At 35.4% G+C, this 288358-nt stretch overlaps 2 protein-coding genes across 7 annotated transcripts; both read left to right on the top strand.

The window, feature by feature from the left end:
- Positions 1 to 78585: 78585 nt before the first annotated feature.
- Positions 78586 to 97462, top strand: LOC120634633 (neurotrypsin-like). The gene is made up of 9 exons (XM_039905366.1): positions 78586 to 78673; positions 79094 to 79487; positions 80812 to 81067; positions 81745 to 81894; positions 82918 to 83066; positions 88260 to 88376; positions 89374 to 89611; positions 94601 to 94744; positions 97286 to 97462. The coding sequence occupies exons 1-9, from the start codon at positions 78586 to 78588 to the stop codon at positions 97436 to 97438; spliced, it is 1689 nt and encodes a 562-aa protein (XP_039761300.1). The 3' UTR covers positions 97439 to 97462.
- A 26269-nt stretch (positions 97463 to 123731) lies between these two features.
- LOC120634529 (zinc finger protein 628-like) lies at positions 123732 to 278693 on the top strand. 6 transcript variants are annotated; one of them, XM_039905205.1, is made up of 10 exons: positions 123732 to 123758; positions 179623 to 180198; positions 182074 to 182139; positions 185766 to 185864; positions 189964 to 190056; positions 228131 to 228362; positions 272013 to 272197; positions 273768 to 273933; positions 275088 to 275312; positions 277480 to 278693. In XM_039905205.1, exons 2-10 carry the CDS (start codon positions 179686 to 179688, stop codon positions 278448 to 278450), a joined length of 2550 nt encoding a protein of 849 aa, XP_039761139.1. In that variant the 5' UTR covers positions 123732 to 123758; positions 179623 to 179685; the 3' UTR covers positions 278451 to 278693. The 6 variants fall into 6 exon arrangements, with proteins under 6 accessions (XP_039761139.1, XP_039761140.1, XP_039761141.1 ...); XM_039905206.1 differs by lacking the exon at positions 123732 to 123758 and adding an exon at positions 166860 to 166883 and having other exon boundaries at positions 189964 to 190032; XM_039905207.1 differs by lacking the exon at positions 123732 to 123758 and adding an exon at positions 166860 to 166883 and having other exon boundaries at positions 275148 to 275312.
- The last annotated feature ends 9665 nt before the right edge of the window (positions 278694 to 288358 follow it).

Below are 288358 nucleotides of genomic sequence, written 5' to 3'. Positions count from 1 at the left end.
CAATCCAAATTTATATTTGAATACTTTGCGTAACTTACCTACTATTAAGAGCGCTAAAAATAGTTAGAATTGCTATTTATGCAACTGTTTCTTAATTATCTTTTATTATGATCACGGGTAATTGTATTTCGTGTTTTTTGTAAAAAGATTAGGCGCGTATTAAAATAAGATAGCAAGAGAGATAAAATATTAAAATAGATTTAAAAAAAAATATTACTTATATTTATCTATTTAGGTATCTGATGACAAATATAAATTATCTGAAAACAAATATAAATTACAAAACAAAAGCCAAGTTTACCTTGGACTTTAAGTTCAAACCAGTTCAAATATTCTTGATAATCCTCCGAAATCCCAATTTTTGACGACTGGACTAATTTTTCTTTCAGTTTCACATACGGAGTGTATTTTTTTTTATTCTTTTAGTTTCATTTTTTTTATTTATCTTACCGAAACTGATAAAAATGTTAAAGAGTATAGATATATAAATTGTTTGAACACGCTAATCTTTGAAACTTTTCAGATACCCTACTCCAATCTGCCGATAGCAGCAGAAACTTCGCTTCTTAGAAGATTTTGTTTTAATGTTACAGCTTTCGTATCAAGAAATACATAGACAATACACACACGCCATCTAGCCCCAAAGTAAACGTAGCTTGTGTTATGGGTACTAAGATATAATACTTACAATATACAGATAAACACCCAGACACTGAAAAACATTAATGTTCATCACACAAACATTTTCCAGTTAGGGAATCGAACCCACGACCTTGGACAGAAAGTAGGGTCGCTGCCCATTGCGCCACTCGGCCGTCATTAATTTTTTTACAAATTAGCTTACATACTTTCTTCTTTCTTTCATCATTGCATAACAAAGCTCAGCGAGCAAGATCATTTTCTTCATCATCATCTTCACTACAGGGCACGAGATTCCTGTCAGAATGAGAAGAGTTTAGACCGTAGTCCGCCACGCTTTACTGGCTGGCTAAGTGCCGATTGTTAGACTTCACACGCCATCAAGAACAGACTGCAGAACTCTCAGGCAAACAGGTTTTCCCACGATTTTTTCCTCAAAAATTCATTTATTTCAAGTAGGCCTAATTAATAAGCACTTATGAAACGTCAAGTCTGTTTGTAGTGACTCTAACACCGGTTCGGAAGGCAGATTCCACTGAGAAGAGCCGGCAAGAAACTCAGCAGATTGGTCTTTTCCAACATCATTTTAAAGTTTAACAATCTTTAGAATTTTTCTGTTTTGTGAGAGATGAGAGCGGAGTGGCCTGCTTCCAAGCAGCCTTGGAAGCAGGCCACTCCGCATAGTACAATACAAGTACTTTTGAATCGTCAAGTATGTCTGTTTGTAGCGACTCTACAACCGGTTCCGAAGGCAGATTCTACCGAGAAGAAGACGGCTAGAAACTCAGCAGATTGCTCTTTTCCAACATCATTTTAAAGTTTAACAATCTTTAGAATGTTTTGTGAGAGATGAGAGCGGAGTGGCCTGCTTCCAAGCAGCCTTCTCGTTTAGGAATTCATCAATCGTGTAGTAACCACGATTTATTAAATGTGTTTTAATATATTGTTTAAAGTTAGATAAGGGTAGATCTAATATTACCTTCGGTATCATGTTATAAAAGCATATACCCATCCCCACAAAGGATTACTGTACTTTTCTCAGAGTTTCTAGTTAGTCGACTACCTACATCTATCGTTTACCGCTAAGCAACTGATATTTTATTAATTCCAAAAATTAAACTTTTATGTTAAATCTTTCAGCAGCTTATATACTTCCTTCAAAAGCCATCATTGCATAATAAAGTACAGTGAACAAGAAAATTTAGTTATTAACATTTAATATTTATAATTCACTTTATATGGAATACAAAATAGGTACGTACAGTGTTACAGCCGAGGGCGGGAGTCCTACAAGAAAATTAGTTATTAAAATTTCACTGACGCTCCGAAATTTATCTCAGACGTGGTGTAGTAAGACGGAATCGTCTTGAAAGTGTGTTATGTAATTTATTGCTTTAAGCAATCGTCTTATGGCGAACTTTCTGAAAATCATATGTCTGTATCATAGTTCAAATATCATAATCATAGTTCGGAGAAAGGATGGACGTTGGGGTCCCAAGGTGCTGGAATGGCAGCCTCGTACTGGTAAGCGCAGCGTTGGTCGACCCCCAACGAGGTGGACAGACGACATTAAGCGCGTCGCAGGTAGCCGTTGGATCCAAGCGGCTCAGAATCGTGGAACTTGGAACTCCCTACAAAAGACCTATGTCCAGCAGTGGACGTCTATCGGTTGATGTGATGATGTCTGTATGGTATGTTTATGTACGGTATTATCTAGTATTCTGAAAGTCCTAGCTGTATTTCCTAGGTATTTGCTGTAACTCTGAGCTGAGTAGGTAGTATTATAGCTAAGTTTTTTGTTGTTTTATTATTTTATTTTTTTGTTCCGTTACTGTATTCTTCATTTGTTTTAGATACATAGAAGATAATACGTAAAAATGAGTGTGGTGATTAAAGGTTTTATTATTTATTAATTTTACTTTTTTGTTTCATAAATATAAATTATTTTGGTGCTGAATACTCATATGCACATTTCTTATGCATTTTTACGAAAAATCCTGCAGATTGTTTAATTAATTCAAAGGAAATTAAAGAAAGAGCGGTATAGAGAATATACCTACCACGCCGCTACAATGCGGGTTGATACTCACGACTATTATCACACGTTAAGGTACGGATTTGGACACCGCCAATTTCGTAACTTTGGACTCCGGAATCGAATGGAAATCAATATCCCTATTTGAACGTGCTAACCGCTAGACCAATGGGTGGTTATTAATAAAGATATGTGTCAAATGTGTCAGAACGACGTCTTGATGATTCTTAAAAAAATCCATATTGGGTTTTTCACAATGTTATATTTCTTATTATTTCTGGAAATATTAAGACATATCTATCTATTTTAAGGGTAACTTGACAATCGAATTCGTGATTTTTTTTAACGTACAAGGGTCACTTTGATAATTGACTGTAGAATGTGTATTCTTGAGAACCAAAACCTGTTTTTCCAGAAATGTGAATCGGTCATCAGTTGTGTTGTGTAGGAACGAGTTTGACCGTGACAATGACAGCGGGGTTGAAGACATCACCGGACAGCGGTCAGCGTGGGAAAGGGGTGGCGAAGGGTTATGAAATTGAACATATAAAAAGAGTTAAAAGCACCTTTCATCTATAGCCATTTTTTTAATAACGTATGACTAGTGCATACTAGTCATACGTTATTTTGTACAGTGCAAAATACGGTTAAAAACTAAAAAAAATATTTATAATTATTGTGATTAGATAATTAGTCCATAAAAACATTTCTTAATATAAGAAAAATGTGACTGCAATAATTTAAACATTGGAAGAATAAACTTACAGTGCAATATATTAGGTTACATAATATTCATAATTCGTTTAAAGGAAATTGTATACAACACAAAAATAAACTACCCATTATGACATCGTGGATATGTCTCTCAAAAAGTTCAAACTTTGTCTGTTCGTAAGCTTATAGAAAAGTCCTATAATAGAATAAAGGACTACGTAATCGATAAAAAGCTTGGGTGTGAATTATTGCTCTAACCAGGTTACTCTTCTTATAATTTTAAATGACAATGTGAGATGATGATAACAATAACACCCGACTAAGTTTGTTGTGGGCTTCCCCTTGAACGCGTTTGGAACCCTCGTAGCTTTAGTTTTAAGTTTACGAATATGGTTGACATGTAGTGTACGCATCAAAAGTGCCACCTATGGGCCTACTTGAATTAAGATATTTTTGACATTGCCGCGATAAATGCAAGCTCGATGTATTTGCTGATGGATTGATGATCATAGCTCTGAAAACCGATGGACTTTGAGGTGCTGGAATGGCGACCCCGCATAGGTAAACGCAGCGTTTGTCGGACCCCAGCGAGGTGGAAAGATGACGAGTCGCTCTGAGCTGCTTGAAAAAGCGGCCCAGGACCGTGGATTTTGGAACTCCCTACAAACGACCTACGTCCATCAGTGGACTTTAATCGGTTGAAGTGATGTTGGAACCCTCCTAGCTTTAGTTTCAAGTTAACGAATGCATTTATCACCATCACTAACATTAGTGTAACATGTTGAATGTATGAACGCTTCATAAGTGCCTGTGATAAGGTCTACACGAATAAAACAATTTGAATTTTGATGATGATGCCACGATTGTTAGTTTTGCGAAAAGTCGGTGTAAATGTTGATAAAGAATTCTTTTAATTTGTTTTTGTTTTCCTTCATGTTATGTTCTTTTTTGATTATTAGTGTAGTTGGCTTCTGACCGTTCGAATTAATAATAAATAAATATTTTTTTATTGGATAGAAGCAGGCGTTAGTTTGCGGAAATCCATAAAATATGATGAAAATTAAGCTTAATTTGCTATACTCCGCGAAAAGGATGAGAATATGTGTGGTGTAATTTATAATTTCTTCAATCTTTATACTCCACACCAAACAGATCTACGGCAGTGTACCCTCTACGCACGTTTCGCTCCGAAACCAGAGCATCCTCAGGTACATTGCCGAAAAACGGTTTGGTGTGGAGTAGGTATAGGGATTGAAGAAATGATAAATTACACCAAACAGATTCTCCTACTTTTTACGGAATTAAGCTTAATTTTCATAAATAAATTATTTATTTGTCACGATATGGAGACATTTTGGTAAATAAATGAGAAAGGCTACGGACCGAGTGCGGGGTGTGAAGGAACTGCTCTTTGGAAAAGGTCTACCTAGGCTACCAGTTGCAGTGGATGCCCGCAGGCTGTAATGATGCAAATGTTAAAATTTAGGATGCTGATACGATAATATACTTTTTTTGGCAATGAAAAGCAGTAAGCAAGTATCTGCCACCTACTGGTTTATTTATATTTTTAATTTTTTTATCAGTTTTGTTTTGTGTATTCCTAATCTGGTATCTACAGTATAATTTTGGTACTTTGTAATTTGTTAGTGGGAGTGACTTTCTAAAGGCTGGCGGACACACACTAAATAAGACTAGTTTAAATAATCATTTATTTCAGGCTTTACCCATAAAATTTAATATAGTACAGTTAGGAAATTAAAGTAAATGCAAAATAAAATAAATACATGTCGAAAATAAATTAATTAGAAACTAAATTAATCTAAGCGCCATCTATAAGTTTGAGTGAGAACTATTTAGGACTTTATCTATTTTGCCGTAATGCTTTCCCAAGTATCAATAGCGGCGATCGTAGTATTGAGCGAAGACGCCGTTAAAGTTTTCCGTGCTACTTTCGCGGCTCTGCAGAAAGTTGGGCTGGGCTCATTACGGCATGCCGTGCGCGGCGTGCACTGAGGCGAATAACCGCTGCGTCGTACACGTCGCAGGAATAATAAAATAAAAACAGCTTTATTTTCCATTCACAGTTTTAGGTACTTAACCAAGTTGAAATGAACTTAATATTCTGTACTGTGAAATTATATGATGTAACTACTACGTGTAACGAACTAGTAGTTATGTTTATTAATGTAAATGTATTAATTTGATTTTTTCGTAATGTTATGTTTTACACTATTTCTTTTATTTTAAGAACCAGGTAACTCATTTTCATTTTAAGGAAAGGATTATATAATAAGGTAAAGAAAATTCTGGAAAAACTTAAAGGTTAGCAGTAATTAGCCACCTTACGTCATGATCTGAAAAAAACGGAATAAATTGTCGATGTCAGAACAGTAAAGAATAACAATGCCATACGTGAGAAAATGACAAATGGATAGATTTAAATTTAGATCAACATTTATTTGTAACATTTATTTTAGATTATTCGACGCCGCTGGCTTTAAAGTGACCTCGGGACGCATTCGTCAGATCAGTTTAGACTAGATTAAGATGCAGATGCAATATTAAGTGAGTAGATGGAATATTGGGAGAAAACAATTAGTGGAACCATGTAGAGACCGTTTATTATTTGCTTTCTCAATAAAACACAGGATATTATGGGGCCAAAGAATAAATTTGCATCGTAGCAATAATATGAGAACACTCTAACAATTTTTAATTTATACGACTTATGACTTATGTCTTACAATGTCAGGGGCCTTTCATATAAAGATACCTTTTAAAGAGATTTATCGCTTATATTTTCAAAACTATTTGTTTTTTTTTAGATTTTATTTTTATATGTACAGAATTTCACATTATAATGTCTCAGTAAATTTCTCTTAGTATAGCATATAGTAATTTTGCTTGGTAAAATTTACTATCGGAGACAAAATGTCAAGTCCTTTCTTAAGTAAGATTGATGCGGCTGTTATTTTGTTTTCAGTTGGGTGCGACGGTACTGGGGCGTTGCTATTCTTAGTATTTTATGTCATCTATTATTAAACTCAGTCCTTTATTTAAATTCTAAAAAATCTTACATTTTAACACAAAAAAAAATAAGTTCTTGCGTGCTTATAATTATAGTTTCATTATGGAAGCTTTGTTTCACCCCAGTGCAGTCCTTCCTTGTAATCTCCCGCCTTCAAACCCCGGGGCGTTTATATAATATCTAGCAGATAAGTTCCCGAGTTATGTACGTGTGTATTGACAGCACTAATATTTATTACAGGCTTTTGTTATCTTCGATATACCTACTTGGATACTTCGAGTATCGAGTTACATGTTGGCTATTTGTAAATAACTTTGTACAGGAATTTATAGGGAGAATTTGAGACTACGTAAATAATTAGCATGCTAAGAACGTTAAATGACCGGATTCGATTTTAATGTGTGTCGTTTAAAGTTTAGAATTGTGTTTTGAATTAAGAATAGTGTTTACCTACTCTCCAACCTGCCTCAGTCTGCAACCTCAACACTCATCGCCTTAAGGTCAGAGTTGTAACGAAATCCAACTTCTCTAATGTCTAATGTAAAATCACACGGAATCCATTAGTTTTCCCGGACTAAAAAGTATTATGTGTCAGTAACCAGTATGAATGAATGAATGCACTTTTATTGTACACCAAAGATAAAAAGTAGTTACAGAGATATAAAAACAGAGCAAGAGAGTACAATTTGGTGAACAGTATGTAATCTCTAGTAAAATTTCGTAAAAATCTATGTATGTGTTGTATCATCATATAAACCCTTTATCGGCCCACTACAGGGCACGGGTCTCCTCCCACAGTGAGAAGAGGTTAAGGCCATAGTCCACCACGCTGGCCCAGTGCAGTTTGGTAAACGTCGAGGACCTGAACGAATGAATGAATACACTTTTATTGTACTGTGTACACCACATAAAAATACAGGAAAAATTATTAAAAAAACTAATATACACGATGTATACAATTAGGCGGCCTTGTCGCTACTTCATTCATTCATTCATTCATAGCGATCTCTTCCAGGCAACCGATGGCGTAAAACACTGCTCAAGACGAGAGGTAGGTGGTGCATATATATATATAGAAAAAAACTATTTTAGACGATGTATACAGTTAGGTTGCCTTATAGTAGCGATATCTTCCAGGCAACCGATGGCGTAAAACACTGGCCAAGACAGGAGGTAGGTGATGCATAATAATATATACATAATAAGTATATACATAATATATATAAACATAAACATCATAGACAACTCTCAGGCATGTAGGTTGCCTCACGTTTTCCTTCACCGTTGAAGTATGTGATATTTTGATTGCTTAGAACGCATGTAACTTCGAAAAGTTAGAGGTGCGCAGGGATTCTAACTCGCCCCCCCGAAAGTGCAGTCAAATTCCTAACCATTACGCTATCACCGCTTACAACAATTGGTTATTCTTAGCTCAAAAATAACACAAGCAGCAGCAGCATAAGCAGTTTAATTCATTGTACGTCATGAAATTCCGCAAAATAACGCCTGCTTTTATCTGAACTGATACCAAATAAAACCTTTTTTATTGGTACATAGGACAGCTTGAAATAGGTGAAAACCTTCCATTTTCAAATTAATTTCCACCTAATAACCATCTTCTTAAATAATCCATCTTTCTTCTCCCCCAGCCGATCCCTCAAGCTCGCCAATATCTCGCCGGTGCGCGTGTTGCCGACGTGACACTAAGAACGTGGGGGTTTTTTGCTTTGCAGGCCTCCTTCGTCGTTAATTACGCGCGTTACGTTCTTGATACACAGGGTGTTTCATTTACGTGAATAAATGTTAAATGCAGCATTATCGACCCATCAACGGCTGGTTACAGGGCACGGGTCTCCTCTTAGATTTAGGAGGGTTTACTGCTTCGTTGTTCTATTTCCAATAAATAAATAAATAATAAATAAATATACTACGACAATACACACATCGCTATCTAGCCCCAAAGTAAGCATAGCTTGTGTTATGGGTACTAAGATGACTGATAAGTAATTATATGAATAATATACATAAAAACTTATAATATATAGATAAACACCCAGACACTGAAAAACATACATGTTCATCACACAAACATTGTCCAGTTGTGGGAATCGAACCCACGGCCTTGGCTCAGCAAGCAGGTTTGCTGCCCACTGCGCCAATCGGCCGTCACAAATAGGTCTAGGGTTATCATTATCATCATCATCATATCACTATAGGGCACGGGGTCCTCCCATAATATGAAGGGGTTGAGGCCGTAGTCCACCATGATAGCCCAGTGCAGATTGGTAGACTTCGCACGCCTTCGAGAACATTTTTTGACAAAATTTAGGAAATTATTATTTCTGAATGTTTTATAGTGTGGTCTGGTGGGATGCATCGATCTTGGCTAGTTACCCTAGCGACAAATATAAGCGACGGTACAATGTCAAGTAGAACACGAGTAGTGGTATGGAATTAATAGAACTGCCATAATTATAACAGGTTAGTGAAAAAAAGCATATTAAATGGGTAATCAGGTAAAAAGTAAACATAATCCACATAAAGCATAAGATCTCGTTGGTACGTATTTCTTTAAATAACGTAAGATGCAGCTCATCTCTGAGGCGGCGTCGGGGAAACTTCGAGATAAAGTTATGATTGCAGACAGAACTGCATGTATATTTAGTTAGATCGTAATTAAAGTTTGTATGTCTGTCGGAAGCGTGTTTACGGAGCTAGAATTATTTTTAACTCTTGACATACTCGTAGTATCTACTTAGGTACCTGTTTATTTTTGTTTATGTATCTATTTGTATCCATGGTTTATTTATCAATAGTAAATAATAACGACTAAGACACCGGGTGGTATCCTTGTGTTATGGGTACTGAGATGACTGATGAATATTTTTATAAATAATGTCATGTAATCAATACTTATAATATACAGATAAACACCCAGACACTGAAAGACACTTATGTTCATCACACAAAAATTTTCCAGTTGTGGTAATCGCACCCACGGCCTTAGACTCAGAAAGCAGGGTCGCGCCCACTGCGCCAGTCGGCCGTCAATTATTTATATTTATTAATTAAATAATAATTATTGGCGTATTCGTAACAATCCCAATCGATTTAATAAAATATCTGGCCAATATGAATTGACAGCTATCAAAAGTTTAATTATTTACCTATTATATAAAATTACTATAACATAAGTATTTGTTTAACTTTTTAGTCGTAATAAAAGTGCCGTATGGTGACAGCAGATCAGAATACGATCAGGACGTGCCGCTAAGCGATTTAGTGTTCCGATGCGATGTCGCGTAAAAACCGATTAGGGGTATGTCTACCATAGCCCGCTACCATCATCAGTTATCACCCGGTGAGATAAGAGATTGCAGTCAAGGGCTAACTTGTATTGGAGAACAAAAAAAAAGGTCTCCGTCTTATCTGCGTTGAACTCTGCTCTTGAATAGTTGATTATCTATTATATATTATGTGAACAAATACATTTTCATTTTACTCTATAGTTTGGAACACCCTGTTAATGGGAAGTTCGTCAAAGAAAACGTAGGCCGGGTCGGCGTGCAATTTATCACGGAGCTCGTATATTAATGCGGGAAATGGGGCGTTTGGGTTACAACCACGCCTCCCAACACTTCGTTTTTTCCCATTTTCTTTAAGAAGCTCCATACATTCTATGCTTCAGCTGAGTGAACTCACTTTTTAACAAACGGGCGTAAAGTCATTTCTGTCACACAGGTATACGGTAGGAAAGAGTGTAAGAAAATACATTGTAGGCGTGCTCAAATCTCTACTCAAAATGCCTTTTGTGAAGATTTGCTGAATTACCGAAACAAAGGATCTGTCTTGAATTTTTTACGAAGGTAATTGTAATAGCATTATGTAAAAACAAAAGGAAATGCGATTCCAAACTTGCCTGTATAAAAAAAAAATTGGTTGTCTGTAAAGTCGGCTTACTGACGAAAGTTGAACGTGACAACGTCGTAAGAAAATACTGATGGAATGGTTTCATTTTTCAAAAGAAAATTTTAATTTTATTTGTTTGATAGATATTATTGTTGCTATAAACAATTGACACCACATTCACTGTTCACTGCACTTCATCCTTGCCGAAAACATGTAAATGTATTATTGTATAGAAGCTGTCCACGCGGACGCATCGCTCACTCAAGTAGGAGAGAGACAGATGTCGAACGTGGAGGCCGACTGTGCCCCTTTGTCGCTCGTTCCGCGCTCTCGCTTGCACTTCAAGCCTTGAATGGAACGCCTCAGAGCGAGGTAACGCCGCATACGTCATGTTTTTTCGTGCGTGCAGCCGGCTCCATCGAATTATAAGACGTTGTCACGTCAAAAATACTAAAAAACCAGGATAAATTATATTTAAATTTCAAAAATAACTAAGTATTAATTAAACTAAAATACTAACTGTAAAGTGTAAAAAAACATATCTCAGGCGTCATAAAATCACATTTTATTTCTTATTGTAACTGATGCACGGATAGCCAAATATATGTAAAGATTTTGCTCGGCATCAGGTCACATACTGTTTAAAATTGCTTTGTTTTGTATTGTTCTGATCCTCTCCCAGAAGGAAACCGAACGCATCCTTATAAGAAACTTACCTATTGAGTCCCGCAGCGTAGTCAAAGTTAGTTTTAGCGATTACTAACACTCTGGTCAAAAATCGGTCACTTTCTGATTTATAAAGTACTATATTAATAACTTACTTAAAAGAGAGACTTGAATTCTTAGACCACTCTTGTGAAGTTATACATTCCGAAAATCTTAAGTCTTACTTAATTCTTACATAACTCTTCTTTATTAACTGAACTAGCCATCCATTTTTTAAAGACTTGAAACGACAATTTTCTTTGACAATTCTTAGAACATCGCCAAAGAATCACTGATCTCTTTTATACCTACTATGGAATAGAAGTTAGCGTCAAAGAATTGTTACTATTTGTGTCTTACCAATCCTTATCGAGTGTCAAAACTCTAATAATAGTCTGTATTCTGTATATGACGCACACTTTATTAATAAACGTAACTGCTGGTCATATGTGCGTGGTGTGTCCATGAACCATGTTAAGCATCCTCACGGAGGTGGTACCCATCAACACATATGTAAGGCTTAAACTGTCATGAGAGGAACATCATCTGGTGGCAAGGTTGGTCTTATTGCTGCTCGCAGAACCGGAAGAATTCGTGGTGGCAAGACAGTAGCAAAAAAGAAGACGTATAGTTAAAAAAAATAAAAGATACAAAAAGATACTCAATCACTTCTCGAATACCATGGCCATAACAAAAGAACTTAGATGTTTGTTTGTGGATCCATACCCTTGTTGGCACGCAACTCTTACTCTCTGACTCTGATCAAGAAACAGAAGAAGATAAAACAAGATGAAGAAAATTCTTGTGCAATTTTATCGCCAAAGAGTTTTAACTACCTAAGCTGAAGTTACTCAAGATGTGAGATAAAACCATAATAATACTTTATCCCTACATTATCTCCTTTATCAAAACTCTTATAAGTGCGAATAATTGGAGGCAAAGGGGGGGAGTTATGGGGGCTTCGTTACGGCCTTAATGCCGGCAGACATTAATCATCCTTTCATAAAGAGTGGGGGTCCGTAGATAAATAAGTGTAGTATGTGTTTTCTTAGGGTACCCTTCTTGAGATGTCGAGAGATTTGGGTGGATACGACTATTTAATTTAACATTTTTTTCTGAAGCGAAACTTCTTTAGAATCGTTGTGATTCGAAACTCGATGAAGCAAACATTCGCTATGACAAAGTAACTAACACAAATACATAGGATTAAGTTTGTGAGAGAATGGAATGTTACAATGAAAACTGAATGATATGTAATTATACACTAAACTGTTAACTGTTAAAATAATAGTTAAAGCCCGTCAACCTTTATTCGAGCATATTGGTGGATCTACGCTTTAAAACTCTCCGTCTGACTTCGGAAGCACGTGCCCAGCAGTACGACCATAATAAGCTGAGGATAGTGATAATAACTATCTTCGGGTTTTTTTCCAGTAACAATTACTACAGCAACATAAATTACAAACATATAAAAGCAGGCGTGACTTTACGGAATTCCATGATATATTATGAAAATTGACCGGCCCACTAGGGCCCGAGTCTCTTCTCAGAATGAGCAGGCTTTTACCCGTAGTCCACAACGCTGGCCAAGTGCTGTTTGGTTTCTACCAACGCCTTAACACGCCTTTGAGAATACTAAAAGAACTCTCAGGCATGAAGGTTCACTAAAAAAACGAGTAATTACATAAATAAAACAATAATAATTTGATTTTGGTCAATACTTAAACCAGGACGAGATCCCGGAAGAGAGTCAAGACGAGATCCCGGATCCCGGGGGTGCGAGATGTTAAATTTGAAGTCACGGGCAGAATCTAAATAAAATTTTATAATAAAATTTAATAATTGAAACACGAAATCGGGTAGAAAGATTCTAGCTGGACATAGGTCTTTTGTAAAGAGTTCCAAAATCCACGGTCCTGGGTACCTTATTTCCAGCGGCTCCAGCCGACTCGTTGGATGTCGTCTGTCCACCTCGTTGGGAACCGACCTACGCTGCGTTTACCGGTCGGCGTCCTCATTCAAGCACCTTCGGACCCCAACGTCCATCGGTTCTCCGACCTGAGTGACTTTGAACCTTATTATGAGGCCCATAGTATGCATCCACGTTTCGCAAGTCATCACTGGCAACATGTGAAAACTTTGGTCTAAAGAACTTTTCTTATTAATAAAAAAAGTTAATTAAAGTCTTATCCACGAGTTCTCACCCCCATTTCTTGAACGCGCGGAGCTCTGCCACATAATTATTCATCTTAAATTGCACGCCTGTGTACGTGTGTGTACACACACGTCAGTCAATGTGTGCGTCTCAAATTACGCCCGCTTTGTAAGAAATTTCCTCGTACGGAAAATTTATAAATTTATTAAGATTTCGCTTGCTGAGTTATGGAATTTAATTACCGCGGGTTGATGTGTATGTGCTCTATGGTATATACTTGAAACAAGTTTTAAGGTATTTTGTGTACTGTATAAAAGATCCCCTAATGAAAATACGTGTAGTCTTAATGCGTCGTAAAATTGTATCCGTAGGGTTTTATTCAAAAGAAAATCTATACTTATTCAATATTCATTTATTTCAAGTTAGCCTTTATAAGCACTTGTGAAATGTCAAGTCAGTCTGTTTGTAGGGACTCTACCACCGGTTCAGAAGGCAGATTCCATCGAGAAGACCAGGCAAGAAACTCAGCAGGTTGCTCTTTTTTTACATTATTTTACAGTTTACAATCTTTTAAATTTTCTATCTTGTGAGAGATTAGAGCGGAGCCGGCTTCCAAGCAGCCTTGTCGCTCAGAAATTTATCAATAACATAGTAACCATGTTTTATTAAATGCGTTTTAACACATAGTTTAAACTTATGCATTGGTATTATTATTATATTTATTTTATTTTCATTCCATTTCGAGTAACGCGGTTCTTTTCGTTTATAAAGAAGAATGTTTTGTCTTACAAATACTATATTATTATAAATATATTGTTAAGCTACCGCAAGTATACCTATTTCTAAAATTTTCTTACGTAGGGATTCACGTGATTTTAGTGTATATATTGAAAAAATTTATCTTCTCCCACAGCTTTATCAACTGTCAAAGCACTGGTGCACAAGTGGAAATAATAAACGGGGATAAACTTCTTGTATTCCCTGTTCCCATTCTTTAGCAGGTGGACACGTTAGTTATATCCCCTGTCAGGGAATATAACTATATATATTATAGTCATAAACTATCCTATCTATCCAAATTTAACCCCCGAAATGTAGTCGCGAGATCGTCTATTTATAGCTAGTGATGTCGTATCGTGTCGAATAAAATTGTTGAAAACCGAATTATTTTCAATTTATGATTTAATACATTCTACGACATTGAGTCCACCAATCCGTACTGGGCCAGCGTGGTGGACTACGGCCTAAACCCTTCTCATTGTGGGGTTATAGAAAATCTGGGATATCAACTAACCCACCCACACGTAATTACATTGATTTAATATATTGCTGTATTTGTAAACTCACCGCATAATATGTTGTTTTTTTTATTAATTTCATAGATTAAGTAAACTTGAAGTGCAATGAAGTACCCTACCTTGAGGTAATTCTAGAATGTTCTTTAACTAAAGATGTGGTAACAATACTTAACATTTTTTTATTGGCAACTTATTTGACAGACTTTAAATTTGATTGGTGTTTATTAATTGAATGTAAAAGCTGAATAATATACGGAGAGGTATTTGTACTTTAATTTCACTCACTAGCCCCACAGTCTAGCAAGACAACGCGACGGTATGTCTTATTTAAATATTATGTTAATACAACGTTTGCTTTAACCCCCAAAAACTTACCACCACCTACCCCCGGCCGGGCGGGAGCATTTTAATTAAATCTCCACCGAAAAGGCGTCTTGGAATTTTCTTTGTTTTGCAGGTAAATTTTAGGGGTAGATACAGCCCCCTTTGAAATGTTGTACGTTGTTTTGTAAAGAGATATCTGCTTTAATGTATCTCTAAGGGCGCTTCCAAACTGTAGGCTTTTTTCCACATAAGTTTAGTCTTTTTGTTTACATATTATAAAACAAAGTCACTCCCAATGTCTTTAATATCAGATAGAATTCAAAGAGAAAGACTATCTTAAGTAAGACATGAATAATAAATAAAGATTTTTTTATTTTTCCAATTTAGTACCTACTTAATTACCATTTCTCATGATGCTAATATTATCTATTAATTTGTATAATTTGATATTTAGCCCTACGTCTAGCAATTCAAAGGGGCAATAGCGCCAGCATTTTGGGTACCATGCCCATCAGTGAACAGTTAGACGGCTTATATTTATTATAAATATTAATTTTAGTTTGTAATTATTATTTTCCTACAAAAATATATTTTTCATTGACAAAAAAAATACATATTTAGGAAATATATATACAAGTACCTTAGAGAGTGCTAAGTATTAAGTGTTTGTTTATTACATTGTATTTTTTTTTGTGCAACAAAGTTTACAAAAAAAAAGTATGATACGACATTACACACATCTCCATCCGGCCCCAAAGTATGCGTAGCGTAAATAATTATAATATATATATTTGACGGCTGATTGGCGCGCAGTGGGCAGCTACTCTGCTTTCTGAGTGCAAGGCTGTGGTAGTACTTCGAAAGAGCTACATTACAAAAAAAAAATTAACTTAAAAAGTAAACACTTATGTACACGTGCTCTTGTGATTACCATCCGTGCTGAGGTAAAAGTTGAGTCTATCATGAAGAGGTGTGAAAATGTATGTCAAAAAATTAATTGAGTAGACGCAATTGAATCATTAAGTCTTCAACGCCGCAGATCTGGAATTATAGTGAAAATGTCGCTGACACTACAATGTATAAAAACCGTAAAACTTTTTACAAAATTACCGTGCATTTCCAGTAAAATAATACTGGCGCAACAAGTGGAGACGGGATTAAAAATGAGGATGTTTACAAAAAAACGATGTTTTCGCCGTAAAAATAAAACAATCAGCTGATCTCCCTGGTCTGCGGTTACCCCGGACGGGCGTTAAATTAACCACCGGTTAACAGTAATCACTGGCCCCGAGCCACTGAAAAAAATATACACAAGCTCATGTCATATGGAAATGGACTCGGTATAGTTTTTTTAATTCCAAAACGACGAGTTCACTTGTAGATAAAATGAATAAAAACGCTTTCTGCATTCTCACCTGGTGGTTACGGTAACGGTGGTGGTGGTTATGATTCAGTCCAGGATGGTAAGGGGCTACCTTTTTTTTATTCATATACAAGTAAGTCCCTTAACCTCAATCTCACCTGGTGGTAAGTTGTAAGGTGGTAGCGTTATAACTGTTAGAGAGTATTGCAGTAACATTTAACATTGTCCTAATCGGTTTCTACGCGACATCGTACCGGAACGCTAGATCGCTTAGCGGCATGTTTTTGTTGGTGACTAGCCACGGCAGAGACTTCAACAGACCGAACCGGAGGCTAATTCTGAAAAAATAAAGACCCAAACTGCCTCTGTCAATAATCGAACCATGGATCTCGAACTTGAAACCACAGCACTGCGCCAAGGAAGTCGTCAACACCTGTTAGGAGTAAAAAAATCATTTTAACATAAATATTAATCAATTTTCGCGCAGTATCGTATCGGAGAGAAATCGTAAAGAAAACCTGATACTCAGAATGCTTAAGTAATGACATACCACCCTCAGAGCATTCTACTGCTACCATAACTATATTTGATATTCGGTACCAATGGAATTATTAGCTTCTTATGCAACTCTTAGGGGGCGCGGAAAATTACACAACGAGCTGTATTTTGAGTTCGATAAATCGGTCAATTTCCTTTAACGAACCAAAATCGAACTTTTTTAGTTCGGCGTCTCCATTCACCCACAAAATAAATCAAAATGAATGTATTAACAGAATTTGTTATTCTATCACATAGTTTATTTTTTTATGAATGTAATTACAATTAATTGCGGGTATGAAAATAAATGAATATAAATAAATAAATAACAGAAACTATTCCGATACCAAGGTTAATCATATCTACCAGTTTCGGTATGTTTTCTTTTCCTATTTTCAGCTCTCCTTACCTTTATCGGTACTTTAAAAAACGCATTTACTTGATATAAAGTTGGATCCAAATTATGCGAGTAACCTTTTTTCTACGCGATTTGGATGAAAAAATCTCTAAAATATTATTTTTTCCATAGTCCATTGCAACCACAACTTACCTGACCGGCGATTCTTACAATAAATCACCACGAGCTTTAAAAAAAACGATTCTCCCGCGCCCTCCAGCTAATGAAGACTACTGCACTGGAGGGGCGGTCTACGGGACACCTTTTTTTTACTCTGGGGAGTTGTTTATGTTAATCTGCTATGATACTCTTTTCGATGGGTGGTTTTTTGAACGTGGAACATGGAAGTAATAGCACTGAAAAACCTACTTCAATTATCCACACTATTTAATTATCATTTATTATTTTTCATTTTTTTATTAAATTCTTAACAATGCTTAAAAAAATTCAAAAAAAATACATCCACCCTCCGCTTGCGGGGCTTTTGAATGCCCAAGCAACCTGCGGTCAGGGCTCCAGGGTGAGGAACCTCCTCACAACACGCCTCGTTTCAAGGACTAATGCCTTCTGTATCCGACCCTTGATCCAACAACCAAGCGAAAGCTTCTTAAGATGTTGGTCGAAGCTTTTCGCGAGAAGACCATTGACTGAAACGACAATCGGAACAAGAACGGTCGACTCAAAATTCCACATGGCAAATGTAATCTCGTGAGCAAGGTCCAATTATTTAGATACTTTTTCCTTTTCAGCTTTCACCAGATTATCGTCATGATCCACACTATTATTATTAATATTATAGTATGTCTGTTTGTTTTAGTTATTCATTACCTTAAAATACCAATAAAGACTTCAAAGCTTGGCCGCCTTGGAACAAAAGAAATTCGAATTTTGAAAAAAACTATTATAAATACTATGACAGATAGCTGGCATCCTGGAAAAAGGGATATATAAGATTACTATTTGATGGCCGATTGGCGCAGTGGACCTTCCTTTCAGAGTCCAACGCAGTGGGTTCTATTCCCACAACTGGAAAATGTTTGTGTGATGAACTTAAATGCTTTTTAGTGTCTGGGTTTTTATCTGTATATTATAAGTATTTATGTTTATTATTCATAGAAATATTCATCAGTCATCTTAGTACCCATAACACAAGCTACGCTTACTTTGATTTTTTTTTCTCCAGAGTATAGCAAATTAAGCTTAATTTCCATAATATATCATATAGTTCCGCAAAGTAACGCCTGCTTCTATCCAATGTTAGTTACAGGCATTAATGCGTAAGTATAATAAACAAAAATAGATATAACAAAAAATATATCTATTCCAATCCGTGAACAGTATCTTAACAATGTAAGGACTCTACGCAACGTTTGTGCTAAGTGTGTGGTTAAGGATTTTTTACAATTAGATTGATAAAAGAGAATCAGGATTTGAAAGAGTGAGATTAGAGGCCTAAACCCACCAGAGGGTAGGTATGTTTTAAAGCCGAGGATGGTGATGATAATGATGTGGATTGGCTTACCTCGCGAAATATTCAGCAAGCATTCGTGGGCGACGTTAGTACGAATAGCCAACAGCCTTCCACAGAGGTCTTTGAACTCTACAACGCCCGCGATGCAGCCACGCATCGATCATCGCGTTAAATGATTTAACTTTTTTTGTTGTCAACCAAACGTTCTATAGAACAACTGTTTTGCTGCAGACACTGCACTGTGGAAAGTGTCACCTCTATAAGAGAACATAATCATGAAAATAATGAAAGATTTTTATTATATGAAAGATATTCATAATAATAATTATGATTAGAAATATTATTTTGAGAGTTTCGAGTTTTTTAAATAAAAAATATCTATCAGAGTGAAATCCTATTTGAAGATGTTAGGCTGAATTTTTATTTTCTTACTCAGAAAGACGGCTTCAAAATTCCAGTAAGATTGAATAAATGTAACTTTCCTACTCAACCATAGGTGGCGCTGTTAATTCAAACAACAAGTAGCCTTTATTAAAAATTGAAGCTGTTTAAATAACAAATATTTTATTTTTTGAATAATGAATTTAACTTGAATATTCATGAAAATATTAACTTAATCATCCCAAAATGTGTTATTTATTCCATTCGCCAACAGATGTCTCAGTTCTAAGAAATAATAGTTCCCAACTTCCGCCAATGGCGTAGTACACGCTGAAAAATAAATTCACGTCCAAGTTTCTGACCCAAATTCAATATTCATTCCCCATTTAGACACAAAAACAAAACGGAAAAACTCACCCTCCATCCCATCTCACTTACAAGCCAATGAAGCGAGCAAATAAGCGAAAAATCCGCTTGACTGTGGAAAAAAGAGATAAATTGAAAAAGCGGGGTAAAGGAAAAAAAGAGGCAAAAAATGCGTCACTCAGTGATGTTCAGCCGCGCGGCGCGTAATTGCAAAAGGTCGGAAAAAATGTCGGCAGGAACGTTGCTATATGGAGGATTGGTTCCGTACATTATTCATTATACCTTAAATTATTTTATTATTTATGAGACCATTTCTAATTTATTTCTTTCACATTTCTTTTATTAATATAACCTGAAATAAACTATGCAACACTAAAAAAAATTTAAACAGTCTTCAGCATTGCCCCTTTGGATGGCCAAACTAATTAGTTGGCCAAGGTAACTGCCCGCTCTAGGATCACCGGTAGACTCGATCATGTAGCCTTTGACATGGAAAAGAACATAAGCTACCTTTTATCCCGATCCCTTAAGAAGTTCCCGAGGGAAAATTGTTAACGAGCAAAACTATACACCCAATTCTGAAGTCAACGAAGACGAAGTCGCGGTCAGAAGCTAGTATGTATATAATAATAATATGATGTAAACTAAAAACTGAATCAACGAGGGTTCCAAATACGTTCTGGTCTAAGAAGAAGCCCACAGCAAACTTAGCCAGGTGTTTCTGTCCACTGAACCCTAAATGATAAAATGGGCCCACAAGGGGAAATGAAAACGGCATTGATATTGAAAACCTTTTAAAAAAACTGGACGAGCGACAGCCGCGATCGGTCCCACATTCGATTCTGTTTGCATGACAAACAGTGGCGTTATTGTTCTTTTTTCTGCTTTGAAAATACGAGAAGCGTAACAAATTCTTTTTTTTTTATTAAAAATATGATTTGATTGGCAATTTTCTCAATTTTTATTCTGTGTGACGAATTTATGGCAGATGATATTTTACTGATTAAATTTTTTTTTCCTGTTCGATTCCTAAGTCTGCCTGTCTGTCTGGTCTGTAAAGTTACCAGTTATCAAAGTTAAAGTCAAAGTCAAAGTCAAAGTCAAGAATATCTTTATTCAAGCAGGCCCATAGGTGGCACTTTTGATGCGTACATAAGAATTACACGGAAGTGAGATGATGGCGGTAACCACATTCGTAAACTTAAAACTAAAGCTACCAGCTATCAGCTGGGCAATTGGCGCTGTCCATGTTAAGCCACTTAACCCAGTTAGCATCACTAACATATCGTGATAATCATTATTTAAGCCATTCGACTCGCATTGTTGCAGCGTTGTCTTTGTGGAAAAACAAAATATGGCATTGTCATGTTGCATGGGGCGTGAAGAGGTTACATTATGCTGACCGTGTGTCAGTACTGTCAAATGCCACACAACTCATTTTTTTAAATTGTCGTCAGTAATTGCGCGATCAGTAATTTATAATATACTAGCTGTTGCCCGCGACTTCGTCTGCGTTTGATATTGTTTTTAAAGTATTCAGTATCGCTAAGCCTTAAATGAGTATAGTAGTATATATATAACATGTGACTGTCAATTAATTATAGACAAATAATTTGCAACAAAATAAAATTGCGACTATAATTAAAGATCTAAGCTATCCTATCTCTTAAGTTGGACTAGACTGCTCACGGTGTGTCAATTTAATTTAAAATCGGTTAAGTAGTTTAGGAGTCCATCGCGGACAAACATTGTGACAGGAGATTTATATATATTAAGATTTGCAGCAATAGAAGTGACAAGATCTTTAAACCGATAAAGATTTCGAATCGGTTCCGGTCATTGGCGTTGGTTCCGAAAGCATTTAGGTTAAGATTTCGTTTCTTTTATTTTACCAGTTAAATATTTTAGTTAACTGATCTTTCCTGGGTTCCAGAAGTGTCGTAGCATGTTTTCTTTTCTTTAAATCGCGGCACTAAGTAAATAATAAGTAAATAATTTACTTTACCCAGTTTCATTTAATTTATCGTTATGAAGTTATTTCGGTAACTTAAAAATTACAATTGCAATTACAATATGGTTTAATCGGTAATCTTACCAAAATTTACTGGTAAATTAAACCGGTTCCAAGCCTTGCGTGCTTCGTACCTATCGCACAACATCTAAACTTATTTTAAGGGCCCAGGCCACTGAACTAGCGATTTTCAAATGCGAGGCGACAATATGCACCCCTGTTCTTTAGTTTTTGTGTAGTTCTTCTATTCAACGTTAGATGGCATGGTCACAAACAAATGTTTTATAACATTTATTTTACTAAACCGCTTAAATAATACAATATTACCACATCATGCCTCAATAATAAAATTTTTCGTTTGTATACTCTTTTTGAGATTGATAATTATTGTAACTTCACGGCGCTACTTGCCAATAGATGGCAGTAATGATAAATTATGTAGCCATATTTCAGAGACATGTATTTGTTGATACTTGAAAGCTCAGCTTGTAAATACTTTTTCTATCAATTAATCCGATTTTTTTTCAGTTTTTTAAACGTTCCGTGAAAGCTCCGTTAAAGTTCCGTCGGGCTCCAACATTCAAGCTATCTATGTCAATGCAAAATTGAGTGTGCTATATTAACGTTATTTTGCGGGATAAAAATTATATTCATCTAAAGATCAAGATTTTGAGAGGCAGCTATTTAAAAAAAAACAAAAGGGCACACGAGCAGGCAAGCCAAAATATTCAGTCAGAGTCTTTGCTTTCTTACTGACTTATCGTTAACAAAAAGCAGTTTTAAGTTTGCTTACGGCTAAAAGTTTTTATAATTTTGTAATCGATATAATTGCACATGAAACATTGATTTGTTAATGAAAAGCAGAATGGTTGCTTCTAAGCAGCTGGTATCACTCTTTTCTCACTCAAGATAATTATGAAAACTTGATATTGGATAAGAGCAACTGCTGAGTTTCCAGCCATTTCTTCTCGGCGGAATCTGCCTTCAAGTCGTTGGTAGAGTCACCTCAGACAGCAGACAGTTTTGACGTTCCAAAATTGCTTATAAAGTTGGCCCAAACCCAACTCAAAATAAATGAATTTTGATTTGATTAAAAATAATTTTATATCTTTGAAACCACAGCGTTGCTAATACTACCAAAACGAACCGTCCCGACTTCTATTTTAATACACCTGAGCTTTTTATTACGAAAAAAAATACATATCCCGGGACCGCCCGCCTGGAAAATGGAATGTCCGAAAAATAATTAGGAACCCGACGAGACGATACTTTTACATTAATATTAAAAACTTTAATGAAAAAAATATTAAAAGGATCCCTTGGATTTTATCCTTTTTTCCATTACGTCTCGCTACGGGAGGTGTGGAGTCGACAAAGTCGCGTAGCTTATAGAAAAATTCCATTATGGTATGGATGATGATTGAGATAAAAGAAAGCTTGTATCGAATTGTTACTCTTTAATAGTTTTATGTGACAATCTGAGATGGTGATAATTAAAACAATGTCAAGTTTATTGTAGGCAGATTATTAGATCAGAAGGGCTAGGATGCGCACCACGAGAAAGTTATGGCTACCCATTATCTCGTCAATCTCAATACTAGAGATAATTATCTCGTTGTGTTCATGCTAGCCCTACAGGCTGGTAAAGCTTTTGCGCGATGTTTTATGTTATAAATACTGTTATTAACATCTTCTCACTGCAATGTAAAAAAAAAAAAATGCAACATTATTATATTTAATTTTATATTTTGATTAATAGGTATCTATAGTTACCAAAGTATAGAAAGTTTTGAGTTGACTGTGACTTTGCAACTCTGATAAAGGTAAATTTAACTTTGAATTTTTTTTATTTGATTATCCAAAACTCAGATACTTTTATGAGGTACAAAAATTTTTTCTCCGTAGATTCTTTGATAATCGATAATTCATATTAATTTCTTAGCATCACAGTGAAAAGTTTCATTCAAAGCCTTATCATTAAATCCCGTTGCTTGTAATAATAGTAAATGCTTGTATTTCAGGCCAAATACCTATATGACAAAAAAAACATTGTAAACTGTCCAGAGAATCTCACTATTAGATCGACGTAATCGTTCCCAAAGGGAAGCGGTTCTGGAACGTGTTAAGGCAAAGAAGGCAGTCTTGCAGAGACAAATATATTTGAAGCACTACAAAATCACGGTAGCTTCATAAGAAAGCGGTAAGCATCATAATACTGGACCATGATAACACCATACGTAAACGTCCCGTGGATTTAAAATTATACTCAGGTAATAAAATAACACATTAAATAGAGAACAAAGTTTTTACAATAAGACTACTCTAATGATTCTAACGTATGGTAATGTTCGCGTACACTCGACGTCAGATAAATCTGTAATGATAGAGGTTAAGAAGAAATGTGAAACCTATTTATTGTTTTTTTTATTTTATGTACTTTGGCGAGTGTGCTCAGGAACTTTATAATCTTGGTTCTCGCTCAGAACAGCGAGACGTTATGAACGTTAGCATCCTCATGTGGTTGACATTCAACACATACGAAGCGCTTTTCCAATACGTAGCTTTTCCGATACGTAACAGTAAAGTTGTGAACGCTCTTCCGGTGTTTCCTGCCTCGTACAACCAAGGCAAGAGTGAATAGGAATTTTTTTAGGTAAGCGCACCTCAACATGGACCTGATGACGTCAGCCTTCAAGCCCAAGCCATTTAGTATAAATAAATAATAAATTTATAATAAAAACAGTCTAACTGCCGTTTTTTTTAATTCAAAGCCAACAGAAACAAAAAAAAAATACAACTCACGTGTTTTGCATTGGCAAAGGGGCGGTTCTGTACCAAGGTGTATATGAATGACTGGCACTTTGATTACTCAAATGGAACAAAAAAGCACCAAAAAAATACGTGACTATTTTAATGTGTTTATTTTAATTTTAATTTTTTTTTTGTTTTATCGTCAGTTGTATTGTATGAAATTATACATACATAATATGATTATTATAACTAGTAAGGTATCCTACGCCTGGGATTTATTTAATTATTAATATATACTCTTTATTTTTACCAGTACACAATAAGGAAAAAAAGAGGAAGGACAATTGCTACGAGATTTAAAATATCGAACAAAAAGACCACCAAAGACCACAGCTAGTTACCATGAAAACTTTTGGCCGCCTGTACTTTAGGGGTTTTTCTTTCCACAAAAATAAATATCATAATCCCTCCGAGTAGGCACGACCCTCTCCACCAATTACAAGAGGGTCTTCGAGGAAGGCAAGCTTTTTTACGTTATACCCTTTTTGTCTAAATTCAAAGATGGCGGATTTCAATGTATATTACCAAATACCTCAAATTAATCAATCCTTATTACACCTTACTAATATTATAAAGGTGACAAAGTGTTTGTTTGTTTGTCCTTCCTTAACTAAGCAATCAATCAACTTGACGGACGGACTTAAAGGACGGAGAGTGACATAAGCTATAGGAAAACAAACGGTTCCCATGTGATTTGTAAAGAAGCGTAATAAACGCGGACAACAGCTAATCATTGGTATTTTATCTCTCGTCGCTAGGCACAGATGAAAGCCAAATTAGAGTCCCAAAATGGTTAGCCCATCCAGTTACAGATTTGTATGAACTACTTATGTTTAACCGACGCAAACGATTGATATCCGTTGTCTAGGCTACTCTATATTCAATAATTCAAATTCAAAAGTTCTATATTCAGAGGCCTTTCGCAGACACTCATGAAGTTTTCATACATATTTGCTTACATTATTTTGAGGTGAGCGTAATAACTGTATTCGTTAACTTCAAACTCCACGACATAGGGAATCCTAGTGTCTGAAATCGCAGACTTTATCTGTATTCTTTGGCTTACTTTTTATGTGTCTGACTGAAATAAATAAATATATTAAACAAGTATATTAAACTCCACGTAGGGCTGTCTGGGCGCAGAAATTCTAAATTGTTACTTTCTGTATATTGCATTAATATTTCATGGAATCTTTTATGGAAAGTTTGAATCCCGGCACGCACCTCTAACTTTTCTAAGTTATGTGCGTTTTTAGCAATTAAAATATCACTTGCTTCAACGGTGAAGGAAAACATCGTGAGGAAACCTGCATGCCTGAGAGTTCTCCATAAAGTTCTCAAAGGTTTGTGAAGTCCACCAATCTGCACTGGGCCAGCGTGGTGGACTACGGCCTTAACCCCTTCTCATTGTGGGAGGAAACCCGTGCCCTATAGTGGGCCGGTAACGGGTTGATATGATGATGATGATGATACAATATTATAGTTATGTACAAAGATTAAGTTTTACCTTCTATTAGTAGTCCCCAAAGACTACCCCGTCGATTAATTCTCTATACAATGAATACTTAACTATTAAGTTAGAATAATTCACATATCATTTCCGTAATGCTTAATTTTATAATAGGATTTTTGAAGTTATACTTCTTTTCGCGCGATGGAGAAAAATTATGAGAGTAAATTTTTACGATGCGCGCGCACATTGACACCTGAATTCTACATCGTAAAGTTAGTTCTAGGTGGCATGAAAATCGATAACTATGTTCAAGTTGTAGGTATATTCTAGTATTTTTATATTTAGAACACGTGTTTCGTAACAGTACAAACAGTGTGAATAAATAAATATTATTACGTTAATAAAACTTTTTTATTTAAATACAATCTTTTTGATTAATTTTAATATTTATCGTTAATCACTACTGCATTTTATTCATTTTTTTTTCATACGCCAAAGAAGTATAACTTCTAATGGGTATATATACGAGTAAGTACACATACTCTTTTTTTTCTCTTTCTTTTCGCTTCATAAGCGCCTGTGATAGGCCTACATGAATAAAGAAATTTTGAATTTTGAATTTGAATTTGAATTTCTGTAATTCTACGTTTTCTATGAACTTTCAAAGTAATATACAGAGTAAAATCAATAAGTGAAAATAGCAACGTCCGTAAATAACGAGGTTTTATTAATTAATTCCAAGAAAATTGAATGACCCTAATAGCTAATTCAAGCGCAATTTTTTTACCGTATACCATCAAAAGAACTCGCAGGTAAAAGAAGTTACCCTTGCAAAAATTAACCCGAGATAGGGGAGGTTTCACCCCCACCGCTGGAGGGGTGCTAAGAGCATTTTTCTCCCCTATATAAGGGAGAGGTATTGTTACGAGTTTTTGTTCTTCAGTAAGTGAATTTTGCAGATAATTTTGGGTCGGAGGTTTTTTTTCTCGGCTACTGAGTTGTATATTAGGTAGAGAGCTTTTATGCATTAATGCGGGCAAAAAGCTGGAGCAAAAGTTGTTTTCGTACTTACTTTTATGCTTTTTTTAGGTATGGATGGATGGGAAAACATACGAGCTTAAGTAAAAATACGAGTAAAAATGATGTAAGGAATGTTTGCATTTATATGTAACTAGCTGTCTCGAACTGACAGCTACAACAGAACCGGTGGTAGAGTCACTACACACAGCCAGACTTGACGTTTCAAAAGTGCTTATATTAGGCTTGAAATAAATGAATTTTGAATTTAGGTTGTAGTTATTACGATATATGTCATATTTTAATACTTATTATTATATTCTGGTCTAAGAAGAATCCAAAAAATCAAATATCATAAAAATTGGTCCAGCTGTTCTTGAGTTACAAATGGTGTAACTAACACAACTTTCTTTTAAATATATAGATTATTTGTTGCGAATAAAAAAGAATACACAAGCAATCAAAAATACCTTTTCGTCCCTTCCTACTAGTGTTGCCCAAATGCAAGAACAAGACGAGACTTAGCCAGTCTTGGTCTTGGTCTTGCGCCAATACACCTGGTCTTGGTCTTGGTCTTGGTCTTGCGCTCCCAGTCTTGGTCTTGGTCTTGGTCTTGCAGCAAGAGTCTTGCAAGTCTTGCAATTACCTATTAGTCTATTACTATTTATTAAAGTTTACTTTAAATCTTAGAAAAACGTATTAGAATTGGAACATTGTGAGCTTGAATTAACATAGCCATAGTAAAGATCAAGCAGATTAATAAATAACTGAAGATTTGATAAGAAATTCGAAAAATCAACTGACCTATATGTCGTTTTCCATGGAAGTAACTGTTTCTTAATAAACATTTATGATTTATAAGCTTACATTTGCTAAAACATGTAAAAAAACAAATTAATTACAATAACTTGACTGTATTTTAAAGAACAATACTTATCTGTCTAGAAAGAGATTGAACCCTCAACTTATAAGAAATTTAATAAAAGAATTTTACGATTTATCATTTATTTGAATAAAAAATAAAATACAACACAAATCAACAGCTTTATCATTAGGTTATGATACTTTATATCAATTCTTTTGACCAAGAATTAATACAAAGTAACCATCTGGCTGACTCATCACTTAACCTATTTCTATGTTTTCTAATTACTAATGATGCTTTAGAAAATAACCTCTCAGCAGGTACTGAAGTTGCAGGTATTGAGAGAAAATCACGGGCCATTTTCGATAAAATCGGATACTCTGTCTCATGCGTCCTCCACCAATCTAAAATCACCAATCTGAAACTTATTTATTCTTTGGAACACCTGTAGGTACTCTTAAAATTCGAAATTATTTTGCATGAATAGTGTCAAATGTTATGATTTCGGCGCGGCGGCAACGATTGTTTTAGATTTCAAAAGAAGCCGCCGGCGCGTGTATCATAACCATGTACTTCCGAAAAGCGGCAAATTTCTTTGAGAAGTAAGTACAAAACCTTTGATGCCGCATTATCAAAGTGCCGATGGTTAAAACATAACTATGCATGCACTCAGTTTGATTTTAATAGATATTTTTTTATTCGCTATGTTTATGGTATTAGTCGTAATGCGCATAGGTCCAGTTTTTCATATTCTTTGATATAGTTTTTTGCGTCTCATAGAATTCCTAAGCGTACCTACCTACCTATACACCGAACTGTTACACCTAACTACTCCGTGAAATAGCGCTAAGTCCTAGCTGCAAGACGCAAGAGTCTTGCAGGCTATGTCTTGTTCTTGCTCAAGTCTTGCACGGTCAGTCTTGGTCTTGGTCTTGCTAAAAATACGCGGTCTTGTTCTTGGTCTTGGTCTTGCAAAAACGCAAGAACAAGACCAAGACTGCAAGACCAAGACTGAATTTGGGCAACACTACTTCCTACCTTTTAGCAGATTTATATAAATGGTGTTCGAAGATGACAAAAAATCAATAACTTGTAACATCAAAAAGATGCCGTTGAAGATGTGTGCGTTTTTAATTTAAGCAATTTATCACTTGCTTTTAAGGTGAAGGAGTATCGTGAGGAACCATGCATGCCTGAGAGTTCTAATATATTGTTCTCAAGGGTGTGTGAAGTCTACCACGCACGTGGCCAGTCCGGTAGACTACGGCCTACACCCTTCTCATTCTGAGAGGAGAACCGTGGCCTGTAGGGGGCTGTTAATAGGTTGACGATGATGAAGAATATAATAATGAAATTCTAAGAATGGAGACGGCTGATGGAGAGAGCTTTGCTTTGCCCCACCTTTGATATCTGCGTCATCAAGTGCGGGGCACATAGCTCTGTTGAACTGATGGATGGGTCTGAAGTGGTAAAGGCAGCGTTGGCTGACCCCCAATTAGCTGGACTGACGACATCAAGCAAGTCTCTGGAAGCAGGCGGCCAAGACCAGTTGCGTGCATTACATACATGCACAAAAGCACTGCAAACCCAAATTATTTTATATAAGTCGTATTGGAGGGGAATTTTTCCATTTTATACCATGTACCGGCTTTATGCATACGCTGGTCTAAAACCCTGTGTACGCCACTGCTCCAGACCATCGATTTTGGAACTCTCTACAAAAGACTTTTATACAGCAATGAACGTCAATCGGTTAAAATGATGACGATGAAACTAAGAATTCTGTGCTCGGTCAATTATAAAAACTCCATTATCTACAGCTATAAAACAAACATGGCGTCTGTAATTCATGGCGGGGCTGATACGAAGAAGGATATAATATTTTTGTGATAAGGCAAATTTATAGAAACGGTTCTTCGTTGCCCGAGGCTCGCGCCGTCTGTCCCCGCCTTTGGATGATAAGCTGGTAGGGAAAGAATTTTATTATTTTACCTTTAAATACTTTTTGTTTTACCTTAATATACTAGACCACAATCTTACCTGATGGAAAGTGTAGATGCGTCCTTAGATGGGAGGAGTTTGCCTAGAAGATGCCTATTCACTCTAGTTTTAAGATACCCAGTTGTAAGGAAACACAGAACTCTGAAGGACGTTCGAAACCCCAGCCAACATAAGACTTCTTGGTAAATTGACAACAATTTCGTTAAATACCTTCGTATACAGAATTAAGTACATACAAAAACCGTATACACGACCTAATATTGAATCATCACAAACCACTCCAATTTAGTGTTTCTCGAACAAACAGTTAGTCAGTTCATTCATTCCATTTAGCAGTTGACTGTAATTACATTACCTCTAATGTTCTAAAGGTTTACCATAAAATGGGAAAAAGTTTGCGAGCTAGCAACTTTCCGTGGAAGTGAAATGAGACGTGCGCGGTGCGTTTGCACTGCATACAATAATGAGAAAATACAGTACCCTCAGGTTCTGTATATTCTTAATTCAATGCGTTCGTAGTAAAAAATCGTTTGTATTTAAAAAAAAAATACCCATGTTGATGCCTTCGTAATTAACGAAGGTGTTTATTAAAAATACAAACGGTTAATGCCAAAAAGGTGATATTTTTATCAGACTTTGCTGTTGCCCGCGTTCTTTATCCGCGTTATTTTTTTTTAATATTTTTTTTATTATGCTACAAGATAGACCTTGACTGCAATCTCACCGGGTGTTACGTGATGATTCCACGCGACATCGAACCGGAACGCTAAATCGCCTAGCGGCACGTCTTTTTCGGTAGAGTGGTAACTAGTCATGGCCATAGCCTCCCACCAGACCAGACCAGATAAAATTTCGAAATTCTTAATTCCTAAATTGCCCCTAGCGGGCATCGAACCCGGGACCTCCTACTTTAATTCACAGCGCTCACGGTATAGAGCTAGAAGAAAGGAGGGAGTGTAACATCTTCTGATTTTATTTGCGTCTAATGTCGTGGCAGGCTTCGGTTGGGGCTAGTAACCACCCCCCTACCGACAAAGACGTGTCCCAAGCGATTAAGCGTTCCAATACAATTTCGCATAGAAACCGATAAGAGGTATGGGCTTAATATAACTAACTTCCTTACTAGAGTTAGCCCGCTACAATTTTAGACTGCATTGCCATATTTTATAAACAGGTGAGATTGCAGTCAAGGAAAGGTATGTAGAGGAATAAAAAAAAGATGAAAATAATCTAATAATTTAAAATCCATACTTTTTTACCATTTCCCATCCCTTTGTCTTACCGCGCGCACTCAGTATTTTTTCCCCATTACATTTTCATTTTATTTCATATTTCTCCTTTACGGGTTTGGGGGAGGGATAATAAAATTTTTCCCTCCCTCCATCGCCTTTTATTTATAGGGACGGTTAAGGCGGAATATGTTCTCGTGCATTTAGTAATGAGCCAAATTATTAGGGTTGTTTTTCGAGATTGTCCCGGGTTTTTTAGGGTTCCTTAGTAGCAATAAAGGAGTCATTATACTTATATCTATCACTAAGGTACAGTTATCTAATATTTACACACACAAGGTTGAAAGTTAGCACAGATTTTGTGTTACCATTTCATACTGGGGTATGTTTAATCTAAATATTTTACAGCAATATTTAAAATTTTGAGGACCTTATTTAAATAAGATAAAGTAATATGAAAATTATGTTTAGTGATGTTGACTTAACAATTATTCATTGTAAAGACAACATCTCCTGATGATGCTCCGGTTTCGGAGCGAAACGTGCTTAGAGGGATTGGAATTGTTAAGGATCTGTTTGGTGTGGAATATAAGGATTGAAGAAATTATAAATTACACCATACAGATTCTCCTGCTGTTCGCAAAGTATAGCAAATTAAGCTTAATTTTTATAATATACTAGCTGTTGCCCGCGACTTCGTCTGCGATTGATTTTGTTTTTTGATGTGGCATTCAATTTAGTTGTAGTTCTAAAAAAAAAAATTAAGTATTCAGTATCGCTAAGCCTTAAATGACGGGTTTGCTGCCGTCCGCTGAGGAGTTCTGTCCTCTATCTCCAATCACATTCATCAGATCTACACGAAATTTGGGCAAAATTAAACAGATATTATAACCACTACAAGTACAAATGCAATTATTTAAATCGGTTATCATTTGACTGCGTTATGGAGTAAAATCGTCAAACACATTCGTCCCCTCTCCCAAAAGAACTGAGCTTAATTTCGTGATAAAAATTTCATCCTATATTACTTCTTATACCTTCAGGAATATGTGTACAAAGTTTCGTTATGATCCGTTTAGAAGTTTTTGCGGGAAAGCGTAACAAAAGAACTTACATTCACATTTATAATATTAGTAGGGATAGGGATAGGGGTTATGGATTTTCGGAAATATCCAATAACATTAAGTATGATTTCAAATCATTACGAGGTTCATAATCAATAGCTCAATGGTGATGGCAGATCAGGATACAGTTGTCACCACCCGAAGTTACTTAGTCTTAGTCGAAAAGAGGAAGGACTAAGAGGAAGAACTAAGGAAAACGAGGGTACTAAGGAAATGCAATAGAGAACGGGCCGATGCGTTCTCCGTTCTCTGTGTTACTACCACCATCTACTGCGATCACCAACCCGCTTGCCCAGCGTAGGGATTATGGGCAAACCTTAAAGCCCAGCTATGGACTGTTATAAGCTTTAGATTGAGGTTGCAGTCTATCACACTGGCCAACTGTGGATTGCTAGACTTTTCAAACCTTTGAGAACAAAATATAGAGATGTGGCAAAAAAATTCCTTCTATTTAAACATGGTTTTCATTAACAGCCGGTTGGTCAGTGGGCAGCCTATTTTCTGCGTTCAAGGCCGTGGGTTCGATTCCCACAACTGAAAAAATGATTGTGTGATGATAAACGTGATAGTTTTTCAGTGTCCGGGTGTTTATCTGTATATTACCTATAAGTATTTGTGTGTATTATATTCGTAAAAATATTCGTCAGCTATCTTAGTACCCATAACACAAGCTAATCCTACTTTGGGGCTAGATGGTGATGTGTGTATTGTCGTAGTATATTTATTTCAAGGCAAGAGTGAATAGGCATTTTCTAGGCAAGCACGCTCCAACTTAGATCGCATCATTGCTTAGGATCAGGCATGTTAGTTGTCAAGCGCAAGTCTATCCAGTATAAAAAATATATATATTTATTTATTAAATTTTCTCCTTGTACAAACATGCAGAACCCTACCTAATTTTTCAACCGATACGAACTTGACGTGCCGTTTTTTTCTCTTTTCCGGGATTCTGCCACTGTTTGTCGGAGATAAGTGGAGGTTATACTGTGAGTGAAATTTTTTAGTGCCCCGTTGGGGACGTTTTGATTTGGTTTATGAATTGTTTTGCATTTTACACGCTTTTTTACTGAGCTGTTTGAATACGATTGCCCATTACGATTCATTTATTTTTATTTAGACTTCTTCGTTGCATAGCGCAGGAAAAACCAAGAATACTTATAATACATTACAGGCAAAAGGCGACATTGTCACTAAAAGTGATATCATCCAGGTTACCTAAACGAAAGGACTGCACATAAGAGACGAGAAATCGCGAAGGCAAAAAATCTTTACTTATAATAAAATTGTAACTGGAAGATTTCTGTACATTTCATATATTTCCAAAATGTTTACCGGGAGATGCTTTATAATCGACACTGAGACGAAAAAAAAACCGAGATAATGCATGCGTACCAATGCGTACTAATATTGTAAATATGAAAGATTGTGAGGATGGATGTATGGATGGATGTATCATCTAAAATAATGACCAGTTACTAACTCAGTATACCACGTAAAATAATAGTATGGTGACCATCAATTACGCCTTTTTGTTTAAAATATTAATATCGTTGTTATTCAATTAATGTCTACAACTTTCCAGTTTCAGGTTTTTCGTACCTAAGTTGTAATACAATATATATATTTTTTATTTATATGTCGACATAGATTTATTTATCACACTTTATTACCGAACATAATATTAGATCAACCTGTATCTACGTTTAAACAATATGTTTAACTACTATATATTATATTATATATTAAATAATACGCTACCCACTGGGCTATCACCGCTCAAAAAAAGTATAGTAAAGTAAATAACTTTTAGTAAGGTAATACTTAAAACTGTTTTACAGTGTTTAGCTGAATTAAAATTGGTGAATTAAAATTGGTGAATTAAAATTGGTGAATTAAAATTGGTGAATTAAAATTGGTGAATTAAATTAGTAATTATGAAATTTTGGCAGTCGATACCTTAAGTGTAAAGTACAAGACTGCCCAAAAATAGGATAGAAATTTATTTATTTATATATTTAAGGGACAATCAATAAGTTACAACAACAACAACAAACTAAACAAAAATGAAAAAACATATAAATGTAATATTGTAGAGCCACTTAAAGACTGCTACTACTTGCGAATACAAAACTATATTGTCAGTTAGAAGGAGAAAAAACGATTAAGAGAGACATAAGAGTACTTATAAGCTGTAAGATCCATCAGGCTGTGACATAAACTTGACGAATCTAGCACCGCGAACAAAAACATACTTTTAGAATAAATTAAAAAAAACAAATACTTAAATTAAATATAAAACTAGCGGACCCCAGCGCCATCTGTCGGGCTGATTTGTGAATCTAAACCATCCAGGGTGCCACCCAAACGCATACCAAAAAATTCATTCAAATCGGTCCAACCGTTTAGGAGGAGTTCAGTGACATACACACGCACACAAGAAATATATATATAAGATAATATTAAAAATGTTGACAATATATACTATAGAACAAAACTAGCTAAACTAACACAACTTAGTTATTACTATTTTATACTATATAACAAAACTAGCTAAACAAACACAACTTAGTTATGACTATTTTTTCCTTTGCTCTTTGCAAAGGAAAAAATAGTAATAACTAAGTTTAAACAGTACCACAGTATTTCGATAGGAAGTAAATTAAAGAATAATACATGACATGATGGATGATGGACCCTCCTGAGAATCAAACCCAGGGCTTCGTGATCAGTAGTCGAAAACGCTGACTAATTTGGTAGTAAACATCGTCTTTAACCCTGTAGTGTATTTGAATACCTCCCTGGCCTTGAGATCTGTGATTTTAAGTTGGAGGCACTGTTCGATTCCCGGAGGAAACAATTTGGGAATTTATAATTTCTGATTTTGCTCTTGTATGGTCTGGTGGGAAGCTGCGCTCGTGCTTAGTTACCACCCCAACAACAAAGATACTAAGCGACCCACTAAGCGATCTAGCATTCCGGTACGATGTCGCGTAGAAACTGATAGGTATGCATTTAATATAACTGCCATACTTCATAGCAGGTTGAGAAGAATGCCCCTAAAGATCAAAGGGAAACTATACAAAACTGCAATCCGCCCTGCCATACTGTATGGTACGGAATGCTGGGCCGCTACCAAAAAGCACAGCACAAAGTTACACACCACTGAGATGCGCATGTTACGCTGGTCAGCGGGCGTCACTCGCCTCGACAAAATCAAGAACGAGTAGGTTAGAGGTAGTTATGGAATCACTCCCATCGTTCATAAATTACAGGAAAAACGATTGCGCTGGTACGGACACGTTGTCAGACGACCCGCAGACCACATGGTACGAGTAGCCCTTGACATACCGACGACGAAGCGTGGGCGCGGAAGACCCCCCGCCACCTGGTTAACGACGGTCCAAAATGACCTGAAGCTAACTGATATTAACGCGGAAACTGCTCAAAACCGTCTTGAATGGAGGAAACGGACAAGGAGAGCCGACCCCAGAAGATGGGAAAAGGCGCAGACAGATGATGATACTTCATAGCAGGTTAGCCCGCTACCGTCTTTAACTACATCATCATTTACCAACAGGTGAGGTGCATTCAAGCGCTAACTTGGAGGGAAAAAAACATAACTTATATGTGTTATATTATATATATAATATACTAGTTGTACCCTGCCACGCTTCGCTGTGGCATATTGTGATCGAATGGTTGAGAAAAATAGATAAAAACAATCCTTGATGCGTATTATATATCATGCTAAAATTTCAGCACGATCGGTGCAGAAATTTTTGAGTTTTTGAAGCGTACACAAACCAACATAACATTTTTATATATAGTATATATAAGCTATGTTTTTGAATGCTATATTATATATCCGATATTATAACAGTTTCTCTAGAATCACAAATTAGGTTTATTAATACCAGTCCCTTTATAAGATCCATAATCTAAATTTTCCAAATATTATCTTAAAACAATGTGTACGTATATTCCGTTAAATTCACATTGGGTGTATTTTAACATTATTATTATTCGAGATTTACTCTCACGCCCGTGTACAAAATAAATACATAAAACGAGCCAAAACAACATTAATACACTTACTTAGATACATAGAGATAAATAGATAAGAGAGAATACACTTAAATATACATTACATAAATACATATTTATTATTATTATTTTATTTTTAATAATTCGAGTAGGTACTGAAATATGAAGTTAAATTGTGGTTAAAGGAATAAAAATGAACGTCATCAACTGTAGCCTATTAACGTCCCACTACTGAGTACAGGTCTCGTCTCTTGTAGGAGTGAAGGGTTTTAGAGCTGAAACCCACCACTCTGTTCCACCGTTGGTTGGTGGGCTTTAACGTATATTACCACAATTGAGTGATAATAACTGGGACCGAGTGATTTCACTGGCACGGGCATTGACACCACTAACAACACAAAACCTTATATAATTTGACTCGACCCGGGTAAGAAACAAGGACCTCGGATCCGTAGATGAACATTTTTACCTCTACAAGTTAGCCCTTGACTGCAATCTCACCTGGTAGCAAGTGATGATGCAGTCTAAGATGGTAGCGGGCTAACCTGTTAATGGAGTATGGTAGTCATACCCCTAATCGGCTACTACGCGACATCGCACCGGAACATTAAATCGCTTAGCGGCACTTCTTTGTCGGTAGGGTGCTAACTAGCCACGGCCAAAGCCTCCCAACAGACAAGAGAACATTCTGAAACAATGAATGAACCCGGGACCTCCTACTTAAATTAACAGCGCTCACCGGTGCGCCAAGGAGGTCTTCAAAAACTACATGCCAAGAACTAGACTAACGAAGTAAACGTATTTGCTAATAAATAATAACTGCACGAGGAGTCATTAGACTTAGATATTATCCCTCGAATACCAGCGAAGCCATTCAAAATACTTAGCCAAAAGCGACCCTCCGCGCATTTTTTCTTGCGGTTACACAGGCGCGATCACGCACACAAAGACAATTTTTCCTCCATCGCCTCTGTAATGAATAAGCACTGCCGTACAGACACGGCCCACATCCAAAGATCGTGTTAGTGTGGGTACTCGCCGGTGCTACCATTGGACACAGCGCTATTTCTTTATTGATCCATATTTCTTCTTCTTTAGACTGCCCGGGGGGCGAGCCTCCACCGGGGGGGTGTTTTTCTACAGTTTTAACGAAGGACTCGAATTTGCGAAGGAGTTTTCGTTTCGTGGGGGGGAAGAAACGTTATTAATGGTTTTTAAGCTGTGTAATTTTCGACGTAATGCCTGGTGTAGAGTTTTTTGTTTTTGTTTCTTTGTTTAAGGTGTACGACGACGTTAAATTAGATGGTTTTATGTGACTCGTTTATTTTTAAGTGGGGTTTCTTGAAATACAGTTATTTACGAGTTTTATGTTAGACTAGCGAATGTGTACGCATCTAGGTTTTGTTTTGCGGGATGAATTTTTTTTCTCATCTTTAATTATTATCGAAAGCGGTGATAGCGCATTGGGTAGGAGCTCGACTTCATTTCCGGGGGGCCGAGTTCGAATCCCAAAGCGCACCTTTAACTTTGCGTTTAAGTAATTAAAAATATCACTTGCTTCGACGGTGAAGGAAAACATCGTGAGGAAACTAGCATGCCTGAGAGTTCTACATAATGATCTCAAAGGTATGTGGAGTCCACTAATCCGCACTTAGACTGTAAGCTGCGAGCACGCCACTAAATAAACATTGTAACTTTTACAACTTTCAGCGAAATATAAAATTTAGTACAATTCTAGAGTATCATAAAGACGACTTAAACGTAGCGTTAAAGATTTTATTTTATCGTGTCTAACGGATAACTCACTAGGACTGCGTTTAAGCCAACAACTATACAGTGACAATCTACAACCAAAACAAAGCCAAGTAGTTTAGATAAAAAGCAAATAAAACTTAACAAGTGCACAACACGCGAAATCTTGCCAAGCCCGCCGCAGGCCGGAGGCAAAAATAAATGCATTTAAGAGATAATCCGGCAAGCTGGCAAAAAACATAAATTTTGGCAACATTTCACAGTGCCGGGGTATAATGAGCCCCAACTACCGTAGTTTAGGGTTGGGCGTTTTTTGAATATAAATAAATAAAATTAAATCTGCCTTTATCGCTGAATTGAAAAAAACCTAAATTTTGGCAACATTTCACAATGCCGGGGTATAATGTAACCAACTACCGTAGTTTAGGGTTGGGCGTTTTTTGAATGGAAATAAATAAAATTAAATCTGCCTTTATTGCTGAATTGAAAAAACATAAATTTTGGTAACATTTCCCAGGGGCGGGGGATAATGTGACCCAACTACCGTTGTTTAGGGTTGGGCATTTTTTTAATAGAAATAAATAAAATTAAATCTGCCTTTATTGCAGAATGGAAAAAACAAATTTTGGTAACATTTTACAGTGACGGGTTATAATGTGACCCAACTAACGTAGTTTAGGGTTGGGCGTTTTTTTTAATATAAATAAATAAAATTCAATAAGCCTTTAATGCTGAATTGAAAAAAAAAAAAAATTGGCAACATTTCAGTGACGGGGGATAATGTGACAACCTAATGAAATTTAGGGTTGGGCGTTTTTGAATATCTATACTATAATAAAACTGTAACTGGGAGATTTCTGTACATTAAAGATATTTTGAAAATTTCGATCCAAACTTCATCCAAAATTGATACTGAGTCCAAAACAGATTTTTATTTAATTTTTGTCTGTCTGTCTGTTCGTCTGTCCTGTCTGTTATATTAAAACCTCGAATAACCGATTTGGTGCAGACGAAGTTGCGCGGGTTAGCTAGTAAATAAATAAAAAAAATAAAGCCTTGATTGCTGAATTGTAAATACATATTTTTAGTTATAACTGACGATCGGTGTTTTCCTACAGCTTGTCCCTCGACAAAGGCTTTCTAAAGTTTTCCATTTTTTCCTATCTCTCGCAATTTCCATCCATTCTAGACCAGCTTTTTTCAATTTAATATAACGTTTTGGTAACATAATCATATTCATCCTACTAATGTTTTACTCCTTTCATTAGAGTACGAGATTTAACGCTCAACCTTTTTTGCTCCAATATAAGTTAGGTTAGGTAACATATCCATTGGATGTTTTCACAGAGGAGTGCCTTCGGTAGGTTGGCGGTTGTGTGCGAAAGAGTGGATCGACTTCCCAACGAAAAAAAAAAAGTTAACATGTCCATTAACCACTGTGTCTCCCCGTGGTGCGGTATCCATGAGGATTTCCCCACGATAAAAAAAAATAGTTAACATGTCCATCCGTATCTATCACAATCGGGACCGACCAACGTGATGTCCGAGACGCGAAGTAAATTCTTATTTCAAATATAATTTCCATAAGTTAATCATATGATCTGGAGGCGTTAATTTTTAAAATAGGAACAGTTATTCTCATTACAAAAATCGGAAAACTGTCTGTCGGTAAACAAACGTCAATAATAAACGTGAGTTCAAAGAGAAATCTGTTGTGATTGAATACTGCCTACTCATTGCGTTCACCACATGAGTACCGCACAAAAGCATCGCGGTGAAACAGGTTTAACATAAAAAAAGACATAAAACCAATTTTAAGTTTGGTTTCATGTTTTCTTTTGTGCTTCGATTATAATATAAATACTGTTCACCGAAGCTACCATAGCTTAGTGGGTTACTAGTTGTGTACGTTAATTCAAGGAAAGCCCTCCCTCGAGGGAGGTCAGGGAGGTTATCAAATCTGATGATAAATAGTAATACACTTGTCATCATCATCATCAACGCCACCTATTAACGTGTCACTACAAGCAGTGGCGAGCACTTCATACATGCACAAATGCACTGCATACCCAAATTATTTGATATAAGTCGTATTTGAGGGGAATTTTTCCCTTTTATGCCATGTACCTGCTTTATGCATAGCCTGTGCACGCCACTGACTACAAGGCACTGGTCTCCTCCCACAATGGGAAGGGGTTAGTCCACCACGAGCCAGTAAGAATTGGGGCACTCCACACACCTTTGAGAATATTATGGAGACCGCTTAAAACGCACTAAACTTAGAAATGTTAGAGGTGCGTGAGGGGATTCGAACTCTAATGGATACTCGAATTAAAATAGGTATACCTAAGAGAACAACCGGACCTAAGAATTCTTATCTAACTCACAAAAAAAGCTATGTTTTCTTTTATAAAATAATTTCGTACAACTTGGAATATACAATTCATCTAATTCTTATTCCATAACTGAAACCTCACACCCCATTTTTATTGAAGAAAGAAAACGCCCGTTTTCTCGGGTAACGTCACGTTGCGCCTCATCATAAATAACCGTCCAGGTCACCAAGATCCCCCAGCCCCTTTCTCCGTTCAAAAAACTCCATAAGAAAAAGGCCGATCATGAAAATGTAGGGGTCTTGTGAAACTGGGCGGTAATGTTTTGTTTTGCTCGGCGTAAATGATGCAAAAAGCCTTAAGAAATTATAGCGACTGTAAGATATAAAGGGCATTGTTGCTGTGAATATACCTACCTACAGAGATAGCTAAGAGTAATGACGTCATTTCTTTTAACGTTATTTAGTTAATCACATTTTACTTGAATAATTGAGTTAATTTTAATAATTCTGCAAAGAAATAATAATTAAATAAATAAAACGGTTTTTTTTAATGAGTTATGGCACGAAATTACCTAAGCCGCATTTGTTTACTAAAACACTTATACCAGGGGCATATAAATGTATAAGAGCCGCGAAAGACATTCTGTTTGCGGCTCGCGAGCTTTGTTCGGCCGACTACTTGGTTAGTGAAATCCATGGTGAATACTATAACAGTATTGAGGAAGTATCTGAAAAAATTTTAATGATGCGTTACGCCATATACAAAACGAAAACCACTTTGGGCTCGCAACTACACAATGTAAATTTTATTTTATTCATTTAAAAAAAAAATCACATTCAAATATCACTTGCTTCAACGGTGAACGTCAACATCGTGAGGAAACGTGCATGCCTGAGAGTTCTCCATAAAGTTCTGAAAGGCGTGTAGGAGGGGACCCGAGTCCTGAAGTGGGCCGGAAATTGGTTGATATGATGAATGTGATGATGAAGATGATGATAAATAAAAACTGTGGAACAAAAGGTTCCACAGTTTTTCATAAGATCATTAGTTTTAGAGAAATAGCTGTACAAAGTTATAAAAAATACGCAGTGACAACCAACACTTTAGCAGTGTGTACATTCATGGTGAAACAGGTTCACGAATTACTAGGGCAACATGAAAAAGGTTATGGCTTAGTTTAAAGACAACGGTTTTTTCGATATCATCATCATTCTTGACAACCAATTGTGCGATGGGTGAGACCCTGCTTTCTGAGTCTAAGGCCGGGTTGGCAAAATGTTTGTGTGTTGGATGTTTTTCTGTATATTATAAGAATGTTTGTTTATTATTCATAAAAATATTAAGCAGATACCTAAGTACACAACCTTAGCGCTACTCTCAACAAGAGGAGGCCTTAACATATCATTCATTATCAGGACACACAATTAACCTCTGCAGAGCGTCTCAGCGCCGGCGAAGACGAGGTTACCAACTTTTGATGTCATCCGGACGTGAGCTCACATCACGGCTTCAGAGGTTTGCGGACTAATAACCGTTCAAAACCCCGTTACTTCAGCCGTCGCCTGAGCCAAGTTCTGGCCCTCATGAGGCGCCCTCAGGCTGACGATCCCTTCGCTTCTAGCCTGAGGGTTCAAAAAAGGAAAATCCTTTTGGAGATTGTCCACCGTAGCCGACATCAGTCGGTAAAACTATTTTTATGGTAAAAAGGTCACCGTGTATAAAGTATGTGCCTATATTCATTATTTTAATAGAATATAAGTGAATTATACATTACCGCTCGCGCCAAGTCCGCGCCTCGGAACGCTGTCCGTAGCGGGGTGGGGTACCGCGGAGGGCGAGACGTCCGACACAGCGCTCCTTTTTACGTTCCGCGCTGAAACAGGGCTCGCAAACCTTTTCTTAGACTTACAGTACTACAGCAGCAGTAGAGCTTTTTGTGACAGACCTCGTCCGGGGAAGTACTATCGCCATGCTTATTTCTCACAATAATCCTTTATTGCTATACTCTTTTGTTAATACAAGAACTCGAACAAAATTGGCAAATGGCCGCAATCTCAGCCTTATGATGTGCATTGGCAACAATGCTCAGCGCTGATTTTCAGTCTGCTCCAGTACCATTTAAGCAAACAACCGCGTCGTCGCCCGTTGCGTTATTATTATAACAAAGAGTCAAATTTTATTGAAAAATTGAAATAAATTGTAAAAAGAACAAATAAAACGAACACAATAATTACAAATTTAACAGTAAAAAGTTAAAAAAGGCGTATTAAAAATAGTAAAATAGTAAAAAGGTGTAAAAAAATAAATAATAATAATACTAATAATAATAATAATGTTTACGTGCGAAATAAAAAAGGTCCGAAAAGGCGTGAGTAAAGTTTTGTGATAACTACTCTCAATGAGTCTGAAATTCCTTACCAAAGTGTATGTCTATAAGATGAGATGATTCAGACATTCATATTTACCCAACAACAGTTATAAAAATCGCGCTTGAAGCATCGTAAAAGCAAAACCTATTAAATGAACTCTATTTGTGGCATCGTTAACTAAGTAAACTGACAAAGTGCACATTTAGCGTTTGGTGAAGAAACTCAAGACTTTACCTTCATAATGGTCTTATTGTACTACTATACTAATTATATACAGAAGAAATATTTTTTGTTTTGTATGTAATGGATAGGCTCTGAATAGCACTGATTTAAACCATTTTTTAACAATATGAAGCTAAATTATCAGGAAGTAATATAGGCTAGGTAAAATTTGTGTTAAAAAAAATAATTGGGTTCTTAAGAAAATTGCAATGTTTCACAAAGTAGAAAAAATGTTACTTATTAAATTCAAGATATACGTAAAAATTAAAAGGCGACAAAGTTCCATTTTAAAATAAGCCAAATGTTGTCAACCCCTGCCCAAGAAGGTGTGAGCGGCGCGTTGCCTCAAGAATGCTACAATTTTCCCGAGTTTTCCATTTCTCGGTCCTCGCCCCCCTTTTTTCCCCCTACCCACCGCGCAGCCTCTCATCCCACCACTTGAGGAGAAAAAAGGAATGGTCTCCGTTGCTATGCGACGCCGCTATAGGTGTTTTGTTACTGCTTCGTTTACAAACTTGTCGTTTGATTGAGAAATATCGCGTTTCTTGTTTGCTCACTTTGTTACATCTGTCCCAGGATTGACCTTTTAACTTACGGGTTACCTGTGCCAGTATTTGCTTATATTCTTATTTAAAAAATACATTTTCGTACATTTATAGTTTCTGTGATCGTGCCAAGTGCTTATTGGAAGAATTCAAACGCCCTTGAGAACATTATGGAGAACTCTCTGGCATACAGGTTTACCCACGATGTTTTCCTTAACCGTTAAAGTGATATTTAAAAAAATAATAAATAAATAAATATATTACGACAATACACACATCGCCATCTAGCCCCAAAGTAAGCGTAGCTTGTGTTATGGGTACTAAGGTGACAGCTGAATATTTTTATGAATAACATACATAAATACTTAGAATATACATATAAACACCCAAACACTGAAAAACATTCATGCTCATCACTCGAACATTTTTCAGTTGTTGGAATCGAACTCACGGCCTTGGACTCAGAAAGCAGGATCGCTGCAAACTGCGCCAATCGGCCGTCAAAAAATGCTTAGAACTCAAATAACTCAGAAACTTAAAAGAGTAGAGTTAGAGGTAAATTATTGTGTTTCTAGGTTTATATTATGGTTTACTTTTTATTTATATTATATAATTTTAAGTTGACATTGTTATTTAATATTAAAGTTTTAATACCTTATTTTTCTGACATTTGTATAAAAAAATATATAATTAAGGTGTTATTATAATTTGTATGCCATAGAATGGCAGATTGTAGCACGGAACATGCCATGTTTTATATAAGGTCAAGTTTGTGGTGCGTGCTGGAGATCGAATTTATCTCCTCCGTAAGGGAAGCCAAACCCACAGAGCATTCTGCGCTTTTTTTTTTTGAAAAAAAAATGTTATTACTGATAACATAAGCAAAGAAAACTTTTAAAATATTACCCTCTATAATTAAATCTCTGTATCCAAAAATAAATTAAAGTACGCCCAGGGAGAGACGGTCCGCTTCTTAATTCACATTTTCTTGCTAAACAAATCCCTTACTTCGGGAAGAAATATAAAAAATATCCCAAAAAGACTTATATCCCTCATTCGAAACACAAAGAAAACTCAACCTTACCTATTAACTTTACAGTGTAAATTTGATAGGGTCTTATTTTCTTCCATTAAAACCTATCCTAATAAAACGTAATAAGACATACACATGTTCAAACTATAGACACTCTTCGTCTTTAAAACTTAAGGTTGATTTTACAGTGTAAATTTTTTTGTCATACGCCAAGCTTTGTATAAAGCAGTTATATACAGGCTGTTCCAAGAGTGTCGGTGAGCGCCCCCCCACTTCTTTGAGTCGTTAATTTACATTTTAAATTGCACTTACATAGCTGAGGCGACTTGCCTGTTTTGTAGCGTCCGTGAGTTTCAAACAACCTGTATATAGCTAGAATTGTATGGGCTTTAAGAATCGAAGTTTAAAATTAGTTCGTACTCCTTGGGAATGTTGCTTTGTGGCAAATTTAATTCTATTATTCATTATTAAGGTACCTAGAGGTGTTGTGAATTAAAATGGCGCACTCCGAATTGTATCATCATCATCATGGCTAACCCATCACCAGCCCACTACAGGGTACGATGGAGAGAGCTATGCTAGGAGTATCTCTACGTGATCAAATCAGAAATGAGGAGATCCGTAGAAGAACTAGAGTTACCGACATAGCTCAGCGGGTCGCGAAGCTGAAGTGGCAATAGGCAGGGCACATAGCTCGGAGAACCGATGGACGTTGGGGTCTTAAGGTGCTGGAATGGCGACCCCGCACCGGTAAACGCAGCGTAGGTCGGCCCACAACGAGGTGACATCAGGCGAGTCGCTGGGAGCCGCTGGAGGCAAGCGGCCCAGGACCGTGCATTGTGGAACTCCCTATTAAAGACCTATGTCCAGCAGTGGAATTTGTAGACCGGATTGGTAGACCTCAGACGCCTCTGAGAACATTATGGAAACATTTCATTATGAAAACTAAGCTTAATTTGCTATACTCCGTGAATTCTTCTTCTTCTTCTTCTCTCTGGGCTTGTCTCCGTACTTGATTGGCCGGAACCTCCCGATGTACGTACGCCACTGGTACGGCTCCCCGCTGGGTCACTCCAGCCAGCCGAGCTCACTCCAGAAGCTTAGTAGGCCGCCCAGGTCGCCAAGTACTCCGTGAATTTTCATAATATTTAAAGATTTTCATAAGATTTCCGAGTAGCGCCTGCTTCTATTCAATACGTGCAGATTGCCTTACAATGATTTTCCTTCAGCGTTAAAGAAAACAATATTTAATTGAATAAATTAAAAACGCATTTCACTCTGAAAGAGAGAGTGTTGGAGTTGTGTGCTGAGGACCAAACCCCGCCCCCGGACCCGGATCTGGTTCACGAGATCACCGCCATGTGGAGTGTTGGGTCGACCGTTATTGTTTCGATCGTCGTTTCAGTCAATGGTCTTCTCGCTAAAAGCTTCGACCAACATCTTAAGAAGCTTTCACTTGGTTGTTAGATCAAGGGTCGGATACAGAAGAAAGTAGTCCTTGAAACGGCGCGTGTTTTGAGGTTCCTCACTCTGGAGCCCTGACCGCCGGTTGCTTGGGCATTCGAAAGCCCCGCAAGCGGAGGCTGGATGTTTTGTTGATGTTGATTATTTTTTATATTAATTATTATTAGTATTTTATGTGTGTAATCTTGATAAGTATTAGTGTGTAATTGTTCGTGAGTATGTATATAATAATAATACACCCCACCAATCGGTTTCCCTTGTTTTTCCTAATCCTAAGGTTGCCTGGAAGAGATCGCTACTAAGCGATAAGGCCGCCCTTTGTATCCTACTTTTTAAGTTTATTTTTGTTGTGTCCATTGTTCTTTTTTACTATTTGTGGTGTACAAATAAAGTGTATAAATAAATAAAAAAATAAAAAATGTTTGTTTTATAGATCTTGAATAGTTTAGATTAAATAAGGTTGGTTTTTATTAGTAAGAATAAAAAAGATATGAAAATCAATAAATGTTAGGATTGTAATTTATAGCAAACAACCCATGTTATAATCTTATAGAAATAATATAATTGTTAAAGTATAAAACCGAGAGAAGAAATCTCCAAGCTGCTCGAATGGTGGGTTTTCGAGCTTTAAGCTTAAAATGTTAGTGATAATAACTGGGACCGAAAACTTAAAGTGCTCTCCGAAATAAACCGGGTGGACAAATCCGGACAACTCTAGTACTCCGGAAAACTTTTTGCGAGATAAACTCACGGATATACGAACCTCTTGGTCCGTAGGCGAATATGCTCACCAACAGACCAACGAGGCAGTTCTCTGGTCGAAAACCCATTTCTTATAACCCTTTGATCAAAAATGATGTTATAGTAAAAGGTTATGGGTTTCGATACCAATAAAAAAAGTTACAAACAAAAACTGAACAGGTGGTTTCCTCATCATACCATCTATAAAGATTTAATAATATCAGAATTTAAAAAAAAACCAATCGATTCTTTTCACTTTCTTATAAATCAATGACTTCCGACCCTTTTTCAAATATTTAGTCAATATAAAATCGATATCATTAAATCGATACCAAAAACGAAAGTGTATGAAAAAGTGGATCTGGAGTATTAAACTATCAAAAATAGGTCTTATTGCAAAGCTACAAAGTCCCTATTAAATAAACTTGTAACTTGAAGAAATTCAAAAAAAACTCCAACATAAATATTAGCTTTTGTCAAAAGAAAATAACTCTTATTTCAATTAGCATAGACTACCTAAAAAGAACGGCTTCTACAGTATGTCACAACATTTGTTAAAACCACAATAGATTTAAATTTTTTGTTTGTCTTGTTAAGAGTTTAGGGTTGAAATGGGGTGAAAAGCATATTTTTTCGTTGAATAAAGGAAGCTCTTAAATTTCAATAAGTTGTATCCAATATCTTATATTTCGACACCTCGTTGTAAGTGGGCATAGATTATAAAAATAAAAGTAGACTGTACATTAGTTTATTACTGTCAAGTCAGCAGTTAATCTTTTAAAATCGTTGTTTCAACTTAATTAATATTCTATTCGCTTTCTGGACTAAGATTTATTTTTAGATGAACTAAAAAATATATATTTTAATGTATGCACATAGTATTTACGTAAGACGGAAAATATTATTATTAGCTAAAATCTCACTACTAATTGATATAAAATATAGCTCGTGCTACTAACTGAGAATTTATATTTCTATAGGAGAAACAGTTTTAAAAATCTTTTAAGCAGTTTTTGAGGTTAACCATTACACACAAACAAAATTTAACCTTTCCTTGTATAATATACCTATGAAAGGGAAAATCGATTCTACGCCCACTTTGCATCTCTCCAGCAGCAATCGGCAAAGGCGTTTCAAATAAAATGGAGCTTCTACATAAATAACTTAATCTTTGTCCAATATGCCGAAGGACTGGAAGGTATGTTCGTGTCGCCGGTTCACACCCCATCTGCTGTTCACCATACATTCTTTATTGCTGTTGTTTTTTACCTCGTTGGTATTGTGGTTAGCATGTTCGGTTATAGATGATGAGGACCTGACTTTGATTACCTAGTCGTTCTAAAATTTGATTAGTATTGGATTTTTCTGGCAAAAAATTTACTTAACTTAACTTCATTTAATTTACTTATTCCTAGTCTGGGGTTAGGAAATTGGCATCGTTCAATTCATGCTACGGGAACCCAAGATTCCGGTTATTTTAATTTGTGTTTTGTGATAGCGTGGCGGGTATAATCTCTGTATCAATGGTTTTTAGTAGTAGTAGATCTTTTGGTGACAGAGCCGAGCGAGTACTACCAACAAGCTTATTCCTGCCACTAAGCAACACGTCGCAATTCTGTGTTTCACCCGAAAAAATTAAAAAGTTGCTTGCGGCACCCGAAATTACTTTCCTCTTTACATCCTGAGGATGATCTTATCGATTCAAATAAAGAACTTTGAAATTATTTTGTAGTTTTGTGAAAATAAACTCTAACCCAAACCTTCACCCAAATAGGCCTTTAGTTAGCATTGAAGACATCGTTTCTCACTTCTGCATTTTTGGCACTTGGATCATTTGATCGCGCGATAACTTATCAATGTTTTAATCGTGTCGAATAAGACGTGCCGCTAAGGGTTCCGATGTCGGGATGATGTGACTCCATATCGGGTCAGCCCGTATCTTAGACTGCAGCATCACTTACAACAAGGTAAGATTGCAGTCAAGGTCTAAATTCTTCTCTTCTTCAGTTCCTGGGCCGTTTCCGTACATGGTCGGTCTGAAACCGTCCGTTGTACGTGAGGCCTGATGCGGTTCCCCGCTGGATCACTCCAGTTAGCCAAGCTCACTCCAGTACCTTAGCAGGCCGCCCAGGTCAACGAGTGCTTCATGGAGTGATGCTGAGGAGCCAAGGTATGCTTCGCGTTGTTCTGCTACTCCATTGCATTGGAGCATTACGTGTTTCGGTGTTTTATGCGTCTCCATGAATGCTCTGCAGAGGAATGTCAGTTATAGCTTGGAAAGGTGTTTGTTGAGTAGGCAGTTTTAACCCTGTTACCAAGCTAACTTGTATCGGAATAAAATAAACGTGTGTGTACTTATGTACACGCGTTTGACGTTATACTTCTTTAGCGTAACAAGAAAAAAAACTTTTCAAAAGTTTCATCATTCGTTTCTTCTACGTTAAAGTAGAAGAAACGACACTAACAATAGAAAGAGGTTTTTGTATAATTGAATCAAATAAATCGCCGGAATGAGCCCGCGGACTTTGATAATCAAAAGTATGCACTGTCAAACCTATAGCTAACTTCAGGGTGTTGTTTTTTTGTGACGGTGTGCGCGCGCATCGTAATAATTTACTCTCATTATTTTTCCCTAACACGCCTAAAGAAGTATAACTTCAAAAATCCATGTTTAAATCGAAACAACGTTTGTATTCATTTTATATACAGCTATACTTCCACCCTTTACCAAGCTTCCTTGGTAGTGTAGACAGCCTATTTTCAAATCGATTTGTACAACAAATTAAAGTGATTCATAGGTACACCGAGTAGGTAAAAGCGAATGTAAATGTGTGCTTTTACGAAACACTCCGGTTGTTTTGCAAACAATTTGTAAGGCAAATTTTTAGTGTGACGGCGCGCGGATTTCCTTCGTCGAGCTAACTATTCCTCTCCGGATAACCGGCGTAAATCTTACATTAGAGCTGCCGAGTACAGGTACAGGGGTTGTAAACCTTTTTCTATTGTAATTATTATCATCTTATATATATTTTTTTTAACTCAAGAGTTAGGCTCTTGTCTTGTATCTTCAACCATTCTGTCCATGACTCTCTTTTTTACCACGCTATAAATCCCTACGCTTAACTTTTTGTATTATTTGTCACGAAAAAATCTTTGGCGTCCTCTTCCGTCTTGTCCTCAAAATTTATCACGCCTAAGTGAGTGGTCTCTACAACACCTACAATCTACAACACCTACAATCATTCCACCTTCTGATTTCTATCATTTATTAATATTTATAATTTCACCAACTATTTGTAATGATTCTTGATAAAAAAGAAAGAAAGGAAAAGTGAAAAAGTATGCACGAGTATTGCAAAAACTTTATATCCTCCCGTGACATGCTAATTAAAAAAAAAATTCAACATGGTGGCTGTATGTCGCCATTTTGAAATATTATAATTCGGCAGTGCTCAGCAGTCATCAGAAGCCGGGAGGGTTTTTTCATAAGCACCACGGTGGGTTCCGTTATATTCCCTAAGTCACCTCGTACGATAATACACCCGCATAAAGAGGACGAGTGTTCGCAAATATTGTATTCGGATCTGACGTCACCGCACGTCACTTTGTTCGGCAGTTGTGTTTTTTTTAAATGTACATCACTGAAAAATACAGCAAAATTTTAAATAACAAGTTCACAATGCATAATATATGGCAGCCTTATCGCTGCATAGCTATATATCGCAACCAATGGCTAAAAGTACAGCTATGGAAGAGAGGTAAAAGTGTTATATTCTCGTGGTGATTACATTGTAACTATGTTAGGATATGATGAGGGTATACAATGGATGGAAACTCTCGCATTTCATACCCATGTATCTACTGTATGTGTGGAACGCTCCTAAATCAAATGAAGTCTATTAATTATTCCGTTAATAAAGGTGTTGAGTACTGCTGTTTGGTTGTGAGAACTTAAAAACTTTTAATAAATAATCTATATAAATATCAAAATAAAGTTCTTGATTAAATTGTTGTCCGCTTAGCGCGATTCATAAGCATGCCAATGAACCTCTAATAGAAATTCGATGTTAAATTTGCGATAAAATAAAAAAATACTTTTTGTGTTTGAGTTAAAAAATTACATAATTTATAGGTTCTTTCTACTAGTATTTCTTACTTTACTTGACACCGCCTTAAAACTATTCCTCGTATTACACTCACAAAGGAATTTGGTTTTTGTTTCGTTCCATTAATTCGGTAGCCTGTACCGCATATCTACGGAAGGCGACAATAGCTGGGCGGTGTGTTCGCGAATTCCCGCGCCTACATACCGTCACACTCTCGGCCTGTCACGTACCGCCTCGAGCCTCACTCATCACCCTTGCTTACCAGTTATCACCCATACTTACCAGTTATAACCCACATTTACCAGTTATCACCCATATCACCCATTCTGTCACCGGTTTTATAGAGGACTATTTAAATTTAAAAATTGTTTTTATCATGTACATCTTTACAGCTATCTAAATAAATAAATAAATATACTATGACAATACACACATCGCCATCTAGCCCCAAAGTAAGCGTAGCTGCTATGGTTACTAAGCTGACTGATGAATATTTTTATGAATAATATACATACATACTTATAATATACAGATAAAAACCCAGACGCATACAAACATTTTCCAGTTGTGGGAATCGAACTTACAGCCTTGGGCTCAGAAAACAGGGTCGCTGCCCACTGCGCCAATCGTGCAATTTCTTTGCAGCATAGACGAGATGGTTTTTAACTATTATTAGGAGCTTGAAGATCAATAGTTCATTTTCTACTTGACAAATGTTTTACCAATTTACTTAGGTGAAGTGGTGTGCAGGCCATTCGCTAGGTCCGACAATGTCAAATAAAAATTTATAAAAAATGAATACAAAATAAAACGACGACGGCGCGCGAAAGATTCCGTGCCATTATTTAAAAAAACGGCAAAGAAATGCATGCCTGTTGTATGGAAGCTACCTTAATTATTTATTTTATTCTGTTTTCTGGTATTTGTTGTTATAGCGGTACTAACTGACTAACTATCACGGTTCAAAGTCAAAGTCAAAGTTAAATATTTCTTTATTCAAATAGGCACATAGATGGCGCTTTTACTATACATGTAAAATATAGTACTAAAGCTACAAGGGTTCCAAACGCGCCCTGGTCTAAGAAGAAACCCACAAAAAACTAAGCCGGGTGTTTTTTTTCTGTTATCACCATCTCACATTGTCATTTAAAACTATTAAAGAAGCAACCTGGTTCATGAGATACAGCCTGACAGACGGACAGGCGGACAGACAGCGGAGTCTTACTAAATCTCGTGGTCAGTACGTAAGGGTAATGTAAGTCCGCCTTTATTTGAAAAGGCCTATCTGATTTGTAAAGTTACTTACACATGCAAAATAAGGCTATGCACTAGTTTTCTAAGAGAGCTTAACCCGTCACGTGTTGACACGAGCCTCGCAAGTCGCCATACATTTTTGTAACTTTCCTTGCACGATATCTTTCAACATACTCGTAAGTACTAGTCACAAGGTTTGCCGAGCTTGGAAATTCTTTCTAACGCCACTATTATCTAATGAGTACAAAGTAGGAATCTTTATTTGCATAATAACGCTTTAAAGTATTTCAAATAACACGAAAATCACATTTAAAATCTGTAGCCGAAGAAAAATTAAAGAAATTATTTAAACCTACGTAGGTAGGTACAGTTAAAAATAAATATATTACGACAATACACATAACGCCATTTAGCCACAAAATAAGCGTAGCTTGTGTTATGGGAACTAAGATGACAAATGAATATTTTTATGAATAATATACAAAAATACTTATAATATACAGATAAACACTCAGACACTGGAAAACACTTATGTTCATCACACAAACATTTTCCAGTTGTGGGAATCGAACCCAGTCCACGGCCTTGGACTCAGAAAGCAGGGTCGCTGCCCACTGCGCCAGTCTGCTGTCAATATTTAAAATTATTTTTATTTTTATGAATGTAAAACAACTATTAAAACAATTAAAAGCGTAAAACCAATTACTAAGTTAACGAAATTTTATTTTAATCCTATTTTACTGAAATAAAAACCTTAAAAAAAAGGTAAAAACGGTGTACATACGTAACAACCGCATCGAATGAACAATTTCTTCCTATTTTGGCAGTCAGATAACAAAACTAACAAATCGTGACGATACATTGATAACATGTTTTAAGTCACCAGTTTACCGTACACAGCCATCTGCTCAAGGACCTTTCGACCCCAACAATAACAATAGCATAAGAAAGGGTCAACAATGCCCAACTGGCCAAAACCGGACCTTGTTCCGGTCGCAACCGGTTTGGTCTAACGCGGACACCACTTTTATAGCATAATATCGGACTTCCGGGTGCCGGTGAGAAGAAACATATTTTTACACAAAAAAGGAGTGTAATGTTTTTGGGTACTTAAGAATGAATTCGAGTTTTTTTCTTCAACTCTAACTTCTAAATTCCTGAACAGATTTGCACACATGAGGGATATTTGTTTGTTTTAAGTCTTTATTGCACACACACATTTTATATAAATTAAACACAAATACAGAAAAAACTTAAAAAATAAAATAAAATAGAGCGTGCGAAGGCGGTCTTATCACTAAAGCGATCTCTTCCAGACAACCTTTGACGTTAGGAATAAAATATGTATTTGTCTTGTAATAATTTCAGTTTTTCAGTAGCTTTTAACTTTTATTTAATTAAGGACATTTAATTATTTGTTAAACATTTTTGTACATAGTAAAATTAAACTGAACGGAAGCCCTGTAAAAAAAAATAATTTAATTACCTTCAAAGATTCAAAATAATCTATTTTTAGAAGCACCCATACAACCACACACAAATTTACTAGCAATAAATTCTAACATTAAATTTAACTTTTGTAAAAGTCGTACATAATTATGCAATGCAGAAAGAATCTAAATTCTAATATGAAATCTAAGCGAAGTACTTTTCATTTATCAATCTTTGTTTGTTACGCTATCACGCAAAAACTACTGAAACGATCCTCATGAAACTTTGTACACATATTTTTGAAAGTGTTAGAAGTCATATATACTGAATACTTTAATTTTTTTTAGACCTACAACTATATTGAGTGCTACATCAAAAACCAAAATCAAACGTAGACGAAGTCGCGGACAAAAGCTAGTAAGCAATAAGCTTGGATTTCATTATGCCAGCATTCAGCAGAGAAAACTTCAAACAAACAAAAGTACCTACAGCTAATGAAAAATAAAAAAAATGTTTTTATTTTTATGACTGGTATTTGTTTATGGTCACCCTAAACTGACCATAGTTGCTAAATTGCATTCAACTGTGTCTATCTTATTATTAAAAAACAAACAAAAGAGGACATATGGACATCGGTCTAAAGATATTATTTGTTTTTTTATTCGCAGGCACGTTTATAAATTTTGGACGTACACGAAAGGACATGTGGTGCGATGGGGTTAAAATAATAAAAAAAAAAACTAAATTGTCTATTGATAGTCGTTCAGAAACGGTTCATTGGTTCTGCATCAAGTCAGTTAGAGACACGCAGGTTTTATATTAGAAATTAAAGTGGTATTCGGTGGAAATGTGAATTTTATTATGACGATAGGGAATAAAATAGGGAATAAAAATCTACCTTCGTGATACTAATTTTTGTGACAGAGCTCGTCCGCCAAGCAGCATTATTGTCTTGCGGTCTAACGAGCGCGGTTGACGGTGTAGTACAGCCACTTGTGGCTTAAAACCTACACCTGATTTGATGGCAGTTTGCAGGACGTGTTCCCAGCATGCACTGAGAAGTGTTGCTCTTTTTATAGGCGATCACTTACCATCACGTAGCCAGTGGCGTGCACTTCATACATGCACAAAAGCACTGCATACCCAAAATATTGAGTATATACTCGTATTGGTGGGGATTTCTTCCATTTTATGCCATGTACCTGCTTTATGCATACCCTGGTCAAAAACCCTGTGCGCGCCACTGCACGTAGCTCACTTTTTTCGTTAAACAAAATTCTACACTAAGGGCGAAAGGTATTTAGAGAATGGGACTGCTCCACTGTTTCGGATCGGGTCGGTGGGCCTTAAACCGGTCTGCTACCATTTTAGACTGCATCATCCATCGTGCATAGAGGGTATGCACAGGGTATGCTGATGATATAGAATGAACAAAATCTCTCGTACGAGTTATAAATATTTAAGGGTAGCCTTTATATACAATACAATATATAAAACCTCTTACAATGCCCATCCCCAAGTTTTTTTTAACATGTAATGGAGATTATCTTAATTTTGTATCATCTGCATACCCTGTGCATGAGCTATGCACGCCACTGGCATCATCACATACTGCCAGGTAAGATTTCAGTCAAAGGCGAAGATGTAATAGAAAAAAAATCCAACATTCTTTAGATCTCATTTTGAGTGTCGTAAGAATTCAACATTTTAAGAGCAGTGCCGTGTATTGAGGGTATGCACAGGGTATGCAGATGATATAAACTGAAGAAAATCTCCAGTTCGAGTTATAAAAAAACTTAAGGATAGGCATTGTAAGAGTTATAAAAAGCCTACCCTTAAGTATTTATAACTCGTACTGGAGATTTTCTTCATTTTATATCATCTGCATTCCCTGTGCATACCCTCTATGCACGCCACTGGCATCATCACATACTGCCAGGTGAGATTTCAGTCAAAGGCGAAGTTGTAATGGAAAAAAAACCTACATTTTATATATCTCATCATGAGTGTCGTAAGAATTCAACATTAAGAGTACCAAATTAAATAAATAAATAAATATATTAAGACAATACACACATCGCCATCTAGCCCCAAAGTAAGCGTAGCTTGTGTCATGGGTACTGATGAATATTTTTTTATGAATATAATACACATGTATCCTTACAATATAAAGATAAACACCCAGACACTGAAAAACATTCACTTTCATCACACAAACACTCTCCAGTTGTGGGAATCGAACCCACGGCCTTGGACTCAGAAAGCAGGGTCGCTGCCCACTGCGCCACTCGGCCGTCAAATTTGAATTGAATTTGTCTGCCCTTGTATAAATAAACTACTCGAATTAGAAAGGAATCACGCGAAGTATCGATAAAATTTATTCGAAAGATGTCGGTTTTTATCGATTGCTTTTACTTTTGCCTGGTGGCCTGGTACAATCAGATAAGAATTTGAATTTTAGTGCAAAATTATTTTTACGTCTACCTTGAGTTATAGTCTATCAGTAAATAGGTCGCGAAATATACACTAAATCCGTCTGAGGGATAGTACTGAGTAAATATTGAACCTAGTATCGGAGTCCGGAGGGTCAAGATTGCAATCGTGTCTCGGTGGTTTATGAATAAAAAAAAAAAAAAAAGTGCAACAAATGGTCAAAGGAGATAGATAGATAGATAAAGTCTTTATTGCACAAATAAAAAAGAAAAAAAATACTTATAAACAAAGTAAGTACTTTGTTTATTTATTTTAACTAAGTATTTAAAAGCAGGTTTTTGATCATCATGCACGCGTTTTTTTACAGACTTCCTTCAAAAAGCAAGAGGTTATAATTTTTTTTTGCTTTTTTGTATGTTCGGGCATATCTCCGTCATTTACTTATAATACGTCATTTATTTATGGACTGATCAGCAAAATTATTTTTTTTGTCCAAAAGCGGTTTTAAATGGTCTCATTTAAATTACAGTTCCACTACAAGTTAGCCCTTGACTGGAATCTTACCTGGCGGTAAGTGATGATTCAGTCTAAGATGGCAGCAGGCTAACCTGTTAGGGACTATGGTAGTTATACCTCAAATAGGTTTCTACTCGACATCGCTTCTTTGTCGGTAGGGTGTTATCACCCTACCAGCCACGGCCAAAGCCTCCCACCAGACCAGACCAGAGAAAATTCAGAAATTATAAATTCTCAAATTGCCACTGCTGGGAATCGAACCCTGGACTTACTACTTAAATTCACATCAATGCGCCAGGGAGGTCGTTAAAGTTTATTAGAATACCCACATTTTCTATGAAAGTCAGTAGTAATTGCAGAAAATCTCGCTTTTCTAAGAGAGACTATCCACTGGGATATTAATGAACTGAGAAAGATTGTGTTGATGCTATTTAAAATGGTATCGGGCTAACCCATTCCCCCAATTTTCTACGCGACATCTTACTGTAACGCTGATTCGCTTAGCGGCACGTCTTTGTCGGTAGAGTGGTAACAAGCCACGGAAAAAGCCTTCCACCAGACCAGACCAGAGAAAATTCTGGAATTATAAATTCCCAACTTGTGCCTACTGGAGATCGAATCCTCCAGTTAAAAGACCATAACGCTTACCGCTGGCCAGGGAGCTCTTCAAAAACACATTAAACGTATGGTGACGGCAGATCAGAAAACAATTGTCCCCACCCCTGTTCATCTTGCTGATGCTGTACGAGGTGACTAAGAGAATGTAATGCAGCACGGGCAGCAGCATCCTCTATGCTACTACTACCATAAATTGCGATCACCAACACGTCTGCCTATAGTAACGGCAGATTTGAATACAGTTGTCACCTCCCCTGCTCTTCTTGCGGGTTGTGTACGAGACGATTAAGGGAATATCACGGAGCACGCATAGCAGCATCCTCTATGCTACCACTCAGTGACGTGCATAGAGGGTATAGATATATACATAGACATATATAGGGCCAGACGCAGAGCAGACGGGTTGGTGACCGCAGTAGATGGTGTTGGAACCAGTTGCATGCATATAGCGTACAGTGGCGTGCATAGCGGGTATGCACAGGGTATGCAGATGATAAAAAATGAAGAAAATCTCCAGTTAGAGTTATAAAAAGCCTGCCCTTAAGAATTTATAACTCGTACTGGCGATTTTCAAATTCAAATTCAAATTCAAAATTCATTTATTTCAAGTAGGCCTAATATAAGCACTTTTGAAACGTCAAGTCTGTCTGTTTGTAGTGATTCTACCACCGATTTTCTTTATTTTATATCATCTGCATACACTGTGCATACCCTCTATGCACGCCACTGATAGGGTATGCACAGGGTATTCAGATGATACAAAATGATAAACGACTAAGACACCGGGAGGTATCTCTGCATCGTTCGAGTCCATGTAGGACTGTATTTATATCAAAATACCCACCAACACAATGTCATGAACATAAATATCTGGCAAATATGAAGTAACAAAATTCAAGGAAATCTCCAGTACGAGTTACAATAAACTTGAGGATAGGCATTTTGTAGCGACCCTGCTTTCTGAGCCCAAGGCCGTGGGTTCGATTCCCACTACTGGAAAATGTTTGTGTGCTGAGCATGAATGTTTTTCAGTGTCTGCGCTGTTATACGCGATGATCGGTAGGTAGGTAATGTAGGTATATTTTCCACTTAACCCCTATTATTTTAAAATGCGCAAACCGGTATCGCATAGCACGGTAATGACAGAGGACTTACAGTGGGCGTGTCGCATGAATTGTTTATCATGCCTTTTTCAAATTACACACCGTTTCAACGTGAATGCAATGCACCGATACTATGAAAGCCAATTTCAAATTGCTACTTTTATTTGTACCTACTAATAATGCCACTTTGAAATTGATACCCTTATAAATAGGTATTATAACAGTTTTGTTGTGACATATCTTATGACAGTCTTTATATTTGTTTTATTTTGAAGCGGTATTTTTCTAATTTTATACAATTCGTGAAAAATTTGAAGAAATAGTTATACTTACGGTAGCCTCACAATATATTCATAATAATTGAGTACATGCTTTTATAATCTGATTCCCACGGTAATTTTGGACCTACCAATGCATAAGTTTAAACAATGTGTTAAAACCCATTTAATAAATCGTGGTCACTATACGATTGATGAATTTCTTAACGACAAGACTGCTTGGAAGCAGGCTCCGCTCTCGTCTCTCACAAGATAGAAAATTTATTAAAAATAAAATAAATAAATAAGTATACTACGACAACACACACATCGCCATCTAACCCCAAAGTAAGCGTTGCTTGTGTTATGGGTACTAAGGTTGAACATTTTTATATAATATACAGATAAACACCCAGACACTGAAAAACAATCATGTTCATCACACAAACGTTTTCCAGTGTGGGAATCGAACCCACGGCTCAGGACGCAAAAAGCAGGGTCGCTGCCCACTGCGCCTGTCGGCCGTCATTTTATATATAATTTTTCATTGTAAACTGTAAAATGATGTTGATAAAGAGCAATCTGCTGAGTTTCTTGCCGGCTCTTCTCGGTGCCATCTGCCTTCCGAACCGGTGGTAGAGTCACTACAAACAGACTGACTTGACGTTTCAAAAGTGCTTATAAACTGGGCCTACTTGAAATAAATGAATTTTGAATTTATGCACATCATCAATGACACTGATAGCTAATTATAAAATAGCTAACCGCGTAGCTCATTTTGACAACAAAAGTAATACCGGAATATATATTATTTGTCTGGTAGGAGGCCCCGGCCGTGGCTAATTACCCTACCGACAAAGACGTGCTGCTGAGCAATTTAGCGTTCCGGTACGCCGTAGCGTAGAAGCTGATTAGGGGTATGGTTTAAATATAACTAGCATACTAGGTAACTTATAAGGCTTCGTAAGGCTTGTGACGGTTGTAAATCTCGCGATCTTTTCTGCCAAACGTCCCTTTCATAAACAATTTAAATAATAAATAGCTAATCTAGCGACTATGCTATTATCTATGCGTTATGGGTCTTAACGATCTAACACAATCGATTTTTGAGTTGAATCTACTTTATCAGCTCGTTATTTATGTTATAATTAGATAAAACTTTAACTTTCAGGTCTTTAACAACAAGTCTTTTCTATTTTTTTACCGTTTTACAAGCGCGTTAAGTTTCGGAAAAACCTTGATCGATTAATCAATCTTAAATTATAGTGTATAGAGTCGATGTGTTCCTATTACCTCAATAGAGACATCTCAAATTGTAATCATCGAGATGTCTCTTTCAATCTTTCATTACTTCTAGTTTACTGAAGGCCATCTGATGAACAATTAATATGTCTCGAAAGAAATATATCTGCAGACATTGTTCGCTTTAAGGGGTAATAGGTAAAACAAAAGAAAGGCAAAATTCTCGTAAAAACAACTGAATACAATTACAACGTGAGTTAGCATAATTGTTTGGTCGCTGAAGCAGTTAAAAGTAGCAGCTGCATTAAAATCCCTACAAAAGATTAAAAAGGTAAGAAAGGGTCAGTGAAACCAGATTGACCGGTCGGTCCTATTCAAAAAATAGACAATACCGGCTCTAAAACTGACCCCTGGGGGACACCGGTCACTTTCGCGCGTTTTGTCCAAAACCGGTATTAAATCAAGAGGGTTATAACTTTTTGATATTATTAAAAATATTCTGTCTAACGGTCTATCAAATAGTGTGGTCAGTTTTAAATTTACCTTTGGTGGTGACCGGTGTGATAAACAGTGGCGAAAGCATTAGTTGAATTGTAAAAGCTGTAGGTAAGATGGTAGCTACAGTCCTTAGTCTTTTATAAGAAAACAAGAAGTGAAGTGATAAAAGCTATTAAAAATTAAATTTTGGATCCTAATAACAATCAAATAATGTTTTCACAGCGAACTTAACATAAAGCAAAATAATAATTTTTATCATTCATTTTAAATAATTAATCTTCAAGATGGATATCAAACGAGTGTTTTTTGAGTGTCTAATGAAAATCTTACTTATGAAAACTTTTGTGTCGTAACGATACTCGTCATTTATCTGCAGTAGTTTACAAATAGACTATCCTGTAATAATTACGTGTGTATTATGGAAATCAAGATCTATTCTATTATTAAGTTTGCCTCTCAGGCTTTGTATTTATCTTAGTCATTAATTAGTAACCACATTATCACAAATAATTAATTGGGTTAACATCTAACAAATATCTTAATACCAAAAAGAGCTTACAAATTTATTTCTCACGGTGAAAACGGAAGGGATCAGGCACTTAAAGGGACAAAAAAATCTCCATTTTCCAGCGTCCATGTCGCAAAAAAATCATCCTACAATTATCACCTCCCCCGTTTTTCCTCGGTAAATAGAATTAGGCGTGAATTAAATTATCCTGGGAATTAACATGGATAATAGCAGGGCTCTCTTCGCTTTTTCCTTATTTTTCCCGCCTTTTTAACCGTTTTTTCTGCTGACACGTCCCTCGCCAGTGACGTGGGAAACTCACCCGCCCATTTTAAAGGACAAATGTTGTGCTTGTTCCCGTATTAATGGAAGTTTTTATTTCTTCTCTCCCGATACGGGACCTCTCGTTTAAATTTTTCATGCCTGATTTTATCGTTCTGGCATTTTTTTATGTGACCTTGTTTGCTTTTATTTGACTTTTTCGAGCGACATCGTATTTTGGCGTAAATGACAATGTTTTTTTTACTCCGTATATTTGGCTTATGTCGTATTTTGCTTTGATTTTCATAAAAATATTTTTATTCATAAAGCATATATAAATACGTAGATATTTTCATAATAAGGGTTGTAGTATTTTGGCTTGTACTGATATAATAATAGGCACTGAAGTAAGAAAGTATAAAATAACCCTAAACGATGAAAGTAGATATTCCTCAGAAGTACAATAACAGTTCAAGAGCTATGTTCGTTTGGTAATTATAAGCTATATAAGTATATACGCTTAAACGATCTAAGGTTAACGATTACATAGATATAGTTGCATGCTTATTATGGAAGAGTCCTAAAGTTTAAACCAGCTAATTGGGTTAAAACTAAACCGTGATTTTGTCAACTTTACATAATGTTTATCAATGTTAAAAGCTCATCAATAACCCACTGATGGGGCACATCTGAAAAGAAATATAAGGACTGAAACAGTAAGCTATTACCCTAATGGGAAAAAAAGATGTGTTTTTTAACTCGATCACGATAGAGTGTCGTTAAGTTAAGGAATAAGAGTATAATAAATTACTAACGATAACGATACTTTTTCAAGAGATATGCCACAACGAACTTGATCTGAGACTTTATTACATATTAATTTGATTACTTTATAATAAACAAAACCAGAAGTGTTCCTTTTTTTAGTAATTATAAGCTGCTTTTAACATCTTGATCATGTCTTCGTCATCATTATTCTGATTTATAGGATGCTGTAGTTAAGTTAAAGTAAAAATTCTTAATTCCTATATACCTATACACAGCATTGAAAAATTCGGAAAAATCATTTTCCATTGTAGTGAGGAGTTTGTATTCGTTAACTTGTAACTAATGTTGTAGAAACCGTTGAGTTATGATTTTAATATAACTGTCCTCAGTATACCCTACAGGTTAAACCGCTACCATCTTATCTTAAAATAGAATAGAAAATATTTGCTGGAATGTGTTTTTTTTTTGCTCTTATAATTATTCACGTCCAATTACATTCAACTAATTATAAAGTATGCAAACATTTTTAAAAGGAAATCACCATTGTATATAAAATCATTGTTACAGTTTTCTAATAAAGAAAATCATATACTTCTATAAAAAACAACAAACAAACATTCATAAGAAAAAACAAACAAAACATATAAATCCATGTCATGTCATGTCATGTATTTAAGTAAATATATATAATTATAATAATGTCAGCAAAATTTCAAACCTTATAAAAGATGTCGATGAGATGATGATATTAATACATTTTTCATATATAAAAAATAAGATAAACGGAAGTTCAAATTTCCGAATAAATCCTAATGAGAAGCCTACAAAAGATTCTGCGTTTATTGTGGTGATAGATTGTGATTCTTTAAGAATAAAGTCCTAGGCATTTCCAGAAAAGCATTACAATGAATCATTGATTTGATGCAAGGGCTAAGAAAAGGGGCCTTTAAAATGTCGAAAGAAGGCGAATTTCCCCAAGGGTGTGCCACCCCCTTAATTATATCTTTAAATTTCTAAGTGCATTTTTAGAAAGGAGGGTTTTATATATAATGGCGTACATTAGGGGTGCGCGGGTGATTTTGGGGATCGGAATTAATAATGGATTTTCTAAGTTCTGGTAAATTTGCTTGATAGGCTTTAATTACTTTTTGATGAGTTTTTTAATTACATAAGAATTTTCAGTCATATTTGTTTGTTTTTTCTTCGAGACCATCTCTACTTATTTTGGTTATCGATAAAATAATAAATTTACTTTAACACAAATATTAAAAATACTTTAATAGGTAAAAGGGAGTTTTCTTGTAAGATGCTTTAAAGTTAAAAATACTTAAACACTACTTAACCTAAGTAAAGTTAAATCTTTAAACTATTAAATAGTTTGAAGATTTAATATATATCGTATTTCTTTCACTTGACATGTATGATCTTCAATAATTTTGTATTGTACCTATTATGTAGGATATAAATCTTAAAAAAAACTTTATGAATAAAAATAATTCACATTTGGTTTTCTTAGGTGCTTACTCACATGAAAGGAAAAACAAAAGAAAGGAGATTCTTCCGACATTAATCAAAACGAAAGTACATTAAAAGCGTAGAAAGCGGAAAGCGGTCCACCCTCATCTTAGCAATTTAAAACAGGGGATGCACATTTATTTCTTCTTTTCACCCTCCAAGGCGTCAATTTAAATCTGACCTACCCTTCTCACAAATTACCTTATAGTTAGCGTTATGTAAGATAAATAAGAAGGGCGCCAGGGGTCTACCTTGAGTGGTGAACGCTTGGGGTAGCATCCCCTAAAAAAGCCCCTTCTTAAATCGAGGGTGGTACGTCACGGTAGGATTGTTTCTTATTATTATTACTTTTTTTGTACTGAATTGTAGGTATTTTAACCGATTTAAAAAGTGAATTTTTTTTTTGGTTTTTTTTTATACCTTTTTTTATATTTCCCAGTCATTGTTAATTGATTGGAGTTCAAAATACAGTAATGATATAATAGTGCTTGTTACCTACTTTTACAAAGTGAACTTTGTAAATGTCCGTAAGAAACATTTCTGGACAATGCTTCTCATAAAAATTAAAAATAAAAATACACCGTCTTATTGTCCATCTGATTGTCGCGGATCAAAGCAATTTATTCAAAATCACGGACTTAAGTAAAGTAATGTCTACTTTCATACCATACCAATTTAATTTATGTTACTTCCTAATAGATAAAAAAATGGCCATAAGTGAAAACATAAACAGTATAACTCATAAATTAGACACTAACAAGAACCTATACCTACAGAACTTATTATACCAAAATATTCCGTTTAAAATCTGTTAATTTTTAAAAATGTGTCTTCCATTAATAAATGACTAGATGATACATAACCATTTTACTTAGTTTAGGTTAGTTAAACTTAGCAAAATAGCTAATAATATCAGACCGGACAGACGTGTCTAAGCATACGGCAGTAAAGGAACGCAATAAATGTAGTCGTGGGCTTCTATTGGTCCACGTACGGTTTTACGCAAAATACGTGGACGCAACTAACAACTTTGAATTGTATAACGCCATCTTGACTTATCGCTGTACCATCTAACATTGTAACTAACACGCTAAGTAAAGCTCATACTTTAAATATTCGCTTTTTATTTACGAAAAACAAACGCAAACATAATTTTAAGCCGTCTAAATATACATAGAAAAAATACTCTGCAATTCCCCGACTTTTGGAGAAACTTTTCCAATTACAATTATTTCTTACATGGAAAAGATTTGGAAATGACATGGAAAAAATTTTTCTTACAGATTGTATGGAAAATTAAAAAAAATAAACTAGCTAAATTGACGCCAGCTTTCGAGTTATGCGTATCACCAATAAACTGAAACTTTCTATACTAGGAATAGATTTTTCAAGTCCAGTTAAAATACATAGACCTAATTCTAAATTCAAACGAAAATTTCAGAACGCAAGCCGCCATTATACGCCCGCGGAATTCGAATGACGAATTGCGGGAGGTTTTTCTTGTTTTAAAAACCATCACTACGATTACCGTTCGCAACCGAGGTGTCAAACAAAAAAAGCTTTTAATACCTCTTAAATAGAGTGCAGGGTGTAGTTTGTTGGCGGTAAATATTGTTGCAAGATATCTCCCCGCTGTCTGTAGCATGGATTTATCGTCTTGCAAGGGGGCAGAGGAAAAATAAGAAAGGGATGTTTTTCCTGGGGGACGTAGGGTGGTTATTCAATTAAGGCGGGTGGCGCGGCGATTAATTATGCTTTCGAAATTATGGCTGTAAAAAAGAAGGGAATCATCTTTTAATGGCGTCGCCGTATAACAAATTTTAAATTGAAATTATTTTAAAAGAACGTTCAATTTACGAAATGAACAATCTCTGCCCTTTCATGTAAATGGGGGCAGGGGTATCTACGGAATACATATGTCTATCTTGATTAGGGAGTACCTAGTGGTGAAAGAAATAAAACTTCATAAGTCGAATGCTCGAATTTAATGTTACATATTACAAAGTTTATGTATAGAGTATTATAATAATAATGTTTATTTAAAAAAAAATCTTAAGTCTGATGGGGCATCCATGAAATCTTATGTGAAAGTTGCTAGTAAACCTTAATAAATATTTCATATTTAACGTTTGAACGTTTCGCGTTTCCATCATCATCATATCAATCCATTACTGTGCACTTGTCTCCCACAGTGAAGGGTTTATACCGTTGTCCACCACGCTGGCCCAATGCGGGTTGGTGGACCTCACGCACCACTTAGAACAATATGGAGAACTCTCAGGCATGAAGGTTTCCACATTCGTAATCGGCGTTCACATTCGTATAAAGTCTAAAATAGATTCAGGATCCAGAAGCAACTTTACTTTAATTACATACCTACTCACGTCCTGCGCCTAAAGAAGCACAACTTCAAAAACATTAGGTAAATACCTCAGAACCTATCTCACTGACCTTATTTTCAGGCCCTTTACATGAATCAAAGCGTTCGTTGACCTACTCATCGCATATGTGAAGGTTAAACACATGTGTACAAACGATTAACGACTCTATTGCATTGCTTTATAGCCTATTTCACATTAGGGATAGTAATAATCGTAAATGTAGTAAAGTTTAGATAAGTTTCCTTGTTAAATTGTTCACTTTAGCAATTTGTTTCGATTATTTTGAATCTATTTTTGAAACAGTTCGTTGTTACTTAGACTATTTTATGTATAATTAAACAAGAGGGTGTATAAAAACGATTGTATACATTTGGTGGTTTTCTTGCGAGAGATGTCAGCAGATCGTTATGCTTCTAACCGAAAATTCATCAAAACTTTAATAACTTCGCTGTAAACTTATGTATTCATCAACATCATCATATCAACCCATTAAAGGCCCTCTACAGGGCACGGGTCTTCTCCCACCACGCTGGCCTAGTGCGGAATGGTGGAATCCAAACGCTTTAAGAACATTATGGAGAACTCTGTCATGCAGGTTTGTCACGATGTTTTCCGTCACCGTTGATGCCAGTGTAGCGCCACACATTACAATATTCACGACACCACATACGTTATGTGTGGCACAACCTATAAAAAAGGTGCCAGCTCAGCATTGTGCTGCATGCGCCAGTCGGTGCAATCAGCGCTGATTTTCAGTTGGCACCTTGTACCAGGTAAGACCACGGAAATACGTAGCGATCCACTGACCACAATTACTTAAACGCTCATAGCTTAGGAAAGTAAGAGATGCGTGCTGAAATTCGAATTCAATCCCCCGAAAGTGAAGTCGAAGTCCTACCCACTAGCTTCCACCTACCACTTCTACTAGTCCTTCCACTACCAACTAGACACCGCTTCTATATCTTATATACTACTACTAATATTAGGTTGAGGAAAAAGTTTTTTAGAAACAGAAATAGTTTAGCTAAGCTGTGTCCAAATAATAAAGGCTATTTTTTTAATGCAGTGGAAACGTTTTTCCTCGAAGGTATGCAGAAGTCGTGCCACAAGTAGGTAATAAAACAACAGACAATCTTTCGCTATATATATTGGTTATTGGTTAGATTTGGTTCTTAAACTTCGAATCAAGAGTGAATCGATCGATATAGACAAGTGAAACCTTCTGTGAAACAGTGTATAAGTATTGTATAAGTATAAGGTTTGCAATTTCAGTACCTGCCTAGTATCATTTATCTGACAAAAAATCGGTTTTAAAAATAGAAAGGCGACTAAAAAAAAAATTGTTATCCTTTACCATAGAGAAAACTCTAGTAAAATTAACAATCCATTTAGTTTGATTCAAAGAGATTTTTTTTAGATTCATTGTTGTGTTTTTTTTATGATTAAACTACTAATTTTAAAAATCAAATTATTAAGCACTATTCCACATAATCTTTAGGGAAATTATAAACAATAAACAATTTATAAATTTAAAAAAAAAAAAATTGTTTGGGTTTTAAATAAATACATCACTACTAAGTAATAGATCTGGTAGAGTCATTAATATACTAAACTTAATTTAGGAAATTAGGAAACAATTAGGTTTAAGAAGTATAAATATGTATCGTCTATTACTTAACTATAGTACTGAATGTTTCCACAAAAAAATAAAAATAAAAAATGGGAAGAAATAGCATTTACTACCTACAACATTAAACCTACTCGCATAAAATTATTCATTTATATAATAATATATAAAGCTGAAGAGTTTGTTTTATTGTTTGTTTACTTGAGCGCGATGATCTCAGAAACTACTTATCCGATTTGAAAAATTCTTTCAGCGTTGGATAACCCTTTTAACGAGGAAGGCTATCAGCTGTAAATGTTTCAAAATTGAGTATTTTTAATTCATTTTGACAGCTTCCGCTACGTGTGCGGTTAAAGTTTCGATAATATCATGTATGACAAAGTTCACTATATTTTAAGATTGACTTATACGCGTACGAAGTCGCTAGAGGCCACTAGTGTAATAGAAATGTAGAATTTCTTTAAGAATAAACAAAAAGTGAGAACAGTTAATAAAATTAAATATCGTATAACTAGGTACATAGATACGCGAAGAATCTGCACCCCAATATTCGCACAATTGAAACATTCGAAACCAAATAAAAAAATCCTCAGACGCTACCCTTCGACCAATTAAAATTCGCATCGAACGTATCCCCACCTTGAAGGTGCATACTTTTATTCTGCCCAGTCCACCCCGTTTTAAAAGGAGCCATCTTGGGACCCGGGGCCCAGGGGCGAGGGGGTCGGGTGGGGGGTGGACCACTTTTCTCTCCAAGTGTTGTTTTAATTCCGCCAAATATCTTTTCGCGAATACCTCGGTGGAAGTTTTGATATAATTTCCTCTTATATTCTGAGCGTGTGGTTTTTTTGTACGTTTTTAAATTGGCTTCTATTTTTGTATGTTGGATGTTTGATAAGGATTGAACCCTCTATAAATAATCGCCGTCAGAAATAGTTCTGGGTTTAGTGAAACTAAGTTAATAATAATAGAAATATAATTGTATGAACGTTTCATAAGCGCCTGTGATAGGCCTATATGAATACATATTTTTTTTAATTTGAATTTGACTTCTTTGAATCTGTCACTTTAATTTGAATCTGTCATCAGAGTAAATGTTTTCCAGCGCAATTATTCCTATTATTGGAGGTAGTTCAAAAAAATAACTGAAGTTATAATAGGACGTATGAGAGTCCCAATGATTCAAAACCAGGTTACATTAATATTCTACTTTTGTCTTAGAATAGAAATAGAATAGAATAGAAAAACTTTATTGCAACACAACAAAAAAAAGGAAAATACAAGGAAAACAGTAATAGGACTTAGTGCTAGGGTGCAAAGGCGGCCTTATCACTAAAAGTGATCTTTTCTTAGGTAAAAAAACAATTTTTTTTTCTGTATTTTTGCTTTGCCGTGTGGTTACGGCAGATCAGAACACAATTGTCATCACCCTAACACTTCCTTAGACTTAGGGAATATAATGGAAAGCGGGCAGCATCCTTTGTGCAACTACTACCATACTACTGGGATCACCAATACGTCTAACTAATTGGGTGATAAAGGGCAAACAAATTGAGAGAGGCTTTTGATCCACCAGTGAACTGTTACTATTGCAACTATAGACAAGAAATGAATTTGTACATTACAGTGACGTGTATAGAGGGCATACACAGGGTATGCAGATGACATAAAATGACGAGAATCTCCAGTAAAGGTTATAAATACTTAAAAGTAGGCTTTTTTTTAGCTCTTACAATGCCTATCCTTAAGTTTTTTACAACTCGTACTGGAGATTTTATATCATCTGCATACCCTGTGCACACCCTCTATGCACGCTACTGTGTACATAAGTCAAGAAAATGGTAATACGCAGGTACTTTTAATGTAAAGTCACAGGGGGTAGGCCACTCATAATAATATTAATCTAGTCTTATTAAATAACATATAAAAATCTCTTCGTGCACAAAATTATAAAAGGAAAGTTCATTAAGGCGCGTCGTCTCACGGCTACGGCGAAGCTCGTAGATTTAGAATGAAGCCGACATTTGCATGGAAATTAAAATTTACCTGACCCGGGCTCTGATAGTGGACTTAATCCCACCTTTACTTATACTCCACTGGAACTACCTTTTTAACTATTCTATATTATTTACTAAACTTATGCAAGAAATTCTAGGATGATAGGTAGGTATGGACCTTTGATTGCTGGAAAAAATCGCTATGTAGCGATAAGGCCACCAAATTGTACTCTCTTGCTCTATACTTATATCTCTACTAGCGGACCCCAGTGCCACCTGTCGGGCTAATTTGTGAATCTAAACCATCCAAGATGCCACCCAAACGCATACCAAAAAAATCATTTAAATCGGTCCAGCTGTTTAGGAGGAGTTCAGTGACAAACACACGTACACAAGAAATATATATATATCTCTATAACTTCTTTTTCTTTGGTGTACAATAAAAGTGTATTCATTCATTCATTCATTCAATCATTATAGGACTTATTCTCAAAGCGTAACGTTCGTCGAAGACCACGGAAAAAAAAAAATCACCCGGACTTATATAATGAAGCTATCCGAGGTAGCTTTTTCTTATATCCTTCAAAATCGCCAAGTTCACCCAAGTCTATCGAAAATAAAATTTCCTGACCTGAACTGTGATAGTAGACTATAATTTTACTACTCATTTAAGTATTCTATATTATTACTTTAACTACGGATGGTAGGTACTTATCCAGATCGCGTAATAGCAAATTATCAAAACCCTTTTGTTATGTCGTTATTTATTTTAAAGCGTGGGTAGTTCACCTAAACCTATCAAATTCAAATTCAAATTCATAAATATTTAATTCATGTAGACCTTATAACAGGCACTTATGAAGCGTTCATACATTTAACATGTTACACTTATGTTAGTGGTGGTGATAACTGCATTCGTTAACTTAAAACTAAAGCTAGGAGTGTTCCAAACGCGCCCTGGTCTAAAAAGAGGCCACAACAAACTATTTTTAAATAAAATTTACCTGACCCAGGCTCTTATAGCGGACTTAAAGACTTCTTTACTTTAACTGGAACTACATTGAACTATTCTTATTAGTGGAAGTCTAGGATGGTAGGTTAGGTACTTATTCTCAAAGCGCAAAATTAATCGGCGTCAACGGAAATCAAAATCTATTTAACGTATATAGTAGCATTTTCTTATGTTTTATAATCTCCCAACTGGAGGATGTGGCCATAATCACCTCGCTGGGCTGGCGGATTGGTGATCGCAGTAAATGGTAGTAGTGCCCGCTCTCCGTTATATTCCCTTAGTCGCCTCGTACGACACCCGTGGGAAGAAGAGGGGTGGTGACAACTGTATTCTGATCTTCCGTCACTACACGTCAATACGGCATTTTCCTACATATCTATATATTTTATTTATAGCAGGTATTTATTACTAAATATTTATGAAAGATTTATTTTATATTGCGCCGCTACCCTTTATAATCTTAGTCAAGGGTTGTCTGGAATAGATTGCTTCAGCAATAAGGCCGCCTTTGCAGACCAATCTTTTTAAAACTAATCGGGTCTCATTTGTGTTTTTTCCTATGAACTTGTGTGCAATAAAGGGTTCATCTATCTATCTATCTACATGAGTACCGAAATAATAAACTGTATCTTTTTTTTTTCAGATGCGAGTCGATGTGGTAATTTAGCCATACGTCACTTCTGAACTTACTATAAATTACTATCCTAGTAGGTAGAAACTATTTTACAGATACGTTAAACTTTTATACATATATATAACATGTACAACTAACAAGTCTATTTAAACCTTAATACATTATTTCATGTTTAGACTACCTAACTTTAGTTGTTTTGATTTATGTAGAATTTGAATAAAACAACCATCGTGGTCTTTTTTTTTTTATAACTACTTCTTTCTTATTATTTCAATATTTTATAGCTACAACGAATGACTGAAATAGTCACTTATACTAAACCGCATCGCTTCGCTCGCACTCGGCATAGGGTTTTCTTAATGCACCGTATTTCTAACAAATTTTTGAAGTTATGCTTATTTTGGCGCGTTAGGGATAAATGATGAGTGTAAATTACTAAAACTATGCGCGCTCACACTGTCACAAAAAACTGATACCCTGAAGTTAGCTATAAGGTTTAGAAGTGTACACAGTGTGTAAGGTGATTTAATTGATTCAATTGTATAATAATCTTAGTATTGAGTGTGAGTCTATTAGTATTCTAAATTTAATTATATTTATTATGTCCATTTCCTTAATTATGTAGAATTTTTCTTTATGTGACATTTAAATAAGCCTATTTAACTAGATTATGCGTTATAATAAAACTTTCAATGTATTAAATACCTTTTTTTATTGTTAGCGTCGTTTTTTCTACATACGTAGAATAAGGCGGGGGATAATATTTTTTTAAAGATTTTTATCTTGTTGCGAAAAATAAATTTAACTTTTTTTTTGTTTTTATTTATTAACTCATTACACATAATATACATCACAGGTCTTAATTTAAAGGTGTAAGCATAAACTCAAAAGAATTTTATAAACTCAAAAGAACTTCTAACGCGTGTACATAGATACGCACACGTTTTTTTCTATAATATCATTAAATTGTTGAAAAGGCAAGGAAATTCACTGGGTCAGACAAAAAACGTATACATTACCTGCTTCAAACATTTTACTCGAATCATCCCAGTCATCCGTCTCCGGCGTATCTGAAAGTAAATTTTTGCTACCTGCCTCCCCGAGATAAGTGTAATAAAAGTTTTCCTAATGTGAAAACTCGCTAATGCTATCGGCATACGTGATCTCGCCTTTTCGGGCTAAAACGTTCCAACCAATGTTTTTCGACACTTGGCGGCAAAAACTGTAATTATTGTCTTGTGATTGGATGGTTTTAAAGTGTTACCACAGTATTAAGAAGAGCTCGCCTTCGCAACAAAACCGCCTTTGTGTACCGGTGCTCTTGAAAATATCGAGGCTTTACCGTCGAACTAGCGTAAACGACAAATCAAAAAATTTCCAAAATAAGCTTTATTTGATTATTTTTTAAATATTCTCTTGGAAATTTTGTAATTTGTCCGTCACTTATCATGAAAATTTAGCTTCATTTGCTATACTCCGCGAAAAGCAGGAGAATATGTATGGTGTAATTTATAATTTCTTCAATCCTTATACTCCAAGATCTCCAAGATCTTCAGCAATGTACCTAATGACTTAACAATTATTCATTGTAAAGTCAACATCTCCTGAGGATGCTCCGGTTTAGGAGCGAAACGTGCGTAGAGGGTACATTTCCGAAGATCTGTTTGGTGTGGAGTACAAAGATTGAAGAAATTATAAATTACACCATAAAGATTCTCCTGCTTTTCGCGGAGTATAGCAGATTAGGCTTAATTTTCATAATATATCATGGATTTCCGTAAAGTAACGCGTGCTTTCATCCAATATTTGTCGTTAACGCTAATGTGGCGGTATTGGCTCGAAATATTATCTACCTACTCCATGTGTTTTTTTAATTGTCAGTGCATTTCTCTAAGAATAAATACAGTAGTTAAACATTTGGTGTCGTGATATATGCCACCATAGATGTTACAGTGTCGCGACAGTGTAGCGATGCTACGTGGGTCCCTTACTAGTGAGGATAGTAAGAGTATTTTCTCGCTTATATACTATTTAAAATCCTATTATCGATAACCGATGGTAACGCTGAAGCAGCGAACCGTGTTCAAGGAATTCTTTGAGACATTATCCGTAGAGTTATTATCGACTTTCAGCTTTGGCAGCGTTCTGCAGATTCGTGCCACATGATGCTTTGTTACGACTTCCAATTTTTATTTAATGCCTAATGGGGGCATAGATTTAATATGTCACTGGTAATTGTAACCTTTTATTATAAAATAATCCGAATGTTTTCATAAGCAAAACTCAAAAGTAGTTGCTGCATTGACTTGAATTGTTTATACAGTTTGTGATCTAGTTAAATGGAAAAGAGTATTTATAACGCACACTTCTCAAGTAAGGCCTACTTTAGAAGTGTGCGTTATAAATATTATTTTCTTTCTAACTAAATCACAAGAACTTAGAACCACTTAAAAATATTAGAATAAATATTAGATCTACCGCTTTCTCAGCTAACGCCCCGAATAAATATTTTTAATCCTAAATACCTAGATCTAAGACGAAGATTCAAAACATAATCCAGATAAACTTAATATATAAAGTTTAAAAAGCATAGTAGAGCAAAAGTAAGATATTTTGGTTAGTCCTTCCACAAAGGTACGTTCTGATTTATTACTATGTTGGGAAGTAAGCTGAAACCGTGGATAGAGCGAGAATGTAGCATCGGGACTTTTGTTTATTGAAAAATTCAGGGCATAAAACATAGAGCTAGACAGAGGTATGTACTAGGCTTCCATAAACATACAAGAGGTAGTATAGAAACACAATCAGAACAAATGACCGAAGCTAAGCGACTACGGAAGGGTTTACGACAATGCCTATAAGAAAACGGGCGTCGCGTTATAAAATTTGCATTCGGTTGGCGGCGTAGTGCAGGCAGGGGGCGGTTGCTATATATGGAGACGGACCGTGTATTAATGACCAATTATTAAATAAAATAAACTAAAGAATTCATTTATTAATTAATTCATATTTTTTTTTTTAATTGTATACGTTGTTTTGTTATACTTTTAATTTTATGTAATTTTTGTGGTGTGCATATAAAATATATTAATTAATTCATTAATCGCTATTCTTCCACTAAAACAGTGATACGCTGCGTCGTGGGCATTGGTAAACTTGGTTTTCATTTAAAAAGTAATTCGGAAAAAAATAAAAATGTTTCAAGTTTGAAGGTGAGTTTCTGGAAGACACTGATAGAAATTTCGTTGCCCGGCTCTTATATGAAATCAAAATGCACAATGTGGCTAAAAATATATTATGTAGTTTTTATGCATACTTTAGATATATCCATTATATAAATCCATCCCAAATATAATATATGCATAAAAGGGGGTATTAAGACCACTGCACTGCAAACAACACACATATGTTCGTAAAATTCGGCACTAATACAGCTTAAGTCCTGTAGGACCCACCACCTTGTTCATACAAGGGATTTTTATCACGGGAAACCACAATTTTTTGTCCTGGGGACATAAAAGAATTTGTATTCCTTGTAAACTAACGGTTTCCGTGGATACATATGTTTTACATTTCAGTTTATGTTTATGTAAATTGCTAAAATAACTAGAAGATACATTCAATGATCAACTTCAATCTGTCATTGTCCCACTGCTGGGGCACAGGAGCTGTTTGTAACGGAAGGAAACATTTAGACCTTGGTCCTCCATGCTGCTTCAATGCGTGTAGGCGGACTTATAAATACAAAAAAAAAAAACATTCATCTAACAATATTTTTTGGTAAGTAAGTAAGCCGCTTCCATGCTATTGTACCCAAGGAGGGGGGTGTCCGACCTCTCGGAGGCGAGATGGGGGTAAACAGGAAAAAGGAGGGTAGGAAAATTTCCATTTTCTTACGTCTTTCCAGAGCCCGCTCTGCAGCAGTTTTTGATTAACGGACGGCAAGGGCGAAATTTCATTATATATTCATCCCCCCCTGGCTTATTTACTTGGGGGGTATTGTTCGGAATATCGACGGAGATTCTTTTGTTTGAGATGTTTAAGATAACTTTGGGAGATGGCGACTTGCTTATTGTATTTTGGGAATATATTTTGCGAGAACGTTTCTCAGCCTGTACATTATAACGTAGATTTAATTTTCGGTTAAATAATGGTATTTACTTGATAGAAGATGAATCCACCACAATAATTATTGCTTGGCTTAGGTTAAAACGAATTCATTTATTTCCAGTACCTCAGCCTAATATAAGCACTTTTGCAATGTCAAGTCTGTCTGTTTAATTTAGTGACTCTATCACAAGTTCGGAAGGCTGTTTCTATACATTGATAGGTTCAAAGTTACCTTAGGAATTACGAGTACTTCTGTACTTCGCGATGACGATATGCCATGGTCAGTAGTTTACGACCCTCTCGAGTTAGTCAATTGTCTATATTCACTTTCTGTTTATAAAGACTAATGTTTGCAAACTTCATTAGGACTTCATTCGAAGTACAAAATATGTTTAAATACTGTTTGTGTGTTGTGTTAATTGAAAAATACTTTACCAACAATATTATCATTGTGAGCAGGATGTTATTTTGTTTCGTTTTATTTTTAGTATTCAAGTACCTAATCTATTATTTAAAAGGAATGTGCTGTACCCAGACGTAATTATTTATACGAATAAATAAATAAATTAATTAAAAATCGGTGTTTCTATATAAGTAGGTGCCGTTTAGATATCATCAGCACACGAACACGCGAAAGCTTGTGGTTTTTTTTTAATTAACAATAGGCCAGCGCTTGACGACAATCATGCCCGTTAGAAAGCAATGATGAGGTCTAGGTTGGAGCATGCTTGCCTAGAAAAAGCCTATTCACTCTAGCCTTGAAGGTATTCAAATTATACGTGGCAGGAAACACAGTTGCCGGGCGTTCCACATATTAGCGGTACGTATCAGAAACGTGGATAAAAAACGTTTCGTGCGTTTCGATGGAATATCGTGTTTATAAAAACTAAAAAAAGATTATATTTACAGCGTGTAAATGTATATAACTTATCACGGGCTTTAGAGGTACATTATTTACCGTCTCTGAAACTTATCGGTGCTAACCGAAATGCTACTGAATTTTGAGTAAACCAATGCCATTGTTTTCTATGAAAGAAATCTGATACAGCCCTAACATCACATGCAAAATCAAGTGGCTCTTGTCACTTTATTAGTTACATGTAGCGTAGGTACTATGCACGTTTTGAATTAGTTTGTATTGAAAAATAAATATGCTTCTTTTATTTCAATATTTTTACAGGGTGATTCCTTGTGACATATATTTATGCACCCTTCGTTGAAGTGCGTGTTGAGATATTGCACTGGTAAGATAAACACGAACCGCGGCATTCTGCGGTAAGAACAGCCTCCTTGCGGTATACGACATTTTTTTTAGGATATCGCTTCTATAGATTATTATTATTATTATTTACTGAAAAATATGCATTATGGTATTTATGAATAAAAAGTTTTTTTTAAAGCTAAAATAGGATGGGTGAGTGAAGGTAGCTCTAAAAAATAATTATTGCGGTCCAACTAGTACTATTCATAAAACCAGTTCCGCATATCGCACTTTATCGCTTGAGTAAAGTTTAAACAGGATGTTCCGGAGAATTATTATATTTTTTAGCATGAAGAAAAATGTCTTACGTTTCTCTTTTATATTTTGAGTGTCTATTTCCTGCTTTGGTTTATAAGATATTAATTATAATTGAAGTTTTCCCATAAAAACCTAGTTTCCCTGTGACGTGTGGTGATGGCTAATTAGGATCACAACATATCGGATAGAAGCAGGCGTTACTTTACGGAAATCCTCAAGAGATTTTGACTTTCCAATTAATTCATTGTAAAGTCAACATTTCCTGAGGATGCTCCGGTTTCGGAGCGAAACGTGCGTAGAGGGTACATTGCCGAGGATTCGTTTGGTGTGGAGTATACGGATTGAAGTAATTATAAACTACACCATACAGATTCTGCTGCTGTTCGCGGAGTATAGCAAATTAAGCTTAATTTTCATAATACAGAATCACAACCCCTCCTCGGGTGTGGCAAGAAGTTATTGTGTATTGGGTACTGTATTGTTGATTCTTTAAATTCAATTTAAATTCAAAATTCATTTATTTCAAGAAGGCCTAATATAAGCACTTTCGAAACGTCAAGTCAGTCTTTTTGTAGTGACTCTACCACTGGTTCGAAAGGCAGATTCTACCGAGAAGAAGCCGGTAAGAAACTCAGCAGTTGCTCTTTTCCAATGAAAAATAATTGAGTACCAGCCCAAGTTATGAAAATCGAAAAGAGTAAAAAGTTCGATGTACTCATATTTCCCCCTATTTCATGCTGGTAATTAATTTATTTACAGAAACCCCTGAAACAATTTCATGGCTTGATCCGGGAATCGAACTCTGGACTTTCTGCTAACGTAGCAGTTCATAAAGCATTTACAGAATCTAAATCATTATTTTTGTGGTCTGGTAAGCATGGATATCACAAAACCCTAGGTTAGATTTTTTTTATATATTATTATCCACAATAAATAAATAAATAAATATATTACGACAATACACACATCGCCATCTAGCCCCAAAGTAAGCGTAGCTTGTGTTATGGGTACTAAGATAGCTGATGAATATTTTTTTATGAATATAATACACATAAATACTTACAATATACAAATAAACACCCAGACACTGAAAAACATTCATGTTCATCACACATACATTTTCCAGTTGTGGGAATCGAACCCACGACCTTGGACTCAGAAAGCAGGGTCGCTGCCAACTGCGCCACTCGGCCGTCACCACATCCACAATGCTCGAAGGATCTACGCTATGCTTTATAGTCTTATTAGAAAGATGAAGTAGGTAGATGGAGTTGCTTTTTTCCAACATCCTGAAAAAGTTTTCTCGGAATCTTGTGAGAAGAATTACTCCAAAATCATTTATCATCATCATATCAAACCTTTACCCACCTACTATTTAGGATAAGGGTCACCTTCAACAATGAGAAGAGAAGAGAAGGCCTAGTGCGGATTGATGGACTGCACACAGCTTTAAGAACATTATGGAGAATACTCAGTTATGCAGACGTCACGATGTGTTTTTCTTCACCGTTGAAGCCAGTGATATTTTAATTGCTTAAAACGCACATAACTTAGAAAAGTTGGAGGTGCGTGTTGGGATTCTAACTCGCTCCCCGAAAGTGAAGTTGAAGTACTACTCACTGGGCTATTACCGCTTAATGCAGGTATCTATATCGGTAAATATTGCAACCGTGTTTATGAAAATGTGATGAAAAGTTACATTGCAAACTTTAGATTTTTAAAGAGTTATTTTTGTCCAATTCAACCATATTATTATATAATATTTACGACACGAATAATTTTCTGTCTAATAAAACCTTCTCAACTGGGGTGCTTGCTATTCGACAATAGATAGCAGCACTAGTGATAGAAACTGTAGTGTCAACTTATATATTTAAATATATTTTATTATTACAGAAAATATTTTATTTAACCTTATTGGAATATTTATTGAGATTTATTGCAGGATCTTACGTCTTACGTGTTATTGTTCTGTACTCTTACATGTATATCAGTTTTAGCGTCAACGTTTAGTTTTCCAGATTGTCAATAGATGGCAATACTTGTATGTTTAAAGTTTTATCAATTGTGGAAGAGATGGCAGCACTGTTATTTTCTTAGGGACATCTTCAAGAATTTTTCGACTACGAGAACTTTCAATTTTTCAACCCCTCAAATGAATATTTACAGGGATGTAAATATTATCTTTCATGAAATTTATAGTTTTATTTTGTTTAATTTACTAAAGAAGTCTTTAAACAAAAAAAAAATTATCGTAGGTAGGTATAAATTATTCATTATTCTTATTCGAATTTATTTCCAACAACGACGGTGGTACGTTTTAAAAGTACTTAATCAAATAAGAAATTGCTGCGGCTTGTACAAAAAATTGCAACGAATTAATAATTTCACGGTGAATTATTCTAACAGGATTGAAAACTTTTAGATGACTTAACTAATTTCTTTTAACTAGCGTTATGGCAACGTGCGGGTGTGCTCTTGCACTATTTAAATCAATTTGTATATATTTTGTATTCTATAGTATATCACCAGTGAATTTGAAGAGTAAAGTATATCCATTATTACTATTCCTAAAGGGGAGGTCGGGTCTGTTTGTATGCTTCTTTGTAATAATAAATATCGCTTATGGAAAACATCGTGAGGAAACCTGTGTGAGAGTTCCACATAGTGTTCTTGGCGTGCGGAGCCTACCTACTCCGCACTTGGCAACTTGGTGGAATACGGCCTAAACCCCTTCTCATTGTGGGAGGAAACCCTTGTAGTGGACCGGTAATGAGTTCATAGGATGATGATGCAGGGCAGTGTTTTAATTTTTCTTTTGCTACTGGATTAACCAGTTCCAATTTTGTATTAAATTTTGGGTCCCATTAATTGGTTGCCATGACCACTTTTCAAAGATGACGAAATTCTGATGATCAAAAACTTGTTGTGCATTTATTGATGATATTTTTGCTATTATTTCAGAATACGACCTCATTGTCATACCCTTATATAATGTGAAACATAGTCCTCATACAGATTCTAATAGAATACAACAATGGCCCAAGCTAAATAAATTAAAAAGAAGAGAAGATCGTTTTAGGATAGATATAGGACACTATGATGAAGCTACTGAACTAATAGATATAGACAGTATAGACTTTAATGATGATCGTCGTGACGTATCCTCTGATACTGGTAGTGAGGATAAGCAGCAGTTAAACATCGTTGATAATAACCTAGCGCGTTATGGAGATGACAAAATAGTCGGTGGTGATGAAGTTGATATTAATCTGTATCCTTACCATGCCGCTTACGGTACCAACTGTGGTGGAGCGATTATTGATAAAAAATGGGTGATAACAGCAGGACATTGTGGGTAAGCATTTAAATTAAATTTTAATCATTAATTGTGCAAACTATTAAAAATTACGTATTCAATATATTTTTTTAATGAATAATGCTTACTTTTTCTTACACGAAACAAAATTAAAAAGTTCAACATTTCGAGTAGGCGCAGTTAATAAGCACTTTTGAAACGACAAGTCAATCTGTTTGTACTGACTCTACCATAGGTTCGGAAGGCAGATTCTAGATGTGCTGTCTTATGTATTGTTATAAATATATTGCGAAGGTACCTATTTTTTTTAATTTTTCACCGAGGGATTCACGTGATTTAAGTTTATGTATCTTTTCTGCAATATGAATATAGTTTCAATATCCCGTAAGACATTACACTACGAAAGTACGCAAAGTAAACAACTGTTTCTACGGCAGTAGTCTGTCTATTTTTTCTGATGGCGTAGGCAACCGAGCTTAGTTTACTCTTAAGGTTTACCCGCTAGTGTTTATATATGTAAGCTTCAGTGGGGTACCCACCCCACTGAAGCTTACATTCTAATGTCATACCCAGAAAAACTGTGGAATCATCAATTTTAGTGATTCTCCATTTATATAATATTTTTAAAATATTAAGAATCAGCAAAAAACAAAGACCTAATTCCATTTACTTACCAAAATTAAAAGCTATTATATAGCATACAATTCATATATCCATATATATGAATTGTATGGTTTAATTAGTTTATGTAAGATTCTTGTTAACAAATTTTTGCGCGCAAACATATAGCACATAAAAATGGACACAACTTTTGATTGATAATTAATTTTACGACAGCCAAAACTATAAATTCTTATTCACTTATTCGTATTACCTTATAGAATATATTCCTAGCGTATGCAGCGCTACATACTAGTACTGAATACCAGATTAATACTTCTTCTAGAAAATAAACTCCAAGCCTTAGAAGTGCCCAAAACCTCAGCTTTTTATACTTTCTTTCTTGCTTATAGAAAAGGCCTATTCAAGTATTAAGGACTACGTCAACGATAAAAATGCTTTGGTGTAAATTATTGCTCTAACCAGGTTACTTTTTTAATAGTTTTAAGTGACAGTGTGAGATGGTGATAAAATACAAAATTACCGGCTAAGTTTGTTGTGGGCTTCTTCTTAGACCAGGGCGCGTTTGGAACCCTCGAAGCTTTAGTTTTAAGTTGACAAATTAAGTTATCGCCATCAACTCACTTCTATGTGATATTTTACATGTAATGTACGTATCAAAAGTGCCATATTGGTGCCTATTTGAATAAAGAAATATTTGACTTTTTCTTAATCAGCAAATATCTGTGTTTTGATTTTATAGTAAGAAGCCGTTTGTAAAAATTGGCTCAAAATACTTGAACCAAGGGAGGAAGGTTTTTGTGAAAAATAGCTTCATACACCCTATGTGGGGCGCTAAGGCGAAGGAACACCCATTCGACTACGACTTCCAACTTTTGGAACTAGCTGAACCATTGAAATTCAATGAAAACGTCCAACCAGTCAAGCTAGCACATATTGAAGATATGTTGATAGGCAAAATTGTGACTGTCACTGGATGGGGAAATACAGAAGAAAATGTAAGTGGAAAAGGTGATATTGATTTATACATTTCATCATATCAACCCATTATAGACCGGGTCCGGGTCCTATTCCACAGTGAGAAGGGTTTACGCTGTAGTCCACCACCATTGGAGAACTCTCAGGCATGCAAGTTTCTTCACGATGTTTTCCTTCAAGCAAAAGCCTTGCGTTGAAGCAAGTGATATTTATGTGTAAATGTTAGAGGCGTGAGCTGGGATTCGAACACGATCCTCCGGAAGTAAAGTCGAAGTCCTACCCACGGGGCTTCCCGCTTCAAATAATATAATTTTTGCTTGTTATTTTATCTCTAAACATTTTGGTTTTGCCAATGTTATCGTTTATATAATAAACATAATCTAAGTTTTGGAAACTTTTTTGGTACATGTCGCAAAAAAGCTACGAGTTTGTTGATCTTTTGTGTATTTATTGTTTTGTTTCCCTGGAAAAGCCAGTAAATAAATAAATAGGAAATTAAAATAGATATCCATAACGTTCTTGGGGCTAGCTCTGGATTAATGGCCATAAATAATGCAACCTATATGCTCGCTACGTTTCTAGAAATTATTGCTTGTGTCCGGCTCTTGATATAGGATATATGCTCTATCTTGGATGTTAACACATACGTACAGAGTAAGCCGACTAAATGCGTTTTAAATAAAATACTCATGTTCAGGGTCCATACTCCAACGTTTTGCGAGCTGTCCGCGTACCAATCATATCCAAAGAAAACTGCCAGCGAGTACCCTTCCCTTACTTCAGAGGTGCTCTGACTTCAAGGATGTTTTGCGCTGGGTTCTCTGAAGGAAAAAAGGATGCCTGTCAGGTGAGTGAATTTTTTTTTTCTTTTCAATAAATAAATAAATATACTACGACAAAACACACATCGCCATCTAGCCCCAAATTAAGCGTAGCTTGTGTTATGGGTACTAGATAACTGATGAATATTTTTATGAATAATATACATAAATACTTATAACATACAAACAAACACCCAGACGTTGAAACACATTCATGCTCATCACACAAACATTTTCCAGGTGTGGGAATCGAACCTACAGCCTTGGACTCAGAAAGCAGGTTCGCTGCCCACTGCGCCAATCGGCCGTCATTAACGTCGTCAGTTAGTAAACTTTACCGCCTTTGAGAAAATTTTAGGGAACTCGCCAGCGTGAAGGTTTCCTCGCGATGTTTTGTTGAGTGATATTTAATTGATTGAACCATAAATGTCTCCGAAAAGTTTTAGGTCATACTCTGTCCCTCCAAAAGAGACGTTAAGAACTGACGGCTGACGTCATTTACGCCTAGACTTTTCCACGATGATATTGAACTTTATTTGTCTGTCATTCAGTCTGTCTGTGCCTATAATTTCCAAATAAAGGAATGCTGTTACTTTAAATTTCCAAGTATGAAGTAAATCTGTAGCTTATACGCGAAAATGTGAAGAGTATAAAAATTGGGATACTTGTCATACAAGCAAATAAAGATTAATTTCGTAAATAATAACGACCTTAATGCTTAGTAATACATTTAGTTATCCCTTTCTATCATCAGCAATGTGACATTTGAAAGAAGGAGATAAAACATTCCTTAGCAATACACTTTCTTTATTCTCATCCTTGTAAGAGAGAAGGCCTATCAAAATATACTATGGTGACGATGATCAACGTTCATCACACTCATAATCATCAATTATCAACTTCTGGACTAAAGGCCTCATCTTTGCCCTCAGCAGCGTCTTTTGTGCTACTCTACTAACATCCACTGCGATCACCACTCCTCTAACCAGCGTGGTGATTATGGTACCAACGTGCGAATTAACAGTCTTAGTATTTTTTTTTTACTACAGGGTGACTCGGGTGGTCCAGCGGTGGCCCATGACCGGCTTCTGGGCATGGTGTCCTTCGGATATGGGTGCGCTACTCCAGGTTCTTACGGAGTCTACAGCAAAGTCGCTAAAGTCAGATCCTGGATTCAAGATGTAACTGGTCTGAAGTTAGATTAACTTCGATGTAAAGATAAAAGAATAAAATTTTAGTCTTCTTTTACTTTTAAACCGATTTCAAAAAAAAGGAGGTTGTCAATTTTACTGTATGTTTTTTTTCCTTCTTGTATATTTATTACGCGATTACTTAGCCAATTATACACCGATTTTGATGATTCTTTTTTTTAATTTGGTATATCATACTTATGCAGTACAGTAGTGGTCCCTTTTTATTTTGGTGACGATCTATTAAAGGGCTCCTGTTAAATAGAGGGAACTCTTCAAAAGTTTTAGCAACACCTATAGCGATTAGAGTATTTTTTAATGTTTCGTAAACTACCATTAATTCACGTCAATCTGATTAGAAGGGCCAAATATGGCCGTTATTATACAATAATAAGTATTACACTAGTGCACGCTTGGCAATGCTCGTGACAACAAAGAAGCTGATGGTGGTATGCTGTGAGAACTCCTCAACCATTAACGGCTTCGGGAAAACCAATATTTAATAGATGGTTATGAGCAGTTAACATTTTAATATTATAACTTAGATATAATTGCAAACCTACCCACTAATATTGTTATAGAAAATATTTATTTCTTACTTTTTAGCCGTTATACAAAGTCAATAATTTTTTTCTTCTAATAAATGAACATTATAGAAGTTTACTTTTCTGGGAGTGCAATCCGATTTAAGATCGTGTCGTGCGCTGACTCCGCGTATGCCTTTTCATAGAACTAAATTCTATGAGCACTCGTTTACAGTGCAAGCCATAGCGCTGTGGAATGCGCTCCCAATCGATATAAGGCAGTCTAAGTCACCTTGTATTTTTAAGAAATCTGTCAAAAATCACTATAGTTTACATTGAAGTCGACTTGTAATAGTAGTAGTATTAAATGTTGTTAATGTATTTATGATATGTTATAGTACACGTTAGATTTTTTTTTTTTTTTTTTATATTTTTTATATTATGTATTATTTTATTTGTGTAATCTACTACTAGTTTAAGTATTAGTATGTAGTCATTAGAATGTTTTTTTTTTTTTAATATGCACGCACAACCTGCATGTTATCCTTTTGTTTTTCTCCTCCTAAGGTTGCCTGGAAGGGATCGCTACAAAGCGATAAGGCCGCCTTTTGTATACTTCTTCTGTCTGTGTTTTTTTTTATTCTTCTTATGTATATTTATTTGTGTGCAAATAAAGAGTATAAATAAAATCAATAGATAGTTATTAATCACCAAAAGAACATTCACCTGGAATCGTTTTTTCTTCTCTACTTTTAAAAAGTCCTACTGATGCAGTAAGGTGAAAATCCTGTCGGAACTAGGCCACCCACCCTCGCTTTTAAAACCAAAAACACGATATCAAAATGGACGCCATATAAAGTATGTTATTAGCTAATGAATTAGATAGCAGGGCGGTCGTTTGATGTTTAGAATTTTGGATATTTGCCAAACAGGATCATTACCGATTTTACTTCATTAATAAGGCAGACTGACCGCTTTACTGGGGGCCGTGGATTGGATTCCCATTTGTGTCAAATATGGCGGAATTTCGCCGGTCACTTCCGAAGAGATTGCGTAACATTTGATGTCAAACACTCATGAACATGAGTGTAACCGAAGCTTGGTAAACCATGGGTTTGATAAGAAATCTCAAAGTTATTTTGATCCCGCATTAAATAACAAACCCATGTCGAGCTTGACATGTACGCTTTCAAGCATATATTTACCTAAAAAAAAATATTTTTGAAGCGAAACTTCTTTAGAATCGTTGTGAAAGAAACAAACTCATAAATGTCAGAATGAGATGGAAAACATTATACATTTTTTTAACTATTCTATTTACCATGGAAACTTTATCCAAATAGTTCTGATACTCTACATTGACCTCAATCTCTTGTAGGCTACTTTTCAGAACCTACACTTCTGCCGTGTGTAAATAAAGATGCTGCTGGTAAATGAAGATGCAGTCTAAGGTGGTAACGGGCTAACCTGTTAGGGGTGTGGCAGTATATTTAAACCATATCACCCCTAATCGCTTTCTACACGACATCGTACCGGAACGCAATAAATATATGTATATATTTATATATTTAATAACGCTATAGATATAAATCGCTTAGCGGCACGTCTTTGTCGGTGGGGTAGTAACTAGCCAAGGCAGAAGCCTCTCACTAGACCAGACCAGAGAAATTTCAGAAATTATAAATTCCCCACAAATTACGAATCTGGAGAACGAACCCAGGATCTCCCACTTGAATTCACAGCGCTCATCGCTGCGTAATTTGTACTAGTAATTATCAGTTGTTCAGTTTTGTGTTACCAATATCAAAATCAATAATCTTTGTTTATGGAACAAAGACTCACTGAGGCGACAACGTCCTGTGACGTCACAAGCGCGGCAAATAGGTTTGTTGAACAAAATTGCAAATTATAATTATAACATACATGTGTATAAAATCTGCAGATTACCTATAAAACCTAGAGATTTCTTATTTTTGAAGATTTTATAGGTAAATGCGAACTATATTATAAAAATATTTGCCTCTAATATTACGTTCGGAAGTATCTACTACATATTTCCAAAAAATATTTTGGAAATAGTAGATACTTCCGAACTATAACTATAAAAATTCAAAATTCAAAATTCATTTATTTCAAGTAGGCCTAATATAAGCACTTTTGAAACGTCAAGTCTGTCTGTGTGTAGTGACTCTACCACCGGTTCGGAAGGCAGATTCTACCGAGAAGAAGCCGGCAAGAAACTCAGCAGTTGCTCTTTTCCAACATTAACAATTTACATTTTACATTTCAAAATTCATTTTTCTATCTTGTGAGAGATGAAAGCGGAGCCGGATGCTTCCAAGCAACCTTGTCATTAAGAAATTCATCAATTGTATAATAACCTCGCTGTAATAAATGCGTTTTAACAAATTCTTTAAACTTATGCATTGCAGTGTGTTAAAAAACATTTAATAAATCGTGGTTACGGAGTATACGATTGACGAATTTCTTAACGACAAGACTGCTTGGAAGCACGCTAAATTATATGTCTTGTAAACTGTTAAGTGATGATGAAAAAGAGCAATCTGCTGAGCTTCTTGCCGGCTCTTCTCGTTGGAATATGCCTTCCGAACCAGTAGTAGAGTCGCTACAAATTGACTGACTTGGCGTTTCAAAAGTGCTTATAAACTGGGCCATCTTGAAATAAATTAATTTTGAATTTTGAATTTTATCATGACTATTCCAAGAAACATACTTCATAGTTGAGATATTAAATTCGATAGCTAATAAATCACGCGGCTAACCAATAAAACACAACAAGCGTGAAATTGACTGATGTTATTTAATTTTTTGTTGCTTTTAACAAACTTCATGACTGCAGTTGGGTAAGTTGCATTATATTGTTGTCTCATTGGTAAAAAAGGTATTCTTAACGCAAAGAAATATCTTGGAATTGAATCTGGAGTATCAGCAGTGGCGTTCACACAATATATGCACAGCTCTGCCAAGTATCAGCTTGATGCCCTGGATTCGGTTGATCGCCGTGCTAGAAGGCTCATCGGTGACCTAGCCAATAAAAAACTTAAGAGTTTGGAACATCGTCGCAAGGTTGCCTGCCTTTCGGTATTCTATAGGATATATTTCGGAGAGTGTGCTCAAGAACTATTTGATCTAGTTCCCCCCTCGCCTTTTTACCATCGAACCGCGAGGCACCGGAAGGATCTGCATCCCTACGTGGTCGATATACCGCGGACGCGTACGGAGCGCTTCGCATCTTCGTTTCTAATTCGCACCGCTAGGATCTGGAATGCTCTTCCAGCTTCCATTTTCCCCAGTTCTTACAACATTAGTACCTTCAAATCAAGAGTGAATAGGCATCTTCTAGGCAAGCGCGCTCCACCTTAGGCTGCATCATCGCTTACCATCAGGTGTGATTGCAGTCAAGCGCTCGTCTATAAATATAAAAAAAAAAAAAAAAAAAAAAAGAGTATGTAAAGTTGAAAAAACCCGTTTTACTTTTTACTGATTTAGTGTTCCGGTGCGATGTAGCGTAGAAACCGATTAGGGGTACGACTACCATACTGCCCGACTGGTTAGCGCGCTACCATCTTAGGCTGCATAATCGCTTACCACCAGGTGAGATTGCAGTCAAGAGCAAACTTGTAGAGGAATAAAGAAAAACTCGCACAATGCCTAGCCTTAGTTTTATGTATTTGTTCTCTTTGGAGATTTGTTCCATTTTATATCATCTGACCATCATCATGTCGACCCATTACCAGCCAACTACAGGGCACGGGTCTCCGACAATGAGAAGGGTTGAGGCCGCAGTCCACCACGCTGGCCCAGTGCGGATTGGTGGACTTCACACACCCTTGAGAACATTATGGAGAACTCTCAGGAATGCAGGTTTCCTTACTATGTTTTTCCTTAACCGTTGAAGCAAGTGATATTTAAATTGATTAAAATCAAAACTTAGAAAATTTAGAGGTGCTGGGATTCGAACTCGCTACCCCCGAAAGTGAAGACGAAGTACCACTCACTGGGCTATCACCGCTACATCTGCTTTTGCTTTATTCTGAGCTACCATCTGCCGCTTGGTGTATATTCTTTGCATACCCCGTGTGCAAAGTATCGGCTATCAATAAGTATACCAAATTCGTTCAATTGCGTGATATGTGCGCTAAAATACAGACAAGAATTAAAAAAAAACGTTTTTTTTTGACGTTCTTATTTCGACCGTCTGCCAGTTATCTAACAGGATAAAAGTTAATTTTTTAATATACAGACTCGGTTAGTCAATACTAATATGGCTGGATAGATTTATACTCTTTATTTATACAGCAAAGTACAAGTTATAATAATAAAATCTAAATTAGAAACATAAGGCTTAGTACAATTCAATTGGCTTATCTCTAAGTAACACTCGGGCAACTTAGGATAAGAAAAACAAGCGGAAAATTAACTTTTTGCAATCTTTGACTCTAATTGGAATGACGAACTTTTTGGGCTCTTTACTGCAATGCACATTATATACCTAACTTTAATAATTACTCATTTGTTTCCGTTTTATTATTTGTGAGTTTCACATCCAGTTACATCATTGTTGCATTTCCGATGGATTATAAGTTTTTTCATAAACGTAAAAAAAAAGAGCTCTCGCATGCTCGCGCAGTTTGACTATCTATAAGTATTTTTTAGGATACTGGGTGGATATGACATACAAATCCAGGAGGCTCCGTACCAAGTGAACTACGGAGACATCTGTGGCGGGGTCATTATTCATAAGAAATGGGTTTTGACTGTGGCGCATTGCGGGTAATTTGAGCTCATAATCCTATTTCGACTTCATTTTAAGAAAACCCGGTCTAGTTCACGTCGGACTCGCACACAAAGGGTTAGGGTTCCATCTATACTTATAATAAAACTGTATCATTGAAGATATTAAAAAAAAACGCGTTAGAATATTATACTTTGGCATATCAAAATAAAAATCTTTTCAAAAAAAATCTATGTTTGTAGAAAAAATGACACTAACAATAGAAAAAAGATATTTCATACCTTGAAAGTTTATTATAACGGACTACTAGTTAAATAAAGTTTATTAAAATATCACAAAAAAATATTTCTACATAATAAAAGAATTGACATAATAATTTTTTTTTATTTGGAACACTAATGGACTCGTTATCGGACAACTTAGTCAAACTCAACATTAACAATGAGATTTTTGTACAATTGAATCCGCAGACTTTGACAATTCAAAGTGTACACTGTCAAACCTAATAGCTTACTTCAGGGTGACGGTTTTTTGTGACGGTGTGCGCGCGTCGTAATAATTTACTCTCATCATTTTCCCTAACGCGCCAAAAGAAGTATAACTTCAAAAATTATAGGGCATTCTATAACAGATTTTGAACCCTAAACTGTAGTCTTTTCATTCAAGTATGTCTGCCTGTTTGTCTGTATGAAGGCCGTGCATCACACTGAAACTATGAATGAATTCAAATACAACTGCGAGATTTTATTTCGTATTACGACTTACGAGGTCGGACATAGGATACTTTTTATCCCGAAATTCAGCCTATTTTAATATACATTTCTCTTCAATATACTTATTAATATCTTTCATCAACGGTTGTCTTGATAGCGTTAAGTTCGCCTTTACGAGTTATTACTTGTTATTGTAAATAAATTTAAAAAATCTTCTTTTTTCACGCAGAAAATTACAAAATATTGTAAAAAGAAGCAATGCTTCTATTATTATATTTCTTCTTTTTATTATATTTATATCCACCTTTCTGTAATTTTGTAGTTCCGAATCCTTTATCCGTACTGGCAGCAAATATCGTCTGGAATCTCCTAAAGTGGAAATAAGAAACCATTTCGTACATCCCTTATATGGAAGATACCATTCGTTTGATTACGACGTGCAGTTGTTAGAGTTGCATCGAGAACTGCGGTTCGGAGAATCTGTGAAGAGTGTTCAAATAAGTGATGGAGAAATTGGAGAATTTATATACGTGTCCGGTTGGGGATATTCAAGGGAAAAGGTACCTATGTATTTTTTAATTATTACCAACCCGTTAATGTCCGTATACAGAGCTCGGGTTCGGGTTCTTCCCAGAAAGGGAAGGGTTAAAGCATTATTGACCAAGCAGCCAAAGTGCGGATTGCATATTTCACACTCTTTTGTACCGTGTGGTGATGGCAGATCAGAATACAGTGATCGTTTTCCCGCCTTATTCTACGACTATTGCTGACCTGATGAATAAATATATGTACCTACTACGAAATAGCATGGGCTTACTCAAAAACTATTAGGTTTTCGGTTTCAAATTCAAATTCAAATTCAAATTCATTTATTTCAAGTAGGCCTACTTTATACGCACTTTTGAAACGTCAAGTATGCATGTTTGTGTGACTCTACCACCGGTTCGGAAAGCAGATTCTACCGAGAAGAGCCGGCAAGAAACTCAGTAGTTGCTCTTTTCCAACATCAACATTTACAATCATTTTGCTATCTTGCGGGAGATGAGAGCGAGGCTGGCTGCTTCCATTCTACCTTGTCATTGAGGAATTCATCAAATGTATAGTAACCTCGCTGTACTAGATGCGTTTTTACACATTTTTTAAATGTATGCATTGGTAGGTCAAGATTTTCCGTTTCGCAGATAAGTCTCAGAGACAGTACATGATGTACCTCTAAAGCCTGCGAAGTATTATTTCGGTTTTCATTTACACGTTGTACCGACAATAAACACATCGCCACCTAGCCCCAAAGAGAGCTTGGGTACAAGATGACTGTTGAAAATTCTTATGAATAATATACATTGAAAACTCGGTACAAATTCAAATCGGTACTTAATGAGCTGCTTCCAAATATCTAAACGCAGAAATTAATATTTCATTTTTTCTTCACTTTTGTCATCATCTCGGGTCTTATCCCACAGTGAGAAGGGGTTAAGGCCGGAGTCCACCACGCTGGCCCAGTGCGGATTGGTGTAATCAACTTCAATTATTTATCCACTTCAGATTCACTTGTGTCATCATCATCATCATCACCACCTCAACCCATTACCGGCCCACTACAGGGCACGGGTCTTCTTACACTATGAGAAGGGGTTAAGGCCTTCCACCACGCTGGCCCAGTGCGGATTGGTGGACTCCACACACCTTTGAGAACATTATATAGAACTCTCAGGCATGCAGGTTTCCGCACGATGTTTTCCTTCACCGTTAAAACGCACATAACTTTGAAAAGTTAGAGGTGCGTTCTGGGAATCGAACTCGGCCCCCCGAAGGTGAAGTCGAGCTCCCAATTCGCTATCACCGCTTCTGTCACTTGTATAGTTAACATCAATTATTTGGAATATTTTTTTTTTTATTTATTTATTTTATTTATTAAGGCCCAAACAGTACACTTAATACTTAAAATTAGTACAAAGAAAATAACACATACACCAATTAAGTAGCCGCTAATAAAGCTAACGAAATACATTAAAATTGACAGCAAACTTATAACATAATTATGAAACTTTAGAATATGTATAAAACACATATTATTGACAGATAATGTAAATAAGGGAATACCCTTATTAACAATATCCATCCAATCCAAGTGGATATGTGAAAACATAAGTAGAACTTTTACGTAGAACAATTAGAAGTTAGAATTTAGAATAAAGATGTTTTTTTAACTGAGCAAGAGTAAGATTAAATAAATCTAAATCCGAGAAATTATTATTATAGCTTTGAGTAGCTCTATAAATATAACTATTAAGAGCGTATTTTGATCTGACTGAGGGCAAATAAAATGGAGGGGATTTTCGCCTAGATATAATATTCTTTGGACAAACAAAACCAATTCTACTAAGTAGTTTTGGTGTATCAATTTCATTCCTTAAAATTTTAAACAAAAAAACAATATCACGAACCTGTCGACGAGCCTGGAGGGGTTTCAGACAGTCTGAATAATGCTTAGAGATGCCGTAGTTTGGATAGACTAATAAGGGCTGTCGATGTTCAACGGTAAAAAAATCACTGTGCATAAATGCATTGGTGCAGCCGAAAATCAGTGCTGCATTGTAATAATGAAAATATGAATATATTATACGTGTTATCGATCTGGTACGCGTCGCGGAGCACGTTAAGCCGCGCCCGCGGACCGCTGCAGATGAGTAATGCGACGTTCCTGACGATGACTTTATATAATAAAAATTATACTATACTTTGTACCATACTTCCAGATTTTTTTTATTTGCATTTACCCAATAGGCTCCGAAAGTTCAGTACAGATTTAAACCATTTCTTCGCCAAAACAAAGCTAAACTATCACGAAGTAATACAGGTTGTAATTTATTTTCAATATAATTAAATAAATAATAAATAAATATATAAATATACTTCGACAATGTACACATCGCCATCTAAGAAAGCGTAGCTTGTGTTATAGGTACTAATAGCTGATTTAGATATTTTTCGAATGTAATACACATAAAAACTTATAAACATCCTGACATGTTCATCTCACAAACATTCTTCAGTTGTAGGAATCGAAACGGCCTTAGACTCATAAAGCAGGATCGCTGTCCACTGCGCCAACCAGCTGTCAAAAAAATTGGCGAGTCTTAAGAAAATTTGAATAAGTTACCCATAGTAGCAAACCTTTGCCTACAAAATCATAACTTCACGTGCGTACAGAAAACTATTGATGATACATAAAAACTATGTAACATTTAATTAAAGTACTCATTATTACCTAAATAAGAATCTATAAAAGAATATAGCTAACTATCATAGTTAAGCCGCAATAACCGCAATAAAAAAATGTTCCAAAATTTTATTAACATTAGTATAGCAGTATTAATTCTTAATGAAAAAATTAGTTTTATTATCAAAGTATATTTATATAACAACAAACTGAAAATATATGCTTTAAAAACAAAAACATTCGCGGACGAAGTCACCGAGAACAGTTAGTAATAAATAAAATAAAAATTGATTATTTAATTTCTTACATTGTCATCAAAATACATGAGCCTCATTGTTCCATATCAATAAAAGATATTATATCATCAAGATATTTATTTATTCAATTACGAGTCCATTACAATGTCAAATAGTTTAAATAATTATTATATTTTCAAAAACAAATGTCAATCTAATGTTTACATTAGAAATGGAACCTGTATGTGTAACCTAATGGCGCTGTAACCAGATTAAGAGGCGGACTTATTATTGTCAATATTAAATACTCTCGTTTAGGAAGTCGCTTATTTTATAATAAGCTTTCTCCAGCAAGTAATGTTTTAAGGATTTTGTAAATAAGTTTATACTTTCTTTTTCTTTTATATGTTCCGTGATTTTGTTGTAAATTTTTGTGCACATGGGGATTGGGCCGGTGCTGTGGATTTTTAACTTAGATGGCGGTAGGACCAAGTTGTGTTTGCGCATGCGCCGCAATGTATCCTGCCGGGGCATGTCTTGGAATTTAAAAAAAAAATCGGGATGTTTTCTTACAAATTTGCATGTTTCTAGTACGTATTTGCAAGGCACGGTATCGTCTGCGGAAGGTACAGAAGTCATGTAATAATTGAGCATATGCTTTTATAATATGATTCCTAAGGTAATTTTGTCTATACGTATATATATATCTATATGTATGTAAATGTAAGCAAATGTAGACATAGCTCACGAGTCTAGCTCTACTTTTTTTTTTATTCCACTACAAGTTAGCCTTCGACCACAATCTAACCTAATTGTAGGTGATGGTGCAGTCAAAGATGGTAGCGGGCTAATCTGTTAGATGCGATATTTAAATCATACTCATATTCCTTTCTCTCACCAAGCAGCATTGCTCTGTCCCGATCTGAAGCGCGAGGTTCATCTGCGGGAGAATTTGGGATATGTGGGATTTCTACTTACTAAAATCCCCTCGCTAGCCAGCCTCATTACATATTGGGAGTCTCTGGGATCTCCTAGGATCTCCCTTGCACAACGCTTGTAGCTCGTCCCGGGTAGATTAATGATTCCCGACCTCATGTGATTACGTCGCTGTGAGGTAAGGCATAAGGCCTATGGGCCTCATGAAAAGGCGCAGAGACACTCAGCGGGCGATGGAGAGAGCTAAGCTAGGAATACTCCTAGCACGAGATCAAATCAGAAATGAGGAGATCCGTAGGAAAACGACAAAGCTCAGCGAGTCGCGAAGCTGAAGTGGCAATGGGCAGGACACATAGCTCGGAGACCCAATGGACATTGGGGTCTTAAGGTGCTGGAATGGCGACCCGCACCGGAAAACAGCGTAGGTCGGCCCCCAACGCAGTGGAAAGATGACATCAGGCGAGTCGCTGGGAGCCGCTGGAGGCAAGCGGCCCAGGACCGTGGATTGTGGAACTCCCTACAAAAGACCTATATCCAGCAGTTTACGTCGATTGGTTGAAATTATGAGGTAAGGCAACACAGGTAGCATTTAGGAAGCGGCTGTCTTGTCGGGATTGTAAGTTGAGGTAATGACGTGACTGCTCGTCCCCGTCAGACCGTACGGGAGCTTGATGTCTCTTCGTGTGGGACTATTGAGCAGGTGAATGAGCACGGTTAACACCGGGATTGGCTCGCTCTCGATCTCACTCAGCATCCTCCGTGGACGTGTAGGACGTGTTCCATGCATGCCCTACAAAGTTTTGCTCGATTTATAGTGATGGTTTTCCACTAACCATCAAAGTCAAAGTCAAATATTTCTTTATTCAAATAGGCACATAGGTGGCACTTTTGATGCGTTGATTATATACAAAATCTGTACATAGCAGTGAGCGGTGACGGCGATAACTACATTCGTAAACTTAAAACTAAAGCTACGAGGGTTCCAAAAGCGCCGTGGTCTAAGAAGAAGCCCCCAATAAACTTAGCCGGGTGTTCTTTTTGTTTTCACCATCACACATTGTCATTTGAAAATATTTTCATCACCCTGCTTTGACCGTTAATTATTATTATAAAAAGGTACCTTTTTGATTTTAAACTAACTTGAAAACTAATTTAAGGGCGAATACAGGAATACATTACAACAAGCGAAAATTAATTTGGTGTCTAAGCAAACGTGTCAAAAAGTCCAAAATATCTGGTACAACCACACATTGACTTCTAGAATGTTCTGCGCGGGAAACAATATGGCGGATGCTTGTCAGGTAATTATTTTATTACAGATAAAAAGAGAAAGTATTGCTTTCTTTATCTGTCGGGGGATTAAGCAAAGTATTGTTTTTTATTCAAAGCTTTAACAAATGCATATAATTTACACAAATATTCAATAGGTATTTTGCAAACATTTTTTATTTAATGAATTAATATTCTGTTAACGCAAATACTCCGGGATGTTATAAGTTTCATGTGTATGTGTGAGTGAACGCTAGTGTTTGTCTGTAGCATCGTATTTCCCGAACAGATGCGCCGATTTTGATGTCGTTAGTTGGGAGTGATCTTAGCTGTGTTTGATGTAAATCAGCCCAAGATGGCCGCCGCCACAAAATGGCAAATTACTTTTTTTTCACAACTCCCTCAATATTGATGTCAAAGGGCTTGACTAGTACAATTATTGTATTGTAAGTCGAGGAATTTTAAATTTTAAATTTATCTAGCTATAAGATTAATTGTTTATTTCATATTTTTTCTTAGCTTGCGTAATATTTATTGCATGCGTTAGCTTGCGTTGCATGATGGGTCTTTAATGAATGCCTACTTTAATAACAAAATATAAACCGTACACATTGCACATAACATGGAAAACATTTCAGCAGTATTTTCCACAGACAAACAATTTAAATTATTACTATTTGTATTGTCAGTTTAATTGATCAGAACCGAGCGGGGCGGTGATCTATTGACACCTAATAAATCTAGGTCCCAAACTCGATACAAACCAAATATACCCAAAGTGTTCACAATCAAGCCCACTGATAAAATCGATTTTCATGCTTTGTTCCGCTTCGCCTGCTTTACCATATCGATACTTCATGAACTATCTATACCCTGAAGCGGCAATAGCACAGTGGGTAGGAGCGGGACTTCTCTTTCGAGGGGCCGAGTTCGAATCCCAGCACTAACCTCTAACTTTTTAAGTTCAAAAAAAAAATTTCGTTTCTTACATTGTAAATGATACATATTGTGGAGACCTCCTAGTACGCAAAAAAATACCTGTGTCAGGAGGCCTCACTCTTTCATAGCAAAGACAAGATAAAATAAAAAAATAAAACGAATGAGTAGTCTTGGTGTGTATGGTGCGTTTATGTTTCTGTGTGCGCGCATGTGTCTGTGCGTGTGTGCTTGCGTCTATATCCGTTATATTTTACTTATGTCCGTAATAAGTAATTAAAAATATCACTTGCTTCGATGGTGAAGGAAAACATCGTGAGGAAACCTGCATGCCTGAGAGTTCTACGTAATGTTCTCAAAGGTATGTGGAGCCCTTCAATCCGCACTGGGCAGCATGGACGACGGCCTTAACCCCTTCTCATTGTGGGAGGAGACCCGTGCTCTGTAGTTGGCCGGTAATGGCTCGATATGATGATCTATGCCCTATTATGTGTCGTTTTACAAGATAATAGTTTTGTTTTGTAACTATTCATCGTCAGCAAAACTATACAGCCCTGTATGGGCCCTGGCTTAGTCAAGCAAATTTCTCCATTTGAGGCGGTCAGAAGCTGTTTCTTTCCAGCTCCATAACTCCACCGACACCTCAGTCACCCTGGGACTCTTCGCCCCTCAAATTTCCCCTTAATCAACCTCCTTGAGCTCTCGTGCTTTCCATACGTTGCACTTTTAAATATGACCAGCTGTTGCCCGCGGCTTAGCACACGGCTGTTTGGTTTTTCATGAATCCTGCGAGAACCTTACTTTTTCGCGGGATAAAAATCGCCAACGTGTTAATCCAGAGAATAATCTATCTCCATTCCAAAATTCAGTCAAATTGGTTCAGCAGTTTTTGCGTGAAAGACTAACAAACATCCATCCATCTATACAAACTTTCGCATTCATTATAGTAAAATATAATAATAATAAATACAATACACACATCGCTATCTAGTCCAAAAGTAAGCGTAGCCTGTGTTATGGTTACTAAGATAACTGATGAATATTTTTATGAATTATATACATTAATACTTATAGATAAACATCCAAACTCTGAAAAACATTAATGTTCATCACACAATCATTTTTCCAGTTGTGGGAATCGAACCCACAGCCTTGCAGCTAATCGGCCGTCATTCATGATTCATTTATTCAATTTATTACTAAGTATTTATATATACCTACCCTTTATTTTTACACCACAACTTGTTAAGAATATCCAAAGAAAGCAGACACTTGAAGTAGTAGCGATAAAGCCGCCTTTTGTATCCTACTACATAGCGATTTCTGCGGTAATAGCCTAGCGTGTAAGGCTTCCCTTTCGTATCTCTAAATTTACGGAGGTACGTGCGTTTTAATCACCTAAATATCACTTGTTTTAACGGTGAGAAAACGCTAGGAAACTTGTATGCCTGAGATCTTCCCATAATTTTCTCAACGGCGTATGAAGTCTATAAATCAATTGGCCAGCGTGGTGGACTACGCCTTAACCCCTTCTCATTGTGGGAGGGAGACCCATGCCCTGTAGTGGGCCAATAATGGGTTGATATGATGATGATGATGCTTTGATGGATTGATTGATTTGATGATTGTTTTTTCAGGGCGATAGCGGAGGCGCCGCGATATCCTACAACCGTTTAGTTGGAGTGTCCTCGTTTGGCTTTGGATGCGGTCGCAACATACCAGGCGTGTTCATCAATGTATCCTGCCCTAATATTAGGGTCTGGATCAGAAGACATACGGGTGTTCAATAAAATACTGGTGTGGGCTAGTTTAAACGGAGCGAAACATAAAAGGTTCAATTTGTGTTGTTTTATCTACTATCGAAATTGAAAATCCAACCTATCCTTTTCCAACTCTCCACATTAGATAAGGACAGTACTACCAAATTATATCTACAATCTGAGTTTTTTATATTAATCTCTAAAGCGGTGATAGCGCATTGGGTTTTAGGAGCTCGACTTCACGTTTGGGGGCCGAGTGCGAACCCGAGCACGCGTCTCTAACATTCTCAAAGATATTGATATTGGGTGTATTGAGTCGATCAATCCTGTTACCTACCTTTTCCCCGCCGGGAATCGAATTCGAGACCGATCCCGACCGCGACTAATGAGAAACTCACTATTGCGCCATAGAAGTTGTCGAAAAATTTTAAATAGTCAAATGTATTTAGGAGCAAAATCAGTGCTCACTAAAATACAAAATGGTGGCAGATGCAACAGCGGAATTTGGTCGGAATTTCGAATTTAGACTACCAACCTCCCTAATCTCAAGATCTACTGGTCAAATTTGAAAAATGATTTCATTGTTGGAGTGCCCCTTTATCAAGGAAGGCTATAGGCTATATAGCATCACGCTAAGACCAATAGGAGCATAGCACCAATGAAGAATGTTTCAAAATCGGGTATTTTTTCCTTTTGAGAACTTCCGTTGCGTGCGCTGCGTAAACGGTTAGAGTTTAAAAAAAATCATGTAGGACAAAGATGTTCCTCTTTAAAAGTTCTAAAAAAAAGTCCACTATCTTATAAGGGTGACTCATACGCGGACGAGGTCGGTATTAAATAAAACACGAAAACGATGTTCATAAATGTACTTCTCTAATTTGCTCTGTAACTACTCTTTTTTCCGTGTGGTTAGTATGGTCACCTATGGATCACGAGGTCCAGCGTTCGCTTTCCGTTAAACAATTCATGGTGGCCAATTTTTATCCCTAACTTGTGATAACCCCTTCTCACTGTGGGAGAAGGGGTTATCACAAATTCCAACACAACACCTTCCCCCCCGTGCCCTGTAGTGGACAGGTAATGGTTTGATATGATGAATAGTCGCTTAAGTTCACCAACCCACATGTGAGCAGCGTGGTGGGCTAATCCATCAATACATTATTATTTGAGAGCGTAAGGCCCAGTTGTGCGATGCTTAATCCCTACTAATATTATAAACGCGAAAATGTTTGTTTGTTTATTTGTCCTTACTTAACGCTGTGACTAAGAAACTAGTGAACTTGTTTTTTAGTAGTTGAAAAGACAAAGGGAATAATATATTATAGGAAACCCTAATAAACCCGGGTGAAAAACGCGGTCACCATTATAGTAGTTTAGAATGTATTATGAATATATAGAAGCCTGTTAACCGGTATTAGAGGAGCGTCATGGGTCAATGCTCTCATTCCCACTCTTCCGTGCGAGAGGGAATAAGGGAGAACCTGTAGGAGATTTCCATGAATAGAGTGATTAGATAAACAGGACTCCGTGATCCCCGTTTTCCCAAATCACTATTACAAAATTTTAAAACGCTCAAATCTAATTTAACAATGCGTTTTCGATTCATCACGTCTGTAAAGCGTTAAATGCATTTCCAAATTTTCCACCCGAAAAATCCACCAATTTGTCTGGGAAAAGCAATAAAATGCTACAGTTCAACCGAACGCCGACACGGACATTAAAATCGGCGTATCGGCAGAAATTTCCAAGCGAAAAATCTCTGAAAAACATTTTCCCATTTTCCCCGAGAACCCACCCCACGCGCACCAAAACATACATAAACACACTATATATAAAGTTAATGTAATTATCTGCCTTCAATTTTGTATAAATATGTTTCGGTGTGCGTTTGAATGCTTCGCGTGTGGTCGTAGATTCTCTGTTCATATACGTACATGCGTGCGGGATGCATTCGTATGTGTATATTTTATCTACGCTGTTTGCTGTATATTGATGCTGGGGGGTTTCCACCCGACCCTCCAGCGCCCCCCGGGGGGAGTCATGATGACGATGACGGGTCTGCGCAAGTGCTAGAGCGGGACGGAACTAAAAACTATCTAGGCTTCCTATAGTACCATAATTCCACCCTATCTCGTGTATAGCACTTCAACTGCTCACGGAGAGCTGATGACAGTTTCTTGTGCATATTTTATACATATTTAAACTTTTCTTTTAAGCTACGATGGATCTAATTTAGATTTATATGGATAGATACCCTTTTTTTTTTAATGGCCTACTAAAAAATGAAAAGAGCAAGTATACTTAGTGATACACCTTATAACACAGAATGTGGTAGGTATTAAAAATCGACACTTTGAATTATACTTATACAATTGGCGGCTCTCTCTCAACAGCGATCTTATAACAGTAGTAGAGTTTTTGTAACAGAGCTCGACCGGGTAAGTACCCGGACGAGCACAAGACAAGAGATTTATCGTTCCCCGTTACCATGCTAGACCGTTGCCATTTAAATCTAAGATCTTCTCAACGGCTTCTCAGACATTTTTTGTTTTTAAACTGCTTTTATTAACATCGCTGAGCAATGTTTTCTAGGGGCTAAACTTATGACTTCACATCACCAATGACCTCGCTATTCTCGTAACGTCATGCGCTAGTATATACGCATAGATATATACACTCATACCTTAATTTTTTATAATCTACTTTCAAAAGTGTATTGTGTATATCTTAGTGTATCTATCTTAGTGTTTGACTTTTTAGATAGGTAAATTCTTGGGATTTCTGTTATTCCATTTTTGATTTTATTGATTTGAGATTCCCCTTCGCTTTTTTCGTTTTGCCTTAATACAATGGTGAAGTGATGAATGGTTAAATAAGAAAACCGCAAATGAATCTTAACAGGTGATTTTATATAAGAATAGATCCGAATACAAGCGTGGTATTTAGTAAATAGTAAACGCCTGAAATTTCCCCAGCATTCAAAAACTGTAGCTTATAATATTGCTATTTTTTTGTAACAGTCGATTTAATGGAAATAACCACGTGTGAATGGAATTTGATATCAATTATAAGTTTTCATTCTTTTAGGTCAGTTTTTAAAAATTAAATTTGTTTCCAAATCAAGCATTAGTGATATTGTGGGATGGATTTGTTCGTTTGATTATATTCAAAAATCAAATCCTAGTGTCTAAAGCTATTATCATTTCTTTTTCTTGAACAACTAAAAAATGTGACTCTTCAAAGTATCCAAAAGATAGCTTTTCCCGCCATGATCAGAGGACTCAAAGACAAATTACTAGACTAAAAAAAAAGGACTTAATGAAAATAATAGCTACATCACAAAAGAGCTCTGTCGACTGCAAAATCGGTCTAAGCCGCAGCTCCCTCTACAGCGGACTTTTCAAATTCCTATTTATCAAAGCCACAGCTATACCATCGTCTTCAAAAAAATTAAAATTCATTGATTTTATATTGGCCTATAAGTAAAATTCAAAAAAATTCAAAATTCAAAATTCATTTATTTCAAGTAAGCCTAATTAATAAGCACTTATGAAACGTCAAGTCTGTTTGTAGTGACTCTACCACAGGTTCGGAAGGCAGATTCCACAGAGAAGAGCCGGCAAGAAACTCAGCAGATTGATCTTTTCCAACATCATTTTAAAGTTTAACAATCTTTAGAATTTTTCTGTTTTGTGAGAGATGAGAGCGGAGTGGCCTGCTTCCAAGCAGCCTTGGAAGCAGGCCACTCCGCATAGTACAATACAAGTACTTTTGAATCGTCAAGTATGTCTGTTTGTAGCGACTCTACAACCGGTTCCGAAGGCAGATTCTACCGAGAAGAAGCCGGCAAGAAACTTAGCAGTTGCTCAGATAAATTAAAAAAAAAACGTGTACCGGCTCTTGCACTACAACCATTTTTCGTTGATACCGCGTTTTATTGATATATGAGCGGACGGCCGCTCGAAGTAAATTATTAACATTTTTCCACCCATAGCCGCGCCACGTCAAAAGCGCAAACGGCTTAATGAAAATGGCTGCATAAAGCCTAATATTAAAAACTACTTTTCATCATAAAGGTTGATACTTACTAATAATTATTTATCACTACGGGATATTGCAGAGTGGAATTTTTAATTGTTATGCCGTCCCTTTGTTATGGCTTATAAAGGCAATAAGGAAGGTTGGAATCCCGATCACACTGAAAATGGATAGCTATAAAAGCTGTTTTGACGCGTATTTTGACGCGGCGGAAAACCCTCCGTTGTTATTGAATCTACGATTGCTACGGAATGTTTTAAAGATAGGCTCACGTTTGACGACTTGTGCCTGATAGATCTGAAAGAAATAACTAAGTCTCTAAACTTTTCATAAAGGAATTTGCCTTTAAAATGCAAATTCACTAAAAATTTAAAATATATTTATATATTTACTTACTAATCACGCTTGCCTTGAAGGCCTTGCTTTGCCGTCACTGAAGTTAAACGTTCTAGAAAAAAAATAGATACTGGAAGATATCACATGAGCGGCTTCTGATTTATGATTATTTTATTTAAGCAACTAAAAATTTAAAATGGTAAATTTCACAAAGCGGCCACGTAGTATTTAAGATCGCGTTGCAGTTTGCAGCGTTCTGAAATCGAATCCGGTCGTATAACGCTTTCAAGGCGTTTCTTACTACACCGACTTTTTAATTAACTTCTTAACTTCCAGAAGCACTCCACCGGACCTGCTAAGCTTCTGGAGTGAGCTTGGCGGGCTTGGAGTGACCCAGCGGAGAGCAGTGAGAGACGCACCAGTGGCATTACGTACAACTTTTCTGAAATGATTATTATATAAGAGATGGTCCAAGTGAAGATATAGGCCCAGGACAAAAGAAAAAGAAGTATCTGACATGTGTTTTGTATAATGGGAGGTTTCGGCCGTGGCTAGTTACCAGCCTACCGATGAAGACTTGCCGCTTAGCGATTTAGCGTTCCGGTACGAAGTCCGTAAAAACCGATTAGTGGTATGATTTCAATATAACTGCCATACCCCTACATAACAAGGACTTTTTCACGTATAGAAATATTTGCGGGCATAGTAAACCTTGTTTTTATATCTGTAAATAAATAAATTAAAAAAAAACACCGGTTAGCCTGTTACCAACTTCGACTGCATCATCCATAAGCTGTCCAAAGTTTTTCTTAAACGTAAGCTTAAAGAAGAGTCCTATTATAGTATAAAGGACTACGTAATCGATAAAAAAGCTTGGGTGTGAATTATTGCTCTAACCAGGTTGCTCTTCGAATAATTTTAAATGACATTGTGAGATGATGTAAAAAAAAAAAAACACCCGGCTAAGTTTGTTGAGGGCTTTAGCATTGCATATTTTTGTAGCTTTAGTTTTAAGTTTACGAATGTGGTTATCGCCATCAACTTATTTTATCATATACACTATAGTTATATATATTATTAAAATTTACATAACATGCTGCATTGTCGTATTAGGATAACTTTTTCCTGTAATGACAAAAATGTAAGATGGGAATAAATAAATAAATAAATAAAACTCACTACCGTGTAATTCTTATGTACCTACGCATCAAAAGTGCCACCTATGGGCCTACTTGAATAAAGATATTTTTGACTTTGACTTTAAGCTGACATTGCTGTCAAGGGAAAGCTTGTAGTGGAATTTAAGGAAATAAGTACAAATGTTTAGTATTTATTTGGTTCTTCGGCCAATGAATAAGCAATTGGCAAATTGCTGGTGTGATATGATAAAAAAAAAACCTTTGGGCATGTCTGTGCGGAAGGTAAATTATTGTATAATAAATTGTCAATTTCACATGCGAGCCATATTTAACATAATATTGTGGGCATTACCGAAAACGCCGGACCTACGTGCAATCGGGGAAGATAATCTTGCAATGATTTATTCATGCTTTCTGAATTTTATTTAGTTTTAAATTATTTTAATACTACAGCTTTAATGTACCTAGTGCAATAATGGCGTGGTGTGGTGGGGTATAGAAAAGTCCTATTATAGTATAAAGGACTACTTAAACGATAAAAAAGCTTGGGTGTAAATTATTGCTCTAACCAGGTTGCTCTTCTAATAATTTAAAATGACATTGTGAGATGGTGATAACAAAAAAAAAAAACACCCGGCTAAGTTTGTTGTGGGCTTCTTCTTAGACCGGGACCCGTTTGGAACCCTCGTAGCTTTAGTTTTAAGTTTACGAATGTGGTTATCGCCATCATCTCACTGCCGTGTAATTCTTATGTACGCATCAAAAGTGCCACCTATGGGCCGGGCCTACTTGAATAAAGATATTTTTGACTTTGACTTTGACTTTGACTTTCACCTGTATACCTACTCAGGTATGAGAGCGCGAACCTAAGAGTAAGTATAAGACAGAAAAGTTATAATAATATAAATATACTACGACAATACACACATTTAATACAATACTTTAATTTTTTTTAGAACTACAACTATATTGAATGCCACATCACAAAACAAAATCAAACGCAGAAAAAGTCGCGGGCAACAGCTAGTATAGATATAAACACCCAGACACTGAAAAACATTCATGTTCATCACACAAACATTTTTCAGCTGTGGGAATCGAACCCACGGCCTTGGACTAATATTATAAGTATATCATTCATAAAAATATTAATCAGTCATCTTGGTAACCATAACACAAGCTACGCTTACTTTGGGGCTAGATGGCGATGTGTGTATTGTCGTAATTTATTAAATTATTTTATAGACACGGTTTTGCATTCAATGACAAGCAAAGAGTTTCATCAGCTCGATAAGAAGTTTGATAAATCGCAGGATTTTCTCGCAAAAGAAATTTTTTTTGCTTAAAACGATTTGTCATAAAACAATGAAACCGATTTCATGAATATATGGAAAAAAGCTGCAAAGGATTTGTGTTGCGTTTAATTACTTAAAAGTCTTAACACCCAGTCGGGTGTGCGCGATTAATAATGACACATAGAAATGTTAACATCCAGTAATCCAGGGATCACCCGCCATTGCGCAAATGAATGAGCCGCCATCATATTTTAATGCACGTGATACAAATCATGCCTTTTTTTAGCTCCGTCATTTATAGACGGATTTGTCAAATTCTTGTTCTGGTCAAAAGGGAGTTTCGAAATGGTCCCATTTATGTTGTCGATCTCCCTGGTGCAGCGATGAGCGCTGTGATTTCAAGATGTGTGTTTCCGGGTTCGATTCCCAGCAGGGGAGATAAGCAATTTATTATTTTCGAATTTTTTCTGGTCTGTTCTGATCGGGGGTTACGGCCGTGGCTAGTTGCCACCCTACCGACTAAGACGTGCCGCTAAGCGATTTAGCGTTCCGGTATGATGTAGAAACCGATGAGGGATATGGGTTAAAATATTATAATGAACAAAAAAAACATATGCCTGCCTTAAGCCACTTGAGCATTGCAATTAGTGTCGTAGCTAAATATGCCGGTAGCTCTGGCCTTTTGTGTAAATTCCAATTTCGTCACGAAGAGGTCCTCCAAACACAGCTCTCCATTGCTCTGATTAGGATTTTGAATGAAAATTTGAAAAACACACACAAAACAGTTAAAAAAATAGTTGTGGGAATTTAAAAATTAAAAATCATTTTTTCCGTCTCAGAACTATGTGTATTTATTTATCTTTTCCTTTTTATTTTATTTGACTTTTTCCCCCTTTTTAGCTTGTTTTTAAACAAAAAAAAATCTAAAGATTTTTAAACTTTAAAATGATGTTGCCCCCTGAAAGTACAGTCGCGCTTCTACCCACTGGGCTATCACTGCTTTCCTTCTCAGTGGGAACCCGTGCTCTGTAGTGGGCCCGTAATGGGTTGATGAGATGATGATGATCCCAGGAAAACAAATGGTGCCCGTGGCATTTGTAAAAACCCTTAATAAACACGGCTCAAGAACGCGTGCAGCTAGTTACAAATAATTGTAAACCGGAAACACGCGTAGATACAAACGCAGTAAGTTAACAAACGCTTGTTAAAAGAACTCGCCTAAAACAACTTAAACAGTTATTCGGTATTGAGTCCTATAACTTCCAATTACGATCTATCGACGGGCCATACTAGTTGGCAACGGGATATCAACTTTATATTTGTGTCAGACAGGACAATATCCTACTACTAATATTACTACTAATATTATAAATGCGATGGTGTGTGTGTTTGTTTGTCAAACCCTAACCAAGAAACCAATAACTTTATTTTCAAGTCCAAGCACATGGTCCATAGGGTTGCCAGACGGTCGGGAATTGGCGGGATTCTCCCGAATTTTTGTGTGTCCTCCCAACTCCCGACAAAGCAAATAATCTCCAAGTTCTTCAAACGAAACTTGCAAACAAGACACAAAAAAAAATGGCAAATACTTATGGCAAGAACAAAAACAATAAACATGCTCATTCGGTTCTTATCTTATGTGTCACAAATACCTACAATGTTTTTTTTTCTTATATCTACAGTGCAATGCAAAAATATGTTTGTTTACTTAATATATTATTTATTTTATTTTGTTTATTTTGTTTGGTATCTATGACCCATCACTACGCACTACACTATAACATAAATAGAATAATTAAAAACTAAACGAAATAAAAAAATAAAAAAACTTACATTAAATATTAATATGCAATATAAAAAAAAAGTTACAAATTATAATTTCTGCGTCCAGGCAGCCCTACTTGGAGTTAAATATACAACTTGTAAATTGTAGAGTCGTATCGATCTATTAGTGCTTTCAGAATGCCGTTACTGCTTACCCACGTTCTTTTCATCAAGGATGCTATTCGATTTCTTCTGATGGCAAAAAAGTCATCAGTATGAGCCATCGCGAACATTTCTGATGCACTACAATAACGGGGTAAGCCCAACAGCATTTATTATGTATAATTAATATTATTAAATTATTTTTTTATTTCTCCCGACCAAAGCCCTATTTATTTATTTATACTCTTTATTTATACACCACTCAGAAAAACGAGACAAAGAAGGACCGACACATGAAGAATGAAGCAGGATACAAAAGGCGGCCTTATCGCTAAGTAGCGATCTCTGCCAGGCAACCTTAGGATTAGGAAAACTAAAAAGAAACCAAATAGGTGGGGTACACTATTTAGTACATACATACGAATATCTACATACTAATACATAAACCAGACTACACAAATAAAAAAAAATACTATTGATAAATATCGAATCTGGCAACCCAAGTCCACATGATATTAAGTGGAAAAGTATCGCCTATAAACAGAACAACACTTCGCATGGCATGAAAAGAACTACTACAATAAACTACCAATTGACATCTTGGAGATGTCTCTTAAAAAGTTCAAAGTTTGTATTAAACGTAAGCTTATAGAAAAGTCCTATTATAGTATAAAGGACTACGTAATCGATGAAAAAGCTTGGGTGTAAATTATTGCTCTAACCAGGTTGCTCTTCTAATAATTTAAAATTACATTGTGAGATGGTGATAACAAAAAAAAAACACCCGGCTAAGTTTGTTGTGGGCTTCTTCTAAGACCAGGACGCGTTTGGAACCCTCGTAGCTTTAGTTTTAAGTTTACGAATGTGGTTATCGCCATCATCTCACTACCGTGTAATTCTTATGTACGCATCATATGTGCCACCTATGGGCCTACTTGAATAAAGATATTTTGGACTTTGACTTTGACTTTGACTTTGAACAGGTCCATCCACATGCCGCCCTGTGTCTGATGCAGTCTAAGATGGCAGCGGGCTAACCTGTTAGGGCGTATGGTATGACCCCTAATCGGTTTCTACGCGATATCGCACCGGAAAACTAAAACGCTTAGCCAACCAGATCAGACCAGAGAAAATTCAGAAATTGAAAATTCCCAAATTGCCCCTGCTGGGAATCGAACCCGGGACCTCCTGCTTAAATTCCCAGCGCTCAACGTTGCGCCAGGGAGGTCGTCAAAACTGCCCTATTTGCTACTCTATCATATTCGCAAATCTCTAAAACCCAATGAGTACACTTCTGTTGGGCTAGGTTAGTTATAAGCCATACATACAATAGCCACCGTACGACCAAAGTTTAGATTTTGAAATATAGCCTCTAAGCAAACGTAAGAAGGACCATTGTCTAACAAACCATAGCTAAACAACCCGCCAGCGCAAATGTTGGAAATCTCTCGGAAAGTACAAATTCGAATTCTTTATAGATATCACAATAGCTGTAATAGAAAAAGTTAATTAAGATTCCAATGTGTTAATAAAATGAGGCAAGTCTTTATAGGTAACACCGTAACATTAACTTATAGCAATTTCGATAAAATGGCCGCCTTTATATAATATAATTCCGAGCCCGCCTGGCCATTTTGTATATAATCTTTATGTACACAAAATTCGCGGTATTGATCGTCGGTTGATAACGCCTCAGTTGATATTAATAACAAGCAAATAGTTTATTCTAAACGTCCGTGCAAAATGCACACATGGATGGAGCCTGTAATTTGTAAATTGAATTCCTCGGTCGAGTTCTACTAGAGCCTACACCCGTATATATATGTGGAGTTTTATAATAAACACACAAAATCATTATTTGATGATTCCGAGGTGTACGCGGCAGAGTGGGATGGGGCCCCCCCGTGGAGGCAGGTGCAGCCCATCCCCCTAGCCGGGGTCGTTGCAGCAGCAGTGCAACCTTCCGACATCAGTGTGGCCAGCGAGGCTGATGACGACGCGTGCTTACCACCTACGCATCGCGGGCAAAAGAACTCAACGCGCAAAAAAAACATAAAAAATTAATCAAAATTAATATTCAAACGGCCTAAAAACTCAAAAAGATATATCGAAAATTTAAAATATACCAATCTTTTGGTTTAAACAAAAATTTCGAAAATAATTACGCGCATGCGTTAGAGTCATTGCTGCCGCCCGCTGACACATTCAAGAGATAGTTTTATGCAATAGACGATATTCAGTTTTTTCACATAATCATCTTAGATTTTAAGTGATCGATTAACCAATAGTATTCAGCAACACTTGAACTCTTCGCAATAGATCGGAACACCGGTTTAATTTTCTGTAAACTGTAAAATTAGTGTTAAGGCAACTGAGAGGCAGTTCAGCTTGGATTCGTCGTGAAAGGGCTAAAGTAACATCGAAACATCAACGACCATCCGGGAGGAACAGCCAGAAATAAAAATAAGAAGAAGAAGGAGAAGAAGATCCATGGGAAGGCCACGCCGAAGACAGTGGCTCTACAGATGGAAAAACAACTAATTTAAATGCGCAAGAGGCTAAAGATATCCAAGATTTTATAGTAAAAGGAAATTTAGGATAAAGAAATAACAGCCGCCGCCATTTGACGATAAAGAAACACGTTTTTTCGCAATAGAACAAGTTTTACGTTTATATCAACCGTTATTACAAGGAAACAATAGAAAAGAGAATTTAAGAATTTCAGTTTTTTAAGTACATTTAAACAACACTGGTTATTTTTGGAACTTTTCGATTGAGTTATATTGAGTTTTATAAGCAGACTCTCCATATATATATAGTGAACTAAACATAAGGCTAAGTGATATTTGAGACTTTTGGCAAATAAGTTTTGGAAAAGTTTCGACCAATTTCATCTACCGATCCAGATTATATGGGAGGTGAAAACAAAGTAAGCAAAGAAAATAAAAAAAACTCGTGCCTTAAATTGGCCTTAAATTAATAGTAAAAAGGTAAGATAAAATTACGCCCAAAACGTTACAAAAATCTAAATTTACCAAGTTTACCTACCTGTTGAAATAACTTCTAGATTTCTTTAAATAGTACAAAATTAAAAATAAATTAACGTTAAGACTTAGTTAAATGTTTTGTTATTTCTACACCTGTAATGTTTTATATGAATATGTATAAAATACAACGGGCTTAATAATAAGCAAGGACTATACAATAATTAAAAATACTATAAACAAGACAATACAAGAGAAGATTTAAAACTCCATATACTGTATAAAGTAAGATAAAGAAAGACAAAGATAGACCACAGAATTTTACTTGGAGAATAGAATAACTATACAAAAAACTAAAAATCCAGCTAGACGACAAGCTTCACAACACTTCAGATAAGGTAAGTCCCACTAAAATGTATAATTTTAGTCTAATGAGTTAGTAGTACGTAAAACAAAAGAGTACGATGTTAATCTTTTAAACGCTAAATCAACCTCAAATTTACATGATACTGCTAATTCTATAGACAAAATTTGTTCTTAACATGTATTTCTTTGTATAAATTGTCTGTTTTCAGCTTTTTCAACGTAATTTTAATGCATTTGTACATAGTCGTGCATTCTCCATTTTTAAGCCTACCATAAATGTTCGGTTCACAAGCCTCACCGAACTGTCTGTCTCGCTTGCTCTCACGTGATTCTACTTAAGCGTCGCTAACAATTTATTCGTCATGTACAATAAAGAAATTACATACATCAAACTAATTTTTATCATCAAATACATCTTTAGAGAGATATATCCTTATTAGATCTGCTACGAATGCATTTTTGTTAACGCCGATGACTTTTATATCATCAGATTTTTAAGGCGTGTCCCAAAAACCTCGTGCATCGGAGTCTTGAAATTTGTTTTCAAAATAGTGTCTAGCTTTACGTTAGGTGGCACCTCATGCGTACCCAATGCCAAGAATGGCATAGAAACATTCGCCTCTAACTTTCGTTTTCGTCAAGTCAAGTTCAGGTTTTGCCGATGACTCGGGCGGGCCGCACTGCGCATGTGTAAGTCATCGCAGTCATTGCCCAGCCAAATTATTGATTGCGGGTAGTCGGAAAACTGCGGGGGGAGAGGGGGAGCGTCATTTACCAATGTGATAGTTTTCACAACGCTCAATTATGTAGGCAGGGGGAGGTGGGGGAAAAAATGTATATATCAATATGGCGGATTTCGGCGGATTTTGTATTAAATTCTATCGGCCCCGCCTGCGTGCTCGGAATTTATGGACGGGCTTTAGCGGAACATTGATGGGTTTTCATTAAAACGGTTTTAAATTTTATATGTATATATATGTAGCTTTATCCGTTGCGCTGTAATTGGTTGTCCGTTAATATCATTATACATTTTAACATAGTCTCACTGATGCATAATGCCGTCTGAAGTTACTTCATAAGACAACCGCGCGGCGTTTGTTCGGCTTTCACAAGGAAGTGAAGAGTTTTTAGTTTTTAGTCAAGTTTTACTTGGGTTTTTTTAGATTGTTATTTGTATTACGATTTCGATATCCCATGTAAAGCCTCTTAATTTTAAGAGTCTTATTTTATCTGGACTAGGATAGGTCTGTATAGGTTATAATACACCTACATCATTATTACATTCACTTACTGCATATTAAACCCCCGCTGCTGTACACCGGCCTGCTTCACATAGGGCAGATGCATTTAGGACAAAGACCCACCACGTTGATCCAATGTGGGTTGGTGGGCTTTATCAATTATTATCACATGTTAGTATGTTAGTTACTTTGCGAGGTATGCTGCTAGGTAACATCGGACTACTACTTCGAATTGGTTTACTGAGAATTACCGGACCCGGAAATTGAACCCAATTATTCGCTATCCGCAGTTGAATACTTTAACCACTAAACTAGGCAGGCATTCCTATACACATGAGGGTATTATTTTGTTTTAATAGTTTTATAAATTACTAGTTTCACTAATAACAACATCATCACTTCAACCGATCCTGGGCCACTTGTTTCCGGCGGCTCCCAGCGACTCGTTTAATGTCGTCTGTCTACATCGTTGGGAGCCGACCAACGCTGCATTTACATGAGCGGGGCTATCAGCACAACAGAGCCAGCAATAAAAAATAACAGAACCAGTTGCTGCTGCCGTATGCGGCAATGAAACAATGAAGAACATATATAAGTGTACAAGAAGATATATACAAGAAGATATATAGGTGATAGCCTCGTGGGTGAGACTTCGGCTTTTGGGGACAATTGGGGAGCGAAGTTAGATCATCGGTATTCACTTCTAACTTTTCTAAGTTACGTACGTTTGAAGAATTATTGAAGAAGGTTATTGGCTTACAAAATAAAAATAAAAACTGTTTGTATCACAAGAATAAAGAAGTAGGCAAAAACTGCCATTTATATTTAAAGTTTCGAACTGAATTAGAAAGTCATGATATTCATGATTGCATTATTTCCATGTATTTTATGTGTTTTTATATGGATCTAGTTGGCTGATGCAAATAAATAAAGGAATGTGTATACAAAACATAAGACAATTCCTCGAGTGACATTTTAACTACCTCATTAGTATTAACTTTTGTAATTGCGTTTTTATTGTGATAGAAACATTTTACTTGCATAAGTTAATAGACTTAAACGACACCGGTTTAGATTATGAAGACCAGTCGCGTGCATAGAGGGTATGCAAAGGGTTCGCAGATGATATAAAATGAAGGAATATCTCCAGTACGAGTTATAAAAAACTTAAGGATAGGCATTGTAAGAGTTACATGAAACAAAGCCTTAAGTATTTTTAAATAATACTGAAGATTTTCTTCATTTTATATCTTCTGCATACCCTGTGCATACCACATATGCACGCCACTGATGGAGACTAGTGCCCGTTTTTATTAATGACAAACAAGGTAATGCAAAGGAGATTCCATCAACCGTTCACAAATAGTTATCACGTAAGAGTTGGTGAAACGATTTGTTTTTATAGACATCACCTAAATGCCTAATGATTTAGACGATGATAGGCCTAGATTTAGTGAAAACAACCATACCTATACTTAAATAATAAATACTGCTTCTTTCTTAAGGCAGTATTATTATAAAGGGTCGCTTTTATATGTCATATCTTGTTCCCGCTAAAATAAGGATTGTAATTCTAACACAAAAAGCTTCAACAAATTATAGATAAGAAATAATGTTCTGAGCGATGCGTAGTAGTACTACAGTATCCTTCAAATAATCGTAACATATATGTTAGTAATAAGAGAAATTGGTCTAGTGTTAACTACGGATCGCGAGGTCGTGCTAAAAATTAAGTTAAGAATTTTCCGGTCCGATGTTAGAAAAGAAATATAAAAGCCAGTCACAAAAGTCGTTCGCATTAACCCATATTGGTTCAGCGTGTTCTGCATATGCTCTACAACCGTCTCTCCATGTGAGAAACTGCGGTGGGTCTTGAATAGGCTGCAAATGATGAAATGTATTTATTTGTATAAATATGTGATAAAATTTTCTTGAAAAAATAGAAAGTCGGATATCAACGGTTAAGCAACCCAAACATATTTAGGTCAATTATATTTATAAAAATCTAGTTCTGAGGCTTAAACTGCAGAAATTAATCAATTGAATAAAATAGATAGCCGGATAGCCTTTGCTGGATAGCCACTTTTTCAAGAAACTTCCATCCTCAATAAGGTCAAGCAGTACTTCACGCCTGAACAGCTTCTCACCTTGTACCAAGCTCAAGTTCGATCGTGCATGGAGTACTGTTCCCATTTATGGGATGGCTCTGCCAAGTATCAGCTTGATTCCCTGGATTCGGTGGATCGCCGTGAGGCATCGGTAACCTAGCCAATAAAAAACTCCAGAGTTTGGAACATCGTCGCAAGGTTGCCTGCCTTTCGGTATTCTATAGAATATATTTCGGAGAGTGTGCTCAAAAACGATTTGATCTACTTCCCCTCTCGCCTTTTTACCGTCGAACCGCGAGGCACCGTAAGGATCTGCATCTCTACGTGGTCGTTATACCGCGTACGAAGCCCTTCGCATCTTCGTTTCTTATCCGCATTGCTAGAATCTGGAATGCCCTTCCAGCTTCCGTTTTCCCCAGTTCCCTACAATATGAGTACCTTCAAATCAAGAATGAATAGGCATCTTCTAGGCAAACGCGCTCCACCATAGGCTGCATCATCGCTTACCATCATGTGTGATTGCAGTCAAGCGCTCGTCAAAAAACATAAAAAAAAACATAAATTTTTGATTCGGTAATACGGCTATTAATTTTGGAATTGCATTAAATATTTTTACACACATGGCACTACAGTTTTTCAAATACATGGTTGACCTAGGGCACTTATTGAATATTAATCATGGAGAAGAGATATAACAGTGACGACCCGTTATTAAATTTAATTGACCCTTAAACTTAAGCCGTAAATACATAAACAACTCCTCCATGACATTAGAAATTGTAAAGGGCAGGTAGCAATATATAGAAACAATACCTAGACAGCTTAGCACCCTAGGTGTTGGGCTAGGGTATTAATACACCCCCTTCCAATACTGTGATCTATCGCTTACTGCCTATCTAATAATATTCGTCTAGTTACCTATTCCATACGAAGTGGACGATTCAGTCTAATATTAATGACGTTTTATGTTGTCGTTAAAAATTGCCTCGTTAGTCTAGTAGTTTTTTGATTTATTTAGTTTTGTGAACAGTGATATCCTATGCTTCTGAAACATGGTCGCTGACTTTGGGCCTCATAAGAAGGCTCAGAGTCACTCAGCGGGGCTTACTTTGGGACTAGATGGCAATGTGTGTGTTGTTGTTGTATATGTATTTATTTATTTATTTATTACCAAAACCCGCATAACTCCGAAAAGATGGAGTTGCAAGATTCGAACCCAGAACCTCGTGATCCGTAGCTGAACATGCTAATGGCAATGGGGACGTGTATTTCCTAGGATATTATGCAAAAATGAGATTTCCAGAATATCCGCGGTGGATTTATCGTACGAGCGGCCGCGTGGGTCGCATTTACTTGTTTTGCGTCTCGGAATGTGCCGTTTGCGGCCGCGAAGAATGCATGGTAAAAACTTAGTGTCAGCCACCATGGGCCGCGCCATTGGGTAGGCTCTATCTAACGTCTATATTTGAGCCTGTGAGATTATTACACGACCGAATTCAGCTGAGTTCCCTGCAGGCTTTTTTAGTAGTAGACGAGCTTTTTGTGACAGACCTAGTTCGGTGAAGTACCTATCGCAATGCTGGTTTCTATTTATCTATTTATTTATTTATTAAGAGCATTACACACAAAGCACGTCAATTATATGTCTCTCCTTAATAAATACCTAAAATATCTTACTGCACTACAGGTAAATTTGTCATTTTTTTATCGACAAAATTTTACTGAATCGGGGATTTTATCCCTGGAACACTGACAGCGGTTATTTTTTACGGACTGACTGTAAAATAATGCGAGTGCGAGTCGAGTTCAACTGTCTAATTACCATAACAAATAGATAGACACACGTGCGGACAACGGAGTCTAAATAAGATCCCGTTTTTAGCTTTTAGTAGGACACTAAAAAACGCGGATGAAGTCGGGGGCAATAGCTAGTTTTTATACAAAAGATAACTTTAAGCTGGAGCATAATTCCCGCGAGAGCTTCCCTGAACTGGCATAGCTTCAATTTTCTAAGACCATTAAGTACATATGTTTTTGTTTGAGAAAAATGCGTCTTATTACATTACGCCGCGCGCATCATGTTTTGCGCATTTGTAATGATCGAGAGATGCGATCGTGAGCATTGGTTTCACGGTGACGATGGGTTCCGGGTTCAAATCCATTTATGCTTATCTTGTGGTGCTGATTCAGTGGTTACCATGTTTTAGTATGGATCATCAGGCCTTAGTTTTGAGTTCCGGGATGAATAAATGACTTATTTTATATATCCCATCCATTAGGTCACAGTGTAAAAAACCGTGTACCGTGTTGTGACGGCAGATCATCATCTCCTTTATCGGGTTCTCCTCCCAGAATGAGAAGGGTTTGGGCCGTAGCCCATGACCCAGGTCGGATTGGTAGACTCTACACGCCGTTGAGAACATTATGGAGAACTCTCAGGCATGCAGGTTTCTTCACGCTATTCCTTCACCGTTTAAAGCAAGTGATATTTAAATTGCTTAAGTTAAAAACGCACATAACTCCGTAAAGTCAGTAGTGCGTGCTGCGGACTCGAACTCAGTCTACAAGAGAGGAAAGCCAAAAGCATATCCACGAGACGATCACCACAAGTGGCGTGCATAGAGAGTATGCACAGGCAGTGGCGTTCACTTCATACAAGCGCAAAAGCACTGCCTACCCTAAAATTTATATATAACTCGTATAGGAGGGGAATACTTGGCGTTTTATGCAATTTTCGTGCTGCATACCCTGGTAAGAAACCTAGTGCACGCCACTGTGCCCAGGGTATGCTAATGATATAAAATGAAGCATATATTCAGTAGGTACGTGTTATAAAAAACTTAAGCATATGCATTGTAAGAGTTATAAAAAGCCTACCCTTTTTTTTGTAATATCGTACTGGAACGCTAAACCGCTTGGCGGCACGTCGTAGTCGGTAGGGTAACTAGCCACGGCCTAAGTGAAGATTTGGTCTTTTTCGTCCCGAGATTTTTTTTTTTAAATCCTTTACTTCATTACTGATGGATATAATACTATATATGTTTAATAGTAACATAATTGTAATTAATTATGTGGCTCGCGCGGATTGCCGGCATTCCTTCATGTTACCACATTAGCGTTAGCCGCCGTACTTGTTCGTACCTGCGTACATTCAATATCACTGCAGAACGAATGCGCCTAAGTAAAATCCTGTATAACTTTAAAACGATTTGCCCTGAGTGATAGACGACCTACAATCGACTGAAGGTACAAAGCTGTCGGGTAAGGTAAGGTGGAATCCAACACACATTTGCGACGCTGCACATGTCGACATTTACGACAAGATGGTAGTGGATAAAGGTGTCTTGTCATCAGCATGGCTAGTACAATAATAATAATAATAATAATCAACCATATATACAACCATATATCCAACCTTTTCAGAAAGTCACCAATGTTTTTTACAGTGATAAGTAACATTTTGAAAAAGATGTTTAAGAGTTTATTTTAAGAAGAAAATATTTTGATTTTAGCTGCTTTGACCTTAAGGGCTTTAAATGTTGTTTCTTGTATTATCACAGAAATGCAATTTCGTCTTTATTTCAACTACCCATTGTAGGGAGTATTATTTACATTATGTGCGCCAATGCTCTGAGAGTTGACAAAGCTGTGGGAGAAGATACTTTTTTCTCTTTTCCCCGGGGAGATAACTGTCTCCTGCCCAATAGTCCTATAACAGTCCACTGGTGGACTTAGGGCCTCAACCAACATAAGGGGTTGTCCATAATTACCACGCTGGGTAGACAGGTTGGAGAGCGCAGTAAATTGGCGAGTAGCAAAGAGAACGCTTCTGCACATTCTAAGTTTTTTTTATTTTTTTATACACACATCGCCATTTAGCCCCAAAGTAAGCAAAAATCAAAATTCATTTATTTCAAGTAGGCCTAATTAATAAGCGCTTTTAAAACGTCAAGTCAGTCTGTTTGTAGTGACTCTACTACCGGTTCGGAAGGCAGATTCCACTGAGAAGAGCCGGCAAGAAACTCAGCTGAGTGCTTTTTTCAAACATCTTTTTAAAGTTTAACAATCTTTAGAATTTTTCTGTTTTGTGAGAGATTAGAGCGGAGTGGCCTGCTTCCAAGCAGTCTTGTCGTTAGCGTAGCTTGTGTTATGAGTACTAAGATGACTAACAATTAATAATATACATAAATAGTTATAATAAAAAATAAACACCCAGACACTGAAAAACATTCATTTTCATCACAAAAACATTTTCCAGTCGCGAGAATCGAACCCACGGCCTTGGACTCAGAAAGCAAGGTCGCTGTCCACTGCGCCAATCGACCGTTATATTCCCTTAGTCACCTCGTAAGACATCCGCCGGAGGAGGTTATGACAACTCTATTCTGAACTGCTGACACGGCTCTTTTTTATACTGTGACGTAATATACACTGATTCATCCCGGGACACAAATCCCGGGGGAACCGTTTGTTTTCCTAGGTAAAACGTAGCTTATATCACGCTACATCCTTTTAACTAAAATTAAGCCAAAAATAAAGTTATTTGGTTAATAAGCTACGGCGTACAGGAATAAGAAACAAACTAAAACACACGTAAACAACCACACCTATTTATAATATTAGTAAGGATGATTCTTTAAGCATATCTTTTGTGTTGATCGTTAAAATAAAAAAAATCTATTTAATTCTATTTCCCTAGGTAAGTGCTAGTACTAAAAATACCACGGACAGTTTATTACATTTTATGTACTGTTTTAGAATTTTATGGCGTGTAATTTTAGATTTTCCAAGCCGTCTCAGATTGGTTTATTCATGACTTGCGCCGCTTTGCCGCGGGCCCTTACCCCGGCCGTCGCATCGTGCACCGTCTTGAACCGCTCGCCAGTCGAATAATTGGCAAATGTGAAATAATGAATTTCATGTCGACTCCGCTTTTTCAACTTATTCGTAAATTAATTTCCACATCTATTACATGAATATATACTATTGAAATGTCTGTCTGTTATTTGTAAATAACTAACGCTTAGTAGGCCGTCGCTTTTCTTTCTTCGTCGCCATTTTCTTCATCACTGAAGATCGTGTGCGGATTCAATCTCTTTACGTTGATTACATCCTTCCATTCTATCTTCTATCATTCATTCTTATATTCTATCTTCGGCGTTTATGATAGCTACTGCTACCAGCCCAGCGAGGTCTGCGAGCAACTTTGCCTACCTGTTCAGACCAGACCGACGAGGTGCCAGCAAGGTTGTTTCTTACCCTCCACTTTACCCACCATTACCTGTTAGTACAGGTTATTGGACAGACGTTAGACAATGTGACCTAAGTAACTTTTATAATATTTTGGAACACAATGTGTAGAACTTGGTGTTTAATAAATAAATAAAATTAAATAAATCATTAAAAAAAAAGCCTTTTGTTCCATGCAAATAATATGCAAATAGTATGTTTGTACATATTACTATGTAAATAAAAAAAATAAAGTGTCTATAAAGTTTACAATACAATTTCGTTCAACTATTTTTTCTTTTATAATATTTAGGAATGAAATATTATTGGTTTCCATATTTATTTAATTTGCAAGGACCCCTCTTGGTGCGAGCTTGGTTATTGGTGTAATTGGCATAGAAAAAGGGATTATAGATAAAGAGCAACAACTGTACAGTCTACAAGTACTAGGACTTAATGAGACTCGTAGAAGTTCTGGTTAATACACAACCCCAAGCGGCACAAGACCGTCGTTGTTGGTGCTCCCTACAAAACAATTATGTCCAGCAGTGGACGTCCGTTGGTAACCTGATGGTCTTCTACAGCTGATTCTAAATATCCTCGTTTTTAGGGCTATGTCTTGTTTTGGAAGAGCGGTGTCTTCTGAAACAGGGGAAGTAAAACTACCCTTAAAAGAAGACTCCAGCTGTTAGCGTTTATAGTAATTTTATTTACCCAAATACCTAAACTATGTTTTTAAATCTCCGACGTTTGATTGCACAGTGGTAAATTCTGTGTCATATAAGTCCTAGGTATGTGGCCAATGTGAGAATTTTTTATTCTGAATTATCTCTGATAATTATCTCTGGTCTAGTGGGAGGCTTCGGCGGTGACTAAATACAACCATACCAACAAAGACGTGCCGCTAAGCGATTGCCGCGTTGCAATGAAATATAGTTTTCAACATCATCATCATATCATAAACCCATGACCGGTCCACTACAGGGCAGGGGTCTCCTATTAGAATGATGCAAAAAAAAAAAAATCGTAAGGTCTCCGCACTTGGCCACCCTGGTGGACACGCTGTGCAAGTGCGGATTGGTAGACTTCACACGCTGTTGAGAACATTATGGAAAACTCTCAGGTCTCAGGCAGGTTTCCTCAAGATGTTTTCCCTTACCGTTTAAAACAAGTGATATTTTTCGCAAAACGCACATAACTCCGAAAAGTCAGTGGTTTGAGCGGGGGCTTGAACTCGGCCTCCACCTAAGAAAGCCGAAAACTTACCCACTTACACCGCCTTTCACACCTACCACTTTAACTGCTTTATTCTGCTAACATGTTAGCCCGTTTTAAACTGGCAAAGTCCAGGTTAGATTTAATTCAAGGGCTAACTTGTTTATTTATTGTTATTAGGTACACAAAACCGGTTTTAACTAAAAGTAAATCTAAATATAAGTAATAAGAAGTTTTGTTCTCAGCTAAACCCCAAAGTATGTGTACACATCTCTGAATTAAATTAAACAAAAAGTAAAGATAAAATTAAAGATGAAACAAAGAAGAAACACTTAAAAAATCCTGTAACTGCAAACCTGTAGCTGCATAAAAATATATGCAAGCAGAGTCACGGTGAATAACTAAAGTTGCTCAGCATAAAAAACCTAGACGTCGATGTTACGAAATTAAATTTAAATAATTGTAAATCCTCGTTGTTAATGATATTTGGTAGATTTCTTGTTGAGACTTAAGATTGCGTATAAATTAATTTTATAATAAACTTTGCAATAATTCGGAGTAACACTATTCCAACGTACCTATTTGTAAAGGTCGTCAGTTTTTTGCTGCATCTTAACCGTGATAGACTTGTGGTTAGAACTTCGACTTCGCCTTTGGGGGGCCGAGTTCGAATCCCAGTACCCAATTAAACTATCGCTTGCTTCAACGGTGAAGGAAACATCGACTAGACGTCGATGTTTCCTTCGCCGGTTTTTCATGCCAAGCAACTTAAGTTTTTTACCGTGACTGTGCTTACATAGATTTTTATATAATCTGCATACCATGTGCATACCCTCTACGCACTGTTAATTCGCTTAGTCACCTCTTAGCGCATACTATAATATCAGAGTAAAATTCCTTAGTATTCAATCGAATGCCTAAACTTCATACCTAACTTAGTGCGTATAAAACTCGAATGATTAGAAAGTAAGTAGGTATTTAATGAAACTTTCGCTATTAATTGATAGTCTACAGTAAAACTAGGTTATGGAACAACTACTAGGTATAGAAGTTACTTTAAAAATATTTTTTATTGTAGCTACATCTATCTTCTATCTTCTATATATACGAGTATAAAAGAGAAAGTGTGTGGGTGTGTTCCGTATAGGCTCCGAAACGGCTGGACCAATTTCAATGAAACTTTTAAGGAATCTCCGGATTGACCTGGCGAGTAATCCTGTAAACTTTGGTGACGATCGGAGCACTCCTGTTTTTGAACTATCAAACTGTCAAATACAGCTTTTATTTACTATGATGATATTCTTTGTTGGGTGTACATGGGTGTAGATAATGATCTTCACCCGCTCGAGAAGAGAATAGAAGAAAATGAATACGGAGAGAAATAAATGATTTAATATATTATGAGACTTAAATTAAAAATTTAATGATGTAAGCTTATTGTTTAAATAAAAAAAAGCAAAATCTAGCCCGGCGAAGCGGGCTGGGTACGCTATTATATAATATAATACGTCGACTTCTCTGGCGCAGTGTTGTTTTAGGTTGGAGATCCTGGGTTTTTTTTCCCGGCCAGGGAAATTTGGGAACTCATTATTTCCGAATTTTCTCTGGACTACAGACTACAGTCTAGTCTGGCTTCGGCCGTGGCTGGATTCCACCCTACCAACAAAACCATGCCGCTAAGCGATTTAGTGTTCCATTACGATGTTGCGTAGAAACCGATTAGGGTTTAATATAACTGCTATACTAACCTAACATGTTAATCCGCTACCATCTTAGTGCATCAAAATTTACCACCTGGTGGAGTTGCAGTCAAGCGTTAACTTGTTGTGGAATAAAAAAAAAATTGTCTATCATCAAAATCATATAGATTAGCATTTTTCGTAATCATCATTAACCTAAGAAACCAGTGTTTTATTGTATTTAATTTAACTAACCCGTTAAGGGGTATGATAGTTATATTAAACTTTACCTTATCGGCTTCTACGTGACAGCGTACCGGATCGCTCGATCAGGGCGATGATAACTAACCACGGCCGAAGCCACCAGACGAGACCACAAAAAATCAGAAATTATTAATTCCTAATGTGCCCCTGCCAGGGATCGAACCGGGGCCAACCGCTTTAAACAAAACCACAACGCTAGCTGATACGCCAGGTCGACAATATTTACTAAACTAAAAAATGCGAGTATGTTTATTTGTTTGTTTTTGTGTCCTTCCTTAACTCCCTAACTAAGCAAGCCAATCAACTTGACTACTTTTTATTCCAGGAAAAACAACGGTTCCCACGCTATTTGTCAAAAACCGTATAGACGCGGTCAACAGCTAGTATATAATAAAAAAATAAAAAAATATGTGGTGTAACAATCCATCCTCAAGTTCTCAGTACATTAAAACGTATGCTACAAAAACTTGAGAACGCGCTCTCATGCCTAAATAAATAACACACACTTTCGAATTTAGCACAAATGCTTACATAATAGTATTACAAAGCGACACTCTATGATCTAACTAAAATACTTTTACAAAAATATAATACAGAATTCAAAATAAGAACGGGCAAAAACAAAATGCATGTGGAATAGATTCTATATTCAACACTAAGGAACTAACTCCTTTCACGATCCTATCCTAATAATAATTATACCGCTATAGAACGAAGATTTCTACCAGTTGCGTCCTAGAAACCTACGCCTACAGACAAGCATTTCTTTCTATACGTAATGCTATAGCTAAAATTCATAGTGAAATAAGTATAAGAACTAGCTTCTAAAAAACTAGTTAGAAGGGACGCCTTAACCCCACGTATGTATCCAAACAAAAAGTGTTCTTATGCTCCTCAAGTTATAGTCTGCTTTCTATTGGTTTTTGTAAAGCAGATGGGATCTTCTTCAACTTGGGGAACGAATGCGGCAGTACAGGCCAATGCACGGTGCATACAACTAATAGTGTTGCGTCTTGCATCGGAATAGAATAGTGATGTTCGTGTATTGCAACGTTAGAATTGATATTGTTATTCAAATACTCGTAAAATTGAGACAATAGTTTATTACTTGAGTAGGGGTAATATTTCAAAGATTACTCTTATTTTTTTTTACGTGGATTCAAAATTGAAGTATTCACATTTTTCAGAAGTATCCATGACAACTGTAGCTCAAAAAATTTGCAAAAATTACTTTATTACGACTAATGTAGTTTATAACTGTTTCTCCAATGAAAAGCTTAGTTTTGTGCTGAAAATCCTTACCTTGCCCTTTGCACTAAACTTTCGTAAAGTCAAACTAATTCGAGGAAGATTTATGTAAATCTTTTTTTTTAAATCTAAATTGGACTAGCATAAAACATACATTAAATCTGACCTGATAATAATTAAGATTAAATGCGAATTGAAAATAATGGTTAATCAATGAAGAAGTGTTACAGAACATATTCAAGGAAAGCGACTAAACTAATTGTATAAAGACTATTCCTTACATCGTGCACTTAAAAGATAGTTTCCTAAAATAGTTCGTTTACTCAATTAAGACTAAAACTAAACTATTGACTAAAAAGAAAAAGTTTAAAACAAAGTTTAGTTGGTTCGCGCGCTGCCCTGTGCCTGCGTTCGATATAGGCTAAAACATATTATTATATGCAAGACGTTTCTTGTACTACGCCAAATCTAGGGTTGGACACTCATTCTATTTATTGCAATCTATTTTCTGAGATTACCTTTTTAAATATATTAAAAAAATGGCTAATTTCTAACTTCAACTTAAAATTACTAAAATTATATCGACAATTGGATATTATTGAAAATATTTTCTTTTTAATTTGATGTTAGATGTCGAGGAGTGGATGAGAAAAAATAGAGTAAAGAACTTAATGAGAAATATATTAACATAACAACGGTAAGAACAAGTTGGTATCGATGCTAAAAATAACACTAAAGCGATCGCTAGGCCCTAATGATGTATGCAAAGCCGATGCAAGGAAGTGGGGCTCTGGTCCTAGCACAGCCCTACGCCCCGCAGGCAAATATGAACGAATGTAAGTTGACTTAGAATAAGTATGTTCAGCAATCGAGACTCGGCCAGTGTTAGATCATAATGTGTTGAAAGTGCTTGCGCGCAACACTACGCCTAACAATGAAAACGCACCGGCGATTTTCGAAAATTTCAAACTGAAATTCCAAAGTGAAATTGAGAACGCGCCAACCATCTCCGAAATACGGCGGTAAATGCCCGAAATGTGATCACGGATTGTCGATTTAAAAAGTGAACTGACGTGGCCTAGGCGGGAAATCGAAAATATATTGACACATAAATTTTATCGTCTCAACGCGTGAAATTAGAAAAATGTAATAGGTTATAAAAAAGTGCTTAGCGATAAAAAGATTGGCGCGTAAATGGGGACATGCTATTTCGCGTTATGGACTATAAATTTGTAATGTGAGATATTTGGACTTTTTTTTAAAGTGTCGGAAAAGGACGAAGGTCAGTTGAGTGTTTTATAATGTCTTCTCGTTTATTTCTATTGTGCTTTTTTACCATTACTTTAGGAATTTTATTTTACACTATGATTTCAGAAGGTATTATTTTCTTAAGTAAATAATAAATGCCATTTCTTAATTCTAATACTTAGTGTTATAGTTTTAATAATAGCGTGCATTTATTAAGCTATTTAATATAAAGTAAAGGAAAAATTGTGAGGTTTTGTAAATATGAAGTAAGTATCAACTTGAAAAAAGTTAAAAAAGTTTACTTTTGGCGTTGCTTTTATTCTCTAGTAATAAAATAGAAAGTAAGTGATTTTTTTCAATGCCTTTAGAAATTATTGAACAATATCTTAAAACATAATCTGGGTTCATAAGGAAACCATTTTTTACTACGGTCTGTTAATTTTTCTGACGCGATTTAATATTTCCTTAGTTTTCTACTGGCTTTCTTCAGTTTCTTAATAATCAAATATGTTAATCATTACTTATGTGTTTTCTCATTTTCTTATCAACTATACTTAATTTTGATTAACAGCTATTTAAAATAAATTAATAATAGAACTGACAAGGACTTATTTTATTAATGAGAGGTGCATCAACAGACTTTGAATGAATACCTATTAGATTTTTTTAATTTGTAGGGGATATACATTTTCTTCCTTTCCCTATTTGAGTTACTTGTCTTGGTAGATTCTGCCTTCCGAACCGGTGGTAGAGTCACTACAAACAGACTGATTTGACGTTTTAAAAGTGCTTATAAAGTAGGTTGTAAATTTTGATTGTTGATTTTTTTTTTGAATCATTTTTTCAACCGATATACACGATATGTTTATTCGGTCACCTTACTCTTTAAGAGATTTCAGTTCTTCAAGATTTCATTGGTTTTTTTGTCCATCATCTCTCTGCGAAAAACTTGATGTCTATGCACCGCCAACGCTGAAATTTAGTACCTCGGGAACCGAAACCTCTTTAAAGTTCTTCCAAGTTAATGGAGAACTTTTCTTTTTCTCTGTGATTAACTAAGATATGTGACAGAAACCAAACGTTTCTGTACGGATCTTTTTTTTTTATTTTCTTTTTTAAATTATATTGGAAAAAAAAATAGATACAATAACATCAGCCACGGCGAGTTCGCAAGTGTATGTCTATACAATTGTATGGATCTTCAACAACTTACTCTAAATGTTAACATTTAGACATTTTTTATCAAACAGTTGTAGTTTTTGACTGTTGGCTAAAAAATTTCCATTGTTATACCGACTATTATTATCACGTAACCATGTTAAAAAACCCTTCAATCCGTATTGAAGCATAGCCGAAAGATACCGTAGCTACTATCCTTCTTATTAAAAAAGACGTACCCCCAAAGCAATTTCTTCTTCTCAGTCGGTTCGCTCTTGTCAGAGCGGTCGTGGTCGTCATTTAAGGGTTGTGGCACGCTTAACTATTCGTCGCCACTCCTCTCTGGCAGATGACTTTCTAGCACACTCATGTAAGGGGACAGCCACTGCAGCCTTTATTTCTGCCTTTATTTCTTCCGCGTGATCTGGTGCCCTCGATTCTTCCTTGGACAACCAGACGTTCAATGGAGTCGTTGTCTCTTCTGGATACGTGACCAAAGAACGTGAAAATACGAGCCTGTACTATGGAGGATAGACGTTGCGGTAGCGTTTCGTTAAAAAACGATTAGGGGTAGGTACAGCTTACCGATAAGCCATACCCCTAACAGTTTAGCCCAATATTATTTTAGATTGCGTCATCGAAACGAATTATAGAGCTTACTTAATGAAACTAAAAACTACTGTAAGTATACTTTCGGGCTTGCGTTATTGAAGTTTATATATCGATAATATCTTCCTATTACCGGCTTACTCAGTCTCCTCCCACAATAAGAAAGGTTTAGGCCGTATTCCACCACGCTGGCCCAGTGCGGATCGGTGGACTTCATATACCGTTGAGTAGCCTTTGATTTGTATATCGCTTGTACAGCATTAATTACTCTCCTATGAAATAGTTAATATAGCATTGCCCATGCCCAGTAGTGGGACATCGATTAGCTTATTATAATGTTGATGGTGATGACTGATCGTAATAATATTTCCCATTCGTTACGTATACTTACACAGTATATTTTTTTTGAAGTATTAAACTCAGATTTTTTTCTCGGACGTCTGTCTAGTTTCCGCTATTTAAAAATAATAATTTGGATTGGACGTAAGTATACGTCATAATATATATACTCCACGCTTCTTGACTTGTGTCAGACTTAAGTGGCAAATTTCATAATCAATTAGGATTATTAATTTCCAATGTTTTCAAACGGATCAATTGTGAGTAAGTGAATAAAAATTCAACAGTTTTATAAAAATCTCTAAATATTTATTACTTTTGTAATAAATAAATTATTAATAAATTTTCTGACGATTGCGACATTCCATAATATTCAATGACAAATTTATATTGACATGTGCTGATCTAACCTTCAATTTTCTACTCCCTATTATTCAAATTAACAAATGAAAATATTTATCAAATGTGAAAGTTATATTAATGAATTTTAAATAGTATATAAAATGAAATAGTGAATATTAAATGAAATGGCGGATTCCCAGGAATCTTCTCTTTCATTAATAAATAATAATGAAAGTTTTACTTCAATCGCGCCTAAAGGTTACACGCACACACTTTTTTTTATTCTCTTCAATTATTCTAAGACGCAAACCTTAACCTGGCAATAAGGAACTCAAAACAAAAAGATTTATCCAATATGGTATCGTTCGGAAGTTATGCGTACACAAACATTTCGGCAAATAATTCCTGGTTTAAAAATAAGCCTAAACCAAGTTATCAAAGTATATTTTTGGTTGTGCCATTTTATCTAAAGGATTATCACAACGGATGAGGGATCGTTGATAAAATGATACAAAACAATTGAACATCCATCGGTCAGATCGCTCCAGATATTACCAAAAAGACAAAGTTCAAACGCATCGTTTGAATCTAGGACTTATTTTAATTGTCTTTATACGCTGCGATAGTCAATGAGTTAACTCCAATTAGTTCATAAGAAAGCCGCGCTCTCGAAAAAGAGCAACCACTGAGTTTCTAGGCTAGTGCAGAAGTTAAAAACGTGTCAATTTCTGATCGTTGGCTCATTCGATTAGGAATGCCGTCTAGAAAAATGTTTCAAAAGTATATATTAGCACACAAAAATTGCAATTGTTATTAACAAATTAATATGATAAACGGTCTACCGGTGATCCTAGAGCGGGCAGTTACCTTGGCCAAAGAATTAGTTTGGCCATCCAAAGGGGCAATGCAGCATCTTAAGAACTGTGCCTCGCTGCTGTTTCAAAGAAGTTTTAGATTTATTTAGTTTAACATAGTTTATTTAAGGCTATATATATATATAAAAAAGTTTGATAGTTGACTTTCAATAATTAAAACAATACCATTTTTTCTACAAACGTAGAATAAGCCAAAAGATAAAATTTGAAAAAAAGATATCAAAAATTAACACGTTTTTAAACGTCTTGACTAGACTATTCTTGCCGGTTTCTTCTCGGTAGTAACCGCTTTCTGAACGAGAGGTCACATCAACCGAACGGTAGCGCTTGAATAGGCCTACCTCTAAAGAGTGAAGAGTCAATAAAACAGACAGACTGAGGTAAAACAATCGGATCCTGAGGGTTCCGAAAAAATAAATTTTAAATGCATTTTAAATTTATAAAATTGAGGTAAAACAAAATAATAATTCCATAATTCAAAATGTTTAGGAAATTATTTATTCAATTCATACCAGTTCTATTACTCGTATTAAATGTTATAAATACGTAAAAGTTTTTGTTTGTCTTTTCTTTACGTCCTTACTAAACAAGAATTTTTTTTTTTTTATAAGTATAATAGACATAGACTTATTTTTATAAATTAACTAGCTGTCCCGGCGAACTTCGTACCGCGGATGATTTTTTTTTTTATGAATGTTATATTTTAATACTTATTATCGTATTCCGGTCTAAGAGGAATCTAAAAAATCAAATATCATAAAAATTGGTCCAGCCATTCTTGAGTTTTAAATGGTGTAACTAACACAACTTGCTTTTATATATATAGATATGTAAAATTAAACTAGGAACCTAATCGACTAGATGTTTTGCATAGAGTTAGTCCAAAGTACGGAAAGTAACATGTACTGCTTTTTATCCCGAGAAAACAACGGACTCGGATTTGCAATACCTTATTAATCGCAGAACACAGCTTAGAATTCTATTAATTCTATATTTGAGCTTAATAATAATAATGTTTATTTCCAAATTATCGTAAGTCTAAACAAAAACAAAAAGGTTTTCTTATTTTATAGGATGAAGCATACATGCAATCTTTAATAATTATTTTACTACAAGCTTCTGAAGCTAAACTAAGAAACCTTGTATTTCAGCTTCAGCTTTCAATAGCGTCCCGAATAATATTATCACTAATTTATGATAACGGTGGTTAAATTCCACCAAATTAGACTGAAGCAGCGTTTTGCCTTAAAACTTCTCCATTGGGTAAGAAGATATTAATTTAATTAAAATTGACTTGCCACAATCTTTTATTACATATATTTTAATATATTTCATCATCATCAACAGCCTATCTCAGTCCACTGCTGGACTAAGGCCTCTTCATTTGCACGCCATCTCCGTCTATTGCTGGTTAGCTGCACCCAGTTCTTCCCTACTGCCTTTACAATATCATCTCGCCATCGAGCTGGTGGTCGGCCGATGCTTCTGCGGTTGCCAATCTAGAATCACTCGGCTCCACCGCCCGTCCTCCCTTCGACATATGTGACCCGCCCAGTTCCATTTCAGGGCCGCTGCTCTTTGAACGATGTCAGTGATTCCAGTTCGGTTCCTGATCTCTACCTTGGGAATCTTATCTAATAGAGACAAAACTAACATCGCTCATTCCATTGCCCGCTGAGCCACTTTGAGCCGGTGCACCACCTTCTTTGTAAGGGTCCATGTCTCTGCTCCATATGTCATTTAATATATTTATATTGCTATTTTAAAACTTTAACGCCATTATTCAGTGTCGGTTTTATCTTAACCTTTTTATCAAATTGAAAATTTATCGAGTTGGATATTTAAAGTGATCTTTTGGACCAATTTCCTCGCGACATACCTTTTGTGAGAGGAATTCCTAAGAAACACCTTTCTGACTTTCAGAGAAAAGTATTTTTTAACGTTCTCAAACAGTGCAGGAAACGTACGTATATACATTATTATTATTTAAGTTTCACTGATTAAAACCTTCTTAGTTTTCTAAGGAATCGTATATCACATATTTATATGTTTTAGAATATAAAAGGCTTGGCGCCTTGTTGCGCAATGTCATTTTAAAGGCAATATGTTGTTTCGTAGACGGACGGTGAATGTTTTATGAAGATGTTGACTGTTTCCATTGGCATTATATGTTATCGTGAGGAAATATTATGTGTTATTGGAAAAATATATAAAAAACAGTCGGTATGATGCGTGCAGTAAATACAATTATTGCTTGGCGATTTAGTTAAAAGGAAAAATAAATAATTTGTATGTATGTGTGTTGTGTGTTGTATGTGTGTATATAAAATGGAAAAATATCCAAGCGAGTCATAAAAACTTAAGTGTAGGCTTTTTATAAATCGTTCAATGTCGATCCGCCCGCTTAGTACATATGTACATATTTAACATTTAATATACGCATCAAAACTGCCACCTACGTTCCGATTTGAATAAAGAAATTTTTGATTTTGACTTTGACTTTGACTTCAGTGCATAAATTTTAATTCAATTCAAAAATGTTTTATTCATTTAGACCTTATCACAGACACTTACTTCATACATATAACATGTTACCATTTATATTAGTCGATGGTGATAACTGCATTCGTTAACTTAAAACTAAAGCTAGGAGGGTTGGAAATGCGCCCTGGTCTAAGAAGAGCCCACAACAAACTTATGGGGCTAAGTTTGTTGTGGGCTCACAGTCGAATTAATATTTAGCTATGAAGCTAGAGTAATTTTTACCCAAGCTTTTTTATTATACATCTAATCCTTAATATTATAATAGGATTTTTCTATTAGCCGTAGCCGTGCCATACACTGTATGCACGTCACTCTGTGTGTTTATATGTTTTAAAGAATAATAAACCGATTCAACCGAACGGTTTCAACTTTACCATGCGAGGCGTAAGTGCGACAGCGTCAGAGATTGCGCTGGCTAAGCAAAATTACTCAATACGTGACCACCATAAACATATGTATACCAAAAAAAACCAAAACGACTGCAGAATCTTTTACTGGAATATTTAATGGAGGAAATTTAGAAAACCTTTCATTGTTCGAAGGCTTACACTTTTCTTTATTTATTTAGTAGCAATTCTATTAAAATGGCATAATATGGATTACATAGTGATAAATTATGTCAATCTAAAATAAAAATTAACCTTTAAAATGAAACCCTTTGAGGGCGTTGTAAATAGATTTATCGAGACATTTACTCCGACAAGCTTACCGATATATTTAAATTTTCTTCTAACACATAAATAGGTTTATAGCTCCACTATTTTTGATTACCTTTTCTAACCAATATAACAACATTCAACTGAAGATTAAATAGCCATCTACATCCTAGACGAGCTAACAAACTTAGGCTGTAACATCTCCTGTGTTGCCCACTTCAGATATGCGTAAAAGCACTGCCTAACTTAAAAAATTACAGGATTTTTTATGTTATACCATTTACCTATAGTATGCTATACACGCAACTGATCATCAGTCACTATCATGTGTGATATGTATATATATATTTTTATATACTTTATTCGTATTCGAAACTTAAAAAGGAGGATACAAAAGGCGGCCTTATCGCTTAATTGCGATCTCTTCCAGGCAACCTTAGGTTAAGGGAAACCAAGAGAAACCGATTGGTGGGGTTCAGTAGCTTGAACAATGAACGAATGCTTATAAAACTTTGTTTTATGAAACTGCATGCTCAAAGTCAGCGTACGACAAGAACGTAAATCTGACTGCACTACAACAAAATAAAATTTCTCGTTCTGGTTCAAGCTAGGCTAACTTTGGGGCTAGATGGCGCTGTGTGCATTGTCGTAGTATATTTATTTATTTACTTATTTATTATATAAGAAGATGTTTTCGGGTTTAATAACACACAGTACAGAAGCGAAAGAACAAAATATTGCAAATAAATGCAACTTTTCTTATAGTTGAAAGGAAAATCCGCATAGTTGTATTATCAAGCAATGGAAACAGATGTGAACGTATTGCCTAGCTTAGCTTACACGCAAATTTACATACATTTTAATAAACTCAGTCGCGGACTTAAGTGGAAAAATGTTGTAATTCCAACGAGAATCGAACTGAGCGATCTTACGATAATATTATGATGAATGAGAGATTTATGTGTGATCATTAAGATAGGGCGATTGTTGGGAATATATTATTTAACGCCCTAAAACCTTTTCATCGTCATCATCATTTCAACCAATCGACGTCCACTGCTGGACATAGGTCTTATGTAGGGACTTCCACAATACACGATCCTGGGCCGCTTGCCTCCAGCGGCTCCCAGCGAGTCGCCTGATGTCATCTGTCCACCTCGTCGGGGGCCGATCTACGCTGCGTTTACCGGTGCGGTACCATTCCAGCACCTTAAGACCCCAACGTCCATCGGTTCTCCGAGCTATTTGCCCTGCCCATCGCCACTTCAGCTCCGCGACTCGCTGAGCTATGTCAGTAACTCTAGTTCTTCTACGGATCTTCTACTCATTTCTGATTTGATCACGTAGTTATACTCCAAGCATAGCTCTCTCCATCGCCCGCTGAGTGACTCTGAGCCTTATTATGAGGCCCATAGTGTATAATCCTTTATTGGAATATAAATATTATGTAGGTAGGTATAGAACACAGATATTGCCAATTACCTGCAACAGTAAACATTTTGAAATAATTCCAAGTAGTAAACGTACTAATAATTACAAAAATATAAGCCGTCTAACTGTTCACTTATGGGCATGGTATCATGTTTATCGAAATCTATCAATATATTATTCATGGTTCTTATTTTATCTACCTATTAGATAATATTGCATGTCATTTGACGAAACATATTTGCACGCTTAAACGATATTGTATCATCATTTTACTAACATAGCAGATAAATTTTATTATTATCCTAGCCCAGCGAATCATCTCTTAAATTGATGATTACAATAAAAAAAAGTCAGTATAAATTACTAGTATAACATGCTCTCTGAGGCACAGAGTTTGACACACACACTACCCTTTTTTTGTGGGAAAATCGTCATGGATACCACCACACAATGGGGAAGGGCAGTATTTATGTCAAACTCTTACCGACTAAAGCCCCACAGAGTTTCAACTCGTCGCCCGGTGACTGGGTTGCCAGACCCAGTCACCGGTGGCACCCACCGAGGTAGATAGATATTGCTGTGGTCTCCTCTGAGACCACATCACTCTTTTCTTCTCTATACACCATAGAAGGAATAACAGGAACAGGAACACATTTAACATTTTTTGTTAAAGCAACGTACTTACCTAACTCCGAAAAGTTAAGAGATGCGTGACGGGAATCAAAGCTCTAACCACTAGCACCGCTTTATAGCCGAGTTGTATTTTGTATGTAAATCCAGTTTATTTCATATACCTTTTCGATATAATTGCTACATACTAAGTGGTTCTCATGATAAATTTATTATGTCCGTAATTAATAGTAGTATTAGAAAATTGTAACTTGTATCAATCTATTTCTGACACCTGAACGAGTACGTTATCTATAGGAACCTTAAGGTCGTATGCTTTTATTAATGACCTGTAATAGGATAATCTGTTACTGCGACTATGATTTAGTGGTTATGAACGCATCACAAAGACCTGGGTTCGATTCTTTGACCATGTCAAAAAGTGACAGATAGACAAGGAGTTCTAGGTTTGAGTGGCTCCCGGTTTTCTTTTTAGAGTTCTGAGTACCAGCTTAGAGTTAGCATATTGTTGTTTACAGAATTATGAACATACAGAATATTGACAGCTGACTGGCGACGTTGTCAGCCACCCTGTTTTCTGAGTTCAAGGCCGTTGGTTCGATTCCCACAACCGGAAAATGTTTGTGTGATGGACATGAATGTTATTCAGTGTCTGGGTGTTTATCTGTGTATTATAAGTTTTTATGTATATTATTCATAAAAATATTCATCACTCATCTTAGTACCCATAACACAAGCTACGCTTACTTTGAGGCTAGTTGGCGATGTGTGAATTGTCGTAGTATATTTGTTTATTATGCCGCCATTATTGTATGCAGTGCATTGTGCCCAAAAACAACGTGAAAAAGTCCCGCGCACATCTCACTTTAAACCTGCGGAATATTGCTAGCTCACAACTTTTTTCCCATTTCCCCGTTTCATGGTAAACGTTTCGAACATTAGAGGTAAAAAAATTACTGTCAACTGCTAAATGGTATGCAGTGACTAGCCCTTTGTTTCAGAAACACTTCTAAAGTGAAGTTGTTTTTGATGCTTTAATATTAGTTGTATACACGGTTTCTGGATGTTCGTAATTCTGTGTTGGTGGTATCTACCCCGTGCCTTCAAGAGCACATAAAGCCTTCTCGTTTAATCCCGGCTATTATCATTAACAAATCCGCACTGAGCCAGCGTGGTGGACTGCGGCCTTAACCCTTCTCATTGTGGGACGAGACCCGTGCCCTATAGTGGGCCTATGAGCGAGATTTCCATTCAATTTTCTAATCTTGGCGAGGTAACCTTGTATAGGTTTATAAGTCATGCAAATGAAAAGCATTTCATTTTCTTACCAGTTCTGATCGGGGAAGCTATGATATTTAATAAGTTGTGTTACTCGTATGATTTTTTATAACGCGCCAAAATAATTACCCAATATCTGCAACAATTTATTTATTTCTTATAATTTCATTCCTTCAATATAACTCTAAACCATCTCAGGAAGGTATCCGCTGTACTATGCCGTACGCTCAGCCACTCGTTACATTTTAACAGATAAACGATCGGTAGATTTCCTAAGAGCATTTTAATTGGATGAATAATTCTGTTACTCGGTGCCCGGTTGTTGCAAACTAAGCATACGGTCAATGTATAGGTTTTTTCTTCCTCATCAGTACCATATAGTGCTAGTTCAATTTTAAGATTACAAGATGAACACATATATATATATGTTATATATATATATATGTTTATGTCATATATTTGATGGTGCATATATATTATATATATATTTGCAAATATATTTATATATATATGCACCAAAACAACATAAAAAGGCTCAGAGTCACTCAGCGGGCGATGGAGAGAGCTATGCTCGGAGTATCTCTACGCGATCGAAACAGGAATGTTGAGATTCGTAGAAGAACCAGAGTTACCGACATTGCTCAACGAGTCGCGAAGCTGATGTGGCAATGGGCCGGGCACATAGTTCGGAGAAAGGATGGACGTTGGGGTCCCAAGGTGCTGGAATGGCAGCCCCAAACTGGTAAGCGCAGCGTTGGTCGATCCCCAACGAGGTGCACATACAACATTAAGCGCGTCGCAGGTAGCCGCTGGATGCAAGCGGCTCAGAACCGTGGAATTTTTAACTCCCTACAAAAGACCCAGCAGTGGACGTCTATCGGTTGCTATGAAGGTAATGATTATATATGCACCACCTACCTATCTTCTTGAGCTGTGTTTTACGCCTTTGTATACTTGTAAATTGTATACTTTTCGTTAAAGTTTTATTTACATTTTTTCTATGTTTATAAGGTTAACAATAAAAGTTTATTCATTCATTCATTAAGTCATTGGACTTAATTCTTAGACATATACTATTGCATAAATTTAGGTAAAAAAAATGTTACTAATCACTACTTAATCAGTCCTAAGGCTACATTGTAATTTTAATAAAGTCACACGAGAATTTAACCAAAATAAATTAATTGTTCATAAAACTATAAAACACGCTTGATATTTAAACCAAACTTATTTCTACCTTTTGGTTTTGTTTATTTGTATAAGCGTTATGTTTAGTTTTAGAGCGAAATAAAGCGGTAACCTTCCAATTTGTTAAAAAGAGATACTAAAGATTATGGTACGAAAAAAAAACAAAAAAATTATATAAATTAACACAATTATTATTTCGCAATTTGAAAAATGGAACAAACTTATCCAATAAGTGTACATATTGCCATCGGTCCTCGCTATATCTACAAAGTTTGAACGAAATCAGACCGTTTGAAGAAGTTCTAAATCAAATAGAAAGGGATCGGTTACAGACTGTATGTCTTTACAAAACAAACATACAAGTGAAGCTAACAAAAAGCGTGTATAAAAGTACCATGTAGTAAGTCATTGGATTACAATGCGTAAGTCAGGCTAGACGAGGTAAGGCATGCATGATGGACGCTGGGATCCCAAAGCGCTTTCCAGCATTCGTAAACAATTTAAGTAGTAGCGGAGCTTTTTGTGACAAAGCCATCATGGCTGTGTGTGAAGAAAAAAATGCCTGCAAGCCTTAAAGTTTTCCATAATGTTGTCAAGGACGTGTGAAGTCTACAAATCCAGCGATGACATGGATTGCGCCCTAAACCCTTCTTTTTCTGACAGGAGACCCGCGCCCTGTACTGGGTTAATGGTTTGACGATGTTCACGATAAAAAAGTCAATGTGTATAACACTACACTAGTACTTCCAACCGTTTCTAGGACAAAGAAATAGTGCCTAGAATAGCTTATAGGTATATAAGAGTGTCGTGGATGCTCTATTGTCACCTTTTTCCTGCAAACGGCTTTTATAATCCAAACAAACCATTGTTCTACTACTGTGTTGACACATTTGATGTGAGTCTACGAAATTGGTACCTGAACGTACCTATGTCTCATATGTAGGTATATGTGTTCTGGACTTTTATAAATTCTAATTTAAACTTTATTTATTTCAAGTATGCTTAGCTCGCGTGGTAATTTGAAAAATTTTGTAAGGTGTAAAACACCGCCCATGAATACAGAACAGTGCACATTTCGCTTGAAAAATTTTGTTTTTTCCATTAACATAGCTACCATTAGGCATATTAATTTCGAGCATGGAACACACCCCCTTGTGAGTCGGATGTTTTTCCAGGACCAAAAGTAGCCTATGTTACACTCCGTCCTTTCTCATTTGTCTAAAATCAAGGAGTTGGTTTCTTTTGTAAGAACTTAGAACGTGAATGAAGGACAATTTTAAGTGTGAAAATACGAATTTTCCTGCGACTCACCCTCGTGAGTTTGATGTTTTTTCAGGACCAAAAGTAGCTCTATATTACACTCCATCTTTTTAACTATACCTATGCCAAAGATCAAGTTGATTAGTTATTTTTTTAGGGATTGAATGAAGGACAATTTTTCGTGAAAAAATACAAATGTTCCTGTAAGACTCCCGTTTTATGTTTTTTCGGGACTAAAATTAGTCTATGTTACACTCCGTCCTTTCAGCTAACTCTATACCAAAATTCAAGTCGATCGATACATAAATTAGATACAAACAACAAACAAATAATGCACCTTCGCCTTTATTACATTAGTTAGGATTTTGAAACTTCAAGTCTGTCTTCAGTACTAGTAAACTTTTAACCACCAGTTCGCAAGGCAGATTCTACAAGTAGAAGCTGCCAAGAAATTTAGAAATTTAAACCTTTAACAGGTTAGCCAGCTACCATTTTGCATCATCACTTACCACAAGGTGTGATTGCAGTCAAGGGCTAACTTGTAGAATAAAAAATTGGTTGCCTGTAAAGTCGGTATACGGGCGAAAGTTTTACGTGACAACGACTTTGAGTGGTAAAATAATTTTAATGTGAATATTCATTCGTATAGTATGAAGAAGGATGAAATAATAGTAACAATTTAAAACATTTATTTATACAAAGAATTATATTTAAAACATTAATTTATACAAAGAATCTCGCACTGAATTTCATATTAACAAAATTTTATTTTTACCTTTACACATACATACGTATTTATATACAAATATACATACAATAACTTGCAATACATTTGCGTACAATGAAACAGCGTTTACTACAAAGGGACGCGTGCCTTTCACTTTTTATGTCTGTCTCTCTCGCTCTTAGGCGGGCTAACCATGCCCGAGTGGAAGGGACGCGTGCCTCTCACTCGCTCTCATTGTGAGCGCATAACGTGAGCGGAGCGTAACGCAGTTTCTTGAAGTGTCACCCGGCAAACCAATTTATAAGACGTTGTCACGTCAATAAAAAAATATATATCTATCATGTAGGTATACACTTTTATTGCACAGAAACAAAAATCCAGCGTTAAATACAATTTGGGGGCCGTATCGCTACATAGTGAAAGTATCTACCAAAATGAATAAATGTTGAAGTTTATATAATATGCCGTGGTGGGCATTATAATAATAGTGTACAACAAGAAATACGCATCGCACAAATCCTCACTGCATAAACCTGATTACTCTATGTCGATCTTTTTTATGAAAAAGTGCTTTTATAACACTTCTTCAATAACGGTCCACTGCTGGACTAAGAGTCCTCTGCCTACGGGAAGGTTTGCCCATAATCACAAAGCTGGTACGTAGTAGGTAGTAGTAGCACAGAGCACGCTTCTCACGATCTACGTTATGTCCCCTAAGTCGCCTCGTACGATAACTGTATTCTGATCGGCCGTCACCACACGGTACATATATACCATACGCGAAATTCAAATTTTTGAGTCTTTTTTACGCTTCCGTAGAAGTTATGAATTTACCGGCCTTTGTTTGTATGTTGGTGCATCTGTATCCGGTGTTTCGGGTGTCATAACCTTTATGAAACTGACGATATGGCGGACACGACAGGCAAAAATTCGCAAAGTAATAAAATATATACTAAAGTAGAGTGTGAATTTAACGCCATGTAAATTTAACTTTCAGCGTTTTGGTTTTACAATGTCCTTATTTACTATTTTGATACATAATTTTTTTTTTTTTTAAAAGCTAATTTGGTTTTTATTTACATAAACTATCTGTAAAAGATCATCTTAACAATGGTAAAAAACACATTAAAATCCGTTGCGTGGTTCAGAAAGTGTTAACGTATAAACGGACGCGGAAATCGACTATTCAGATATTGTGAAATCCTAGATGGACTGAGCGGCAGCAGAAGTGGGATAATAGGTTTTTTAATTTTTTAGTCTAAGATGTTAACGGGCCAACCTATTAGGGGTATGTCATATTAAACGCATACGCAGTTTCTACGCGACATAATGTTTAATCGATTAGCGACACCTCTTTGTCAGTAGCATGGTAACAAGCAGCGGTTAAAGTCCAACAGATAGCAAAATTCAGAAAATAATAAATTACAAATTGCCCTTGCCAGGGATCGACCTCGGATCTTCACTTAAAAGCACAGCGCTTACCACTGCACCATGGAGGTCGATTCAAAATCACAGACGACATGAGAAACAATTTACAACAACTTTAATGTGAGATGGTGATAACAAAAAAAAAACACCCGGCTACGTTTGTTGTGGGCTTCTTCTTAGACCAGGACGCGTTTGGAACCCTCGTAGCTTTAGTTTTAAGTTTACGAATATGGTTATCGTCATCATCTCACTACCGTGTAATACTCATGTAATGTACGCATCAAAAGTGCCACCTATGGCCCTTGAATAAAGATATTTTTAACTTTGACTTTGACTTTGACAATCCTGTGCTCAGAATTTTGATATTAGGATATGATTAATGATGACGAGATGATGAGAGAAGAACAATCATACCACCGCAAGCTGTCCTAGAAACCCAGAAATAGAAGAACGCAAACCAACCTTCCACCAAAAGATTGGAAGTTTGTTTTCACTGCACCAATACAAATGCGTTTTACGAGTGTGTTAGTTTTTCACGATGCGCCCGCGATGGACGCTTCGCATAAACCAGCGCTTGGCGGCCGTGCCAAAAAACACAAAGGAGTGTGCGCGGAACGGCTAGTCTTGATATGACTGACACTATTAATAATTACTAGTTATTATGTCGTGTGACGACGGCCGATCTGATCACCGATCACAGTTGTCACCCTCCTCTTTCCGGGAGTGATGTATGAGGCGAATAAGGGAATATAACGGAAAACGGGCAGCAGCGTCTTCAGTGCTACTGCAGCCATTCACTGCGACCATTAAACCAAAGTGGTTCGCAATCAAAGTCAAAGTCAAAGTCAAAAATATCTTTATTCAAGTAGGCCCATAGGTGGCACTTTTTATGCGTACATAAAATCACTTCTGTTGCGAGAGCCTATAGCTCAACACTGAAATGTTATAGGATATGAAGTATATTTTATACGTCATTCGTAAATATTAATTGTATTGAAAGGAACTACTAAATTTTTCTACCTTTCAGAATAAATAATTGGAACTCAAAAATTCAAATTAAGGTTAAAATTAATTTATCTCAAGTAGTCCTTCGCTATGAGCACTTTAAAAAAGTCAAGTGTGTCTTATTGTGGTGACTTTACTGTTGATCCGGAAGACATATTCTATCCAGAAGAAGCCTCCTCCGTCCTTCGTTTCACTATTACCATCTGCTGCTGGTAAACCCTCCCGTTGCGAAAGGCTTTTAGTCCAAGAGTGGACTGTTATATGCTATTGATTGATTGATTAAATTATTATTGGTTTTATTAACAATCGTGACATAACTTAATAGTAATAAAGTGTTTTATCGCCATTTGAATAGTGCTTTCAGGTGTAGTGTGAGGAAACATTGCATAAGCATTACGGCAGTCGGCATCTTCTGTTCGAGAGTCCGTACCTACTAAGTTGTTCAGTACCATCCTGTGTAATTATTATCATTATTATAGATTAAAATCTATACAATTTTTCAATGTGAATAAAAAAATATTATTCTTGAATATATTTGTGGTTCAATAGTTGTCCGCTTTATCCGATTCATTAATTTTTTCTTGATTGAAAAATAATACTAAGTTACCTGTACCTAACATTCGAAGAAAGAGCATATTAATGAAAAAAAAATTAATACAAAAATAAATTTATTACTTATTAATAGTTAAATTTCTCCGACATGAGGTAAGCACACTTTAATAAAAATAAGAAATTTCGAAGACACTACATAATGCGTAAAAAGATGCAAAAAAAATCAATATCGTTCATATTATCACGATCATAAAACTTATTAACAAAAGTGGATAATGTTGAGTTTTTTTACAATTGTATCCCTCGTTGATTAAACTAAATAATATTTATATTATTATTATTTTATCATGCATTTTTCTATTTTCTTTTTATCAGCTAAATGTTGTTGGACAAATACCTGAGCTATTACTGATTATTCCCAGAAACTATTATTAACAGAGCTACTTATTCGTCATAATCTTGTTCAAATACATATATATAATAATTTAACATAACGGACTTCAAAATAGATATACGAAATAAGTTTTTACGCTTCCTAATATAAAAAATGTGGGAAGTGGTAAAGGAAATGACGTTCATGACTTAAAGGCTTAACTGGGTGCAGTTATACATAAAACATGAAAGCTTTAACAGTATCAGGTCCCGCTTTAAATACAAAACGAATTCCTCTTACGGTCACAGTCACGGTTGTATGGGGAAAATCTTAATAACCCTTTGCAAGGATATATTTTAAACTTATTTAGAAGATTTTGAAATTAAGAGTTTAAAGTTTTATAGTTGTTTTAAGTTCTGTTATAATATATTTCGATTCCATCCGCCCACCAGTTCACACATCCAGTTACCAAACTGTTTAAATTTTTTTTTTAACCAAAGCAACAAACTAATTTGCACTGTTATAACCAGATATAAAATCTTTGTTTTGTATACTTGGTAGTAAAGCTTATGGGGAAATAATAAAAAAAAAATGCTAGAGAATCGAACTTGGCTCTAGTTACTAAGATAATTGTTTGTGGTTTCGTTTAGAATTAATAATAATAAAGAAATATTAATATCTTGTGTATATTGGCAGTACCTACCCATCTCAATCTACAAATAGAATAAAAAAAGAAAAACTATGGTTGTATGATTCAGTTCTGGTATGTTTTTTCACGGTACCGTTGGGAGTGTCCTTACAAATTTAACTTTTCAAAAGCGCTTATAATGAAATAAATGAATTATTAATTAAAATTTTCGATTTCAAGTATTCATTGAGCAAGGTATGGGAGTTATATATAAGGAGATAGTAGGTACGATAAAAAATTACTAATTACTTTTAAAAATGTACGCACTAATTAGAAAAATTAAAGTATCAAGACGGATCACATCTTGTATGAACGGCATAAAAACTCAGTACCACAAAAATAGATGTTCGAAAAATGAACATAACATATTTGAACGTTGCCGCCAATCAGCGTTCTACTTTCGCTGTGTGAGTGCCGTTAGAATTTTTATTTGTGACAGTGTGAATGGTGTTAGACATTTTCGGCTGCGATTGGCTAGTTATGTTTGTATCTATTTTGAGGTAGGTGGGCTGTGCGTTAACTTGATAAATGTGATTTTTTACAGTTTAAAATTCGCTTGTTTTATTAACCTACTGAAATCAGCAAATTTTTGTCGCTTTTATTAAAGCCTAAGTTACTTATCATGCTTTATGATGATATAATGACTAGAAGATATTTTATTTGTGAATGAATGATAATGAATGCATAAATGAACACAATTGTACACCACATAAAAATACAGGATAAAATATAAAAAAAAACTAGTTTACACGATGTACAATTACGATATGTTCTTAATATGAAATAATAATAAGTCTTTATATGGTAACTATGACCCATCGACATATTATGTAACAGAATAATTTTAAAAAAATACATGATATATTAAAATTAAATATACAAAATAGCTTATTTTTAATAGTTTATTACAAATTAGAAATTCTGTCTCCAGGCAGCCCTACATGGAGTTTAATATACTTATAGCTTGTATAGTAGCTTGAAAGTAGGTAGATTATTTAACATAATTTACATAAGCTACATACATAAACATTTTTAAAATAACTGATTTTAATAAATGACATTCTTATACATCCGAATCAATTAAAAAAAGTCATTTCAAGGACTTAAATAAATAAACTGTGCCTGCCCAATACAATTTGTAGGATTCCCTCGATTTTCTTTGTACAACGTAAACAAATCCTGACATGATGACAATGCAACTATTTCTAAAGTAGGTATAACCTTTTGTAAACAAAACAAATTCCAAATCACAAAACAATTGAAGGAGAAATCGGTGGACAAACGTAAAAAACCCTTCTGAACTCTCTTTAAAACTTTTTATACCTAGACTAGCGGACCCCAGCGCCATCTGTCGGGCTAACTTGTGAATCTAAACCATCCAGGGTGCCACCCAAACGTATACAAAAAAATTCATTCGAATCGGTCCAGGAGGAGTTCAGTGACATACACACGCACACAAGAAATATATATATACCCGTACAAAGATATGCTTTTATTTTATAATTTTACTATACAGAAACGTATTAAAAATTAATTGTTTGTTAGGTACATGATACATAATGTTTGTTATATGATGGAGGTTATATGTTGTGTTGTGCTTTTAGGGGGAGGTTTGTCGGCACTAGGGTCGGCTGTGCCAGTGTTTTCATTTCATTTGCTCCACCAACAAACAGGCAGTAAGCATGGTAATGCATTATGCATACACGCATGTTATTACACTCTATGAACTCTAAAATAATGAGCAAATTTTCATAATGAGAAACAACAGTAGGGTAGGTAGATATTTGTACATTTTTTTATTGCACTACAAGCTTTTTACACGTTGTCTATTAGCTTCAGCTGTGTGTTTGTTTGTATGTTTGTAACCGACTCCATTGCACTTGATTTTGACCCTCTTCAAACATATGAAATAATAATAATTCTTTATTTAACGGTCTGAATTCGTTCAAACTTTGGAGATATATCGAGGACTGATGAAAATACAGTAGTTTGATAAGATTTTGACGGCCGGTTAGCGCAGTAGGCAGCGATCCCGCTTTCTGAGTCCAAGGCCGTGGGGTCGATTTCCACAGCTGGACAATATTTGTGTGATGAACATGAATATTTTTCAATGACTGGGTGTTTATATTATAGTGGCTCGTTGTTTATTTATATATTATAAGTATTTATGTATATTAACCATAAACATTATTCATCAGTTATCTTAGTACCCATAACACAAGCTACGCTTACTTTGGGACTAGATGGCGATGTATGTATTGTCGAAAAAAAAAGATTATTCCATTTTTGAATTTGCAACATAAGTTTTTTGTTAATTCCAACTATTATCTTTAGCCGATTTCTCTTATATTATTAATATTATGGTGGATCACCGATTGGTTTGGCTCTCATAAAAATAATACTTAGTTTATTAAAACTAAAAAAAACACGCTTTTGTAAATAAGCTCAACTAAGTTTAAAACACTTCATTAACGGCCAGTTAGACATTTCCAGTGCAGTCGGTCTGAATAAATTTTCAAAGATGCGTTTCAAGACCAAGAGAGCATCGGAATCCCGCGCGTTATTTTTACCGGCCAACCTTGAATTTTAGTGGGTATTTTTGTATTGCACTCATGCACTTGGCTCCGAGGCGGTTTTTGATTATAAAAAGACCGGCGGAAAGATTGGGCAGCTGTGAGGTGACGCGAAAAAACTAAGTTGAAAACTGGGTCAAACTCAATATCATTATCGCGAGGATCATTATACCGGTGATTGCCCAGTGGTTAGAGCTTCTGACTCCCTTTCGGGGGACCGAGTTCGATCTCCAGCACTAAATCTGACTTTCAGAAGTAATGTGCGTTTTTAAATTTAAGCAAGAAAATTTCACTTGCTTTAACGCTGAAGGAAAATCTCTTTAGTAAACTGGCATGCCTGAGAGTTCTCCATAATTTTCTCAAAGGCGTGTTAAGCTATTCTAATACCGGCTCCTTATTCATTACCATAATCTGCAGTCTATTAACATCCCACTGCTGGGCGCGGAGCATAGAACCATCACGCTTCTACAATTCGAAGATTCATATTCAACCCACATTCGAGCATCGTGATGAGTGTAAGCTTGTTATCTCTGTCTCTGTCTCCTAAAGGAGGCCTGCGCACATTACCGGAACCTCGAACCGCGTGATCTATTGATGAACGTGCTGACCACTAGACCGTTTACTAACTAAATTACTGCAATATTCTATCGTGAAATCTTTGAGTACGAGTATATTATGTGTTATATAGCGAAACCATGGCTCGAAGCTTTGATAAATTCAAAAAATTCAAAATTCAAAATTTATTTATTTCAAGTAGGTCTAATATAAGCACTTTTGAAACGTCAAGTCTGTCTGTTTGTAGTGATTCTACCACCGGTTCGGAAGGCAGATTCTACCGAGAAGAAGCCGGCAAGAAACTCAGCAGTTGCTCTTTTCCAACATCAACAATTTACATTTTGCATTTTAACATTCATTTTTCTATCTTGTGTGAGCTGAAAGCGGAGCCGATAGGAGTTCAACTTCACTTTCGGGAAGCCGAGTTTTGACCCCAGAACGCACCTCTAACTTTTCCGAGTTATTTGCATTTTAAGTAATTAAAATATCATTTGTATCGACGGTGAAGGAAAACATCGTGAGGAAACCTGCATGCCAGAGAGTTCTACATAATATTCTCAAAGGTATGTGGAGTCAGAGTGGACTACGGCCTTAACCCCTTCTCATTGTAGGAGGGGAGACCCAGTCGGTAATGGGTCGATATGATTATGTGTAAATTCCGAAATACCGTTTGATTTCTGTGCCAGTTTTTTCATTTAAATCTATGCTGACGTTAATTCGTGATGTAGTAGTATTTAATTTAAACCATTGTCTTCTAACTTTTCTAAGTTATGTGCATTTTAAGTAATTAAAATATCACTTGCTTTAACGGTGAAGGAAAATATCAAATTCAAATTCATTTATTTCAAGTAGGCCTACTTTATAAGCACTTTTGAAACGTCAAGTATGTATGTTTGTAGTGACTCTACCACCGGTTCGGAAAGCAGATTCTACCGAGAAGAGCCGGCAAGAAACTCAGTAGTTGCTCTTTTCCAACATCAACATTTACAATCATTTTTCTATCTTGCGGGAGATTAGAGCGAGGCTGGCTGCTTCCAATTTACCTTGACATTAAGGAATTCATCAAATGTATAGTAACCTCGTTGTATTAGATGTGTTTTTACACATTTTTTAAATGTATGTAATGGTAGGTCAAGTATCGAGAAGGAACCTGCTTGCCTGAGAGTTATCCATATCGTTCTCAAAGGCGTGTTAAGCCCGCCAATCCGCACTTTGCCAGCGTGGTGGACTACGTCCTAAACCCTTCTCATTCCGGGAGGCGACCCGCACCCTGAACTGGCGATAAAGGGTTGATATTGATGATGATAATTCACGAATCGTCACAACATTAAAATATATAATACTAGATGTGCCCTGCGGCTTCGCTCGCGTAATTTTGGGAGACAGCGTACTGCTACATAGTCTACACTTATAGTCATATATGAGATTTTTGGATTGTTTCACCAAATTTATTTTATCTTAAGTAATTTTTTTTTCAATTAATATTATACTATATTATTTTTAATACCACCAAGAATATGTGTTATAAGTTTCATGAAGATCGGTTCAGTAGTTTTCGCTTGAAAGCGTAACAAACAAACTTACATTCACATTTATAATATTAGTAGGGATCGGGATTAGTGTTGATTCAATGTTTTATAATTTATATGCAGTGATTGATTTATGAATAAACCTAGGATTTAGTATCTATGATAAAAAATAAACACTTGGCAATGTTGTTATGGTAAAGATGCCAGAAGTGCATTTTTGAAAAATGTTTCACGTTGTGTAATTATTCCTATGATTCAATTTCATTGGCGTTTCACCAGAAAGTTTTTTGGTTTTTTGGCCCCGAGTTCTTATTCTTGACCAAATTTTAGTTGTATTAGGTATACAAGAAATCAAAAAATACCAACGCAAACGCAAAACGATCTTAGAACATAGGCTTCGATTACTGCTGCAGTTAAAAAAGAAGCAAAATATACTTATAGAAATAATGTAAAGATAACTAATACGATAAAGAAGCTTGGTTGTGAATTGCTCTAACTTCATATGTCTTCATTTATTATGACCCAGGTGAAACCGGTCAGCTAGTACCATAAAATACAATATCGTTACCGCTTTATTATGATGTTATGACAGACGGACAGAGTTTTGATTATAAGTCCGTTTTGAGCACTGCTTGAATATCCTAAAAATACAAACTAGGCATTGAATACTCATGATGGAAAAAAAATGTCTATTATATTTCACGGAGTTATGGAATTTGATTGAAAACGAATGGCATATAAGCAGGAATTGTTTGAAAAGATCAAGGGCTATATATTACCTTTAATGATAATAAAATTTACATTCGAGTTAAAACATTACAATATTTAATTACTTTAACTTATGCCCGCTACTTCGTCCGCGTTTGTTTTTGTATACCGCGTGTACCATAGGCATCGTATTTCTTGCATGAATACACCCGGACTAAAAAGCATCCATCAGTTCACCAGAAATTCCTGGTCGTCAATAATTTCGGTGTTCTCGCGACTTCAATAGTGTATTCTTCAGGAATCCGTGAAAAGTATCCTATGTCCGTCTCGAGGATGAATTTATCACTGTCACAATTTTTATCAAACTCGGTACAGCTGTTGAGTCGAGCTTAATGTACAAACAAACAGACTTACAAACAAAACAAAAATAAGACGAACTCACTATCGAATTTGTAGTAGGTATATCGTATCTTTCTAGATTTATAACATTTGAATAAACAACACAAATCAACGTTTAAATACCCAACAACATCAGACAACATAATTAATTCAATTTTATTGCTAAACGTAAACCGCCATGTTTTTAAAACTATTACCTCCGTTATTTTCTAGGAGCGGCCAAAACCACGCCTAGGCGAATAAATAAAATTCGAAAATAGAACTCGCTTCCTGCGATTCGGTTCTAAAATTAAATTTAAAAATGGCGGCGTTTCATCCGGGCGGCCGCAAAATTGTGCATAAAACTGCAACGCGCATTGCCGATCTAAACATCAAAAATAGAATTCGCTAGCGCTAAGCGCAGTGCACACGTGCGGAAAGAAAAAAAAAACGGAAACTGTAAATTTATCAACTACTTGAACTTTTTCTATAATAATCATCAGGAGATAAGGCATCAGGGCATAAACTATCACACTGTTTCAATGCGAGTCGGCGGGCTTCAAGCGATTAATATCAAAATTTAGTTATAATAACCGGAACTGATAGCTAGCATGGAAGTACTGAGATGGATTTTTAATTATATAAATATTATATTAAATATAAATATTATATAAACTACCCAATACCATGTCTTGATTTTACTCGGAATTATGACCCTAGGACCTTGTGATCTGTCTTCTAATAGGTCAAAATAAAAAAGCTTACGAACCTTAACATTATTTGTTGTGTATGCGTTTAATTCAATAATTAAACCTAGAAAACCACAACATACTATAAATAGTAATAGAGTTTTTGGTGACAAAGCTCTTCCGAGCTTTCTTTCACCGCCATACTTCAGCTTACACAAGCTTACAGCAGAAATCTGCTGCATTCCAATCGCAAGAGAATAGTTGCTTGTACCATAAGACGCTACTTTATAGGACCAGTTTCTAGCATGTCAAGTGTGTCTTTGTGTACAGGCGATGCTTTACTAATGACTACCAGGACTTGTTTGGTCTTTTGATTATTACTAAAAAAAACTATATCTAGTTAACCTTAAGAGACCTCCGGAGAAATTATTTTGCAAGACGTGTTCCTTGTATGCCTGGGAAGAGTAGATCTGTTTATTTTCCGTTTCCAATCAACTGGATCTGTTTAATCCGTCAAATATTACTATGGAATAAACTGGGCTGAGTACTTGCCATATTAGTTAAAACAAGACACATGAGGTAGTTTTCGATGTGAAACATCTATTGGCGAGGGTAAACTGTATTGTTGGCATGGCGATACATGCCGTGACGACGTATCGCCACGCTATATGTGATATACGTAGTCCATACGTAGTACTGTGCAGAGTATACAGTATTGTTTACTACGTTACACATGTGAGTATAGCCTGTGTTTTACTTAAAAAAAATATTTTTAACAATAAAATATGTCTGTCAGCGATAATACAGGCAGTGAAATTGTGCAGCCATTCTATCTATATTGTATATTCAGTCTATTAAGAAAGCAAAATCACACTATTATTGTAATGCTTCATCTTTAAATTATGCCACATCTGATTCCTGTTGTAATCTGTTATTTCATGCATATAATTTATACAAAACAAAATCGGCCGGGCGTCACCTATTTTTTCGAGTGATACTTGTTTAGGGGAATGTTAACGTTATATAACCCGCCGGTGTGTTCTCGGCCCAGGAACGCCAGATTGCCTTCTTTCAGCCAGCACAAACAAACAGTGCGATAGTACCCAGCTCTTTCAAGCATCATATATTTTACCACAGCGTTTTACATGAGTGTTTAAAGAACGCCTACACACTCGAAAATTAGATGCACCAAACACTACTTTTTAGTGCCTATCATGAAAGGATTATGCCGTATTTTGATGTGGATATTATGTCGGAGTCAGACACTGAAAAACAATTATGTTCATCACACAAACATTTTCCAGTTGTGGGAATAGAACCCACAGCCTTGGACTCAGAAAGCAGGGTCGTTGCCCACTCGGCCGTCCAACCTTTTTGCCTTACTTCTTAAATGTAACAAAAATACTTGAGCCTGGTTTTGAAAAAAAGCGCCTGGTTAGCGCTTAAACGAGCAGGATACTCTAGTTAGCCTTTTCCGAGATAACAATGTATAGATGTGCCTTAAATCTGGATTTATCTAAACAAAATGGCGTCTAACGCCTAATAATGCTATTGTCTCGAACCAGTAGAATTTCGGTTGCGAAAACGCGCCCGCGCACGTTGACTCACGCGAAGCAATGCTCAGAGGGGGGGTGAGGAATAGGCTAGCGAAATTTTAATTAAAATTAAATCCTATTTTCTCAGACATAAAGATGTTTTTACGCCGCTAAAGTTCCCGAAGGCTGCGACGTTAGGTTTTACGAAACCTTAACATGAGTTTTCGTTTTAAATCCGTGAATTGGTCTAAGATATTCGATGTGAGAGGAATATTTTAAGGATTTCAGCTCAGTCTGCTCTAATGGGATCCCATTCTAATTAGATTGCATAAGTTTCTTAGCTTAAAACTACAGTTTCGTAGCTGTTTCTAAGTCAATATTAAATCTGATTTAGAATCTGACGTACAAATTTATTTATTTCATTACGCTCACTTTACATGCTCTTTTGCAACCACGTCTATCTTGTGTTTTTTATTAAATCGTTTCTACGTACATACATCCACATTTGGGGGAAATAACAGACTGTCGGATGCGGGTAAAAATCGTTTAAAATTTATATATTTATCTAGCCAAAGTAATTCATTGTATTTTTACTATCACCAGGCTAGAAAGATGCCGCAAAAAAGCTCGAATCCAACACATTTTTCAATGATTAGTATTTATTATTTCATTACATGAAATGGAGCCGATAATATTCGATTTAGTTCATGAAAAGTAGTTAAGTAGAAAGAAAACATTTTCTTACTCTTATTCCTAATGGAAAAATACGAATGTCGGTATCAAATATGTTCCACCTATTTGAATATGGAATGCTATGAGGTCGACTTCGGATGAATGAAGGCTAAATAATCAATAAATAAAGTTTTTTTTATGAGGGAAACGAATGGATTAGGTTTTCGTCTTAAGGGCGTACTGTAGTAAGAAAATGTGGATTTAAATATTATTTTAAAGAAAATTAGTTGGGCTACTTGGTTACAAAGTTATTTTTTTCAGCTAACCCATCCAGTTAAATAGTCTAAAACCACAGAATTAAGATTAGACACAATACAGATGCAGTTGACAGTAATTATTTTACCTCAAATTAATACAAAATGGGAAAACTAGGATAAGGTGGTGAGCTAGTAACGTTCCGCTGGTTTGAAGTCAGACGTGCGTGGGACTTTTTTACTGTTTTTGGACACAACGCACTTCATGCAATAATCGCTGAATGAAGATTCTGTATGTTTTAAATTGTATGCCTAAAAAAAAATAGATTATCCAGATATCTTGTCTACGCAGCCTTGTGACCTAAATTTTTACTCAGTGACTTGTTAATATTGCAAATAATAATTATTATTATTATCACTTAGAGCTAACGATTACTAGAGAGTTAACGACCGGAACATATTTAGTGCTTTAAACACTTATTCTTCGAGAAATATTGAGATGGTAACTAAATCCAGCGCTCCACCTTAGGCTGCATCATCGCTCACCATGAGGTGTGATTGCAGGCAAGCGCTAGTCTATAAACATTAAAAAAAAAAATAGAGACTAACTTAGTTCAGTTTATAGTTAAGTATCTTGACTTTTTCAAATTGTTTCCTATTATTCCAGTATTATGTTGAAACAAAATGAACTCTTATTAAATCTTTGAACTATTCTTAGCGAACCGTTGAGCACTTCGGCAATGAAACTTTATAGATTCGTTGGTGATTCTCTCAAATTGTTGTAGTTTAAGATTTATGTTTATTTAGGATTCATATTGTGTGTAACGATGGGGCTGACATATAGGTAACCTATAAAAGTCCCTTAAAAAAAAAAAGATTAAAAAAAAAAAAAAAATCTTTGAAAATCTTTAAAGCGAGAAAATACTTATATGTTCTCCTACTTCTGCTTCTGTTTCTGTACCTATTTGCGTACTTAGTTGGCCTGAACTGTCTGTTCTACGTGTGGCCGATCACTCCAGTTAGCCGAGCTCACTCCAGAAGCTTAGCAGACCGCCCAGGTAGCTGAGGTCGAGTGAGGAGCCAAGGTGTGCTACGCGTTGTTGTACCACTCTATCGCATTCATTGGAGCATTACGTGTACCGGTGTTTCATCTGTCTCCATGCTCTGCACAGAGAACTGCCAAGTTATATGTTATACTTATATGTTATTCACGACCGTATTTGCGACCAAAAAGTTATCCGCTCGATTAGGCGCAACATGTACTGCTAAGCTATATATATATAATATATACATAATATATATTTTTTCCTGAAGTTATTAGCCACACCCTCACTAGTTTTTCTCGCACGTCTGAAGATTGGCTGGTAGAAAATGCTTTAGCATTATGTCCGACTTATGTAAACTGTTTTGTTTTTGGTTTTGCAATAAAGTGAATATAGATAAAATTGCTGCTGTCCTCGTTTATTACCGCTTTTACAAATCCCCAAGGAACCGTTCGTGTTTTCCTGGGATAATTAGTAGCCTATGTTACTTTTCGTTACTTTAACTAATTCTATTCCAAAGATCAAGTTCAATGGTTGCTTATTTAGGGCGTGAAAGACGGACAAACAAAATACATCTTTGCTTTAATAATAATAGTCTATAGAAAGTATGATAAGGCTAACATCTAACACCAAAAACATAAAACCTCCGACGTGGTTAAAAAACCGCTAATTCAAATGCTCAACACAAATGCAAAAACCTTAATAGACATTGTGTTAGTGATATCATTAGAACTTAGAATACCTAGGTAATGCGATACGTAGAGAAAAAACAGGTTAGGCAAGGCTGGACAGACTAGGTCCAATGTTATTATATTTCTTTTACAAAACATATACATCTATTTTGAACTCTATATTTTAAGGAATAACGATCAGAATGTAAGAGGAAAAAGTGTTTCTAATATATATGCAGTATGTTTGTTGGTATTTATTTTATTTGAATGGTAGGTTTTGACGTTATGGTATTGTGTTACAGTGATGTTTGTAGGTTAGAGAACGTGAGTTTTTTATCGGTCATAAGTTCGATGCTCTTGTGGTTTCTTACTACCTTGTTTTGGTTAGTTGTTATTGATTGAGGTGAGCGAAAGTTTAATTTAAAAATATCTCAAAGAGATGACCAAGAAAGAAGAATAGTTTCTTTTAGCAATTTCAACTTTTAAGGGAAAATAAATTGACTACTCAGGTTTAATATATTTTCAATAGGGAATGGGATATATCATAATGTTTTTTTCCATTGTAGTAAGTACAGATTTCGTAATCTGTGCCGTGTTTTTTTTTGGTTAATACAAAAGTAGTAAAATCTGTAGCATTAGAATATAAGAATTCTACCAACACAAGTAGGTATAAAAAACATTTTGTTTGTTTCCTATACTCAATGTTAAATGTTAAAAAAAAAATAAAGTGGCCTTACCGCTTAGAAGCGAGCTCTGTCTTAGGATTAGGACCACAAGAGCGAGAACAAGAAGGTGGTGTAAAATTATTATAAACCTACATTCAACTAACTACACACGAAAAAAAAAAATTACACAAATTAAAAAAATATATGAAATAAATATTTAATAATGTTTAAAAAAAAAGGGCTTTAGAAAAAGGAAGCTCATACATAGATACGTTTAGTAACCTAAAATACATTTTTCAGTTGCAATCTAACCGTATTTTTTCGATGTTAAGATTTATTACTTTTTACTACTTAGTAGTTTTATTTAAAACATGTCTTTTTTTCTGTTACGTTTATAAAATTATGGTTTTAATTTTCAATTATGTATCTGCGGTAGAGCATTATTCAACGTGTCTGTCCATTTACAAGATAAACTCAAGAAGCACTTGACCAATTTTGCTGAACGAACGTTGGATTGCGTAACGATAGGATTATAGCTTACTACGAGTATATGCAGAGAATGCGGTGATAGCCAAGTGGTTATGATTTCGGCTACACTTCGGGAGAACGAGTTCGGATCCTAGAACGCATCCCTAACTTTTCTAAGTCATGTGCGTTTCAGGCAATTAAAATATAACTTGCTATAGCGGTGAGGAAACCTGCATGCTTTAAAGTTCTCCATGAAATTTTTATAAATAAAAAAAATATTACCGTGACTTGCCTATATATTTTTTAAGATAATATTCGTACGAAATATAAATATAACTAGCTGTTGCCCGCGACTTCGTCTGCTGTTGATTTTGTTTTTTGATGTGGCATTCAATTTAGTTGTCGTTCTAAAAAAAATTAAAGTATTCAGTATCGCTAAGCCTTAAATGAGGGGTTTGCTGCTGTCCACTGAGGAGTTCTGTCTTCTGTCTCCAACCACATTCATCAGATCTACATAAAGTTTGGGCAAAATAAAACACATATTATAACCTCTATAGTACGAAAATAATTATTTAAATCGGTTATAATTTGTCCGAGTTATGGTGTAAAATCGTCAAACAGTTTCATCCCCTCTCCCAAAGGAACCGAGCTTAATGTCGGGATAAAAAGTATCCTATATTACTTTTAACACTTCCAATAATATGTGTACAAAGTTTCATAATGATCAGTTAAGTAGTTTTTGCGTGAAAGCGTAACAAACAAACTTACATTCACATTTATAATATTAAGTAGGGAAGTAGGGATATATGTATTCCTCAAAATAAATGTTACGTATTTGCGAAAAGTACCTACTGATGCTTGTGGTAAAGAAAAATTTTACCAATTAGTAGTATCATGTTAAAAAAAATGATGGAAATGTTTATAAAAATTGGCTGAGAATTTGATTGAGTAAGGCATATTATAATATTAACGAATATTTAGTGACAGTTCTTAATTAGTGTCTAAAATTAAAATTATAAGTGTTAATAGTTAGGCAAACTGTTGGAAGTGTTGTTCCCCTTTACAACCCAAAAAAAAAATTGTACACAGTTTTCTATTCTCGTGTGGAGTCTATCATTCTGCATTCTGACTACGGCCGCATTGACACAGCATCTCTTAATAACTATAAATATGCTATAAAATATGAGTACTGTATAATTAAAAAAAAAAAACAAAGAAATGCACCATAAATTAATATTAAAAATAGTAAATATTTCGTTTCGTATTACAAAAAAAGAACTCAGAAGTACTCGCGTACAGCTGTTTTATGCCTAGTTTAGACTAACTATTACAAAAGGTAGTTAAGAAATTTCCAAGGATCTAATTGGTCACAGTAAGGAAGTAATAGGTAAGCAGTTTTACTTGAGACGTTAACATACACGCTGATACTAATATATATGAGCATTTCATCACCCATACTACACTAATTTTATAAGTGCGAAAGTTCAGATGGATGGACATTTGTTACACAAGTATTTCGGAACGGTGATAGCCCAGTGGGTAGGACTTGGACTTCCCTTTCAGGGGGGCGAGTTCGAAGCCCAGCACGCACCTCTAACTTTTCTAAGTTATGTTCAGTCTAAGCAATTAAAATATCACTTGCTTCAACAATGAAGGAAAACAGCGTGATGAAACCTGCATACCTGAGTGTCCTCGATAATGTTCTCAAAGGTGTGTGATGTTCACCAATCCGCACTGGGCCAGCGTGGTGGACTAAGGCCCAAACCCCTTCTCATTGTAGGAGGAGACCCATGCCCTGTAGTGGGCCGTTCCGTCATCATCATCACCATCATGATGATGAACGTTGGAACGGCTGTTCAGATCTGGGTGAAATTCAGCATTGTAGTGTTGAATACCACATAGATAGGCAACTTTTTTTGTGAAAAAATGTGCAAGTCCTACGATAAAAAGCTATTGTGCAACTTTCCTAAGGACCAGCTTAGCGACTAAGCCATGCCAAAATATTAATAATGGCTGTAGGCGCATTTTTTCTAAATCACTTCGAATTCGTTTGAATGCATACAAAAAACCATTTGTGTTTACAAATAAGAAAACGCCACAACTAAGAAAAAGGTTCTAGATAATATTTTAAACTAAATAGTTAAAAAAAAAAACAATTTAAGTATCTTTATTTATTTATCAGCTTTTCGAGGGAAACAAACAGTACTGTTACACATAAGAGTACCTAATGCTGTATTTTTATATCATATAAACCAATGAAGTTTCCACAACTTAGTTATACATCCCTATCCCTATCCCTACTAATATTATAAATGTCAATGTAAATTTGTTTGTTACGCTTTCACGCAAAAACGACTTAACCGATCCTCATGAAACATTGTACACATATTCTTGGAAGTGTAAGAAGTAATAAAGGATACTTTTTATCCCGACAATAAGCCCGGTTCCTTTGGAAGAGGGGATGAGTGTTTTACGATTTTACACCATAACTCCGACAAAGTATAACCGATTTAAATATGTAATTATTTTTGTACGACACCTGCAGAAAGAGAAGAGGTCACCACACAGCATTTATTGAATATACAGCAAATAAGATTTCTTCTTAGTCTAAACTGGATTACGAAATTTGCTACCCTAAAACGAGTAAAATTTGATCCATTTCAATTTGATGTTACAGTGTTTAGAACCACGATTGCGAGGATATACTATGTACTATAACGAAATAAAGATTTTTAGTAAATTAATGTATTTCAAATAATATTATATCCTAATACAGAATCTAATTACAAAAGAAGTAAATTTGCACTTTTAGTAAATTTAGTAAATTTATCTGCATCAAATAGGCATGACTACATATGAACGTCATGCTGTTTGCCGTTACGGCATACAGATCGATTTCAATGCCTATGTGAGTAATTTTGCCCAAACTTTGTGTAGATCTGATGAATGTGGTTGGATATAGAGGGCAGAACTCCTCAGCGGACAGCAAACCCCTCATTTAAGGCTTAGCGATACTGAATACTTTAATTTTTTTTAGAACTACAACTAAATTTAATGCCATATCAATAAATAAAATCAAACGCAGACGAAGTCGCGGGCAACAGCTAGTAAACGATAACATTAACCATAATTGCTTAGGGATTATATGTACAAAATAACTTTTGTTCAAACGCTATAGAATGGCTACTTTATATCTCGGAATATAATATTTTAATACGGTTCTAGTGGGATACACTTGCTTTTTTTTGCGTAGTGGTAGGTATAACAAGGTTTAGTAGTTAACAACAAGTATATCCAAAAATTTTGTAAATTCCTACTCGTAAATTTCTGCACGTGAAACAAATTTAATTTCCTTAAATGGTTTTATAATTTACACCAGTTGTATCGTTTTACGATCACTTTTTATTTTTATTGGCGTACATTACTTTATTTTAATATCCTACTTAACTACTACGTTAATCGCATTTAAATAAGTTTAATTATTATTATGAAATTAAGCTAAATTTGCTGTACTCCGCGAAAAGCAGGAGAATCTGAATGGTGTAATTTATAATTTCTTCAATCCTTATACTCCACACCAAACAGATATTCGGCAATGTACCCTCTACGCACGTTTCGCTCCGAAACCGGAGCATCCTCAGGAGATGTTGACTTTACAATGACTACCTAATTAAAGACGATATACTACGACAATACACACATCGCGATCTAGCCTCAAAGTAAGCATAACTTGTGTTATGGGTACTAAGATAGCTAATGAATATTTTTATGATTATAATACACATATACTCGTATACTCATAATATACAAATAAACATCCAACACTGAAATACATTCATAAAAAAACTAAATATAAAAATAGTTTATTTCGGTAAGTAACAAAGTGGTATCAATATATCGCTGAAGCCTTCTTATAAGAGTAGTATTACTCCCCCCCTGTGTCAGAAGACTCCGCTCTTCCATTACAATTAAAATAAACTTAACAAAATACATTAAAATGAAGGTAGGTAAACAAACAAAACAAGAGATACAATGATATACAAAAGGACAGACATGTTATAAAGAAATTTAGATGATAATAAATAAAAAAAAAAAAAAACATTCATGTTCATTACACAAACATTTTCGAATCAAACCCACGGCCTTGGACGCAGAAAGCAGGGTCGCTGCCCACTGCGCCAACCGGCTGTCTAGGCAAGCCACTGGCAAAAAGTTTCCACATCTACTTATTACTAATCATCAATAGCCTATAAAAGCCCACTGCTGGACTAATAGCCTTTACCAACAGGAAGTTTTGCCCATAATATCCAAGTGGTAGTCGCAGTAAATGGTGGTAGTAGCACGGACTGCTGCCCGTTCTCAGTTACTCCCTTAGTAGCCTCGTACGACACCCGCTGGAGAAAGAAAGGTGGAGACATGTATTCTTATCTGTCGACGCCACGCGGCACCTTACTACAATAATAGTGATTTATCAAATTCATATCACTTCATACTTGTGGCAGCATACATTTAAACAGGAAGAAATTTCCCGCAACACCAGCGCTCCACGCGGCAACGCACGGAAATAACAGGCGGGCAACTCTTTCGCGCTTTCTTTCCTTGCATCTCGCTTGCTCCGTTGCAAACAGTACCCATTTTTGGTGCTGGAGAGGGATGGCGAGTAAAAAAATGGCCGAACATGTGCGCACGGGCTCGTTTTCGTCTTATTTTTCGCTGGTCATTCGCCTCGGGTGTATTCGCGTTCATTCGTGCTTTTTTTCCTTTACATCCATAGACGTAGGATACTTTAGAACTGCGAGACTTCATGGCTGTGTTGCTATGCTCCTAGTTTAATCTTTATTATTTGCTATGTACACATTTTGTATATAATAACGCATCAAAAGTGCCATCTATGTGCCTATTTGAATAAGAAATATTTGACTTTGACTTTGACTTTTAACTCGAACAATCTATATTCAATATGACACACATTTTTTTATAACATTAGGGTACCTATACAATGTACAAGTATAACCTGAGGTTTAATGAATTAGTTAAATAAAATTTGGCATTTATTTTTTGAGATTTTATGGTGATATTTTGATAAGACACATGGCGAACTAAAAACAGTAACTATATTTTTATGGAAAAAAAGGTCGAAACATAACTATAAGCATTTTTCATATTCAAACATCGGTAAAAGCATTGAAATTTTGAATACAGTTTTTGAACGTAATATTATTGCCTTGTTTAGATTTTTTACTTCCCCTTCCTTCATTCCCGAGAGAAAAGTAGAGAATGCAATTTTTCTATAAAGAATACCGTTAGCGCAACGTGGTGGGCATTTTGTTGGAACTTTATTTCCATCTCTGCTACGAGTGGGGTGGCATAATGCCCAAAAGTGGGTCACCATTACGATAAACTTATTTTTAAATAATTAACTCCGGTTTCTTGCATTGCATATTATGTAATCTTCATTAGTTTTGAATAATGCATATCGGCTTTAGGGCATTAGTTTTTTGAATTTTATTGATATATTATGAATATTTTATGAATATTCATATAATTGTTAAAAAAGTTGTTTGTCATGCAAAGGGGTTGTTCCAGAAGAAGAGGAAACGCAGGAAGAGGAATGCAAAGGTGACCTAATTCCAGACAGAAATCTCTCACAGTGGCGTGCACTTCATACGTGCACAAAAGCACTGCCTATCCTAAAGTGATATGTAACTCGTACAGGAGGACGATTTTTGCCATTTGATGCAATCTTCCTACTGTATCCATACCCTGGTAAATAACTCAGTGAACGCCACTGCTCACAGGCAACCTCGGGTGAGAGAATTTGCAAGAACGCGGAAGAGAATCGTATTGGGGTTTTAAATATTTAGATATTTCTAAGTCACGCTGTCTATATGTTACTCAGTCTATGTCAGCAAACTATATTATTTTTTCCCTCGGTGCGTCTGTTGGGCTAGGTCGCGTGGGACGCTGATTTATTTTTCTGCCTGTAATCTCTTAGGAGGTTTTCTAATGCCGGCTTTTATTTTATGGAGCACTTTCGCAATGGCGATCTCGGTGCAACATTGTTGTTGTTAATATCTAAAGTTCTATATTGAGTTGAAGTAACATTTAAAATTTAATTTATTTGAAGCAGCTGAATTCACTGTGGATTAAATTAATCCTGACTGTTTTTTAGATTGTACCTAATTAAGGACAAAGTAATTATAACTAAAAAAACACATTTAATAAATCGTGGTTACTATACGATTGTTGATTTTTTTTAACGACAAGGCTGCTCTCATTGCAAACTATAAAACGATGTTGAAAAAAAGCAATCTGCTGAGTTTCTTGCCGGCTCTTCTCAGTGGAAACTACCTTCCGAACCAGTGGTAGAGTCACTTGACAGACTGACTTGACGTTTCAAAAGTGCTTATAAACTAGGCCTACTTAAAATAAATGAATTTCGATTTATTTTTTAGCATAAATTCTAAAAAACGATGATAGCCTTGATGAGAGGCTTCAGCCTCCCTTTGTGGGATCCGGATTGATCCCTTGCACGCACCTCTAACTTGTCAGAGTAATGTGTGTTTAAATCTATATTATATCACTTCCTTTAAGTCTGAAGGAAAATATAATGAAGAAATCTGCACGCCTGAGAGTTATCCGTAATATTCTCAAGTGCGTGTGAAGTCTAACCATACTCATTCGGCTAGCGTGGTGGGCACGAAATAAACCCTCAGAAAGCAGGTGCACCCGCGTTATGGGTTCAGAATGATCACGATTAGCATTTTATTAAGCATTTGGCCCGCGACTTCTTCTGCGTTTGATTTTGTTTTTAGATGTAGCATTCAATTTAGTTGTAGTTCTAAAAAAATTTAAAGTATTCAGTATCGCTAAGCCTTAAATGAGGGGTTGGCTGCTGTCTGCTGAGGAGTTCTGTCCTCTATATCCGACCACATTCATCAGATCTACACAAAGTTGGGGCAAAATTAAATACATCATATAACCTTTATAGTACAAAAATAATAATTTATATCGGTTATAACTTGTCGGAGTTATGGTGTAAAATCGAAAAACACTTTCATCTCCTCTCCCAAAGAAACCGACCTTACTGTCGGGATAAAAAGTATTCTATATTTCTTCTAACACTTCCAACAATAAGTGTACAAAGTTCCATGAGGATCAATTTAGTAGTTTTTGCGTGAAAGCGTAACAAACAAACTAACATTGGCATTTCTAATATTAGTAGGGATAGGGATAGGGATTATTTCATATTTTATCAATTTATTATTGATGCTTTAGCATTTTATTTTAAGGCCTACCTTATTAGATCTAAGTTATTTCTTTAAAATAAACGCGAAAAAATATTCAAGCATCATTCAACTAAACAACTGATTAGGAAGAAGTACTTTATCAGAGATGAAGTCGCTATTCATTAGAGATTAAAAAATAGAGAATTTACTTGTTAATATTCTTTTAACCCCTTCTCACTGTGGGAGGGGACCCGTGCTCTGTAGTGGGCTGGTAATGGAGTTATATGATGATGACGAAGATGATTCTTTTATCGGTTTTATTTTGCTTTTTTGCGTCACGAATACGTGATATACCAATAGCACTATCACAGTATCAAAGACAGATACAGTAGTTCAACCCCTATGGTATCGTGGTGAAAGCCAACATTGTCGTAGTGACAGAGCGCTACAGTCACTACAAAAACACCGACTTGACGTTTTAAAAGTGCTTATATTAAGCCTACTTGAAATAAATGAATTTTGAATTTTGAATTGAATTGTCTAGACCAGTAGTAAAGATTTTTGTACAAAAATCTCTACTAGCAACTGCCATGCGTATTTCAGCCACCAAGCTGCAATTCTGTGTTCCAGTCTGAAGTGAGCGGTTTTTGATTACTGACATTTCAGGTTTAACGCGTATGTTCACTTTGATGGGTATATGGTTTGTTTCTTGTGTGCCCCGCGAACTGTCCGTAGTGCATCGTTATTGTAAGAAAATCGCGAAAGTGCATTGAGGCTATATTGGTCCCTAACTAATCAGGCCAATAAGGGTCTTTCCTTTATCACTCACCCTACATCGCTCTGTCTAGACAGCTTTATTAGACCACTTTATGAATAAAATTCACAATATTTTCTTTAAGTAGGCTTTATTTATTATGCACTTTTGAAACATCAAGTCTGTTTGTAAATAATTAATAAATAAAAACACTACAATACACACTTCGCCACCTAGTCCCAAAGTAAGCGTAGCTTGTGTTTTGGCTAAGATAACTGATGAATATAGTCAAAGTCAAAGTCAAAAATATCTTTATTCAAGTAGGCCCATAGGTGGCACTTTTGATGCGTACATAAGAATTACACGGTAGTAAGAAGATGGCGATAACCACATTCGTAAACTTAAAACTAAAGCTACGAGGGTTCCAAACGCGTCCTGGTCTAAGAAGAAGCCCACAACAAACTTAGCCAGGTGTTTTTTTTTTGTTATCACCATCTGACAATGTCATTTTAAATTATTAGAATAGCAACCTGGTTAGAGCAATAATTTATACCCAAGCTTTTTTATCGATTACGTAGTCCTTTATACTATAATAGGACTTTTCTATAAGCTTACGTTTAATACAAACTTTGAACTTTTTAAGAGACATCTCCAAGATGTAGAACCAAGAATTCTGTTAAAACTTAAAACGTCAACTCCATACCGACTGCGGGGAGGAGGCGCTGTCAAAATTACACAAAGTGATTTAGGCTCCCGAACATTCCTAATTCGTTAATCACTGTTAACACAATTAAAGCTTGGACAGGTTTTATTGGCAATTTGCATATTTACTGTTGTATACGACGAGAGGTTCGGACTGAGACTTTGGCAGTCTTTGTTAATAAGGCTATAATAACTGGCAATATTTTATGGTTAAGGCATGTTTAATATGAGCAGAGAATAAACTACTGTATCTTTATTAGTTACTGCACTTAAACTACAGTTAAATAGTCATTTTCCAAACTTGAATCTGAAATCTTCTTTTTTTGAACTTACTGCCCAGGAACTTAGTTCGAGGAGAATCGATGAGGTTTATTTTAGACACAGTTTTAAACAAATATTTTCCACAACATTTTATATATTGCCAGGTAAAATGTATAAAATTACTGGGTAATTTCCTTGATAGGTACTATAAAGAAGGAAACCGTAAACAAAGTATATCGTATACTTAGTAATTTTACATTTCACTTGGCACCGGCTTAAAAATGTTATGGAATTTTTTTTTATGTCGCTTTTTAGTTGTTCGACAAACTCGGTTCTTTCTTGTCAATTTTTTTATTCATCATATCTTCAAAAAATTCTTATGTCAAAGTATAGTTTTTACTGTTGTGAGTAGTTTCACATGGTTCATAATTGGCGGAGTAATCGAGTATCAAATATACAAAAAAAACATTCAGTTGAATTAAGAACCTTTTTTTTTTTGGGAGCCTGCATGCCTAAGATGCCTCCATATTGTTCTCAAAGGTGTGTGGAGTTCGCCAATTACAGCCTTAACCCCTTCTTATTGTGGGAGGAGACCCGTGCCCTGTATTGGACTTGTAATGGGTTGATATTATGATATAAGTAACTTAATAACCCCAAGAGGTTTCCCGTACCTTTCTTAGACTACATGCAGAGATTATTTATTTCTATGTATCAAAGTTATCCACTCGTAGGTTAAAAAACCGCGAAGTTAATTTTATTAGTTGCGTTTACTATCTAATGCAAAAAGGGCTCCCCGTTAGGGCCGATATCTACTCCAATTACCGGCAGAGGTCGCTAACGGCGCGGAAGATATATCTTTTTACGGCGCGCGCGCACGATTAGAAAATTCCATTATTAATTGACTGTGGTAATTAAGCCGATTTTGTTGTAACTTCCGCGTGATAAAGCCTTTAAAGTAATTTTATAGAACGTATGTGAGATTAATCTGAATACCTTTTACCTGAGTGTTTTTATTGCTGGCTCTTCGGTAAAGTTGCTTGAATGTTCAATTGCAGAAGACGAGGTCCAGAGTTTTGTTACCATCATTATAAAAACCCATGACGCCCTGGAAATTCAAAAAATAGTTAACTAGATTTTGTGTAACAAATTGCAAATTGAATGTGTATCATCATCGGACTATAATCGACGTCAAACTGGTGGGCACAGAGGTATTATCTCATAGGAGAAAGGGTGTAAGAGCATAGACCCACCACACTGCTACAATGTGGTTTGGTGCCAAGCTTAAAAAAATATTAAGATACTGAGTATTCCGCAAGCGGTAATAGCGAGGGGCCGAGTCGAATCCAAGCACGTATCTCTATGTGCGTTTTAAGTAATTTAAATATTATTTGCTTTACACGTGAAGGAAATCTGCATGCCTGAGAGATCTACATAATGTTCTCAAAGGTGTGTGGAGTCCACCAATCCGCACTGGGCCAGCGTGGTGGACTACGGCCTTAACCCCTTCTCATTGTGGAAGGGGACCCGTGCTCTGTAGTGGGCTGTTAATGGATTGATGTGATCGCTGAGTATTTCTAAATACGGCTCAAGCATCATAATATAAAAATATTAAATAGTTGAAGTTCTGTCCAGCATAAATAAGATATGTTATTCTTAACCCTATTTCAGACTAATTGGTTATCCGCTGTAGGTTCACCATTTAAAATCTTCACCACTTCTTCAATCTTAAACACTTCACATTTTATAACTAAAAATATATAGGTTAGGTAAATAATAGTGGGAAATAATTATTATGGAGATTGACAACGAAAAGATATAATATAAAGTGAATACTTGTATATATTTCTATTGCTAGATATCAAAGAATCAAAAGTTACTACAATTGTTTGTTACGTGCAATTTATGAATGCATTTAAATGAACTGCTAAAGAGCTTCATTTTATTTTTATTTATTTATTTATTTAAACTCTTTATTTGTACACCACTACACAGGAAGGAAAATAAAGGACGAATAGCTAGGTAGCTATTCGTCCTTTATTTTCCTAGAAACAGCTTAAAAGCGATCTCTGCCAGGCAACCTTAGGATTAGGAGACAACAAGAGCGAGAACAAATAGGTGGTGTAAAATTATTATAAACCTACATTCTAATAACATACGAATACATAAACAAAATATACACAAATAAAAACATAAAATAAAATATATTTACAAAATAAATATAAAAATAATAAACTAATATATATTATGATTTTGTTAAAAATTACAATTTCTTGTTAGCAATAGTTCTGGTTTTTATACTCACAACAACAGAAAAATTTTATGATATTTTCCTAACAATCGTGTACCTAATTAATATAATATATATACCGGTTCTTAAAAGGTTCCTATGCATCATATCAACCCATTACCGACCTACTGCAGGGCTTGGAACACCTCCATGAGAAGAGTTCAGGCCGTAGTCCGACACGCTGGTCCAGAGCAGATTGGTGGACACTGTTTTTAAACTTAGTAGATTCATGCTTACTATCTACTGTCTACTCCTTTAACCTTCTGGTACAAGTATATTATATGCTCAAAAGGAGATCTCAGTGTAATAATTAAGTAATTAAATTAATTACTCTAGTTTAAAAACAAAAAAATACTGTGTTTTGTCCTGTTAGTTAAAAAACACAGCGCGCGTTTCTAGATTTTGATTATTTCAAATAAGTTTCCAATTACAATGAACTTTTAAAAACTTAATAGGAAAGCAAAAAGTTAAATACATACGTTTTTGGTTAGAGTAAATCACAATTAAAATAAGTACCTAACAGCCTTTCAAGGTGTAGCGTGTATCTAGCACAGACTATCTTGAAATATGATCTTATTATAGTGCAAGTACTTTTAATTCGGTCAGGTTATACCAGCTAGTTTAAGTATCTACGCACCTAGATTGGAGTTATCTAGACGCTCACAAAGACAGCCTATCTTCACAGGGTGACAACACATGCAATAATACTATGTCGGGAATGATAACATAACAGCAAATAATAAATACTTGTCGGTCATACCGTTTATTTATAAGATGTGTCGCATTCATAGTGTAGGTTGAGGAGTGTTGTTTTTTTTGAATGATTCATCGGAGCTTCAATTCAAAGTCAAATTTAGAATGCATACATTTTAAAAGCACTTTGGAAACGCCAAGTCTGTCTGTCTGTAGTGACTCTACCGACAGTTCAAAAGGCAGGTTCTACCAAAAATACCCGGGATTTTTTTTTACAGTTTAACAATCATTTTTCTATATTGTGACCTATAAAAACCTGCATTCAAGCTTTTATGTGATTAATAAATTCATCAATTGGGTAGAAACCACGATATAGTGCATTGTTTATACTTAGGCATATGTGAATCTAATATTACACTCAGTATCGTGATATATGTGGCATAAACGTACCCATCGATAAATAGTTTTTGTAGATAATAAAAACCACAAGCGTTATAAATTTTATTACAAAATGCACACATCAGATGTTTATTTGTATAAAACTTGATAGGGTTCGTGTAGTTTAAACAACCGTTTTAAAAAAGTTTTAAGCTTAAGTACGCCTCGGTTATCTGGCGCAATAACTAAGAACGTGTCATAGTCATCCTTGACGCGAACACATAAGTTTCGCGCTTACCCAAAATAGCTCAACTCAGCCAAAGAAATTTTCTCATCGCATTAAAAATAATGCATATTAGAACCTCCAATATATTTAATAATGTACTATAAATTATTTTATTAATCAGAATCCTATTAGAATTATATTGTAAGTTTGGGGTTCACAGTTTAAACCAGTAAGCTATGTTGCAGTATCTAATAGCTCGACGTAAAGAAACCATTGAGCCAAAAATGAAAAGCTTAATTGATAAGCGTCCAAAGAAGGCTTTTTATTTTTCAATGATAAAATACTGCTAGCTTAACCGATTAGCCCAGTAACTAAATGATTAATTAATTATATTGGCAAGTTTGGGAAATACAAAACGAGTGCAATCTTAAGAATCGCAGTAATACACGTAACAATAAAATGTAAATGTATCACAGTTATACAATTAAAGTTATACTAGTTGCTAATCCTTCATTTCACTTATCTTTTAAAGCTTACGATTGTACATTTATTACTTTACCCTTCATATACTAATAATATAATAGTATAAATGAAGATTCTGAGTTCACACTATAGATGCGCGCAGTAAGCTTTTTTCTGCACGCCCGGGCGGGGTTATCGCGGAAAAGTTGAGAATTTTTCAAAATTTTATCTACATACGTAGGAGAGCTGATAAGACGCTCACAAATGCAATTAGTGATGTGCTTATAATGCAATTATGCAACGAGCCTGTCGACTACGCGTCGTCCTTAGTCGGAAATGCAATGTGATATTCGAATTCAATTTTGTCATTGACTTATACATTAAGGTAAACTCTGTTGGGGTAATATTATTGCTTCCAAATAGCTCGTACAATTAATGGACTTAGAATAATAAAGCACAACACAATGTTTACGATTTATATAAGAAAAGGTCGAATGCCTAAAACAAAATTTGTTAGGGTACCTGTTGAATAGGAATTTTTGCTTCTTGCTTCTTCTTGCTTTATTTTCGTAAGGTATGAAATAATTCCCGTGCATTGCAACCGCCTTATCATACTCCAGATGTGCAGAAACTTTCTAGAAACTCTGACTTCTCACTCCAAATCAGTATTTGCCAAATGGACCACAATTCGCCAGCAATCCCATTCAATGACTGCAATTCCTGACCCGCACTTTCAGCTTTTCATTTGCTGCTTTTATGCAATAAAATGTTACTTGCTTTGACGGTGAAGGCAGCATTGCGCAGAAACCAGAATGCCTGAAAATTCTCCATAATGTTCTCAAAGGCGTGTGAAGTATAGAAATCCGCATTTTGCCAGCGTAGTAGACGGCCTGATGGCCCTTTTAATTCGGAGAGGAGACCAGTGGCCTGTAGTGGGCCGTTAATGGGTAAGCAAAAATAATGACGGAGATGATAAAATGTATTCCTATAAAACAATCATATCAGTCGATTGGGACAACGATGCCCCTAACTGTTTTCTAGTCAAATTTTTGACTCCAAATTTTTATGTAAATACATCACCCCTTCCCTATCAACTAATAAAGTAGTCCAAGAAGTCGACTCCGCATTTCTTGGTGACATAAGTAGCAAATTAGTTTAATTCAAAACATAATTTATTACAATTAACATTAAGTTTATAATTGAAATGTAGGATATGTGTTATAGATCTTTAGTGACGCGTTAAATAGTATTTTTTCGTTAGAAAAAAGATAATGAACACTGTGTTTTAAATGGAAATTTTATAAGGCGCCGCGTTGCCGGTCGGTTGTTTTTTCACGTTTGAAGGTAATTTTCCACAGTTACGTAATACTTTTATTTTTTCATCCCACACATTTTCGGGTTTTTATTCAAAATACAGTTATTCATAGTGCTTTTTTAGTATGAATATTCAAGAAAGTTTGGAGGACAAAAATGTAAGAATTTATACTAATTTTTTGCATCAAGTTTGCGATTTATTATAAGTGATATTTGATAAATATTTACTACTATAGGTGCGTAGATACTATCCGCGTTCTCATTTTGAGATCGCATTCTTATTGGAAAGTGAGAATCATAACTATTTTTGCTGTTCAACAATAGATGTCACTGTTTGATATGAGATGAAATTTTAAGCTTTTTGTTCTCAATTTTTTTTAAATATAATAAGTTTAATTTTTTTTAAATTTCCTTTTAATGGGAAGTTTTTAAAATTAATCTCTTTGGTAGCGGGTTTTATAATAAAATTTATAAGGCCTATAAAGTGTATGTCGCATCGGTTTATTTACTCGTATACCTCAGTTGTAAAGTGTCAATGTTTATTTAATGTTAAAATTTTACACCGTTTATAATGATGTGTATCAGTTTACGCGGCTGTTTTGTTTTGTCGTAACTTTTTAACTATCGAGCCAATTAAGATGTCAATTGCGATAGATTATATAGTACTAATGCGGATATTAGTCGTCAGGTTTATGATATAAGGTTAAAAAATACTTATATGCGCTAAATGACCGATTTTTTATTAATTGCATCATAAAAAATGAGTCAATTTTTCAGATTGTCTTTTTTTTTTTGGACTAGCAATAAAATTATATAACAGTTAGGGATAAAGCTATCCTTAGGTTACTAATTAAACTGGAAGTCTCGTAGTCTTAATTATAAAAGCAGCCAAAGTGGCTTTTCGGCGAGATTAAAACCTTACGCATTCGTTTTTTTATTATTCTTGGGACTTAATAAAAATAACAAGACAGCTTTTTTATATAATTAAAAAAAAAACTAATAAAACATGCTACATTATTTATAGAAAAAAAACACGTGGTTAACAAATAAAAACAAAAAAAAATTAAACAGCTGAGTTCTCAAAATTAAAATTGAAATAAAAAATCCTTGTAATATTCAAAACACGACTTGATTGCGTTGTAAAACATCGAATTAAAGGCCCACATAAATTATAGCGTAAAATTATGCAGCGCTAACAGAGTCTAAAAGGTTATAATCTTAAATAATTTGTCGGCTGAACGGCGTGCATTCGTTAATTGTCGCAAAAAATGCACCCCACGGCCGAGTGAAGGAAAAAAAAGTTACTCAATGGAGGCGACGGCAAAAAAATTAAAAAAAAAAGTAGGGCGGCACGCGTACCACCAATTAAGTCGTTCTTTTTTCAAACGATGTCGAACACGGTTTTTTTTATTGGCTCCAAATGCAAGGGGTGGTGTTTTTTCTTTGCTCCCTTTTGTGGACTCTAAAATGTGTCAGATTAAATGATTTTTTTTAACGATTAGAAGCGGTTTTGTATTGACACGCAGTGTTTAGACAGGGTGCGTTTTTTGCTCTACTTTTTTTAACGTGAGTGTAAATTGCTACTTTGCTACTGTTTAACGGTCGATTTCAATGGGGCGCTTTTTCACACTTTTTCTTTTACTTCCGCTTTTTTAAGTCACCGTTTAGTAACTGGACATTTGTAATTGTTTCTGTAACTGAATCAGTTACGTTAAAATTTATAACTGGCTCAAATATATGCTAAACTACGAAATGTTAAACTTTTTCACAATATGCTTGTAGTATTTTTTTTTTTCAAATACTTTTTTCATATCTTCTTACTAAATTACGAACCGTGTAATTATAAGGAATTACTGAGAAGCAGTGACCACGTATTGGGCAGAGGCTCGAATTCACTTTCGGGGGGCTGATTTCGAATCCCAGCACGCACCTCCAACTTTTCTAAGTTATGTGCGTTTTAAGTAAGTAAATATTACTTGCTTCAACGGTGAAGGAAAACCTCGTGAGGAAACCTGCATGCCTGAGAGTTCTACACAATGTTCTCAAAGGTGTGTGGAGTCCACTAATCCGCACTGGGCCAGCATGGCGGCTGCACCTTAAACCCTTCTCAATGTGGGAGGACACCCGTGCTCTGTAGTGGCCCGGTAATGATTTGATTTGATGTGATTAAGAGTTTGAAGCCGACTACCCTAGTTTTCGTTCTAAAACCTGGACTTTGATGACAAGATGTTTCCTTCACCGTTGAAGCAAGTGATATTTTAATTACTTAAGACGCAAAATTAACTTAGAAAAGTTAGAGGTGAGGCCCTCGGAAATTCAAGTCAAACTCCTACCCAATGCGCTATCACCGTATACCTATATATATAAAAAGCTTATGTTTTTTTTTCCACTTCATGTTAGGCCTTGACTGCAATCTCACGATGGTAAGTGATGATGCAGCCTAAGATACCGGGCTAACCTGTTATGGAGTATGCCAGTTATATTTAAACCACACCGTTATCGGTTTCTACGCGACATCGAACGGGGCACGTCTTGGTCGGTAGGGTGGTAACGGCCTCCCACCAATTCAGACCAGAGAAACCTCAGAAATTATAAAACGCAGATTGCTTGAAAGAGGAGGTGTTTAATAAAAGCTTTGGTCCTAAGGTGCTGGAGTGGCACTAAAAAGCGCAAAAAAGGAGTGCACACCTGCTCTTCCCGCGGGCGTCGTACGAGGCGACTAAGAGAATTTAACAGCAGTGTATTTTGTGCTACCACTACCATGTACTGCAATCACGGCTCCCTTTGCGAGAGGCCTATAGTCCATCAGTGGACTGTTATAGGCTATCGATCGATTGATTAATTAAATTTAAAAGAAGCGTGACGTTATATTAAGAATTCAGTTACGTAGTTATCGATCCCAACACAGACAGACATACGGCTTTGTTTCAACGGCGGGTATCACTTGTCACGGAATAGTACCATCAATAACGTTTTAAGTTTGCTTGGTCGCTAAATATGGAAAAGGAGTTCGTTTCCTGGTTTTCTCTTCAAGAATTTATGCTTTTTTTTTTTTGGAAGAAAAAATCTTTCTGTTCTTTTAGGTAAGGAGTTTTTAAGGATAAGATGAGGTTGAAAATAAATATAGTTTTAAAAAAACGTACAGTCGTATTAAGGTAATATCAGTTAAATAGAAACTTTTTTGAGCAAATTATCCTTGCTATATCTAATACGCATTAACAAACGGCTTGGGATAAAAAATGGCTTATGTCACTTTTCATTGTTATAACTATCTATAGAAAATCACGCAAATCCGTTGATCTGTTGCTTCAAGAAAAGCAGCCCGACAAATAAACTTATCAACAATAAAAATACTCTTGGGCAATCTCTCAACAATTTTTTGGTAACCAATTTATGGTATGTACCGGAGTAACAAAAACTTCTTTCAATACTCATTTTTCTGGCCGCTCTCTACAAAAGATTAACGACATCAAACTGATTTCCAAAAATACACCATCATCATCCGCAGCCCATTAACGTCCTACTGTTGGGCACAGGAGTCGTCTCCAATAGCATAGACCCACCGCGCTTCTCCGATGCGGGTTGGCGAGAAAAAAAAATTACATAAATCTACATTTTTTGGGCATGAACAGTATAATATGAAAAATCATAATATAATAATAAACACACCAAATAAAAAAAATTTCAAATTTTGCACGCGACTTTTTTTGGGCTTATTTTGGGGTTTCTTTAAATATTTAAGGATCCCCAATCATTTGAAAATACAAATATTATTTTATGTCAAAAAAGACAAAAACAATATTATGAAAAAAAGATAACGACCGATTCTCAGACGTACCGAATATGCAAAATAAAAATTTACAAGAATCGGTGAAGCCGTTTTGGAGGCGTATATCCCCGAACTCTACGACACGAGAATTTGATAAATAAGAATTTTCGTTTATTTGTGCTGCTTGGTTTTTTTTAAATCGATAACAAATAAGATTATTATCTATTAATATGACTTAATGTCTAAATTTTGCATGTTGATGTATTACCAGAATATGTTGGAACTTTATATCCTAAACACCAATAATTTACCCATATTTAGCAAAATAAATATTTCATTTCATAAATAATCAAAAATAAAGCCGTCGCCATACACCTCACATGAACCCTTCACAGTTCACCAAAAATCATTAAAAATAGGTCGCGGTGCGTGAGCGTAGTGCTTTGCATCATTAACCCTCTTCATAATAACTTTTGTATCGTTCTCATAAGCTAGGCATTAACCTTGTTATTCCATGCGACTTCGTCTGCACTTATACTATCTATTTTCTCTCCGTTCATATTAATATTACCTATAGTTTGTTTTGCTTATGTGTTCTTCTGTATGAAAATAAAGTGTGGTAGCCCAGTGTGGGGACAGAGTTCGAGTTGTAATCACACCATATTATCAAAATTAAGCTTAATTTGCTATACTCCGCGAACAGCAGGAGAATCTGTATGGTGTAATTTATAATTTCTTCTGTATAATCCACACCAAACAGATCCTCGGCAATGTACCCTCTCACGCACTTTTCACTCCGGAGCATCCTCAGGAGATGTTGACTTTACAATGAATAATTGTTAAGTTTACAAAGCACAGATTCTACTGCTGTTCGCGGACTACAGCAAATTAAGCTTAATTTCCATAATCTTAATATATATAAATCTCTTGTCACGATGTTTGTCCGCGATGGACTCCTAAACTACTTAACCGATTTTAAATTATATTGGCACACCGTGAGCAGTCTGTTCCAACTTAAGAGATAGGATAGTTTAGATTTTTAATTATAGTCGCAATTTTATTTTATTGCAAATTATTTTTCTATAATTAATTGACAGTCACATGTTATATATATATAATACTACTATACTAATTTAAGGTTTACCGATACTGAATGCTTTAAAAACAAAATGAAACGCAGACCAAGTCGCTGGCAACAGCTAGTATATTATGTATTTCTATTCAATATGTAATCACACCGGCAACCACACCCTTCCCACCGGAACACAGCATTGCAACAATGCTGCTTAGCGGCAGAAATAAGCTTGGTGGGTAGTACGAGCTCTGCCACCAAGAGGTCCATTACTGAATGTTTTGAGGGAAGAGCATAGAACCACCACGCTGCACCAATGTTGCCTGGTGGGCAACCCATTTAATATGTCTTCATAAAACAAAATAACAGCTATATAAGCCTATAGAATTTTGAAAATGGAAACAAAAGTAACCTAAGTACGTATTGTCAAATCGGTTCCGCATAAAAAACACACTTTTGATGCTGACCCTTTGGCATATGCAAATTAAAATCTCAAATAGTTATAACTGTACAAGGGTGCTAATTTTTTTTTGTTTTTACCTTTTGTCAAAGGTAGGAACCGGTCCGAACCGGCGTTTAGAACCGAGATTCCCTTTGTTATCCATGAGAAACTGAGATTATAGATAAAAGATGTTTTGTTCGTTTGAATTTTGATATGTGTTTTGTTGGTCGTTACTTCGTTACGTGAGAAAATATATATCTTCGCTCGTTAATGAGATTAAAGATGATAAAGTTATATAAGGACTGTCTAAATGAATGTTACTGATTAACCAGACATTTTCTGATACCCCATTCCCAGTTTCTACGCAGCTTGTTGGTAACATTTTGCCAGAAATTGACGGCCGATTGGCGCAGTGGGACCATGCTTTCGGAGTGCAAAGCTGTGGACTGGATCCCCACAACTGGAAAATGTTGTGCGATGAGCAAGACTGTTTTTCAGTGTCTGGGTGTTTATCTATATTATAAGTATTTATGTATATTATTCATAAAAATATTCATAGGTCATGGTAGTACACGTAAAACAAGCGGGGGCTAGATGACGACGTGTATAATGTCGTAGTGTATTTATATTAATTTAAATAAACACAGCTGAGTTCTTAAATAATCATGATCACTATCATCAATTCATTATGGGCCACTGATGACTGAAGGCCGATTGGCGCAGTGGGCAGCGACTCTACTTTCTGAGTCCATGGCCGTGGGTTCGATTCCCACAACTGGAACATGTTTGTGTGATGAACATGAATGTTTTTCAGTGTCTGGGTGTTTATCTATATTATGAGTATTCATGTATATTATTCATAAAAATATTCATCAGTCATCTTAGTACCCATAACACAAGCAACGCTTACTTTGGGGCTAGATGGCGATGTATGTGTTGTCATAGTAAATATAAAAAAAAAATACAGGGCACGGGTCTCCTCTCAGAATGAGAAAGGTTTCGGTTATCGTCCACCAAACTGACCAAGTGCGGATTAGTAGACTTCACACACCATTGCGATGGATGGATGGATGGATGGATGGATAGATGGATGGATGTTTGTTACTCTTTCACACAAAAACTGCTGAACCAATTTGACTGAATTTTGGAATGGAGATAGATTATACCCTGAATAACATGTACGTTACTTTTTATCCCGGGAGAATGTACGGATCCCGCAGGATTTATGAAAAAACCAAAAAAGTTCGTAAGAAGCCGCGGGCATCAGCTGGTAACTTATGAATTCCCAAAAGGTATCCATTGGGAATTGAATCCAAGAAACCAGAGCTTTGCGCCAGGTCGGTTGATAAAAAGGGAAGAGTACTAACCTTTATAGCTGTTCTAGTACTTGTAGCACAGGATACAGAGTAAATGAAATATAAAAGTGTAACATTAAGGCTTAACAGCTGTCCCGAGTCCGAGCGACGTGTTCCCGAATGGTTCCATACTTTCTTCTTTTTTTTTATTCACAAATCATATTATATCTCGTATACTAAAATATCATCATCATCATTAGGTGCCATCTTCATTTTGAAGTTCGGAGGTCAGCCGGTGGAAAATCGAATGCTGATGTTACATATTTTTCAATTCCAAGTAGGTATGTCCGGTCCACTCTCTTATATCGTCGTACCATTTCTACTATACTAAATATATAAAGCTGAAGAGTTTGTTTGTTTACTTGATCGCGATGATCTTAGGAACTGCTTGTCCGATTTGAAAAATTCTTTCAATGTTGGATAGCCCGTTTATCGTATTTATAATATTAGTCAGAACCACATCAAAACGTTATAGAGAACTCTCTGTCTTGCAAGATCCCTTGCGATTTGTTGATAAGTGAATTAATATAGGCTTATTTAAAATGATTTAAAAATTTAAATCCCCCGTTTTTATATATAGTGTACATTATAATACTAGTCCAGTTTTTTCATTTGTTACCCACATGGGCAGTAGGGTATTAAAAAAAAATTTAATTTGTAATTTTGTTTCGGCGGCCATTTGGGATCGATTTTCATCAAACATACTTAAGAATACTCTCGACTAATACACCTTTCAATTAAAAAATCTAAATCAAAATGTGTTCATCCGTACCGGAAATATGATGCTACAGACAGACAGACACACACATACATACACGTAAAACTTATAACACGCCGTCGTTTATGCGTCGGAAGTTAAAAATAAAAGTTGACAATTTCAAATTAAAATGTCTACAGAAGTTGTTGTAAGATGAAAACATCTTTTAAAGTAATAAATGACCAAGCACGGGCGTTTGTCCAGGTGGGCCTGAACAAACGCCCTCCAGACCGGAACACTGAAGTTTGGCAGTAGTAATACCCCGGACAAGATCTGTCAAAAAAAGCTCTAGTACCTACTACTAAAAATATATGAGCATTTTACAGCCATTGTGGCAAGGCCCCTAAAGTACGTAGGGTCAATGGAACAAGTTTATTTGACCGGATATTGCTTTTACGATATCGTTTATTGTGTTTTATAATAAAATTTGGTTATGTAAAAATTTATGGAATATAGGGGTGATAGCCTAGTTGGTTAGGACTTCGGTTTCAATATCGGGCGAAGCGGGTTAATACCACAGCACGCACTCTAACGAAGTTAAGTTCGAAGTTATGTGCGTTTTAAATTAAATATCACCTGCTCCTAGGATGACAATAACAAAGTGTACTTTATATTATAAACACCTAAGACAAATCATTGGACCTAGTTCTTAATAGAGATATTTATTTAATTTCTTTCACATTTGTTTTATAAAAAAAACCTAAAATAAACTATATAAAACGTCATCGAAACCACCGCAGCGAGGCACAGTTCCTAAGATGCTGGCAGCATTGCCCCTTTGGATGGCCAAACTAATTCGTTGGCCATTGATATTTTTTTAAATATAAAATTTTAATGTTGTTTTTAATTTTTTTTGTATTATTTGCAATTTTTAATTGATTTAAGTTAGTATTGATTTAAGATCGTAGTCTACACAAATTTACTTATCTTCACATACTGTGAATAAATTTATTTGATTTAAGATCGTAGTCTACACAAATTTACTTATCTTCACATACTGTGAAGATAAGTAAATTTGTGTAGACTAAATTCTTAAATCAATACTAACTTAAATCAATTAAAAATTGCAAATAATACAAAAAATGTTGTTGTAAATGTTTTGTATTTTTGTTCTCATATGGGTATTTGTCCTGAATTAAAAACTATTATTATTATTATTTCTTGTTATCAATTATACAAAATAATGTTCTGAGATTTATAGTGTCATACTAAAGCATTGTAGCAGTTATTATATTACAATTCTAGAAATTGATGTCCAATAAATTTAATTTAAAATTAATAACGATGTCAGAAAATTGAGGTCAAAAGAAAAACAAAAATAAAATTATCTCCGTGCATTTTCCGGGATAAAAAAAAACATATGTGCTATTTATTCCACAAAATAATTAATCTCTGTGCAAAATTTTATAAACTCGATAAAATAGTAGTCTCTAACGATTATAAAGTTTATAATCAGAAATTTATTACAAGCATTGACCTAAATATACATTTAGATTAAATATGAAGTCCTTTTATTGTATCAACTTTTTCTTTTTCCATACACACATCGCCATCTAGCCACAAAGCAAGCGTAACTTGTGTTATGGATACTAAGATGACTAAGGAATATTTTTACTACTACCAAATAAACACCCAGGCACTGAAAAACAATTATATTTTCCAGTTGTGGAAATTTAACCCACAGCCTTGGACTCAGACAGCACAGCCCACTGCTGCAAACTGTTTTAATCGGAACCCATTTTAAACGCCAAACCCTTATGGTTCGCATCGGAGAAGGGTTGCTTCGTTGTTGTGCTGAGATATCGACCACGGCGCGTTTGGAACCCTCGTAGCTTTAATTTTAAGTTAGCCAATGTAGTTATCACCATCACTGTAAGATAATAAAAAAACATATATTGGTGATCTTGCCTGTGGTAAGTCTTTTTGAATACAAGGTTCTTCATTATAATTGGGTATTTGGGTTCTCTTCTTTGGGTAGAATCTAGATATGCACCACTATAAAGGAGGGTTGTTATCGAAGTGCTATTCGACTTTGATAAGAACCGATTTCAAGGTTGCTTTTTTTACAAAAGATATGCCAAAAAAATGCATAAATCTAGCCTCTTTTTGGATATAGGGTTTTTTTATTTTAATTGGGTGCTTCTGTTAAGAACCTAAATTTGATCCGGTATTAACGAGGGTTTTTTTATCAAAGTGTGACTATTTGGAAAGAACCATAAATGTTTTAAGTAATTGTTCTTAAACTTTGATAAGAACTAACCTCAAGGTTGCTTTTTTATAAAAGATATGCGTATCTGGAAATACACGTGGATCCGTTTCACTCTTTTTTATATTTCATCTTCGAAGAGCTATGTAAATTAGTTATTCACATATTGTTGCGTTTTCAGCCGTATGAATCAGCGATCATAAAATCAGATTATCTCAAAGACAAGGTTTTTTGAGTTCAAACAGTTTTGATGTATGGGGTGATAATTTCAAGCAATACTTCCCGTACCAAAATCTTTCTGGATTTTACAACCAAGTTGTTTTTACGATTCATCAATATATATTGTTCTCGCTCTTGTTGTTCTTATCCGAAGGTTGCCTGGCAGAGATCGCTTCTAAGCGATAAGGCCGCCTTTTGTATTCTACTCCAGTTTTTGTGTATCTCCCTATTCCTCCTTTATATTTCTAACAGTGTAATGGTTTACAAATAAATAGTTTAAATAAATATATTATATTATTGTTTTTAGGTCCACCAATCCGCAATGGGCCAGCGTGGTGGACTAAACGATTCTCATTGTGTGAGACCCGTGTCCTGTGTAATGGGTTGATATGATGATGATTGCTTTTAGAGCTCATGTATTTTTCTTTATTCTACTACAAGTTAGTATTTAACTGAAATTGTATGTGGCGCCAAGTACTTAATATGCTGACATACCATCTTAGGTAACGGGCTAACATGTTAGTGTAGCAGTTATATTAAAACCCTACCTCTAATCGGTTCTTCGCGGCATCTGCAACGCAAAATTGCTTGGCGGCACGTCACCAGACCAGAGCACAGAAACTAGGTAGTTATAAAGTCCAAAATTACCCCTTTGGGATCGAACCTGTTACTTAAATTCATAAGACCACAGCGATCATCACTGCACCATGGGTGTCGTCAATATTTTTGTTAGTTTCTTTATTCCACCATAACTTCTAAATACTTAGAAAAGATTTTAATATATTAGATGTCTTAAAGATCCCGTGTGAAAAAGGCGATATTTTTTTACGTTTAAAATGGCGGCTGCATTTTCAAAAGTGAGAATTTGCGCAGTGCTCGTCAGTAGAGTTTTCATTTATTTTTAATTACCTACTTGCTGGATTTATGAAGTTTTTTAATAAAGAGCAATTCAACGACTATAGAATTGCGTCTACACATTGCAAACACTAGAATGAAGGCGGTCAAAAAGCGTGTTAACCGACCGTGACGAGAAAAAAGGCTAGTCACTCCCAGTATTGTAGCCACGCCCGGTAATCATTATAGCTACATTGTCTGTACGCACATTAAAACGTCTTGCTAATGACTTGGGTATGTCTTTGCTGATATGCGTACCGAACTACCTATTTTTTTTTTCCTAGGTTAATTCGAAATTTAAAAAATATTTAAGCATGTAGAGATATCACTGGCAATTTATAATTTCGTTCATAATTCAAAATTCAAATCCAAATTAAAAATTCTTTATTTATGTAAGCTTATCACAGGCACTTATGAAGCGTTCATAAAATATTGTTAACTTAAAACTAAAGCTACTAGACACAAGAAGCCCAAAACCAACTAAGGCGGGTATTATTTTTGTTATGAATTTATAACTTTTTTTTTTCTTTAATTTTTCTGTATAAATTTTACTTGGTACTCAATTCCTTTTAATCTTATCGTTCATGTATAACTAAGTTGTGGAAACTTCATTCGTTTATGTGATACAAAAATACGGCATTACTTATATGTAATAGTACTGTTTGTTTCCTTTGGAAAGCTAATAAATAAATAAAAAATAAAAAAGGTGCATCATTTAATAGTATTAATAAAGTTGGTTGATTAAAATAAGTAATATTTTTTGGGACATATGCTTAAGTAAATTCATAAGAACCTGAAATAAACTAAAACTATCAGCAGTTAAACACATCTGTTCCTAAGCTAGCAATAAACCCATATTATAATTTTTAAGTAACATCCCGAAAAAAAATGCATATTCACTTATTCTTATGCAGTAAGTTATCTCTACTACCATGTTTCTCAGTAAGAATTGTTTCAAGAAAAGACTTACATCGTAGACAATCTCGTAGCACGCTACTGGCTACGCCATCTGTCGCAGGGTAGCACTGCGATAAGTTTCGCTACGGCAACATTGGGAAGGGGTTCAACACAAACAAAACGCAAAGATAAGAACCTAAGGTTTATTTATGAATTACTCCGAAAATATACTTCGTGGCATAAAAGTTTGCGATCGCACCTTGTACCTGAAAATGAAAATTTAAATATTAGTAATTAGTAGTTTTTGTTTTTTTTCCTTATAAATAGTGTAAGTTTTGGGATTTTAGGTATCAATAGAAATAGGTGGTATCTCAGAACAAATTCCCAAGTTTAGGTAAAATAAGGAAAAAACGCGATATTAAAAGGTCGTTGGCTAATACCCCATAAGCTAAGCTCCGCCTGAATATAGGAAAAAAAGTATTCAATAGTACAGTAGGCGGAACGGAAAGAATTACTTAAAAACTCGCCGCGAGACGGCGCTATACAAATATCCACGAGAGCAAGCGAGACGGGGCAATAAGAAAAAAAATCCGAAAGAACCCATTCTTTTCTATTTCCTCCCTCACTAATAGCGGCTTAGAAAAAAATCGTGAGCAATACCCGTCCCGTTCTAACACAAGGGTGGGAAGCGCTCGGGGTCGGACGAGCGAGAGGGGCGACCCTCGCTTGGCGCCCTTTTTAATAGTTCTTATTTCGGCCGTGGTCCGCTCGGTCCTTGCCGGCCAAGTCCGAGCGCCGCGGCGGCCGCACGTGGCCTCGCCGGCCGGACCGTCTTTTCCTTGACCGGACACATTTTTCCGCGGAAAAAACGCGGGGCGCGTGCGCCCGGCCTCGGTGGGGATGTTCTTCTTGGCGTCTAAGGCGGCGGGGGCGGCGCCGCGTCTTGCTAGTTGGAGCGGCGTCTTCGCGAGGCGCGCGCGTCCGCCCCTCCCCGCAAGAAAGCGTCGCGGCGCTCAAGTTTTCCACCAAGAAGTTAGTCGTCGCCCGCCCGCGCCTCAAGGAGGTCTCGCTTCCGCTTTCCCTCCGGTCCCTCCTCGACCCGCGAACTTAGACCGAACTCGGGAGGACCCAGCCGTCTGATCCGCTGACTGTTCGCAGGTCCGTCGCGCGTCGCATGACCCCGACGACATCCTCGTGACGATTCGCCCGAAGCTGGAATTAATGTTGAAATACTTCAATGAGAACATATCCCTAGCGCTCCAGGAGAGGTACAGGGACCTCCATGATTATCGGAAGGCGGAAGTAGAGGACTCACCGCGGGAGGCTAAAGTACCGAAAATAGCTGAGGAGGGTGAGACGGTCGGCGGCGAGGGCGCGTTTGAGCCGAGCGCCGCGCCGCCGTTCCCGCGCCTCCTGGAGCCACCAAAGGAAGAAGACAGTTTCGTGGCCAGCTGGCTGCACAACTCCTTCAAGATGACGGCAGCCGAGGGCAGCGAGGCGGCTGCGGGAGGCAGTGCCTTGGACCTCCGTGCCGCGCCGCTCTCGCTTCACATCCCGGCCATCCAGAGCGAGGCACAGCGGTTTAAGATGGACTTCTGGAACCGTAGCCGGCCCGCCTCACCTGTGCAGGAGCCTGCCGATCACCAGCAGGCGGGCCCGGCACCACCTACCCCGCAGCCGCCAGTCACGCCGGACCACAAGATCATGGCTGAGAAACTTGTCAGTGAAATACAGGTGAGTTCCTTACGTTTGTGGTGTTAAGACTCGAAGTGAATACTTTGTAATTTGATAGCACGTTTCGAAGCAATTTTCGAAGAGCAATACACAGTGAAAAAAAAAGTGTAAAAAAGTAATCAAAATTTTAATACTTTTAATTACAATTGCAGTTCATTAAAACTTTAATGTTTAAATTTCTGATAAGAAATGCAGTTGAATAAGTTTTATAAGAAAACTGTCTGAAACTTTCCGCCGGCAAATACAAGTGACCAAATAATATTTTATGCGTTATACGATTTTAAATTATTAGTATCATAATGTCTTGATTGAACCAATATCAAAGTGAAATATAAATTCAATAGTTTCCTATAAGTATCGATTATGGTACCTTTATATTCTTCGGATTTCCTTTTTGAGTTCTCTATAATACGAGTATACAACTTGGAAAACTTTAATCGCGTAATTTTATCGAATTGCACAATACGTTGTATTCAGATTTTTAAGAAATCACAAACTTTATTTTCGATTTATAAACAAGGCAACGTGTATCTTCTCCAAAACATGTAGATAGACTGACCTCAGCGAGGTCTCACAAAACTCGTTCCAAATTTGAATGATCCCTTACTTCCTTAAAAAAAAGATACAAGAAGCAAACGCAACATATTGTAAAGCTTTTGTTAGCCAAGAAAGGGTTAAGGGCCGCGTCAAACTTATTATTAAATCGTTTTTGTCCTTATGTCGCATCCGGTCTTACAAAGGATATGTAAATTAATGTAATCACTGGTAATTCTATTATTTCTGTATTGTTGTGATCAACTTGTCAATACTTGGATCCATTTTTTTTTTGCATTTTGTAATTCATGTTATCCGTTTCTACAAATGTTTGTTTAGAACATATGGCGTATGATATGAAGGTTTTATAAACGCGTTATCGTTAGCCGTTATCTGATATTTATTTACTCTACAATTTAAAAAAGAAAAAAAGATAATTTGAATATCGAAGCGTAATGAATGCTAACTGCGGTGCATGTGTTCTTAAATTAAAATTTGAAAATGGAAGACAAAAGAATATTACTTTTTAAATTAGTTTCGGATTCGCTTACCTTGCATTTGTCTGTTTCCCACGGCACGGATTAGGGGCTCTTTGTAATTTTATTTTTTTAATTTTTTTCCACTGCTTTGTTTCACGGAAGGGGTGTTGACAGTTATTTGTTGCTGCGAATCTGTTCCCATTTCATTTTTTTTTGTTTTTAACATTGTTTGAATTTGGAACCGGTTTTCGATACGTTCCTATTTCGTATTCATCGAGATTTTTTTTGGGGAATAGAGATTTAACGGTTCAACGCGTTGCTCTTTTGTGGTTTAATTTTTTTTAGACAACGGTTAATTAAAACTTGTTTTATTAATATTTTATGGATGTTGGTTCTCGGATGAAGTGGTTGCTATCAAAATACAAATTATTTATGCAGGGACTGCAATAATTTATAGAATTTAATTAAAAGAAGACTTATCAAATGGAGTGTATTGTTTTTGCCCTGTCTCGATTCATCCTTCAAGTTGTGAAGTACGTTAATCTCAGTTCATCAAAATATCTTCATAAAAAATATTATCTGTACTTCTAGTACTATCTAGTACAGATAATATTGTTTGGGTACTTTATCTATAATTTGATGCTCCAAAAGTATTTCTAAGCACCTAAAGACACAACACGTAAGGAAAAACATTATACTAAATTTAATAACGAATATGCAGCAGTTGGAGTCTATTATTGGGAGTTTTATCTGTGAAATTCAGCTTAGATACAAGGATTTGTGTGAGTTTATCTTTGCCTGAAAAAAAATTTACATCCATCTCTTTCTTTCACGCTTTCCGCGGTGCTTTGGAACGGGACAGCAACAACAGCAGTCACCTTCTGCGGACTCTACAATGAGCGAGCGGTCTCTTGTCCCATTCGCAATGGTAAATTTACTTTCTTTACTATTTATAGTTATTAACATTTATTCTTATTAAGTTCTTTGATCAATTGTGTATCAGATAAATGGTCTCGTTTTAAAATATTGAAACTAACTTTTATTAGGTTTGTTATTATTTAAAATAAGATTTTCCTTCTCCACCTTAGCTTTCTCACTAGTAAAGCGACAAAAATGTGTTACCTTGAGTTGGAAATTTTTTTTCACAATTTATTTATCGACTGAAAGATTATCTGGTATATTATTAATCGAAGGTTGAGTTAAGCAAAATAATCGCTACATAGAGTATATTATCTAACGGAAATCTTTTTTTGTCGCTAATCGATGTTCGCTAATTTTGCCTGCTTGTAGATTTTGAATAAAGAATAAGTTACACTTGATAATATTAACTATAAATTGTACTAGCGTTTTCCCGCAATTTCGTACGCGTACAATTCAAGGTTTGGAGATAGGCTTTATTTGTAGCTTTTTATATCGTATGTAACTTAACTAGGAAAGTCGTAAGCCTTGCATACAAATTTTCCAAAGATTCATCCTCTTAAGAGTAGATTTCCGTAAGAAAAAGTTACTTCCAGTAAAATCCAGAATCTTTGTTTCTCCCAGTCCAATGTTATATTTGGCTATTAAAGCTTCACCAAAATTAGTTCAGCCCGGATTAAGTAGCAAACGTGCAGACCAACTTGAAAGAAAATCGTATTAAGAGCTTTATAAGAGCCATTTATTTGGAGACCACAAAAAAACATTCCAATTTTTTTTATATGCATCGATCTATCTACATATTAATCTGTTGTTTAATTTAATTAGGTTTTTTTACTAAAAACAATCTAACAAATCCTTTTCCCATTCAAAAAGAACGATAGACAATTCAAGTAGTTATGTCCATAGAGTATAATATAAACTCTACCAACTTTTTTTGGTTTTATATTAAGTGTTTGGATGTGCAATGTGCATGTTTGCTATTAAAAAGTTAAATTTTTAAAGTTATTATTGGATGTTTTATTGTAGTAAACTATACTTTTTAGTATTCATTTTTATCTTTGTGTATACATAGTGCAACTTACTTTTATGTTGCCAAATAGAATGTCATAGAATATACGATTTTAATATAGATACCTGTCCTACACTTAGGCTAAATATTAAAGTAAATAGCAAATTACTTATCGATGGATATCGCTGGAGTCGATTTAGGAAAGAGCTTAAGATCTAAATTCGTTATTTCTAAAACAACTCAGTCAAAGCATCAAACTTTATTAGTTAAAGATTATATATAGCGATTGGAAAATCTAAGTTAAGTAAAAATCTAAGAGAAATTATCGAATTATAGAGAGATATAGAAATTACGTTCACGCAATTATTAACAAACGCATAAATATTACTAACCACTAGGCTTTCACCTCTTCTTTCAAGAATGAATGAATGAATATACGTTTATGGCACACCACAAAAAGTACATAAAAAAAGAATATATATATAGAGGCAAATGAAATTCCCAAAAACCATGAAACGTTTTCAAAATGCAGACCCACTTACAAATAATTGAGATAGTTTACGCTTTTATTTCGTAAAACTTCGCAATTAATAAACCTATGTTATTTTTGCAGTCCTTTCTCGCATTGAAAACACAAAACAGAAAAATTCTAAAGATTATTAAACTATAAAATGATGTTGGAAAAGAGCAATCTGCTGAGTTTCTTGCCACTCTTGCAGTGGAATCTGCCTTCCGAACCGGTGGTAGAGTCACTACAAACAGACTGACTTGACGTTTCAAAAGTGATTATAAATAAATCGATACGACTCTCCAATTTACAAGCTGTATATTAAACTCCACGTAGGGCTGCCAGGACGCAGAAATTTTAATTTGTAATTTTTTTTTTTTATATTGCATATTAATATTTAATGTAAGTTTTTTTTTATTTACTTTAGTTTTTAATTATTCTATTTATGTTATAGTGTAGTGCGTAGTGATAGGTCAAATATACCAAATAAATAAATGAATAAATTAGGTCTACTTGAAATAAATGAATTTTGAATTTGAATTTGAATTGTGAGGAATTAAAAAAACATTTTTCGGCGCTGTTAAGAGCTTTTAAAGGGGAATAACTTGGTCATACATTATTTTACGAAACTTTAACTATTTACGCAACGAACGCAGCGGAAGCTCTCGAATGCAAAAAACCCCGAATTTTGAAACATTCTTCATTGGTTCTCTACTACTATTAGTCTTAGTGTGATTATATATAGCCTATAGCTTTTCTCGATAAATGGGCTATCCAACACTCAAAAATTTTTTCAAATCGGAATAGTAGTTCTTGAGATTATTGCGTTTAAGTAAACAAACAAACTCTTCAGCTTTATATATTAGTTATGCTATGTAACGCTTTCCGCAAGTGTAGAGAGAAAGAATATAGATATAGCTGTGCAAAATGCTTAATCATCTACATCGGCGTATCAATCCAACTGCTAAAGACTCCTTTCCGAAGAGCGAAATAGAGAGAGATGTCAAGGTGGTAAATAACTCTATGGTGATATTTATAAGAACCACATAGAATCAGCGGTTTAAATTGCTTTCCGTGGCACTTAGGAAAAGTAGAGGCTAAAGTTAGACCTCCAAAGTCATTCTCCTCCTTGCTTAACTCGCTTAATTTACTTATTCGTTTGCGTTTAGATTTAGTATAGAATTCTACTGCTGACAGTTAGGTCCAAGACCTTATTAATAAGCCGACATCGATCTCAGAACAGTGGGCACTAGTGTTTAAAGCAGTCTTATTTTAATATTGTTCACTTTTTTATTTTATAATTATAATCCTTCATTAATGGAGCAGGGTAAAGGTATATCACGTGAAACTCTTATTGTAATGTAATATGACTCTAGTGAGCCCCTAATCCACAGTAGCTTGACCGATATATGAAAGCCTTCTCTTAGCCCGATTCCGATTTATTGATAAGGGCCCAATGCCCGTTTTCACTAAACTTAGACATTACCTAAGACAAATACCTGATGATTTAGGGGATATAGAAAAGAAACGTTTCACCATCTCTTAGGTGATAACTATTGGTTTACGGTTGTTTGCCTAGGAGTCTCTTTAGTTTAGGCGTTCCTTTGTTCGTCGTTAGTGAAAACAGGCATAAGTCACACGGTAGTTAACTCAACTTTTTTAACCATTAAACTGATTGGGATCCTAAGATTCTGCACCTTTGCTTAGTTAATAATATCACAGACATATTTTACAAAGTTCTTTAAGCATCTTTGTTTAGAATAAGAACAGTAAAGATCTGGAATGCCCTTCCATCCATTCCATCTTCAAATAAAGAGTCTATGATATCGTCTGGGCGTTATAATCACTGCATATCAGTTATAAATGTGACAGCAGCCAAGCGATTATGTATTACTGATAATTTAATTTAAAAAAAAACCGCCTACCCTCATAAAAGCAGCATAGTAAGTTCTCCATCTTATATTCTGCGAGACTTCGTCTTGCAGTGGGATTGAAACTAGATTTATAATGATCAAGATGATGATGATGATAAAGATGATGATGATAATGATAAAGATAATGATAAAGGTGATGATGATATTGATGATATGAAACTAAACAATACCTCTTTCCCGTGCAGCCGCCACAGCATTCGCCCTCAGGAGAGCCGCCGGTCGGCGACCGCAACTCCATGTTGCCCTTCGCATTGGTAAATTTCCTGAATAGCCTCAATATCGATGTAATTATTTTCTCTTTCTTTCTCTCTTCTCTTTTTTTTATCGACCAGATCGATTAACGCTTTGCGGAAACTCATTCGTAATTGGCACAGGCTCTTAATAGCTAATATAATACTTATCATAAAGGCAACTTCGTATTTATTAAGTTACGCTCATTATTTGTTTTATTTTCCAGTGGTTTTTAGGCTTATTATATCGCAATAAGTTAAGCTTTTAATAATAAATTAAGTTTTGTAAATAAATAAAATTTTATAAATTCGATGATAATTTTAGATGTCTGTTGTATTTTCACGCATAATTAAAATCGGAAAATATTTCAATAACAAAGACAACAAAGAGGCGATTTTCAAAAAGTGACATATTAAACTTTGCAGTTTTCTTTTTTTTTGCTCTCATAACTCTTGGGCGGAGGACGTTGGTATCAAAGAATTTTAAATAAAAACAAATAAAACCGAAATATACCATGATAGGCCGCGGAATTTTTATAATCCGTTTTGTTAGGTTTCTGTAGGTATTTTTATAGCTGTTTGATAATTTATTTTTATTATTTTTATAGTTGTAGGTAGGACTTCCTATGCGGCGAAGTAGCATTTTACAGAGTCGTACTATTTTTAGAATAGTTTTATGCTCTAGCTCTTAAGAAAACGATATTTCTGTCGATACTCTAGCAAATAGACTATTCTCTTTGAGAGAAATTGCAATAATAACTTTTGTAGCAATGTTTGTCTTTGGACTCATGTCCTTCCCGAGAAAAAAAAACATTAAAAAAAAATGTTAGGAATTTTTACGACAAAGCGCGTTATAATTTCCATAATTAATACATTTAAAATAAAATTTCAACTGTAATGGATATTATACACTTAAAAATCGATATCATAAGGTCGTAAGGTAATGATAGCCTAGTTAACCTACGCCAAGTATTTAAACGCCTTAGTTCTAAAGCACATGAAGCGGCTTACCCGCTGGAAACTCTAAATTTTGTAGTCAAGCAAGCGCAAGTCTTAAAACAACTAAAATAATTAAGAATTCCAATGTATACCACTCATTTCAGTACCTACGGTGAAAGCGATAGAATGTGTACCAACAACCACAAAATAATGTAGTACTTATTAAAAATTTATAAACATTTGTGGTAAATAAAGTAGTAAAAATAAATAATAAATATACAACGACAGCGTAGCTTGTGTTATGGGTACCAAGATGACTGATGAAAGATTTTTTTGAGTTACATACATAAATACTTAGAACATACATATAAACACCCAGACACTGAAAAACATTCATGCTCATCACAGAAACATTTAAAATTAAAACTTATTATAATTCAATTGATATTTTTTTTTATTATATTATGTACTATACTATTCCATGAGGTAAAGACAAATTACTCTAAACACTTTACATCATAAAACCACAGAATTGAGAACATACAGAATGCCCCATTATTGCATGCAGAGCATTGTGTCCTAAAACAAAAAAGACTCCCTGAGCACTTCTCACTTCATAATCGTGGAATGTTGCTAGCTCACAAAATTTTCTCTTTTTCCTCATTTTATGGTAAACGTTTAGAACATAAGTGGTAAAATAACTACTGTCAACTGCAAAATAAATGAAGTGACTAACCGCCTGTTCGAGAAACACTACTAAAGTGGAGTTGGTTTTGATGCTTTAATATAAGTCGTGTACCTCCTGTATTTCTTAATTCTGTGGCCGAAACAATTCGAAGTTCTTGTATTAGAATTTTATGGGAGTCTTAGGAATAAAAACTTACCACCATATATTGACGATAAAAAAAACCTGGAAATAGGCCTTCATTTTGCAAATAGATTAGATAAAACAATCTAACCAAATCTTAGGTTAGTTGAAAATTACTTACTTGAGAATATTAAAAATTAATACGAAAAAATTGCTTAATTAAAAAGTACCTGATATCTAATTTGTTAATTAACAAGAGCGCGTTATTTGAATCGCGCGTTAACTGACCCATCTGGACAGATCCTTATTAGAGTATCTAGGTATATCACGTAATACCCATTAACTATAAAGAATCATTTTGCATTTAATGTAATAAAAACGACTATAATATTACGCAGTCAAACGAAACACGTACCAAGATCTTTACGCTTAAGGAAAAAAAACACAATTATTGTTATATTTCGAATTGGTTATTAAGATTGTTTTATATCTATTTAAGTTTTTAAATTCTTCTAAACATTCTGAATTCAAAGAACACCTGATAATTTTATTAATGGAATTTAAAGTATAACAAAAGAATGGCCAAAAAAATTAACATAAAATTAAAAGTTCTTTTATATGATATGCAAATTGTTTTTTTTTTTTTGAAGAAAATATCTAAGAACGTAAGTCCGTCACATCGATTGGCTGCATTTATACACGCATGTGGTGGAGAATGGCTAGTTTTATTTTTATTCGTTGTTGTTCTTATGTTTCTGTTTTGTCACGATCTGTTTTAAATTTAAAAAAAAAGTCAAGCCTACCGGGGTACAATGTAGCTAATGTTTTAATCCAGTGTATGACCTATACCCATTCCAAGTTACAGTCAAATCGGTGTAGTAGATTTTGCGACAAAAATTACAAACATCCATACAACTCACAAATTTTTTCGTTTATAATATCGTTTTGTGGGTGTGAATAAATATATTTTAACACAAAATATGACCAATAAGAAGCAGTATCTTCTTATTATAGTACTTTTATTGTTGAAACGAGAATCTCGGGAAACAAAAATCTGGCGAAACGAAAATCAATCTAATCGATGAAAGCTCCTGAATATTTGCGAAACTCACGCCTTGATGACTCACGCCGCAAAGTCCAAATAATTACCTAAAAGTTTAATTTAAAAAAACGTGTGTGTATTTATGTACACGCATTAGAAGTTATACTGCTTTAGCGTAACGAGATAAAAATTTAAATTCTTTTCAAAAATTTCATCTTTCGCCTTAGAAACGGTATTAAATACGTTTAATAAATACGTTTGTAGAAAAGGTATTAAATACATAGAAAGTTTTATTATAAAGCAAATTAAAGGCGATTTAAATATGACAAAAAAAAAATTTCTATATAATTAAAGAAATGGACATAATTAAATTTGGAATACTATTAGACTCATTATCGGACAACCAACATTAAAATTTAGGATTTATGTACAATTAAATCAATTGAATCACCGGAATGAGCCCGCAGTCTTTGTCAATTTGTTATTGTCAAAGTGTACACTGTCAAACCTTATAGCAGCTAACTTCAGGGTGTCGGTTTTTTGTTACGCTGTGCGCGCGCATCGTCATAATTTACTCTCATTATTTTTACCTAACGCGCCAAAAGAAGTATATCTTCAAAAAAAAAAAGTTTTTTGTAATTCGAATGAGTTTCCGTAATCTTTTTTCGCTTTAGTGGGCTTTATCATCATCAAGAAATTAGTTACAATAAGTTTCCTTTTCTTTCCAAAGGTTTATAAACCCCACACTAACATTTGCAATTATTTATGCTTGTCAAAATACATAATTAATTTTCTATAATAACTTTAAGACAATATTATTAATTGTAATCAAACTAACAAAATAAACAAGCCTGGAATAAATATAAGGAAATATTTCCGTATTATTAAACGCAGGCACATGAGTAATTTACTGTTATGGCATCTTTCGATACTACTGCTTCACATCTCACTAGATTCTCATAATTTTATTAGCTTAAATTTATTTCTGTTTCATATGTTTAAATACCTATCGCTATTAGGTACTTTAGTTTTTGTAATTACATTTGGATATTTAATACCGATACGTTTAGATCGTTGGTTCTGCAGTAATCGCTATACAATGCAGAATATAATGAAATATTTTAGGCAAATGCACGCTTTCTTAAGCAGCGCTATCTTTACTTACCAGTTACTATTGAAGTTAGACGCTGGCCTATGAAATATTTAAAAAGTATTTTTTGACAGTAAAAATATAATAGCTAGTTATCGGAGATTATGATGTAAAAATTACTTTGCCAAGAAATTTATATCATATTGATATTTTTGTTTGTTAGTTTACGATCCTTAGACGTCTTTAATATTTTTTTTTCCTTTTTTTCTCACAGCAACAGGCGAGATCAGGGCAGAGCATCAGCGAGCGAACGCTGGAAGAATGCTGGTCGACACTTCAGCGAGTGAGTTGGCACCTGTTTCAATGCGTATTGTTATCTTCCAAGGGTAGGGGTTACGCGGCGGTGGCTCTATATTAGACGTGTTAGATTTTAATTGCAATTAATTTTTTTTTTAAATATCGAATCGTATTGCATTCGCATTTTAGATTCTTTATAATGTGAATTTCATAACATGAGTTTCGCTATAATATTTTTAGGTTATTTACCGTCTACGCATATAATACACACTCTTAAGGTTTGTGACATTTTTAGCTAATTTTTTATTTTATTCTTTACTGTGACGCTGTCATATAGACGTCACTTTTAGGGTTAACTTTTAAGGCTAATGAGACTAGCTAATAACAACTATTTCTTGGTACAAATTAAAAATTAACTTTTCATTAGTTTCACCGATCAATCTCCTTCGTGCCTTCTTCATCTACAAGACATTGGCGAAGTACCTTGTGCCCAGTTGGCACAGACAAAAGCCATAAACAAGAATTGAATTGAAGGCTAATGAGAGAAAAAATCGGTAAGATGTTCGATACAGTCTACGAATAGACGTAAATAAAAAATTTCAAAGGTAACATCTTACCGATTTTTAGTGCCTAGTTAATATAATAACCTAGTCATATATTCCGATACGAAGAACGCTAGGAAAAAAAGAAAAAAATATTTTATGAAATATCATAGATATTATAAAACAAAATTGATCTTCTTTATTGTTATACTCATATTTTTATAGGTATAAACGCGTCTATATATAGCCGTCAAAACGTAGCTTCTATTTATGGGGTGTTGGTTTTTTAGCCAATTACTCTTTATACTTAGAGTATTTAGTTTTAAGTTTTCTTGGATTATTACAGCAATTTATATAATATGGGTATTACGAGATACTATTATGCCTCAAGTTTTCTTCGGAATATAAGTAGGTACTTATTTTTGTACTACTTTACTAAATGTTTAACCTAAACGTGGTATTTACCTACTCTTTAACATTCTAGGTTCTTTATAATACCTTGTTTTACTCTGTTCGAAAATAACAGATTGAAAAGAAAATATATCTTAATTCAAAAAACGTAGGTACTCGAAATACTATTGAAACGTTCAATATTTTTTCCTTTTCGTAGTGTCTATTCAATAACTTCTCAAGTTTCGTTTTCGTCAGAACATTTTATTTTAAAGATAAATTATGCAATTTTAGGTTTTTTATAGTGCAGTGTTGTCCACATTTCAAAAAAAGAATACAAGGATAGGTTTTTTATCGTGCAAAGATGTTATCCTCGAAACCTAGCCGTGGGTGGTAGGGGAAACGATTTTTTCTCCACAGGAACTATAAAATATCTAGCTCAATCTATGTTGAATATTCATTAGTATAGCCAACATATTCGCATAGGATCGATCAAGATAAAAAATAAACTGGACGCGATAAAACGCCTTGGGCGTGTTAACAATTTATTTTAATCGAGATTCGCGCGCGATTTTGTTCCTTTTTTAGGGATCCGCAGGGAGGGAACTACATACTTCCAAACCGGGAACATTATTAGATGCTTGAGTATGGCAGTCACAGCTGTGTTCTTGCGCTATTTGTGACACAGCCTGAACTGTATTTTGTGACGTCAGATTTTCGATGGAGACATGTTTTAAATATTAATGTCTGCTCGAAATTCCTATGATATGAATGGTGTAGAGAGAAAGGATTAAATAAGGCTCATGAAGTAGTGATTGATTCATTTCTTTCTTTGTATTCCTTTGAGAAAGTGGGTCTATGCCCAGCAGCGTGACATAAATCATACTGATGAGAATGCTGTTTAAAACATTATATGCTACGCTGATACGGAACTCTCATAAAATGATGTCGACGAGTTCTTGACCGTTTTTTTCCCGTCGGAGGCAGCGCCATCTGCGTAAAAGGTGGGCTGTATGATCCAGGAAGTACTTGTATTCGCGCAACATATGTATATTACAGAGTTATTGCCGTGCAAATAAAAATAAACACTTTCTTGACTTGCATAGTGTAACGATATATTAGGGTGGAGATATTATTATTTCCGATAAGGAATCCGGTGCGTTCATATCATTATTCAATCATGTCCAAATATTTAATCTGTAATTTTCACTCAGAATCCCCTACATTGAGATTAATGGTTTATTTCTTTTTAAGCAGCAACAAAGCAACTAATTTACATGTAAATTCCCGATAATAAGCTGTATAATTACATTATTTAAATAAGTGAATTTTCAGATCACATAATCACATAATCAATGGTATTTTCTTGGCATAATTTTGTCCTAGTTTTATTTTAAAGAGGTTTCCTTATATTAAATAATCATTCATTGCCGTCGATAGATAATAAAAAAGAGAATTAGAATTGTTTTTTTTTTTTTAAATTTAGCCTAACAAATGTACTTACTTAAGTTACATACACTTTTAACTTACCACACCGATTCTAACTAACAAGAACTTATCTATTATAAAAACGCTCAAATAAACTACAGAAAAGTCTACTATCGTACATATAAATGGCTACATGCATTAGCATCGTGTTACATGCAACAAGCACAGGTGAAAAAAAAGTCCGCCCTCGACTCGAGTCTGACGCGAAACGGAAAAGTGTACAAAATAAGAACCGCTTTGTACAGCACTTGATATTTTGGTGGAGCGTAACGAATGTGCCATGTGTAGAGGCGACTTAAAAATGTTCGGGGCGAGATGTTCTATTTTTAAAATTTAGAACTTTTTTTTTGTTAAAAGGTTCACCAGACTCAGAGCGGTTGCCAATATTTTGAGACTTTTTAATACAGATATTTAATTTTATATTCTGATGTTTCACTAAGTATTATTTGATAGTAGTGTTGGCCGCGACTACACTCTCGTGGATTTTTTGCCTATTTATTGACTCATAATGCAAAGAATGACGAGAATCCGTTGCTCTGTAATTGCTGACTAAAAGAAACAAAATCCAGGGATTTTTTTCAATCTAAAATTTTACTAAGCATGCATAGTTAAATAATCGATTACATTAATTACTAATATCACAGCTTAGAACTATCTAAGGTAAATTAAAGTTTGTATTTTTATATTCTAAAAAAATATACGTCTGCAATAAAAGCAGCTCCACTACATTTTGTTCCATAACAAAAGCACTTGATATGCGTTGTCGAAAAAAATACACATTTGCATGTCGATTCGCAATGAATTTATTGTTATTGCCAGAAGATTTATTTACTGGCGGCTTTCCGAAAAAAATCTTCAGAAAATGACCGCGTTCCGAATTTGAAATTCAAATTACGATTGTTTTTCTGTTGGAAATTGAGACGATTTTGACGTCCGGCTTTCAGTTCGCGACATGTGTTTTAGGTTAGCTTTTTTGACTCTTATTTGTTTCCACCCACAAGGATATACTACAAAGGCAGAGCAGAGCGGCTACTGATAACATGTTCAGACTCAAAAGTTCTAAATAAGGCTAATAATTTAAAAGATATTCAACATTGAATGAATTAGGTATAATTATTTATCAATAACAAAATCAAGATGAAATGTAATAACGCTCGTTTTATTCTCTACTATAGTGCTTTCTACCAAGACAGTAAAGTAAAAAAAAATGCTTTCTATGGATATTTTATTATTTGGTTAATTTAGGTGTATTTTGATCTTATCATATGTTCATGTTTACTAACGGAATGACACGGTTTTTATCGGTTCAACTTACTTAACGACGACGGTAACTTTGGACGTTTTTGTCCTATCTGACACTAAAATAACGTATAAAAATATCTTTGCAAGACCTGTATCAGAATGTATCTTTAAACACATTTTCCAAATCGCGTTAGTAAATCAATTCGGTGTTGTACTTTTTGCGGCTGGCTCTTTGATGTACGAATTTTAAAACGCATTGTTGAAAGAAGGTTTTTAATGATGTATTTACATTCATCCCGATATGGAAAGGCCAATAAAACAACTCTCTTACTTTGTGTATTTTTTATTAGTTTTTATTCTCATTGTTTTTTTATTCTGGATACATTTACTTATATATTTTACTACTTACAGTGCTAACTTTAAATTATACATAAACAATAAACTCTTTTTTTTTCATATAGATAGGTATTTAAAATGATTTTATTTTTTAATTGAATTGAATTGAATAATTTATGAAGTATTTCGTAGTCTTTCAAATTAAAACTAAATAAAGATAGTAATCGTTTTGATACCATTAAAATAATTCTTAATAAATCAAACAAGGTTCTTTGTTTGTCACCACTTCAATGAAAAGGTTTTTTATGGAGTACACATTAAAATATCAAAAAAAATTAGAGAAAGAGTTAGAAACGCTAATGAAATTGTATTTTTAAACGGGCTACGCTATAACATCTTGTAACAAGAAGCCGGGAGGGTCGGTAATTATGAAAAGTGTCCGAGGGAGGAAAAATCGTCGCGGAGACGTTTAAAAAAACTGCTCTAACGACCGAACGGCTTTTAAACTTAATAGGTTTTGAAAGATTCTCTGTAACCACTTTTTTATACGAAACTGGTAATATTGTAGACGACTTTTCTGGCTCCAACATGTTAAAGGGTTAGGTAGAGAATTTTAATGACAATTTTTTTTAAAAAGGAACTTTAAAAAAAGGTTTATTTAATAAGAAGCTCTATTATCCATGACAAAACAAATCTGAACGGTGTAACTTAAATATACCTATATTTTTTTCATTGCAAATTTATTATCTGTAGATTTTCTTACCGGAACGAAAGATCTCATAGGAGAAAATTTACTTGGTGGTTCTGCCACCATAATAGCAAAGAAAAAATATACGATCGGATCATAAATTACAATTATTTGAATAAAGATTTTTTAGATCATGGTTTTAATCAAAGCAATTATCGATCCAAGTAAAGTTAAGTACCTAACTTGGTTTTAATAATTACAGTATATTATGATATTAATTAATTCTTTTAAGAAAAAAGTACGAAAGTTGCACTTTATGAGTATACACAAAAAAAAAAAAGAAAAATTATAATATTAATACATTAATCATAACACTGTCGAGTTAACACCATCCCAAAGAGTTTTCAGTTTATCTTTTTTTTTTCTCGCGGCTCATAACTCACGCGGAGGAAACCGTTTTTTGGGACACAAACTTGGGAATTTATTTCGCAATTAGCGGTGAGACACTCTTCTTAACTTGCCCGCGACATTATTAGAAAACTTTGTTATTGCTCGTAAAAAATCCGCTCCTTTTTTTGCGGACACCTGCTCCGGCGGTAAATTTTTAAAACTGGCATCCGTGGTCGATGGAGACATGGGTTTTTATAGACTTGGCTTGGCATGATGAACATGGTAAACCTTACGGATCCTTTAACTCCTCAGCATGGCTGGCATGGGCAGGAGACAATTATCTATCTATGAAAGGAAATAAATGTATCTTCTCCCACAGCTTTAACAACACTCAGATCACTGGCGCACAAGTAGGAAATATTATCCAAATTATTTAATAAACTGAGGTAATAATAAACGAGGGTAAACTTCTCCTATTCCATTTTCCCCTGCTGTAGCCAGTGGACACGTTAATTATATCCCCTGTCGGTGGATGCAGTTCCAGATAGTAGCAGGCTAACCATTCTATATTAAACCTTTCCATGCTCTTAATCGGCTTCCAAGCAAAAACGAACCGGAACACTAAATCGCTTGGTGACAAGTCTTTGCCAGTAGGAATGTATCTAGCCACTGCAGAAGCCTTCCAATGTTCACACCCAGTGTGGGATTGAAAACTTCTGGACCGAAGAAATCAAAAAGTTTAGACCTTTGTGAAATATAGGTATAGTGCAGGAAATAAATTATGCTTTGATGAGTTTCGATACTTGAATACTATACGCTTCTTCTTCTTTGTCGTTACACGCTTGACAGAGTGGTCGTGGTCATCATAAAGCGTCTTTGAGGGCAGATGTCACACGCCCCACGAGCATACGCCACTTCTCTCGGCTGGCCGAAAGCCTGGTGCACTCGTGCAAAGGGCCACTATACGATTGCAAGTTCACTAATGTTAAGCTAATAACAATAATTTCATTTATTTGCATTAAACATGGTTTACATAATATGTGGTAAATAGGTACAAAATAAAATTGGTCCAAACAAGTTTTGCCATAAAAGCGTGCAAATTTTTTTTACGGATACAAATCTATTCAATTGGGCAATTTATTTGTATTTAATATTAATTCATTTAGTTTAAGTTTCAACAGTAAAATTAGGTATATGTCGACTTCTTGGTCAACTCAAAAATGTCTACTTATACTTATTAGTCAAAAGTCAGTTCAGAGTTGAAAAATGGCAACATGACAATCGCTTAAGATGAAATTTCAACAAACACTGGAAATTGGCTGAACACCCACCCCTAGCAGCCGAATTAAGAGAAAAACTCGAGAAAAATTAGATTTATTTACGAGCGGACGTGTAAATCTTGATACTTTATTCGTCATTTTAATTGCCAGATTTATTAACATTTCCACTGAGATGATTTGATGGTATCGCCATTATCTGATAGTTACAAAATAAAATTTCACTTAACTAACAATAAACTTTTAAATCGAAACAAACTTCAAAAGGTTTAAAATCAAATCATACACAATTAAACTCCCATATTACACATGGAGCGAAAATGTTATGCATATAACACCAAAAGATGTATTAAATTAACGTTCGAAAAACATGAGTATCTAGTTGACTGAATGTACCAAAAAGGCGGCGTCATTTATTAAATATCAAGACATCATGAACGATGTATACCGTAGCTAATGGTCCATAGTTAAAAAAGCGACGACTAAAGATAAAAATTAGCCGAAATTAAAAGAGGCTAACGAACGCCATTCTGTTTCTCGCCTGCTCTCCTCCTAATTCTTGCCGTCTTCATCTATTTCTTGCCTTATTGCTGAGCAAAAATATGAATTTCGTGCACTAAATAACAATTCGGTGTAAATTGAAGTAGATTTGAGAGTTTAATTTGCTTTTAGTACAGGTAATTTTGGATTTTAAGCGAATAGTTATAACATTACAATAATAATAAATTTATTGAAGCTTCTTGAACTACGTTTGTGATGCTCAGTGTGCTTACTACCATCGCTTAGTATTATTATTGCTTTAATATTGTTTATGTTCTCTTTTGCCATATGTAACTTTAGTATAAAAATAATAAAATTTCAATCCAAACGATAATAGCATACTGGACACTAAGATAATATTATCACGGACTTAATATTTAAAAAAATGAGCGAACTAGTCAGTACTTTGTGAAAATACAAACATACGCTTACTACACTTTTGTTCTCTGGGTTCCATGGCACAACGTTTTACGGTCATAAGTTGGTTTGTTTTTAATGTAGGTACTCACAATATCCCGAAATTTCGCGATAAAAACGTAGTCGTAAGGAAGTCAAAAGTCTCTGTTTCTCAAAGTTAAGCTCATATACTCCATCTATTTCCATCACTGGTCATAACATCTATATAACGTGTAACTGAATTACGAAATACTGTTAAAGTGAGCATAAGTATATTTTATAAGGAATCAATCGCCCCGTAAAAATATTAAATCTAAAGAAGCATATTTCATTTTCCATACAAACAAATTCAAAACAATCTAAGTGTTTTCTTATGACAACCCTATTGATGATAAAAAAACCGACACGCGCATAGTCATACCTACTTTTATATAATAAAGTGAGACTGTTTCACAGATAAGCCTCAGAGACAGTTCTTAATGTGCCTCTGAAGCCTGTCAAGTATTATTTCGGTTTTCATTTACACGTTGTATTTGAAGCTCAATAGCTGAACAATATAAACACAGTATAAAGAAGGAATTCGTCGCCTTTGATCTAGTAGTCAATGCCGACTTCGTCAAGACAGTTCATTCGCGAGCGACGCGATAGTATATCTAGGCGAGAAAGGACACTGTCTTTTGCCATGAGATTGCTCTCTAGAAGGGTTTGTTGGTCCCCTGTTAATGTTCTTTACAAACTATCTTACACCACAATAACCCTGATGAGCCACGTCGACCCAACGGCACCCGACGGCAGTTCTGTGCCTAAGGGACTTGACTTTTATGTATCTAGCCAAATTAATTGATTTAGAGTAGACGATAAGATCGAAATAGTCTTGACGAAGAAAATTATTAAGAGTTCCGGTACGGTACCCAAAAGATATCTACAAGTATAAGGGATATTGGCTTGAAATCACTGAATTACCTCTAACAGGTGTAAGACACTATCTTTAACTGCATCGTCATTTGAGACCTGGACCAGGATAATGAATAAAAAAATAGATCCGAATGATTCCATAGCATTTAATTATCCTAAGTTAACAACTTGTGTCGTGATTAAGAAACTCTAACCTAACCCGTTTTGAGATAACATAATATAATTAAACAAACACAAATTAGAAGAGGTTTCTCTCTTTAACCGGTTAAATAAACTACTTATACCGTAACCTCAACCTAATGATTCCGAAACCAAAACCGGTTTGAAATTTCTACCGGTTTCCGGGTAAGCAATGATTAGTTTTAACTTTGTCAATACTCATTTCTTTTAATTTACTATGATGACAACGTAATTAAATGTACCAAGGCAGCATGAAACGATTTAATAACGTATTGTAAGCGGGTAATGATGTCTCATTGCTTACGTAAAAATACCCCGCGGCTAGGTCTTAACGCTCAGCACTTAGAGTTCTACCGAGCGGAAAAATTCTAGAATTAGTCTACCTTAATGATACGTTGTAAAATTATATAGATGGTGATTTTGAACTTAGTTGCCTATTATACGTGGTTTATTGCGAAAAGGAAATGTTTAAGTGACTGATTTTTTAAGTTTTCAATTTTTTTTTATTGATACAGTATATAGGATTATTAATAAACGTGGCACTTTGTCGTTAGGGTGATAACACGAGCGATTCCGCTCACCAGAATAGACCAGAGAAAGATCAGAAATCATAAATTCCCCAATTTCCACTTCCAGCAGAGGCGTGCACAGAGGGTATGCACAGGGTATGCAGATAATATAAAATGAAGAAAATCTCCAGTACGATTAATAAATACTTAAGGCTAAGCTTTTTATAACTCTTACAATGCCTATTCTTAAGTTTATTATGATTCGTACTTGAGATTTTCTTCATTTTATATTATCTGCATACCCTGTGCATACCCTCTGTGCACGCCACTGCAGTCTGCCAGGTATCGAAGACGGGACCTTCCTCTTATTCTTAAAACCACAAGGATCAATCAAAAAGGGAGGTCGTCCAAAAAGCTCTGAGCTGGTAATAAGAATGTATTGAGAGAAAAATCTACTAGGTTCCAAATAATTTGCGACCCGAACTGAGAATCGAATTACGCATGATTTGCAATCGAAGATACTAGACCAATAAATTTAGATAAGGCTTCTATATATGGATTATATAATAAGACTTAATGCATAAAGTAGTATGATTACGAATTCTGCATCCATTCTACTCTTGGTACGACCATTGTTAAGTTTTTCTGGTTTTGCTATTTTTTAAGTATGTCATTGAACTTTTATTTAAAAATAGCACTTACATAAAATAAGTTGATACTAAGAAAATTCACATAATAACATAAAATATTTTGTAAATTCAATTAACTTTCTTTTATTATGGAAAAAACATGATAATACTTACCTTATACGTTTTTTCAACTGGCAATCAAGACCACCTAGAAGACGCTTCGTAAAAAAATGTCCAGAGAACGCGACGTATAAGGAGAGTTATAAAAACGGAGCCGGGAAAAAAATGCGACAACGGAGAGCCCAGTGAAAAACTGCAGCTATCGCCATCTCGCTCGCACGTGCTGTAGCTACTGACGCGCCAGTCTTGATACTTTCGCGAGAATTGCGTTTGTCGAAAAGCAATATAAAATAATTGTTCGATGGAAACATTTGTATAAACATCTCAAATCAAGATTCAGAGAAAGTGGTCATAAATTATGCTAAACACCATATTTTAATAGTTATAACTTGCAGTTTCTATGACGTTAATTTAAAAAGAAATATTTCATAATAAACAACATTTTTCAATATACGGGCTAACCAAGATTTTTTTTAATAAACGGGTTCTCCTAGGTTAAATTAATTTCATAAATTGGACTAGAAGTTCTTGAGATCAAGTTATCCCTAAATTGAAGTACAATGTTAAATTGCCTTGCCTTGCATTAACGAACTATTTAATGCATATTTTCCAATACATCATCCGTGTAATGCACAATTTATCATATCGTCAACGAATAACTTGATTAGCGTATGTAAACACCAGTTTTTCTTTTTATGAATTTCGTAATTTGTCAGATATTTATTGAATTTATATGTGGTCTACTTATGTGTAAATCATAGTAAGTATGAGAGAAAATTAAAGAAACTGTCTTTCCAATTTCTATACTCCATAAAAAGTTATAGATGAACCAACCTACATACCAACGTCAATTTGAGAAACTAATCTTACCCTTATCTCACGAAAACGTCCGTTTGTAACGTATACTGTATCTTTACTTCTCTAACCAAATTTAAAAAAAAAGTTGCCGCGTGAAAGTTGGGCATATATTAAGGTCACTTTCGCATTTATTGTTAATAGAGAATATATATAAAAAATATACAATAAAATAATTATCCTGCATTTATTAATCTTCGACTCATTATCTCGATAAAAAAATCCGTTGTTCTTTTAAAAAGGAAAAACCCACAAACACACCTTCAAAACCATTAAGCAAACAAAGAATTAGAAAAACTTCCAAAACCACTAAGCAAACAAAGTCTCAAAACCAATCGATCCACTACACTCGAGTTTCAAACTAAGGAACCGCGTGGATATAGCCGACTATAATAAAAAACTTAGCGAGTACCTACACATAAGTGCATTACGATGCCATACTTCTACAACTACAACTATAGTACTTATAAACAGAACGCCTACGGGCCACGGAGCCGAGTGCATTGCATTTTTTGCCGCATTTGAAAAATACATTTTGACGATAACACACATATTACTGAACTGACATTTGCTAAAAGTTTCTTGCTTGTCTATGGTTAGGTGTTTTATGGTAGGACGATGACGTAGGCCGGAACTTTAATAAATTTCCGCAGGTTTTTTTTCGAGTGCCAGTGCTGTGCTACGATATTTTTTTCAAGTGACATGAATGACTTTTGCCGAGATTGTACAGTGAATCATCGATGCAGGTAAATAGTTATTACATTATCTAGTTTACGTACCTAGGCTATTTATTTATCTTATCTTATTATTTTAAAGCCTAATGAAACCTTACTATGACCTGAGTTATACTGTGTTAAATGTGTTCTCTGAGTGAGTTTTTAGTTGTTAACTATAAAGCGAAGTTTATAAAAAGAAAAGATTCTTGCTAACCCGTCGTGTAGAATCTTAGCATGCGGTTAGGGAAAGTAACCTAGCGTACTCGTAAAAGTTCACCGCGCTTAATGTCAAAATGTGACTTTTACATTTTTATATTTATTTTGTAACGCGAGGTAACATCATTATACAAAGTTATTTCTACAGACTAAATTAAAAAGACATAACTTTCTCTATCTTTTTTTTACCTATGAATTCTTAATTTAAAAATATTTTAGTGACGAATATTTATTTAAAAACTTTATCATTAGCAACATAATAATAGATTTACTAAATAAGATTATGAGCTATGAGCTATACTTCGCAGTAGATTTCTATTTTTTTTTTTCGAAGATTGCAATGCTCAACTTAATAAACTTCTTATTCGTATCCCTAGTTCAATATAACCGAATTTATACAATAGTTTAACTACATTAAATATTAGGCTATAACTATTTTCTTTCACTTTTAGCGTTCATATCGTCTGACTCACAGACAACCTATAGCCTTAACAGCTGTTTAATGTAAAAATTTGAAAATTTGAGAGAATATTCTTTGAGTACCCTTAAGGTCTTCTAGGATTCGTTCTAATATGGCCCTTACAGGTTTAAACAGGATGACAAAGTTTGTATGAACGTCTGTTTCAAGTTATATACATTATTCTTGGTATTAAGGATTTTGATTTAAAAAAATAACAGATAAGTATTCCATCGTGTTGGAAAGTAAAGGTAAGGTACTATCTCCAAATATGCGAAATAGAGAATGGAAATTTCGTTATATTCAACAACTTATTACCCGCCCGCTACAGAGCTCGGGTCTCCTCCCAAAATGAGAAAGGGTTAAGGCCGTAGTCCACCACCCTGGCCCAGTGCGGATCGGTGGACTCCACACACCTTTGAGAACATTTCGAAGATCTCTCAGGCATGCCGATTTCCTAACGATGTTTTCCTTCATTGTTGAAGCAAGTGATATTTTAATTAAAACGCACATAGCTTAAAAAAGTTGCGAACTGGGATTCGAACTCCGCCCCTGGAAAATGAAGTCGAGCTCCTACCCAATGCGCTATCACCGCTTGTTATATAATGTTTTGTTAATTTTTAGAATCGTTGAGTGTATGTTTTGTAAGTTTTGACATAAATTTTGCCTATTACAGTGAGCTAACAACAGTAACATATTGTATTAATAGCCTTATATATTTTGGTCATTGGGATCGGACAGATTGTATTATAATTTCTTTAAAAAATATTGTCACAAGACGATTCTTGCGCAGCATTAATTGAAAACAGTCAAAACAGGAAAATATTTTAACCTAAACCGCAAATAATGAGTTTAATTACCGAAAAAAATAATCTAATATTTTTCCGGAGAGTCGCGTATTAAATAAACAAAGTGATTGTAATTAATAGGTAAATATAGTTATTTGTTAGCCGCGGGTTTTCCTCTGTAGGAAAAAACCCGTTTTTGGTATAATTGTACCTTTACGAGTCTCCAGAAACAGTGGTAGAGTAGATCAGCAGACGGAATTTTATTTATCAAACTATTTGATTCAAACATCTAGATTTTTTTTTTACGCAATTAATAATAATAATAATATTTAGGCCAAAAATAATTTGTACGCAGAGTTCTAGATTAAGTATATAAAAATAAAAAACATTGCGTTTATGATTTATAAATAAACAAAACTTCTTAAAACGTAAAATTTGGTTGCCGGTGCCTTTATCAGGTTTCACAGTTATATAACATATTTTAATTATATAAAATTACTACCATAAACTACTACCATACTTGCTTTAACGGTTAAGGAAACCATCGTGAGGAAACCTGCATGCCTAAGAGTTCTCCAGAATGTTTTCAAAGGCGTGTAAAGTCTACCAATCCGCACTCGGACAGTGTGGTAAACTAGGATATAAGCCATTCTCATTCTGAAACGAGACACTTGCCCTGTGGGCCGGTTATGGGCTGATGATGATGATTCAAATAAATAATTTATACAAATGAATATGAAAATTAAGTCTAATTTGCTACACTCCGCGAAAAGCAGGAGAATCTGTATGGTGTAATTTATAATGTCATCAATCCTTATACTCCACACCAAACAGATCTTCGGCAATGTACCCTCTACGCACGTTTCCCTCCGAAACCGGAGCATCCTCAGGAGATGTTGGCTTACAATATATGACAATATATAATATAATAATAATAAAAAGTTTTTATTTGCATAAAAGTACAATCTGATATCCCGTGTCTTGGGGATCAGTGTCTTCCCATATGTGCATCGAGATTAGAGAAAAAACAAAAAAAAACAGAGAGAATACGACAATACACACATCGCGATATAGCCTCAAAGTAAGCATAGCCTGTTTTATGGGTACTAAGATAGCTAATGAATATTTTTATGATTATAATACACATAAATACTTATAATATACAGATAAACACCCAGACACTGAAAAACATGCATGTTCATCACACAAACCTTTTCGAATCGAACTCACGGCCTTGGACGCAGAAAGCAGCGTCGCTGCCCACTGCGCCAACCGGCTGTCTATGCAAGCCACTGGCAAAACTTTTCACATCTACTTATAACTAATCATCAATAGCCTATAAAAGCCCACTGCTGGACTAAAAGCCTCTACCGACAGAAGCCCATAATATCTGTTTGGTACTGCTGGAACATCCTCAGGAGTTGTTGACTTTACAATAAATAATTGTTAAGTTAACATCTGTTGAGTTTACAATTGTTGTACACCATACAGATTCTCCTGCTTTTCGCTGAGTATAGCAAATTAAGCTTAATTTTCATATCATGGATTTCCGCAAAGTAACGCCTGCTTCTATCCAATAATATAAGGAGTTTATTTTGAAGTTATCGGGCGCATGAAAAGTCGGCCCTCACTAATGTATTATGTAGCGTTTTACTGAGTAGGTAATTTTTAATACAGTAGACAGTAGAATATAAAACACATGAAATCAACACGCAGTTGTTACCTACATTTATTTATAACACTCCTTATTGCGCACTCGGTCTGTATCGGTAAAAATAAACTTCTTTTGTCCATCCTTACTCCGTATGTTGTCAAGGTTCAAGTCGGGATTGTAGCAAAAAATAACGCTGACTTATAAGTCAGGGTGTCCAGTTGTTAGAATCCTCAGTCAGGACGTAAACTGCCTATCCATTTTTTTTTATCTCTATTATTTTTTTTGAACTTCGATCTCAACTTTTTAGGCCTATATATAGATTTGTCAATATACGGAACCGAGTTTTTGTTTTTTCTGCATATTTTTACAGCTCGTCTATGAAACAGGCCTAAGTACTTTTTAAAAGTGAACTCTGTCTATTTATTGTTACTCTAAAACTTTTTATAAACATTTTGTGATCTTGCCAAAGTCTAAAACAGCCTGCTTACCCAAATAACCTTGTCATTAAAAATTCATCAAGGAAGAGAGAGTAGAACTTATTTAAATCTCCATGAATTTCTAGCAGGCACATGAATATAATAATTAAAAAAAAAGACTTAATTTGATATTTGATACTAAAACTTTTCCAGATTTCTTAGTTCACAAAGTGATGTATCTGTAGACTGTAATTTCATAAACCGATATCAACGACATGAGAATAATATCCTATGAAACTCCTAACGCTTGGGCACTATAAGTAATATCAAGTACTTTTAACGACACTGTCACAATAACTTATCTCTGGAACAAAACATCGATAACAGTTTTTTTTATAAAGCAATGCATAAAGCAATAATTTTTGAATAAAAATCTATCTTATTTTTTGACGTTACGGGTTTCATGCTTGAATGACATGCCAGTCATCACAGACTTCCCCTCTGACTTTTTATTTAGACCTTAGACTCTCCATGCTGCCAATTAAAATATCTTACAATAAAAATAATTGGACATAGATCGACGAAAAGGTTCCAAACAACATTAAGGTTTTCTTTCAATGAAACTTATTAAGTTTTGGTTGTTTCTTAGGATGAGACCTCATTACATAAAAATTCCTAAAATATTTACTATCTCGTAACCCAGTTTAACAACCTTCGCGACGCATTGCTGGATGCTTTGGTTTTAAGCAGGAGGCTCTGGATTGGATTCCCGGCACGGGGCTTTTTTTTTTTTTGGGATTTTTTTTTTTTGAATTTTCTCTGGTTCGGTTTGTGGGAAGCTGCGGCCGTGGCTAGTTAACTACCACCTTACTGACAAAGACGTGCCGCTAATTGATTAAGCGTTCCGGTACGATGTCCCGTAGAAACCGATTGCCAGATATATGGTTTAAATATAACTGGCATACCCTAACAGGTAAGCTTGTTACCACGTTAGACTGCATCGTCACTTCATCAGGTGAAATTGCAGTCAAGGGCTAGCAAAAGTAACATCAATACCTACTAATTAAAGAAAAAAATAATTAAACAAAAGTATCGAACATCATTTATTAGTGAAGAAAAGAATTCTAGCTTCGGAATTATTAGTTGAAGCACGTAGTGTTTGTATTCTCAATGGGTATAGCTATAAAAAACATTAAAAAAATAAATCACTCCCAATAACCAACAAAGCTCACCGCAAATCGCTAAGAGTTCAAGCCTCTCGATAGAGTGCGAAAAAAGAAAAAGAAAAAATGCATGACGTAACGGCCTCGTCACACAGACGTTGTCGTAGGTCAAGATGCACACACACACTAAAGTGCGAGTGCAACGCTCGCGTACGGTATCGCTTCAGCAACGTTGATATACATAATCCGAGATATACATTATGTATTTGTAATTTACAGTCCCTGGTGAAAGTGACTGGAGTTGTTTTTTTACGTCAATTCAAATTTTATACTTAATTCGAATTTATTTTTCAGAAATTATAAATTGCGGGACTAGGGATCGAACCCGGGACCTCCAATTTAAAACCATTCAACGCAGAACCCTCCCTGGTTCTGCATTCAAAAAATCCTAAAAACAGTCAGAAGCGATTATATCGCTATCTAAACATGCATGATGCCTTTGGTGTCCGAATAATTAAACGATTATAAATCAACTTTATTGGACAATAAAGATGATTTCTCTCTCTTTTTGATCTTTATTAGACAATGAAGATGATAAAAAATTCTAAAATTTCACAAATGCTTACAAAATAATCTATATCAAAATTTCACTCATACACATATATGTATTATATACATAATATAGTATTTGAAACACCTCTTTGTATTGCTGAACTATGTGTTTATTATATCAACGTCATCATGCAAATATAATTTTTACCTATAGATGTGTAATTTGAACTTTGGTTTCCTTTCTCTTTCTAAATGGGAGCATCGTTTTGCTGGCTCAGGGTGTGTAGGTATAATGTATTGGAATGTATTTTTAACTTAATAGGGGCCCCATTCACGGGCGATCCGTTGCAGCGATCGATTGCACGCAAATTGCTGTAGTTCTCTACTATTTCGTCATAATATTTGACAGAGCTCGGCCGGGGAGTACTACCACGAAGCGCCATTGCTGTCTTCCGGTCTAAAGGGCGCGGTTGCTGGTGTAATTACAGGTACATGAGGCTTAACACCTACGCCTAAGGTTGATGGATACAGGGCGGCACTTTGTTGAACGTGTGGCCATGATTGCGTTGCTCTGTGTACTACTTTTTACCATCAGATGTCCCTTCTGCTTTGTCAACTCAATCACCGAAATCCCTCGATGTGGGTTTGAGGATTTTTCTTTTTTGACGTGACAACGTCTTATAATTCGATGGAGCCGGCTGCACGCACGAAAAACATGACGAATGCGGCGTTACCTCGCTCTGAGGCGTTCCATTCAAGGCTTGAAGTGCAAGCGAGAGCGCGGAACGAGCGACAAAGAGGCACAGTCGGCCTCCGCGTTCGACATCTGTCTCTCTCCGACTTGAGTGAGCGATGCGTCCGCGTGGACAGCTTCTATACAATAATACATTTACATGTTTTCGGCAAGGATGAAGTGCAGTGAAAAGTGAATGTTGTGTCAATTGTTTATAGCAACGATAATATCTATCAAACAAATAAAATTAAAATTTTCTTTTGAAAAATGCAACCATTCCATCAGTATTTTCTTACGACGTTGTCACGTTCAAATATCGTCAGTAAGCCTTTCAGACTTTACAGACAACCAATTTTTTTTTTATGTTTATAGACGAGCGCTTGACTACAATCACACATGATAGTAAGCGATGATGGCGCTTGCCTAGAAGATGCCTATTCACTCTTGATTTGAAGGTACTCATATTGTAGGCACTGGGGAAAATGGAAGCTGGAAGGGCATTCCAGATCATAGCGGTGCGGATCGGAAACGAAGATGCGAAGGGCTTCGTACGTGTCCGCGGTATATCGACCACTTAGGGAAGCAGATCCTTACAGAGCCTCGCGGTTCGATGATAAAAAGGCGAGGGGGGAACTAGATCAAATAGTTCTTGAGCACACTCTCCCAAATATATCCTATAGAATACCGAAAGGCAGGCAACCTTGCGACTATGTTCCAAACTTTGAAGTTTTATATTGGTGAAGGATATACACAATCAATCGTTTGCGACGCTTCTGACATGATTCCAGGCAACTTATTGAACTTGTTGTCCAGTGTATGGAGTCTTTTGCAGCGTTTTATAAGTGTATTCACATTTCATTTTCATCTTGCGTCTCTTTGTAACACACTGTACTCTTTGTAACATAAAATCACGCAAAACTAAAGGAGGGTGGCGCATGTTTCTGTTAAATCTGGTCAACATAACCTAACATAACTTACACCTTCATCATCATGTTAACTGAGGGACTGGATGCTAAAGGCCTGTTTTAAGGATTTTCCAATTCTACATCTAATAATTCTGATTTCTAATTCTAATTCTAGTGCTCTGGGGCACACAGGCAGGGGCAGGGGCAGGGAGCAGAGGGAAATGAGACGGGTCTCACGTCATGTTCAGCTACATACTTTTTTTTTTAAATTTAATTGTAAGAGGAAATCCTCATGGATGTCAGCAGGTCTAAACCAAGGTGGCATGCCCGACTGCACTAGGAGTGGAATAACTCAGTGCCATACGGATTAAAACCTCCTACATTCAGTGGCCTTCCTTCCCGGAACCACAATACGTATTACTTCAGAAAGTGGGCTGTCTAATCAGGCTGCGTTCTGCTTTTGCCGATTCCATTCATCCTTCACTCGTCTTCCCATAATGCACCTACTAACTTGGGGGTCATTAATGTTACGTTGTCCTCTTCAAGATTTCCATCGCAGAATCTTGGGACGTAAGAGTGTACATGCCCCTCATTGCCACTTCTGCTTCACAACTAGCTGAGCTCGCTGGTTAAATCTTATTATTCTATCGATCCCCTAATTCCTCAATTAATAACCATAAAACGTTAACGCTACGTTAAACGTGACGTCACTGACGATAGGTTACATTAGTGGCAAACGCATGCGTTATAATTTAAACTGAAAACTCAACAGTCAGAAGTGTGATCTAGGCTTAAAGTAATTCAAATTATTGAGTAAGCAATTGTTAGTTGTAAACATGTTTATACCTACATACCTAGGTAGCTAAAATTTACGTTAGCTAAGTCATTTTCAGTCGATCATTCAATTTTATGACCGCATAAGCAGGTTAAGGTATAACATTTAATAATTACGACGCAGTATCCTATTTCTTTACTAGATACCTACATACATACCTGTGTTGTTTATTATAGAAACGCTTTCTTTTGAAAAAGAAAATCTCAGTTTATTTTTCATTAAAAAAAATTTAAATAAAGAAGATTCCCAAAAAACTTATGTAGGTATGGGAGATTCATAGGAACCTGTGAAAAAAAGTATTTATATGCGATTTTATTGGAATAAACCGAACTTGAAACAAGCCATACTAGTGATGAAATTTGAGAACAATTGATAAAGATCGTAGCAAATTGTATTCATACGAGTAAGGAATATAAGAATTGTTCACGCGCTATATTAAAAAGAACGCAAAGTTAGTTGTTAAGTTTTTTACCAAATCAAACCTAACCTCGCCCAACATTCGCGCAGCTTTCAAACGCATAAAGCAAAAATAGCATTTCGTAAAAGCCGGCCTAAAAAGAGAAACAATATTTCTTCCGTTTGTCTAAACTCGTCCGGCGCACGCGTCGTTTGTGGCTGTAGGCGTGAGCTTGTATGTATGCGTGTTTGCGGCTGTGTGCGTGATGCGTATCTCTTGTCTTAGGTTAGGGAGGTGAGCGACCTCTCTTTCGCAGACTCCCATTTATTTTTATTATGGCAGCACGTGGTCCGCGCGCTTTTATTACGATGCACCTATTTTTTCTTTGTGATGTTCGTATCTACTTAATACATTGCTTAAAGAAAATATTTTCCTTAAAAATATCTTTTTAAATTGTACGATTTTTTTGCTAAATTATCCAATTTTTTTCTTTTTAGAAATTTACATAAAGATGTTTCTATTTTTAACCAGAGATTAGGTATTATACCAGAATTTAAGATTAATGTTGGTAATCATAACTTAATTTTCAAGAAAAAAATTATAGTTTTTAGTATAAAGAGGGCAACCTTTCGTAATGTAATGTATGTTTATAAGAGCAGTTTTAAAAGGCAATAGACACAAAAAAGTATGGTTTCGTATCTGACTCATAAAAGTATGTTTTGAAAGGAGGTTATTCACATCGGTTCGTATTTTAACCACTGACGCAAAATGCCCTTTCTTTTTGCTACATAATAATATAACCTATATTGAGTGTTACATTGAATCATTTTACACACAAACACACTCATACAAACTAATACAAATGCGCACACGAATACACACGCAATCATGCAACGATTTATAGTGCCGTACGTATTTTTAGGTTATTTTAATTATGAAATTTACACACAATCCGATATTGTTTTTAAAGGAATAAGATTTATAAGGCAATTGTACGGTTATCGATGTTAAGTTCAATTTACATTGTTTGAAAAACGTGCAATGGCGTATAAAGAATTTCGACGCTTAAAACGCTGTATTTCTGTAGGAGCCTGGTCTGTGAGCAACTCGTCTTCTTCTTCTTCTTTTCCGAGGACTATTTCCCACTGTGGCCGTAACCTTCCATTGTATGTAGAGCCGCTGATGCTATCAGCAGCTCATATAATTATTAAAGGCAGCACTTTCTTCTCAAACCTATAAAGACCATAGTCTTTTGAGGTTATGACATTATACAGTATTCTATGACGCCTCGAATAGTACGGTCACTTTCAAACATAACATAACATTTGGTAGATATCTAATCCTTATCCTATTTGACGGCCGATTGGCGCAGCAGGCAGCGACCCTGCTTTCTGAGTCCAAGGCCGTGGGTTCGATTCCCACTACTGGAATATGTTTCTGTGATGAGCATGAATGTTTTTCAGTGTCTGGGTGTTTTATATTATACAAAAAAAATATTCATCAGTCATCTTAGTACCCATAACACAAGCTACGCTTACTTTGGGGCTAGATGGCAATGTGTGTATTGTCGCAGTATATTTATTTATTTATTTATTATTAATAAAAGCACCTGTTACATATCTGTCGATTATTCGGTGTTCTCAGAAGGTATAAGAATGTAATAAAATTATCCAGATAACACCACGTTACTTTTAAGTCACTTAATATGTTTAAAACTCGTTTGTAAGAATAGTCATACTTATATATCAACACATAAACTTAGCAACATAAACAAGTTTCGAAATTGACTTTTTTAATTGTTTGAATGGTGATTGATTAGTAATTGATTATTGGGACTACTCATCATGGTATCTGTATAGAGCAAATATAGAGCTTTATTTTTCGTTCCCATATTGCATTAATAATAGCTTTAAATAATTGTTATTGCTACAAGACAGTATTTGACCCACATCTCTCCAAAAATAATGGGACCAGTTTTACACTAGAGTCCTTTTATTTCATAAAACTTTAGAGATGCTTACTAAGGAAGTGTGTACGGTCCTTTATTGATTTAAAAACACAAGTCTTTGATCGTGACCTGCGATCACATGCATACTGTATGAATCGTGGTTTTAAAGTACAATCGGCTGTTTGGAAAAAAATTACGAACTGGCTGTTAACAGATACCTAAGTTTTTTTCAATTAATGGATCTCTAATAAAATTAGTACCTACTAAAACAGTAAAAATTTGAAACATATAATGTTTGTTATTTATAAAAAAAAACTGATAATATACTTCATGAAATGGATGTTTATAAAATCAGGAACGCACCTCAATTTTTTGAGCTACGTCCGTTTTACCGTGCGTAAGGTTTTAAGGTAATTGTGAAGGAAAACATCGTGAAGAAACCTGCACGCTTGAGAGGTTAAATGCTAAATGATAATGAAAACGACAAGGGGTACCAACTTATGGGTTCGATATCCCTGCCATAACCCTTACGCTGGCTTTTTAAATGGCATCACTATTTAACCCCAGTTGAGATTGCAGTCCAGAGCTAACTTGTTGTGAAATAAAAAAAAATATTAAAACAATATCCATTTCTTTTAATGACACTTTCTATCAGGAAGGCCTCCGCAAAGGCCTTCACCGCAATAAAAAAAATGTCACCCGACTTTAATGCGACTATAAATTATATTTTTACTGCACAATAAAGAATTCACTGTCCAGCTATATCTTAGGTCTTCCGAAGGGCTAACGCACCTTCAGGGCTACCAGCTGATAAGAAAACAAAGCTATCACTACAAGTAGTTAGGGTATATACACGTACTAGTAAGAGTTCAATGACACTAGTAGACACACTTTTCTAGTTAAGAGATTCAGTAATAATAATGGTCGCTAATGAAATTCGATCGATTAAAAATCAATTATTAATACATTTTTCGAAGCTATATATAGAGGGTAGGACTTTGACTTCACCTTCGGGGGGCCGAGTTCCAGCACGCACCTGTAACTTTTCTAAGTTATGTGCGTTTTAAGGAATTCAAATATCACTTGCTTCAACGGGGAAGAAAACTTCGTTATGAAACCTGCATGCGTCAATAATGTTCCCAAAGTTATACCTACAATATGAGTACATTCAAGTCAAGATTGAATAGGCATCTTCTAGGCAAGCGCGCTCCATCTTAGGCAGCATCACCTTACCATCAGGTGTGATTGCAGTTAAGCGCTCGTCTATAAAAAAAAAAAACTCTTGTGTTGCCATTTACATAGTACCAATCTATACTTATAATAATACTTTATAATTACCGTGTTCTAATAAAAAAATCCTATGTAATATTTATACGTATACAGTTCCATTGTTATATAATAACAAGTCAATAATGAAAAAGTTGTGTAAGGCTCGAAGTATGGTGGAGGAATAAAAATTCTAAACGCATCCCATTTCTCTGATAAACACTGTTAGATATTGCATCATCGTAAGCAATGATATGAAACAAATAACACACGCTAATGCACTCCTTTTTCCTTAAGCAATAAAGAATGTAATCCTTTGAAGGTATTTCTATAAAATGCCACTTACGGCGTTTGTACGCGGATATTGCGAATTCTTTCTCTGTAGATAAATGTCCCAAGCAATTATAGACTTAGTTTTATAAGAAATAGATAACAGTTTGGCATGGTATATATATACAGGTCGGATGGTGTATTGCAATTGATGTATTTTTATTGTGTTAGGCTTGTTAGAATGTAGGATGGCCATAACTTGAACTGTAAAAAGGAATTCATATGTATAATTTTACAGAAATGTTCTAATAAACTTAAAAGGCTACGAAAGGCTAAATTACTACAGACATACTTACGCTATTATTATTACTGAACAATAATTTCGTATTGTGTACTTCAAATATAAGTCAAGTCTTTCTATAACCAACTAATCCTAAAACAGAATTTTGAATTTTATACTATAAATATACAACTAGCTGACCCGTGCAACTTCGTTGCACCAAATCGGTTATTACCGGAAAACACAAATAAAATTACATTTTCTAAACAAGAATCCTAGCTAGATCGATTCATCGCCCCCAAAACCCCCTGTATACTAAATTTCCTGAAAATCGTTGGAGCCAATTCCGAGATTCCAATTATATATATACAAGAATTACTCGTTTAGAGATATAAGATACAGTTCTTATGACATACTTTGAAGTGCCTAAAATAAGAATTATAATTCTAAAACAAGCGTGCTGACATTAGAATAATACTGCTTTAGACGATCGCAGTAAGCCTAGGCTGGTCCTATGAAGAGGCAAATTGAAATAAATATTATTATTTAAATTGATTAAAATACAGGTATCTTCTATCATTCTAAAACGCAAATAAATAAATAAATATACTACGACAATGCACACATCGCCATCTAGTCCCAAAGTAAGCGTAGCTTGTGTTATGGCTACTAAGATGACTGTTTATTATTTTTATGAATAATATACATAAATACTTATAAAATACAGATAAACACCCAGACACTGAAAAATATTCATGTTCATCCCACAAACATTTTCCAGTTGTGGGAATTGAAACAAACGGCCTTGGACTCAGAAAGTAGGGTCGTTGCCCACTGCGCAAGTCAGCCGTCAATTTTTCGACTTAACATCAATTTATCATAATAAAAAGCACAGATTTTATCATCATCAGCCAATGTGCGTCCACTCCTGGACATAGGCCTCTTTCAAGCAGCGCCAACTTTCCTTATTTTCGGCTTTCCTCATCCAGTCGATGCCTGCCACTTTTCGGAGGTCGTCCCTTCATCTAGTCATCATCCAGAATTTATAATAAACGAGAAATTCCATAATAACCTACATACATGGCCACTGTACACCTACCTTAGTGTGCGTCAAGTCTTACGACACGTGCGACGCATGTGTGTGCTATCTCGAAAGAAATGAGGTTATCTGAATGCGTGGTCACTGTACATATAAAGTGTTTGAGACAAGACACGTTGTTTCATGGCGCGCAGGAAAGCTTTATATCCTTAGGACTTCGATATCCTCATCCTATTTTAATCCCACAGCTGGGCATAGGTCTCGTGTGAAATAGAGGGATTAAGTGCATAGACTCACCAGGGGTCCAATTGGTGTTTATAGGTATTGTTTATAATTGTGTATTTCTTGACTTCTGGGCTCACTAACATCATTCAGCTTAAACTACATAGAAGGGCAATTTACTGTATTTTTACTTCAGTATCAATAGTAGAGGTTTCTCTAAAAAAAAATTTGTATGAAGTCTTCACAGCACAGCTGTGAAAAAAATCTCACTCGCGCCCCTTTATGGAGAACACTCACTCATGCAGGTTTCCTCGCAATATTTTTCTTCCCCATTAAATCTAGTGATATCTACTCTTTAATTACTGCTTCGTTTACTTAAATTAAAAAATAATTAAACGCACATAACTCCTAAACGTCAGTGGTAAGTGCCGGGGCTCGAACTCGGTTTCCACGAAATTAAAGCCATAGCCTTACTCACTACGCCGCTTATCTTTGTAATAGGAGACAAAAATGTTCGCTAAACAGTTATCAAAATAAAAACACTCGTGTAATACGAGGCACACACACACAACTGAGCGGAGAATATCTACTTGGTCACACACATAAGTTGGCCCGTTTATTGACATAGGTCAGTGTCGGCAGTTTATTGTACTTTTTATTCATACATCGTAAGTATTACATGTAATTCAATGCGGTAATTTAAGTTATTACGTACGTTTAGCGAGCTAATATACGTAGGTGCCTAACGTACGCAGTAGTAGTGAAGCGGTGATAGCCTTAGGGGTTCGGATTTCCTTTTGGGGGGACAAAATTCGATCCCCAGCACGCACCGTAGTTATGTGCGTTTTTGTATTCAAACAATTATTTATCACTTTCTTTAAACGGTGAAGGAAAACATCATGGGGAAACCTGCATGCCTGACACTACTCCATAATGTTCTCAACATGTGTGTGAAGACTTCACATAACTTCACCTAAAAAGTTTTCACCAATCCGGGTAAAAACTTTTTAGGGTTAGGTACCTAAGTGTGTTTTTAATGTAAGTAAATAAAATAACACTGGCTACAATTTCATAAAATAAGCATTAAAATGTTTGTTTTTCAAGTACTGTAACAGCAAGACTTAACATACAAGAAAACTTCCACTCAGTCATCAATACCCAATACCATTGACCAATTAAAATATCGTAACTACCTAAACAGACTTGTATAATTCTTTTGAATACCAAGATAATTACGTAGATAATAACGTCACAACTCAAACTACTACTCATTCTAAAACCAGCTTTCTGTGCCTAAAAATAAGGACACAAATAGATTGTAAATCGGAACGCGTGTGTGCTAAGTTGGTATTACAATAGGGCAGTAGGAAGTACACAATCACGTGGGCGTAGAACCGAGATTGTGTTATCTTAACAGCCATCTGACCAGACTGAGTCTGTCCCTTTCGCACATCATAGCCTACATTCCAGAAATCGGGACGAATTTATCTAGCGCCTATTCCTATAAACTATAGAGAAGCGACTGAGTTTTATGCCAGATTATTTTCACTGATTTCCGATCCAGCACGGTCTATTTCAAATATTTCTGTCTCGTTGGAGGCTTTGGCCGTGACAAGTTACCACCCTACCGACAAAGACGTGTAGCTAAGCGAGTTAGTGGTCCGATTAGAAACCGATTAGGGGTATGACTACCACACCTTAACAGGTTGGCCCGCTACCATCTTAGACTGCATCACCACTTGCTTGGTGAGATTGCAGTCAAGGGTTAACTTGTAGTGGAACAAAACATTTTTTTTTTACAAAAGATATATATATGTCACCTACGTATTGTTTAAACCTCGTAAGCGCTTCGCGGAGCACACTCTTATGTTATATTTTTAGCGCAGGCATGTACCGCTGACACTGAACGCATTTTTCTGAACTTGACTCAATTCTTTTTATTTAACGGCTTACTTTTATTTATAAACGTAACACTTTTTTAATGCGGTGTTTATCGCCAGCTTTTGCGAAGTTTAAGATGCGTTTTTGCTTTCAGTTTAACGTAGGTATCTTTAGCTTATTATTGTAACTTGAGACGCTGGGCTTAGGTCTGCCGTCCCATAGGAGAGATAAATTTGGAGTTTTTACCCACCACGCTACTTTAAAGTGAATTGGTGTGCTTTTAACAAAAATTATAACACGTTAGTGATGATAGCCATATTTAGCGTGATCTCCGTGGCACGGGAATAGAAAACGCTAATATTTGGGCAAATCAGAAGTTTCTCGTTAGAAAAGCACAGTAATAACCTACAAAACTGATATGACCACTAGATCAACGAGGCAGGTCATATATTCTATATATATATATATATATATATATATATATAAATAAAGTAAAGGTGACTGACTAACTAATCCATCAACGCACAGCTCTAACCACGTGACGGATCGGGCTGAAATTTTGCACACAGATAGTTATTACAACGTAGGCATCCGCTAAGAGAGGCTTTTAGAAAATTCCAACCCTAAGAGGGTTAAATGGGGGATGAAATTTTGTATAAAATCCTACATTTATAATATTTTTTTTTCAAATAACATCCATGAAACTTTGATTTATAAGTGAAATAAGTGTTTCACAAATTTTAAAAATTCTTTCTCCTAATATAGGCATCAAATAGGGGATGAAAATTTATATAAAAGTGTTTGATTTTCTAAGTAATTTACGTTCACATTTTGTATTTGCAACAAGACATTTTTTTAAGCTTTATAGTAAAAACTAACAGAAATTTAAAATTGAACTTCACGTGAGCGAATAAACGGGCAAAATCCAGTATTAAATATGACAACTATAAAACATTTATATAAAAAAAAAACAATATGATATTATAATTACCTCTAGACACGCGTTATCCAACCGAAAATCGAAGCTATGATCCCCACTGGTACAGCCAAACACTGCCAAACACTGCTAATCCAACCAGTGTTTCTTTTTGCGGTTTTGCGTAGCATTGGAAACACTAGGTAAAACGAATAATATTTTAAATTAACCACGAGGAAAAAATTGTGTGTTCCAGTATAAATCATCGAATAATTTGTAGTATATAGAAGGCATAGAAACATTACACGAGTAACAGATAGGATTCAAAAAAAGATTTAATTGACAAATAGCCTCTTCTATTGTGCTCTCTTTAACTCAGCTTTTAAGACAAAGAAAAATAAACGCATTTGAATTATCATCCCAATGAATATCCTATTGCACAGGTCTATATTAGAAGGTCAATTTCTAAAGGTTTATTCAAATAAGTCAAGTAGACACTTTTTGTACGCACATTATTGTCCAGTATAGTGTGATGATGTTGATAATTCGTTATACTTATTAACTGAAAACCAAAAATACGAGAGTTCCAATCGCAACCTGATCTAAGATAAATCGGCAACCAAAATAAAGGACTGTTCTGGCTATCCCCAAATCACATTGTCAGTTAACACTAAGTACCTACATCATAATGATGCACAAACCATGGCAATTGGAAATCCCTAGAAAATAGGACTACGCAACAATGTATTTAGATGATGCATTATAACGTAACATTATTTATTTTATTTTATTTCACCACAAGTTAGCCCCTGACTACAATCCCGCCTGGTGGTAAGTGACGATGCAGTTTAAGATGGTAGCGGGCTTTCCTGTTAGGGATTATGATAGTCTTACCCCCTAATCAGTTTCAACACGACATCGCACGGGAACACTAAATCGCTTAGCAGCACGTCTTTGTCGGTTGGGTGGTAACTAGCCACGGCCAAAGCCTCCCACCTAACCAGACCAGAGAAAATTCAGAAATAATTAATTTAAAAATAACCCGGGGACCATCTACTTAAATTCGCAGCGCTCATCAGGAAGCCAGGAAAGGTTGACAAATATAAACATAAAAATTAACCCTATAGCCGCTCTTCTTAAGTAAATCTCTTTGACTTCTTTTAATACAATATTAGCTAACTTACAGTTAGCACATCAATTTATAGGTATGATTCACTTTTGTGGTCAAGTAAACAAACGAGAGAATTTAAAATTAATTAGTTATCATGACTTCACGCCAGTACCTAGTCGCTTACTGTTGCTAATGGCCGCTATAGCTCATCGTATGTTTGTGCGCATTAAACGCACTATAGCGCAATCCGCACCGGGACAGCGTGGTGGACTACGGCCTTAAACCTTACATTGCGGGCGTAGACCCGTGGCCTGTAGTGGGCTAGAAATGGGTTGATATGATGATGTACCGTACGTGCCAAAGCCTTTCTTTATAATAAAACTAGCAATTGTCCGCGTTGTTCGTTTGCATTAATATCCAGGGTTCGATTGGGGCAAGGGGCAATTTGGAAATTTATAATTTCTGAATTTTCTCTGGTCTGGTCTGGTGGCTACCACCATACCGACAAAGGCTTGCATCTAAGCGATTTAGTGTTCCGGTGCGATGTCGCGTAGAAACGAATTAGGGGTATGACTACCATACTCCCTAACAAGTTATCCTTACCAGCAGGTGAGATTAAAAAGATAACTTTCTCTCTTTTCAATCGCATCTGCGTTGTGAAATTTAAATAAAAATGTTTATTGCTGGAATATAAAATACATTTTTGACCTGAACAGAAAACCTTATCTTTCGGAAGCTATTTAAAAGTGTAATTGTCTATAAACGAATAGACTGCGGATTTACGTTTATAAAAGCTTCCAGAAAAAATGTCATTAAAAACGCGAGCCTCAGAAGGGTTGAAGTCATTTTTCTTAATAGATCCTTTTAATGCTCGTCCGCCGGAACAATTTAGGGAAAAATTATGTTTCGTGCATTTTTCATGGCCGCTTCTTACGCCTTCAATTTTTTATGGCGTTAATTACCAACGTAGAGTCTTGTCGAGACACGTTCGAAAAAGATATCTTTTTTGTATGCGCGATTTTTAATGACTTACCTACACCTCATCATCGTTTCAACCGATTGAAGTTCACTGCTGGACATGGGTCTTTTGCAGTGAGTTTTAATTTTTTTATTAGAATATATTTACCTTTACAAAGTATAATAGCTAAAACTATTATAAAAGTAATCATATTCTAATAAAAATTTAAAAAAAAGTCTTTTGTAGGGAGTTCTAAAAACCAAGGAGTATAAGAATATATTTACCTATACAAAGTATGATAGCTAAAAACTCTTATAAAGGTAAACTTCCAATATATTGTTCATTAATCTACTAGTAAAGCCCCTTCATTTGATACTTACCCGTATTAATGGAGTTGTGAAAAAACAAATGTAATAAGTACGCCATTTTGTGGTAGAGGCCATCTTGGAATTGAAATTTTTCATAGTGTTTTATATTTTCTTAGCCAAGCTTTTTTATTTGATATCCATATTGAGGGAGTTGTGAAAAAAATGTATGTAATGTAATTTTGTGGCGGCGGCACTCTTGGACCGATTTTCATCAAACATAGCTAAGAGCCCTACCTACTGATTAATTCACCTTGTAAAAAAAAACTAAATCAAGATCGGTTCATCCGATCGGGAGCTATGATGCCACAACCAGAAACCTACACACGTCAGTCGTAATAGATATCGTTAATGTGATAATCCTTACTAGAATTTTATAAATGCGAAAATTAGTCTGTTTGTTTGTCCTTGCTTCACGCCATAACTGAGCTACCTATAGACTTGATTTTTGGCACAGACTTAGTTAAAAGGACGATCTTTTAGAATGATTTTTTGGGGTTTTACTGATATTTACATTACTTAAAAAAAAAAACTTCTGCTGGCGGAGAAATAGCCGGGAACCCCATCAAAGAAACACGAAAATAGCCAAAAGAAAGAAATCGTTTGAATAAATTAACTGAATGTAAACTTAACTGAGAACCAAAACCTTAGCTTCCAGTTGGGCCAAAGAGGTCAATCTTACAGATAATGTGCTAGAAGCGATAAAGCCGATAGGCCACATTACATAAATCCGACAATATCTCATTTCTTCCGGGAATGGAACCTTAGACCCCACCACAGTGTATCAAAAGCATAAATTCTTTGCAATTTCTTCGTTGCGTGATCAAAACGTCTAGTTCTACTTTCTAACACGCGTGAAAGGGCTACACCGTCGTGCACAAAAAGCGAACATCTTTCAAATCCATTTTCTACTAACGTTTCATTGCATATCTGTTTGTACATTATTATTGGAGGCTTCGGCCGTAGCTAGTTACCACCCTACCGACAAAGACGAGCCGTACGATGTCGCGTAGATACCAATGAGGGGTATGTTTAGGTACAATAACTCTCCGTTAAAAAATATCTAGGTAGGTATACAATTTCTGCTACATGAACTAATAGTAATGACTAAGCATCCCTTTTGGAATTCAGTGTCTCTTCAAGGTTTCGTTTTGAAAACATTTTATGAAACTGGGACTTCGAGGTCAAAAAGTGTACAAATACTTATAAATCGTCTTTTTTCCTGTTGTCTTATTAAAAATAAACGTGCTTATTACAGGAAATGATAACTTCTATATTCTATATTATATTTTAAAAATATTTTATATAAAATCATAATATATTAAACGTTTAGGTACGGTTTTCCTTATTCAGTGCTAAATGAAACAAATATTTTATTATATTTAGAAGCATCCATAAAGCATGCACGCATTTTTTCGCAATGAAATGTCTTGTGACCTGTGGGACTACAGTAAATATCAAAATGCAGCGTTTTTATCACAGGTGATTAATTTGGCTCTATTTTATAACTTTCTATCGCTATTTACCAATAACTAGCACTAACTAAAACTTTTATAAGTAAACATAAAAAAGATTATTAAATTGTCGCTTTTATGGTATTTTCCAATATCTTATATTTCTCTATTTATTATTATAAAGTATTTTTGTCGTATTAATCATGTTATTTAAAATGTAATATTGGATAACAAAATAGTTTTGCTGAGCTACATTTTTGGAGTTTTTTTTTCTGAGCCTTATTTATGTGCTCAAAAAATTTATTACTAAAAATATAAGCGAGGATTTTCTCTTAACTATCTCGACTAGAGTCAATATTTTATCAGGCTATTTAAAATTTGGCAAATAATTTTGGTCTTTTCGAATGAGCTTTTATACGCTATAAATAATTGAAATATTATTTAGTGAGTAAGATTTTACTAACGGCTCGGAAACGTTGCTACAAGCACGGAGAATAATAGAATAGGTAACATATTACGGGATTGAGGTGAAGTTAATTTATCAAATAGCAATAAAGTAAATTCTTCGTGTATACATTTTGTTGGCCTACTTTGTACGCTTGCGTGTCTAAAGTCGTTTCTTCGAAATCGCATAGAAGTAAGGTTTTCGATAAATATACCTAAGTAATATATAACTGAGATTTTACTGATTGCGTTCCGTAACGACAATTATTGTTATTTTATGTAATTAATTTGTACACTTATAAAGTGTGCAGGTAATTTTATCTGAGTATTGTATTTGATTGCGGCGATAACGTTATTTTATTATCATTTATCTATTGACTAACTCATGCTCACGACTTTGTCCGTTCGGAATTTCAGAAATAATAAATTTATTCTTTTGTAATTATTTTATTTTACTATATCTTTTGCTGCGCTTGGCCTTTATAGATTTTTTCAATTCGTGTCAACAGTGGCGTGCACTTCATACATGCATAAAAGCTCGCTACCCAAATTATTTTATATAACTCGTATGTGAGGTTCCTGCTTTATGCATACCCTGGTCGAAGACTGCGTGTCAATCACCTCTCAGGAAGACCTCTTCCTGAGAGAGTTACAGATGCTATAATCTATACCCCCTGCAAGCGTGCATGGAAAATTTTATTAGTAATTAAGGAGTGGAAGCTGAAAAATCAAATTAGATAATGATATTTTGATGAACTGAGATATTTTATGCTATCAAATATAACTTGCGTTAACGGTGAAGTAAAACATCGTGAGGAAACCTGCATGGCTGCGAGTTCTCCATAATGTTCTCTTAAACCTCTGAAGTCTACTAATCTGCAGTTGGCCAGGGTGGTGGGCTACGGCCTGAACCCTTCGCACTCTGAGATGATAATGACGATTTTGAAATTATGTAGCCTGTCTCCAGTATTCCATAAACTTATTATTGAATAGAATTTTCTTACGATAAATATTATGAAATTCGATTACAAAAATTCACCGACAAACCCAAGAGTTCGTTTGTTTGTTTTAATACTTTATTAAGAGTATTAATTAAAGAGTAATATGTACCTACATAGGTAACATATTTCCTGGAGGCATTTTCTACCAGTCTAATCTTTTGTAATGTGGACAGGGTTTTGATAACAGCGCGTAGATAGAGAACACTTAAGAAGTAAAAATGAATAAACAATACAAGCCAGAAGAGATATTACATTTTGAATTAAGTAAAAAAAATAAGTCATCAATAAATATCAATAAAATATTCTATTTTACACATAAAATAAAACATATATAATAAGCGAAATAAACAGTTAATATCAATTTTCGAAAATAATTTGGAACAGTCTACAGTAGGGTGGTTTTTATCAAACTAACTTCTGCCTGGTAGAGATCGCTTTTAAGCGATAAGGCCGCCTATTGTACCTTTTCTTTTTTTCTTTTGTTCTAATTCTTTGTATTTGGTGTACAATAAAGTGTATTTTGATTTTATTTAACCTATATTCATACTCAGTTACTTATATTAGTAACCTTGAAATACGAAGAATCCTTTTCCTATAAACATGTTGTTTTCTTTATTTATACTACAGCTAACGTGACTAACTGCCACATAACGCACAGGTTAAACCGCTAAAGACAGAAACGTATAATTTAAAAACGTAAGCGGACGTCGAAAAAAATCCAGCCCTAAGTGATTTAAAGGGGAATGAAAGTTTGTATAGAGTTCCTGTTAACTTTGAACGCAAAACCATGAAATGTGATATTAAGGTTTAACGACTATAAGCCGTGTCATCATATCAACCCATTACCGTCCCACTACAGTGCGCGGGTCTCCTCCCACAATGAGAAGGGGTTAAAGCCGTTGTCCACCATGCTGGCCCAGTGCGGATTGGTGGACTTCACTCACCTTTGAGAACATTCAGATATGTAGGTTTCCTCACGATGTTTTCCTCCACCGTTGAAGCAGGTGATATTTTATCTTTGTACACTTCATATATCTTATGTTCACAATCACAATTTATGGTACAAAAGTAATAAATAAAATAAATAAAAAATAAGTCAATGATATATTGCTTGAAACGCACATAACTTAGAAAAGTTAGAGGTGCGTGCTGGTATTCGAACTCGTCCTCATGAAAGTGAAGTCGAAGTCCTAGCCACTGGGCTGTCACTGCTTGTGTGACAATGTGCAGTGATAGCCTAGTGGTTATAAATGCGACTTCTCTTTCTTGAAGGCCGAGTTCGAACCCAGCACGCACTTTTAACTTTTCTAAGTTATGTGCATTTATGTATTATGAAAAGCCTGATTTGCTATACTCCGCGAGAAGCAGAAGAATCTGTATGGTTGCATTTATAATTTCTTCAATCCTTATTCCCACACCAAACAGATCTTCGGCAATGTACCCTCTACACAAGTTCTGTACATTTATGTGCAATTCGGCTATTGATAAAGCTTAAGAAGACGATATGGTGATGAACGAACGTGCTATATGTATTAGATGGACTTAAAATACTAGGTCATGGATTTTAATGATAAGGCTATAACTTAGATATCGCTTAGCTTCAAATTCAAAATTTTCAAATTTAAAATTTCTATATTCATGTAGGCCTATCGCAGGCGAAGCGTTCATACATATATGTTTACATATCGTAAGGGGATGGTGATAACTTCGTTCGCCAACTTAAACCTAAAGCTTCCAAACGCGGGTTCAAAACGCGCCCTGGTCTAAGAAGAGCCCACAACAAACTTAGCGGGGTAATTTTTTTTTTTTTTATCATTATCTCACAGTAAATTTATATTTAGCTATGAAGCTAGAGCAATTCACACCCAAGCTTTTTTATCGTTTAAGTAATCCTTAATATTATAATAGTATTTTTCTGTAAGCTTACGTTTTATATAAACTTTGAACTTATTGAGAGACATCTCAAAGATTTCATTTGGTAATTTGTTATAAAATAATATACAATAGCCCTTGAATGAATTTGCAATTTTGTGTAGCCTAGAAAACTGCACCAAGACCGTTACTAAAAGTAAGGGCTTGAATTTATCAATTCGAACAAAGTAATGTGCGTCATCTACCCAAACATATCAAAGCATCTTATTAAATAGTAACGGCGTATCCAACACCGAAACCGCATATCAAATACAAAATATACTTACGCGAGTGGCCGCGATGCTATAAATAATTTTAAGTCCCTATAATTCCGCCTTATCTGACTTACGGCGGGAAAGTAATTTCTTTGCCATGGCGAAATTATAGGAGGCCTTGCGCGAAACTTTACACCCGCGCCCTAATGGTGTCTACACACGGAGGCGTCGTGTGACCGATAGAAGTGTGATACGCGCTTTACAATTCAAACAATTGCTTTTTTATCGATCAGAAACATTAGGTATTTATTTTTCAGCATTTTTCAAATTATTTTAGACGACCTGCATGGCTCAGTGGTATGCGCTGTAGTCTCATAACGGGAATCGCGGGTTCGATCCCCGTAGGGGAAGTACCTATGTCTATATTGTTTATTGTTTATTTGGTTATAAATTGCTACATGCACATACATCAGAGACATGACGCCCCGCCGCGCCGGGGCATTGCAATAAAATTTGTCGTAATTATTTTTATTTCTTTACTTAATTTAAATTTTATATCCAAATTAAAATTATTATTACAATTGATTTAAATATTAAAATATGTCAACTTAGAACTGAAGAAAAAAAAAAAAAAAATCAAAATGTTAGAATTTGCCAACTATTATTAATAATTGATAATTAATAATTAAGATATCATGTAATTGAGGTCTTAGCATCTTATTTAAAAAGGTCGTCGACGTCATAAAAACAATCCCTATCCCTACTAATATTATAAATGTCAATGTAAGTTTGTTTGTTACGCTTCCTCATGAAACTTTGTACACATATTCTTGGAAGTGTTAGAAGTAATATAGGATACTTTTTATCCCGATAATAAGCTCAGTTCCTTTGGGAGAGGGATGAGTGTTTGACGATTTTACACCATAACTCCGACAAATTATAACCGATTTAAATATTTGACTTTTGTACTATAGAGGTTATAATATGTGTTTAATTTTGCCCAAACTGTGGTTGGAGATAGAGGACAGAACTCCTCAGCGGACAGAAGCATATACTTAATTTTTTTTTAGAACTACATTTAATGCCACATCAAAAAACAAACGCAGACAAAGTCGCGGGACACAGCTAGTTTTGAGTAAGCCAATGTTTCAGGTTTCGCTTAAATACCGTTTCTTTCCTTTCTTCTGTAATATACTTTATGAATATATGAATTGAATTAATTAACTACTTTTCTTTTAAGTAAATGCAGGCTCTTTTGAAACGTCAAGTAGGTGCCTGTTGGTGCAGATCCAAATGGACCTTCATCTATATATATATAATGAAAATGGTCTTCGTTTGAGGCTCAATCACGCCTAAACCACTGATCGTATCGACATGAAACTACCACCATTCGATGCGAAATTTTTCCTAGATGGTTTATGGCTATCTATTTTTTGAATTCCAACATTCCTTCATTTTTTTATTGCTGTTTTACTTTTATGAACATTTATCCCGCTAATAAAAACAAAAGATAAGCATTTTCTCTTGATTCTTTTGTTTTCATGGATTTCAACAGAGTGTATTAAACGGATTATGGTTTTTTACATTCAGCTAAGAATCTACTCACGGTAGTGGAGAACGGCTGGACCAATTGGGCTTTTTTTTTATCTTCAGAATTGTCAGGAGAAAGTTTTGTATGTAAGAAAATTTTAAAAAAGCCCGATAAAAAGTTAAAAATTTCGATGATAATCGAAGAATTCAGAAAAATGATCTTCGAGCGGATTTTACAATGAATCACCTCCAATAAGGTTCGCGGGGGTGGGTGTTAACAATAAAAAATTTCAGTTTCGAAATATAGCTTCTAAAAATTCTAAATATGGTAGGAATCTTTTATTATTCACATAAAGAACATCTCAAAATGGATTTCAATAAAGTATACTTCCGACAGGAATTGCGGGGGTGGGTGTTAAAATCTAAAATTTTTATTTCTAACCTGTAACTTCTACAGACTCCAAATTTGGTGGGGATCTTCGTGTATGTAGGGATATTCGTGTATTTCCTTACAACAATCGTCTTTTTGGCAGCGGAGAAAAAGTCATTGAGAGGTTTCAAAAACTTAACTTTACATGTAGCTATCCAATCAAGGGACTAAGAATTTTACATTCATTTTACTTTTGCAGACTACATAACCGACGAATTCTTTTATTGCGGGATCGCGGAAATGTAACAGATTAAAATGAATGCATTTTCCAAGCACATGAGATGTGGAAAATAAATTTAGTTACTTATTCCAATAGAATTCATAAAAAACATGCACAATTAATTTTCTATAAAAAATTGATGTCACGGAGAAAATTTTAGTTAACAGAAAATTCGGCGCACTTGAACCTAGACAGATTTCAACTTCACATATGAGACTTGCAATGACTTTAACTTAAACTTTCAATGATCATTTCAAATTTTTTTCTTCATGTCAATTATTATTAATTTTTGGAAGAAAGGCACGGAAATGTTATAATGATTGCACATTGAAAGTTACAATGAATATTAGTGAGAAAAATCACCTGGATGAAAGATACAGGCTAAATCGATGGAATTTGGAATTTGAGTAAGTCTAATAAACAATATCGATGCTTACAGTTCTATCCGCGGGGCCTATTTATGTTCATACAAAAATAAAAAAAAGGAGAATAATAAAAATATGAAAAAAATAAAATAAAAATGAAACATAAAATGTAATTTATTTCCTTTTTCAATTCGCCTAGCGAAGCGGGCGGGATACGGCTAGTATATTAATAAAAAAAGTATCGCGAGTACCCATATTATATAAATTAGCAAATTCTATGTTAATATATAACTTTTTTATGATGAACTTTTTGATTAAGCCTTCCAAAATGTAATATCATGAAATTATTGTTTTCAAAACTGTACCTAATTGAACGTACAGAATAAAGAGAAACCCTATTTTAAGATCTTGACAAGTTACCATTTGACATTGGTATTTTCTACCATTATGCAATCTAAGGTGGAAGAATAAACAGGAGGTTTATGACACCCCTACTTCAGACAACTGCTTTAAGGCTATGCCAGTCTATCAGTTTGTCTAGTGGGAGGTTTTAGCCTATTTAAAGAGATGGATGTCAGCTGGAATCAAAAGAAGAATATAAAAGCCAAGTTGGATGTTAACTATTTAATTCAAAAGAAAATCACCCAATCCTTCATCAACGAATCGGCGATTCAAGATGCTCTATGAACAATTCAAAAGACAGTCACCATTATCAAACCATGCTGTTTTAAAAACCCCCGTGAACCAACAGAATTTTTCATCAACAAATCTGTTAGTTAGAGGAATCCTTCCTGTGAATACAGAAGAAGATCCCCTAAGCCTTCCATGTAGATATAAAAACCTACTTTGAAAAGTGTAAAAGAAAATCATCGAAAGCATCCGTCAACAAATCTCTTAGGTATAAGAAACCTATCCATATACCCTATAGATTTGTTGATGGAAAATTCCTGTAACTACAAAAGAAAATCATCCAAACCTTCGATCAACAGATCTTCATGCACAAGAACGCAATGCAAATGCACGCGCGGGAGCTCCAACGGGGTCTAGGAGGCGAGGTGAAGCCTCACCAGTGCCAGCAGTGCTTGAAGTCCTTCAGCTCCAACCACCAGCTTGTCCAGCACATCCGCGTCCACACGGGGGAGAAGCCTTACAAGTGTTCGTACTGCGACAGACGGTTCAAACAGCTCAGCCATGTCCAACAGCACACAAGGCTGCATACAGGTCAGTTGCTTTTTTTCTTTAACTATCTTCATACGCCTGATTCCGGTTAGAGGCTTCGGCAGTGCCTAATAACCATCCAACGGATATAAACCTCCAATGCATGTTGTACGAGCTTTAACTGTTAATTATTATATCAACCCATTAACGGCCCACAACTGGGCACGGGTCCCCTTCCACAATGAGAAGCGGTTACTGTCGTAGTCACCACGCTGGCCCAGTGCTCCAGCTCCACATGCTTTGAAAATATTAAGGAGACACTCTCAGCCATGCAGGTTTCCTTACGATGTTTTCCTCCACCGTTGAAGCAGGTATGTCGATTATAATATTGAAGATAAGCGAGCCATATATGAGCCAAACTTCGTCAAGTACAAGTGGTTGAGTTGAACATAGGTAAAAAAAGAAATAAACAATTATTTACACTGTCGTATAAAAACGTATTCCTAGAAATAAAATAAATATAAATAAATAAACATACGACACTACACACATCGCCATCTTTCAGTTCCAATGTAAGCGTAGATTGTGGTATGTGTAGGTACTAAGATAACTGAGGAATTATTTTTTATGAATAATATACATAAATACTTATAATATATAGATAAACACCCAGACACTGAAAAACATTCATGTTCATCACAAAAATATTGTCCAGTTGTGGGAATCGAAACCACGGCCTTGGACTCAGAAAACAGGGTCGCTGCCCACTGCGCCAATCGGCCGTCAAAAACATCCAATAGATAGAAGAATATCCTTAGATTAGGTGTTACTAAGTGTAAGACTATGTGTAAGTAAGAACAACCGTTACTCACTATTAACTTCGCAATTCTTAAAAGGTTCTATTATAAACGTATAATCGATTTTTAGACTGAAATAGCTAAAGAGCGACAGTGGCTGACTTATTTTACTTACAGATTATTTATAATACTATCCACCCACCGACTGACATCAGCTTGGCACCGGCAAAGATATGTAGGTCATTGATTTATTTTTCATAATGTCTCTGTAAAATCGGCACTGCCATCACTAAAAACGGCATGACGCTGTCTTATACCGTAATGCCTACGCCATCATTATTATAATAGAATTAATAACCAAAATATAATATTAATTTTACTTATGAAACTCTACTATTTTTAAACATATGCTCAATATTTCTTTTAATAATTTTAACGTTATTAAAGATTCGTCAGTATAGAGCAAATAATTATCAAAGTCAAAGTCAAAAATATCTTTATTCAAGTAGGCCCATAGGTGGCACTTTTGATGCGTACATCAAATAATGTAGCATCTTAAAGAACCGTCCTTCACAGATTCATCACCCAGTCAACCACGATCGATCAGGAATGCATTAAAAATACACAAAAAAAATTAAAAAAAGGCCCTTTTTTGTTACTTTCATTAACTTAATACCGAAATGATTTCGGTAAGAAAAGTAGCTCATAAAATTGATTTTTCACATAACGTCACAACGTTTACAAAAGCAACTGTCGTAAAAACTTTCCACTTGTTGGGTAATATGAAGCTTACATTATTAAACTCTTACTTGAGACCCAGAAAAATAGGTCTTTGAAATGCTTTGCAGTATCTAAACACTTTTGAAACATCGAATCTGCACGAGTGATTCTATTTCGGAAAAACAATCAGCATTTGCTCTTTAACAGCATACTTCGTGTTTATATCGTGTGCTGTTTGAAATGAAGCCAATTTCATCTATGAAAAATTGTCACTTCAACTTAGTATATTAGATTGTTGCACAAGTGATTTTATTAAATGGTTTCGAAAAACCACTTTATATTTCAGATGTTTCCATAATTTTAATCGTGATTCCTTTATGAATCAAAGTTTTGATCGCGTGAAGTATCTTTGGCCAACTTAAGTTAAAAGTGCTTATAGGTAATAAGCACTTTACCAATTTCCTTTGCACATAATAAGCATTTAATTTTACATAGACTAAGCATAAACAAAACGATTAGAACATGACGTAACCATAAAGAAACGAATAATATTTTTCAAGAGTAATAATAACACACTGAACTTTTTTTTAATTCTTTAAAATTCCATCTTAGATTTAAAAAATAAATAATTTAAAACGCATATTAATTATTTTTCGGAACGGACAGGATGTCGGTTACCTCCAAATGTAGGTTAAAACATTAGTAAAAGTAAGGAAATTAAAAAATTATCAATTTCTATAACTAGGTATACCATCATTATTTCATTTTCAAGTAATCGAAGTCAAAAGCAGTTTAAGATTATGCAATATCAAGTCTATGTTATGTATAGTCTGTGATTTAGTATAAGTATTTTTGCGCGCGAAATAGCCCGCGATGCAATCTGTTTTATAATGGCCGGCGAGTTTAAATTTGGAATTCTGGAAGACACATCCCGTATGCCGTGATATATGCGTTCACGTTTTATTAAATTTGTTTATTTGCACTAGCTGCAGCGCGTTTTAACTTGCATTCGCAAACACATTGCATACATACAACGATTAGCATAATATTGTTTGGATAAACAATATTATTGATGTGAAACAAATGATCAAAGTTCCATCATTATTCAATTTCAAATTCGTATCTACTAATGCGGCTTTATCGCTTACTGGGCATACTTCTAGATCTCAAGTAGGAATTTCTAGTTTTAATTGGCTGAAGTAGCAGATCATCGTCATCATTACGAACTCATTAACAGACCACTTGAGGGCATAGAACTCCGAATAAGGGAGGTGTAGGCCGTAGTCCACAACAATCGAATGATGAGTAGGCACGGTAGGCATGCGAGAAACACGTCCTGCAAAGTACCGGCCTATGTCCATTAGCCTAAAGTCGGTGTTAAGCCTCATGTGCCTAGACCCTTCAAACCGGAACAGCAATGCGGCTGGGCGGCAGAAAATGGTGGTAGTACATCTCAGGACGGGCTGTGTCACAAATAGCTCTTCCAATACTATATAACATGTGACCCACTTGGTATTGACCAAGTCTTCTTTGCAATTTCCCATCCCTCTCCTTCTAACCATTTCTGGATGCCTGGTACTTTTTTACTGGCAAAAATATACGCCAGTCTTCATTGACTTAAATAACATCTTCCCATAAATATCATTGTACTGTCTAACTTTTTCAATGGTATTTATATTTTATGTTATTGTTCTCAAAATTAAAGTGAGTTCTATAATTTATTCAGTTGAAAAGTTCTCATTTAGGTGGTAACAATCATTTGAAAGATCCGATTTCTTCTCTAGTTACTGCTTACCTACTATTTACTAAATTAGGAAAAAACAATTGAATATAAAAATAAAAATAAAAATACCTAGGACTTTCATAGTTCGATTACGCAACCAGTTTAAAGTTGCAATAACTGCATTATAAGAACGCCAAACTTCCCTTAGAAAAAAAAATTGTATATTTTTAGGTGTGTAAAGAATACTTTCCTTAACTGGATAGTAAAGTTATCAAGTCGCAAATTTTCCTTGTATGCCACAAAAAAAGGGGTTATTGCAATCAAACAATTAAAAATGAATACCAACGAAGAGATAAACAAGAAGTAGGTACCTTTCAATGCGTTTAACATGAAAAACAACGTCGCACAATTGAAATTCTACGTTTAAAATACCTATACCGACGCTCGCATGCAACGACCACTACTTATACTGCCATATACGAGACCGGCGCAAAAACAATCCGCTAGAACAACTTTTATAATTAAAACTACGTTCGTTCCATTGGTCGGAGTTTCCGCGGAAAAAATCACGCCGGCCGTATACGTGAAAAGCGGGAAAAAAAATGTGACCAATGGTTGCCTCTGGCCGAACGGACGGCCAATCGCAGCGCTCGGTTACGCAACGTACATTCTACGTTTAGAAAAAAATTCACGTGTTTTTCCATTTCTGAACTAGCCAATGGGCGGGGCGCCGGATGATTCGTACGCGCATTATAATTGGATTAGTTAATTTTTTTGTCGAACTTGTTTTTGAATTTATTCCTTTTTATGCAAGCCTGTATGTTTTTGCGAACATTTATTGAGTGATAATTGATACATAGTGATGGAGGTTTTTATTTCATTAGGATATTTGTTTGATTGAGCTGTTTTTTACGTACCTGATTTATTGCTTTGCATAGATTGTAAAGGCGTAATGTTATGAGGTAAATATTTGCAAATATTTATTGGTTTTGTAGGTTACACAGAAAGTTTATTTATCAGCGAACATAACTTTGTATTAAGACGTTCGTAACGGATGTTGTGTACAAACTCACTAAATAAATTCCAAAGTTTATAACAATAAAAACTACGAATAATCGATTAAAATAGAAAGGATTTATGAAATTTAGACAGAAGCGATATAAAAATAAGGAATTCAATGTTTAGAGAGAGAGTTCAGTCAAAAATTGTATATCGTCCGAATTCTGTGCGTATATTAATTAGAACCTACTTTCTTTGACTAAGGCTGTGGGTTCGATTCCCACAACTGGAAAATGTTTGTGTGATAAACATGACAGTTTTTCATTGTCTTTGTGTTTATCTGTATTTTATAAGTGCAGAAGCGGTGTTAGCTCATTGGGTACGAGCTTGACGTTACTTTCGGGGGGAGTTCGAATCACACCTCTAACTCTAAGTTATATGCGTTTTAAGTAACTAAAATATCACTCGCTTCAACGGAGAAGGAAAATATCGTGAGGAAACCTGCATGCCTGAGAGTTCTACATAATGTTCTCGAAGGTGTGTGGAGTCCACCAATCCGCATTCCGCACTGAGCGAGCGTGGTGAACTGATGCCTTACCCCTTTTCATTGTGGGAGTTCGGACCCGTGCTCTGTAGTGACCCAGTAAAGGGTTGTTGTGATGATGATAAGTATTTATGTATACTATTCATAAAAAAAATCATCAGTCATCTTAGTACCCATAACACAAGCTACCCTTACTTTAGCTAGTGAATTTATTTCATTAGGCTTTAAGCGGTTTCTATCCTTCATTTCACAGATAACTCGGTGACTGCAATACAATTTCTACGCAATAATGTCAAAGTACACGTTGACATAAAGGCAATTTTACACTCTATTTAACTCAAAGTCGCACTTGTCCGCCTGTCGTGTGTGGACACTGCATAGTAATTAGCGCAATTAAAAAACTAATTACGACACCTACCAGCCGACAATCATTGCAGCCGTGAATAAATATTTAATTACAGCATACGTCCATTCTGACAGTTAGCGACTATTGTAGAAAAAAAATGCGTGGGAACATAGACAAGTCTGGTCTATTTTTTTTAAGCGATGCATAGAGAGGGGTTCTAGAAGTATTAGCTTAGAAGTGGTGATATCACAGTGGTTAGGACTCCGGATTTACTTTCCCGGAGCCGAGTCCGAATCCTAGCACGCACCTCTGACTTTTCTAAGTTACATAAGGCAATTAAAATATCACATACTTCAACGGTGAAGGAAAAACATCGTGAGGTAATCCACGCCTGAGATTTCTCCATAATGTTCTCAAAGCAGTGTGGTGTCCACCAATCCTTAGTGGGCTGGCGTGGTGGACTACGGCCTAAACCCTTCTCATTCTGGGAGGAGACCCGTGCCCTGTAGTGGATCGGTAATGGGTAGATATGAAGAAAGAACACTTTTCTGAGTTTTTTTATGGACTTCTTATTACACCAGCAGGCTGATTCTGTATATGTTGACACTAAATTTACACTAAAGAAAGTAACTACAAAATAGTATATTACATTCGGCAGGGATATCCTAATGGTTAAAGCTTTGGCCTCCCTTTTGGGGTGATAGGTTCAATTCACCGCACGCACTAACCTTTCGGAGTAATATGCGTTTTAAATTTAAGGAATTAAAAATATCACTTGCTTCAGCGGTGACGGAAAACATTGTTAGGAAACCTGCTTGCCTGAGAGTTCTCCATAACGTACTTAAAGGTGTTTGGAGTCTACCAAGCCGCAATTGGCTAGCGCTGGAGGACTACGACCTCAACTCTACTCATTCTATTGTGGTTGATGATAAAAGAACACTCGGCTAAGTTTTTTGTGGGCTTTTTCATAGACCAGGGTGAGTTTGAAACCCTCGTAGCAACATATCCATTACATAATTACACATGTGTTTTGTAATGTCAAAGTGCCATCTTTTGAACATCTACTTGAATTAAAATACCTTTGACTTTGACTCCCTAACCGTTCAAACTAAAGTCAAAGTCAAAGAGTTTTTTTATTAAATTATTGGAATTTGCATTATGAAAATTGAGCGTGGCTCGGAGAGCAAGTTGATCCATGCGATAATAACTGTTAAAGCCCACCAACCCGTTGAGTTTGTTGGGTCTATGCTCTATAAATATAAACCCAGAACGTGACCGTGATAGGCCTTTTTAAATAAAGGGTTATTTTTCATAAACAAAGTTGAGAATTATCAAAATTATTTCGTATTTAAAAACCGATTTCTCTTTGCATTAGTACAAATTATCGGCAATTATCTATACTGACATAAACTTCCATTTTCCGTCTAATGAAAAGAAAATTACGGGGTTTTATAGCGCGGAGCGTTCGATGAAAAACGTAACTAACTATCAGGAGGCATTTGTAATTAAGTCGGTATTACGTCACTTTAAATATTTTATGACCTTTGTATAGCGAGTATAAAAGCGGGTGATAGCAAATAAGCGGTGGTAGCAAAGCAAATCTTAGTGATGCACAAAGAGATAGGAATAAGCACACATATCTCTATAATAGACCTCTAACACTGATGTTAGGCAAAGTGGTGAGAAGAAGATTAGATACACTAATAAAAAACTAGGACGAAAATTATGCGTAGTTTTTTTTTAAATGGCTTTTGTTTTAACAATATCTTACCGAATGGTAACCATTTTAATTCTTATACAAGGTGTAAATGAAAATCGAAATAATACTTCACAGGAAGAGGTACATTATGTACTGTTTTTGACTTATTTGTGAAACTGGAAATCTAATAGTTATGAAAGCCATAGTTTTTACTGAAAGAAATCAGATACGGCTCTAACATTACATGCAAAATTTTAATCATGTCACTACGGTCACTTTATTAGGTACGCGTCGCGTAGCGTAGGGAGGTACTATGCGCGTGTCGATCTTTTATTTTCTATTCGGTTTTCATAAGTAAACACTTAGAATGTTGACTTCGATTGTATGGAAAAATAAATATGCTTCTTTTAATTTCATATTCCTACGTGGTGATTCCTTATAAAATATACTGATGCATTCTTCAATATTATTTCGTAATTCTGTTTCACGTTGTATAAATAAATACAGGCCGTATTCCTAAAACAAAATTTGAACTCGATAATGTTAACAAATAAAATTACTAATAAATATAAATAGGACCTAAAGAAACGTTGCGAAAGTTACAAAAACCTTACAAATGTAATGATTCTTACAACTTTCTCGCATCGGAACAAAAGATTGGGGGGATTGAAAAACTCAAATAGGTGGCACTTTTCCGGCGATGGCTTGAGTTTTGCATGACAATGGGCCAGTGGGGAAAAAACATCAGGCCGCTCTAAAAATAGATTGCGTAAAGAAAAACAAGACAATATTGTACATTATTTTATCTATCTTTTTATATATTTATATATTTATCTCTTGTCTTTACTATGGAAGAGTGACGCCTGCTGACACAGGTATTTTGATACTTACTAGGAGGTCACTACATGTATCACTTACGATTATATAAGAAACTAAATAAACTAATTTTTTTTATTTATTTATCAATACTAATCCCACGACCGAGTTTACAAACATCTCATCATTTCAAACCCACCGTACTGTTTCTATGCGGTTTGGGGGACTTTACGGGAACATAAAATTATATCTTAACATAATGTCAATCTGATTTAAACATACCATACTTTTTTACATTCTCGTCGTAACTGTAAGTAGCTATAAACATAATATAATACTATGAAAACGGCTGCCTTTTTAAAATCTTTAACATGTTCGACTCTGAATCGTTCGATGCGTGGGTCAGGGACTTATTTAATACCAAACCGGTGATTTATAAAATTGGTTTTCCATACCAAGGCAAACCTCGGAGAGCACACTTATGCCCCACAATGGGGTTCTATAAAGGTTGAGAACGATGTTGAAATGTATATGTGTCAAAATTTTGATAATACTTATTTCTTGTACATTTTCAATGTCATAGGAAATCAGAGCCCAGTTATAGTAACTCCTCCTTAGTCGTTCACTCCTGACAGAGTGGTCGTGGTTGACGATGGTACATTTTCTTTGGCTACAGCAGCCCCCGCGATGCGCCTCCACTTGTTACGATCTTCAGCGTTTCTGGAACATTGGACTATGGAGGTTTGTGTTGTAGCTTTAATTATGTCTGTCCAACGCGTGGGTGATTGACCACGCGAACGTTTGCCTTCCACTTTCACCTGGACAACATGTCGGTCCATGGAGTGCTTATTCCTAGTTATGTGTCCAAAGAACTTGAGGATTCGTATCTGCACAGTCGACGATAACCTCTCTTTGACTTTTAATTCCTCCAGGATCGACACGTTAGTCCGAAAACCTGTCCAAGGGATCCGCAACAGTCGCCGCCAGCACCACATTTCTAGTGCATCGATTCTGCGACGGTCTTTCAAGCGCACTGTCCATGTTTCTGCGCCATACAGAAATATTGGGAAGACAAACTTCTTGTAATAACACTACTTAAGAATAAAATGATCATTCGTCTTCACCTAAACCCATTGTCGGCCCACTGCGAGGCACAGGTCTTCTTCCACAGTGAGAAGGGGTTAAGGCCGTAGTCCACCACGCTGGTCCAGTGCAAATTGGCGGACTCCACACACCTTTGAAAACCTTTTGGAAAACTCTCAAGCATGCAGGTTCCCTGGCGATGTTTTCCTTCTACGTTAAAGCAAGTGATGTTTTAATTACTTAAAACGCCCATAACTTTGAAAAGTTTGAAGTGTGTGCAGGGATTCGAACTCGGCCACTAGAAATTGAAGTCGAGCTCCTACCCACTGGGCTATCAGCGCTTCTCCTCTCTCCATCATCACTGACGCAAATTCATTCAACCTTGTACATTTTTCTTAAAGCTCTAATCACAAAAGCACTGAACGCCGTTTTTTCAAGTTAGCACCATAAAATCCGATACCTACTCGTACAGTGTTTCCGTGTTCTCAGATCCACCTGCTTAAAGCCAAAAATTGGAATACTAGTCAATAGATAAAGTGTAAAAGTACAATTTCTCTTTGACGGGTCAAGATAAAAAATAAAACTCAGGTGAACTGGCAAGTTTCTTTGAGATCTTACGCTTGGAGGCGCGAAAACTTGATATTAACGAAGACGGGCTGAGACCTTACAGCCAAGCGCGAGTCGGAGAAATAAATGCGGGTTTTTTTTTAATCTTTATTTATTTGGGACTTTTATCCATATGCCAGCCGCATCATTCCTTAAGTAACTTAGGTAAATAACAAAAAAACCTAATTAGTACAATAATACCTACTATAGGAGAAATATAACGGATGCAATCTAAATTGCTGCCTACGCAAAAACATCTCAACAACAGATCTGAAGCCTTCTGTTGATACGAAAATAAATACGGGGTTGAATTCCAATTGTATACTTTATTATTTATTTCTTCTTCATTATTCTTAAATAAAAATTGTATATTAATTAACCTTTTAATTAAAACCGATCAGTTTTATATGTGACCAGCACTTTCAAGCAAATAATCACGGCGTTAAAATCTTCAGTTAAAAAATAATAAGTTTAAACGTAATTAAAAGTAATTATTTAAAAATTTGATGGCGTTATTAAATAAATCTAAAAACAATAAACTATACGGTAATTAAAAACTATAACTTAAGAACCTCTACCTCTGTCTCTCATAATTACTTGTAATTTTAAAAGTTATAGTTTAAATTGCGAATTGTTTGCTGTTATCTGTTAAGGATTATCTTCCTGTATTTTCGTAAATGCTCATTAGGTCCTTAATATATTTAAAAAGTTGTTGGTATTAAACGAGGAATTGGGTTCGTAATTTGCGGTACCACTTTGCTTGCTTACGTTTGCTCGTTTAGCCCTCAATGTATTCTTCTAGACTCACTTTTATATGCCTTTAACTCACTATATACTCCTTTAAATATTATGTAATACTGGCAACCACGCTTATTAGACCGGTACATAACCATGCTTCTTAGTGGAAGAAGTAAGTAATTGTCTCTGTCACTAAAAGCTCTATTAGTATTGGACTAGGTTATTTTCACTATCAACTAGCCCCATGGTGTTCCAACCTGTCCCCTGAGTAGCCATACCATCGAAACGAAAACATCGCATCCGCACGTCCGAACACATCCGCGATCCAGCTAGCGGCCGAGACGCAAAGCACGACCATTTGCCAACAACTCTCTATAATATAATCACGGTTTTTATGTTACACAAAGGGAACCCTAAAAGCAAGAAGCAGCCAACAAAGACTCGCTGTCCGAGTGGAAAGTATTTTACTAATTTCCAGAGTTTCATCCCTTTTGAGAGTGTTGCAAAGTTTTTTTATTAACATTTTCTGATATCACTTTTGATTCTTTTGCGAGGTGATTTACCTAAAGGTTGTCGGAGTTTTATAATTTTCTAGGGGAAAGTTTATTTCACGTTTAAAATTCAACATTTGCTAGTAGTTGTTTTAGTTTGACTTTGTATATTCATAATGGCAACCTAGTGAAGAGCAATGATACTTATGATAGTAGACTTCGAACTTCCTTTTAGTATGACCGATTTTGACCATTGCCGATAAACAACAACAAGTAAGTACCTACAGATAAGTACCTACATACCACGATAATATTTTCAAAATATAATAAAAACAGAAAAATAAAGAAAGAAGTAGAATACAAAAGGCGGCCTTGTCTATTAGTAGCGATTTTATGGAGCGTTCTCATCAGGTATCCTCACACTTTTTTTTATTTCACTGACACAACTCTGAGCTATGTCGATATCTTCATTACTGAATTTATTTCAACATGTAGATATACATGACTCTCTCCATTTCCCGCTTAGTGACTGAGCTTTTTTATCAGCCCCATGTTCAAATTCTTATAGCAGGTGAAAGTTAAATGCATAAAACGCACATAGCTCCGAAAAGTTAGCAGTGCGTGCTTGGGCTCGAACTTGGTCTCCAACTAAGGAAATGCGAAGCCTTACCCACTAAGCTAAGTTTTCGAACATAGTAAATGATAACTGATAAAGATAATGTAATACATAATTGTTTTGTACGAGTGTATGACGTTTTAAACAAAGATATATAATTTACCTATTATATGAGTAAATAAAAGTATCTATAAAGGCAGGCATTTTCTGAGAAAACACCTTTTAACTTCCGCTGTGTCATCACTTATAGATTTTGGAAAAAAAAAAAGGTATTCGGAACCAATTTGAGTACTTTATGTAGCACGAACCAAAATAAAAGGTGGTGCAACAAACCTAGCTCGCAAAATTTCGCACTGGATGCAATTTTTATTTACGTACTTTATCTAGCACGAACCAAAGGTGGTGCAACCAACCTAGCTGGCAAATTCTGCACTGGATGCATTTTTTTCACGCCTATAGGTACGTCGTTAATATTTACACAGTCATTCGAAACTTCGCTGTGCATTTAGGGGTGTCGTGTCAACTATCAATTATATAGGGGTTCATCTCCCGTGCGGGGGAAATCAATACAATCATTGCGCTGTGATGATGTTGACTCGCGGATTCAAACAATTTTACACCCTATTTAAATGTGACAAAGTTCGTTTTCGCGCGATGTAGTTTTGCGTGTACGGTCACATACACGTAGGTATATGGTTGTAAGTTGGTGTGTGTGCGTACTTAGTACTTTGTTGGAGATTAGTGTATACAGAATATACGTAGTTGGTATATCTGTTTCATGTTTTGCTGTAGTAGCTTATCTATTGTTTTCATGGAAATTCAGTTTTCATACAATTAAATGGGAATGGAATATGGACGTTGTTACTAAAGAATATTTTGCTTGTTTGAAAGTCCAAGGTTTGATCTCATAATCAGCCGGTTTTGTCTAATTGGAGGCTTTGGCCGTGGCTGTTTACCACACTACCGACAAAGACGTGCCGCTAAACGATTTAGTGTTCCAGAGCGATGAGCGAGAAACCTATTAGGCGTATGACTACCATACTCCCTAACAGGTTAGCCCGCTACCATCTTAGGCTGCATCACCACTTCAACCAGTTGAGATTGCAGTCAAGGACTAACTTGTAATAGAATAAAAAAAAGCCTATTCAAAATTCATTTATTTCAAGTAACCTTCACAAGCACTTTTGAAACATTAAGTCTGTTAATAGTGACTCGATCAGAGGTTTGAAAGGTAGACTGCACCGTAAAGAAGCCGGCGAGAAACCCAGCAAATGCTCTTTTCCAACATCATCAATTTGCAATTTAACATTAATATTTACTCTTGTTATAGATGAAAGCAGAGCTAAATTTTTCCAAGCAACATCACATATATTAGCATCGACTCTCTTATAATAGGGAATTAGATTTGACCCACCGTGTTGCTCCGTTAGCGGGTTTGTTTTAAAACTCAGAAACATTTTCCTAACATGCAAGACATCTTTATTATAGTAAGGTACATTAGATACTATGACAAACTGACGGCTTAAATTGCGCATTGAGGCTGGAAACTGCTTTATATATTCAGTCATAATATAGTTCTCTTTCAAAACATAATGTAAAAGGACGCGTCGCCATCTTGTTAGCCCAGTGGCGCACACCACCAATTTAATGGACAAAAATGTTCATATAACTCGCAGTCATATTCCACGGTACGCTGCCCGCGGAAACTCTTGTAATATTTCACTAAATATTAAAATGAAGATAGAAATCCCCTCGCGAAATATTCTGTGTGTGGGAACCGCATTTTGCGGCCACAGGCTAATGCATTTCCTTTAAATTAAACTAAGCTATATCGAATTGCAGAATAAATGATAATAGCTGCAGTGGTCTATGTTCGATTTTGTTGTAGGCTAATTAGATGGGATTTAGTATTAACTGGATGTTATTAATTTATTTTAATGCAAAACGCCGGGTATCAAATGCACAAAGGAGCGTTTTCTGTTTAACCAGTTGTTGGTTAATGGTTTAGGTATTGACATTGTGTTTAGATTTTACCGATTAGGCAATTCCTAATACCATTTTGTTACATTAGCTATAAACATTCTTCTTATATATATTTAAAAAAATAGGTTATTATGAAAAGTATTCATAAAAATGAATTATTTTAGTGGACCTTCCAAACACGAACTGTGTTTTTAATGTAACTTTGTTATCAATAAGAAAAACAATGATTTTTCTCTTCAATTTTAAAATGAATAAATAAAAATCGCTTTTAAGTATAAAAAAATCTATTCAAGAAAGTATCTTTAACCGTTCTTTAAGCTAAACATCAAGACGCAACTGCAAAAAAATACAAAACCAAACATTTTTTTATAGACTTTAAAACATAAAAAAAAACTTATAAGACGATAAAGTTATTATTTAAATATCATTTAATATTATTTTGAGTTTCGGTTAAACTTCAAAAGAAGTTTCCAGCCAACCAAAATGGAATATTTTAGCTGACGTTAATATAATATACATAAAAACAATATTCGTCTCTTTCATAAAAATGTCCGCCATATTTTTCCCCATTTACCTAACATCATGTTAATCTCTCCGAGTCTCAAGAATGAGGGGATGATGAATCTGTACCCGCCGGGAATTGTGGTAACTTGAGCACGTAATCCATCTTATCATTTACGAAAAATTTTTAATGGAAATTTTTGTCCGGGAGAAAAGAAATCCCGTCCCACTGGGACCGGTTGTAAATATGGCTTTTGCTATATGAAAATATAAGATTTTTTAAAATATACCTACACATTTTTTTTTAATTTACTTTTAATTTACATTTGCAAATACAAACGGACAAAAGTATGCTAATATCCTGGGAAGTAACCTGTTATGCCATTGCATAACAGGTTACTTCCCAGGATATTATGTGCGTGCATGCGTGTGTGATGACTAATTTTGAAAACCTATTATGTTCGGAAGTATCTAATATATCTTAAAATATATATTTGCAGAAATTAAAGGTTTGTTAATACAAATTATTTTGTTAGTAAAAATTTTGACCGGGAATGCTGACTTGGCACTCGTGACGTAATAGGCAAATTTACGCTATCTACCGTAGTGAGTCTTTTTTCCATAGCAAAAGATTATTGATGTTGGTACTGATAACACCAAGCTCAAACAAAATACTTGATATACGCAAGTAGGTATAGTACGAGTGCAGTGATTTTCAAAGTTCAAGTGGTACAAAATAGACGTTATTCGACGTTTTACCTTTCACGAAGGATCTCTAGATTTTGCAGTTTTATTTATTAAAAATTAATCATTAATATATCCTTAGCTAAATTAGCGATTTTTTTGTTGCCGTCATCATGCCTACAGAGATGAGCCCCACAAAAGTCAAAGTTACTGCAATACCATCTTATAATGCTGAGCGTTCCAAAATGAAGTTTAATTTTAAAACAACATATCATATTAATTAATATTAAAACTATAAAGTTCTTCACAGAAAAAAAAAGATCTCAGATCATATTACACACCAAAATTACAGAGCTATCTTCTTAGTAGATAATCAAATTTAAGGTTAAAACGAATAAGGAGGAGAAGTAATAGCGCGAGCGGGCGATACGACGCGGTGTGTCAGGGTGTACTGTGTAGAATAGCGATTGAAAGTTTGTATGATAGAAATGCTGGTGTGCCACACGTGCAGTTTTAATTGGGAAAATCTCAGTAAACTTCAGTCATCTGTTTCATAGACCGCTAGGTACGAAGTTGTTAGTGAAAATTATGAAATTTTAAATCAAATTTAAATTAAAAAGTTTGTTAAAAACATGGATATTTTAACTTTGTTTTTGTCAGTCAGTAGTATACTCGCGGGAGAGCGGTAACTCGGTAACAGTTGAAAATTTTCCCTCCCCCAACTTTTTCAGTCGAAAAACCAATGCGACCTTGTTTAACAGTTACATTGCGTTCCGAAATCGGGTCTTTTTTTAATACTTATAATTCACGGATAGCTGTTCTAGAGGGTATGCACAGGGTATGCAGATGATATAACATGAATAAAATCCCCAGTACGAGTTAAAAAAAAACTTAAGGATAGGCTTTGTAAGGGTTATAAAAAGCCTACCCTTAAGTATTTATAACTCGCACTGGAGAATTTCTTAGTTTTTTTATTATCTGCATACCCTGTGCGTACCCTCTATGCTCGCCACTGACCACGCCCTATATACCGGAGCACAGCCTTCAAACAATTTTGTTTCTTAGCGATAGTACTTCCCCGTACAATCTCTATCTCAAGAAGCTCTGCTTTTACTAATACCCGTTTTCCATACACCTAATAGTCGGATGCCTAATTATTTACGTGATTCCTAGAAAATAACGTTTCACGAATTCTTATGTGATTCCTAACAACTTAAGGCGTCGTCTAAAGTTACGACACCGATTCGACAGATCGTATTGTTCAGGGGACTCTTACACTTGATAGATGAAAAAAATTTGGATAGTTGGAATACTGGTGATTAAATGAGAAACTGATAAATACAGCTATAATACGCGGCCGGGCGGGCCTCTGCATTTTTCTTGCTTATAACATTTCTTTACCCGTCGTAACTTCTAAACGATAGGTCCAATCTGAAACATTCAAAGAGGAATTTGCAGGTACATAATCGATTTTAATTATAAAACTATTTATTTGGATAAGGATCATGATAGGAATGTCACCATCTTTAGATTGTACCCGTGTTTTGATTGACAAATTATAACAAAAAGCGGTTATTGGGACTTAACAGTTAGACATATTCCCTCCGGGACTTCATAGTTTAAATAAATCTCAACATCTTCATTTATGATATTAAAAGTAATAATAAAAAAAAACAATAAATGTCATCTATAATAACTGTTGCCACTAGCATTATCGTACTGTATTTTTTAAAAGAAAACTCGAACAAAATATTGAAATTACTTATCTTCTTATAAATAAAGGTAAAATTCAATTGAATGGAAATGTTTTCCCAGTGTAAATAAAAACAAATGAAACCAATGGAGAAGACGTAATTTCCATGATTGGTCCGGAGTCCCTTTTGGTTATCTTTTTTTGTATCATTTTTTGTTCTTTTGCGTCTTTATTCCACCCTCTAGAAAAGAGGGCAGATTGTACTGCGTTCGCTCAGTCGCGATACTGTGATCCTGATATTAAATATTATGTTTTTGTCGTCATTTCAATCAACTCTACTTCTTATCATAGACTTACTTGGACCATGGGCTTGTGGCGATTGTCCAGCAGCTCCTTACAACTCGTTTGATGTCATATGTTCCTTACACAGATTTAAACAAAATACATTTCCAAAATAATAGTAGCAGTTGGTGATGACCGCTATCTACTTTAAAAGAGAAATGGTCTTGAGCCAAAAATGATCGCTGTTACTAAGTAGACGAATGAATAGTATCACAGATGTTGGCTCACTTTGGATGTTCAGAAACACTATTAATTGCTGAAATAAGTATTAGAATATGTTTGAAAGTATCAAGACATCACATACACACTACAAAGAAGCCTATTTACAGAAGGCGAGATGGAAAAAAGGTTGTTTCGCGTGATCGGTTTTTATTTGATTTGAACTGTTTGCGTACAAATTAGCGACTAACTCACTGAGAGCGTTTCACGTCTTTATTTTATTTCGTTCGAGTACAATGGTTAGAGTTTTGTTACCTTAGGAGGTTCTGATATATTTTATATACCTTTATTAGATTATACTTCTTTGTTTATTTTTTTTTGACAATGATAGATGGGCCAAGCATATGGCACACCTGATGGTTTGTGGAAAACCATCGCTTATAAACAGCAACACTTATATTAAGGCTAAGAATCTAGTAAAAACAGTTTAGGTACAGATCTAGTCATTTCGGACCAAAGTTTATAATCAAGTAACTATAAAAATGTTGTAGTAGTATCGAATTTTGTAACCGAGCTCGTCTGGGGAAGTACTACCGATATGCTTATTTCAGCCGCAAGCAGCGTTTCTATAAAAAAAAATAGAACTCCTCTCGACGCATATGTGTATCCTATCTTTATATTCTATGATATATATGTATATTCTATATGTTATGTTGGAAAAAAGCAAGTGTCGAGTTCCTTGCCGGCTTCTTCTCGGTAGAATGAATCTTCTCTGCCTTCCGAACTGGTGATAGACTCAATGAAACAGACAGACTTGACGTTTCAAAAGTGCTTATGGCCTACTTGAATTTTGAATTTCGAATTTAATCACATATAACTGTGGTATCTTCAAAGCAAAATTAAACAGGCAATTTCTATGCAAGCCGCTTTAACCTAGAATTATCTTTGCTTTTTATAATGCATGATCGTCTTCAATCAAATGAGGGGACAAAGGGAATGAAACAGAGAACGGAATGCGGCGTTCTCTGTGCTACTACTACTACATACTGTGATCACAAACCCGGCGGCAAGGCCTTCCGTTGGTAGAGGCCTTTAGTCCAACAGTGAACTATATATATATATATATATATATATATATATATATATATATATATATATATATATATATATATAGCCTATATATATATATATATATATATAGGCTAATTATGATGATGACGTTTTGAACATAAACGTTTAGTTATTTTAATACCTTAATAGACCTCCAAATACAGGTTTTTTTCGAACTTAAATGTAGGTCTTAGATTTGTAATGAAATTGAGATAACAAATAAATTATTTTTCATTTCTCATTTCATTTTTCAATATAGAACCTAAACAGCAAAATTTTTGTAGGTATTATACAAATTTAAAACAAACGTAAAGTCTTTAACCCTTGCTTTTTTAGAAAAGTACCCAACGCTTAGCCGTCGAGTTATCTTTTAATTAACGAGTGTTTTTCTTGCAAGAAATTCTGTTGCTGGTAAAAAAATAATTCTTTGAAGAAATACCGCGAGAAAGTTGCTAGGAGTCGAAAAGAGCGCCTAGAATTTGATTCCCCGATGAATAAATTGGTTGACTCTTTTTTTGTGACCTTACTTTTATTTGTTTTAGACGCACTGATTTTTTTACAGTATTAAAGTTTTATCTAGATACGATTTAGAACTGTAAATATTCTTATGCTCTCTTTGTAATAAACTACTGACTGACATCTTGGAGATATATACATACCTAATACTAGTAAATTCACTCGTAAACCCTCTCTTATATAAAGGTTGAGGCGTTTGCACTGAAACTCCAAATAAGGTGATGAAACAGAAATATACTTTAATAAAATTCAAAATTCATTTATTGCAGGTAGGCCTAATATAAGCACTTTTGAAACAACAAGTATGTCTGTTTTTAGGGCTTCTACCAATGGTTCGGAAGGTAGATTCTACCAAGAAGAAGCCCGCAAGAAACTTAATATAAGGGTGGATATGTGAGAGAGCAACACCAATAGGTAGATGCGCACTAACAAATTTCCCCCAAAATTCACCCTACGCTGTCAAATAACTTCTTCTATACACCTAATAGCTACCTATATTTAAAGGAAGGAATTGAAGTGCTCTTAAACTGAGGAATAGTAATGGGAAAGAAATCACGTCCCTTCCCGCCCCACCCCGGGGCCCCGGGCCGCAGATGTCGCGAGATTTTTGCCCCAAAATGAGCTTTTGCCTAATTTATTTTTTGCCGCCTTCTTTTCCCCGAGTAAATATTGACATGATGTCCCGTTGAAATAAAGAAGACATTCCTGGTTTTTTTTTTCTTCATTTTTTTATTCAAAGTATTATATATTTAAGGTATTATTAATATATTATTATGCGTACTTATTACAGAAATTTCAGGTAAAAGGCAACTGAAACTGGTTGGTCTATAATACCGAAAGTATTCATTATATTATAGTGTTAATTTTAATTTGCGAATGAATACTGGTTTTATTCAGTTAGGTTATCTATTTTTAAACAAAACAGTTCATTACCTACAGGAAATCACGTAAAATTATATATGATATTCACGATTGATGAGTTTTGCTTAAAAACGCTACTCTCAAGAATTTTTATGTCAAAAATCATGTTTCCTTAAGGAAACCACGTGACAGAACGTCCATATAGTTAACCTAATTTATATAGCCCCAAAAATCCTATCATATGGTTTTCTTACTAGTCTTTATATAGAAAATGTGAAATTCGTACTATTACGCAAAAGCTCTTGAAATGATTTTGAATTTAATACTAATAATTGAGTTAAACCCCATGTCTCCTAGATAACAACGAAATATCGCTGTCAATAAAACCGCTTTGGCGCATTAAGGTTATAAAAAAAGAAGAAAAAGTCTCCAAGTCTCCAAGTCTCCACTCGAGACAAAAATAATAGAGTCTTATCCATCTTATTCCAATTCTGACAAGACGAAGACGTATCTGAGAGTTTTTTCGCCGGAACCGGACGTTCGGCTCGGTGATTAGGAAATTATATTGGGGAGTGGGATTCCTTCCATCTTTTTCGTCTTCCCAAGGTGTCGGGGGCGATTGGTTATTAAATCGGACTTACCCTCTTTTTAATTGTCCCCGAATTTTTTTTTAATTGCGACGATTTTCGACACATAACTTTTGTCTGTGATTTTTTTATATTTTAGGTATACTTATTCTTCAGTTTTTTAATGTTTTTATATACTGCCATTAGAACATAGTAACTGCCGCCAACCAGAATTATTCCAATGCTCAGTTTCGGGCTAAAATACCTAGTTGCTGGTGTAACTATAGGCTTATGAGGATTAACCTCTACGCCTTAGGTTGATCTGCACAGGGCGGCACGTTGCAAGACGTGTTCCTATGATGCCCTGCTTTGTGTTTAAGCGATGGTTTTCCACTTACCATCAGCTGTGCTATCTGGTTTGTCCGTCAACTATCATTATTATCATATGTTAGTAGAAGTAGCGACCGATATCTTTCAGTGCTTTCAGAGACTTCTTTCTAACTTCCAATCCAATTACATGAACCGAAACCAAACTTGGAATCTAATGTAAAAATAATAATTTCACCACAGAGCACACCACACTACACAGCCCTCGCCAAAAATTTCTCGTAACCTTAGAAAACTTAAAATACAAGACAATGCAAAAGACTTGCAACTATTAATTCCTTTTTCAAATTAAAACAATGCGACAAAAACAAAACAATAAAAACACAAAAAAAAGGAAACAAACGAACCGCTAACAAAAACTGAAACAATTTAATCAGAGCGTAAAAGAACAAAAACAAAGAAGTCGCGATGCGTCCAAAAGAAAAGAAAAGCAAAAACAGTCGGCGTCTACGTTTATTACGACATTACAAAGAATATAATTAATTGGCGATATTAATTATTAAGTTCTTTGTTTTTTTTTTGTTTTATTATTTTAATCTGCGACGAACGGAAGGGGTCGTTTTATGGAATGCCATATGCTTTTTAGGGTTGAGTGATTTGAAATTGGTTCTATGAATTAGTTCTTGGTAGAGATAGGTAGGTAATATTATGTAGATCCGAACTTCCAAATCTTTTTCATTATTTTTATGAGTCATGAAAAATGTATAATGACAGCACAACTTTAATTAACACTGACTTTAGTATAAACTTTATATTAAAAATTATCGACAAAACTTCTACTATTTTTTTTTTAAATGTTAATAAAATCACATGCAATTATTTAGCTCGCAAAGTGTGCATCGTCGTGTTACTAAGAGACGTCGTAGTTAATTCAACTAACAAATCCTAGTATCTAAACTATATTCCAGACGGAATCTTGTTATCTGTTACATTTTTTTGGACTACGTTTAAACTTATTTAACTTATGGTAAACTTAAAATAACACACAACAAATACTATAAATAATAAAAATCTAATATACTTCAATGAAACACATACCCCTGGATCATTTACCGAAATAATTTGACTTCAAAGATTTCAACCTTCTACAAAATTACCGATTTCCTTCGATTACCATCAGATCCCCTCATCAGATGATCCTAATAAATGGTATTGATGATGGGATCGTCTCAAAAGTATACACTTTTAATCGGTTCACAAATTTACGAAGGATTCTGTAAAAAAAAAGATAACCACAGACAATGATTCTTTTTTTTAATCGTCTTATATACAACGTTTGTGATAATCGTTTAAATATAATTAATGTGCCATGATTTTATAATAGCCTTAAAACTTCTAACCTCGTTAAAGACGTCAGATATTTGTACTAACCTATTTAAATATATCTTTTTTTGCACTAAACAGAGTGTAGCGAATCGCATAGGTACATTCTATGGGACAAGATGGCGGATTTTACATTACAATTAACAGGGGACAATGAAGTGACGCGCGAAACAATATTGCAACAGAAAAACAGGTTTCCTGCTTTTGAAATATGCATTTGAACACACTTGGCTGGGGAAGGTTTTAGAACGCAATGTTTTTTCAATCGTATGACATTCCATCGTTGATATTGCACTGTACGAACAGATATTGTTTGAACAATAGTTAGCCGTGGTACAGATAACAAAATAAATTTTATTACACTAGAGCGCAAAATTATAAATTAAAAAAAACATTAATCTGTTTTAAAATCTATCGATAAAATTAACTGACTGATAATAGAATTACCATCATCATTATATCAACCGATAGTCGTCCACTGCTAGACATAGGGCTTTTGTAGGGAGTTCCAAATTCCAAGGTTTTGTGCCGCTTGGATCCAGCGGCTATCTGCGACGCGCTTAATGTCGTCAATCCACCTCGTTGGAGGTCGACCAACGCTGCGCTTACCAGTACAGGGCAGCCATTCCAGTACCTTATACACTTGACCAGATAGTAGAATATGAAAAAGATAAATTTAAATTTTTATTACTTAATTTTAATTAATTAATGTTTAAAACATTTTTAGAATCCGCCATTGAAAGCTCTATAAACTTTGAGACTGTGAATGTACAAAATTTGTTTTTGTATATTTCTAGCAATATTTTCATATAAATGACTGAAACGATAAAATACGTTACCACATTTAGCCGTAGCTCCAAAGTACCTACCTCCGAGTCAAAATGCAATAATATGAAAAGCAAATAGCAAGCAACTTAACTCTCTCTATTTTTAGCATCTACCGTTTTAGATAGTATACATTTTGTACGTTTTTTTAACCTAAGAGATGGAATACGTAATTTTTATTCTACTCGTTATATAAAACCTCGTTAAACATTGAACAATCCAGAAACGTATTCTGTACAAAACCCGGCAACAGTAACAGATGGCTGCATTGGCTACGCTCAATAAAATCGTGTTTTAATGAAATCACCAAAAAACCGGAACTGACCCATCAATATCGGTGTAATGATTTTTTACCGGATTTTTGGTAACATCTGAATGTAACAGGTGCACTGCGTGGGACGATAATACTCTCGAAAAAACGTACAAAATAAGCTATTTGAAGATACACGCCAAGAGCGAGCTGATTTTAAATTTCGAACCGCTAACCAATTCATGATAGAACATTTTATTATTACAGATAACATAATGTAGGTATTTATTTACTTATTTATTTATTTATTAGGTTCACCAACAGATTATACACTGAAAAAAGCTTAGGCACTACATAATTGAGAAACATAAGGTTGTAGTGTAAACCCAATTACTGGCAAACCGGCATGCGTATCTGAAAAAAAAAACACACAAGTGCGGGTTCGCAAGTTTACAATAATATTATTGTTCTAACGAAGGTAGGTAGATAATATACCTAACGAGTCTGCAACTATATTAATTATATAAAAAGACAATGATTGAGAAAATAGCAATAAATAAATCTACCTTCTGTTCAGTTCTGTACTTGAAAATAAAAGTAGGGAACCTTTTCAAAAGAGGAACATAAAAAGACATAATAAAATTTTATAAAGTCGATAAAATAAAAATCGTATATTATAAGAAGAATTATTATGTTTTGTATCTAACCCCACAGGATCAATTTCTAAGTTCTTATTTTAAAGTAGACATTCTCACTGACAGAAAGAGAAGTTTTATCAGACGTACAGCAATTTAAAAAAAATATATTGTGAACTGACGCGAACATGCAAACTCCTTTTGAATTCCTTTTGTTTTTTTCCCTAACTTCGTACTTAAGCGTCTTCATTCTTCTAAAGCCGTTTCTTTAATTAGCAACAAAGAATGGGATTGCGTGTCGCTTTTACTTTTTAATTTAATTACCGTTTTGAAGACAATGGAAATAATATGTTCTGCCATTAAGAATTTGTTATGACATGCAAATTTTTTGGTCTCTTGTTTTGTTTGAATTTGTAGTGGTTTATTTTACAGGAATAGACTAAAAAAGCTTGCAAAAGGTAATTTATTTCTCGTCTTGTTTATTTAGATGAAGAGAGATTAAAATTTCTATGAAGATACCTATTTGTCAGTCTTACTTTTACTAGTATGTTTCTTGATTTAAATCCTTGAATAATTTGCAAAAAAAGGTTATAAAGTCAAAAAAGACACATTATTGTTACTATTTATTTGAATTAAATAATTATAATTCTTCAATGACACTTAACCCGCACATAGTTTCTGGTACATCTGTGGTATAAAAGACGCATTGTGAGATACAAAATAATAAATTCTTAAGGAACAGATCGGCTAGTTAATCGCAGGGTCCGTGTTGTATAGCAGCGCCTATTTTTGAAAACCAGTTCCCTGGTATCGCACGCCCGCGTACCGTTAGCTCGCATGTACCTCTGATGCTGTAATAACGTAATAGTTCACTTTACAGTACAGCCTGCCAATGTATAATAATTGCTTTACCAATATTATTATACTTACATACAGGGCTGTAGGTAATCAATGTCAATCCTCTGAATTAGTTTACAGACTGCGATATTTCATGCTTGTTTTCCCATTTAACCCATAAACGTGGACTGCTGGACACGGCTTACGACACGACTACATGCGACTTGCGTGATGTCGTCCATTTAACAGGTTAGGGTCTGGTATCAAAGCGTTCCATCGGGATCCCAGCCAAAATTTCCTAGAGATATCATACACTTTTTAATTTTTTCCTAGAGATATCAAAATTTCCTAGAGATATCATACACTTTTTAATTTTTTTGTAAGGTTTTTATTGGTGACCTATATAGCGTTAGTTTTTAGTTATCAAATCCAGAAAGAAATCTCCATTACACCATAATTCTGAAAATATATATTTTCTATAAATTTAGTGCACAAATTGAAGAAAAATTTAATTCGGAGAGTTTTAATTTGGACTTTAACAAACACACATAAATAGTTGAACGGGTTTTGATTAAGTTTCGCGCTTATATAATACGTAGGTAGATACTCGGGTTAATGATTACAATAATTTTAACCCAGGAATATATTTTAGTGCCGCGGGAAAACTGTAGTTCTACGCACACGGTAATTTTCACCATGCAAAGTTACTACTTTATATCTTTCAAATATATTTAGAATCATTGCGTGCGGGCCTTTTTGACCTTTGTATCGCGGAAGGGTTAAGTGGTTTATCGTCTACACTCCGCCGATTGCCTGGACACACCTTAATTAAAACTGTGATTTGTATCAAATAACTAGTATTGCTGAATTATCGAAGTGATAAAAGTGGAAATTATGCTCTGTCCGAAAGTAATTGCACACTAGCATTATAATGGAGTTTTAATAATTAATTAGATATTTAGAAGTTAGTTAGCAGGTTAGCTTTTTGTAACAGAGCTCGTCTGGGGAAGTACTACTACCTTTCTTATTTGTGCCGCTAATTCCGGCCTGGTTGTTGCCGATGTAATTACAGGGACATGAGACTGACCCAAAATCTGCTGCTTCTTTCGGCCTTCTTAACCGGTGGAGACAGACCTACAGACAGTTTTTAAGTGACAAAAATTTTAAATACGTATAGAAATGTTGTCCATCGCACGCTTAATTCTTTATTTGAGTTATATGCTTCGTTCAGTTCTCTGTGACTTTTCTTCTAAAAGCCATAGTGAGGGATAACTTTTTAAAAATTATAACAAGCTTACGCAACGCTTAAAAAAGAATCTTCCCTACCCTCCAATCTTCGAACAACCAAGGAAGCTCCCAAGTTTTTTCACTTTTCACTTAATTTAAACTCAAAAGATACTCGAGTTAATTGCTATTCGCCTTTCACCGATGCCAGATAAATCGAACCGGGAGCGATTTTCCCAATTTTCCCCAATTTTTTGGCATTCTTCGCGGGCCCATTGTGAGCAAAGAATCGGTGATTAAAATTCAATTTTGGAACAATCGGACGGGATAAGACGCGGTGCATTCTAATTGGATGAATAATTATGGCGGCAATTATTCTTCGGGATCAATTGGGCGGCGATTATTTTATGTTGTTGACATTTTGGTTTTTTTTTGCATTTCGATGTGCAATGGTGTGCACAGGTTTATGCTCAAGATAGGCTGCTGTTACCTAGATTAATTAAACACAAGCATGTTATTAACTTAGGTATTTCGTTTTTTTCTGTAATCTGTATGGTGTCATTTATAATTTCTTTAATCCTTAAATATATCAAGAGATGTTGACTTTACAATGAATAATTGTTAAGTAACAAACAAACATAAAGATTCTACAGCTTTTCGCGCAGTAATTACGCTTAATTTTCATAATATATCCGATGAAATGCTGCAAAGCAATGCCTGCTTCTATCCAACCTAAACTGAGAATCGGACTTCCTGAGCCAATCCTTTATGGAGCAGCTGGATTGATTTAACCTCAACCTCCATAACTGTTTTCTACTCTAAGATACCTGAGGAAGTAGTGGAGCTTCAAATGACTGACCGAATTTAAATACAGTCAATTATTTGCACTGAGTCCAGTCAGTAAAATGTACCTTATGATATGACTAAGTTACAAAATAATAAATTATTACAAACAAAAACCCAATGATTTACACCGTCAGTGATTCGCACCATATGCATACCGATCAATCAAATTATCCACGTTCACGGTTTGGTCAAAAAACTCAACCCTTCCGCGCTATGAGCACCACAAACAGTGTCCGAACACAATGGGTCTTAGATACCCCATTCCTTATACCTGTGAAATAATAGCTTCGCACTATATTAGCATAATAATGCGTTTGGGACTATTATTTTCGGCATATTGGCTAACAAATGCGTGGACAGCTGCAGGCCATTTTTTTTGGGGTCATTGTCCACCGGTATTTGTGCGGCGATGCGTTCAAAGGTCACCCTTTTGGTCGATTTTGTATGGATCCCCGACGAAAACAATAGATGCGAAATTTTTCGCTATGCTCTTTTAATAATAACATGACACTCGTGTCTATAAAATCTGACGTTGAATCGTTGATTCTCGTTGTGATTTTAATTAAAACTAGAAGTTTATAAACAATTTTATATTTTAAAGTGTTTATTTAAAATAACGCTAACTTCTTAACGTCCCACCATTCTGACAAAGGCCTCTTCAGTCATAGAAGAGATAATTTTAGAGTATATACGGACCATGCTGCTAGGACGGGAGTTGGCGGGCTTTAACGATTATTTTTACGTATTAGTTAAAATAACCGGACCAACGATTTAGTTGTGAGTGTGTTGTCAGAGGCACGGGGGAAATACTACCAATTTCCTAACTCCGGGCTGATACTTAGAATCTCAACAGAACATCTAAGACGAATCAATTCTTGGCCCGACTTGGGAATCAAACTCAGGGCCTCGTGAGTCGTAGTTGAGCACACAGACAGTAGTTGCCAAATATTGCCACAAGCAATATTTGGCAACTACTGTCAAACTGTGAATAAATATTACTTTAGAATTCAAAATTGGAATATAATCATGTTTTAAAGTATAATAAAATTAATACATTGTAAATTTTTTACATTATACATTACATTGTATTAATTTTACTATAAAAATGTAAATATATAATACATTAGCATTTCCAATAAACTGGGTTTCTTTCTAATTCCGATGCAGAGTTTTAGTTGCTGATATTAGAGCTTTTTAAATGTACATGTTCTGCAGCTTAAAATATAATAGAACACTAGTTTTACTTATAGTTTCTTCGATAAATTCAATTTGTAATATTCAAACAACAATAATTTCACGAATCCGAATGTCATACAAAAACTAAATTGGCACACCGGACCCTTCGTAAGGACCGGACAAAAAACAACAACAGGTAATCAAAGGGTTAACGAATAATAGTTTATGGATAGACAAAAAAAGGGTTCATTTGAAATTGTAGATTTATATTTGTATGTATTGTATTACACTTTTTTTAGGCGTTCTAACGGTCAACTTTTGGAATAGTAATTTATAATTATTGTTTTCGTAATACAGGAAACTGAGCATGTGTACTTTACTTCGTTTGCCAGCGTTTTTATATATAATTTTTCCTTTTTATTTATTTAGTACAATGCGCGTTATAAACGAGAGAAAACATTTGAAGGCGGTAACACTTGTCTAGGAGATTTTTCCAGTAGTGAGAAAGATTGAAAAGAGTCGCACAATAATAATAGAAAATAGGATTTGTTATTTTCATACCTACTACTGAAATATTTACCCCATCATATCAGTATAGTTCGAATACCCAACACGTACCTCTAATTATTTTAAGTTACGTCACGGAAATCATTGTAAGGACACCTGCATGCGTCAGCGTTCTCCATAATGTTCTCAAAGGAGTGTAAAGTCCACCAATCCGCACTGGGTCTGTGTTACGGACTACGGCGTAAACCTTTCTCACAGAGGGAGGAGATCCGTGCTCTGTGCATGGCCGGGATGGGATGATATGGGATGGAATGGGATGATATGAAGATTACATCAATATAAATGATGTAGATGGTCCTGCGAACAAAATATATTTTAAAGTTATTTGAACTGCTCTCACCAGGTTGCTCTTCTTATAATTTTAAATGACAATGTTATATGATGATAACAAAAAATAAACACCCGGCTAAGTTTGTTGTGGGCTTCTTCTTAGACCAGGACGCGTGTGGAACCCTCGTAGCTTTAGATTTAAGTTTACGAATATGGTTATCGCCATCATCTTACTACCGTGTAATACTCATGTTATGTACGCATCAAAGTTGCCACCTGTTCTACTTGAAAAAGATATTTTTGACTTTGACTTTGAATAAACTAGTGCCATCTCTTAGAAAAATTATGAATTACTACGGACCACGAATGAACTGCGTCGTATTTAAGACACTGATAAGAAAATGCGGCTTATCATTGTTAGACCAGGGTGCGTTTGGAACCCTCGTAGCTTTAGTTTTAAGTTGATGAATTTAGTTATCAGCATCAGCTCACTTTTATGTCATACTTTCCATGCAATGTATGCATCATAAGTGCCATCTATGCGCCTATTCGAATAAAGAAATATGACTTTGACTTTGACGGACCACGAATGAACCGTAATTTAGCCACTAATAAGAAAATACAGCTTTTCATTGTTAGATATGTTATACGGGATACTTCTTCCAGGGCGTGCTTAGAACCCTCGTAGCTTTCAGCAGTCTATGGCCTATTTAAAAAAAGACATATCTTTGACTTACTTGCTACTTAATTGCCTGCTTGACTGACTTATCATAGGAGGATAATATTAGGATTGCAATCACGACTTTAAAATAATTTAGAGCAACCTAATTAGTACAGAAAATACGTCCTTAATGTTATGATAGAAGTCTTTAAATGCAGTCTGTAGTGTTCTTTGAAACCGTTTGACACGAGCTTAAATTTTTAAATCGTTTGAAGATTTAAAATGTCTGTCGAGTTGAGTTGAGACTGCATTCATGGACGATGAATAAAAATTATTGTCTGAAACTCTGTAACAGGGCTGGCCCCGTCTTGCTGCAGACCCGTGTTCACACTCTGTGACAGGGTTGTCCCCAGCTTATAAGTATATTTTGCTATTTTAAATATGTAAGAAGTCCCCAAATGGGTCCAATACTAGTCGGGCAAACACCGATGACAATTCCCGTGAGTTTAGCAGTCTTAAGTAAGTTAAGTTGTAAGTTTATGTCTTACAATGAACTTTACTCAAGATATTTTATTTGATATGTTATCGTTTTATACAACTTTTAATTTTTAACTTAAATAACTATAGTTAAAAAACTTAGAACTTTAACACGTGCTTTATTGAATTACACGTGATGTACCGGAAAGCGCAGTGGAGACGTGATTTCCGATTGAAGTTCATTAAATAATTCAAAACAATTTGATTTGCAGTTAACACTTTTAAAACTTCAAGTCCATCTGTTTCTAGTTACTCTACTTCAGAGGCGGATTGTATCGATCCTACAAAAACTCTGCAGTCGCTATTATTCAACGTCAATCAATATAGTTGAACGACGATTGTAAAATGAAAACGGAGCTAACTGCTTCCAAACAACCTGGAATGATGAATGTGTGACCAAAACTTGTCACGTAACAAGACCTACAAAATTCATCAATGCTATTCCATTCTGTTTTCTAGAACCTCCCATTTAAAGCCACTTTACGCCGCTAAGCCATATAGGTCTTCAATTATTTGTGATAGTGGTGGAAACATAAGTTAAAAGCATTAGGCTCCTTTCAATGCAGTCGCGTAACAAATACAACTATATAAAGTTAACGAAATTTTAGAACTACCGTGAAAAAAATTCTCAAAGAGTAAAACTACAACATTAAGATAACAGCTAAGTGGGAAAGTCGTTAGCGGCAACCCTAAAATAAACTGAGACGCTTTCCTCGAACTTAAGGCAAACTTGCCAAGTGTAGTTTTGTTCTTTTTGCATTTTTCTCTACAAAACGGTTATTTTTTTTTTCTTTCTGTTATTTTTGTTCGCTCCCGCCCGGTTGAATCTTTTTACTTCTCGAAACGTGTACCCTTTTCAGAGCCGGCTATCTTTCTTGAGTTGACTGTTTGAAACATAAATGGAATGGAGTAGACGTTTTTGTTTATTTTTTTCGGAATGAGATTAGATTCAGGGCTTTGTTTGAATAAGTAGTTGAACTTGGAGCTTATGAGGAGATGCTCAGTGCTCAATAATTACTGATGGTATAAATTAATACGTAGAACAACTGCCATTTGAATAAAGATAATATGCATTTAATACACGATCTACTTTTCATCAAAGATAGATTTATTTTGTATCGTTTCGTACTTTAAGTTTTAACTTGGTTAAAGAAAACAAGAAACTTTTTTTTGACCAACTTTCAATGAAGAGTTCAAGTCAAATTATATTTTGTTGTGTAATTGATTAAGCTTTTGTTACAGATTTCACGGCCCTTTTCTCTCCTATTAATATAATTTTTAAACTTCTGAACTACGTAAAGACATTAGCAGGTTTTTGCATTTTAATAATATACCTCTTTTCATTATCTTTAAAAAAATCACAGCTGCCGTGCTCTTCCATAGCTCTTCTTCTTGCGCTATATACGACTCATCATCATCATCACATCAACACATTACCGGCCTCTCACAATAAGAAGAGGTTAAGGCCGTAGCTCACCACGCTGGCCCAGTGCGGATTGGTGGACTCCACACACCTTCGAGAACATTATGCAGAACTCTCAGGCGTGCAGGTTTCTCACGATGTTTTCCTTCACTGTTGAAGCAAGTGATATTTAAATTGATTAAAACGCACATAATTTAGAAAAATTAGAAATGCGAGCTGGAATTCGAACTCGAAACCCGAAAGTCAAGTTGAGCGCTATCAATTGCTTCATATAAGACTAGCTTAATAATTTTAATTCTTCTTAAAAAATCTTCCTTTAGGTTACGAATTATGATTTAGTAATAACAAAATATCGATTTATGTTACAGTGAAATTTTTACAGTTAATTTCGAAATAAATAAATATATTTTTTATCGACTCCTACGATATCTCTGTTCCTTGAAAACTCCTTAAGTTTTTATTTGACCACTGAAGCATTCGCGAGATAGCGCCGCGGTGAAAATTAAAAAAAAGCACCGGGGAAAAAGTGTGGAATTCAGCCGGGATAGAACTTCGCGTGGGAAGGGGGCAAAGTTTTATTGCTTTTGCCAACTTCGCAATTCTTTCAACTGCTCTGTGGATTTACCGTCATATCTATTTAATTTGCAGTTCTTTAAGTTTTATATTATAAAACACATTATAATCATTCAATAATTAATTGATTATATTATCCATACCGATATTTTAAATACTCGTTTGTTACTGTGTCCATTTGTGTGTCTGTTACCTAAGTAGGCTCAGCCGCACTGATTTTGATGAAATTTCGCAAAGACACAGCTGATATCCTTCAGATTAACTGGGGGTAGAGTCACCTCAAACAGGCAGGCTTCTCAAAAGTGCTTATATTGGCCTACTTGAAATACCTAAATGAATTTTGAATTTTGATGGACATAAGCATAGAATAACAACATACAGAATTCTCACGCAGCCATTATTGCATTAAGTGCTTCGTGTCAAAAAAAACAGTGAAAACGCCCCGCGCACGTCTGTTTTCAAACCTGCGGAATGTTGCTAGCTTACAAACTTTTTTGCATTTCCCCCATTTTATGTTAAATGTTTAGAATAGAGATAAAATAATTACTCTCAACTGCTAAATAGTATGAAGTGACTAACCGTCTGTTCGAGAAACACTATAAAGTGGAGTGCTTTTTGACGCGTAGCTTGTGTTATGGATACTTAGATGACTGATGAATATTTTTATGAATAATATACATAAATACTTATAATATGCATATAAACACCCAGACACTGAAAAACATTAATGTACATCACACAAGCATTTTCCAGTAGTGTGAATCGAACCCACGGCCTTGGACTCAGAAAGCAGGGTCGCTGCCCACTGCGCCAATCGGCCGTCTTATTTAATTTTATTATTTGGAGGCATGCTATAGGTATAAAATCAGTTGATAGCACAGGCTGCTGACTGTCCAACAAAATGGCGCGATTAAATAATGTTGTATTAAAACAAAATGGCGCTGCGATATGCATATCGACGTAAACGCCAATACGACCCCGGCCACGTTTCGCCCGACGCAGGTGGAATACTATTATATTTTTTTCATGCCCGCTGCCCACCCCAAAATAGTTGAGGGTGTGGGGCAAATGGGGCAAGCGGGGATAGTTGGGGTTATGCGTGACCCCACCCCTGCCGCCCGACTACGGGGGGAAACCGGGGGAATGCATTTACCGTGTGTGCACGCAAATTCATGCCCAATAATTTAAATTTCCGATAGGTACCTACAAATGATTAATACAAAATTAATGTTATGTAGTTTCGTACACGCTTGATGTATTATGTAAGTCGGGGAATATATTATTATACCCACCTAGCGGATATAAAATATATTTCGGTCTGATGGCCAGGAATAATTTATGGAATATTTTAATATTGTTCTACAATTAACGTTAATCTTTATACGCAGATAATGTTTATGCGGATAATAGAGATGTGATTTTGGTTATGATACGAAGGAACGAAGCTCGAATAGAAGCTTACCTATAATAGAATCATACCTCACATAGAGTGACATATGAACATATACTCTTCCTAAACCTGATAAGAGCTACAGCTCAGCTGTTACATAGTTAAAAGAGACACTTTTAAAGTGAGTAAGTAAATTACTTTTCAGTATCGTGACAATGAATGTGACTCTAAAAATGTGCACTCAATCAATTTAGTCGAATGTTATAAACTGACTGTATTGTTAACTAATATCTTGATATTGTACAAACATTCTTGCAAATTAATGATAATAATTATTATTAATGTGAGATAGTTATAACAAAAATAAAGTTTTTATCCGGTTTGATATCCGGATGGCTTTAGTTTATATACCTAATTTTCATTATCACATGACAGTATATATATTTTTTTTGAACAAAGGATTTAAGATAGGAACATACCTCCAACCGTTTTACGCGTCAAGACGATCATACAAGATACAATAGCCTGCTAACGTGTCAAGGATTTGGCAGTTATATAAAGCCCATATTCATATCTAGGAAAGCTAAAACTTAGCGTCACGACTTTGTCGGCAGCAAGATCCTAACTAGACCAGAGAAAATTAAAAAAATCCTAAACTCCCAAAGAGGTCGAGTTCGAATCCCAGCACCTCTAACTTTTCTAAGTTATGTGCGTTTAAAGCAATTTAAATATCATTTGCCTCAATGGCGAAGGAAGAGTGAGGAAACCTGCATGCCTGGGAGCTCTTCATAATGTTGTCAAAGGCGTGTGGAGTCCACCAATCCGCGTTGAGCCAGCGTGGTGGACTACGGTCTTAACTCTTCTCATTATGGGAGGTGACCCGTGCCCTGTAGTGGGAGTGGGCCGGTAACGGGTTGACGATGATGATGAAAAATGTATTAAAATCAAGATGATAAATAAAAATACAATAATTGATAACTATATTACGTAGTATTAATAATTAAAGAAATAAAAAATTACAACTTAAGACGGAATAAAATATTGAATCACCTAAAATGAATACCCGCAAGAATCACTCGTATACAAGCCAAAATGGCGCAGAAGATTGCGTTCCAAATTCAAAAATAAATTCGCCACACATCCGCGCCGTCGGCTCCGGTGTGTTTTAAAATCGACGAGGAATTTATGCGTTCGGGGTTTAATTTATATGTTTACATTATCTCGTATAAAAAAAATTATTATGTAGCATACACGTTAAAAACAAGTATGGAAGATAATAGTTTATAATAAAAATGCCATACTCTATAAATATTTTTACCTACCGTTGTAAATATTTTTATTTGATGGATAGACAACCACTATTTCAGTATCCCACATATTTCTCGACAAGCTAAACTAAACATTTTCTTTTACCTCATTAGACAATAACGCAGTGTTCGTATCCTCTTTGTGAATTTGAGATTTAAAAACAAGATTTTTAGAGAAGGCAGAAGAATTAATGTTTAAAAAATATATATTTTATTTGTCACTATTAAAAATATCCGTAGTTAAGAATGCGATACCTACGCAGTCAAAAGGCGAGCCTTGTATCGCGGAGCGTTTGTATGTAAATCGAGTGCGTAGGCTCAGCTAGGTCTGGGAGAGCCTAGATTGCAATATCTAGACGCTGTTCCTTGAAAGTAATTACCATTTTGTTTTGTTTATTTATAGAGGCCTTTTTGTTTGGAGTTAGACGTTCATCTTTTCTTTAGCATACTAATATTTTAATATTTGTATTTATGATAGTGAATTTCTTTACAAGGTTGCTTGGCAGCAGTCAGCTCCGCTTTCTTCTCGCATGAAATAGACATATGAGCATAAAATTTTTATTAAGCTGAGTTTTCTGACGGCTTCTTTTCCATAGTACCTTCTTTGATAATCAGTGGTAGAGTAACTACAAAGACAGATTTGACGTTCTAAAAAAGCCATTACAGGCTCTTAAGAACGCCAAGGCTTAATAATTGCAATAAATAAATCTATATATATAAAAGAAAGTTGTGTTAGTTACACCATTTATAACTCAAGAACGGCTGGACCAATTTTTATGATATTTGATAGACCGGAATAGGATAATAAGTATTCAAATATAACATTCATTAAAAAAAAAATCCGTGTTACGAAGTTCGCCGGGACAGCTAGTGTTTAATATCATTTGAATTTTACCTATTGCTTTATTACAAACAAAAGTCTGTAACATGTGCTCTGAGAGTCTGTGGTAGAATAACTACAAAGAAGGACTTGACGTTCCAAAAAAGCCTAATTAAAATAAATGAATATTTAATTAAATTAGAATCATAATATTTTATTACAAAGGTAAAATTATATATTTACATTTTATTATCTTTTTAAAAAAAATATATCGTATAAGTATATATAATTATATATAAATATTATTACCGCATTTTTTTTGTTGGTATTTGGGTACTTAATACCTAGTCCTTAAATAAAATTTGGTTTCGTTAATATTAATAAAATAAAATTAAAATATAAAGTTTGAGGTATTTTAATCTAAGAAAATTGCTGGTATATAACCAAAGAAATACCAAGATTGTACATACATACCAGACACTGCTTATTTGCAAATTATATCTAATAAATATTATTACAATCTAAGCAAAGATACCATCCTTTGCGAGCATCGTTCAAACTGTGCTAAGGCGAACGCCTTTCCCTTTGCATTTATTCATAGTGAAATAACAAAAATATCCATAGACAACCACCGCCAGCCATACTTGACCTTCCCCGCTCCCCTCTACTCTCTATGACAGGGCTCGCAAACTGTAAAAAATATTTAAACCTCTGTTTTAAATTAATATCTTGTATTTTTGTAATAAGAAGATATGCTTTAGTGTATATTGTGGAATAATTATATATTGTTCCACAGCATACATTTCATATATCGCTTTTAGTATTTATTTTATAATGTAAGAAACATTATTAATCTTAACATACCTAATAAACGACTTTAAAAACTATAGTGAGTTTCCTCAGGTTGCCAAACCAGGTGCAATGCATATGACATCCCGACTGAGGTTGAAGAATAGTTACCAAAAAGAATGACAGAGTTTACAGACTACAAAGTTTAACAGTTGTGACAGTTGTTTGTTGGAAATTATTTGAAGTACGTGCGTACATTCTTATCCAATGATGTAGGTACATAAAAGTCCTGCTGAATGCTTTTACGCATAGAATACTTATATAGCATAGTATTTTCAATGACTGATTTATCTCCTGATCATATTAGTAATTGGTCAAATTTGACGTCACAAATTGCAGTTACGAACTGAGGTTACAATTGAATTACGAGTTGACATGACCCTATAATTTCGATTCGCGACTGACCAGTTGGGAACCCTTGATCCAAAGTATGAACTATTAGGTACTTTACTAAGTAAAATGAGAGTTCTACATAAACTGGTCGCATTTACGCGTAGGTTGTATAGGTTGAAAAATGGTGGGGCCCGCTACAATAGTATGGGGAACGGTGAACCCGGAAGATATATGCGCTTTGGATTTAATCTGTAAGACTAGTTTTTAGATAATCTGTACTTACCTACGCCTGGCAGAAATAGCTGCCAGCTAGAAAATATTTTATGCGTTCTTTTCTCAATTTTAAATTTAACATATTCTTCATAGGCAAAGGTAATGCGTCATAGAGTTAAAAATTCTTATGAAAATTTTTGTGTTTCTATTTTTATTGCTCTGAAAAAAGAAGCGGATTATAATATATTTTGAGTGCTTTAGATTAGCACATAATTTGTTTGAATATATGATAAACAATAATTTAATTTCGAAAAAAAACAAATAAACTGACTTCAAATCAAGCATTTATACTTGGGCTTTCTTGATCATACATGCAGCCTCATTTTCCATAACTGGATCAAAGAAATGATAAGCAATCAGAAAAGTGCTCTTTTATAGAAAATTTGAATACATCCATTAAAAAATATTCGAAAGAAAACCAAACCATTTTGTTTTAGTTTGTAGAGACTATTTTAAAGTTTTTTTAGAAAAACCTGCATAGTTAAACACCCGGAAAATGGACTTAGCTATCTTACTATGCCTTTATAAAATTAAGCCAAGCTAACGGTATGGGCGAGTTTTATTGATAGTAAATTTTATAAGGCAACTTTATTAGTTCAATAGATAATACTGATTTATTGAGTAGTTTTATATTTAAAAGCTACGCTAAACTGGTATCCTGGATTAGGTAGGTACATAAATTCTAGCTCTTGAAATCCTTACACAAATAGAATTACCCAAAGTTTAAGTACAACATATATAGGTATGAAACATACCTTGGAGGCTTGGAAGGTCACTTCTGTGGGATGCAACTTGTGTTGATACCCTAGCTGCATCACACATCCAGGCCACCTCGTTAATGGTGGGTGCGGCTGCTACCAGTGCCGAGCAGGCCAAAAGGCGTAAATATGAAAACCTGGATAGCAGCTTCATTTTTGTGCCTTTTGGAGTAGAGACTTTGGGACCGTGGGGTCCGGAGGCAAGAGCTCTTTCAAAGAATTATCGAAAAGGGTTATCGAGTCTACCGGTGATCCTAGAGCGGGCAGTTACCTTGGCCAACGAATTAGTTTGGCCATCCAAAGGGGCAATGCTGCCAGCATCTTAGGAACTGTGCCTCGCTGCGGTGGTTTCGAGGACGTTTTAGATTTTATTTAGTTTTAAATAGTTTACTTTAGGTTATATTTATAAAACAATTATTTTAAAGAATAAATCAATGTAGTATGAAACAGATACATTAACAAATATATCCATTAGTAAGTTTATATTTTGGTTTGAGATAGTTCTTTATAAGTTATTAGTAAATTCTTTCTGATGACCCCCCTGGCGCACCGGTGAGCGCTGTGAATTTATGTGGGAGGTCCTGGGTTCGATTCCCGGCAGGGGCAATTTGGGAATTTATAATTTCTGAATTTTCTCTGGTCTAGCGGGAGGCTTCGGCGGTTGCTAGTTACCACCCTACCGACAAGAACGTGCCGCTAAGCGATTTAATGTTCCCTAATAGGTTAGCCCGCTACTATCTTAGACTGCATCATCTCTTACCAGATGATACTGCAGTCAAGGGCACTAAATGCACTAATTTGTAGTGGAATACAAAGATAAAAAAGTATGGACATAGACGTAGCTTCAATTTTAAGTAAACGAGTGTAGTCATTAAAATTAAATTTACCAGGTTAGCCCGCTACCATCTTAAACTGCTCGTACCTCCAGGTGAAATTTGCAGTCAAGGTAAAACTTGTAGTGGAATTTAAAAAAAAAAGTTAACTGCGCCCACCAACCCGTCTGCCCAGCATGGTCATTATGAGCAAACCTTCGTGTTGGGAAAGGCCTTTAGTCCACCTATGGACTGTTATAAAGCGAGGTTATAAGGCTGAACTACTGATATTGATACGAACAGATAAATTATGATGACGTCAGAATAGATGAGCAGTGTTTTGTCACACTTCCACTGACACTACCTTACAAATATTCATTGACGGCCGATTGGCGCAGTGGGCAGAGAGCCTGCTATCCAAATCCAAGGCCGTGGGTTCGATTCCCACAACTGGAAAAAGTATGTGTGATGGACATAAATGTCTTTCAGTGGCTGGGTGTTTATATGTATATTATAAGTATTTGTGTATGTTGTTCATAAAAATATACATTAGTCATCTTAGTACCCATAACACAAGCTACGCTTTCTTTGGGGCTAGATGGCAATGTGTGTACCTATCGTCGTAGTATATTTATTTATTTATCATAGTAAAGCGCAAATTCTTTTTTAAATTTAGAATTTTCTGGGCAAATGTTATCCGTCATAGACTCTAAAATCATCATCATCATCGTCATCATCATCCAATACCGGCCCATCATCATTAACCATTACCCACTACAGGGCACGGGTCTCCTGTCAGAGTGAGAAGGGTTTAAGCAGTAGTCTACCACGCTGGCCAAGTGCGGATCGGTAGACTTCACAAGCCGCTGCGAACATTATGGAGAACTCTCAGGCATGCAGGTTTCCTCACGATAAAAAAATAAATATACTACGACAATACACACATCGCCATCTAGCCCCGAAGTAAGCGTAGCTTGATTTATCGGTACTCGGAAAACTGATGAATAATATACATAAATAGTTATAAAATAGACAGATAAACACCCAGACACAGCAAATAATTCATGTTCATCACTGAAACGTTTAGCAGAATCAAACCCACGGTCTTGGACTCAGATAGCATGGTCGCTGCCCACTGCGCCAATCGGCCGTAAGTAGTTTTCTGTCACCGTTTAAAGCAAGTGATATTTAAATTGCTGAAATTAAAAATGCACATAACCCCGAAAAAACAGTGGTGCGTGCCGGGGCTCGAACTCGGTCTTCACGAAAGGAAAGCCTAAGCCTTACCCACTGGGATATCACCACTTAGTTCTAAAATAATTGTGGTTTTTTTTTTACTGCTCAGGAGAGCTACTTTTATAAATAGGGCCCATATAGTTTGATCTAAGGGCAAATATTTTATACACGCAAAACTGCCAATAAAGTACGATCTATAAGAGCCTCCCCGTTACTCGGTACTTGATTTATTCTTACATCTATGTCATATTCATATATCGTGGCGTGGCATCTAGGAAATAATTCTACAATATCTTTCTTAAATGTATGAGTGCACGCGCATTCTTCACAAACATGCAAAAACCACGCACACTAGCGTACCGCAGTGCAGAAAAGATCCTGTACGTATACAGTATATCTAAGTTCGGTAGGGTTGCTTCTTTATTATTTTTTTTTAATTTGTCAACTTTTAATGTTCGATAACTCGTAAGTTGTGATGCATTTTAAGATGTCGACTATTTTTGCTAAACTCTGAAGAAGAAACACGCACGTATAACATACAGTAAGGAGTATACAGAACACAAAGTAGACATGCAAAAGCGGCCTTATTGCTGCAAGCAATCTCTTACAGGCAACCTTTGTAGATAGGACTTACAGCAAGAAAACGGAATAGTGCCAAGAGTGTTGATACAATGTATAGATACAAATACATAGATAATTTAAATAAATATACGTAATATATAAATATAAAATATACATAAAACATATAAATTTATAACATTCATAATAGCAGGTATACTAGCTATATCAATTTGCAGAAAGAGTACTAGAGTTATTTACTTAATTATTGACGTTAATCTGATTTTACAGCAATTTCATAATATCGCACAGTTTTTTATGTTATGCCCAAATTATGTTCTTATGCCGCTTGTATTATAGGAAATTTGAAAGATCTTATTTAATACATAGTGTAAAAATGAACTGCAATTTTTTTTACTAATTCAATAACGCATTCGATGAAAAAATCTTTCGTTTTATCGTTCAAATATTATCTTTGAAATATCGCGACAACCCTAACTCGGCGTGTGTGTGTGCGTGCGTGCGTTGACCCCCGCATTTGCTTGCAGTACAGGCTAAAAGTATGCGTCGGTTTTATTATGTACTTATTTTAAAAATGAACACGGTCAACTTGGGTTAGGTCGCGGTTGAACTCCGGTTTCGGGTTATTCGGTGAACGACCGGGTTTGGGGGCGTTGGCCAGTGGGCCAACAGTCCATGAGTTCAGTTACGTAATACTGCCCATCGGTATATTTTGACTGCCTGTCTGGCTCAGGAGTGTGTGCAGTGTCTTTATAAGTCAGTGGTCTGGGGCTTGATTCCAACATCGGGACAGTTAAGGGTTTTTTAAATTACTAATTGGCTGAATTTTGTTAGGTGAAAGGCTTCGGCCGAGGCTTGTGTTTTCCAACAAAGACATGCTGTTTATACCGGATGACGCAGCGTGGCGGTCCGGTAAGCTGCCGCTTAAGAACCGATTAGGATAATAGGTTTTTATACGACTGCTGTAACCCTAACAGTATAGCCCGCTACCATCTTAGACTGCATCACCACTAGCCACCAAGGTTAAATTGCAATCAAGGGCTAACTTGCATCATCATAAAAAGAAAGTATAATAGTTTACAGTGGCGTGCACTGGGTTTCTTACCAGGGTATGCACACAGCAGGGAAATTGCGTGAAACGGCAATAATCCTCTCTTATACTAGTTATTTCAAATTTTAGGGTAGGCAGTGCTTTTGTGCATGTATGAAGTGCACGCCGCTGATAGTATTTAATTACGAGTACTAAAATTATCTATGAGTTTATAGACCCGTTAGTCCAGTATCTAGAACGCACTACGGAGCTGGATTTCCGGGGTTCAACTCCCGAAACAGGCTAAAACAACAATCTATACAGAATCAAGGGCTCGATAGGCTCTTACGATATTTTCTACAAGCGACAAAGAAACACACAAAGTTAAAACCGGTATTGATTTAACCAAAATTATCCGCTTTCTATTTCCCGGAATAATATAAAAGCAATAAATTACCATAACACCCGTAACTTGGATACAAGATACTTAAAACTGCTCTAGGAAATAGCCTATTTAAAAATCTAGGCTAACTAGATATTTCAAACAACATTAAGGTGAGTGCAAACTATGGCAAGCCGTAACGCATTTTTATGTAAGAGTTTCATTTCCGAAAATCCGGACTATTTTTAAATGATATACTTACAGATAAAAACTTTTCATTCAGTTCTTGTAATATCTTTTATACTGTCAAATAAGATAGTGTATTTTTTTAGTACTTCCTTTGGTGCGAACAATCTTAAAATTAAAGTATAATTTAATTACATTTAAATAAAAACAGAGAATATCAAACTGGATATCAAGAATCCAATACCGACTTATAACGATATATGCTCCGCATAACCTTTTTTAAATACTGGTTTCATAAATAAGCACGTCAAACATACAAACAAACTTTTCAGCTTTATAAAAATTATTTATTGTTTTAAAGTATTTAAAAAATAATTAGATAAGCATAATTATTTAAATTTAATGATTCAAAATGTTAAAATGCATCTGATTGTGTGAAATATTGAGCTTTAATAATTAATACAAAGAGCTATAGTGTCTTAAAAAAATAATTAGATAAACATAATTATTTCATTTTAATGATTCAAAATGTTAAAATGCATCTGTATTAGTCAATATTTAGCTTTAAAAAATATTACATATTGTCTAAATTAGACTGCAATTGTACCTCTTTCTGATTAAAAAAGAGCAGCGCAACACGGAAAAAGTCAAGAAAAAAGTCTTTGCACATCGCAAATACACACAGTTTAATATGCACAAGCCTTTACTCAACCATCATTGCTATAACACCACCATTAAAACACTATGATGAACTGACAATTTTATGTGCTTTTTATGTAATGGATATTATTTCAACAGACATAGAATACTATGTCCTATCTTTTACTTGTTCCGTTTAGTAAAAATTAGTAAATCTTTATAGTTTTGTGTGTTACAGTTTCCTAGTCGCTTTATTTAGCTTTTTTCGAACCCTCGTATTGTACCTCGAATTACCGAATTGGTTAATCACCATCACAACATCCAAATAGCAGTAGCGTATGCATAAAGCAGGAAAATTGCATAAAACGGCAAAACTTCTCCTCATATACGAGTTATATATAAATTTTGCGGTAGGCATTGGTTTTGTGCATCTATGAAGCGCACGCCACTACAACTAAGACGCCATGAGCAGTGGTGTCCACTGGGTATCTTACCAGGGCATGCATAAAGCAGGAAAATTGCATAAAACGGCAAAACTTCTCCTCCTATACGAGTTATATATAAATTTTGGGGTAGGCATTGGTTTTGTGCATCTATGAAGTGCACGCCACTGCAACGAGCAGTACATTCTACCTTATCGCTCCATTGTATAAGCAATTTCGAAATTTCCTCTTTGTGGTGTACACGCGTAGTAGTAGCACAAATGAAGAAGCGAAGCGTTCTCTGCTATATTCCCTTAGTCGGCTCGTACGATATCAATCTTCCAATATGCCGTGACAACAAGGCAAATTCATTCATTCACCTCACTATAGTAGAAAAAAAAAGTACATAACAATCGTTATATAAGTCGATTTCAATATATAATTTTTGATTTGTTTTGACATGTTTCTTTCCCGTACGATACTTCCAATTTAGATAGATTTGGTTTGGAAGATATATTCGACCGAAAAAAGAACTAGACAAATGAGTTGTAACAAAATAAAAGAAATGTTATGATCAAATTATACAATAGATGTGATTTAATTAACAAATTATATTTTTATAGAAATCTTAGAGGTGCTCGCCCGAGATTCGAATCCGCGACTTATCGGTAAGCATCCACGAACAACGGTCTAGGTTGTTAATATTGCTCTTTTCCCTCGTAATAAAAAAAAAGTTAAACCAGAAACGATAGTGAATTATTATACTACGATCAACTTACCAATTTATCTCGTTATGTAAAAACTCTTGTTTAAAAAAAAGATAAAAGCTGTAATTCTCGGAAAAGAAAAACTTTATAATAGGAAATCTCACTCATTTTTTATTTAAAATAGACTTCAGCGAAATTATATCCAATAACTTAATGCGAACAGCGCGTTATATATAGCGAAAGAGTAAAAAAATAATTAGGTAAATTTAGCTCCAAAAAACCCTGGAACATTCAAAGAACTTCTATAATAATTCAATATATTCCGGCATTCCTTGTTACCAAAATTCGTACGTATTTTTTCTTCATAGGTTTCTTAGAAGCCTCTGTTTTCATTTCTCGCAAAAAATATGTTAAATTGTGAAAGAGCACTTGGAAAAGAGCACTTAATTCTCGATAGAATCTGTCTTCCGAACCTGTAGTGGAAAGGTAAACAGACAGAGTTGACGTTCAAAAGTGCTTTGAAATGAATTTAGATTTTTTTTCACACTTATTCCGTTGCTCACGTTCTTCGATTGCACTTGTTACGGTTTTTCTCAAATCCCGTGTAAGCGGTTTGTTTTCCCAGGATAAAAAGTAGTTTAAGTTACTCTCCGGTCTTTCAACTAACTCGAAGCCAAAAATTTAGTCAATCGGTTGCTAAGTTACGACGTAAAGTTAGAACAAACAAACGTAATTTCACATTTGTATAATATTAGTATGGATCGCGTTATTAACTTCTTCAATAGCAAGCAGTTTTTTGATGAGCATTTCACCTAACTACTCCGAACCGTTTTTATGTTATTAATTTCAAGCTTTCTTTCCAGGCGAGCGCCCCTACAAGTGCCACCTACCAGAATGTGGGAGAGCGTTCATCCAGCTGTCAAACCTCCAGCAGCACCTACGCAACCACGACGCCCAGGTCGAGAGAGCCAAAAACAGACCATTCCACTGTAACATTTGTGGGAAAGGGTTTGCCACTGAAAGCAGCTTGCGGACCCATACGGCCAAGGTCAGTATTCAAACCTTTTCCATGACAGACTTTTCAATAAGTTTCTATATGTGGTCGATGATGGAATGCGACATTTCGGGTAACCAGATCATATAACAAAGATCGCGAGGCAAGCGGCCCCGGACCGTGTATGAATGAATGAATACACTTTTATTGTACACCGCAGAGAAAATTTACAGAGATACAAATACAAGAGCACAATAAGGTAGAACGTACAATTTGGCGGCCTTATCGCTAAATAGCAGCGTGTATTGTGGAACTCCCTACAAAAGACCTTTGTCCAGCAGTGGACGTCGATTAGTTGACATGATGATGAGGATGGTGAGATCATATAAACAAATAAGAATTCCGCTAGTGCTTTTTTGGTCATTTTTAATATCGGTAGAGCTTTTTATGACGGAGCTCGTCCAGGGAAGTACTATCATGCTTATTTCTGCCGCAAAGCAGCATTGTTACAATGCTGTGTTCCGGTTTAAAGGGCTTGGTTGCTGGTGTAATTACATTCACATGAGGCTTAACACCTCATTGCAGGATGTGCTCCTGGCGTGACTGGAGAAGGTTGCTCTGTTTATAAGTACTTTTAATTTGAGCGTAGCTCATACCTCTGTTATAAGAACTAGCTACGTTAATTTCATTCGCAGATCTATGTTAATCAATAGGATTACTATAGGAAAATATTTTTAGTATTTATTCATACAACACAACTTTAGAAGTCAATGCCCTGATCTGTTTATCACGAGGAAATAACATTTTTGTACCTACTGTTTTGCTTTTGACTGTCTCATATTAGAGATATTGACATTTTAATTATTTTATAACCATTTTACCGTGCAACCTATTTTTTTACACTAAATAAAAAAAACAATGGCAGTATTGATAAAAAAACTAGGTCAATGTTGATAAATGAATATAGTTTAACTGAAAATATACATCATATAAATACAATTACTGGATCGAAATATACTTTAAACAAAAGAATTATCATAATGCCGTGAAATTTAACGTGTACTATGCTCGTATAAAAAGCTGTGTTTTCTTTTTGTATGCTATTATGAGCAATTAATTATAGCTGTCTCAAAGTCAAAATCAAAGTCAAAAATATCTTTATTTAAGTAGGCCCATAGGTGGCACTTTTGATGCGTTCATGAGAATCATACGGTAGTGAGATGATGGCGATAACCATATTCGTAAACTTAAAACTAAAGCTACTAGGGGAGGGGAGATGAGGTCTTGTTATTATATATATGTAAAATTGTCAACAATCAAATCAATATTATATTCATTGATAGTTAGGATGTTATTTGTGTATATGTTTATTTTATTTTAACTGTAAATGTGTTGAAAAAGGCGTAATTATTTGTTTTTCATTTTTTATCGCCAATTCATTCTGAAGAGGCAACATTATTTTGTGATTTATTTAATTTCAAAAAAATTCTAAATTACCTTTTGGCCGTTATTCCTTGTTTTGAAACTGTTTTATGATTTTCAAAATTCCCTTTCGATTTAAGTGTTTGTTTTTATTCGATGACGCTAATCTTTGCACTATGCCCGCATCGCCACTGGTGGACAGGAGCTTCAGCTGCACCTTGGTGTTTTGCAGCAACACGCGGCCCTCATGATAGGAGGCGCCGCCGCCACTCCTTGCCCAATATGCCACAAAGTCGTTTTCGGTGGCGAAGCACTAGTCGAACATATGAAGAACACGCATAAGGACCCAAATGCGTCCGGCGTTGCGAGTAAGTGTTCCGACAACTGGTTGATCGGTTTTTGTGTGGTCTGCTAAACTAATTTCATCTATACTTTTTCTAATAGATGAGGTTTCTTTACATTGTTGTTCTCGTCGAGGTTAATTATTAAGTTTAGGTTAAGTTATCTCTTTTGTTGATGTGCCGATATCTCTGTTTATATCAAATAACTGTATACAAAGTAAATGAAAGAGAGTTTTTAACAAGAGAGACGTTTAGTTTGTAAGAATCGTTGCTGGAAGTTTATAAAATTGTTTTTCCATCTTAAATGAATTAGATGAACATTTGCCAATTTGCGATTTGAAAAGCTTCCAGTCGACTCAAAGCCACCAGGGGTGTTGGTTTTATACTGTTAAAACCAAAAAGGTATCGTTTCCATAAGCTAAGCTGTAGTTATAGTGAAAGGCACGCCATCTGTGGTATCGTCTGTTATTGTTTCTACTTTATTGGAAGGGTAGAATGTTTTGCAAACATTTCTTGCTTCAAACGATTCTTCGGATGGTGTGCAAACTTTATTATCATAACATGTTTTGTTTATATATCTTATATAGCTTTGTTTTCGATGTTTTCAAAAGCCATCATTTTAATGCCATCAACTAAATTTGTTTTTGTTTATCTTACCTTTCTATCATTTTCATTTTCAATCATTCTGATTGCATTTAGTATTATTTGTTGTTTTATCATTCGGGTTTCTATCGGTTTCAGTAATTCTGTGAAAGTTTTTTAATTTGAATTACTTCTATACTATTATATTTTTTTTTATTACCCTATATAGACACTTTCACAGCATCAATTGCATTATTCATATTTTTTTAATTCAGTTTCTTATTATTTTAATATATTTGATTTAAATTTTATTATTATAAGTTTTACAGTGACTTTTACTACAACCAAAGAATTCAGCTATTTTTGCTATAATTTGTTGATAACAATAATTTTACTGATAACAATAATTTTACAAAATAAAATAGTCCCTTGTTTTATGGGAGCCAATAACACCCTCCCGGAAAAACTACGATTGGAAATCCATCAGCGAGTAAAAGTCACTGTCTTCAACAATGCACTAATATCGAGACTAACCGATTTTTTTTTCTTTTTCCCTCCTCTAACCCACTAACCTGCCCACTTCCTGGTGATGTTGGTAGGTCCACCCGCCACATCACCGTACCCGGCGCAAGCTAAACCACCTGTTGATCCTTATATAGCGAAGCGGAGAACTGCTAATCACCCGTGTCCGGTTTGTGGGAAGCATTACGTTAACGAAGGTTCCCTGAGAAAGCACCTGGCATGCCATCCTGAAACCCAGCTCACGAGTGGCCTTCGAATGTGGCCGTGTTCTGTCTGCCAAGCAGTGTTTACACATGAAAGTGGTACGTACAATATAATTTCATTAAGTTTTGAGAGTTCAAGGAATGTAACTATGCTTATTTCTGTCGCTATGCAGCATTGCTTTAATGCTGTGTTCCGGTGTAAGGGCGCGGTTGCCGGTGTAATTACAGACACATGAGACCTAGTGGGTAAGGCTTTGGCTTTCCTTTCGAGAGAGTTCGGGCCCACACGCACCGCTAACTTTTCAGAGTTATATGCGTTTTTAATTTAAGCAATTTAAATATAACTTTAGACAGTGAAGGAAAACATTGTGAGGAAACCTGCATGCCCGAGAGTTCTCCATACCGATCTAAAGGGCGTGTGAAGTCTACCAATCCGCACTTGGCCAGCGTAGTAGACTACGGCCTAAGCCCTTCGCATTCTCAGAGGAGACCCGTGCCCTGTAGTGGGCCGGTAAAGGGGTTGATGATGATGAGTCTCAACACCAGTACCTTGGGTTGGTGGACACACACGGGGGAGGGCACGTTGCAGAACGGGTTCGCTGAATGCCCTGCAAAGCGTGGCTCTATTCATAGGCGCTGGTTTTCTGCCTACCATCAGATGGGCAATCTTCTTACTGCGTCAATTATTTTTATAAAAGAAAAGAGATGAAGTACATGGAAGAGTTTGGCAACTGCTAGTTAGCACTATTGGCTTATACTCCTAACTCCTAACGACTTATTGATGTTTATTCGATGTACCATCAACACAGAATATTATAAGGGGTAGGGTATACAGGTCTAGTTTGGTGCGCTGTTGGTAAGAGCCGAGTGCATAGTATGGTGAAAGAAAACATCGTAAGGTATTCTGCATATCTGATAACTCTCCATAAAGTTCTTAAAGGCCAGTGTAGTAAACTACGGGTTAACCCTTTTCATTCTGAGAAGAGATTTCCAGTCGACCGGAAACGTAATAATAATGATGATGATGATGATGTATTTAACAAAAAGTAAATGGACTTCAACACACAATACACTAGTGATGGTTTCAATTAAAATGTTAACTAAACTATTATATTCATCGCAAGATATCAGCCCTTTAGGAAATCAGCCGCTACCAGCTAAGCTAACCAGAACCCATAGAAGTCCCAACGTTGATGGGACAAATCTCAAATCTAGTAACACTGTTTCACTACGCCCCATGATATGATGTTTATTATGATTAGTACTTACTGACTTACCTTTCTCATCCAAAATAAACAAGCTGCTTGTAGCAGATACCGAATGACTGAGAGAAAGTCAGGAATGAGTTATTTATAATATGTGCAAGAATAAGTTATCTTTCCTTTACAATCCATTCACAATCTTACAAGTTCATAAAATGCTTTCACTGGAGGTTATAACCAGATCAAAATTAACACATATGCAATTGGTATCTGAACGATACTACTAAGACAAAACTCACTATACTTCAATGACTTGGAAAGTCATGGGTGTCCGCCTTTTTTATGCGAATCCACAGACTAATAATGAAACATGATATTGTCACGGACTAACGTAGCCTAGCTTAGCTTCACAAAGGTAAGGATTCTACTCCAACTGAAATCAGACGAGAACATTTGAAAGATTCTGTTGTGTCTCCAAAGATCTTAATCTGATTGGTACCCATTAATTTATGTTGACAAAATTTAAAGGCAGACAATTAAATCAAAATTGGTTCAAAAAGCAAAGGAATGCATCGATTTAATAATCTGCTTATTCAATGTCAACTGTAAATAACTCTTTTCATGTTTTCTCTAGAGGCATTCAAGTTAAGCGCTTCGCATCTTCGTTTCTGATCCGCACCGCTAGAATGCCCTTCCAGCTTCCATTTTCCCACAATATGAGTATCTTCAAATCAAGAGTGAATAGGCATCTTCTAGGCAAGCGCGCTCCACCTTAGGCTGCATCATCGCTTACCATCAGGTGTGATTGCAGTCCAGCGCTCTTCTATAAACATAAAAAAAAACGAGTATAGTAAATAGTATCGAGTAACGGACACTAAATAAAATTTCTGATGATACCTTACCTATAGCAGAGATCGGGCAGCAGCGTCTTCGGTGCTACTACTGTCACAAACCCCTCTACCCAGCGTGGTACTTATGGGCCCTTCGGAGGGGCCTTAAGTCCAGTAGTTGACTGCTATAGGCTATCGATGAATACACCTTAACACCAATTTAACAAATTACAGGTCTACTGTCCCACATGGAGCATATGAGAATGGAGCCTAAACACCAGTTCGCTGCTCAATACGTCCTCTCCAGAGCAGCGGCGGAGAGACGAGAACGAGACATCCTCGCTGCCGTATCAGCATCCGCTGGGGGATCGGGACTGCTCAACTTAGCTCCTCCATCACCAGCGCACTCGGACTCATCATCCAACGGCCGGCTCTCATCATCAGCGGGCTCCGAAGCTGGTGCGACGGTAAATAAACTTTCTGACTTACTCCGATCAGCCAACAACGGTCACCAAGCGTATGGAGATGAAAGGGTTGCAGCTATCGCAGCCGCAGCAGCGAACATGATGGCTCAACCAGGAGAAGGAGCTAATGCTGTTCAAGTTGCAGCGGCTAATCTAGTTACAGCTATGCGTCAGCAGTTAGCAAGAGAACCACCCACGCAACACCCTCCTGAAACACCCCCAGCGCCGACCGAAGCAGCACTACGAATCCAACAAGCCGAAGCTTTGCTACGAAGTCAGGCCGAAGCGTTGCGGCTAGCAGTTTCCCAAGCAGCAGCAGCCCATAGCAATGAAAGTCCGAGCCCCTTGAGACACAACGGAGGGTTCCCACAAGCAAATGACGCAAGCGGGCAGCTGTCTCCAGAATTAGTGGAGGCGTTTAGAATCGCTCAAGAGCAACGGTTAGAACAGGCTTTGAGGTTGCACGATCCAAGAATGCTTGGGTTCAATTTGCCGTCACCTGTTCAGCAAGCGGCGCAACAGGCTGTCGCTGCTCAGGCGGCTCAAGCGGCTCAAGCTCAGGCTCAAGCTGCTCAAGCCGCGCAAGCTGCTCAAGCTGCTCAGGCTGCTCAACAGGTAGTTCAGCAGCAGCAGCAAATGCATCAAGCTGCTCAAGCAGCGCAAGCGGCACAAGCTGCTCAACATGCTGCCCAGCAAGCAGCGCAGCAAGCCGTTCACCTGCAGCAAAACCCTCAGCCATGAAAATTCAGCTATTACTAATCCGACGCGATTTCGGCTCTTTAACTTTTGTTGACAAAAATAAAATCAATTATCAAACCGAGTCTAAGTTATTAACTACTTTCGAAATGTGGAAAAATAATTATTTTCAACGGAGCGTTAAATGAAATCGCCTCTGGTTAGTGATTGAGTTCGTTTTTCTTACAACAGACATGTTTTTTAGAACGAAACATTTAATTTCTTTTTACGTTATGGCCGAATAAATAATAAAACTTTAGATAGAACTAACTGTTGTAAATAAAAACGTTTAGTGGAAAAAAAATACAAATTTCTCTGTAAATATAATAAAAGTACCTTTTAAAAATAGTTGAATGAACAAATTGGAACAGAAACTCGCCCGAACAAATAATTAGATGTAGATAGGGTTGCCAACTGTCTTGTTTTTTGTGGAGAAGTCTTGAATTTGAACACTCACTGGAAAAATATTTAGAAGTTATCTAGGAATTTTGTAGATAAAATAAATTACCTAAGGCAATGTTTTCAAGTTTTATAACTAAAGTAAAATATTATCTAAATATATAATTTTTTATAAGTACATTCCAATTAATTGTACTTTTAAAATTATTTAATTTAATAAAAATTTTAGAACGCTAAAATAAGCTGAAAAAAAATTGTGATTTAAATAGTTTAAAATAAAAGCGATTTCATACTACCGGCTATGGAAAAAAATTGACGTGGCAACCCTAGACGTAGAGGATATTAATTGATAATAATCAGTGCAATCTTCAATAAATATTTGTTTGGTTGTTTGAGTGGTTTATTATTGTGGATAAAATATTTATTTTTTATTAGCTTTATCACAGAACAATGTATTTTTTAGCTTAGTACAAACTTTTGGATGTGCCAAACGGTTTTAAGCACGTTTTTTCGCATTTAGCGAACCTTTGCAATACTTAGTCGCATTAAGTTTCCAATATTATGTTTTAATTATTTAGAAAAATTCTATATTATAAGATATTATGTCACGGTTTAGCAAATATGAAGAAATTCAATTTTCTGTATTCACTTTGTTATAAGTTATTTGTTATTGTTTTTTTTTTTATAAAATATAAAACAAATAATTTATGAAAAAGCCGTGACAATTTTATTAAAAAAAAAGAATTTTATTTTATTTCTATTTTTTGCGCAATAACACGTCTCATGCTAGTCAAGTTAAGAACGCACAAAATGTTCTACTTTATGTTCATCTTCCAAATTGATTTTAGTTTATTTTATTTTGTTTTCCATATAATATTTTCTAACTATTTTTTATTCTTGGCTTATAAGTTTATTTTTTTAATGCCATATTAGTAATAATTATTGTAAATAAGTAGACGCGTTAGACAATGTTGATGCTTCTGTTTTATTTTAATATAACAATATTATTTTATTATTATTATTAATATAGGTACGATTATTAATTTTGACGGAAAAATCAAATTATTTACACTACGATTTTTTTGTATAGTTGTAAATAGAAATTATATCAAATTATGTTTTTATCAGAAGACTGCAGTTGTTTATCTTTTTTTTTCTGTAAATTATATGATTGTGATAACGATCATATTATATATAAAATAGCGATTATTCCCGGAACCAACGAATACGCGTGGCGTATGCCGACGAATACTGAATAGGAACGTCGAATACAGAGACCGATTTCGACGAATACAGTCTTGAATGTACGATTAACACGAGACATTCTTTTTTAAACACGGACTTTGACACAGCCCAAATACATTCATATTTATTTTCATTTCTTAAATACATTTAATAACATGTAAACAATAGCCCGAATAAATAATCATTTTACAATGAACAAAATATTACGTTTTTGCTAACAGCGTAATAATGGTATACAGTTGCCCAAACAGTAGTTTTATAGTTCAAAAAGTTGCAAAATCGCTCCATTTTCGCCAAAAATAAAGTTTGAAGAAAATAGAACGACATTGCAATTTCAATAAGAATGTCAAGTGTTGCCGAATATTAATTCTTTTAATATTATCATCTTGTATTATAATTAAGTATCGATTTGTGCGTACAAATACGTCTATACACGTATTTGCGCTTAGGAATACGTTTGTATACACGAATACGTCTGTACACGTGTTTTTTTTCACGAATACGTAAACGAATTTGTTCGTACGAATCGAGTTATACTATAATCGTAACATAGGTAATGTATTGTAAGCTGATTTTAATGTACGTAATGATTTCATTCTTGAATTAATATTGGTGTCTCACCGGCGACGAGCAATCATGTCGAGTTGCTGTCAAGAGATGTCAATGTAAATAGAAAAAAAATCACATGCAATAGCCCAAAACTCGTTTTTAATTTTTATGTCTTGACATTTAGTTAACGAAGGTGAATATTTTCGACTTTTTTTTCAACGTTACAAGTATTTAATTTATGAAATACAAAACTTTTCGGCCATTTCATTATTATTATTTGGTGTGGAATGGACAGTTCTTCGCGTGAGGTTACCCGATGATGATTAAGTTTTCTAGGAAACGTGAGAAAAAAAATCACATATTTGGACGCAAAACAAACTTTTCGACTGAATATATTATTGTTATATTATACACATACACGAAAAAAAAAATGACGAAAAATTCGAACTATCGCAATAAGAAAAAAAATTAAGTGGACGGATCGCTATTTATGTAAAAAGAAAAAATCCTCAATAAATTTTAATAATATATAAATAAATTTAATATAACAACAGAAAAAAGTTCCTATGAATATTGTATAAATTGTATTGTTTTAAATTTAGGTCGTAGTAGATGGAAAAATTTATGGTCGTTTTGGTATTTTTAAAGTTATAAATAATCCATCGTGTTTAAGGAACTGACTCGTTAGTGGCGAGTTGTACAAAAGATAAAAAAGCACGGATCATGTATCCTAAATCTAGATTTTTAGAGCAAGAGTTACGTTTCCAAGAAAGTGTTCATGCCTATGGAACGGTTCCGATTTTAGTGCCGATCCCGGAAGTCTCGGTGAAGTATTCTACTGAAAACTACAACAAAGTCAGTATTTTGCACTACTTAAAGGCAAAAACAGGATAGATTAGGATACACAGAAATATTAGGGTAGCATATTTCAAATTAGATTTCAGTTTATTGATTGTACAATAATACAATTAATAAATATCTCCTCAAAATTCAAATTCAAACATAATTTTTTTCAAAGCTACGAAGCCGATTTACATAGAGAAAAAAAGTCGAACGCTTTTTTCGTTCACGAATATTTACCGAGATTGTATTCCGCGATCAAATCTACAATCTGAGGCGTCCTTATTCGTCCGCATTTTGTCCCGCACGGAGTTATTGTAAAAAAAACAAGTATTTTCGAGATATTAAAATTTTAAATAATAGATAAGAGTTTTTTTGAAAAATGTCAAAATGTTAATATTAGGAATTTCGGTGCGCTGACAAAAATGTGGACTAAAACGTATTTTCTGTGATCATCGAAATGGGATAGTTAATTAAAAAACAGGTCGAGTCTGAGAGTTGTCAGAGGTTATTTTTAAGTTTTGGAGGTTAAATTTTTTAATGTTAAAAGGAAAATAAGGAAAGAAAATTTTTTCTACATTTATTTTACGATGAAAAATTCCATAGTTAAGCTGTGTACATTTAATATTAACAATAAAGCCTAATTAACTGTAAAAGCGGCTAAGACCGCTTCCAAACTTTGTTAAGGAAAAATATAATTGACTTTTTCTAAAACAATTAAATTTTTCCTTTTCATTTTAGTATCAATAGTACTGGATTCTGTTAATGTCACAATGCGATACGGAAAACCGTTATTTGATACGATTTTTCGATTTTCAAATGCGCTGTTGGTATGTTTCTATCGATGAATGGATATGACACTGCAAAATAATGTGTTGTAGTTTAATTGGCATTTAATGTTTACAATTTAATCATTGTTTTTAAAATTTTGTTACTAGGATTATAAGTTGACAAACATTGAAAATTTTTAACACCCATTGACGTCATACTATCATTCATTTTTTCAATAGTTAATAGTGAGAGAAATTACAACTGGTAAAAGAAACCCACTGAATACTTTAATTAATATATAAAATATAAACCAGGAAAAAAATCATCTTGTCCATTCAAATTAAAAACCTTAAACACAAGGCAAGGTATATCTAATAAATTAAAACAAGTTGATTACTGACAACGCCAAATTATTTTAGTAAATTTAAAAGAAATAAAATTCTCTCATTATTGTGACGCATTCAATCAAATTCCTCGTTTTATTCCGAAAAAATATTATAAATAAAATATTTTTACGCTGAACAAAATCTTGGGAAATTAAATTACACGGGGAAATCCTTTAAATATTGTTGTCAAAAAGGATTCGGTGAATTTTGTGAAATAAGTGTATTACGTAATAAGTACATTGACAATTAGACAATAATGACGTGTTGCTATTGACTGTCAATATTCTTAGTATTTCCCATTCAGGTCGCGTTTTCAACTTGCGATTACATTACATTTTTTATTTCAAGTTAAATAACATCCCGCTGTCTGCATGTTAAATAAAATTCTGGGAAATGTTAACTTTTCGGAAATCGAATTCTGAAAGGTTAACATTTTCTGAAAATTTAAAACCGCAAACAATTTTGCATGCAGGCAGTCTGACGTAAATTGTTAAGTTTTTAACAATGCATTGCTGTTGATTTAAATTACTCATCCTTATTAAATGTTAAAGTTATCATTTCTACGCTTCGTCGTTTCTGTTGATATTATCGGCTTGTTTTAACAATATTTAGCCAAATATACATTTATTAACCGTAATTTAAGTGTAGACAGGATAGCCAGGTTTTCAATTCATAACTCAAATAGTAGTAATTTCATATATCTTATATTGTAAGTTAGCATAATTAATGTAATGTAATTCAGGGCTCTTTTATAAAAAAATCACGCGGTGAGAAAAGGAGTTGTGTATTTTTTATAATCGGGTCCGTGGATAATATGTATTAAGCGTGAAACAAGATCCCGAACCGCTTAGTCCACATTATTAACAATATAGTAGTGAACAACGAACAAAAAACATAAATACAAAAAAAAATACGTGTACTTAAATGTAATAGATAATGGATCTTCTGTATTGATGTTTAAAGGATACTGTTCCAACATGTTACGTGTCATATCCATTCTGAAATAAAAACGTTTTGCGAAACTAAAATTTATGGGGTAGGGCCTTTTTAAAGCTGACACGGTTAGTTTTAAACTACCGTATATGGCATTGACAATGCTTCAAAATTAAATGACTTAAATTGTAACGTAACCTATAGCCCTTCTCCAAGTCGTACAAAAGTTAAATAATCTTTGTTATACAGATATTTGAGCTGCATATCTACTGATTGTAGCACTTTAATGACAGTAACTCTATACGTAAAATTTTAAACGTTACAAAATGATGCGTTCAAAACGTCGTATATTTACCAAATATAAATAAAAATGATAATCTTGGTTTGAGTTACGTATTCGAATTCAAAATAAAAACAGTAACAGTTTTATAAGTAAGAATAAAATTTAAATTCTTAAGCATACCTACAAAAATATTCGAGATTTTAATCAAGAATTTAAATTCAATAAAATTACTGCAAAGTTATTTTAAACAGTATCTTTACAGTTCAAAGATAACAAAATAACATCACCGTAATGTTATTTCGGTTGTTTATTATCATTATAAAAAATGTTTCGATATTTTGACTTGGATTACATTATAAGCACCCATTCAAGCTAAGCACCCACCAACAACAGAATTTTTTTCAGCATAAAAAAAATATTCTTCTTTTCACACTCAACCAAATTTTATTTATATTTTGAAGTCTTGTTTTAGCTTGACTGAACTCTAGATCAAAATATCGAACATTAAAACAATATAATAATAACCTAAAACGGTAAAATGATTTAACAAAAATGAACCAACAGCGCATTTATTTTGTCTACATAACGCCTAGCCTCAGTAATGTCACGTAGGCATTTACACGTTGTTCAAAAGCACAGTCCCCTAATGCTGCATACCGACTATGTTCACGCATCGACCGTGCCCCGCGCATTTGCAACCGCTCCAATAACAACGGTACTGACAGAAAATTGTATTTTAATGTCGCACGTTGGTATTGAGAATATGAGATATACCTAAGATAAAACGCAGGCAGAATAGATGATATCAAACGGAAAAATCCTACGAGTTATGAAATATGTCTATATACATTCTACCACAGAACAGCGATACGCTGTATGTCGTGGCGTTCTTTTGTGGCTGGCATCCAACCTATACCTCACAATTGCTTTTTAAAATATAATATCATGCCTTATGTTTGATACTACAATGCAAATAAATCCAGAGTCCAGTTGTGTGCACTTCATACAAGTATAAAAACATTGGCTGCAGTAAAGTATTTTTGTAACTCGTATAACAGAAGGATTTTACATTAAATATCATCAACCTGCTTAAACTCTAATTGAGAAATGTTTGCGTCTAAGCAGTTGCAGATACCCTGAACAAGGTTGATACGTGAAGATACTCAGTTTAAAACAGGACATTGGTTCTCTATGACATAATCGTAGCTGCGAATGACGCGAAAGTTTGACAGCTCTACCCAGAACTGTTCAGTTTGACGCCACAAAACGCAGTAGCCGGTGCGTCAATATTTTGACGTCATAAAGAATTATTGTCCGGTGTCACATCGATCAAAATAGATGATAGCGAAAAAAATATACATTTACAACAATTTCTACTAAACTGTGCTTATTTACATTTATACACAAAATGCATTATATTTTTCCCCAATCGGTGAATTCTAGTCTTATTTTTTTACGAAATTTGTAATCCTTTATACCATAATGTCGTGTATTAAATGATGAAAATGGAAAATAATGGTTCGGTCACACTTTTAAAACGCCACGTCATGAAAAACCTACCTATTAAATCAGATCAAATCGTTGTACGTTCCACGAATAGAACCACACTAATTAAACGACACAAATAACAAGCGTTGCATGGCGTAGGTCGGGGCGTTTATAAATGTGGTGCCGACATTAATTGTGTATTTAGAAAATGCGAAATTATACGAAAATGCGAACACTTTTTGGACGAGAAAATTGTATATTAAATGTTGTGAATTCGCATTAATTGTAAATTAAAATTCAAAATTAAGGTACCTAACTATATTTCGGCGTATAAAATTGTAAAATTCAAATGTTTAGGCTGTAGTATAAAAAGTTATGGTTAGGTAGAAGTCAAAATTCATGTTTGGCGTTGTATTTAACGGTTATTAAATAAAAATTAACAAAAATGAATGTAAATAAAACTTTTAGGAATGTGATGTGACGGTATCATATTGTACCTAATCGATGTTTCTAGGTAACCTATGTCATACAATACGTACCTAAGTCATGAGACAAATACTAAACAAAAAATTAGAGTCCATATTACCACGACACGTCGGTCTACTTATATGTTTTAATTTCGTATTTTTGTATAGCGTTATTTAACCATAGTTATGTTAAATTAAATGTAATTTTTCATAGTTGCGTTGAATTTTTTGCGATGCCATGTTTTTTAATTATTTTAGTGTAAGCTGCAATTGTGTTTATTGAATATTATTATATTTTTATAGAGGTTATTTTTTTGTATTCGACTCGTAGTCAATCATACGAATATGTATTTAATAGTTAAGTTTTAGTGTTGAATTATGTTACGCAATATTTTTAATTTACTATTTACTGAACAAACAAATTAACCCATTAATTTTTATGTTAAAATTAATTTTTAACAACGGAAAATGCTTACTGTGTCATTAAAATGAGAATAGTAACTATTATTGCCGAAACGGTTAGCTATAATTATTTTAAAAAATAAAAAAAGGACGATTCATATTAGTGTTTTTTTTTATTTTCCCCTTGTTTATTATGTACCGCAATTCAATTTAGAGAATAATAAATAAGAATGCGTAAAAATTAAATTAATTTTCAGTTTATTATTGTTATGTACCTATAATAACTTATATTAGTGTTGTCGGTTGAATCCAATTTATCCATTTTTATTCATCTATTGTCCAGCGGGATTGTTGATATTTTAGGGAATCTAACTTTCAATTTTACCTTTATAAGTACCATAAGTTATAATGGCAGTAGATATTAACCTACCCTTAACGTAGGTTAATATCTAAGTTTTTTTTCTTCTTGGTTTAGGTTCTAGCTTGAAAGAGAGTTTGATATTGAAATAGTTAGTAATTTTTACACATTTACAAGTCGTTAACATGTCAACGGATGAAAACTATTGCCTTAGTCTTATAACCTTGTTATTACTTTTAATGTCTTCTTTATTTACGTGCAAAAATTATAACCCTGTCCACTTTTCCAAAGGTTTACCTGGTGAAAATAACTCCAGGCATTTAGTTTGGCATAATATGCACATGATACCTATTGGTATTAAAGTGCAAAAAAAAAAAACAAACAATATCATGACAGAGAGTCCGAGTTTATGGCATGAAAAAATTTAATGATTGGCGCCAGGAATCAAGATGTTGGCGCCATCTATTGACAAGTAGACGAAGTTCTATAAAACTTAAATGTTAACACCACCAAAGAAAGATCATCGATCGGAGATTGCTGTACTCTTATAGCAGAAGGACCTGGGTTCGATGCCTGGCAGGCAAAATTTGAATTTTTATTTTGTGAATTTTCCCCGGACTGGCCTGATTGGTGTATTCGGCCGTGGCTAGTTATCACACAACCGATGCCACGTAGGAACTGATTGGAGGTTTGGGTTTAATATAACTAGCATTTAAGCGCGCTACCATCTTAGAACTGTATCATTACTAGCCACGAGGTGTTATTTTAGTCAAATGAAAATTTGTAGTGGAATAGCAAAAAAGGCTTTGCAGATTTTCAGCTAAACACGAATGAAAAGAAAATATTATACGTTCCCACCTATTATTACCTAAGAAGCGGTGATAGCCCAGTGGGAAGGACTTCGACTTCACTTACAGGGGGGCGAGTTCGAATCCCAGCACGGACCTCTAACTTTCTAAGTTATTTGAGTTTTAAGCAATTAAAATATCACTTGCTTCCACGACATAGGAAACTCTCGGGAAAAAACCTGCAGGCCTTGTTCACCATAATATTCACATAGGTGTGTGAAGTCCACCAATCCGCACTGGGCCAGCGTGGTGGACTACAGCGTTAACCCATTTTCACTGTGGGAGACCCGTGCCCTGTAGTGGGCCGATAATGCGTTGATGGGGTTACTAAATGACAAAACGTACATTGTTCAAACCTACCTGTGATAGGTAATTTTATAGAGATAGGTACGAATTCTAAATACATAGGTATAAAATAATAATTATTCAAATCAGAATTTTAGTATCGGGAGGTTAATTAAACATATTAACGCAGTATATATAATAGCATACGCGATAGCGATTTTCTAATCAGGTTTTCCGTAACATTTGTTAAAAATCCGTTGGCAGTTAAAAAATAATAATGTGTGTTTTAAAATTTATATTATATTTTCTATTCCACCGTAAGGTTTTCTTGCATCTACTATCGGTATCTCTACTATTATTTATCTATGTATCAAGCTGAAGAGTTTGTTTGTTTGTTTACTTGAATGCGATGATCTCAGGAAAAACTCGTCAAACTTGAATTCGTTCGGTTTTTGATAGCCCATTTATCTAGGATTATTTATTATTATTATTATTATTATTTATCTAGGAAGGCTATGGGCTATATATCATTACGCTATGACCAATAGGAGCATAGCACCAGTGAAGAATCTTTCAAAATATAATGTTAAAGGCTCGATAAAATCATGTATGGCAAAGTTGTTCCCCTTTAAAAGTTCGCAAGAAAAGTCCGCGACAGCA

This window comes from Pararge aegeria, chromosome 24 (genome assembly GCF_905163445.1).
Source record: "Pararge aegeria chromosome 24, ilParAegt1.1, whole genome shotgun sequence".
Classification (NCBI taxonomy): Eukaryota; Metazoa; Arthropoda; class Insecta; order Lepidoptera; family Nymphalidae; genus Pararge; species Pararge aegeria.
Note: the sequence above shows the minus strand (reverse complement) of the source record. Positions and strands in the feature narration are given on the sequence as shown.

Excerpts from the sequence above, each read along its gene's own strand:
- LOC120634633 (XM_039905366.1), top strand. The coding sequence starts at position 78,586 with ATGGCAACGTGCGGGTGTGCTCTTGCACTATTTAAATCAATTTGTATA. Across the intron at positions 78,674-79,093 it reads ATCACCAGTGAATTTGAAGA|AATACGACCTCATTGTCATA; the intron begins GTAAAGTATATC and ends CTATTATTTCAG. Across the intron at positions 89,612-94,600 it reads GGGGATATTCAAGGGAAAAG|GGCGAATACAGGAATACATT; the intron begins GTACCTATGTAT and ends AACTAATTTAAG.
- LOC120634529 (XM_039905205.1), top strand. The coding sequence starts at position 179,686 with ATGTTGAAATACTTCAATGAGAACATATCCCTAGCGCTCCAGGAGAGG. Across the intron at positions 190,057-228,130 it reads GTTGGCACCTGTTTCAATGC|ATCTTCATGCACAAGAACGC; the intron begins GTATTGTTATCT and ends TTCGATCAACAG. Across the intron at positions 272,198-273,767 it reads TGCGGACCCATACGGCCAAG|GAGCTTCAGCTGCACCTTGG; the intron begins GTCAGTATTCAA and ends ACTGGTGGACAG.